The following is a 288358-nucleotide window of genomic DNA, read 5'->3' on the forward strand; positions in this document are numbered from 1 at the left end:
GGGTGAAGAAAGTGATACCAAAGGGGATGATGGACGGAGCGTTTGAGCAAATCAAACACTTACCCCCATTCAACTGATCTGAGTTTAATCCATCATCATTCTTTAGCTTACTCCACCACCCCAGTTCAGACATGGCCATATGCAAATCAGTCTGACACTGTGCCTCATGGGAACAGTCCAGCCCGAACTGCCAAGCCATGTCTTCCTTGGACCAGAAACAAGCATCCTGGGACCGGTTTCGGGTCCATAACCCTCATCAGCCAGGCTATCTTGAATCCAGTGGCAAAGTGAGCAAGGGACCCACGTCAGGGCATTATCTGCCAACTTAGGGCGAACAAAGCAATACCAAAGGGGATGATGGACGGAGCATTTGAGCAAATCAAACACTCACCCCCCAGTCAACTGATCTGGGTTTAATCCATCATCATTCTTTAGCTCACTCCACCACCCCAGTTCAGACATGCCCATATGCAAATCAGTCTGACCCTGTGCCTCATGGGAACAGTCCAGCACGAACTGCCAAGCCATATCTTCCCTGGACCGGAAACAAGCAGCCTGGGACCGGTTTCGGGTTCATAACCCTCATCAGCCATGCTATCTTGAATCCAGTGGCAAAGTGAGCAAGGGACCCACGTCTGGGCATACCCTGCCAACTTAGGGTGAAGAAAGCAGTACCAAAGGGGATGATGGACGGAGCGTTTGAGCAAATCAAACACTCACCCCCAGTCAACTGATCTGGGTTTAATCCATCATCATTCTTTAGCTCACTCCACCACCCCAGTTCCGATATGGCCGATGCAAATCAGTCTGAAACTGTGCCTCATGGGAACAGTCCAGCCTGAACTGCCAAGCCATGTCTTCCCTGGACCAGAAACAAGCATCCTAGGACCGGTTTCGGGTTCATAACCCTCATCAGCCAGGCTATCTTGAATCCAGTGGCAAAGTGAGCTAGGGACCCACGTCAGGGCATACCCTGCCAACTTAGGGTGAAGAAAGTGATACCAAAGGGAATGATGGACAGAGCGTTTGAGCAAATCAAACACTCACCCCCATTCAACTGATCTGGGTTTAATCCATCATCATTCTTTAGCTCACTCCACCACCCCAGTTCAGACATGGCCATATGCAAATCAGTCTGACACTGTGCCTCATGGGAACAGTCCAGCCCGAACTGCCAAGCCATGTCTTCCCTGAACCAGAAACAAGCATCCTGGGACTGGTTTCGGGTCCATAACCCTCATCAGCCAGGCTATCTTGAATCCAGTGGCAAAGTGAGCAAGGGACCCACGTCAGGGCATTATCTGCCAACTTAGGGCGAACAAAGCAATACCAAAGGGGATGATGGACGGAGCGTTTGAGCAAATCAAACACTCACCCCCCAGTCAACTGATCTGGGTTTAATCCATCATCATTCTTTAGCTCACTCCACCACCCCAGTTCAGACATGGCCATATGCAAATCAGTCTGACCCTGTGCCTCATGGGAGCAGTCCAGCCTGAACTGCCAAGCCATGTCTTCCGTGGACCGGAAACACGCATCCTGGGACCGGTTTCGGGTTCATAACCCTCATCAGCCAGGCTATCTTGAATCCAGTGGCAAAGTGAGCAAGGGACCCACGTCAGGGCATTATCTGCCAACTTAGGGCGAACAAAGCAATACCAAAAGAGATGGTGGACGGAGCGTTTGAGCAAATCAAACATTCACCCCCCAGTCAACTGATCTGGGTTTAATCCATCATCATTCTTTAGCTCACTCCACCATCCCAGTTCAGACATGGCCATATGCAAATCAGTCTGACACTGTGCCTCATGGGAACAGTCCAGCCCGAACTGCCAAGCCATGTCTTCCCTGTACCAGAAACAAGCATCCTGGGGCCGGTTTCGGGTCCATAACCCTCATCAGCCAGGCTCTCTTGAATCCAGTGGCAAAGTGAGCAAGGGACCCACGTCAGGGCATTATCTGCCAACTTAGGGCGAACAAAGCAATACCAAAGGGGATGATGGACGGAGCGTTTGAGCAAATCAAACACTCACCCCCAGTCAACTGATCTGGGTTTAATCCATCATCATTCGTTAGCTCACTCCACCACCCCAGTTCCGATATGGCCGATGCAAATCAGTCTGACCCTGTGCCTCATGGAAACAGTCCAGCCCGAACTGCCAAGCTATGTCTTCCCTGGACCAGAAACAAGCATCCTGGGACCGGTTTCGGGTTCATAACCCTCATCAGCCAGGCATCTTAAATCCAGTGGCAAAGTGAGCAAGCGACCCACGTCTGGGCATACCCTGCCAACTTAGGGTGAAGAAAGCGATACCAAAGGGGATGATGGACGGAGCGTTTGAGCAAATCAAACACTCACCCGCAGTCAACTGATCTGGGTTTAATCCATCATCATTCTTTAGCTCACTCCACCACCCCAGTTCAGACATGGCCATATGCAAATCAGTCTGACACTGGGCCTCATGAGAACAGTCCAGCCCGAACTGCCAAGCCATGTCTTCCCTGGACCAGAAACAAGCATCCTGGGACCGGTTTCGGGTTCATAACCCTCATCAGCCAGGCTATCTTGAATCCAGTGGCAAAGTGAGCAAGGGACCCACGTCAGAGAATACCCTGCCAACTTAGGGTGAAGAAAGTGATACCAAAGGGGATGATGGACGGAGCGTTTGAGCAAATCAAACACTCACCCCAAGTAAATTGATCTGGGTTTAATCGCTCATCATTCTTTAGCTCACTTCACCACCCCAGTTCCGACATGGCCGATGCAAATCAGTCTGACCCTGTGCTTCATGAGAACAGTCCAGCCCGAACTGCCAGGCCATGTCTTCCCTGGACCACAAACAAGCATCCTGGGACCAGTTTCGGGTCCATAACCCTAATCAGCCAGTCTATCTTAAATCCAGTGTCAAAGTGAGCAAGGGACCCACGTCTGGGCATACGCTGCCAACTTAGGGTGAAGAAAGCAGTACCAAAGGGGATGATAGACGGAGCGTTTGAGCAAATCAAACACCCACCCCCAGTCAACTGATCTGGGTTTAATCCATCATCATTCTTTAGCTCACTCCACCACCCCAGTTCCGATATGGCCGATGCAAATCAGTCAGACACTGTGCCTCATGGGAACAGTCCAGCCCGAACTGCCAAGCCATGTCTTCCCTGGACCAGAAACAAGCATCCTAGGACCGGTTTCGGGTTCATAACCCTCATCAGCCAGGCTATCTTGAATCCAGTGGCAAAGTGAGCTAGGGACCCACGTCAGGGCATACCCTGCCAACTTAGGGTGAAGAAAGTGATACCAAAGGGAATGATGGACAGAGCGTTTGAGCAAATCAAACACTCACCCCCCAGTCAACTGATCTGGGTTTAATCCATCATCATTCTTTAGCTCACTCCACCACCCCAGTTCAGACATGCCCATATGCAAATCAGTCTGACCCTGTGCCTCATGGGAGCAGTCCAGCCAGAACTGCCAAGCCATATCTTCCCTGGACTGGAAACAAGCAGCCTGGGACCGGTTTCGGGTTCATAACCCTCATCAGCCATGCTATCTTGAATCCAGTGGCAAAGTGAGCAAGGGACCCACGTCAGGGCATTATCTGCCAACTTAGGTCGAACAAAGCAATACCAAAGGGGATGATGGACGGAGCGTTTGAGCAAATCAAACACTCACCCCCAGTCAACTGATCTGGGTTTAATCGCTCATCATTCTTTAGCTCACTTCACCACCCCAGTTCCGACATGGCCGATGCAAATCAGTCTGACCGTGTGCTTCATGGGAACAGTCCAGCCCGAACTGCCAGGCCATGTCTTCCCTGGACCACAAACAAGCATCCTGGGACCAGTTTCGGGTCCATAACCCTAATCAGCCAGGCTATCTTAAATCCAGTGTCAAAGTGAGCAAGGGACCCACGTCTGGGCATACGCTGCCAACTTAGGGTGAAGAAAGCAGTACCAAAGGGGATGATGGACGGAGCGTTTGAGCAAATCAAACACTCACCCCCAGTCAACTGATCTGGGTTTAATCCATCATCATTCTTTAGCTCACTCCACCACCCCAGTTCCGATATGGCCTATGCAAATCAGTCAGACACTGTGCCTCATGGGAACAGTCCAGCCCAAACTGCCAAGCCATGTCTTCCCTGGACCAGAAACAAGCATCCTAGGACCGGTTTCGGGTTCATAACCCTCATCAGCCAGGCTATCTTGAATCCAGTGGCAAAGTGAGCTAGGGACCCACGTCAGGGCATACCCTGCCAACTTAGGGTGAAGAAAGTGATACCAAAGGGAATGATGGACAGAGCGTTTGAGCAAATCAAACACTCACCCCCATTCAACTGATCTGGGTTTAATCCATCATCATTCTTTAGCTCACTCCACCACCCCAGTTCAGACATGGCCATATGCAAATCAGTCTGACACTGTGCCTCATGGGAACAGTCCAGCCCGAACTGCCAAGCCATGTCTTCCCTGTACCAGAAACAAGCATCCTGGGACCGGTTTCGGGTCCATAACCCTCATCAGCCAGGCTATCTTGAATCCAGTGGCAAAGTGAGCAAGGGACCCACGTCAGGGCATTATCTGCCAACTTAGGGCGAACAAAGCAATACCAAAGGGGATGATGGACGGAGCGTTTGAGCAAATCAAACACTCACCCCCCAGTCAACTGATCTGGGTTTAATCCATCATCATTCTTTAGCTCACTCCACCACCCCAGTTCAGACATGGCCATATGCAAATCAGTCTGACCCTGTGCCTCATGGGAGCAGTCCAGCCTGAACTGCCAAGCCATGTCTTCCGTGGACCGGAAACACGCATCCTGGGACCGGTTTCGGGTTCATAACCCTCATCAGCCAGGCTATCTTGAATCCAGTGGCAAAGTGAGCAAGGGACCCACGTCAGGGCATTATCTGCCAACTTAGGGCGAACAAAGCAATACCAAAGGGGATGATGGACGGAGCGTTTGAGCAAATCAAACACTCACCCCCCAGTCAACTGAGCTGGGTTTAATCCATCATCATTCTTTAGCTCACTCCACCACCCCAGTTCAGACATGGCCATATGCAAATCAGTCTGACACTGTGCCTCATGGGAACAGTCCAGCCCGAACTGCCAAGCCATGTCTTCCCTGTACCAGAAACAAGCATCCTGGGACCGGTTTCGGGTCCATAACCCTCATCAGCCAGGCTCTCTTGAATCCAGTGGCAAAGTGAGCAAGGGACCCACGTCAGGGCATTATCTGCCAACTTAGGGCGAACAAAGCAATACCAAAGTGGATGATGGACGGAGCGTTTGAGCAAATCAAACACTCACCCCCCAGTCAACTGATCTGGGTTTAATCCATCATCATTCTTTAGCTCACTCCACCACCCCAGTTCAGACATGGCCATATGCAAATCAGTCTGACCCTGTGCCTCATGGGAGCAGTCCAGCCTGAACTGCCAAGCCATGTCTTCCGTGGACCGGAAACACGCATCCTGGGACCGGTTTCGGGTTCATAACCCCCATCAGCCAGGCTATCTTGAATCCAGTGGCAAAGTGAGCAAGGGACCCACGTCAGGGCATTATCTGCCAACTTAGGGCGAACAAAGCAATACCAAAGGGGATGATGGACGGAGCGTTTGAGCAAATCAAACACTCACCCCCCAGTCAACTGATCTGGGTTTAATCCATCATCATTCTTTAGCTCACTCCACCACCCCAGTTCAGACATGGCCATATGCAAATCAGTCTGACACTGTGCCTCATGGGAACAGTCCAGCCCGAACTGCCAAGCCATGTCTTCCCTGGACCAGAAACAAGCATCCTGGGACCGGTTTCGGGTTCATAACCCTCATCAGCCAGGCTATCTTAAATCCAGTGGCAAAGTGAGCAAGGGACCCACGTCTGGGCATACCCTGCCAACTTAGGGTGAAGAAAGCGATACCAAAGGGGATGATGGACGGAGCGTTTGAGCAAATCAAACACTCACCCGCAGTCAACTGATCTGGGTTTAATCCATCATCATTCTTTAGCTCACTCCACCACCCCAGTTCAGACATGGCCATATGCAAATCAGTCTGACACTGGGCCTCATGAGAACAGTCCAGCCCGAACTGCCAAGCCATGTCTTCCCTGGACCAGAAACAAGCATCCTGGGACCGGTTTCGGGTTCATAACCCTCATCAGCCAGGCTATCTTGAATCCAGTGGCAAAGTGAGCAAGGGACCCACGTCAGGGAATACCCTGCCAACTTAGGGTGAAGAAAGTGATACCAAAGGGGATGATGGACGGAGCGTTTGAGCAAATCAAACACTCACCCCCATTCAACTAATCTGAGTTTAATCCATCATCATTCTTTAGCTCAGTCCACCACCCCAGTTCAGACATGGCCATATGCAAATCAGTCTGACACTGTGCCTCATGGGAACAGTCCAGCCCGAACTGCCAAGCCATGTCTTCCTTGGACCAGAAACAAGCATCCTGGGACCGGTTTCGGGTCCATAACCCTCATCAGCCAGGCTATCTTGAATCCAGTGGCAAAGTGAGCAAGGGACCCACGTCAGGGCATTATCTGCCAACTTAGGTCGAACAAAGCAATACCAAAGGGGATGATGGACGGAGCGTTTGAGCAAATCAAACACTCACCCCCAGTCAACTGATCTGGGTTTAATCGCTCATCATTCTTTAGCTCACTTCACCACCCCAGTTCCGACATGGCCGATGCAAATCAGTCTGACCCTGTGCTTCATGGGAACAGTCCAGCCCGAACTGCCAGGCCATGTCTTCCCTGGACCACAAACAAGCATCCTGGGACTGGTTTCGGGTCCATAACCCTAATCAGCCAGGCTATCTTAAATCCAGTGTCAAAGTGAGCAAGGGACCCACGTCTGGGCATACCCTGCCAACTTAGGGTGAAGAAAGCAGTACCAAAGGGGATGATGGACGGAGCGTTTGAGCAAATCAAACACTCACCCCCAGTCAACTGATCTGGGTTTAATCCATCATCATTCTTTAGCTCACTCCACCACCCCAGTTCCGATATGGCCGATGCAAATCAGTCTGACACTGTGCCTCATGGGAACAGTCCAGCCCGAACTGGCAAGCCATGTCTTCCCTGGACCAGAAACAAGCATCCTAGGACTGGTTTCGGGTTCATAACCCTCATCAGCCAGGCTATCTTGAATCCAGTGGCAAAGTGAGCTAGGGACCCACGTCAGGGCATACCCTGCCAACTTAGGGTGAAGAAAGTGATACCAAAGGGAATGATGGACAGAGCGTTTGAGCAAATCAAACACTCACCCCCATTCAACTGATCTGGGTTTAATCCATCATCATTCTTTAGCTCACTCCACCACCCCAGTTCAGACATGGCCATATGCAAATCAGTCTGACACTGTGCCTCATGGGAACAGTCCAGCCCGAACTGCCAAGCCATGTCTTCCCTGTACCAGAAACAAGCATCCTGGGACCGGTTTCGGGTCCATAACCCTCATCAGCCAGGCTATCTTGAATCCAGTGGCAAAGTGAGCAAGGGACCCACGTCAGGGCATTATCTGCCAACTTAGGGCGAACAAAGCAATACCAAAGGGGATGATGGATGGAGGGTTTGAGCAAATCAAACACTCACCCCCCAGTCAACTGATCTGGGTTTAATCCATCATAATTCTTTAGCTCACTCCACCACCCCAGTTCAGACATGGCCATATGCAAATCAGTCTGACCCTGTGCCTCATGGGAGCAGTCCAGCCTGAACTGCCAAGCCATGTCTTCCGTGGACCGGAAACACGCATCCTGGGACCGGTTTCGGGTTCATAACCCTCATCAGCCAGGCTATCTTGAATCCAGTGGCAAAGTGAGCAAGGGACCCACATCTGGGCATACCATGCCAACTTAGGGCGAACAAAGCAATACCAAAGGGAATGATGGACGGAGCATTTGATCAAATCAAACACTCACCCCAGTCAACTGATCTGGGTTTAATCTATCATCATTCTTTAGCTCACTCCACCACCCCAGTTCAGACATGGCCATATGCAAATCAGTCTGACCCTGTGCCTCATGGGAACAGTCCAGCCTGAACTGCCAAGCCATGTCTTCCCTGGACCGGAAACAAGCATCCTGGCACCGGTTTCGGGTTCATAACCCTCATCAGCCAGGTGATTTTGAATCCAGTGGCAAAGTGAGCAAGGGACCCACGTCTGGGCATACCCTGCCCACTTAGGGCGAACAAAGCGATACCAAAGGGGAGGATGGACGGATCATTTGAGCAAATCAAACACTCGCCCCCATTCAACTGATCTGGGTTTAATCCCTCATCATTCTTTAGCTCACTCCACCACCCCAGTTCCGACATTGCCGATGCAAATCAGTCTGACCCTGTGCCTCATGGGAACAGTCCAGCCCGAACTGCCAAGCCATGTCTTCCCTGGACCCCAAACAAGCATCCTGGGACCGGTTTCGGGTTCACAACCCTCATCAGCCAGGCTATCTTAAATCCAGTGGCAAAGTGAGCAAGAGACCCACGTCTGGGCATACCCTGCCAACTTAGGGTGAAGAAAGTAATACCAAAGGGGATGATGGACGGAGCGTCTGAGCAAATCAAACACTCACCCCCAGTCAACTGATCTGAGTTTAATCCATCATCATTGTTTAGCTCACTCCACCACCCCAGTTCCGATATGGCCGATGCAAATCAGCCTGACCCTGTGCCTCATAGGAACAGTCCAGCCCGAACTGCCAGGCCATGTGTTCCCTTAACCAGAAACAAGCATCCTGGGACCGGATTCGGGTTCATAACCCTCATCAGCCAGGCCATCTTGAATCCAGTGGCAAAGTGAGCAAGGGACCCACGTCAGGGCATTATCTGCCAACTTAGGGCGAACAAAGCAATACCAAAGGGGATGATGGACGGAGCGTTTGAGTAAATCAAACACTCACCCCCCAGTCAACTGATCTGGGTTTAATCCATCATCATTCTTTAGCTCACTCCACCACCCCAGTTCAGACATGGCCATATGCAAATCAGTCTGACCCTGTGCCTCATGGGAGCAGTCCAGCCCGAACTGCCAAGCCATATCTTCCCTGGACCGGAAACAAGCATCCTGGGACCAGTTTCGGGTTCATAACCCTCATCAGCCATGCTATCTTGAATCCAGTGGCAAAGTGAGCAAGGGACCCACGTCAGGGCATTATCTGCCAACTTAGGGCGAACAAAGCAATACCAAAGGGGATGATGGACGGAGCGTTTGAGCAAATCAAACACTCACCCCAGTCAACTGATCTGGGTTTAATCCATCATCATTCTTTAGCTCACTCCACCACCCCAGTTCAGACATCGCCATATGCAAATCAGTCTGACCCTGTGCCTCATGGGAACAGTCCAGCCCAAACTGCCAAGCCATGTCTTCCCTGGACCACAGACAAGCATCCTGGGACCGGTTTCGGGTTCATAACCCTCATCAGCCAGGCTATCTTAAATCCAGTGGCAAAGTGAGCAAGGGACCCACGTCTGGGCATACCCTGCCAACTTAGGGTGAAGAAAGCAGTACCAAAGGGGATGATAGACGGAGCGTTTGAGCAAATCAAACACTCACCCCCAGTCAACTGATCTGGGTTTAATCCATCATCATTCTTTAGCTCACTCCACCACCCCAGTTCAGACATGGCCATATGCAAATCAGTCTGACCCTGTGCCTCATGGGAGCAGTCCAGCCCGAACTGCCAAGCCATATCTTCCCTGGACCGTAAACAAGCATCCTGGGACCAGTTTCGGGTTCATAACCCTCATCAGCCATGCTATCTTGAATCCAGTGGCAAAGTGAGCAAGGGACCCACGTCAGGGCATTATCTGCCAACTTAGGGCGAACAAAGCAATACCAAAGGGGATGATGGACGGAGCGTTTGAGCAAATCAAACACTCACCCCAGTCAACTGATCTGGGTTTAATCCATCATCATTCTTTAGCTCACTCCACCACCCCAGTTCAGACATCGCCATATGCAAATCAGTCTGACCCTGTGCCTCATGGGAACAGTCCAGCCCAAACTGCCAAGCTATGTCTTCCCTGGACCACAGACAAGCATCCTGGGACCGGTTTCGGGTTCATAACCCTCATCAGCCAGGCTATCTTAAATCCAGTGGCAAAGTGAGCAAGGGACCCACGTCTGGGCATACCCTGCCAACTTAGGGTGAAGAAAGCAGTACCAAAGGGGATGATAGACGGAGCGTTTGAGCAAATCAAACACTCACCCCCAGTCAACTGATCTGGGTTTAATCCATCATCATTTGTTAGCTCACTTCACCACCCCAGTTCCGATATGGCCGATGCAAATCAGTCTGACCCTGTGCCTCATGGGAACAGTCCAGCCCGAACTGCCAAGCCATGTCTTTCCTGGACCAGAAACAAGCATCCTGGGACCGGTTTAGGGTTCATAACCCTCATCAGCCAGGCTATCTTAAATCCAGTGGCAAAGTGAGCAAGGGACCCACGTCTGGGCATACCCTGCCAACTTAGGGTGAAGAAAGCGATACCAAAGGGGATGATGGACGGAGCGTTTGAGCAAATCAAACACTCACCCGCAGTCAACTGATCTGGGTTTAATCCATCATCATTCTTTAGCTCACTCCACCACCCCAGTTCAGACATGGCCATATGCAAATCAGTCTGACACCGGGCCAAATGAGAACAGTCCCGCCCGAACTGCCAAGCCATGTCTTCCCTGGACCAGAAACAAGCATCCTGGGACCGGTTTCGGGTTCATAACCCTCATCAGCCAGGCTATCTTGAATCCAGTGGCAAAGTGAGCAAGGGACCCACGTCAGGGCATACCCTGCCAACTTAGGGTGAAGAAAGTGATACCAAAGGGGATGATGGACGGAGCGTTTGAGCAAATCAAACACTCACCCCCCAGTCAACTGATCTGGGTTTAATCCATCATCATTCTTTAGCTCACTCCACCACCCCAGTTCAGACAGGCCCATATGCAAATCAGTCTGACCCTGTGCCTCATGGGAGCAGTCCAGCCCGAACTGCCAAGCCATATCTTCCCTGGACCGGAAACAAGCAGCCTGGGACGGGTTTCGGGTTCATAACCCTCATCAGCCATGCTATCTTGAATCCAGTGGCAAAGTGAGCAAGGGACCCACGTCAGGGCATTATCTGCCAACTTATGTCAAACACAGCAATACCAAAGGGGATGATGAACGGAGCGTTTGAGCAAATCAAACACTCACCCCCATTCAACTGATCTGGGTTTAATCCCTCATCATTCTTTAGCTCACTTCACCACCCAAGTTCCGACATGGCCGATGCAAATCAGTCTGACCCTGTGCTTCATGGGAACAGTCCAGCCCGAACTGCCAGGCCATGTCTTCCCTGGACCACAAACAAGCATCCTGGGACCGGTTTCGGGTCCATAACCCTAATCAGCCAGGCTATCTTAAATCCAGTGTCAAAGTGAGCAAGGGACCCACGTCTGGGCATACCCTGCCAACTTAGGGTGAAGAAAGCAGTACCAAAGGGGATGATGGACGGAGCGTTTGAGCAAATCAAACACTCACCCGCAGTCAACTGATCTGGGTTTAATCCATCATCATTCTTTAGCTTACGCCACCACCCCAGTTCAGACATGGCCATATGCAAATCAGTCTGACACTGTGCCTCATGGGAACAGTCCAGCCCGAACTGCCAAACTATGTCTTCCCTGGACCAGAAACAAGCATCCTGGGACCGGTTTCGGGTTCATAACCCTCATCAGCCAGGCTATCTTGAATCCAGTGGCAAAGTGAGCAAGGGACCCACGTCAGGGCATACCCTGCCAACTTAGGGAGAAGAAAGTGATACCAAAGAGAATGATGGACAGAGCGTTTGAGCAAATCAAACACTCACCCCCATTCAACTGATCTGGGTTTAATCCATCATCATTCTTTAGCTCACTCCACCACCCCAGTTCAGACATGGCCATATGCAAATCAGTCTGACACTGTGCCTCATGGGAACAGTCCAGCCCGAACTGCCAAGCCATGTCTTCCCTGTACCAGAAACAAGCATCCTGGGACCGGTTTCGGGTCCATAACCCTCATCAGCCAGGCTCTCTTGAATCCAGTGGCAAAGTGAGCAAGGGACCCACGTCAGGGCATTATCTGCCAACTTAGGGCGAACAAAGCAATACCAAAGGGGATGATGGACGGAGCGTTTGAGCAAATCAAACACTCACCCCCAGTCAACTGATCTGGGTTTAATCCATCATCATTCGTTAGCTCACTCCACCACCCCAGTTCCGATATGGCCGATGCAAATCAGTCTGACCCTGTGCCTCATGGGAACAGTCCAGCCCGAACTGCCAAGCCATGTCTTCCCTGGACCAGAAACAAGCATCCTGGGACCGGTTTCGGGTTCATAACCCTCATCAGCCAGGCTATCTTAAATCCAGTGGCAAAGTGAGCAAGGGACCCACGTCTGGGCATACCCTGCCAACTTAGGGTGAAGAAAGCGACACCAAAGGGGATGATGGACGGAGCGTTTGAGCAAATCAAACACTCACCCGCAGTTAACTGATCTGGGTTTAATCCATCATCATTCTTTAGCTCACTCCACCACCCCAGTTCAGACATTGCCATATGCAAATCAGTCTGACACTGGGGCTCATGAGAACAGTCCAGCCCAAACTGCCAAGCCATGTCTTCCCTGGACCAGAAACAAGCATCCTGGGACCGGTTTCGGGTTCATAACCCTCATCAGCCAGGCTATCTTGAATCCAGTGGCAAAGTGAGCAAGGGACCCACGTCAGGGAATACCCTGCCAACTTAGGGTGAAGAAAGTGATACCAAAGGGGATGATGGACGGAGCGTTTGAGCAAAGCAAACACTTACCCCCATTCAACTGATCTGAGTTTAATCCATCATCATTCTTTAGCTCACTCCACCACCCCAGTTCAGACATGGCCATATGCAAATCAGTCTGACACTGTGCCTCATGGGAACAGTCCAGCCCGAACTGCCAAGCCATGTCTTCCTTGGACCAGAAACAAGCATCCTGGGACCGGTTTCGGGTCCATAACCCTCATCAGCCAGGCTATCTTGAATCCAGTGGCAAAGTGAGCAAGGGACCCACGTCAGGGCATTATCTGCCAACTTAGGGCGAACAAAGCAATACCAAAGGGGATGATGGACGGAGCATTTGAGCAAATCAAACACTCACCCCCCAGTCAACTGATCTGGGTTTAATCCATCATCATTCTTTAGCTCACTCCACCACCCCAGTTCAGACATGCCCATATGCAAATCAGTCTGACCCTGTGCCTCATGGGAGCAGTCCAGCACGAACTGCCAAGCCATATCTTCCCTGGACCGGAAACAAGCAGCCTGGGACCGGTTTCGGGTTCATAACCCTCATCAGCCATGCTATCTTGAATCCAGTGGCAAAGTGAGCAAGGGACCCACGTCTGGGCATACCCTGCCAACTTAGGGTGAAGAAAGCAGTACCAAAGGGGATGATGGACGGAGCGTTTGAGCAAATCAAACACTCACCCCCAGTCAACTGATCTGGGTTTAATCCATCATCATTCTTTAGCTCACTCCACCACCCCAGTTCCGATATGGCCGATGCAAATCAGTCTGACACTGTGCCTCATGGGAACAGTCCAGCCTGAACTGCCAAGCCATGTCTTCCCTGGACCAGAAACAAGCATCCTAGGACCGGTTTCGGGTTCATAACCCTCATCAGCCAGGCTACCTTGAATCCAGTGGCAAAGTGAGCTAGGGACCCACGTCAGGGCATACCCTGCCAACTTAGGGTGAAGAAAGTGATACCAAAGGGAATGATGGACAGAGCGTTTGAGCAAATCAAACACTCACCCCCATTCAACTGATCTGGGTTTAATCCATCATCATTCTTTAGCTCACTCCACCACCCCAGTTCAGACATGGCCATATGCAAATCAGTCTGACACTGTGCCTCATGGGAACAGTCCAGCCCGAACTGCCAAGCCATGTCTTCCCTGTACCAGAAACAAGCATCCTGGGACTGGTTTCGGGTCCATAACCCTCATCAGCCAGGCTATCTTGAATCCAGTGGCAAAGTGAGCAAGGGACCCACGTCAGGGCATTATCTGCCAACTTAGGGCGAACAAAGCAATACCAAAGGGGATGATGGACGGAGCGTTTGAGCAAATCAAACACTCACCCCCCAGTCAACTGATCTGGGTTTAATCCATCATCATTCTTTAGCTCACTCCACCACCCCAGTTCAGACATGGCCATATGCAAATCAGTCTGACCCTGTGCCTCATGGGAGCAGTCCAGCCTGAACTGCCAAGCCATGTCTTCCGTGGACCGGAAACATGCATCCTGGGACCGGTTTCGGGTTCATAACCCTCATCAGCCAGGCTATCTTGAATCCAGTGGCAAAGTGAGCAAGGGACCCACGTCAGGGCATTATCTGCCAACTTAGGGCGAACAAAGCAATACCAAAGGGGATGATGGACGGAGCGTTTGAGCAAATCAAACACTCACCCCCCAGTCAACTGATCTGGGTTTAATCCATCATCATTCTTTAGCTCACTCCACCATCCCAGTTCAGACATGGCCATATGCTAATCAGTCTGACACTGTGCCTCATGGGAACAGTCCAGCCCGAACTGCCAAGCCATGTCTTCCCTGTACCAGAAACAAGCATCCTGGGGCCGGTTTCGGGTCCATAACCCTCATCAGCCAGGCTCTCTTGAATCCAGTGGCAAAGTGAGCAAGGGACCCACGTCAGGGCATTATCTGCCAACTTAGGGCGAACAAAGCAATACCAAAGGGGATGATGGACGGAGCGTTTGAGCAAATCAAACACTCACCCCCAGTCAACTGATCTGGGTTTAATCCATCATCATTCGTTAGCTCACTCCACCACCCCAGTTCCGATATGGCCGATGCAAATCAGTCTGACCCTGTGCCTCATGGGAACAGTCCAGCCCGAACTGCCAAGCTATGTCTTCCCTGGACCAGAAACAAGCATCCTGGGACCGGTTTCGGGTTCATAACCCTCATCAGCCAGGCTATCTTAAATCCAGTGGCAAAGTGAGCAAGCGACCCACGTCTGGGCATACCCTGCCAACTTAGGGTGAAGAAAGCGATACCAAAGGGGATGATGGACGGAGCGTTTGAGCAAATCAAACACTCACCCGCAGTCAACTGATCTGGGTTTAATCCATCATCATTCTTTAGCTCACTCCACCACCCCAGTTCAGACATGGCCATATGCAAATCAGTCTGACACTGGGCCTCATGAGAACAGTCCAGCCCGAACTGCCAAGCCATGTCTTCCCTGGACCAGAAACAAGCATCCTGGGACCGGTTTTGGGTTCATAACCCTCATCAGCCAGGCTATCTTGAATCCAGTGGCAAAGTGAGCAAGGGACCCACGTCAGGGAATACCCTGCCAACTTAGGGTGAAGAAAGTGATACCAAAGGGGATGATGGACGGAGCGTTTGAGCAAATCAAACACTCACCCCCAGTCAACTGATCTGGGTTTATTCGCTCATCATTCTTTAGCTCACTTCACCACCCCAGTTCCGACATGGCCGATGCAAATCAGTCTGACCCTGTGCTTCATGAGAACAGTCCAGCCCGAACTGCCAGGCCATGTCTTCCCTGGACCACAAACAAGCATCCTGGGACCAGTTTCGGGTCCATAACCCTAATCAGCCAGTCTATCTTAAATCCAGTGTCAAAGTGAGCAAGGGACCCACGTCTGGGCATACGCTGCCAACTTAGGGTGAAGAAAGCAGTACCAAAGGGGATGATGGACGGAGCGTTTGAGCAAATCAAACACCCACCCCCAGTCAACTGATCTGGGTTTAATCCATCATCATTCTTTAGCTCACTCCACCACCCCAGTTCCGATATGGCCGATGCAAATCAGTCAGACACTGTGCCTCATGGGGACAGTCCAGCCCGAACTGCCAAGCCATGTCTTCCCTGGACCAGAAACAAGCATCCTAGGACCGGTTTCGGGTTCATAACCCTCATCAGCCAGGCTATCTTGAATCCAGTGGCAAAGTGAGCTAGGGACCCACGTCAGGGCATACCCTGCCAACTTAGGGTGAAGAAAGTGATACCAAAGGGAATGATGGACAGAGCGTTTGAGCAAATCAAACACTCACCCCCCAGTCAACTGATCTGGGTTTAATCCATCATCATTCTTTAGCTCACTCCACCACCCCAGTTCAGACATGCCCATATGCAAATCAGTCTGACCCTGTGCCTCATGGGAGCAGTCCAGCCAGAACTGCCAAGCCATATCTTCCCTGGACCGGAAACAAGCAGCCTGGGACCGGTTTCGGGTTCATAACCCTCATCAGCCATGCTATCTTGAATCCAGTGGCAAAGTGAGCAAGGGACCCACGTCAGGGCATTATCTGCCAACTTAGGTCGAACAAAGCAATACCAAAGGGGATGATGGACGGAGCGTTTGAGCAAATCAAACACTCACCCCCAGTCAACTGATCTGGGTTTAATCGCTCATCATTCTTTAGCTCACTTCACCACCCCAGTTCTGACATGGCCGATGCAAATCAGTCTGACCCTGTGCTTCATGGGAACAGTCCAGCCCGAACTGCCAGGCCATGTCTTCCCTGGACCACAAACAAGCATCCTGGGACCAGTTTCGGGTCCATAACCCTAATCAGCCAGGCTATCTTAAATCCAGTGTCAAAGTGAGCAAGGGACCCACGTCTGGGCATACGCTGCAAACTTAGTGTGAAGAAAGCAGTACCAAAGGGGATGATGGACGGAGCGTTTGAGCAAATCAAACACTCACCCCCAGTCAACTGATCTGGGTTTAATCCATCATCATTCTTTAGCTCACTCCACCACCCCAGTTCCGATATGGCCTATGCAAATCAGTCAGACACTGTGCCTCATGGGAACAGTCCAGCCCAAACTGCCAAGCCATGACTTCCCTGGACCAGAAACAAGCATCCTAGGACCGGTTTCGGGTTCATAACCCTCATCAGCCAGGCTATCTTGAATCCAGTGGCAAAGTGAGCTAGGGACCCACGTCAGGGCATACCCTGCCAACTTAGGGTGAAGAAAGTGATACCAAAGGGAATGATGGACAGAGCGTTTGAGCAAATCAAACACTCACCCCCATTCAACTGATCTGGGTTTAATCCATCATCATTCTTTAGCTCACTCCACCACCCCAGTTCAGACATGGCCATATGCAAATCAGTCTGACACTGTGCCTCATGGGAACAGTCCAGCCCGAACTGCCAAGCCATGTCTTCCCTGTACCAGAAACAAGCATCCTGGGACCGGTTTCGGGTCCATAACCCTCATCAGCCAGGCTATCTTGAATCCTGTGGCAAAGTGAGCAAGGGACCCACGTCAGGGCATTATCTGCCAACTTAGGGCAAACAAAGCAATACCAAAGGGGATGATGGACGGAGCGTTTGAGCAAATCAAACACTCACCCCCCAGTCAACTGATCTGGGTTTAATCCATCATCATTCTTTAGCTCACTCCACCACCCCAGTTCAGACATGGCCATATGCAAATCAGTCTGACCCTGTGCCTCATGGGAGCAGTCCAGCCTGAACTGCCAAGCCATGTCTTCCGTGGACCGGAAACACGCATCCTGGGACCGGTTTCGGGTTCATAACCCTCATCAGCCAGGCTATCTTGAATCCAGTGGCAAAGTGAGCAAGGGACCCACGTCAGGGCATTATCTGCCAACTTAGGGCGAACAAAGCAATACCAAAGGGGATGATGGACGGAGCGTTTGAGCAAATCAAACACTCACCCCCCAGTCAACTGAGCTGGGTTTAATCCATCATCATTCTTTAGCTCACTCCACCACCCCAGTTCAGACATGGCCATATGCAAATCAGTCTGACACGGTGCCTCATGGGAACAGTCCAGCCCGAACTGCCAAGCCATGTCTTCCCTGTACCAGAAACAAGCATCCTGGGACCGGTTTCGGGTCCATAACCCTCATCAGCCAGGCTCTCTTGAATCCAGTGGCAAAGTGAGCAAGGGACCCACGTCAGGGCATTATCTGCCAACTTAGGGCGAACAAAGCAATACCAAAGTGGATGATGGACGGAGCGTTTGAGCAAATCAAACACTCACCCCCCAGTCAACTGATCTGGGTTTAATCCATCATCATTCTTTAGCTCACTCCACCACCCCAGTTCAGACATGGCCATATGAAAATCAGTCTGACCCTGTGCCTCATGGGAGCAGTCCAGCCTGAACTGCCAAGCCATGTCTTCCGTGGACCGGAAACACGCATCCTGGGACCGGTTTCGGGTTCATAACCCCCATCAGCCAGGCTATCTTGAATCCAGTGGCAAAGTGAGCAAGGGACCCACGTCAGGGCATTATCTGCCAACTTAGGGCGAACAAAGCAATACCAAAGGGGATGATGGACGGAGCGTTTGAGCAAATCAAACACTCACCCCCCAGTCAACTGATCTGGGTTTAATCCATCATCATTCTTTAGCTCACTCCACCACCCCAGTTCCGATATGGCCGATGCAAATCAGTCTGACCCTGTGCGTCATGGGAACAGTCCAGCCCGAACTGCCAAGCCATGTCTTCCCTGGACCAGAAACAAGCATCCTGGGACCGGTTTCGGGTTCATAACCCTCATCAGCCAGGCTATCTTAAATCCAGTGGCAAAGTGAGCAAGGGACCCACGTCTGGGCATACCCTGCCAACTTAGGGTGAAGAAAGCGATACCAAAGGGGATGATGGACGGAGCGTTTGAGCAAATCAAACACTCACCCGCAGTCAACTGATCTGGGTTTAATCCATCATCATTCTTTAGCTCACTCCACCACCCCAGTTCAGACATGGCCATATGCAAATCAGTCTGACACTGGGCCTCATGAGAACAGTCCAGCCCGAACTGCCAAGCCATGTCTTCCCTGGACCAGAAACAAGCATCCTGGGACCGGTTACGGGTTCATAACCCTCATCAGCCAGGCTATCTTGAATCCAGTGGCAAAGTGAGCAAGGGACCCACGTCAGGGAATACCCTGCCAACTTAGGGTGAAGAAAGTGATACCAAAGGGGATGATGGACGGAGCGTTTGAGCAAATCAAACACTCACCCCCATTCAACTGATCTGAGTTTAATCCATCATCATTCTTTAGCTCAGTCCACCACCCCAGTTCAGACATGGCCATATGCAAATCAGTCTGACACTGTGCCTCATGGGAACAGTCCAGCCCGAACTGCCAAGCCATGTCTTCCTTGGACCAGAAACAAGCATCCTGGGACCGGTTTCGGGTCCATAACCCTCATCAGCCAGGCTATCTTGAATCCAGTGGCAAAGTGAGCAAGGGACCCACGTCAGGGCATTATCTGCCAACTTAGGGCGAACAAAGCAATACCAAAGGGGATGATGGACGGAGCGTTTGAGCAAATCAAACACTCACCCCCCAGTCAACTGATCTGGGTTTAATCCATCATCATTCTTTAGCTCACTGCACCACCCCAGTTCAGACATGCCCATATGCAAATCAGTCTGACCCTGTGCCTCGTGGGAGCAGTCCAGCCCGAACTGCCAAGCCATATCTTCCCTGGACCGGAAACAAGCAGCCTGGGACTGGTTTCGGGTTCATAACCCTCATCAGCCATGCTATCTTGAATCCAGTGGCAAAGTGAGCAAGGGACCCACGTCAGGGCATTATCTGCCAACTTAGGTCGAACAAAGCAATACCAAAGGGGATGATGGACGGAGCGTTTGAGCAAATCAAACACTCACCCCCAGTCAACTGATCTGGGTTTAATCGCTCATCATTCTTTAGCTCACTTCACCACCCCAGTTCCGACATGGCCGATGCAAATCAGTCTGACCCTGTGCTTCATGGGAACAGTCCAGCCCGAACTGCCAGGCCATGTCTTCCCTGGACCACAAACAAGCATCCTGGGACTGGTTTCGGGTCCATAACCCTAATCAGCCAGGCTATCTTAAATCCAGTGTCAAAGTGAGCAAGGGACCCACGTCTGGGCATACCCTGCCAACTTAGGGTGAAGAAAGCAGTACCAAAGGGGATGATGGACGGAGCGTTTGAGCAAATCAAACACTCACCCCCAGTCAACTGATCTGGGTTTAATCCATCATCATTCTTTAGCTCACTCCACCACCCCAGTTCCGATATGGCCGATGCAAATCAGTCTGACACTGTGCCTCATGGGAACAGTCCAGCCCGAACTGCCAAGCCATGTCTTCCCTGGACCAGAAACAAGCATCCTAGGACTGGTTTCGGGTTCATAACCCTCATCAGCCAGGCTATCTTGAATCCAGTGGCAAAGTGAGCTAGGGACCCACGTCAGGGCATACCCTGCCAACTTAGGGTGAAGAAAGTGATACCAAAGGGAATGATGGACAGAGCGTTTGAGCAAATCAAACACTCACCCCCATTCAACTGATCTGGGTTTAATCCATCATCATTCTTTAGCTCACTCCACCACCCCAGTTCAGACATGGCCATATGCAAATCAGTCTGACACTGTGCCTCATGGGAACAGTCCAGCCCGAACTGCCAAGCCATGTCTTCCCTGTACCAGAAACAAGCATCCTGGGACCGGTTTCGGGTCCATAACCCTCATCAGCCAGGCTATCTTGAATCCAGTGGCAAAGTGAGCAAGGGACCCACGTCAGGGCATTATCTGCCAACTTAGGGCGAACAAAGCAATACCAAAGGGGATGCTGGACGGAGGGTTTGAGCAAATCAAACACTCACCCCCCAGTCAACTGATCTGGGTTTAATCCATCATAATTCTTTAGCTCACTCCACCACCCCAGTTCAGACATGGCCATATGCAAATCAGTCTGACCCTGTGCCTCATGGGAGCAGTCCAGCCTGAACTGCCAAGCCATGTCTTCCGTGGACCGGAAACACGCATCCTGGGACCGGTTTCGGGTTCATAACCCAAATCAGCCAGGCTATCTTGAATCCAGTGGCAAAGTGAGCAAGGGACCCACATCTGGGCATACCATGCCAACTTAGGGCGAACAAAGCAATACCAAAGGGAATGATGGACGGAGCATTTGAGAAAATCAAACACTCACCCCAGTCAACTGATCTGGGTTTAATCTATCATCATTCTTTAGCTCACTCCACCACCCCAGTTCAGACATGGCCATATGCAAATCAGTCTGACCCTGTGCCTCATGGGAACAGTCCAGCCTGAACTGCCAAGCCATGTCTTCCCTGGACCGGAAACAAGCATCCTGGCACCGGTTTCGGGTTCATAACCCTCATCAGCCAGGTGATTTTGAATCCAGTGGCAAAGTGAGCAAGGGACCCACGTCTGGGCATACCCTGCCCACTTAGGGCGAACAAAGCGATACCAAAGGGGATGATGGACGGATCGTTTGAGCAAATCAAACACTCACCCCCATTCAACTGATCTGGGTTTAATCCCTCATCATTCTTTAGCTCACTCCACCACCCCAGTTCCGACATTGCCGATGCAAATCAGTCTGACCCTGTGCCTCATGGGAACAGTCCAGCCCGAACTGCCAAGCCATGTCTTCCCTGGACCCCAAACAAGCATCCTGGGACCGGTTTCGGGTTCACAACCCTCATCAGCCAGGCTATCTTAAATCCAGTGGCAAAGTGAGCAAGAGACCCACGTCTGGGCATACCCTGCCAACTTAGGGTGAAGAAAGTAATACCAAAGGGGATGATGGACGGAGCGTCTGAGCAAATCAAACACTCACCCCCAGTCAACTGATCTGAGTTTAATCCATCATCATTGTTTAGCTCACTCCACCACCCCAGTTCCGATATGGCCGATGCAAATCAGTCTGACCCTGTGCTCATATGAACAGTCCAGCCCGAACTGCCAGGCCATGTGTTCCCTTAACCAGAAACAAGCATCCTGGGACCGGATTCGGGTTCATAACCCTCATCAGCCAGGCCATCTTGAATCCAGTGGCAAAGTGAGCAAGGGACCCACGTCAGGGCATTATCTGCCAACTTAGGGCGAACAAAGCAATACCAAAGGGGATGATGGACGGAGCGTTTGAGTAAATCAAACACTCACCCCCCAGTCAACTGATCTGGGTTTAATCCATCATCATTCTTTAGCTCACTCCACCACCCCAGTTCAGACATGGCCATATGCAAATCAGTCTGACCCTGTGCCTCATGGGAGCAGTCCAGCCCGAACTGCCAAGCCATATCTTCCCTGGACCGGAAACAAGCATCCTGGGACCGGTTTCGGGTTCATAACCCTCATCAGCCATGCTATCTTGAATCCAGTGGCAAAGTGAGCAAGGGACCCACGTCAGGGCATTATCTGCCAACTTAGGGCGAACAAAGCAATACCAAAGGGGATGATGGACGGAGCGTTTGAGCAAATCAAACACTCACCCCAGTCAACTGATCTGGGTTTAATCCCTCATCATTCTTTAGCTCACTTCACCACCCCAGTTCCGACATGGCCGATGCAAATCAGTCTGACCCTGTGCTTCATGGGAACAGTCCAGCCCGAACTGCCAGGCCATGTCTTCCCTGGACCACAAACAAACATCCTGGGACCGGTTTCGGGTCCATAACCCTCATCAGCCAGGCTATCTTAAATCCAGTGTCAAAGTGAGCAAGGGACCCACGTCTGGGCATACCCTGCCAACTTAGGGTGAAGAAAGCAGTACCAAAGGGGATGATGGACGGAGCGTTTGCGCAAATCAAACACTCACCCCCAGTCAACTGATCTGGGTTTAATCCATCATCATTCTTTAGCTCACTCCACCACCCCAGTTCCGATATGGCCGATGCAAATCAGTCTGACCCTGTGCCTCATGGGAACAGTCCAGCCCGAACTGCCAAGCCATGTCTTCCCTGGACCAGAAACAAGCATCCTGGGACCGGTTTCAGGTTCATAACCCTCATCAGCCAGGCTATCTTAAATCCAGTGGCAAAGTGAGGAAGGGAACCACGTCTGGGCATACCCTGCCAACTTAGGGTGAAGAAAGCGATACCAAAGGGGATGATGGACGGAGCGTTTGAGCAAATCAAACACTCACCCGCAGTCAACTGATCTGGGTTTAATCCATCATCATTCTTTAGCTCACTCCACCACCCCAGTTCAGACATGGCCATATGCAAATCAGTCTGAAACTGTGCCTCATGGGAACAGTCCAGCCCGAACTGCCAAGCCATGTCTTTCCTGGACCAGAAACAAGCATCCTGGGACCGGTTTCGGGTTCATAACCCTCATCAGCCAGGCTATCTTGAATCAAGTGGCAAAGTTAGCAAGGGACCCACGTCAGGGCATACCCTGCCAACTTAGGGTGAAGAAAGTGATACCAAAGGGGATGATGGACGGAGCGTTTGAGCAAATCAAACACTCACCCCCATTCAACTGATCTGGGTTTAATCCATCATCATTCTTTAGCTCACTCCACCATCCCAGTTCAGACATGGCCATATGCAAATCAGTCTGACACTGTGCCTCATGGGAACAGTCCAGCCCGAACTGCCAAGCCATGTCTTCCCTGGACCAGAAACAAGCATCCTGGGACCGGTTTCGGGTCCATAACCCCCATCAGCCAGGCTATCTTGAAAACAGTGGCAAAGTGAGCAAGGGACCCACGTCTGGGCATACCCTGCCAACTTAGGGTGAAGAAAGCGATACCAAAGGGGATGATGGACGGAGCGTTTGAGCAAATCAAACACTCACCCGCAGTCAACTGATCTGGGTTTAATCCATCATCATTCTTTAGCTCACTCCACCACCCCAGTTCAGACATGGCCATATGCAAATCAGTCTGACACTGGGCCTCATGAGAACAGTCCAGCCCGAACAGCCAAGCCATGTCTTCCCTGGACCAGAAACAAGCATCCTGGGACCGGTTTCGGGTTCATAACCCTCATCAGCCAGGCTATCTTGAATCCAGTGGCAAAGTGAGCAAGGGACCCACGTCAGGGAATACCCTGCCAACTTAGGGTGAAGAAAGTGATACCAAAGAGGATGATGGACGGAGCGTTTGAGCAAATCAAACACTCACCCCCATTCAACTGATCTGAGTTTAATCCATCATCATTCTTTAGCTCAGTCCACCACCCCAGTTCAGACATGGCCATATGCAAATCAGTCTGACACTGTGCCTCATGCGAACAGTCCAGCCCGAACTGCCAAGCCATGTCTTCCTTGGACCAGAAACAAGCATCCTGGGACCGGTTTCGGGTCCATAACCCTCATCAGCCAGGCTATCTTGAATCCAGTGGCAAAGTGAGCAAGGGACCCACGTCAGGGCATTATCTGCCAACTTAGGGCGAACAAAGCAATACCAAAGGGGATGATGGACGGAGCGTTTGAGCAAATCAAACACTCACCCCCCAGTCAACTGATCTGGGTTTAATCCATCATCATTCTTTAGCTCACTCCACCACCCCAGTTCAGACATGCCCATATGCAAATCAGTCTGACCCTGTGCCTCATGGGAGCAGTCCAGCCCGAACTGCCAAGCCATATCTTCCCTGGACCGGAAACAAGCAGCCTGGGACTGGTTTCGGGTTCATAACCCTCATCAGCCATGCTATCTTGAATCCAGTGGCAAAGTGAGCAAGGGACCCACGTCAGGGCATTATCTGCCAACTTAGGTCGAACAAAGCAATACCAAAGGGGATGATGGACGGAGCGTTTGAGCAAATCAAACACTCACCCCCAGTCAACTGATCTGGGTTTAAAAGCTCATCATTCTTTAGCTCACTTCACCACCCCAGTTCCGACATGGCCGATGCAAATCAGTCTGACCCTGTGCTTCATGGGAACAGTCCAGCCCGAACTGCCAGGCCATGTCTTCCCTGGACCACAAACAAGCATCCTGGGACTGGTTTCGGGTCCATAACCCTAATCAGCCAGGCTATCTTAAATCCAGTGTCAAAGTGAGCAAGGGACCCACGTCTGGGCATACCCTGCCAACTTAGGGTGAAGAAAGCAGTACCAAAGGGGATGATGGACGGAGCGTTTGAGCAAATCAAACACTCACCCCCAGTCAACTGATCTGGGTTTAATCCATCATCATTCTTTAGCTCACTCCACCACCCCAGTTCCGATATGGCCGATGCAAATCAGTCTGACACTGTGCCTCATGGGAACAGTCCAGCCCGAACTGCCAAGCCATGTCTTCCCTGGACCAGAAACAAGCATCCTAGGACTGGTTTCGGGTTCATAACCCTCATCAGCCAGGCTATCTTGAATCCAGTGGCAAAGTGAGCTAGGGACCCACGTCAGGGCATACCCTGCCAACTTAGGGTGAAGAAAGTGATACCAAAGGGAATGATGGACAGAGCGTTTGAGCAAATCAAACACTCACCCCCATTCAACTGATCTGGGTTTAATCCATCATCATTCTTTAGCTCACTCCACCACCCCAGTTCAGACATGGCCATATGCAAATCAGTCTGACACTGTGCCTCATGGGAACAGTCCAGCCCGAACTGCCAAGCCATGTCTTCCCTGTACCAGAAACAAGCATCCTGGGACCGGTTTCGGGTCCATAACCCTCATCAGCCAGGCTATCTTGAATCCAGTGGCAAAGTGAGCAAGGGACCCACGTCAGGGCATTATCTGCCAACTTAGGGCGAACAAAGCAATACCAAAGGGGATGATGGACGGAGGGTTTGAGCAAATCAAACACTCACCCCCCAGTCAACTGATCTGGGTTTAATCCATCATAATTCTTTAGCTCACTCCACCACCCCAGTTCAGACATGGCCATATGCAAATCAGTCTGACCCTGTGCATCATGGGAGCAGTCCAGCCTGTACTGCCAAGCCATGTTTTCCGTGGACCGGAAACACGCATCCTGGGACCGGTTTCGGGTTCATAACCCTCATCAGCCAGGCTATCTTGAATCCAGTGGCAAAGTGAGCAAGGGACCCACATCTGGGCATATCATGCCAACTTAGGGCGAACAAAGCAATACCAAAGGGAATGATGGACGGAGCATTTGAGAAAATCAAACACTCACCCCAGTCAACTGATCTGGGTTTAATCTATCATCATTCTTTAGCTCACTCCACCACCCCAGTTCAGACATGGCCATATGCAAATCAGTCTGACCCTGTGCCTCATGGGAACAGTCCAGCCTGAACTGCCAAGCCATGTCTTCCCTGGACCGGAAACAAGCATCCTGGCACCGGTTTCGGGTTCATAACCCTCATCAGCCAGGTGATTTTGAATCCAGTGGCAAAGTGAGCAAGGGACCCACGTCTGGGCATACCCTGCCCACTTAGGGCGAACAAAGCGATACCAAAGGGGATGATGGACGGATCGTTTGAGCAAATCAAACACTCACCCCCATTCAACTGATCTGGGTTTAATCCATCATCATTCTTTAGCTCACTCCACCACCCCAGTTCCGACATTGCCGATGCAAATCAGTCTGACCCTGTGCCTCATGGGAACAGTCCAGCCCGAACTGCCAAGCCATGTCTTCCCTGGACCCCAAACAAGCATCCTGGGACCGGTTTCGGGTTCACAACCCTAATCAGCCAGGCTATCTTAAATCCAGTGGCAAAGTGAGCAAGAGACCCACGTCTGGGCATACCCTGCCAACTTAGGGTGAAGAAAGTAATACCAAAGGGGATGATGGACGGAGCGTCTGAGCAAATCAAACACTCACCCCCAGTCAACTGATCTGAGTTTAATCCATCATCATTGTTTAGCTCACTCCACCACCCCAGTTCCGATATGGCCGATGCAAATCAGTCTGACCCTGTGCCTCATAGGAACAGTCCAGCCCGAACTGCCAGGCCATGTGTTCCCTTAACCAGAAACAAGCATCCTGGGACCGGATTCGGGTTCATAACCCTCATCAGCCAGGCCATCTTGAATCCAGTGGCAAAGTGAGCAAGGGACCCACGTCAGGGCATTATCTGCCAACTTTGGGCGAACAAAGCAATACCAAAGGGGATGATGGACGGAGCGTTTGAGTAAATCAAACACTCACCCCCCAGTCAACTGATCTGGGTTTAATCCATCATCATTCTTTAGCTCACTCCACCACCCCAGTTCAGACATGGCCATATGCAAATCAGTCTGACCCTGTGCCTCATGGGAGCAGTCCAGCCCGAACTGCCAAGCCATATCTTCCCTGGACCGGAAACAAGCATCCTGGGACCGGTTTCGGGTTCATAACCCTCATCAGCCATGCTATCTTGAATCCAGTGGCAAAGTGAGCAAGGGACCCACGTCAGGGCATTATCTGCCAACTTAGGGCGAACAAAGCAATACCAAAGGGGATGATGGACGGAGCGTTTGAGCAAATCAAACACTCACCCCAGTCAACTGATCTGGGTTTAATCCCTCATCATTCTTTAGCTCACTTCACCACCCCAGTTCCGAAATGGCCGATGCAAATCAGTCTGACCCTGTGCTTCATGGGAACAGTCCAGCCCGAACTGCCAGGCCATGTCTTCCCTGGACCACAAACAAACATCCTGGGACCGGTTTCGGGTCCATAACCCTCATCAGCCAGGCTATCTTAAATCCAGTGTCAAAGTGAGCAAGGGACCCACGTCTGGGCATACCCTGCCAACTTAGGGTGAAGAAAGCAGTACCAAAGGGGATGATGGACGGAGCGTTTGCGCAAATCAAACACTCACCCCCAGTCAACTGATCTGGGTTTAATCCATCATCATTCTTTAGCTCACTCCACCACCCCAGTTCCGATATGGCCGATGCAAATCAGTCTGACCCTGTGCCTCATGGGAACAGTCCAGCCCGAACTGCCAAGCCATGTCTTCCCTGGACCAGAAACAAGCATCCTGGGACCGGTTTCGGGTTCATAACCCTCATCAGCCAGGCTATCTTAAATCCAGTGGCAAAGTGAGGAAGGGAACCACGTCTGGGCATACCCTGCCAACTTAGGGTGAAGAAAGCGATACCAAAGGGGATGATGGACGGAGCGTTTGAGCAAATCAAACACTCACCCGCAGTCAACTGATCTGGGTTTAATCCATCATCATTCTTTAGCTCACTCCACCACCCCAGTTCAGACATGGCCATATGCAAATCAGTCTGAAACTGTGCCTCATGGGAACAGTCCAGCCCGAACTGCCAAGCCATGTCTTCCCTGGACCAGAAACAAGCATCCTGGGACCGGTTTCGGGTTCATAACCCTCATCAGCCAGGCTATCTTGAATCAAGTGGCAAAGTGAGCAAGGGACCCACGTCAGGGCATACCCTGCCAACTTAGGGTGAAGAAAGTGATACCAAAGGGGATGATGGACGGAGCGTTTGAGCAAATCAAACACTCACCCCCATTCAACTGATCTGGGTTTAATCCATCATCATTCTTTAGCTCACTCCACCACCCCAGTTCAGACATGGCCATATGCAAATCAGTCTGACACTGTGCCTCATGGGAACAGTCCAGCCCGAACTGCCAAGCCATGTCTTCCCTGGACCAGAAACAAGCATCCTGGGACCGGTTTCGGGTCCATAACCCTCATCAGCCAGGCTATCTTGAATCCAGTGGCAAAGTGAGCAAGGGACCCACGTCAGGGCATTATCTGCCAACTTAGGGCGAACAAAGCAATACCAAAGGGGATGATGGACGGAGCGTTTGAGCAAATCAAACACTCACCTCCCCAGTCAACTGATCTGGGTGTAATCCATCATCATTCTTTAGCTCACTCCACCATCCCAGTTCAGACATGGCCATATGCAAATCAGTCTGACCCTGTGCCTCATGGGAGCAGTCCAGCCTGAACTGCCAAGCCATGTCTTCCGTGGACCGGAAACATGCATCCTGGGACCGGTTTCGGGTTCATAACGCTCATCAGCCAGGCTATCTTGAATCCAGTGGCAAAGTGAGCAAGGGACCCATGTCTGGGCATACCATGCCAACTTAGGGCGAACAAAGCAATACCAAAGGGAATGATGGACGGAGCATTTGAGCAAATCAAACACTCACCCCAGTCAACTGATCTGGGTTTAATCTATCATCATTCTTTAGCTCACTCCACCACCCCAGTTCAGACATGGCCATATGCAAATCAGTCTGACACTGTGCCTCATGGGAACAGTCCAGCCCGAACTGCCAAGCCATGTCTTCCCTGGACCAGAAACAAGCATCCTGGGACCGGTTTCGGGTCCATAACCCTCATCAGCCAGGCTATCTTGAATCCAGTGGCAAAGTGAGCAAGGGACCCACGTCAGGGCATTATCTGCCAACTTAGGGCGAACAAAGCAATACCAAAGGGGATGATGGACGGAGCGTTTGAGCAAATCAAACACTCACCCCCCCAGTCAACTGATCTGGGTGTAATCCATCATCATTCTTTAGCTCACTCCACCATCCCAGTTCAGACATGGCCATATGCAAATCAGTCTGACCCTGTGCCTCATGGGAGCAGTCCAGCCTGAACTGCCAAGCCATGTCTTCCGTGGACCGGAAACATGCATCCTGGGACCGGTTTCGGGTTCATAACGCTCATCAGCCAGGCTATCTTGAATCCAGTGGCAAAGTGAGCAAGGGACCCATGTCTGGGCATACCATGCCAACTTAGGGCGAACAAAGCAATACCAAAGGGAATGATGGACGGAGCATTTGAGCAAATCAAACACTCACCCCAGTCAACTGATCTGGGTTTAATCTATCATCATTCTTTAGCTCACTCCACCACCCCAGTTCAGACATGGCCATATGCAAATCAGTCTGACCCTGTGCCTCATGGGAACAGTCCAGCCCGAACTGCCATGCCATGTCTTCCCTGGACCACAAACAAGCATCCTGGGACCGGTTTCGGGTTCATAACCCTCATCAGCCAGGCTATCTTAAATCCAGTGGCAAAGTGAGCAAGGGACCCACGTCCGGGCATACCCTGCCAACTTAGGGTGAAGAAAGTAATACCAAAGGGGATGATGGAAGGAGCGTCTCAGCAAATCAAAAACTCACCCCCAGTCAACTGATCTGAGTTTAATCCCTCATCATTCGTTAGCTCACTCCACCACCCCAGTTCAGACATGGCCATATGCAAATCAGTCTGACACTGTGCCTCATGGGAACTGTCCAGCCTGAACTACCAAGCCATGTCTTCCCTGGACCACAAACAAGCATCCTGGGACCGTTTTCGGGTTCATAACCCTCATCAGCCAGGCTATCTTGAATCCAGTGGCAAAGTGAGCAAGGGACCCACGTCAGGGCATTATCTGCCAACTTAGGGCGAACAAAGCAATACCACAGGGGATGATGGAGGGAGCGTTTGAGTAAATCAAACACTCACCCCCAGTCAACTGATCTGGGTTTAATCCATCATCATTCTTTAGCTCACTCCACCACCCCAGTTCAGACATGGCCATATGCAAACGAGTCTGACCCTGTGCCTCATGGGAGCAGTCCAGCCCGAACTGCCAAGCCATATCTTCCCTGGACCGGAAGCAAGCATCCTGGGACCGCTTTCGGGTTCATAACCCTCATCAGCCAGGCTATCTTGAATCCAGTGGCAAAGTGAGCAAGGGACCCACGTCAGGGCATACCCTGCCAACTTAGGGTGAAGAAAGCGATACCAAAAGGGATGATGGACGGAGCGTTTGAGCAAATCAAACACTCACCCGCAGTCAACTGATCTGGGTTTAATCCATCATCATTCTTTAGCTCACTCCACCACCCCAGTTCCGACATGGCCATATGCAAATCAGTCTGATACTGTGCCTCATGGGAGCAGTCCAGCCCAAACTGCCAAGCCATGTCTTCCCTGGACCGGAAACAAGCATCCTGGGACCGGTTTCGGGTTCATAACCCTCATCAGCCATGCTATCTTGAATCCCGTGGCAAAGTGAGCAAGGGACCCACGTCAGGGCATTATCTGCCAACTTAGGGCGAACAAAGCAATACCAAAGGGGATGATGGACGGAGCGTTTGAGCAAATCAAACACTCACCCCTAGTCAACTGATCTCGGTTTAATCCCTCATCATTCTTTAGCTCACTTCACCACCCCAGTTCCGACATGGCCGATGCAAATCAGTCTGACCCTGTGCTTCATGGGAACAGCCCAGCCCGAACTGCCAGGCCATGTCTTCCCTGGACCACAAACAAGCATCCTGGGACCGGTTTCGGGTTCATAACCCTCATCAGCCAGGCTATCTTAAATCCAGTGGCAAAGTGAGCAAGGGACCCACGTCTGGGCATACCCTGCCAACTTAGGGTGAAGAAAGCAGTACCAAAGGGGATGATGGACGGAGCGTTTGAGCAAATCAAACACTCACCCCCAGTCAACTGATCTGGGTTTAATCCATCATCATTCTTTAGCTCACTCCACCACCCCAGTTCCGATATGGCCGATGCAAATCAGTCTGACCCTGTGCCTCATGGGAACAGTCCAGCCCGAACTGCCGAGCCATGTCTTCCCTGGACCACAAACAAGCATCCTGGGACCGGTTTCGGGTTCATAACCCTCATGAGCCAGGCTATCTTGAATCCAGTGGCAAATTGAGCAAGGGACCCACGTCAGGGCATTATCTGCCAACTTAGGGCGAAGAAAGCAATACCAAAGGGGATGATGGACGGAGCGTTTCAGTAAATCAAACACTCACCCCCCAGTCAACTGATCTGGGTTTAATCCATCATCATTCTTTAGCTCACTCCACCACCCCAGTTCAGACATGGCCATATGCAAACGAGTATGACCCTGTGCCTCATGGGAGCAGTCCAGCCCGAACTGCCAAGCCATATCTTCCCTGGACCGGAAGCAAGCATCCTGGGACCGGTTTCGGGTTCATAACCCTCATCAGCCATGCTATCTTGAATCCAGTGGCAAAGTGAGGAAGGGACCCACGTCTGGGCGTACCCTGCCAACTTAGGGTGAAGAAAGCAATACCAAAGGGGATGATGGACGGAGCGTTTGAGCAAATCAAACAATCACCCCCAGTCAACTGATCTGGGTTTAATCCATCATCATTCTTTAGCTCACTCCACCACCCCAGTTCAGACATGGCAATATGCAAATCAGTCTGACACTGTGCCTCATAGGAACAGTCCAGCCCGAACTGCCAAGCCATGTCTTCCCTGGACCAGAAACAAGCATCCTGGGACCGGTTTCGGGTTCATAACCCTCATCAGACAGGCTATCTTGAATCCAGTGGCAAAGTGAGCAAAGGACCCACGTCAGGGCATACCCTGCCAACTTAGGGTGAAGAAAGCGATACCAAAGGGGATGATGGACGGAGCGTTTGAGCAAATCAAACACTCACCCCCAGTCAACTGATCTGGGTTTAATCCATCATCATTCTTTATCTCCCTCCACCACCCCAGTTCAGACATGGCCATATGCAAATCAGTCTGACACTGTGCCTCATGGGAACAGTCCAGCCCGAACTGCCAAGCCATGTCTTCCCTGGACCAGAAACAAGCATCCTGGGACCGGTTTCGGGTCCATAACCCTCATCAGCCAGGCTATCTTGAATCCAGTGGCAAAGTGAGCAAGGGACCCACGTCAGGGCATTATCTGCCAACTTAGGGCGAACAAAGCAATACCAAAGGGGATGTTGGACGGAGCGTTTGTGCAAATCAAACACTCACCCCCAGTCAACTGATCTGGGTTTAATCCTTCATCATTCTTTAGCTCACTCCACCACCCCAGTTCAGACATGGCCATATGCAAATCAGTCTGACCCTGTGCCTCATGGGAACAGTCCAGCCCGAACTGCCAAGCCATATTTCCCCTGGACCAGAAACAAGCATCCTGAGACCGGTTTCGGGTTCATAACCCTCATCAGCCATGCTATCTTGAATCCAGGGGCAAAGTGAGCAAGGGACCCACGTCTGGGCATTCCCTGCCAACTTAGGGCGAACAAAGCGATAACAAAGGGGATGATGGACGGAGCGTTTGAGCAAATCAAACACTCACCCCCAGTCAACTGATCTGGGTTTAATCCATCATCATTCTTTAGCTCACTCCACCACGCCAGTTCAGACATGGCCATATGAAAATCAGTCTGACCCTGTGCCTCATGGGAACAGTCCAGCCTGAACTGCCAAGCCATGTCTTCCCTGGACCGGAAACCAGCATCCTGGGACCAGTTTCAGGTTCATAACCCTCATCAGCCAGGCGATTTTGAATCCAGTGGTAAAGTGAGCAAGGGACCCACGTCTGGGCATACCCTGCCCACTTAGGGCGAACAAAGCGATACCAAAGGGGATGATGGACGGAGCGTTTGAGCAAATCAAACACTCACCCCCAGTCAACTGCTCTGGGTTTAATCCATCATCACTCTTTAGCTCAATCCACCACCCCAGTTCCGATATGGCCGATGCAAATCAGTCTGACACTGTGCCTCATGGGAACAGTCCAGCCCGAACTGCCAAGCCATGTCTTCCCTGGACCAGAAACAAGCATCCTGGGACCGGTTTCGGGTCCATAACCCTCATCAGCCAGGCTATCTTGAATCCAGTGGCAAAGTGTGCAAGGGACCCACGTCAGGGCATTATCTGCCAACTTAGGGCGAACAAAGCAATACCAAAGGGGATGATGGACGGAGCGTTTGAGCAAATCAAACACTCACCCCCCAGTCAACTGATCTGGGTTTAATCCATCATCATTCTTTAGCTCACTCCACCACCCCAGTTCAGACATGGCCATATGCAAATCAGTCTGACCCTGTGCCTCATGGGAACAGTCCAGCCCGAACTGCCAAGCCATATCTTCCCTGGACCGGAAACAAGCATCCTGGGACCGGTTTCGGGTTCATAACCCTCATCAGCCATGCTATCTTGAATCCAGTGGCAAAGTGAGCAAGGGACCCACGTCTGGTCATTCCCTGCCAACTTAGGGCGAACAAAGCGATACCAAAGGGGATGATGGACGGAGCGTTTGAGCAAATCAAACACTCACCCCCACTCAACTGATCTGGGTTTAATCCATCATCATTCTTTAACTCACTCCACCACCCCAGTTCAGACATGGCCAGATGCAAATCAGTCTGACCCTGTGCCTCATGGGAACAGTCCAGCCCGAACTGCCAAGCCATGTCTTCCCTGGACCGGAAACAAGCATCCTGGGACCGGTTTCGGGTTCATAACCCTCATCAGCCAGGCTATCTTGATCCAGTGGCAAAGTGAGCAAGGGACCCACGTCTGGGCATACCCTGCCAACTTAGGGCAAACAAAGCGATACCAAAGGGGATGATGGATGGAGCGTTTGACCAAATCAAACACTCACCCCCAGTCAACTGATCTGGGTTTAATCCATCATCATTCTTTAGCTCACTCCACCACCCCAGTTCAGACATGGCCATATGCAAATCAGCCTGACCCTGTGCCTCATGGGAGCAGTCCAGCCTGAACTGCCAAGCCATGTCTTCCCTGGACAGGAAACAAACATCCTGGGACCAGTTTTGGGTTCATAACCCTCATCAGCCAGGCTATCTTGAATCCAGTGGCAAAGTGAGCAAGGGACCCATGTCTGGGCATACCCTGCCAACTTAGGGCGAACAAAGCAATACCAAAGGGGATGATGGACCGATCATTTGAGCAAATCAAGCACTCACCCCAGTCAACGGATCTGGGTTTAATCCATCATCATTCTTTAGCTCACTCCATCACCCCAGTTCAGACATGGCCATATACAAATCAGTCTGACCCTGTGCCTCATGGGAACAGTCCAGCCTGAACTGCCAAGCCATGTCTTCCCTGGACAGCAAACAAGCATCCTGGGACAGGTTTCGGATTCATAACCTTCATCAGCCAGGTGATTTTGAATCCAGTGGCAAAGTGAGCAAGGGACCCACGTCTGGGCATACCCTGCCCACTTAGGGCGAACAAAGCGATACCAAAGGGGATGATGGACGGAGCGTTTGAGCAAATCAAACACTCACCCCCAGTCAACTGATCTGGGTTTAATCCTTCATCATTCTTTAGCTCACTCCACCACCCCAGTTCAGACATGGCCATAAGCAAATCAGTCTGACCCTGTGCCTCATGGGAACAGTCCAGCCCGAACTGCCAAGCCATATTTCCCCTGGACCGGAAACAAGCATCCTGGGACCGGTTTCGAGTTCATAACCCTCATCAGCCATGCTATCTTGAATCCAGGGGCAAAGTGAGCAAGGGACCCACGTTTGAGCATTCCCTGCCAACTTAGGGCGAACAAAGCGATACCAAAGGGGATGATGGACGGAGCGTTTGAGCAAATCAAACACTCACCCCCAGTCAACTGATCTGGGTTTAATCCATCATAATTCTTTAGCTCACTCCACCACCCTAGTTCAGACATGGCCATATGCAAATCAGCCTGACCCTGTGCCTCATGGGAGCAGTCCAGCCTGAACTGCCAAGCCATGTCTTCTCTGGACCGGAAACAAGCATCCTTGGACCGGTTTCGGGTTCATAATCCTCATCAGCCAGGCTATCTTGAATCCAGTGGCAAAGTGAGCAAGGGACCCACGTCTGGGAATACCCTGCCAACTTAGGGCGAACAAAGCAATACCAAAGGGGATGATGGACGGAGCATTTGAGCAAATCAAACACTCACCCCAGTCAACTGATCTGGGTTTAATCCATCATCATTCTTTAGCTCACTCCACCACCCCAGTTCAGACATGGCCATATGCAAATCAGTCTGACCCTGTGCCTCATGGGAACAGTCCAGCCTGAACTGCCAAGCCATGTCTTCCCTGGACCGGAAACAAGCATCCTGGCACCGGTTTCGGGTTCATAACCCTCATCAGCCAGGTGATTTTGAATCCAGTGGCAAAGTGAGCAAGGGACCCACGTCTGGGCATACCCTGCCAACTTAGGGTGAAGAAAGCAATACCAAAGGGGATGATGGACGGAGCGTTTGAGCAAATCAAACACTCACCCCCAGTTAACTGATCTGAGTTTAATCCGTCATCATTCTTTAGCTCACTCCACCACCCCAGTTCTGACATGGCCGATGCAAATCAGTCTGACCCTGTGCCTCATGGGAACAGTCCAGCCCGAACTGCCAAGCCATGTCTTCCCTGGACCACAAACTAGCATCCTGGGACCGGTTTCGGGTTCATAACCCTCATCAGCCAGGCTATCTTAAATCCAGTGGCAAAGTGAGCAAGGGACCCACGTCTGGGCATACCCTGCCAACTTAGGGTGAAGAAAGCAATACCAAAGGGGATGATGGACGGAGCGTTTGAGCAAATCAAACACTCACCCCCAGTTAACTGATCTGAGTTTAATCCGTCATCATTCTTTAGCTCACTCCACCACCCCAGTTCCGATATGGCCGATGCAAATCAGTCTGACCCAGTGCCTCATGGGAACAGTCCAGCCCGAACTGCCAAGCCATGTCTTCCCTGGACCAGAAACAAGCATCCTGGGACCGGTTTCGGGTTCATAACCCTCATCAGCCTGGCTATCTTGAATCCAGTGGCAAAGTGAGCAAGGGACCCACGTCAGGGCATACCCTGCCAACTTAGGGTGAAGAAAGCGATACCAAAGGGGATGATGGACGGAGCGTTTGAGCAAATAAAACACTCACCCCCAGTCAACTTATCTGGGTTTAATCCATCATCATTCTTTAGCTCACTCCACCACCCCAGTTCAGACATGGCCATATGCAAATCAGTCTGACACTGTGCCTCATGGGAACAGTCCAGCCCGAACTGCCAAGCCATGTCTTCCCTGGACCAGAAACAAGCATCCTGGGACCGGTTTTGGGTTCATAACCCTCATCAGCCAGGCTATCTTGAATCCAGTGGCAAAGTGAGCAAGGGACCCACATCAGGGCATACCCTGCCAACTTAGGGTGAAGAAAGCGATTCCAAAGGGGATGATGGACGGAGCGTTTGAGCAAATCAAACACTCACCCCCAGTCAACTTATCTGGGTTTAATCCATCATCATTCTTTAGCTCACTCCACCACCCCAGTTCAGACATGGCCATATGCAAATCAGTCTGACACTGTGCCTCATGGGAACAGTCCAGCCCGAACTGCCAAGCCATGTCTTCCCTGGACCAGAAACAAGCATCCTGGGATCGGTTTCGGGTCCATAACCCTCATCAGCCAGGCTATCTTGAATCCAGTGGCAAAGTGAGCAAGGGACCCACGTCTGGGCATACCCTGCCAACTTAGGGCGAACAAAGCAATACCAAAGGGGATGATGGACGGAGCATTTGAGCAAATCAAACACTCACCCCAGTCAACTGATCTTGGTTTAATCTATCATCATTCTTTAGCTCACTCCACCACCCAAGTTCAGACATGGCCATATGCAAATCAGTCTGACCCTGTGCCTCATGGGAACAGTCCAGCCTGAACTGCCAAGCCATGTCTTCCCTGGACCGGAAACCAGCATCCTGGGACCGGTTTCGGGTTCATAACCCTCATCAGCCAGGCGATTTTGAATACAGTGGTAAAGTGAGCAAGGGACCCACGTCTGGGCATACCCTGCCCACTTAGGGCGAACAAAGCGATACCAAAGGGGATGATGGACGGAGCGTTTGAGCAAATCAAACACTCACCCCCAGTCAACTGATCTGGGTTTAATCCATCATCACTCTTTAGCTCACTCCACCACCCCAGTTCCGATATGGCCGATGCAAATCAGTCTGACACTGTGCCTCATGGGAACAGTCCAGCCCGAACTGCCAAGCCATGTCTTCCCTGGACCAGAAACAAGCATCCTGGGACCGGTTTCAGGTCCATAACCCTCATCAGCCAGGCTATCTTGAATCCAGTGGCAAAGTGAGCAAGGGACCCATGTCAGGGCATTATCTGCCAACTTAGGGCGAACAAAGCAATACCAAAGGGGATGATGGACGGAGCGTTTGAGCAAATCAAACACTCACCCCCAGTCAACTGATCTGGGTTTAATCCATCATCATTCTTTAGCTCACTCCACCACCCCAGTTCAGACATAGCCATATGCAAATCAGTCTGATCCTGTGCCTCATGGGAACAGTCCAGCCCGAACTGCCAAGCCATATCTTCCCTGGACCGGAAACAAGCATCCTGGGACCGGTTTCGGGTTCATAACCCTCATCAGCCATGCTATCTTGAATCCAGTGGCAAAGTGAGCAAGGGACCCACGTCTGGGCATTCCCTGCCAACTTAGGGCGAACAAAGCGATACCAAAGGGGATGATGGACGGAGCGTTTGAGCAAATCAAACACTCACCCCCAGTCAACTGATCTGGGTTTAATCCATCATCATTCTTTAGCTCACTCCACCACCCCAGTTCAGACATGGCCATATGCAAATCAGTCTGACCCTGTGCCTCATGGGAACAGTCCAGCCCGAACTGCCAAGCCATGTCTTCCCTGGACCGGAAACAAGCATCCTGGGACTGGTTTCGGGTTCATAACCCTCATCAGCCAGGCTATCTTGATCCAGTGGCAAAGTGAGCAAGGGACCCACGTCTGGGCATACCCTGCCAACTTAGGGCAAACAAAGCGATTCCAAAGGGGATGATGGAAGGAGCGTTTGAGCAAATCAAACACTCACCCCCAGTCAACTGATCTGGGTTTAATCAATCATCATTCTTTAGCTCACTCCACCACCCCAGTTCAGACATGGCCATATGCAAATCAGCCTGACCCTGTGCCTCATGGGAGCAGCCCAGCCTGAACTGCCAAGCCATGTCTTCCCTGGACCGGAAACAAACATCCTGGAACCGGTTTTGGGTTAATAACCCTCATCAGCCAGGCTATCTTGAATCCAGTGGCAAAGTGAGCAAGGGACCCACGTCTGGGCATACCCTGCCAACTTAGGGCGAACAAAGCAATACCAAAGGGGATGATGGACCGATCATTTGAGCAAATCAAGCACTCACCCCAGTCAACTGATCTGGGTTTAATCCATCATCATTCTTTAGCTCACTCCATCACCCCAGTTCAGACATGGCCATATGCAAATCAGTCTGACCCTGTGCCTCATGGGAACAGTCCAGCCTGAACTGCCAAGCCATGTCTTCCCTGGACCGGAAACAAGCATCCTGGGACTGGTTTCGGGTTCATAACCTTCATCAGCCAGGTGATTTTGAATCCAGTGGCAAAGTGAGCAAGGGACCCACGTCTGGGCATACCCTGCCCACTTAGGGCGAACAAAGCGATACCAAAGGGGATGATGGACGGAGTGTTTGAGCAAATCAAACACTCACCCCCAGTCAACTGATCTGGGTTTAATCCATCATCATTCTTTAGCTCACTCCACCACCCCAGTTCCGATATGGCCGATGCAAATCAGTCTGACCCTGTGCCTCATGGGAACAGTCCAGCCCGAACTGCCAAGCCATGTCTTCCCTAGACCAGAAACAAGCATCCTGGGACCGGTTTCGGGTTTATAACCCTCATGAGCCAGGCTATCTTAAATCCAGTGGCAAAGTGAGCAAGGGACCCACGTCTGGGCATACCCTGCCAACTTAGGGTGAAGAAAGCGATACCAAAGGGGATGATGGACGGAGCGTTTGAGCAAATCAAACACTCACCCGCACTCAACTGATCTGGGTTTAATCCATCATCATTCTTTAGCTCACTCCACCACCCCAGTTCAGACATGGCCATATGCAAATCAGTCTGACCCTGTGCCTCATGGGAGTTGTCCAGCCCGAACTGCCAAGCCATATCTTCCCAGGACCGGAAACAAGCATCCTGGGACCGGTTTCGGGTTCATAACCCTCATCAGCCATGCTATCTTGAATCCCGTGGCAAAGTGAGCAAGGGACCCACGTCAGGGCATTATCTGCCAACTTAGGGCGAACAAAGCAATACCAAAGGGGATGATGGACGGAGCGTCTGAGCAAATCAAACACTCACCCCCAGTCAACTGATCTGAGTTTAATCCATCATCATTGTTTAGCTCACTCCACCACCCCAGTTCCGATATGGCCGATGCAAATCAGTCTGACCCTGTGCCTCATAGGAACAGTCCAGCCCGAACTGCCAGGCCATGTGTTCCCTTAACCAGAAACAAGCATCCTGGGACCGGATTCGGGTTCATAACCCTCATCAGCCAGGCCATCTTGAATCCAGTGGCAAAGTGAGCAAGGGACCCACGTCAGGGCATTATCTGCCAACTTTGGGCGAACAAAGCAATACCAAAGGGGATGATGGACGGAGCGTTTGAGTAAATCAAACACTCACCCCCCAGTCAACTGATCTGGGTTTAATCCATCATCCTTCTTTAGCTCACTCCACCACCCCAGTTCAGACATGGCCATATGCAAATCAGTCTGACCCTGTGCCTCATGGGAGCAGTCCAGCCCGAACTGCCAAGCCATATCTTCCCTGGACCGGAAACAAGCATCCTGGGACCGGTTTCGGGTTCATAACCCTCATCAGCCATGCTATCTTGAATCCAGTGGCAAAGTGAGCAAGGGACCCACGTCAGGGCATTATCTGCCAACTTAGGGCGAACAAAGCAATACCAAAGGGGATGATGGACGGAGCGTTTGAGCAAATCAAACACTCACCCCAGTCAACTGATCTGGGTTTAATCCATCATCATTCTTTAGCTCACTCCACCACGCCAGTTCAGACATGGCCATATGAAAATCAGTCTGACCCTGTGCCTCATGGGAACAGTCCAGCCTGAACTGCCAAGCCATGTCTTCCCTGGACCGGAAACCAGCATCCTGGGACCAGTTTCAGGTTCATAACCCTCATCAGCCAGGCGATTTTGAATCCAGTGGTAAAGTGAGCAAGGGACCCACGTCTGGGCATACCCTGCCCACTTAGGGAGAACAAAGCGATACCAAAGGGGATGATGGACGGAGCGTTTGAGCAAATCAAACACTCACCCCCAGTCAACTGCTCTGGGTTTAATCCATCATCACTCTTTAGCTCAATCCACCACCCCAGTTCCGATATGGCCGATGCAAATCAGTCTGACACTGTGCCTCATGGGAACAGTCCAGCCCGAACTGCCAAGCCATGTCTTCCCTGGACCAGAAACAAGCATCCTGGGACCGGTTTCGGGTCCATAACCCTCATCAGCCAGGCTATCTTGAATCCAGTGGCAAAGTGTGCAAGGGACCCACGTCAGGGCATTATCTGCCAACTTAGGGCGAACAAAGCAATACCAAAGGGGATGATGGACGGAGCGTTTGAGCAAATCAAACACTCACCCCCCAGTCAACTGATCTGGGTTTAATCCATCATCATTCTTTAGCTCACTCCACCACCCCAGTTCAGACATGGCCATATGCAAATCAGTCTGACCCTGTGCCTCATGGGAACAGTCCAGCCCGAACTGCCAAGCCATATCTTCCCTGGACCGGAAACAAGCATCCTGGGACCGGTTTCGGGTTCATAACCCTCATCAGCCATGCTATCTTGAATCCAGTGGCAAAGTGAGCAAGGGACCCACGTCTGGTCATTCCCTGCCAACTTAGGGCGAACAAAGCGATACCAAAGGGGATGATGGACGGAGCGTTTGAGCAAATCAAACACTCACCCCCACTCAACTGATCTGGGTTTAATCCATCATCATTCTTTAACTCACTCCACCACCCCAGTTCAGACATGGCCAGATGCAAATCAGTCTGACCCTGTGCCTCATGGGAACAGTCCAGCCCGAACTGCCAAGCCATGTCTTCCCTGGACCGGAAACAAGCATCCTGGGACCGGTTTCGGGTTCATAACCCTCATCAGCCAGGCTATCTTGATCCAGTGGCAAAGTGAGCAAGGGACCCACGTCTGGGCATACCCTGCCAACTTAGGGCAAACAAAGCGATACCAAAGGGGATGATGGATGGAGCGTTTGACCAAATCAAACACTCACCCCCAGTCAACTGATCTGGGTTTAATCCATCATCATTCTTTAGCTCACTCCACCACCCCAGTTCAGACATGGCCATATGCAAATCAGCCTGACCCTGTGCCTCATGGGAGCAGTCCAGCCTGAACTGCCAAGCCATGTCTTCCCTGGACAGGAAACAAACATCCTGGGACCAGTTTTGGGTTCATAACCCTCATCAGCCAGGCTATCTTGAATCCAGTGGCAAAGTGAGCAAGGGACCCATGTCTGGGCATACCCTGCCAACTTAGGGCGAACAAAGCAATACCAAAGGGGATGATGGACCGATCATTTGAGCAAATCAAGCACTCACCCCAGTCAACGGATCTGGGTTTAATCCATCATCATTCTTTAGCTCACTCCATCACCCCAGTTCAGACATGGCCATATACAAATCAGTCTGACCCTGTGCCTCATGGGAACAGTCCAGCCTGAACTGCCAAGCCATGTCTTCCCTGGACAGCAAACAAGCATCCTGGGACAGGTTTCGGATTCATAACCTTCATCAGCCAGGTGATTTTGAATCCAGTGGCAAAGTGAGCAAGGGACCCACGTCTGGGCATACCCTGCCCACTTAGGGCGAACAAAGCGATACCAAAGGGGATGATGGACGGAGCGTTTGAGCAAATCAAACACTCACCCCCAGTCAACTGATCTGGGTTTAATCCTTCATCATTCTTTAGCTCACTCCACCACCCCAGTTCAGACATGGCCATATGCAAATCAGTCTGACCCTGTGCCTCATGGGAACAGTCCAGCCCGAACTGCCAAGCCATATTTCCCCTGGACCGGAAACAAGCATCCTGGGACCGGTTTCGAGTTCATAACCCTCATCAGCCATGCTATCTTGAATCCAGGGGCAAAGTGAGCAAGGGACCCACGTTTGAGCATTCCCTGCCAACTTAGGGCGAACAAAGCGATACCAAAGGGGATGATGGACGGAGCGTTTGAGCAAATCAAACACTCACCCCCAGTCAACTGATCTGGGTTTAATCCATCATAATTCTTTAGCTCACTCCACCACCCTAGTTCAGACATGGCCATATGCAAATCAGCCTGACCCTGTGCCTCATGGGAGCAGTCCAGCCTGAACTGCCAAGCCATGTCTTCTCTGGACCGGAAACAAGCATCCTTGGACCGGTTTCGGGTTCATAATCCTCATCAGCCAGGCTATCTTGAATCCAGTGGCAAAGTGAGCAAGGGACCCACGTCTGGGAATACCCTGCCAACTTAGGGCGAACAAAGCAATACCAAAGGGGATGATGGACGGAGCATTTGAGCAAATCAAACACTCACCCCAGTCAACTGATCTGGGTTTAATCCATCATCATTCTTTAGCTCACTCCACCACCCCAGTTCAGACATGGCCATATGCAAATCAGTCTGACCCTGTGCCTCATGGGAACAGTCCAGCCTGAACTGCCAAGCCATGTCTTCCCTGGACCGGAAACAAGCATCCTGGCACCGGTTTCGGGTTCATAACCCTCATCAGCCAGGTGATTTTGAATCCAGTGGCAAAGTGAGCAAGGGACCCACGTCTGGGCATACCCTGCCAACTTAGGGTGAAGAAAGCAATACCAAAGGGGATGATGGACGGAGCGTTTGAGCAAATCAAACACTCACCCCCAGTTAACTGATCTGAGTTTAATCCGTCATCATTCTTTAGCTCACTCCACCACCCCAGTTCTGACATGGCCGATGCAAATCAGTCTGACCCTGTGCCTCATGGGAACAGTCCAGCCCGAACTGCCAAGCCATGTCTTCCCTGGACCACAAACTAGCATCCTGGGACCGGTTTCGGGTTCATAACCCTCATCAGCCAGGCTATCTTAAATCCAGTGGCAAAGTGAGCAAGGGACCCACGTCTGGGCATACCCTGCCAACTTAGGGTGAAGAAAGCAATACCAAAGGGGATGATGGACGGAGCGTTTGAGCAAATCAAACACTCACCCCCAGTTAACTGATCTGAGTTTAATCCGTCATCATTCTTTAGCTCACTCCACCACCCCAGTTCCGATATGGCCGATGCAAATCAGTCTGACCCAGTGCCTCATGGGAACAGTCCAGCCCGAACTGCCAAGCCATGTCTTCCCTGGACCAGAAACAAGCATCCTGGGACCGGTTTCGGGTTCATAACCCTCATCAGCCTGGCTATCTTGAATCCAGTGGCAAAGTGAGCAAGGGACCCACGTCAGGGCATACCCTGCCAACTTAGGGTGAAGAAAGCGATACCAAAGGGGATGATGGACGGAGCGTTTGAGCAAATAAAACACTCACCCCCAGTCAACTTATCTGGGTTTAATCCATCATCATTCTTTAGCTCACTCCACCACCCCAGTTCAGACATGGCCATATGCAAATCAGTCTGACACTGTGCCTCATGGGAACAGTCCAGCCCGAACTGCCAAGCCATGTCTTCCCTGGACCAGAAACAAGCATCCTGGGACCGGTTTTGGGTTCATAACCCTCATCAGCCAGGCTATCTTGAATCCAGTGGCAAAGTGAGCAAGGGACCCACATCAGGGCATACCCTGCCAACTTAGGGTGAAGAAAGCGATTCCAAAGGGGATGATGGACGGAGCGTTTGAGCAAATCAAACACTCACCCCCAGTCAACTTATCTGGGTTTAATCCATCATCATTCTTTAGCTCACTCCACCACCCCAGTTCAGACATGGCCATATGCAAATCAGTCTGACACTGTGCCTCATGGGAACAGTCCAGCCCGAACTGCCAAGCCATGTCTTCCCTGGACCAGAAACAAGCATCCTGGGATCGGTTTCGGGTCCATAACCCTCATCAGCCAGGCTATCTTGAATCCAGTGGCAAAGTGAGCAAGGGACCCACGTCTGGGCATACCCTGCCAACTTAGGGCGAACAAAGCAATACCAAAGGGGATGATGGACGGAGCATTTGAGCAAATCAAACACTCACCCCAGTCAACTGATCTTGGTTTAATCTATCATCATTCTTTAGCTCACTCCACCACCCAAGTTCAGACATGGCCATATGCAAATCAGTCTGACCCTGTGCCTCATGGGAACAGTCCAGCCTGAACTGCCAAGCCATGTCTTCCCTGGACCGGAAACCAGCATCCTGGGACCGGTTTCGGGTTCATAACCCTCATCAGCCAGGCGATTTTGAATACAGTGGTAAAGTGAGCAAGGGACCCACGTCTGGGCATACCCTGCCCACTTAGGGCGAACAAAGCGATACCAAAGGGGATGATGGACGGAGCGTTTGAGCAAATCAAACACTCACCCCCAGTCAACTGATCTGGGTTTAATCCATCATCACTCTTTAGCTCACTCCACCACCCCAGTTCCGATATGGCCGATGCAAATCAGTCTGACACTGTGCCTCATGGGAACAGTCCAGCCCGAACTGCCAAGCCATGTCTTCCCTGGACCAGAAACAAGCATCCTGGGACCGGTTTCAGGTCCATAACCCTCATCAGCCAGGCTATCTTGAATCCAGTGGCAAAGTGAGCAAGGGACCCATGTCAGGGCATTATCTGCCAACTTAGGGCGAACAAAGCAATACCAAAGGGGATGATGGACGGAGCGTTTGAGCAAATCAAACACTCACCCCCAGTCAACTGATCTGGGTTTAATCCATCATCATTCTTTAGCTCACTCCACCACCCCAGTTCAGACATAGCCATATGCAAATCAGTCTGATCCTGTGCCTCATGGGAACAGTCCAGCCCGAACTGCCAAGCCATATCTTCCCTGGACCGGAAACAAGCATCCTGGGACCGGTTTCGGGTTCATAACCCTCATCAGCCATGCTATCTTGAATCCAGTGGCAAAGTGAGCAAGGGACCCACGTCTGGGCATTCCCTGCCAACTTAGGGCGAACAAAGCGATACCAAAGGGGATGATGGACGGAGCGTTTGAGCAAATCAAACACTCACCCCCAGTCAACTGATCTGGGTTTAATCCATCATCATTCTTTAGCTCACTCCACCACCCCAGTTCAGACATGGCCATATGCAAATCAGTCTGACCCTGTGCCTCATGGGAACAGTCCAGCCCGAACTGCCAAGCCATGTCTTCCCTGGACCGGAAACAAGCATCCTGGGACTGGTTTCGGGTTCATAACCCTCATCAGCCAGGCTATCTTGATCCAGTGGCAAAGTGAGCAAGGGACCCACGTCTGGGCATACCCTGCCAACTTAGGGCAAACAAAGCGATTCCAAAGGGGATGATGGAAGGAGCGTTTGAGCAAATCAAACACTCACCCCCAGTCAACTGATCTGGGTTTAATCAATCATCATTCTTTAGCTCACTCCACCACCCCAGTTCAGACATGGCCATATGCAAATCAGCCTGACCCTGTGCCTCATGGGAGCAGCCCAGCCTGAACTGCCAAGCCATGTCTTCCCTGGACCGGAAACAAACATCCTGGAACCGGTTTTGGGTTAATAACCCTCATCAGCCAGGCTATCTTGAATCCAGTGGCAAAGTGAGCAAGGGACCCACGTCTGGGCATACCCTGCCAACTTAGGGCGAACAAAGCAATACCAAAGGGGATGATGGACCGATCATTTGAGCAAATCAAGCACTCACCCCAGTCAACTGATCTGGGTTTAATCCATCATCATTCTTTAGCTCACTCCATCACCCCAGTTCAGACATGGCCATATGCAAATCAGTCTGACCCTGTGCCTCATGGGAACAGTCCAGCCTGAACTGCCAAGCCATGTCTTCCCTGGACCGGAAACAAGCATCCTGGGACTGGTTTCGGGTTCATAACCTTCATCAGCCAGGTGATTTTGAATCCAGTGGCAAAGTGAGCAAGGGACCCACGTCTGGGCATACCCTGCCCACTTAGGGCGAACAAAGCGATACCAAAGGGGATGATGGACGGAGTGTTTGAGCAAATCAAACACTCACCCCCAGTCAACTGATCTGGGTTTAATCCATCATCATTCTTTAGCTCACTCCACCACCCCAGTTCCGATATGGCCGATGCAAATCAGTCTGACCCTGTGCCTCATGGGAACAGTCCAGCCCGAACTGCCAAGCCATGTCTTCCCTAGACCAGAAACAAGCATCCTGGGACCGGTTTCGGGTTTATAACCCTCATGAGCCAGGCTATCTTAAATCCAGTGGCAAAGTGAGCAAGGGACCCACGTCTGGGCATACCCTGCCAACTTAGGGTGAAGAAAGCGATACCAAAGGGGATGATGGACGGAGCGTTTGAGCAAATCAAACACTCACCCGCACTCAACTGATCTGGGTTTAATCCATCATCATTCTTTAGCTCACTCCACCACCCCAGTTCAGACATGGCCATATGCAAATCAGTCTGACCCTGTGCCTCATGGGAGCTGTCCAGCCCGAACTGCCAAGCCATATCTTCCCAGGACCGGAAACAAGCATCCTGGGACCGGTTTCGGGTTCATAACCCTCATCAGCCATGCTATCTTGAATCCCGTGGCAAAGTGAGCAAGGGACCCACGTCAGGGCATTATCTGCCAACTTAGGGCGAACAAAGCAATACCAAAGGGGATGATGGACGGAGCGTCTGAGCAAATCAAACACTCACCCCCAGTCAACTGATCTGAGTTTAATCCATCATCATTGTTTAGCTCACTCCACCACCCCAGTTCCGATATGGCCGATGCAAATCAGTCTGACCCTGTGCCTCATAGGAACAGTCCAGCCCGAACTGCCAGGCCATGTGTTCCCTTAACCAGAAACAAGCATCCTGGGACCGGATTCGGGTTCATAACCCTCATCAGCCAGGCCATCTTGAATCCAGTGGCAAAGTGAGCAAGGGACCCACGTCAGGGCATTATCTGCCAACTTTGGGCGAACAAAGCAATACCAAAGGGGATGATGGACGGAGCGTTTGAGTAAATCAAACACTCACCCCCCAGTCAACTGATCTGGGTTTAATCCATCATCCTTCTTTAGCTCACTCCACCACCCCAGTTCAGACATGGCCATATGCAAATCAGTCTGACCCTGTGCCTCATGGGAGCAGTCCAGCCCGAACTGCCAAGCCATATCTTCCCTGGACCGGAAACAAGCATCCTGGGACCGGTTTCGGGTTCATAACCCTCATCAGCCATGCTATCTTGAATCCAGTGGCAAAGTGAGCAAGGGACCCACGTCAGGGCATTATCTGCCAACTTAGGGCGAACAAAGCAATACCAAAGGGGATGATGGACGGAGCGTTTGAGCAAATCAAACACTCACCCCAGTCAACTGATCTGGGTTTAATCCCTCATCATTCTTTAGCTCACTTCACCACCCCAGTTCCGACATGGCCGATGCAAATCAGTCTGACCCTGTGCTTCATGGGAACAGTCCAGCCCGAACTGCCAGGCCATGTCTTCCCTGGACCACAAACAAACATCCTGGGACCGGTTTCGGGTCCATAACCCTCATCAGCCAGGCTATCTTAAATCCAGTGTCAAAGTGAGCAAGGGACCCACGTCTGGGCATACCCTGCCAACTTAGGGTGAAGAAAGCAGTACCAAAGGGGATGATGGACGGAGCGTTTGCGCAAATCAAACACTCACCCCCAGTCAACTGATCTGGGTTTAATCCATCATCATTCTTTAGCTCACTCCACCACCCCAGTTCCGATATGGCCGATGCAAATCAGTCTGACCCTGTGCCTCATGGGAACAGTCCAGCCCGAACTGCCAAGCCATGTCTTCCCTGGACCAGAAACAAGCATCCTGGGACCGGTTTCGGGTTCATAACCCTCATCAGCCAGGCTATCTTAAATCCAGTGGCAAAGTGAGGAAGGGAACCACGTCTGGGCATACCCTGCCAACTTAGGGTGAAGAAAGCGATACCAAAGGGGATGATGGACGGAGCGTTTGAGCAAATCAAACACTCACCCGCAGTCAACTGATCTGGGTTTAATCCATCATCATTCTTTAGCTCACTCCACCACCCCAGTTCAGACATGGCCATATGCAAATCAGTCTGAAACTGTGCCTCATGGGAATAGTCCAGCCCGAACTGCCAAGCCATGTCTTCCCTGGACCAGAAACAAGCATCCTGGGACCGGTTTCGGGTTCATAACCCTCATCAGCCAGGCTATCTTGAATCAAGTGGCAAAGTGAGCAAGGGACCCACGTCAGGGCATACCCTGCCAACTTAGGGTGAAGAAAGTGATACCAAAGGGGATGATGGACGGAGCGTTTGAGCAAATCAAACACTCACCCCCATTCAACTGATCTGGGTTTAATCCATCATCATTCTTTAGCTCACTCCACCACCCCAGTTCAGACATGGCCATATGCAAATCAGTCTGACACTGTGCCTCATGGGAACAGTCCAGCCCGAACTGCCAAGCCATGTCTTCCCTGGACCAGAAACAAGCATCCTGGGACCGGTTTCGGGTCCATAACCCTCATCAGCCAGGCTATCTTGAATCCAGTGGCAAAGTGAGCAAGGGACCCACGTCAGGGCATTATCTGCCAACTTAGGGCGAACAAAGCAATACCAAAGGGGATGATGGACGGAGCGTTTGAGCAAATCAAACACTCACCCCCCCAGTCAACTGATCTGGGTGTAATCCATCATCATTCTTTAGCTCACTCCACCATCCCAGTTCAGACATGGCCATATGCAAATCAGTCTGACCCTGTGCCTCATGGGAGCAGTCCAGCCTGAACTGCCAAGCCATGTCTTCCGTGGACCGGAAACATGCATCCTGGGACCGGTTTCGGGTTCATAACGCTCATCAGCCAGGCTATCTTGAATCCAGTGGCAAAGTGAGCAAGGGACCCATGTCTGGGCATACCATGCCAACTTAGGGCGAACAAAGCAATACCAAAGGGAATGATGGACGGAGCATTTGAGCAAATCAAACACTCACCCCAGTCAACTGATCTGGGTTTAATCTATCATCATTCTTTAGCTCACTCCACCACCCCAGTTCAGACATGGCCATATGCAAATCAGTCTGACACTGTGCCTCATGGGAACAGTCCAGCCCGAACTGCCAAGCCATGTCTTCCCTGGATCAGAAACAAGCATCCTGGGACCGGTTTCGGGTCCATAACCCTCATCAGCCAGGCTATCTTGAATCCAGTGGCAAAGTGAGCAAGGGACCCACGTCAGGGCATTATCTGCCAACTTAGGGCGAACAAAGCAATACCAAAGGGGATGATGGACGGAGCGTTTGAGCAAATCAAACACTCACCCCCCCAGTCAACTGATCTGGGTGTAATCCATCATCATTCTTTAGCTCACTCCACCATCCCAGTTCAGACATGGCCATATGCAAATCAGTCTGACCCTGTGCCTCATGGGAGCAGTCCAGCCTGAACTGCCAAGCCATGTCTTCTGTGGACCGGAAACATGCATCCTGGGACCGGTTTCGGGTTCATAACGCTCATCAGCCAGGCTATCTTGAATCCAGTGGCAAAGTGAGCAAGGGACCCATGTCTGGGCATACCATGCCAACTTAGGGCGAACAAAGCAATACCAAAGGGAATGATGGACGGAGCATTTGAGCAAATCAAACACTCACCCCAGTCAACTGATCTGGGTTTAATCTATCATCATTCTTTAGCTCACTCCACCACCCCAGTTCAGACATGGCCATATGCAAATCAGTCTGACCCTGTGCCTCAGGGGAACAGTCCAGCCTGAACTGCCAAGCCATGTCTTCCCTGGACCGGAAACAAGCATCCTGGCATCGGTTTCGGGTTCATAACCCTCATCAGCCAGGTGATTTTGAATCCAGTGGCAAAGTGAGCAAGGGACCCACGTCTGGGCATACCCTGCCCAGTTAGGGTGAACAAAGCGATACCAAAGGCGATGATGAACGGAGCATTTGAGCAAATCAAACACTCACCCCCAGTCAACTGATCTGGGTTTAATCCCTCATCATTCTTTAGCTCACTCCACCACCCCAGTTCCGACATTGCCGATGCAAATCAGTCTGACCCTGTGCCTCATGGGAACAGTCCAGCCCGAACTGCCATGCCATGTCTTCCCTGGACCACAAACAAGCATCCTGGGACCGGTTTCGGGTTCATAACCCTCATCAGCCAGGCTATCTTAAATCCAGTGGCAAAGTGAGCAAGGGACCCACGTCCGGGCATACCCTGCCAACTTAGGGTGAAGAAAGTAATACCAAAGGGGATGATGGAAGGAGCGTCTCAGCAAATCAAACACTCACCCCCAGTCAACTGATCTGAGTTTAATCCCTCATCATTCGTTAGCTCACTCCACCATCCCAGTTCCGACATTGCCGATGCTAATCAGTCTGACTCTGTGCCTCATGGGAACAGTCCAGCCCGAATTGCCAAGCCATGTCTTCCCTGGACCACAAACAAGCATCCTGGGACCGTTTTCGGGTTCATAACCCTCATCAGCCAGGCTATCTTGAATCCAGTGGCAAAGTGAGCAAGGGACCCACGTCAGGGCATACCCTGCCAACTTAGGGTGAAGAAAGCGATACCAAAGGGGATGATGGACGGAGCGTTTGAGCAAATCAAACACTCACCCCCAGTCAACTTATCTGGGATTAATCCATCATCATTCTTTAGCTCACTCCACCACCCCAGTTCAGACATGGCCATATGCAAATCAGTCTGACACTGTGCCTCATGGGAACTGTCCAGCCTGAACTACCAAGCCATGTCTTCCCTGGACCACAAACAAGCATCCTGGGACCGTTTTCGGGTTCATAACCCTCATCAGCCAGGCTATCTTGAATCCAGTGGCAAAGTGAGCAAGGGACCCACGTCAGGGCATTATCTGCCAACTTAGGGCGAACAAAGCAATACCACAGGGGATGATGGAGGGAGCGTTTGAGTAAATCAAACACTCACCCCCAGTCAACTGATCTGGGTTTAATCCATCATCATTCTTTAGCTCACTCCACCACCCCAGTTCAGACATGGCCATATGCAAACGAGTCTGACCCTGTGCCTCATGGGAGCAGTCCAGCCCGAACTGCCAAGCCATATCTTCCCTGGACCGGAAGCAAGCATCCTGGGACCGCTTTCGGGTTCATAACCCTCATCAGCCAGGCTATCTTGAATCCAGTGGCAAAGTGAGCAAGGGACCCACGTCAGGGCATACCCTGCCAACTTAGGGTGAAGAAAGCGATACCAAAAGGGATGATGGACGGAGCGTTTGAGCAAATCAAACACTCACCCGCAGTCAACTGATCTGGGTTTAATCCATCATCATTCTTTAGCTCACTCCACCACCCCAGTTCCGACATGGCCATATGCAAATCAGTCTGATACAGTGCCTCATGGGAGCAGTCCAGCCCAAACTGCCAAGCCATGTCTTCCCTGGACCGGAAACAAGCATCCTGGGACCAGTTTCGGGTTCATAACCCTCATCAGCCATGCTATCTTGAATCCCGTGGCAAAGTGAGCAAGGGACCCACGTCAGGGCATTATCTGCCAACTTAGGGCGAACAAAGCAATACCAAAGGGGATGATGGACGGAGCGTTTGAGCAAATCAAACACTCACCCCTAGTCAACTGATCTGGGTTTAATCCCTCATCATTCTTTAGCTCACTTCACCACCCCAGTTCCGACATGGCCGATGCAAATCAGTCTGACCCTGTGCTTCATGGGAACAGCCCAGCCCGAACTGCCAGGCCATGTCTTCCCTGGACCACAAACAAGCATCCTGGGACCGGTTTCGGGTTCATAACCCTCATCAGCCAGGCTATCTTAAATCCAGTGGCAAAGTGAGCAAGGGACCCACGTCTGGGCATACCCTGCCAACTTAGGGTGAAGAAAGCAGTACCAAAGGGGATGATGGACGGAGCGTTTGAGCAAATCAAACACTCACCCCCAGTCAACTGATCTGGGTTTAATCCATCATCATTCTTTAGCTCACTCCACCACCCCAGTTCCGATATGGCCGATGCAAATCAGTCTGACCCTGTGCCTCATGGGAACAGTCCAGCCCGAACTGCCGAGCCATGTCTTCCCTGGACCACAAACAAGCATCCTGGGACCAGTTTCGGGTTCATAACCCTCATGAGCCAGGCTATCTTGAATCCAGTGGCAAATTGAGCAAGGGACCCACGTCAGGGCATTATCTGCCAACTTAGGGCGAAGAAAGCAATACCAAAGGGGATGATGGACGGAGCGTTTCAGTAAATCAAACACTCACCCCCCAGTCAACTGATCTGGGTTTAATCCATCATCATTCTTTAGCTCACTCCACCACCCCAGTTCAGACATGGCCATATGCAAACGAGTATGACCCTGTGCCTCATGGGAGCAGTCCAGCCCGAACTGCCAAGCCATATCTTCCCTGGACCGGAAGCAAGCATCCTGGGACCGGTTTCGGGTTCATAACCCTCATCAGCCATGCTATCTTGAATCCAGTGGCAAAGTGAGGAAGGGACCCACGTCTGGGCGTACCCTGCCAACTTAGGGTGAAGAAAGCAATACCAAAGGGGATGATGGACGGAGCGTTTGAGCAAATCAAACAATCACCCCCAGTCAACTGATCTGGGTTTAATCCATCATCATTCTTTAGCTCACTCCACCACCCCAGTTCAGACATGGCAATATGCAAATCAGTCTGACACTGTGCCTCATAGGAACAGTCCAGCCCGAACTGCCAAGCCATGTCTTCCCTGGACCAGAAACAAGCATCCTGGGACCGGTTTCGGGTTCATAACCCTCATCAGACAGGCTATCTTGAATCCAGTGGCAAAGTGAGCAAAGGACCCACGTCAGGGCATACCCTGCCAACTTAGGGTGAAGAAAGCGATACCAAAGGGGATGATGGACGGAGCGTTTGAGCAAATCAAACACTCACCCCCAGTCAACTGATCTGGGTTTAATCCATCATCATTCTTTAGCTCCCTCCACCACCCCAGTTCAGACATGGCCATATGCAAATCAGTCTGACACTGTGCCTCATGGGAACAGTCCAGCCCGAACTGCCAAGCCATGTCTTCCCTGGACCAGAAACAAGCATCCTGGGACCGGTTTCGGGTCCATAACCCTCATCAGCCAGGCTATCTTGAATCCAGTGGCAAAGTGAGCAAGGGACCCACGTCAGGGCATTATCTGCCAACTTAGGGCGAACAAAGCAATACCAAAGGGGATGTTGGACGGAGCGTTTGTGCAAATCAAACACTCACCCCCAGTCAACTGATCTGGGTTTAATCCTTCATCATTCTTTAGCTCACTCCACCACCCCAGTTCAGACATGGCCATATGCAAATCAGTCTGACCCTGTGCCTCATGGGAACAGTCCAGCCCGAACTGCCAAGCCATATTTCCCCTGGACCGGAAACAAGCATCCTGAGACCGGTTTCGGGTTCATAACCCTCATCAGCCATGCTATCTTGAATCCAGGGGCAAAGTGAGCAAGGGACCCACGTCTGGGCATTCCCTGCCAACTTAGGGCGAACAAAGCGATAACAAAGGGGATGATGGACGGAGCGTTTGAGCAAATCAAACACTCACCCCCAGTCAACTGATCTGGGTTTAATCCATCATCATTCTTTAGCTCACTCCACCACGCCAGTTCAGACATGGCCATATGAAAATCAGTCTGACCCTGTGCCTCATGGGAACAGTCCAGCCTGAACTGCCAAGCCATGTCTTCCCTGGACCGGAAACCAGCATCCTGGGATCAGTTTCAGGTTCATAACCCTCATCAGCCAGGCGATTTTGAATCCAGTGGTAAAGTGAGCAAGGGACCCACGTCTGGGCATACCCTGCCCACTTAGGGCGAACAAAGCGATACCAAAGGGGATGATGGACGGAGCGTTTGAGCAAATCAAACACTCACCCCCAGTCAACTGCTCTGGGTTTAATCCATCATCACTCTTTAGCTCAATCCACCACCCCAGTTCCGATATGGCCGATGCAAATCAGTCTGACACTGTGCCTCATGGGAACAGTCCAGCCCGAACTGCCAAGCCATGTCTTCCCTGGACCAGAAACAAGCATACTGGGACCGGTTTCGGGTCCATAACCCTCATCAGCCAGGCTATCTTGAATCCAGTGGCAAAGTGAGCAAGGGACCCACGTCAGGGCATTATCTGCCAACTTAGGGCGAACAAAGCAATACCAAAGGGGATGATGGACGGAGCGTTTGAGCAAATCAAACACTCACCCCCCAGTCAACTGATCTGGGTTTAATCCATCATCATTCTTTAGCTCACTCCACCACCCCAGTTCAGACATGGCCATATGCAAATCAGTCTGACCCTGTGCCTCATGGGAACAGTCCAGCCCGAACTGCCAAGCCATATCTTCCCTGGACCGGAAACAAGCATCCTGGGACCGGTTTCGGGTTCATAACCCTCATCAGCCAGGCTATCTTAAATCCAGTGGCAAAGTGAGCAAGGGACCCACGTCTGGGCATACCCTGCCAACTTAGGGTGAAGAAAGCAGTACCAAAGGGGATGATGGACGGAGCGTTTGAGCAAATCAAACACTCACCCCCAGTCAACTGATCTGGGTTTAATCCATCATCATTCTTTAGCTCACTCCACCACCCCAGTTCCGATATGGCCGATGCAAATCAGTCTGACCCTGTGCCTCATGGGAACAGTCCAGCCCGAACTGCCGAGCCATGTCTTCCCTGGACCACAAACAAGCATCCTGGGACCGGTTTCGGGTTCATAACCCTCATGAGCCAGGCTATGTTGAATCCAGTGGCAAATTGAGCAAGGGACCCACGTCAGGGCATTATCTGCCAACTTAGGGCGAAGAAAGCAATACCAAAGGGGATGATGGACGGAGCGTTTCAGTAAATCAAACACTCACCCCCCAGTCAACTGATCTGGGTTTAATCCATCATCATTCTTTAGCTCACTCCACCACCCCAGTTCAGACATGGCCATATGCAAACGAGTATGACCCTGTGCCTCATGGGAGCAGTCCAGCCCGAACTGCCAAGCCATATCTTCCCTGGACCGGAAGCAAGCATCCTGGGACCGGTTTCGGGTTCATAACCCTCATCAGCCATGCTATCTTGAATCCAGTGGCAAAGTGAGGAAGGGACCCACGTCTGGGCGTACCCTGCCAACTTAGGGTGAAGAAAGCAATACCAAAGGGGATGATGGACGGAGCGTTTGAGCAAATCAAACAATCACCCCCAGTCAACTGATCTGGGTTTAATCCATCATCATTCTTTAGCTCACTCCACCACCCCAGTTCAGACATGGCAATATGCAAATCAGTCTGACACTGTGCCTCATAGGAACAGTCCAGCCCGAACTGCCAAGCCATGTCTTCCCTGGACCAGAAACAAGCATCCTGGGACCGGTTTCGGGTTCATAACCCTCATCAGACAGGCTATCTTGAATCCAGTGGCAAAGTGAGCAAAGGACCCACGTCAGGGCATACCCTGCCAACTTAGGGTGAAGAAAGCGATACCAAAGGGGATGATGGACGGAGCGTTTGAGCAAATCAAACACTCACCCCCAGTCAACTGATCTGGGTTTAATCCATCATCATTCTTTAGCTCCCTCCACCACCCCAGTTCAGACATGGCCATATGCAAATCAGTCTGACACTGTGCCTCATGGGAACAGTCCAGCCCGAACTGCCAAGCCATGTCTTCCCTGGACCAGAAACAAGCATCCTGGGACCGGTTTCGGGTCCATAACCCTCATCAGCCAGGCTATCTTGAATCCAGTGGCAAAGTGACCAAGGGACCCACGTCAGGGCATTATCTGCCAACTTAGGGCGAACAAAGCAATACCAAAGGGGATGTTGGACGGAGCGTTTGTGCAAATCAAACACTCACCCCCAGTCAACTGATCTGGGTTTAATCCTTCATCATTCTTTAGCTCACTCCACCACCCCAGTTCAGACATGGCCATATGCAAATCAGTCTGACCCTGTGCCTCATGGGAACAGTCCAGCCCGAACTGCCAAGCCATATTTCCCCTGGACCGGAAACAAGCATCCTGAGACCGGTTTCGGGTTCATAACCCTCATCAGCCATGCTATCTTGAATCCAGGGGCAAAGTGAGCAAGGGACCCACGTCTGGGCATTCCCTGCCAACTTAGGGCGAACAAAGCGATAACAAAGGGGATGATGGACGGAGCGTTTGAGCAAATCAAACACTCACCCCCAGTCAACTGATCTGGGTTTAATCCATCATCATTCTTTAGCTCACTCCACCACGCCAGTTCAGACATGGCCATATGAAAATCAGTCTGACCCTGTGCCTCATGGGAACAGTCCAGCCTGAACTGCCAAGCCATGTCTTCCCTGGACCGGAAACCAGCATCCTGGGATCAGTTTCAGGTTCATAACCCTCATCAGCCAGGCGATTTTGAATCCAGTGGTAAAGTGAGCAAGGGACCCACGTCTGGGCATACCCTGCCCACTTAGGGCGAACAAAGCGATACCAAAGGGGATGATGGACGGAGCGTTTGAGCAAATCAAACACTCACCCCCAGTCAACTGCTCTGGGTTTAATCCATCATCACTCTTTAGCTCAATCTACCACCCCAGTTCCGATATGGCCGATGCAAATCAGTCTGACACTGTGCCTCATGGGAACAGTCCAGCCCGAACTGCCAAGCCATGTCTTCCCTGGACCAGAAACAAGCATACTGGGACCGGTTTCGGGTCCATAACCCTCATCAGCCAGGCTATCTTGAATCCAGTGGCAAAGTGAGCAAGGGACCCACGTCAGGGCATTATCTGCCAACTTAGGGCGAACAAAGCAATACCAAAGGGGATGATGGACGGAGCGTTTGAGCAAATCAAACACTCACCCCCCAGTCAACTGATCTGGGTTTAATCCATCATCATTCTTTAGCTCACTCCACCACCCCAGTTCAGACATGGCCATATGCAAATCAGTCTGACCCTGTGCCTCATGGGAACAGTCCAGCCCGAACTGCCAAGCCATATCTTCCCTGGACCGGAAACAAGCATCCTGGGACCGGTTTCGGGTTCATAACCCTCATCAGCCATGCTATCTTGAATCCAGTGGCAAAGTGAGCAAGGGACCCACGTCTGGTCATTCCCTGCCAACTTAGGGCGAACAAAGCGATACCAAAGGGGATGATGGACGGAGCGTTTGAGCAAATCAAACACTCACCCCCACTCAACTGATCTGGGTTTAATCCATCATCATTCTTTAGCTCACTCCACCACCCCAGTTCAGACATGGCCAGATGCAAATCAGTCTGACCCTGTGCCTCATGGGAACAGTCCAGCCCGAACTGCCAAGCCATGTCTTCCCTGGACCGGAAACAAGCATCCTGGGACCGGTTTCGGGTTCATAACCCTCATCAGCCAGGCTATCTTGATCCAGTGGCAAAGTGAGCAAGGGACCCACGTCTGGGCATACCCTGCCAACTTAGGGCAAACAAAGCGATACCAAAGGGGATGATGGATGGAGCGTTTGACCAAATCAAACACTCACCCCCAGTCAACTGATCTGGGTTTAATCCATCATCATTCTTTAGCTCACTCCACCACCCCAGTTCAGACATGGCCATATGCAAATCAGCCTGACCCTGTGCCTCATGGGAGCAGTCCAGCCTGAACTGCCAAGCCATGTCTTCCCTGGACAGGAAACAAACATCCTGGGACCGGTTTTGGGTTCATAACCCTCATCAGCCAGGCTATCTTGAATCCAGTGGCAAAGTGAGCAAGGGACCCATGTCTGGGCATACCCTGCCAACTTAGGGCGAACAAAGCAATACCAAAGGGGATGATGGACCGATCATTTGAGCAAATCAAGCACTCACCCCAGTCAACGGATCTGGGTTTAATCCATCATCATTCTTTAGCTCACTCCATCACCCCAGTTCAGACATGGCCATATACAAATCAGTCTGACCCTGTGCCTCATGGGAACAGTCCAGCCTGAACTGCCAAGCCATGTCTTCCCTGGACCGGAAACAAGCATCCTGGGACCGGTTTCGGATTCATAACCTTCATCAGCCAGGTGATTTTGAATCCAGTGGCAAAGTGAGCAAGGGACCCACGTCTGGGCATACCCTGCCCACTTAGGGCGAACAAAGCGATACCAAAGGGGATGATGGACGGAGCGTTTGAGCAAATCAAACACTCACCCCAGTCAACTGATTTGGGTTTAATCCTTCATCATTCTTTAGCTCACTCCACCACCCCAGTTCAGACATGGCCATATGCAAATCAGTCTGACCCTGTGCCTCATGGGAACAGTCCAGCCCGAACTGCCAAGCCATATTTCCCCTGGACCGGAAACAAGCATCCTGGGACCGGTTTCGAGTTCATAACCCTCATCAGCCATGCTATCTTGAATCCAGGGGCAAAGTGAGCAAGGGACCCACGTCTGAGCATTCCCTGCCAACTTAGGGCGAACAAAGCGATACCAAAGGGGATGATGGACGGAGCGTTTGAGCAAATCAAACACTCACCCCCAGTCAACTGATCTGGGTTTAATCCATCATCATTCTTTAGCTCACTCCACCACCCTAGTTCAGACATGGCCATATGCAAATCAGCCTGACCCTGTGCCTCATGGGAGCAGTCCAGCCTGAACTGCCAAGCCATGTCTTCTCTGGACCGGAAACAAGCATCCTTGGACCGGTTTCGGGTTCATAATCCTCATCAGCCAGGCTATCTTGAATCCAGTGGCAAAGTGAGCAAGGGACCCACGTCTGGGAATACCCTGCCAACTTAGGGCGAACAAAGCAATACCAAAGGGGATGATGGACGGAGCATTTGAGCAAATCAAACACTCACCCCAGTCAACTGATCTGGGTTTAATCCATCATCATTCTTTAGCTCACTCCACCACCCCAGTTCAGACATGGCCATATGCAAATCAGTCTGACCCTGTGCCTCATGGGAACAGTCCAGCCTGAACTGCCAAGCCATGTCTTCCCTGGACCACAAACAAGCATCCTGGGACCGGTTTCGGGTTCATAACCCTCATGAGCCAGGCTATCTTGAATCCAGTGGCAAATTGAGCAAGGGACCCACGTCAGGGCATTATCTGCCAACTTAGGGCGAAGAAAGCGATACCAAAGGGGATGATGGACGGAGCGTTTGAGCAAATCAAACACTCACCCCCAGTCAACTGATCTGGGTTTAATCCATCATCATTCTTTAGCTCCCTCCACCACCCCAGTTCAGACATGGCCATATGCAAATCAGTCTGACACTGTGCCTCATGGGAACAGTCCAGCCCGAACTGCCAAGCCATGTCTTCCCTGGACCAGAAACAAGCATCCTGAGACCGGTTTCGGGTTCATAACCCTCATCAGCCATGCTATCTTGAATCCAGGGGCAAAGTGAGCAAGGGACCCACGTCTGGGCATTCCCTGCCAACTTAGGGCGAACAAAGCGATAACAAAGGGGATGATGGACGGAGCGTTTGAGCAAATCAAACACTCACCCCCAGTCAACTGATCTGGGTTTAATCCATCATCATTCTTTAGCTCACTCCACCACGCCAGTTCAGACATGGCCATATGAAAATCAGTCTGACCCTGTGCCTCATGGGAACAGTCCAGCCTGAACTGCCAAGCCATGTCTTCCCTGGACCGGAAACCAGCATCCTGGGATCAGTTTCAGGTTCATAACCCTCATCAGCCAGGCGATTTTGAATCCAGTGTTAAAGTGAGCAAGGGACCCACGTCTGGGCATACCCTGCCCACTTAGGGCGAACAAAGCGATACCAAAGGGGATGATGGACGGAGCGTTTGAGCAAATCAAACACTCACCCCCAGTCAACTGCTCTGGGTTTAATCCATCATCACTCTTTAGCTCAATCCACCACCCCAGTTCCGATATGGCCGATGCAAATCAGTCTGACACTGTGCCTCATGGGAACAGTCCAGCCCGAACTGCCAAGCCATGTCTTCCCTGGACCAGAAACAAGCATACTGGGACCGGTTTCGGGTCCATAACCCTCATCAGCCAGGCTATCTTGAATCCAGTGGCAAAGTGAGCAAGGGACCCACGTCAGGGCATTATCTGCCAACTTAGGGCGAACAAAGCAATACCAAAGGGGATGATGGACGGAGCGTTTGAGCAAATCAAACACTCACCCCCCAGTCAACTGATCTGGGTTTAATCCATCATCATTCTTTAGCTCACTCCACCACCCCAGTTCAGACATGGCCATATGCAAATCAGTCTGACCCTGTGCCTCATGGGAACAGTCCAGCCCGAACTGCCAAGCCATATCTTCCCTGGACCGGAAACAAGCATCCTGGGACCGGTTTCGGGTTCATAACCCTCATCAGCCATGCTATCTTGAATCCAGTGGCAAAGTGAGCAAGGGACCCACGTCTGGTCATTCCCTGCCAACTTAGGGCGAACAAAGCGATACCAAAGGGGATGATGGACGGAGCGTTTGAGCAAATCAAACACTCACCCCCACTCAACTGATCTGGGTTTAATCCATCATCATTCTTTAGCTCACTCCACCACCCCAGTTCAGACATGGCCAGATGCAAATCAGTCTGACCCTGTGCCTCATGGGAACAGTCCAGCCCGAACTGCCAAGCCATGTCTTCCCTGGACCGGAAACAAGCATCCTGGGACCGGTTTCGGGTTCATAACCCTCATCAGCCAGGCTATCTTGATCCAGTGGCAAAGTGAGCAAGGGACCCACGTCTGGGCATACCCTGCCAACTTAGGGCAAACAAAGCGATACCAAAGGGGATGATGGATGGAGCGTTTGACCAAATCAAACACTCACCCCCAGTCAACTGATCTGGGTTTAATCCATCATCATTCTTTAGCTCACTCCACCACCCCAGTTCAGACATGGCCATATGCAAATCAGCCTGACCCTGTGCCTCATGGGAGCAGTCCAGCCTGAACTGCCAAGCCATGTCTTCCCTGGACAGGAAACAAACATCCTGGGACCGGTTTTGGGTTCATAACCCTCATCAGCCAGGCTATCTTGAATCCAGTGGCAAAGTGAGCAAGGGACCCATGTCTGGGCATACCCTGCCAACTTAGGGCGAACAAAGCAATACCAAAGGGGATGATGGACCGATCATTTGAGCAAATCAAGCACTCACCCCAGTCAACGGATCTGGGTTTAATCCATCATCATTCTTTAGCTCACTCCATCACCCCAGTTCAGACATGGCCATATACAAATCAGTCTGACCCTGTGCCTCATGGGAACAGTCCAGCCTGAACTGCCAAGCCATGTCTTCCCTGGACCGGAAACAAGCATCCTGGGACCGGTTTCGGATTCATAACCTTCATCAGCCAGGTGATTTTGAATCCAGTGGCAAAGTGAGCAAGGGACCCACGTCTGGGCATACCCTGCCCACTTAGGGCGAACAAAGCGATACCAAAGGGGATGATGGACGGAGCGTTTGAGCAAATCAAACACTCACCCCCAGTCAACTGATTTGGGTTTAATCCTTCATCATTCTTTAGCTCACTCCACCACCCCAGTTCAGACATGGCCATATGCAAATCAGTCTGACCCTGTGCCTCATGGGAACAGTCCAGCCCGAACTGCCAAGCCATATTTCCCCTGGACCGGAAACAAGCATCCTGGGACCGGTTTCGAGTTCATAACCCTCATCAGCCATGCTATCTTGAATCCAGGGGCAAAGTGAGCAAGGGACCCACGTCTGAGCATTCCCTGCCAACTTAGGGCGAACAAAGCGATACCAAAGGGGATGATGGACGGAGCGTTTGAGCAAATCAAACACTCACCCCCAGTCAACTGATCTGGGTTTAATCCATCATCATTCTTTAGCTCACTCCACCACCCTAGTTCAGACATGGCCATATGCAAATCAGCCTGACCCTGTGCCTCATGGGAGCAGTCCAGCCTGAACTGCCAAGCCATGTCTTCTCTGGACCGGAAACAAGCATCCTTGGACCGGTTTCGGGTTCATAATCCTCATCAGCCAGGCTATCTTGAATCCAGTGGCAAAGTGAGCAAGGGACCCACGTCTGGGAATACCCTGCCAACTTAGGGCGAACAAAGCAATACCAAAGGGGATGATGGACGGAGCATTTGAGCAAATCAAACACTCACCCCAGTCAACTGATCTGGGTTTAATCCATCATCATTCTTTAGCTCACTCCACCACCCCAGTTCAGACATGGCCATATGCAAATCAGTCTGACCCTGTGCCTCATGGGAACAGTCCAGCCTGAACTGCCAAGCCATGTCTTCCCTGGACCGGAAACAAGCATCCTGGCACCGGTTTCGGGTTCATAACCCTCATCAGCCAGGTGATTTTGAATCCAGTGGCAAAGTGAGCAAGGGACCCACGTCTGGGCATACCCTGCCCACTTAGGGCGAACAAAGCGATACCAAAGGGGATGATGGACGGAGCGTTTGAGCAAATAATACACTCACCCCCAGTCAACTGATCTGGGTTTAATCCCTCATCATTCTTTAGCTCACTCCACCACCCCAGTTCTGACATGGCCGATGCAAATCAGTCTGACCCTGTGCCTCATGGGAACACTCCAGCCCGAACTGCCAAGCCATGTCTTCCCTGGACCACAAACTAGCATCCTGGGACCGGTTTCGGGTTCATAACCCTCATCAGCCAGGCTATCTTAAATCCAGTGGCAAAGTGAGCAAGGGACCCACGTCTGGGCATACCCTGCCAACTTAGGGTGAAGAAAGCAATACCAAAGGGGATGATGGACGGAGCGTTTGAGCAAATCAAACACTCACCCCCAGTTAACTGATCTGAGTTTAATCCGTCATCATTCTTTAGCTCACTCCACCACCCCAGTTCCGATATGGCCGATGCAAATCAGTCTGACCCAGTGCCTCATGGGAACAGTCCAGCCCAAACTGCCAAGCCATGTCTTCCCTGGACCAGAAACAAGCATCCTGGGACCGGTTTCGGGTTCATAACCCTCATCAGCCTGGCTATCTTGAATCCAGTGGCAAAGTGAGCAAGGGACCCACGTCAGGGCATACCCTGCCAACTTAGGGTGAAGAAAGCGATACCAAAGGGGATGATGGACGGAGCGTTTGAGCAAATCAAACACTCACCCCCAGTCAACTTATCTGGGTTTAATCCATCATCATTCTTTAGCTCACTCCACCACCCCAGTTCAGACATGGCCATATGCAAATCAGTCTGACACTGTGCCTCATGGGAACAGTCCAGCCCGAACTGCCAAGCCATGTCTTCCCTGGACCAGAAACAAGCATCCTGGGACCGGTTTTGGGTTCATAACCCTCATCAGCCAGGCTATCTTGAATCCAGTGGCAAAGTGAGCAAGGGACCCACATCAGGGCATACCCTGCCAACTTAGGGTGAAGAAAGCGATACCAAAGGGGATGATGGACGGAGCGTTTGAGCAAATCAAACACTCACCCCCAGTCAACTTATCTGGGTTTAATCCATCATCATTCTTTAGCTCACTCCACCACCCCAGTTCAGACATGGCCATATGCAAATCAGTCTGACACTGTGCCTCATGGGAACAGTCCAGCCCGAACTGCCAAGCCATGTCTTCCCTGGACCAGAAACAAGCATCCTGGGATCGGTTTCGGGTCCATAACCCTCATCAGCCAGGCTATCTTGAATCCAGTGGCAAAGTGAGCAAGGGACCCACGTCTGGGCATACCCTGCCAACTTAGGGCGAACAAAGCAATACCAAAGGGGATGATGGACGGAGCATTTGAGCAAATCAAACACTCACCCCAGTCAACTGATCTTGGTTTAATCTATCATCATTCTTTAGCTCACTCCACCACCCAAGTTCAGACATGGCCATATGCAAATCAGTCTGACCCTGTGCCTCATGGGAACAGTCCAGCCTGAACTGCCAAGCCATGTCTTCCCTGGACCGGAAACCAGCATCCTGGGACCGGTTTCGGGTTCATAACCCTCATCAGCCAGGCGATTTTGAATACAGTGGTAAAGTGAGCAAGGGACCCACGTCTGGGCATACCCTGCCCACTTAGGGCGAACAAAGCGATACCAAAGGGGATGATGGACGGAGCGTTTGAGCAAATCAAACACTCACCCCCAGTCAACTGATCTGGGTTTAATCCATCATCACTCTTTAGCTCACTCCACCACCCCAGTTCCGATATGGCCGATGCAAATCAGTCTGACACTGTGCCTCATGGGAACAGTCCAGCCCGAACTGCCAAGCCATGTCTTCCCTGGACCAGAAACAAGCATCCTGGGACCGGTTTCAGGTCCATAACCCTCATCAGCCAGGCTATCTTGAATCCAGTGGCAAAGTGAGCAAGGGACCCATGTCAGGGCATTATCTGCCAACTTAGGGCGAACAAAGCAATACCAAAGGGGATGATGGACGGAGCGTTTGAGCAAATCAAACACTCACCCCCAGTCAACTGATCTGGGTTTAATCCATCATCATTCTTTAGCTCACTCCACCACCCCAGTTCAGACATAGCCATATGCAAATCAGTCTGATCCTGTGCCTCATGGGAACAGTCCAGCCCGAACTGCCAAGCCATATCTTCCCTGGACCGGAAACAAGCATCCTGGGACCGGTTTCGGGTTCATAACCCTCATCAGCCATGCTATCTTGAATCCAGTGGCAAAGTGAGCAAGGGACCCACGTCTGGGCATTCCCTGCCAACTTAGGGCGAACAAAGCGATACCAAAGGGGATGATGGACGGAGCGTTTGAGCAAATCAAACACTCACCCCCAGTCAACTGATCTGGGTTTAATCCATCATCATTCTTTAGCTCACTCCACCACCCCAGTTCAGACATGGCCATATGCAAATCAGTCTGACCCTGTGCCTCATGGGAACAGTCCAGCCCGAACTGCCAAGCCATGTCTTCCCTGGACCGGAAACAAGCATCCTGGGACTGGTTTCGGGTTCATAACCCTCATCAGCCAGGCTATCTTGATCCAGTGGCAAAGTGAGCAAGGGACCCACGTCTGGGCATACCCTGCCAACTTAGGGCAAACAAAGCGATTCCAAAGGGGATGATGGAAGGAGCGTTTGAGCAAATCAAACACTCACCCCCAGTCAACTGATCTGGGTTTAATCAATCATCATTCTTTAGCTCACTCCACCACCCCAGTTCAGACATGGCCATATGCAAATCAGCCTGACCCTGTGCCTCATGGGAGCAGCCCAGCCTGAACTGCCAAGCCATGTCTTCCCTGGACCGGAAACAAACATCCTGGAACCGGTTTTGGGTTAATAACCCTCATCAGCCAGGCTATCTTGAATCCAGTGGCAAAGTGAGCAAGGGACCCACGTCTGGGCATACCCTGCCAACTTAGGGCGAACAAAGCAATACCAAAGGGGATGATGGACCGATCATTTGAGCAAATCAAGCACTCACCCCAGTCAACTGATCTGGGTTTAATCCATCATCATTCTTTAGCTCACTCCATCACCCCAGTTCAGACATGGCCATATGCAAATCAGTCTGACCCTGTGCCTCATGGGAACAGTCCAGCCTGAACTGCCAAGCCATGTCTTCCCTGGACCGGAAACAAGCATCCTGGGACTGGTTTCGGGTTCATAACCTTCATCAGCCAGGTGATTTTGAATCCAGTGGCAAAGTGAGCAAGGGACCCACGTCTGGGCATACCCTGCCCACTTAGGGCGAACAAAGCGATACCAAAGGGGATGATGGACGGAGTGTTTGAGCAAATCAAACACTCACCCCCAGTCAACTGATCTGGGTTTAATCCATCATCATTCTTTAGCTCACTCCACCACCCCAGTTCCGATATGGCCGATGCAAATCAGTCTGACCCTGTGCCTCATGGGAACAGTCCAGCCCGAACTGCCAAGCCATGTCTTCCCTAGACCAGAAACAAGCATCCTGGGACCGGTTTCGGGTTTATAACCCTCATCAGCCAGGCTATCTTAAATCCAGTGGCAAAGTGAGCAAGGGACCCACGTCTGGGCATACCCTGCCAACTTAGGGTGAAGAAAGCGATACCAAAGGGGATGATGGACGGAGCGTTTGAGCAAATCAAACACTCACCCGCACTCAACTGATCTGGGTTTAATCCATCATCATTCTTTAGCTCACTCCACCACCCCAGTTCAGACATGGCCATATGCAAATCAGTCTGACCCTGTGCCTCATGGGAGCTGTCCAGCCCGAACTGCCAAGCCATATCTTCCCAGGACCGGAAACAAGCATCCTGGGACCGGTTTCGGGTTCATAACCCTCATCAGCCATGCTATCTTGAATCCCGTGGCAAAGTGAGCAAGGGACCCACGTCAGGGCATTATCTGCCAACTTAGGGCGAACAAAGCAATACCAAAGGGGATGATGGACGGAGCGTCTGAGCAAATCAAACACTCACCCCCAGTCAACTGATCTGAGTTTAATCCATCATCATTGTTTAGCTCACTCCACCACCCCAGTTCCGATATGGCCGATGCAAATCAGTCTGACCCTGTGCCTCATAGGAACAGTCCAGCCCGAACTGCCAGGCCATGTGTTCCCTTAACCAGAAACAAGCATCCTGGGACCGGATTCGGGTTCATAACCCTCATCAGCCAGGCCATCTTGAATCCAGTGGCAAAGTGAGCAAGGGACCCACGTCAGGGCATTATCTGCCAACTTTGGGCGAACAAAGCAATACCAAAGGGGATGATGGACGGAGCGTTTGAGTAAATCAAACACTCACCCCCCAGTCAACTGATCTGGGTTTAATCCATCATCATTCTTTAGCTCACTCCACCACCCCAGTTCAGACATGGCCATATGCAAATCAGTCTGACCCTGTGCCTCATGGGAGCAGTCCAGCCCGAACTGCCAAGCCATGTCTTCCCTGGACCGGAAACAAGCATCCTGGGACCGGTTTCGGGTTCATAACCCTCATCAGCCATGCTATATGGAATCCAGTGGCAAAGTGAGCAAGGGACCCACGTCAGGGCATTATCTGCCAACTTAGGGCGAACAAAGCAATACCAAAGGGGATGATGGACGGAGCGTTTGAGCAAATCAAACACTCACCCCAGTCAACTGATCTGGGTTTAATCCCTCATCATTCTTTAGCTCACTTCACCACCCCAGTTCCGACATGGCCGATGCAAATCAGTCTGACCCTGTGCTTCATGGGAACAGTCCAGCCCGAACTGCCAGGCCATGTCTTCCCTGGACCACAAACAAACATCCTGGGACCGGTTTCGGGTCCATAACCCTCATCAGCCAGGCTATCTTAAATCCAGTGTCAAAGTGAGCAAGGGACCCACGTCTGGGCATACCCTGCCAACTTAGGGTGAAGAAAGCAGTACCAAAGGGGATGATGGACGGAGCGTTTGCGCAAATCAAACACTCACCCCCAGTCAACTGATCTGGGTTTAATCCATCATCATTCTTTAGCTCACTCCACCACCCCAGTTCCGATATGGCCGATGCAAATCAGTCTGACCCTGTGCCTCATGGGAACAGTCCAGCCCGAACTGCCAAGCCATGTCTTCCCTGGACCAGAAACAAGCATCCTGGGACCGGTTTCGGGTTCATAACCCTCATCAGCCAGGCTATCTTAAATCCAGTGGCAAAGTGAGGAAGGGAACCACGTCTGGGCATACCCTGCCAACTTAGGGTGAAGAAAGCGATACCAAAGGGGATGATGGACGGAGCGTTTGAGCAAATCAAACACTCACCCGCAGTCAACTGATCTGGGTTTAATCCATCATCATTCTTTAGCTCACTCCACCACCCCAGTTCAGACATGGCCATATGCAAATCAGTCTGAAACTGTGCCTCATGGGAACAGTCCAGCCCGAACTGCCAAGCCATGTCTTCCCTGGACCAGAAACAAGCATCCTGGGACCGGTTTCGGGTTCATAACCCTCATCAGCCAGGCTATCTTGAATCAAGTGGCAAAGTGAGCAAGGGACCCACGTCAGGGCATACCCTGCCAACTTAGGGTGAAGAAAGTGATACCAAAGGGGATGATGGACGGAGCGTTTGAGCAAAAAAAACACTCACCCCCATTCAACTGATCTGGGTTTAATCCATCATCATTCTTTAGCTCACTCCACCACCCCAGTTCAGACATGGCCATATGCAAATCAGTCTGACACTGTGCCTCATGGGAACAGTCCAGCCCGAACTGCCAAGCCATGTCTTCCCTGGACCAGAAACAAGCATCCTGGGACCGGTTTCGGGTCCATAACCCTCATCAGCCAGGCTATCTTGAATCCAGTGGCAAAGTGAGCAAGGGACCCACGTCAGGGCATTATCTGCCAACTTAGGGCGAACAAAGCAATACCAAAGGGGATGATGGACGGAGCGTTTGAGCAAATCAAACACTCACCCCCCCAGTCAACTGATCTGGGTGTAATCCATCATCATTCTTTAGCTCACTCCACCATCCCAGTTCAGACATGGCCATATGCAAATCAGTCTGACCCTGTGCCTCATGGGAGCAGTCCAGCCTGAACTGCCAAGCCATGTCTTCCGTGGACCGGAAACATGCATCCTGGGACCGGTTTCGGGTTCATAACGCTCATCAGCCAGGCTATCTTGAATCCAGTGGCAAAGTGAGCAAGGGACCCATGTCTGGGCATACCATGCCAACTTAGGGCGAACAAAGCAATACCAAAGGGAATGATGGACGGAGCATTTGAGCAAATCAAACACTCACCCCAGTCAACTGATCTGGGTTTAATCTATCATCATTCTTTAGCTCACTCCACCACCCCAGTTCAGACATGGCCATATGCAAATCAGTCTGACACTAAGCCTCATGGAACAGTCCAGCCCGAACTGCCAAGCCATGTCTTCCCTGGACCAGAAACAAGCATCCTGGGACCGGTTTCGGGTCCATAACCCTCATCAGCCAGGCTATCTTGAATCCAGTGGCAAAGTGAGCAAGGGACCCACGTCAGGGCATTATCTGCCAACTTAGGGCGAACAAAGCAATACCAAAGGGGATGATGGACGGAGCGTTTGAGCAAATCAAACACTCCCCCCCCCAGTCAACTGATCTGGGTGTAATCCATCATCATTCTTTAGCTCACTCCACCATCCCAGTTCAGACATGGCCATATGCAAATCAGTCTGACCCTGTGCCTCATGGGAGCAGTCCAGCCTGAACTGCCAAGCCATGTCTTCCGTGGACCGGAAACATGCATCCTGGGACCGGTTTCGGGTTCATAACGCTCATCAGCCAGGCTATCTTGAATCCAGTGGCAAAGTGAGCAAGGGACCCATGTCTGGGCATACCATGCCAACTTAGGGCGAACAAAGCAATACCAAAGGGAATGATGGACGGAGCATTTGAGCAAATCAAACACTCACCCCAGTCAACTGATCTGGGTTTAATCTATCATCATTCTTTAGCTCACTCTACCACCCCAGTTCAGACATGGCCATATGCAAATCAGTCTGACCCTGTGCCTCAGGGGAACAGTCCAGCCTGAACTGCCAAGCCATGTCTTCCCTGGACCGGAAACAAGCATCCTGGCATCGGTTTCGGGTTCATAACCCTCATCAGCCAGGTGATTTTGAATCCAGTGACAAAGTGAGCAAGGGACCCACGTCTGGGCATACCCTGCCCAGTTAGGGTGAACAAAGCGATACCAAAGGCGATGATGGACGGAGCATTTGAGCAAATCAAACACTCACCCCCAGTCAACTGATCTGGGTTTAATCCCTCATCATTCTTTAGCTCACTCCACCACCCCAGTTCCGACATTGCCGATGCAAATCAGTCTGACCCTGTGCCTCATGGGAACAGTCCAGCCCGAACTGCCATGCCATGTCTTCCCTGGACCACAAACAAGCATCCTGGGACCGGTTTCGGGTTCATAACCCTCATCAGCCAGGCTATCTTAAATCCAGTGGCAAAGTGAGCAAGGGACCCACGTCCGGGCATACCCTGCCAACTTAGGGTGAAGAAAGTAATACCAAAGGGGATGATGGAAGGAGCGTCTCAGCAAATCAAACACTCACCCCCAGTCAACTGATCTGAGTTTAATCCCTCATCATTCGTTAGCTCACTCCACCACCCCAGTTCCGACATTGCCGATGCTAATCAGTCTGACTCTGTGCCTCATGGGAACAGTCCAGCCCGAATTGCCAAGCCATGTCTTCCCTGGACCACAAACAAGCATCCTGGGACCGTTTTCGGGTTCATAACCCTCATCAGCCAGGCTATCTTGAATCCAGTGGCAAAGTGAGCAAGGGACCCACGTCAGGGCATACCCTGCCAACTTAGGGTGAAGAAAGCGATACCAAAGGGGATGATGGACGGAGCGTTTGAGCAAATCAAACACTCACCCCCAGTCAACTTATCTGGGATTAATCCATCATCATTCTTTAGCTCACTCCACCACCCCAGTTCAGACATGGCCATATGCAAATCAGTCTGACACTGTGCCTCATGGGAACTGTCCAGCCTGAACTACCAAGCCATGTCTTCCCTGGACCACAAACAAGCATCCTGGGACCGTTTTCGGGTTCATAACCCTCATCAGCCAGGCTATCTTGAATCCAGTGGCAAAGTGAGCAAGGGACCCACGTCAGGGCATTATCTGCCAACTTAGGGCGAACAAAGCAATACCACAGGGGATGATGGAGGGAGCGTTTGAGTAAATCAAACACTCACCCCCAGTCAACTGATCTGGGTTTAATCCATCATCATTCTTTAGCTCACTCCACCACCCCAGTTCAGACATGGCCATATGCAAACGAGTCTGACCCTGTGCCTCATGGGAGCAGTCCAGCCCGAACTGCCAAGCCATATCTTCCCTGGACCGGAAGCAAGCATCCTGGGACCGCTTTCGGGTTCATAACCCTCATCAGCCAGGCTATCTTGAATCCAGTGGCAAAGTGAGCAAGGGACCCACGTCAGGGCATACCCTGCCAACTTAGGGTGAAGAAAGCGATACCAAAAGGGATGATGGACGGAGCGTTTGAGCAAATCAAACACTCACCCGCAGTCAACTGATCTGGGTTTAATCCATCATCATTCTTTAGCTCACTCCACCACCCCAGTTCCGACATGGCCATATGCAAATCAGTCTGATACTGTGCCTCATGGGAGCAGTCCAGCCCAAACTGCCAAGCCATGTCTTCCCTGGACCGGAAACAAGCATCCTGGGACCGGTTTCGGGTTCATAACCCTCATCAGCCATGCTATCTTGAATCCCGTGGCAAAGTGAGCAAGGGACCCACGTCAGGGCATTATCTGCCAACTTAGGGCGAACAAAGCAATACCAAAGGGGATGATGGACGGAGCGTTTGAGCAAATCAAACACTCACCCCTAGTCAACTGATCTGGGTTTAATCCCTCATCATTCTTTAGCTCACTTCACCACCCCAGTTCCGACATGGCCGATGCAAATCAGTCTGACCCTGTGCTTCATGGGAACAGCCCAGCCCGAACTGCCAGGCCATGTCTTCCCTGGACCACAAACAAGCATCCTGGGACCGGTTTCGGGTTCATAACCCTCATCAGCCAGGCTATCTTAAATCCAGTGGCAAAGTGAGCAAGGGACCCACGTCTGGGCATACCCTGCCAACTTAGGGTGAAGAAAGCAGTACCAAAGGGGATGATGGACGGAGCGTTTGAGCAAATCAAACACTCACCCCCAGTCAACTGATCTGGGTTTAATCCATCATCATTCTTTAGCTCACTCCACCACCCCAGTTCCGATATGGCCGATGCAAATCAGTCTGACCCTGTGCCTCATGGGAACAGTCCAGCCCGAACTGCCGAGCCATGTCTTCCCTGGACCACAAACAAGCATCCTGGGACCGGTTTCGGGTTCATAACCCTCATGAGCCAGGCTATCTTGAATCCAGTGGCAAATTGAGCAAGGGACCCACGTCAGGGCATTATCTGCCAACTTAGGGCGAAGAAAGCAATACCAAAGGGGATGATGGACGGAGCGTTTCAATAAATCAAACACTCACCCCCCAGTCAACTGATCTGGGTTTAATCCATCATCATTCTTTAGCTCACTCCACCACCCCAGTTCAGACATGGCCATATGCAAACGAGTATGACCCTGTGCCTCATGGGAGCAGTCCAGCCCGAACTGCCAAGCCATATCTTCCCTGGACCGGAAGCAAGCATCCTGGGACCGGTTTCGGGTTCATAACCCTCATCAGCCATGCTATCTTGAATCCAGTGGCAAAGTGAGGAAGGGACCCACGTCTGGGCGTACCCTGCCAACTTAGGGTGAAGAAAGCAATACCAAAGGGGATGATGGACGGAGCGTTTGAGCAAATCAAACAATCACCCCCAGTCAACTGATCTGGGTTTAATCCATCATCATTCTTTAGCTCACTCCACCACCCCAGTTCAGACATGGCAATATGCAAATCAGTCTGACACTGTGCCTCATAGGAACAGTCCAGCCCGAACTGCCAAGCCATGTCTTCCCTGGACCAGAAACAAGCATCCTGGGACCGGTTTCGGGTTCATAACCCTCATCAGACAGGCTATCTTGAATCCAGTGGCAAAGTGAGCAAAGGACCCACGTCAGGGCATACCCTGCCAACTTAGGGTGAAGAAAGCGATACCAAAGGGGATGATGGACGGAGCGTTTGAGCAAATCAAACACTCACCCCCAGTCAACTGATCTGGGTTTAATCCATCATCATTCTTTAGCTCCCTCCACCACCCCAGTTCAGACATGGCCATATGCAAATCAGTCTGACACTGTGCCTCATGGGAACAGTCCAGCCCGAACTGCCAAGCCATGTCTTCCCTGGACCAGAAACAAGCATCCTGGGACCGGTTTCGGGTCCATAACCCTCATCAGCCAGGCTATCTTGAATCCAGTGGCAAAGTGAGCAAGGGACCCACGTCAGGGCATTATCTGCCAACTTAGGGCGAACAAAGCAATACCAAAGGGGATGTTGGACGGAGCGTTTGTGCAAATCAAACACTCACCCCCAGTCAACTGATCTGGGTTTAATCCTTCATCATTCTTTAGCTCACTCCACCACCCCAGTTCAGACATGGCCATATGCAAATCAGTCTGACCCTGTGCCTCATGGGAACAGTCCAGCCCGAACTGCCAAGCCATATTTCCCCTGGACCGGAAACAAGCATCCTGAGACCGGTTTCGGGTTCATAACCCTCATCAGCCATGCTATCTTGAATCCAGGGGCAAAGTGAGCAAGGGACCCACGTCTGGGCATTCCCTGCCAACTTAGGGTGAACAAAGCGATAACAAAGGGGATGATGGACGGAGCGTTTGAGCAAATCAAACACTCACCCCCAGTCAACTGATCTGGGTTTAATCCATCATCATTCTTTAGCTCACTCCACCACGCCAGTTCAGACATGGCCATATGAAAATCAGTCTGACCCTTTGCCTCATGGGAACAGTCCAGCCTGAACTGCCAAGCCATGTCTTCCCTGGACCGGAAACCAGCATCCTGGGACCAGTTTCAGGTTCATAACCCTCATCAGCCAGGCGATTTTGAATCCAGTGGTAAAGTGAGCAAGGGACCCACGTCTGGGCATACCCTGCCCACTTAGGGCGAACAAAGCGATACCAAAGGGGATGATGGACGGAGCGTTTGAGCAAATCAAACACTCACCTCCAGTCAACTGCTCTGGGTTTAATCCATCATCACTCTTTAGCTCAATCCACCACCCCAGTTCCGATATGGCCGATGCAAATCAGTCTGACACTGTGCCTCATGGGAACAGTCCAGCCCGAACTGCCAAGCCATGTCTTCCCTGGACCAGAAACAAGCATCCTGGGACCGGTTTCGGGTCCATAACCCTCATCAGCCAGGCTATCTTGAATCCAGTGGCAAAGTGAGCAAGGGACCCACGTCAGGGCATTATCTGCCAACTTAGGGCGAACAAAGCAATACCAAAGGGGATGATGGACGGAGCGTTTGAGCAAATCAAACACTCACCCCCCAGTCAACTGATCTGGGTTTAATCCATCATCATTCTTTAGCTCACTCCACCACCCCAGTTCAGACATGGCCATATGCAAATCAGTCTGACCCTGTGCCTCATGGGAACAGTCCAGCCCGAACTGCCAAGCCATATCTTCCCTGGACCGGAAACAAGCATCCTGGGACCGGTTTCGGGTTCATAACCCTCATCAGCCATGCTATCTTGAATCCAGTGGCAAAGTGAGCAAGGGACCCACGTCTGGTCATTCCCTGCCAACTTAGGGCGAACAAAGCGATACCAAAGGGGATGATGGACGGAGCGTTTGAGCAAATCAAACACTCACCCCCACTCAACTGATCTGGGTTTAATCCATCATCATTCTTTAGCTCACTCCACCACCCCAGTTCAGACATGGCCAGATGCAAATCAGTCTGACCCTGTGCCTCATGGGAACAGTCCAGCCCGAACTGCCAAGCCATGTCTTCCCTGGACCGGAAACAAGCATCCTGGGACCGGTTTCGGGTTCATAACCCTCATCAGCCAGGCTATCTTGATCCAGTGGCAAAGTGAGCAAGGGACCCACGTCTGGGCATACCCTGCCAACTTAGGGCAAACAAAGCGATACCAAAGGGGATGATGGATGGAGCGTTTGACCAAATCAAACACTCACCCCCAGTCAACTGATCTGGGTTTAATCCATCATCATTCTTTAGCTCACTCCACCACCCCAGTTCAGACATGGCCATATGCAAATCAGCCTGACCCTGTGCCTCATGGGAGCAGTCCAGCCTGAACTGCCAAGCCATGTCTTCCCTGGACAGGAAACAAACATCCTGGGACCGGTTTTGGGTTCATAACCCTCATCAGCCAGGCTATCTTGAATCCAGTGGCAAAGTGAGCAAGGGACCCATGTCTGGGCATACCCTGCCAACTTAGGGCGAACAAAGCAATACCAAAGGGGATGATGGACCGATCATTTGAGCAAATCAAGCACTCACCCCAGTCAACGGATCTGGGTTTAATCCATCATCATTCTTTAGCTCACTCCATCACCCCAGTTCAGACATGGCCATATACAAATCAGTCTGACCCTGTGCCTCATGGGAACAGTCCAGCCTGAACTGCCAAGCCATGTCTTCCCTGGACCTTAAACAAGCATCCTGGGACCGGTTTCGGATTCATAACCTTCATCAGCCAGGTGATTTTGAATCCAGTGGCAAAGTGAGCAAGGGACCCACGTCTGGGCATACCCTGCCCACTTAGGGCGAACAAAGCGATACCAAAGGGGATGATGGACGGAGCGTTTGAGCAAATCAAACACTCACCCCCAGTCAACTGATTTGGGTTTAATCCTTCATCATTCTTTAGCTCACTCCACCACCCCAGTTCAGACATGGCCATATGCAAATCAGTCTGACCCTGTGCCTCATGGGAACAGTCCAGCCCGAACTGCCAAGCCATATTTCCCCTGGACCGGAAACAAGCATCCTGGGACCGGTTTCGAGTTCATAACCCTCATCAGCCATGCTATCTTGAATCCAGGGGCAAAGTGAGCAAGGGACCCACGTCTGAGCATTCCCTGCCAACTTAGGGCGAACAAAGCGATACCAAAGGGGATGATGGACGGAGCGTTTGAGCAAATCAAACACTCACCCCCAGTCAACTGATCTGGGTTTAATCCATCATCATTCTTTAGCTCACTCCACCACCCTAGTTCAGACATGGCCATATGCAAATCAGCCTGACCCTGTGCCTCATGGGAGCAGTCCAGCCTGAACTGCCAAGCCATGTCTTCTCTGGACCGGAAACAAGCATCCTTGGACCGGTTTCGGGTTCATAATCCTCATCAGCCAGGCTATCTTGAATCCAGTGGCAAAGTGAGCAAGGGACCCACGTCTGGGAATACCCTGCCAACTTAGGGCGAACAAAGCAATACCAAAGGGGATGATGGACGGAGCATTTGAGCAAATCAAACACTCACCCCAGTCAACTGATCTGGGTTTAATCCATCATCATTCTTTAGCTCACTCCACCACCCCAGTTCAGACATGGCCATATGCAAATCAGTCTGACCCTGTGCCTCATGGGAACAGTCCAGCCTGAACTGCCAAGCCATGTCTTCCCTGGACCGGAAACAAGCATCCTGGCACCGGTTTCGGGTTCATAACCCTCATCAGCCAGGTGATTTTGAATCCAGTGGCAAAGTGAGCAAGGGACCCACGTCTGGGCATACCCTGCCCACTTAGGGCGAACAAAGCGATACCAAAGGGGATGATGGACGGAGCGTTTGAGCAAATAAAACACTCACCCCCAGTCAACTGATCTGGGTTTAATCCCTCATCATTCTTTAGCTCACTCCACCACCCCAGTTCTGACATGGCCGATGCAAATCAGTCTGACCCTGTGCCTCATGGGAACAGTCCAGCCCGAACTGCCAAGCCATGTCTTCCCTGGACCACAAACTAGCATCCTGGGACCGGTTTCGGGTTCATAACCCTCATCAGCCAGGCTATCTTAAATCCAGTGGCAAAGTGAGCAAGGGACCCACGTCTGGGCATACCCTGCCAACTTAGGGTGAAGAAAGCAATACCAAAGGGGATGATGGACGGAGCGTTTGAGCAAATCAAACACTCACCCCCAGTTAACTGATCCGAGTTTAATCCGTCATCATTCTTTAGCTCACTCCACCACCCCAGTTCCGATATGGCCGATGCAAATCAGTCTGACCCAGTGCCTCATGGGAACAGTCCAGCCCGAACTGCCAAGCCATGTCTTCCCTGGACCAGAAACAAGCATCCTGGGACCGGTTTCGGGTTCATAACCCTCATCAGCCTGGCTATCTTGAATCCAGTGGCAAAGTGAGCAAGGGACCCACGTCAGGGCATACCCTGCCAACTTAGGGTGAAGAAAGCGATACCAAAGGGGATGATGGACGGAGCGTTTGAGCAAATCAAACACTCACCCCCAGTCAACTTATCTGGGTTTAATCCATCATCATTCTTTAGCTCACTCCACCACCCCAGTTCAGACATGGTCATATGCAAATCAGTCTGACACTGTGCCTCATGGGAACAGTCCAGCCCGAACTGCCAAGCCATGTCTTCCCTGGACCAGAAACAAGCATCCTGGGACCGGTTTTGGGTTCATAACCCTCATCAGCCAGGCTATCTTGAATCCAGTGGCAAAGTGAGCAAGGGACCCACATCAGGGCATACCCTGCCAACTTAGGGTGAAGAAAGCGATACCAAAGGGGATGATGGACGGAGCGTTTGAGCAAATCAAACACTCACCCCCAGTCAACTTATCTGGGTTTAATCCATCATCATTCTTTAGCTCACTCCACCACCCCAGTTCAGACATGGCCATATGCAAATCAGTCTGACACTGTGCCTCATGGGAACAGTCCAGCCCGAACTGCCAAGCCATGTCTTCCCTGGACCAGAAACAAGCATCCTGGGATCGGTTTCGGGTCCATAACCCTCATCAGCCAGGCTATCTTGAATCCAGTGGCAAAGTGAGCAAGGGACCCACGTCTGGGCATACCCTGCCAACTTAGGGCGAACAAAGCAATACCAAAGGGGATGATGGACGGAGCATTTGAGCAAATCAAACACTCACCCCAGTCAACTGATCTTGGTTTAATCTATCATCATTCTTTAGCTCACTCCACCACCCAAGTTCAGACATGGCCATATGCAAATCAGTCTGACCCTGTGCCTCATGGGAACAGTCCAGCCTGAACTGCCAAGCCATGTCTTCCCTGGACCGGAAACCAGCATCCTGGGACCGGTTTCGGGTTCATAACCCTCATCAGCCAGGCGATTTTGAATCCAGTGGTAAAGTGAGCAAGGGACCCACGTCTGGGCATACCCTGCCCACTTAGGGCGAACAAAGCGATACCAAAGGGGATGATGGACGGAGCGTTTGAGCAAATCAAACACTCACCCCCAGTCAACTGATCTGGGTTTAATCCATCATCACTCTTTAGCTCACTCCACCACCCCAGTTCCGATATGGCCGATGCAAATCAGTCTGACACTGTGCCTCATGGGAACAGTCCAGCCCGAACTGCCAAGCCATGTCTTCCCTGGACCAGAAACAAGCATCCTGGGACCGGTTTCAGGTCCATAACCCTCATCAGCCAGGCTATCTTGAATCCAGTGGCAAAGTGAGCAAGGGACCCATGTCAGGGCATTATCTGCCAACTTAGGGCGAACAAAGCAATACCAAAGGGGATGATGGACGGAGCGTTTGAGCAAATCAAACACTCACCCCCAGTCAACTGATCTGGGTTTAATCCATCATCATTCTTTAGCTCACTCCACCACCCCAGTTCAGACATAGCCATATGCAAATCAGTCTGATCCTGTGCCTCATGGGAACAGTTCAGCCCGAACTGCCAAGCCATATCTTCCCTGGACCGGAAACAAGCATCCTGGGACCGGTTTCGGGTTCATAACCCTCATCAGCCATGCTATCTTGAATCCAGTGGCAAAGTGAGCAAGGGACCCACGTCTGGGCATTCCCTGCCAACTTAGGGCGAAAAAAGCGATACCAAAGGGGATGATGGACGGAGCGTTTGAGCAAATCAAACACTCACCCCCAGTCAACTGATCTGGGTTTAATCCATCATCATTCTTTAGCTCACTCCACCACCCCAGTTCAAACATGGCCATATGCAAATCAGTCTGACCCTGTGCCTCATGGGAACAGTCCAGCCCGAACTGCCAAGCCATGTCTTCCCTGGACCGGAAACAAGCATCCTGGGACTGGTTTCGGGTTCATAACCCTCATCAGCCAGGCTATCTTGATCCAGTGGCAAAGTGAGCAAGGGACCCACGTCTGGGCATACCCTGCCAACTTAGGGCAAACAAAGCGATTCCAAAGGGGATGATGGAAGGAGCGTTTGAGCAAATCAAACACTCACCCCCAGTCAACTGATCTGGGTTTAATCAATCATCATTCTTTAGCTCACTCCACCACCCCAGTTCAGACATGGCCATATGCAAATCAGCCTGACCCTGTGCCTCATGGGAGCAGCCCAGCCTGAACTGCCAAGCCATGTCTTCCCTGGACCGGAAACAAACATCCTGGAACCGGTTTTGGGTTAATAACCCTCATCAGCCAGGCTATCTTGAATCCAGTGGCAAAGTGAGCAAGGGACCCACGTCTGGGCATACCCTGCCAACTTAGGGCGAACAAAGCAATACCAAAGGGGATGATGGACCGATCATTTGAGCAAATCAAGCACTCACCCCAGTCAACTGATCTGGGTTTAATCCATCATCATTCTTTAGCTCACTCCATCACCCCAGTTCAGACATGGCCATATGCAAATCAGTCTGACCCTGTGCCTCATGGGAACAGTCCAGCCTGAACTTCCAAGCCATGTCTTCCCTGGACCGGAAACAAGCATCCTGGGACTGGTTTCAGGTTCATAACCTTCATCAGCCAGGTGATTTTGAATCCAGTGGCAAAGTGAGCAAGGGACCCACGTCTGGGCATACCCTGCCCACTTAGGGCGAACAAAGCGATACCAAAGGGGATGATGGACGGAGTGTTTGAGCAAATCAAACACTCACCCCCAGTCAACTGATCTGGGTTTATTCCATCATCATTCTTTAGCTCACTCCACCACCCCAGTTCCGATATGGCCGATGCAAATCAGTCTGACCCTGTGCCTCATGGGAACAGTCCAGCCCGAACTGCCAAGCCATGTCTTCCCTAGACCAGAAACAAGCATCCTGGGACCGGTTTCGGGTTTATAACCCTCATCAGCCAGGCTATCTTAAATCCAGTGGCAAAGTGAGCAAGGGACCCACGTCTGGGCATACCCTGCCAACTTAGGGTGAAGAAAGCGATACCAAAGGGGATGATGGACGGAGCGTTTGAGCAAAACAAACACTCACCCGCACTCAACTGATCTGGGTTTAATCCATCATCATTCTTTAGCTCACTCCACCACCCCAGTTCAGACATGGCCATATGCAAATCAGTCTGACCCTGTGCCTCATGGGAGCTGTCCAGCCCGAACTGCCAAGCCATATCTTCCCAGGACCGGAAACAAGCATCCTGGGACCGGTTTCGGGTTCATAACCCTCATCAGCCATGCTATCTTGAATTCAGTGGCAAAGTGAGCAAGGGACCCACGTCAGAGCATTATCTGCCAACTTAGGGCGAACAAAGCAATACCAAAGGGGATGATGGACGGAGCGTTTGAGCAAATCAAACACTCACCCCTAGTCAACTGATCTGGGTTTAATCCCTCATCATTCTTTAGCTCACTTCACCACCCCAGTTCCGACATGGCCGATGCAAATCAGTCTGACCCTGTGCTTCATGGGAACAGTCCAGCCCGAACTGCCAGGCCATGTCTTCCCTGGACTACAAACAAGCATCCTGGGACCGGTTTCGGGTTCATAACCCTCATCAGCCAGGCTATCTTAAATCCAGTGGCAAAGTGAGCAAGGGACCCACGTCTGGGCATACCCTGCCAACTTAGGGTGAAGAAAGCAGTACCAAAGGGGATGATGGACGGAGCGTTTGAGCAAATCAAACACTCACCCGCAGTCAACTGATCTGGGTTTAATCCATCATCATTCTTTAGCTCACTCCACCACCCCAGTTCCGATATGGCCGATGCAAATCAGTCTGACCCTGTGCCTCATGGGAACAGTCCAGCCCGAACTGCCAAGCCATGTCTTCCCTGGACCACAAACAAGCATCCTGGGACCGGTTTCGGGTTCATAACCCTCATGAGCCAGGCTATCTTGAATCCAGTGGCAAAGTGAGCAAGGGACCCAGGTCACGGCATTATCTGCCAACTTAGGGCAAAGAAAGCAATACCAAAGGGGATGATGGACGGAGCGTTTCAGTAAATCAAACACTCACCCCCCAGTCAACTGATCTGGGTTTAATCCATCATCATTCTTTAGCTCACTCCACCACCCCAGTTCAGACATGGCCATATGCAAACGAGTATGACCCTGTGCCTCATGGGAGCAGTCCAGCCCGAACTGCCAAGCCATATCTTCCCTGGACCGGAAGCAAGCATCCTGGGACCGGTTTCGGGTTCATAACCCTCATCAGCCATGCTATCTTGAATCCAGTGGCAAAGTGAGGAAGGGACCCACGTCTGGGCGTACCCTGCCAACTTAGGGTGAAGAAAGCGATACCAAAGGGGATGATGGACGGAGTGTTTGAGCAAATCAAACAATCACCCCCAGTCAACTGATCTGGGTTTAATCCATCATCATTCTTTAGCTCACTCCACCACCCCAGTTCAGACATGGCCATATGCAAATCAGTCTGACACTGTGCCTCATAGGAACAGTCCAGCCCGAACTGCCAAGCCATGCCTTCCCTGGACCAGAAACAAGCATCCTGGGACCGGTTTCGGGTTCATAACCCTCATCAGACAGGCTATCTTGAATCCAGTGGCAAAGTGAGCAAGGGACCCACGTCAGGGCATACCCTGCCAACTTAGGGTGAAGAAAGCGATACCAAAGGGGATGATGGATGGAGCGTTTGAGCAAATCAAACACTCACCCCCAGTCAATTGATCTGGGTTTAATCCATCATCATTCTTTAGCTCACTCCACCACCCCAGTTCAGACATGGCCATATGCAAATCAGTCTGACACTGTGCCTCATGGGAACAGTCCAGCCCGAACTGCCAAGCCATGTCTTCCCTGGACCAGAAACAAGCATCCTGGGACCGGTTTCAGGTCCATAACCCTCATCAGCCAGGCTATCTTGAATCCAGTGGCAAAGTGAGCAAGGGACCCACGTCAGGGCATTCCCTGCCAACTTAGGGCGAACAAAGCGATACCAAAGGGGATGATGGACGGAGCGTTTGAGCAAATCAAACACTCACCCCCAGTCAACTGATCTGGGTTTAATCCTTCATCATTCTTTAGCTCACTCCACCACCCCAGTTCAGACATGGCCATATGCAAATCAGTCTGACCCTGTGCCTCATGGGAACAGTCCAGCCTGAACTGCCAAGCCATATTTCCCCTGGACCGGAAACAAGCATCCTGGGACCGGTTTCGGGTTCATAACCCTCATCAGCCATGCTATCTTGAATCCAGGGGCAAAGTGAGCAAGGGACCCACGTCTGGGCATTCCCTGCCAACTTAGGGCGAACAAAGCGATACCAAAGGGGATGATGGACGGAGCGTTTGAGCAAATCAAACACTGACCCCCAGTCAACTGATCTGGGTTTAATCCATCATCATTCTTTAGCTCACTCCACCACGCCAGTTCAGACATGGCCATATGAAAATCAGTCTGACCCTGTGCCTCATGGGAACAGTCCAGCCTGAACTGCCAAGCCATGTCTTCCCTGGACCGGAAACCAGCATCCTGGGACCAGTTTTGGGTTCATAACCCTCATCAGCCAGGCGATTTTGAATCCAGTGGTAAAGTGAGCAAGGGACCCACGTCTGGGCATACCCTGCCCACTTAGGGCGAACAAAGCGATACCAAAGGGGATGATGGACGGAGCGTTTGAGCAAATCAAACACTCACCCCCAGTCAACTGCTCTGGGTTTAATCCATCATCACTCTTTAGCTCAATCCACCACCCCAGTTCCGATATGGCCGATGCAAATCAGTCTGACACTGTGCCTCATGGGAACAGTCCAGCCCGAACTGCCAAGCAATGTCTTCCCTGGACCAGAAACAAGCATACTGGGACCGGTTTCGGGTCCATAACCCTCATCAGCCAGGCTATCTTGAATCCAGTGGCAAAGTGAGCAAGGGACCCACGTCAGGGCATTATCTGCCAACTTAGGGCGAACAAAGCAATACCAAAGGGGATGATGGACGGAGCGTTTGAGCAAATCAAACACTCACCCCCCAGTCAACTGATCTGGGTTTAATCCATCATCATTCTTTAGCTCACTCCACCACCCCAGTTCAGACATGGCCATATGCAAATCAGTCTGACCCTGTGCCTCATGGGAACAGTCCAGCCCGAACTGCCAAGCCATATCTTCCCTGGACCAGAAACAAGCATCCTGGGACCGGTTTCGGGTTCATAACCCTCATCAGCCATGCTATCTTGAATTCAGTGGCAAAGTGAGCAAGGGACCCACGTCTGGTCATTCCCTGCCAACTTAGGGCGAACAAAGCGATACCAAAGGGGATGATGGACGGAGCGTTTGAGCAAATCAAACACTCACCCCCAGTCAACTGATCTGGGTTTAATCCATCATCATTCTTTAGCTCACTCCACTACCCCAGTTCAGACATGACCATATGCAAATCAGTCTGACCCTGTGCCTCATGGGAACAGTCCAGCCCGAACTGCCAAGCCATGTCTTCCCTGGACCGGAAACAAGCATCCTGGGACCGGTTTCGGGTTCATAACCCTCATCAGCCAGGCTATCTTGATCCAGTGGCAAAGTGAGCAAGGGACCCACGTCTGGGCATACCCCGCCAACTTAGGGCAAACAAAGCGATACCAAAGGGGATGATGGATGGAGCGTTTGAGCAAATCAAACACTCACCCCCAGTCAACTGATCTGGGTTTAATCCATCATCATTCTTTAGCTCACTCCACCACCCTAGTTCAGACATGGCCATATGCAAATCAGCCTGACCCTGTGCCTCATGGGAGCAGTCCAGCCTGAACTGCCAAGCCATGTCTTCCCTGGACAGGAAACAAACATCCTGGGACCGGTTTTGGGTTCATAGCCCTCATCAGCCAGGCTATCTTGAATCCAGTGGCAAAGTGAGCAAGGGACCCATGTCTGGGCATACCCTGCCAACTTAGGGCGAACAAAGCAATACCAAAGGGGATGATGGACCGATCATTTGAGCAAATCAAGCACTCACCCCAGTCAACAGATCTGGGTTTAATCCATCATCATTCTTTAGCTCACTCCATCACCCCAGTTCAGACATGGCCATATACAAATCAGTCTGACCCTGTGCCTCATGGGAACAGTCCAGCCTGAACTGCCAAGCCATGTCTTCCCTGGACCGGAAACAAGCATCCTGGGACCGGTTTCGGGTTCATAACCTTCATCAGCCAGGTGATTTTGAATCCAGTGGCAAAGTGAGCAAGGGACACACGTCTGGGCATACCCTGCCCACTTAGGGCGAACAAAGCGATACCAAAGGGGATGATGGACGGAGCGTTTGAGCAAATCAAACACTCACCCCCAGTCAACTGATCTGGGTTTAATCCTTCATCATTCTTTAGCTCACTCCACCACCCCAGTTCAGACATGGCCATATGCAAATCAGTCTGACCCTGTGCCTCATGGGAACAGTCCAGCCCGAACTGCCAAGCCATATTTCCCCTGGACCGGAAACAAGCATCCTGGGACCGGTTTCGAGTTCATAACCCTCATCAGCCATGCTATCTTGAATCCAGGGGCAAAGTGAGCAAGGGACCCACGTCTGGGCATTCCCTGCCAACTTAGGGCGAACAAAGCGATTCCAAAGGGGATAATGGACGGAGCGTTTGAGCAAATCAAACACTCACCCCCAGTCAACTGATCTGGGTTTAATCCATCATCATTCTTTAGCTCACTCCACCACCCCAGTTTAGACATGGCCATATGCAAATCAGTCTGACACTGTGCCTCATGGGAACAGTCCAGCCTGAACTGCCAAGCCATGTCTTCCCTGGACCAGAAACAAGCATCCTGGGACCGGTTTCGGGTCCATAACCCTCATCAGCCAGGCTATCTTGAATCCAGTGGCAAAGTGAGCAAGGGACCCACGTCAGGGCATTATCTGCCAACTTAGGGCAAACAAAGCAATACCAAAGGGGATGATGGACGGAGCGTTTGAGCAAATCAAACACTCACCCCCAGTCAACTGATCTGGGTTTAATCCTTCATCATTCTTTAGCTCACTCCACCACCCCAGTTCAGACATGGCCATATGCAAATCAGTCTGACCCTGTGCCTCATGGGAACAGTCCAGCCCGAACTGCCAAGCCATATTTCCCCTGGACCGGAAACAAGCATCCTGGGACCGGTTTCGGGTTCATAACCCTCATCAGCCATGCTATCTTGAATCCAGGGACAAAGTGAGCAAGGGACCCACGTCTGGGCATTCCCTGCCAACTTAGGGCGAACAACGCGATACCAAAGGGGATGATGGACGGAGCGTTTGAGCAAATCAAACACTCACCCCCAGTCAACTGATCTGGGTTTAATCCATCATCATTCTTTAGCTCACTCCACCACGCCAGTTCAGACATGGCCATATGAAAATCAGTCTGACCCTGTGCCTCATGGGAACAGTCCAGCCTGAACTGCCAAGCCATGTCTTCCCTGGACCGGAAACCAGCATCCTGGGACCAGTTTCGGGTTCATAACCCTCATCAGCCAGGCGATTTTGAATCCAGTGGTAAAGTGAGCAAGGGACCCACGTCTGGACATACCCTGCCCACTTAGGGCGAACAAAGCGATACCAAAGGGGATGATGGACGGAGCGTTTGAGCAAATCAAACACTCACCTCCAGTCAACTGCTCTGGTTTTAATCCATCATCACTCTTTAGCTCAATCCACCACCCCAGTTCCGATATGACCGATGCAAATCAGTCTGACACTGTGCCTCATGGGAACAGTCCAGCCCGAACTGCCAAGCCATGTCTTCCCTGGACCAGAAACAAGCATCCTGGGACCGGTTTCGGGTCCATAACCCTCATCAGCCAGGCTATCTTGAATCCAGTGGCAAAGTGAGCAAGGGACCCACGTCAGGGCATTATCTGCCAACTTAGGGCGAACAAAGCGATACCAAAGGGGATGATGGACGGAGCGTTTGAGCAAATCAAACACTCACCCCCAGTCAACTGATCTGGGTTTAATCCATCATCATTCTTTAGCTCACTCCACTACCCCAGTTCAGACATGGCCATATGCAAATCAGTCTGACCCTGTGCCTCATGGGAACAGTCCAGCCCGAACTGCCAAGCCATGTCTTCCCTGGATTGGAAACAAGCATCCTGGGACCGGTTTTGGGTTCATAGCCCTCATCAGCCAGGCTATCTTGAATCCAGTGGCAAAGTGAGCAAGGGACCCATGTCTGGGCATACCCTGCCAACTTAGGGCGAACAAAGCAATACCAAAGGGGATGATGGACCGATCATTTGAGCAAATCAAGCACTCACCCCAGTCAACAGATCTGGGTTTAATCCATCATCATTCTTTAGCTCACTCCATCACCCCAGTTCAGACATGGCCATCTACAAATCAGTCTGACCCTGTGCCTCATGGGAACAGTCCAGCCTGAACTGCCAAGCCATGTCTTCCCTGGACCGGAAACAAGCATCCTGGGACCGGTTGCGGGTTCATAACCTTCATCAGCCAGGTGATTTTGAATCCAGTGGCAAAGTGAGCAAGGGACCCACGTCTGGGCATACCCTGCCCACTTAGGGCGATCAAAGCGATACCAAAGGGGATGATGGACGGAGCGTTTGAGCAAATCAAACACTCACCCCCAGTCAACTGATCTGGGTTTAATCCTTCATCATTCTTTAGCTCACTCCACCACCCCAGTTCAGACATGGCCATATGCAAATCAGTCTGACCCTGTGCCTCATGGGAACAGTCCAGCCCGAACTGCCAAGCCATATTTCCCCTGGACCGGAAACAAGCATCCTGGGACCGGTTTCGAGTTCATAACCCTCATCAGCCATGCTATCTTGAATCCAGGGGCAAAGTGAGCAAGGGACCCACGTCTGGGCATTCCCTGCCAACTTAGGGCGAACAAAGCGATTCCAAAGGGGATAATGGACGGAGCGTTTGAGCAAATCAAAGACTCACCCCCAGTCAACTGATCTGGGTTTAATCCATCATCATTCTTTAGCTCACTCCACCACCCCAGTTTAGACATGGCCATATGCAAATCAGTCTGACACTGTGCCTCATGGGAACAGTCCAGCCTGAACTGCCAAGCCATGTCTTCCCTGGACCAGAAACAAGCATCCTGGGACCGGTTTCGGGTCCATAACCCTCATCAGCCAGGCTATCTTGAATCCAGTGGCAAAGTGAGCAAGGGACCCACGTCAGGGCATTATCTGCCAACTTAGGGCAAACAAAGCAATACCAAAGGGGATGATGGACGGAGCGTTTGAGCAAATCAAACACTCACCCCCAGTCAACTGATCTGGGTTTAATCCTTCATCATTCTTTAGCTCACTCCACCACCCCAGTTCAGACATGGCCATATGCAAATCAGTCTGACCCTGTGCCTCATGGGAACAGTCCAGCCCGAACTGCCAAGCCATATTTCCCCTGGACCGGAAACAAGCATCCTGGGACCGGTTTCGGGTTCATAACCCTCATCAGCCATGCTATCTTGAATCCAGGGACAAAGTGAGCAAGGGACCCACGTCTGGGCATTCCCTGCCAACTTAGGGCGAACAAAGCGATACCAAAGGGGATGATGGACGGAGCGTTTGAGCAAATCAAACACTCACCCCCAGTCAACTGATCTGGGTTTAATCCATCATCATTCTTTAGCTCACTCCACCACGCCAGTTCAGACATGGCCATATGAAAATCAGTCTGACCCTGTGCCTCATGGGAACAGTCCAGCCTGAACTGCCAAGCCATGTCTTCCCTGGACCGGAAACCAGCATCCTGGGACCAGTTTCGGGTTCATAACCCTCATCAGCCAGGCGATTTTGAATCCAGTGGTAAAGTGAGCAAGGGACCCACGTCTGGGCATACCCTGCCCACTTAGGGCGAACAAAGCGATACCAAAGGGGATGATGGACGGAGCGTTTGAGCAAATCAAACACTCACCTCCAGTCAACTGCTCTGGGTTTAATCCATCATCACTCTTTAGCTCAATCCACCACCCCAGTTCCGATATGACCGATGCAAATCAGTCTGACACTGTGCCTCATGGGAACAGTCCAGCCCGAACTGCCAAGCCATGTCTTCCCTGGACCAGAAACAAGCATCCTGGGACCGGTTTCGGGTCCATAACCCTCATCAGCCAGGCTATCTTGAATCCAGTGGCAAAGTGAGCAAGGGACCCACGTCAGGGCATTATCTGCCAACTTAGGGCGAACAAAGCAATACCAAAGGGGATGATGGACGGAGCGTTTGAGCAAATCAAACACTCACCCCCAGTCAACTGCTCTGGGTTTAATCCATCATCACTCTTTAGCTCAATCCACCACCCCAGTTCCGATATGGCCGATGCAAATCAGTCTGACACTGTGCCTCATGGGAACAGTCCAGCCCGAACTGCCAAGCCATGTCTTCCCTGGACCAGAAACAAGCATCCTGGGACCGGTTTCGGGTCCATAACCCTCATCAGCCAGGCTATCTTGAATCCAGTGGCAAAGTGAGCAAGGGACCCACGTCAGGGCATTATCTGCCAACTTAGGGCGAACAAAGCAATACCAAAGGGGATGATGGACGGAGCGTTTGAGCAAATCAAACACTCACCCCCCAGTCAACTGATCTGGGTTTAATCCATCATCATTCTTTAGCTCACTCCACCACCCCAGTTCAGACATGGCCATATGCAAATCAGTCTGACCCTGTGCCTCATGGGAACAGTCCAGCCCGAACTGCCAAGCCATGTCTTCCCTGGACCGGAAACAAGCATCCTGGGACCGGTTTCAGGTTCATAACCCTCATCAGCCAGGCTATCTTGATCCAGTGGCAAAGTGAGCAAGGGACCCACGTCTGGGCATACCCTGCCAACTTAGGGCAAACAAAGCGATACCAAAGGGGATGATGGATGGAGCGTTTGAGCAAATCAAACACTCACCCCCAGTCAACTGATCTGGGTTTAATCCATCATCATTCTTTAGCTCACTCCACCACCCCAGTTCAGACATGGCCATATGCAAATCAGCCTGACCCTGTGCCTCATGGGAGCAGTCCAGCCTGAACTGCCAAGCCATGTCTTCCCTGGACAGGAAACAATCATCCTGGGACCGGTTTTGGGTTCATAACCCTCATCAGCCAGGCTATCTTGAATCCAGTGGCAAAGTGAGCAAGGGACCCATGTCTGGGCATACCCTGCCAACTTAGGGCGAACAAAGCAATACCAAAGGGGATGATGGACCGATCATTTGAGCAAATCAAGCACTCACCCCAGTCAACTGATCTGGGTTTAATCCATCATCATTCTTTAGCTCACTCCATCACCCCAGTTCAGACATGGCCATATACAAATCAGTCTGACCCTGTGCCTCATGGGAACAGTCCAGCCTGAACTGCCAAGCCATGTCTTCCCTGGACCGGAAACAAGCATCCTGGGACCGGTTTCGGGTTCATAACCTTCATCAGCCAGGTGATTTTGAATCCAGTGGCAAAGTGAGCAAGGGACCCACGTCTGGGCATACCCTGCCCACTTAGGGCGAACAAAGCGATACCACAGGGGATGATGGACGGAGCGTTTGAGCAAATCAAACACTCACCCCAGTCAACTGATCTGGGTTTAATCCTTCATCATTCTTTAGCTCACTCCACCACCCCAGTTCAGACATGGCCATATGCAAATCAGTCTGACACTGTACCTCATGGGAACAGTCCAGCCCGAACTGCCAAGCCATGTCTTCCCTGGACCAGAAACAAGCATCCTGGGACCGGTTTCGGGTCCATAACCCTCATCAGCCAGGCTATCTTGAATCCAGTGGCAAAGTGAGCAAGGGACCCACGTCAGGGCATTATCTGCCAACTTAGGGCGAACAAAGCAATACCAAAGGGGATGATGGACGGAGCGTTTGAGCAAATCAAACACTCACCCCCAGTCAACTGATCTGGGTTTAATCCTTCATCATTCTTTAGCTCACTCCACCACCCCAGTTCAGACATGGCCATATGCAAATCAGTCTGACCCTGTGCCTCATGGGAACAGTCCAGCCCGAACTGCCAAGCCATATTTCCCCTGGACCGGAAACAAGCATCCTGGGACCGGTTTTGGGTTCATAACCCTCATCAGCCATGCTATCTTGAATCCAGGGGCAAAGTGAGCAAGGGACCCACGTCTGGGCATTCCCTGCCAACTTAGGGCGAACAAAGCGATACCAAAGGGGATGATGGACGGAGCGTTTGAGCAAATCAAACACTCACCCCCAGTCAACTGCTCTGGGTTTAATCCATCATCACTCTTTAGCTCAATCCACCACCCCAGTTCCGATATGGCCGATGCAAATCAGTCTGACCCTGTGCCTCATGGGAACAGTCCAGCCCGAACTGCCAAGCCATGTCTTCCCTGGACCAGAAACAAGCATCCTGGGACCGGTTTCGGGTTTATAACCCTCATCAGCCAGGCTATCTTAAATCCAGTGGCAAAGTGAGCAAGGGACCCACATCTGGGCATACCCTGCCAACTTAGGGTGAAGAAAGCGATACCAAAGGGGATGATGGACAGAGCGTTTGAGCAAATCAAACACTCACCCGCACTCAACTGATCTGGGTTTAATCCATCATCATTCTTTAGCTCACTCCACCACCCCAGTTCAGACATGGCCATATGCAAATCAGTCTGATACTGGGCCTCATGGGAACAGTCCAGCCCGAACTGCCAAGCCATGTCTTCCCTGGACCAGAAACAAGCATCCTGGGACCGGTTTCGGGTCCATAACCCTCATCAGCCAGGCTATCTTGAATCCAGTGGCAAAGTGAGCAAGGGACCCACATCAGGGCATTATCTGCCAACTTAGGCCGAACAAAGCAATACCAAAGAGGATGATGGACGGAGCGTTTAAGCAAATCAAACACTCACCCCCCAGTCAACTGATCTGGATTTAATCCATCATCATTCTTTAGCTCACTCCACCACCCCAGTTCAGACATGGCCATATGCAAATCAGTCTGACCCTGTGCCTCATGGGAGCAGTCCAGCCCGAACTGCCAAGCCATATCTTTCCTGGACCGGAAACAAGCATCCTGGGACCGGTTTCGGGTTCATAACCCTCATCAGCCATGCTATCTTGAATCCCGTGGCAAAGTGAGCAAGGGACCCACGTCAGGGCATTATCTGCCAACTTAGGGCGAACAAAGCAATACCAAAGGGGATGATGGACGGAGCGTTTGAGCAAATCAAACACTCACCCCTAGTCAACTGATCTGGGTTTAATCCCTCATCATTCTTTAGCTCACTTCACCACCCCAGTTCCGACATGGCCGATGCAAATCAGTCTGACCCTGTGCTTCATGGGAACAGTCCAGCCCGAACTGCCAGGCCATGTCTTCCCTGGACCACAAACAAGCATCCTGGGACCGGTTTCGGGTTCATAACCCTCATCAGCCAGGCTATCTTAAATCCAGTGGCAAAGTGAGCAAGGGACCCACGTCTGGGCATACCCTGCCAACTTAGGGTGAAGAAAGCAGTACCAAAGGGGATGATGGACGGAGCGTTTGAGCAAATCAAACACTCACCCCCAGTCAACTGATCTGGGTTTAATCCATCATCATTCTTTAGCTCACTCCACCACCCCAGTTCCGATATGGCCGATGCAAATCAGTCTGACCCTGTGCCTCATGGGAACAGTCCAGCCCGAACTGCCAAGCCATGTCTTCCCTGGACCACAAACAAGCATCCTGGGACCGGTTTCGGGTTCATAACCCTCATGAGCCAGGCTATCTTGAATCCAGTGGCAAAGTGAGCAAGGGACCCACGTCAGGGCATTATCTGCCAACTTAGGGCGAAGAAAGCAATACCAAAGGGGATGATGGACGGAGCGTTTCAGTAAATCAAACACTCACCCCCCAGTCAACTGATCTGGGTTTAATCCATCATCATTCTTTAGCTCACTCCACCACCCCAGTTCAGACATGGCCATATGCAAACGAGTATGACCCTGTGCCTCATGGGAGCAGTCCAGCCCGAACTGCCAAGCCATATCTTCCCTGGACCGGAAGCAAGCATCCTGGGACCGGTTTCGGGTTCATAACCCTCATCAGCCATGCTATCTTGAATCCAGTGGCAAAGTGAGGAAGAGACCCATGTCTGGGCGTACCCTGCCAACTTAGGGTGAAGAAAGCGATACCAAAGGGGATGATGGACGGAGCGTTTGAGCAAATCAAACAATCACCCCCAGTCAACTGATCTGGGTTTAATCCATCATCATTCTTTAGCTCACTCCACCACCCCAGTTCAGACATGGCCATATGCAAATCAGTCTGACACTGTGCCTCATAGGAACAGTCCAGCCCGAACTGCCAAGCCATGTCTTCCCTGGACCAGAAACAAGCATCCTGGGACCGGTTTCGGGTTCATAACCCTCATCAGACAGGCTATCTTGAATCCAGTGGCAAAGTGAGCAAGGGACCCACGTCAGGGCATACCCTGCCAACTTAGGGTGAAGAAAGCGATACCAAAGGGGATGATGGACGGAGCGTTTGAGCAAATCAAACACTCACCCCCAGTCAACTGATCTGGGTTTAATCCATCATCATTCTTTAGCTCACTCCACCATCCCAGTTCAGACATGGCCATATGCAAATCAGTCTGACACTGTGCCTCATGGGAACAGTCCTGCCCGAACTGCCAAGCCATGTCTTCCCTGGACCAGAAACAAGCATCCTGGGACCGGTTTCGGGTCCATAACCCTCATCAGCCAGGCTATCTTGAATCCAGTGGCAAAGTGAGCAAGGGACCCACGTCAGGGCATTATCTGCCAACTTAGGGCGAACAAAGCAATACCAAAGGGGATGATGGACGGAGCGTTTGAGCAAATCAAACACTCACCCCCAGTCAACTGATCTGGGTTTAATCCTTCATCATTCTTTAGCTCACTCCACCACCCCAGTTCAGACATGGCCATATGCAAATCAGTCTGACCCTGTGCCTCATGGGAACAGTCCAGCCTGAACTGCCAAGCCATATTTCCCCTGGACCGGAAACCAGCATCCTGGGACCAGTTTCGGGTTCATAACCCTCATCAGCCAGGCGATTTTGAATCCAGTGGTAAAGTGAGCAAGGGACCCACGTCTGGGCATACCCTGCCCACTTAGGGCGAACAAAGCGATACCAAAGGGGATGATGGACGGAGCGTTTGAGCAAATCAAACACTCACCCCCAGTCAACTGCTCTGGGTTTAATCCATCATCACTCTTTAGCTCAATCCACCACCCCAGTTCCGATATGGCCGATGCAAATCAGTCTGACACTGTGCCTCATGGGAACAGTCCAGCCCGAACTGCCAAGCAATGTCTTCCCTGGACCAGAAACAAGCATCCTGGGACCGGTTTCGGGTCCATAACCCTCATCAGCCAGGCTATCTTGAATCCAGTGGCAAAGTGAGCAAGGGACCCACGTCAGGGCATTATCTGCCAACTTAGGGCGAACAAAGCAATACCAAAGGGGATGATGGACGGAGCGTTTGAGCAAATCAAACACTCACCCCCCAGTCAACTGATCTGGGTTTAATCCATCATCATTCTTTAGCTCACTCCACCACCCCATTTCAGACATGGCCATATGCAAATGAGTCTGACCCTGTGCCTCATGGGAACAGTCCAGCCCGAACTGCCAAGCCATATCTTCCCTGGACCGGAAACAAGCATCCTGGGACCGGTTTCGGGTTCATAACCCTCATCAGCCATGCTATCTTGAATCCAGTGGCAAAGTGAGCAAGGGACCCACGTCTGGTCATTCCCTGCCAACTTAGGGCGAACAAAGTGATTCCAAAGGGGATGATGGACGGAGCGTTTGAGCAAATCAAACACTCACCCCCAGTCAACTGATCTAGATTTAATCCATCATCATTCTTTAGCTCACTCCACCACCCCAGTTCAGACATGGCCATATGCAAATCAGTCTGACACTGTGCCTCATGGGAACAGTCCAGCCCGAACTGCCAAGCCATGTCTTCCCTGGACCGGAAACAAGCATCCTGGGACCGGTTTCGGGTTCATAACCCTCATCAGCCAGGCTATCTTGATCCAGTGGCAAAGTGAGCAAGGGACCCACGTCTGGGCATACCCTGCCAACTTAGGGCAAACAAAGCGATACCAAAGGGGATGATGGATGGAGCGTTTGAGCAAATCAAACACTCACCCCCAGTCAACTGATCTGGGTTTAATCCATCATCATTCTTTAGCTCACTCCACCACCCCAGTTCAGACATGGCCATATGCAAATCAGCCTGACCCTGTGCCTCATGGGAGCAGTCCAGCCTGAACTGCCAAGCCATGTCTTCCCTGGACAGGAAACAAACATCCTGGGACCGGTTTTGGGTTCATAACCCTCATCAGCCAGGCTATCTTGAATCCAGTGGCAAAGTGAGCAAGGGACCCATGTCTGGGCATACCCTGCCAACTTAGGGCGAACAAAGCAATACCAAAGGGGATGATGGACCGATCATTTGAGCAAATCAAGCACTCACCCCAGTCAACGGATCTGGGTTTAATCCATCATCATTCTTAAGCTCACTCCATCACCCCAGTTCAGACATGGCCATATACAAATCAGTCTGACCCTGTGCCTCATGGGAACAGTCCAGCCTGAACTGCCAAGCCATGTCTTCCATGGACCGGAAACAAGCATCCTGGGACCGGTTTCGGGTTCATAACCTTCATCAGCCAGGTGATTTTGAATCCAGTGGCAAAGTGAGCAAGGGACCCACGTCTGGGCATACCCTGCCCACTTAGGGCGAACAAAGCGATACCAAAGGGGATGATGGACGGAGCGTTTGAGCAAATCAAACACTCACCCCCAGTCAACTGATCTGGGTTTAATCCTTCATCATTCTTTAGCTCACTCCACCACCCCAGTTCAGACATGGCCATATGAAAATCAGTCTGACCCTGTGCCTCATGGGAACAGTCCAGCCTGAACTGCCAAGCCATGTCTTCCCTGGACCGGAAACCAGCATCCTGGGACCAGTTTCGGGTTCATAACCCTCATCAGCCAGGCGATTTTGAATCCAGTGGTAAAGTGAGCAAGGGACCCACGTCTGGGCATACCCTGCCCACTTAGGGCGAACAAAGCGATACCAAAGGGGATGATGGACGGAGCGTTTGAGCAAAGCAAACACTCACCTCCAGTCAACTGCTCTGGGTTTAATCCATCATCACTCTTTAGCTCAATCCACCACCCCAGTTCCGATATGACCGATGCAAATCAGTCTGACACTGTGCCTCATGGGAACAGTCCAGCCCGAACTGCCAAGCCATGTCTTCCCTGGACCAGAAACAAGCATCCTGGGACCGGTTTCGGGTCCATAACCCTCATCAGCCAGGCTATCTTGAATCCAGTGGCAAAGTGAGCAAGGGACCCACGTCAGGGCATTATCTGCCAACTTAGGGCGAACAAAGCAATACCAAAGGGGATGATGGACGGAGCGTTTGAGCAAATCAAACACTCACCCCCAGTCAACTGCTCTGGGTTTAATCCATCATCACTCTTTAGCTCAATCCACCACCCCAGTTCCGATATGGCCGATGCAAATCAGTCTGACACTGTGCCTCATGGGAACAGTCCAGCCCGAACTGCCAAGCCATGTCTTCCCTGGACCAGAAACAAGCATCCTGGGACCGGTTTCGGGTCCATAACCCTCATCAGCCAGGCTATCTTGAATCCAGTGGCAAAGTGAGCAAGGGACCCACGTCAGGGCATTATCTGCCAACTTAGGGCGAACAAAGCAATACCAAAGGGGATGATGGACGGAGCGTTTGAGCAAATCAAACACTCACCCCCCAGTCAACTGATCTGGGTTTAATCCATCATCATTCTTTAGCTCACTCCACCACCCCAGTTCAGACATAACCATATGCAAATCAGTCTGACCCTGTGCCTCATGGGAACAGTCCAGCCCGAACTGCCAAGCCATATCTTCCCTGGACCGGAAACAAGCATCCTGGGACCGGTTTCGGGTTCATAACCCTCATCAGCCATGCTATCTTGAATCCAGTGGCAAAGTGAGCAAGGGACCCACGTCTGGTCATTCCCTGCCAACTTAGGGTGAACAAAGCGATACCAAAGGGGATGATGGACGGAGCGTTTGAGCAAATCAAACTCTCACCCCCAGTCAACTGATCTGGGTTTAATCCATCATCATTCTTTAGCTCACTCCACCACCCCAGTTCAGACATGGCCATATGCAAATCAGTCTGACCCTGTGCCTCATGGGAACAGTCCAGCCCGAACTGCCAAGCCATGTCTTCCCTGGACCGGAAACAAGCATCCTGGGACCGGTTTCGGGTTCATAACCCTCATCAGCCAGGCTATCTTGATCCAGTGGCAAAGTGAGCAAGGGACCCACGTCTGGGCATACCCTGCCAACTTAGGGCAAACAAAGCGATACCAAAGGGGATGATGGATGGAGCGTTTGAGCAAATCAAACACTCACCCCCAGTCAACTGATCTGGGTTTAATCCATCATCATTCTTTAGCTCACTCCACCAACCCAGTTCAGACATGGCCATATGCAAATCAGCCTGACCCTGTGCCTCATGGGAGCAGTCCAGCCTGAACTGCCAAGCCATGTCTTCCCTGGACAGGAAACAATCATCCTGGGACCGGTTTTGGGTTCATAACCCTCATCAGCCAGGCTATCTTGAATCCAGTGGCAAAGTGAGCAAGGGACCCATGTCTGGGCATACCCTGCCAACTTAGGGCGAACAAAGCAATACCAAAGGGGATGATGGACCGATCATTTGAGCAAATCAAGCACTCACCCCAGTCAACGGATCTGGGTTTAATCCATCATCATTCTTTAGCTCACTCCATCACCCCAGTTCAGACATGGCCATATACAAATCAGTCTGACCCTGTGCCTCATGGGAACAGTCCAGCTTGAACTGCCAAGCCATGTCTTCCCTGGACCGGAAACAAGCATCCTGGGACCGGTTTCGGGTTCATAACCTTCATCAGCCAGGTGATTTTGAATCCAGTGGCAAAGTGAGCAAGGGACCCACGTCTGGGCATACCCTGCCCACTTAGGGCGAACAAAGCGATACCAAAGGGGATGATGGACGGAGCGTTTGAGCAAATCAAACACTCACCCCAGTCAACTGATCTGGGTTTAATCCTTCATCATTCTTTAGCTCACTCCACCACCCCAGTTCAGACATGGCCATATGCAAATCAGTCTGACCCTGTGCCTCATGGGAACAGTCCAGCCCGAACTGCCAAGCCATGTCTTCCCTGGACCAGAAACAAGCATCCTGGGACCGGTTTCGGGTCCATAACCCTCATCAGCCAGGCTATCTTGAATCCAGTGGCAAAGTGAGCAAGGGACCCACATCAGGGCATTATCTGCCAACTTAGGCCGAACAAAGCAGTACCAAAGAGGATGATGGACGGAGCGTTTAAGCAAATCAAACACTCACCCCCCAGTCAACTGATCTGGATTTAATCCTTCATCATTCTTTAGCTCACTCCACCACCCCAGTTCAGACATGGCCATATGCAAATCAGTCTGACCCTGTGCCTCATGGGAACAGTCCAGCCTGAACTGCCAAGCCATATTTCCCCTGGACCGGAAACCAGCATCCTGGGACCAGTTTCGGGTTCATAACCCTCATCAGCCAGGCGATTTTGAATCCAGTGGTAAAGTGAGCAAGGGACCCACGTCTGGGCATACCCTGCCCACTTAGGGCGAACAAAGCGATACCAAAGGGGATGATGGACGGAGCGTTTGAGCAAATCAAACACTCACCCCCAGTCAACTGCTCTGGGTTTAATCCATCATCACTCTTTAGCTCAATCCACCACCCCAGTTCCGATATGGCCGATGCAAATCAGTCTGACACTGTGCCTCATGGGAACAGTCCAGCCCGAACTGCCAAGCAATGTCTTCCCTGGACCAGAAACAAGCATCCTGGGACCGGTTTCGGGTCCATAACCCTCATCAGCCAGGCTATCTTGAATCCAGTGGCAAAGTGAGCAAGGGACCCACGTCAGGGCATTATCTGCCAACTTAGGGCGAACAAAGCAATACCAAAGGGGATGATGGACGGAGCGTTTGAGCAAATCAAACACTCACCCCCCAGTCAACTGATCTGGGTTTAATCCATCATCATTCTTTAGCTCACTCCACCACCCCAGTTCAGACATGGCCATATGCAAATGAGTCTGACCCTGTGCCTCATGGGAACAGTCCAGCCCGAACTGCCAAGCCATATCTTCCCTGGACCGGAAACAAGCATCCTGGGACCGGTTTCGGGTTCATAACCCTCATCAGCCATGCTATCTTGAATCCAGTGGCAAAGTGAGCAAGGGACCCACGTCTGGTCATTCCCTGCCAACTTAGGGCGAACAAAGCGATACCAAAGGGGATGATGGACGGAGCGTTTGAGCAAATCAAACACTCACCCCAGTCAACTGATCTGGGTTTAATCCATCATCATTCTTTAGCTCTCTCTACCACCCCAGTTCAGACATGGCCATATGCAAATCAGTCTGACCCTGTGCCTCATGGGAACAGTCCAGCCCGAACTGCCAAGCCATGTCTTCCCTGGACCGGAAACAAGCATCCTGGGACCGGTTTCGGGTTCATAACCCTCATCAGCCAGGCTATCTTGATCCAGTGGCAAAGTGAGCAAGGGACCCACGTCAGGGCATACCCTGCCAACTTAGGGCAAACAAAGCGATACCAAAGGGGATGATGGATGGAGCGTTTGAGCAAATCAAACACTCACCCCCAGTCAACTGATCTGGGTTTAATCCATCATCATTCTTTAGCTCACTCCACCACCCCAGTTCAGACATGGCCATATGCAAATCAGCCTGACCCTGTGCCTCATGGGAGCAGTCCAGCCTCAACTGCCAAGCCATGTCTTCCCTGGACAGGAAACAAACATCCTGGGACCGGTTTTGGGTTCATAACCCTCATCAGCCAGGCTATCTTGAATCCAGTGGCAAAGTGAGCAAGGGACCCATGTCTGGGCATACCCTGCCAACTTAGGGCGAACAAAGCAATACCAAAGGGGATGATGGACCGATCATTTGAGCAAATCAAGCACTCACCCCAGTCAACGGATCTGGGTTTAATCCATCATCATTCTTAAGCTCACTCCATCACCCCAGTTCAGACATGGCCATATACAAATCAGTCTGACCCTGTGCCTCATGGGAACAGTCCAGCCTGAACTGCCAAGCCATGTCTTCCATGGACCGGAAACAAGCATCCTGGGACCGGTTTCGGGTTCATAACCTTCATCAGCCAGGTGATTTTGAATCCAGTGGCAAAGTGAGCAAGGGACCCACGTCTGGGCATACCCTGCCCACTTAGGGCGAACAAAGCGATACCAAAGGGGATGATGGACGGAGCGTTTGAGCAAATCAAACACTCACCCCAGTCAACTGATCTGGGTTTAATCCTTCATCATTCTTTAGCTCACTCCACCACCCCAGTTCAGACATGGCCATATGCAAATCAGTCTGACCCTGTGCCTCATGGGAACAGTCCAGCCCGAACTGCCAAGCCATGTCTTCCCTGGACCAGAAACAAGCATCCTGGGACCGGTTTCGGGTCCATAACCCTCATCAGCCAGGCTATCTTGAATCCAGTGGCAAAGTGAGCAAGGGACCCACATCAGGGCATTATCTGCCAACTTAGGCCGAACAAAGCAGTACCAAAGAGGATGATGGACGGAGCGTTTAAGCAAATCAAACACTCACCCCCCAGTCAACTGATCTGGATTTAATCCTTCATCATTCTTTAGCTCACTCCACCACCCCAGTTCAGACATGGCCATATGCAAATCAGTCTGACCCTGTGCCTCATGGGAACAGTCCAGCCTGAACTGCCAAGCCATATTTCCCCTGGACCGGAAACCAGCATCCTGGGACCAGTTTCGGGTTCATAACCCTCATCAGCCAGGCGATTTTGAATCCAGTGGTAAAGTGAGCAAGGGACCCACGTCTGGGCATACCCTGCCCACTTAGGGCGAACAAAGCGATACCAAAGGGGATGATGGACGGAGCGTTTGAGCAAATCAAACACTCACCCCCAGTCAACTGCTCTGGGTTTAATCCATCATCACTCTTTAGCTCAATCCACCACCCCAGTTCCGATATGGCCGATGCAAATCAGTCTGACACTGTGCCTCATGGGAACAGTCCAGCCCGAACTGCCAAGCAATGTCTTCCCTGGACCAGAAACAAGCATCCTGGGACCGGTTTCGGGTCCATAACCCTCATCAGCCAGGCTATCTTGAATCCAGTGGCAAAGTGAGCAAGGGACCCACGTCAGGGCATTATCTGCCAACTTAGGGCGAACAAAGCAATACCAAAGGGGATGATGGACGGAGCGTTTGAGCAAATCAAACACTCACCCCCCAGTCAACTGATCTGGGTTTAATCCATCATCATTCTTTAGCTCACTCCACCACCCCAGTTCAGACATGGCCATATGCAAATGAGTCTGACCCTGTGCCTCATGGGAACAGTCCAGCCCGAACTGCCAAGCCATATCTTCCCTGGACCGGAAACAAGCATCCTGGGACCGGTTTCGGGTTCATAACCCTCATCAGCCATGCTATCTTGAATCCAGTGGCAAAGTGAGCAAGGGACCCACGTCTGGTCATTCCCTGCCAACTTAGGGCGAACAAAGCGATACCAAAGGGGATGATGGACGGAGCGTTTGAGCAAATCAAACACTCACCCCAGTCAACTGATCTGGGTTTAATCCATCATCATTCTTTAGCTCTCTCTACCACCCCAGTTCAGACATGGCCATATGCAAATCAGTCTGACCCTGTGCCTCATGGGAACAGTCCAGCCCGAACTGCCAAGCCATGTCTTCCCTGGACCGGAAACAAGCATCCTGGGACCGGTTTCGGGTTCATAACCCTCATCAGCCAGGCTATCTTGATCCAGTGGCAAAGTGAGCAAGGGACCCACGTCAGGGCATACCCTGCCAACTTAGGGCAAACAAAGCGATACCAAAGGGGATGATGGATGGAGCGTTTGAGCAAATCAAACACTCACCCCCAGTCAACTGATCTGGGTTTAATCCATCATCATTCTTTAGCTCACTCCACCACCCCAGTTCAGACATGGCCATATGCAAATCAGCCTGACCCTGTGCCTCATGGGAGCAGTCCAGCCTCAACTGCCAAGCCATGTCTTCCCTGGACAGGAAACAAACATCCTGGGACCGGTTTTGGGTTCATAACCCTCATCAGCCAGGCTATCTTGAATCCAGTGGCAAATTGAGCAAGGGACCCATGTCTGGGCATACCCTGCCAACTTAGGGCGAACAAAGCAATACCAAAGGGGATGATGGACCGATCATTTGAGCAAATCAAGCACTCACCCCAGTCAACGGATCTGGGTTTAATCCATCATCATTCTTAAGCTCACTCCATCACCCCAGTTCAGACATGGCCATATACAAATCAGTCTGACCCTGTGCCTCATGGGAACAGTCCAGCCTGAACTGCCAAGCCATGTCTTCCATGGACCGGAAACAAGCATCCTGGGACCGGTTTCGGGTTCATAACCTTCATCAGCCAGGTGATTTTGAATCCAGTGGCAAAGTGAGCAAGGGACCCACGTCTGGGCATACCCTGCCCACTTAGGGAGAACAAAGCGATACCAAAGGGGATGATGGACGGAGCGTTTGAGCAAATCAAACACTCACCCCCAGTCAACTGATCTGGGTTTAATCCTTCATCATTCTTTAGCTCACTCCACCACCCCAGTTCAGACATGGCCATATGCAAATCAGTCTGACCCTGTGCCTCATGGGAACAGTCCAGCCCGAACTGCCAAGCCATATTTCCCCTGGACCGGAAACAAGCATCCTGGGACCGGTTTCGAGTTCATAACCCTCATCAGCCATGCTATCTTGAATCCAGGGGCAAAGTGAGCAAGGGACCCACGTCTGGGCATTCCCTGCCAACTTAGGGCAAACAAAGCGATACCAAAGGGGATAATGGACGGAGCGTTTGAGCAAATCAAACACTCACCCCCAGTCAACTGATCTGGGTTTAATCCATCATCATTCTTTAGCTCACTCCACCACGCCAGTTCAGACATGGCCATATGAAAATCAGTCTGACCCTGTGCCTCATGGGAACAGTTCAGCCTGAACTGCCAAGCCATGTCTTCCCTGGACCGGAAACCAGCATCCTGGGACCAGTTTCGGGTTCATAACCCTCATCAGCCAGGCGATTTTGAATCCAGTGGTAAAGTGAGCAAGGGACCCACGTCTGGGCATACCCTGCCCACTTAGGGCGAACAAAGCGATACCAAAGGGGATGATGGACGGAGCGTTTGAGCAAATCAAACACTCACCTCCAGTCAACTGCTCTGGGTTTAATCCATCATCACTCTTTAGCTCAATCCACCACCCCAGTTCCGATATGACCGATGCAAATCAGTCTGACACTGTGCCTCATGGGAACAGTCCAGCCCGAACTGCCAAGCCATGTCTTCCCTGGACCAGAAACAAGCATCCTGGGACCGGTTTCGGGTCCATAACCCTCATCAGCCAGGCTATCTTGAATCCAGTGGCAAAGTGAGCAAGGGACCCACGTCAGGGCATTATCTGCCAACTTAGGGCGAACAAAGCAATACCAAAGGGGATGATGGACGGAGCGTTTGAGCAAATCAAACACTCACCCCCAGTCAACTTCTCTGGGTTTAATCCATCATCACTCTTTAGCTCAATCCACCACCCCAGTTCCGATATGGCCGATGCAAATCAGTCTGACACTGTGCCTCATGGGAACAGTCCAGCCCGAACTGCCAAGCCATGTCTCCCCTGGACCAGAAACAAGCATCCTGGGACCGGTTTCGGGTCCATAACCCTCATCAGCCAGGCTATCTTGAATCCAGTGGCAAAGTGAGCAAGGGACCCACGTCAGGGCATTATCTGCCAACTTAGGGCGAACAAAGCAATACCAAAGGGGATGATGGACGGAGCGTTTGAGCAAATCAAACACTCACCCCCCAGTCAACTGATCTGGGTTTAATCCATCATCATTCTTTAGCTCACTCCACCACCCCAGTTCAGACATGGCCATATGCAAATCAGTCTGACCCTGTGCCTCATGGGAACAGTCCAGCCCGAACTGCCAAGCCATGTCTTCCCTGGACCGGAAACAAGCATCCTGGGACCGGTTTCGGGTTCATAACCCTCATCAGCCAGGCTATCTTGATCCAGTGGCAAAGTGAGCAAGGGACCCACGTCTGGGCATACCCTGCCAACTTAGGGCAAACAAAGCGATACCAAAAGGAATGATGGATGGAGCGTTTGAGCAAATCAAACACTCACCCCCAGTCAACTGATCTGGGTTTAATCCATCATCATTCTTTAGCTCACTCCACCAACCCAGTTCAGACATGGCCATATGCAAATCAGCCTGACCCTGTGCCTCATGGGAGCAGTCCAGCCTGAACTGCCAAGCCATGTCTTCCCTGGACAGGAAACAATCATCCTGGGACCGGTTTTGGGTTCATAACCCTCATCAGCCAGGCTATCTTGAATCCAGTGGCAAAGTGAGCAAGGGACCCATGTCTGGGCATACCCTGCCAACTTAGGGCGAACAAAGCAATACCAAAGGGGATGATGGACCGATCATTTGAGCAAATCAAGCACTCACCCCAGTCAACGGATCTGGGTTTAATCCATCATCATTCTTTAGCTCACTCCATCACCCCAGTTCAGACATGGCCATATACAAATCAGTCTGACCCTGTGCCTCATGGGAACAGTCCAGCTTGAACTGCCAAGCCATGTCTTCCCTGGACCGGAAACAAGCATCCTGGGACCGGTTTCGGGTTCATAACCTTCATCAGCCAGGTGATTTTGAATCCAGTGGAAAAGTGAGCAAGGGACCCACGTCTGGGCATACCCTGCCCACTTAGGGCGAACAAAGCGATACCAAAGGGGATGATGGACGGAGCGTTTGAGCAAATCAAACACTCACCCCAGTCAACTGATCTGGGTTTAATCCTTCATCATTCTTTAGCTCACTCCACCACCCCAGTTCAGACATGGCCATATGCAAATCAGTCTGACCCTGTGCCTCATGGGAACAGTCCAGCCCGAACTGCCAAGCCATATTTCCCCTGGACCGGAAATAAGCATCCTGGGAAGGGTTTCGAGTTCATAACCCTCATCAGCCATGCTATCTTGAATTCAGGGGCAAAGTGAGCAAGGGACCCACGTCTGGGCATTCCCTGCCAACTTAGGGCGAACAAAGCGATACCATAGGGGATGATGGACGGACCGTTTGAGCAAATCAAACACTCACCCCCAGTCAACTGATCTGGGTTTAATCCATCATCATTCTTTAGCTCACTCCACCACCCCAGTTTAGACATGGCCATATGCAAATCAGTCTGACACTGTGCCTCATGGGAACAGTCGAGCCTGAACTGCCAAGCCATGTCTTCCCTGGACCAGAAACAAGCATCCTGGGACCGGTTTCGGGTCCATAACCCTCATCAGCCAGGCTATCTTGAATCCAGTGGCAAAGTGAGCAAGGGACCCACGTCAGGGCATTATCTGCCAACTTAGGGCAAACAAAGCAATACCAAAGGGGATGATGGACGGAGCGTTTGAGCAAATCAAACACTCACCCCCAGTCAACTGATCTGGGTTTAATCCTTCATCATTCTTTAGCTCACTCCACCACCCCAGTTCAGACATGGCCATATGCAAATCAGTCTGACCCTGTGCCTCATGGGAACAGTCCAGCCCGAACTGCCAAGCCATATTTTCCCTGGACCGGAAACAAGCATCCTGGGACCGGTTTCGGGTTCATAACCCTCATCAGCCATGCTATCTTGAATCCAGGGGCAAAGTGAGCAAGGGACCAACGTCTGGGCATTCCCTGCCAACTTAGGGCGAACAAAGCGATACCAAAGGGGATGATGGACGGAGCGTTTAAGCAAATCAAACACTCACCCCCAGTCAACTGATCTGGGTTTAATCCATCATCATTCTTTAGCTCACTCCACCACGCCAGTTCAGACATGGTCCTATGAAAATCAGTCTGACCCTGTGCCTCATGGGAACAGTCCAGCCTGAACTGCCAAGCCATGTCTTCCCTGGACCGGAAACCAGCATCCTGGGACCAGTTTCGGGTTCATAACCCTCATCAGCCAGGCGATTTTGAATCCATTGGTAAAGTGAGCAAGGGACCCACGTCTGGGCATACCCTGCCCACTTAGGGTGAACAAAGCGATACCAAAGGGGATGATGGACGGAGCGTTTGAGCAAATCAAACACTCACCCCCAGTCAACTGCTCTGGGTTTAATCCATCATCACTCTTTAGCTCAATCCACCACCCCTGTTCCGATATGGCCGATGCAAATCAGTCTGACACTGTGCCTCATGGGAACAGTCCAGCCCGAACTGCCAAGCCATGTCTTCCCTGGACCAGAAACAAGCATCCTGGGACCGGTTTCGGGTCCATAACCCTCATCAGCCAGGCTATCTTGAATCCAGAGGCAAAGTGAGCAAGGGACCCACGTCAGGGCATTATCTGCCAACTTAGGGCGAACAAAGCAATACCAAAGGGGATGATGGACGGAGCGTTTGAGCAAATCAAACACTCACCCCCCAGTCAACTGATCTGGGTTTAATCCATCATCATTCTTTAGCTCACTCCACCACCCCAGTTCAGACATGGCCATATGCAAATCAGTCTGACCCTGTGCCTCATTGGAACAGTCCAGCCCGAACTGCCAAGCCATATCTTCCCTGGACCGGAAACAAGCATCCTGGGACCGGTATCGGGTTCATAACCCTCATCAGCCATGCTATCTTGAATCCAGTGGCAAAGTGAGCAAGGGACCCACGTCTGGTCATTCCCTGCCAACTTAGGGTGAACAAAGCGATACCAAAGGGGATGATGGACGGAGCGTTTGAGCAAATCAAACACTCACCCCCAGTCAACTGCTCTGGTTTTAATCCATCATCATTCTTTAGCTCACTCCACCACCCCAGTTCAGACATGGCCATATGCAAATCAGTCTGACCCTGTGCCTCATGGGAACAGTCCAGCCCGAACTGCCAAGCCATGTCTTCCCTGGACCAGAAACAACCATCCTGGGACCGGTTTCGGGTTCATAACCCTCATCAGCCAGGCTATCTTGATCCAGTGGCAAAGTGAGCAAGGGACCCACGTCTGGGCATACCCTGCCAACTTAGGGCAAACAAAGCGATACCAAAGGGGATGATGGAGGGAGCGTTTGAGCAAATCAAACACTCACCCAGAGTCAACTGATCTGGGTTTAATCCATCATCATTCTTTTGCTCACTCCACCACCCCAGTTCAGACATGGCCATATGCAAATCAGCCTGACCCTGTGCCTCATGGGAGCAGTCCAGCCTGAACTGCCAAGCCATGTCTTCCCTGGACAGGAAACAAACATCCTGGGACCGGTTTTGGGTTCATAACCCTCATCAGCCAGGCTATCTTGAATCCAGTGGCAAAGTGAGCAAGGGACCCACGTCTGGGCATACCCTGCCAACTTAGGGTGAACAAAGCAATACCAAAGGGGATGATGGACCTATCATTTGAGCAAATCAAGCACTCACCCCAGTCAACGGATCTGGGTTTAATCCATCATCATTCTTTAGCTCACTCCATCACCCCAGTTCAGACATGGCCATATGCAAATCAGTCTGACCCTGTGCCTCATGGGAACAGTCCAGCCTGAACTGCCAAGCCATGTCTTCCCTGGACCGGAAACAAGCATCCTGGGACCGGTTTTGGGTTCATAACCTTCATCAGCCAGGTGATTTTGATTCCAGTGGCAAAGTGAGCAAGGGACCCACGTCTGGGCATACCCTGCCCACTTAGGGCGAACAAAGCGATACCAAAGGGGATGATGGACGGAGCGTTTGAGCAAATCAAACACTCACCCCCAGTCAACTGATCTGGGTTTAATCCTTCATCATTCTTTAGCTCACTCCACCACCCCAGTTCAGACATGGCCATATGCAAATCAGTCTGACCCTGTGCCTCATGGGAACAGTCCAGCCCGAACTGCCAAGCCATATTTCCCCTGGACCGGAAACAAGCATCCTGGGACCGGTTTCGGGTTCATAACCCTCATCAGCCCTGCTATCTTGAATCCAGGGGCAAAGTGAGCAAGGGACCCACGTCTGGGCATTCCCTGCCAACTTAGGGCCAACAAAGCGATACCAAAGGGGATGATGGACGGAGCGTTTAAGCAAATCAAACACTCACCCCAGTCAACTGATCTGGGTTTAATCCATCATCATTCTTTAGCTCACTCCACCATGCCAGTTCAGACATGGCCATATGAAAATCAGTCTGACCCTGTGCCTCATGGGAACAGTCCAGCCTGAACTGCCAAGCCATGTCTTCCCTGGACCGGAAACCAGCATCCTGGGACCGGTTTCGGGTTCATAACCCTCATCAGCCAGGCGATTTTGAATCCAGTGGTAAAGTGAGCAAGGGACCCACGTCTGGGCATACCCTGCCCACTTAGGGCGAACAAAGCGATACCAAAGGGGATGATGGACGGAGCGTTTGAGCAAATCAAATACTCACCCCCAGTCAACTGCTCTGGGTTTAATCCATCATCACTCTTTAGCTCAATCCACCACCCCAGTTCCGATATGGCCGATGCAAATCAGTCTGACACTGTGCCTCATGGGAACAGTCCAGCCCGAACTGCCAAGCCATGTCTTCCCTGGACCAGAAACAAGCATCCTGGGACCGGTTTCGGGTCCATAACCCTCATCAGCCAGGCTATCTTGAATCCAGTGGCAAAGTGAGCAAGGGACCCACGTCAGGGCATTATCTGCCAACTTAGGGCGAACAAAGCGATACCAAAGGGGATGATGGATGGAGCGTTTGAGCAAATCAAACACTCACCCCTAGTCAACTGACCTGGGTTTAATCCATAATCATTCTTTAGCTCACTCCACCACCCCAGTTCAGACATGGCTATATGCAAATCAGTCTGACCCTGTGCCTCATGGGAACAGTCCAGCCCGAACTGCCAAGCCATGTCTTCCCTGGACTGGAAGCAAGCATCCTGGGACCGGTTTCGGGTTCATAACCCTCATCAGCCAGGCTATCTTGATCCAGTGGCAAAGTGAGCAAGGGACCCACGTCTGGGCATACCCTGCCAACTTAGGGCAAACAAAGCGATACCAAAGGGGATGATGGATGGAGCGTTTGAGCAAATCAAACACTCACCCCCAGTCAACTGATCTGGGTTTAATCCATCATCATTCTTTAGCTCACTCCACCACCCCAGTTCAGACATGGCCATATGCAAATCAGCCTGACCCTGTGCCTCATGGGAGCAGTCCAGCCTGAACTGCCAAGCCATGTCTTCCCTGGACCGGAAACAAACATCCTGGGACCGGTTTTGGGTTCATAAGCCTCATCAGCAAGGCTATCTTGAATCCAGTGGCAAAGTGAGCAAGGGACCCACGTCTGGGCATACCCTGCCAACTTAGGGCGAACAAAGCAATACCAAAGGGGATGATGGACCGATCATTTGAGCAAATCAAACACTCACCCCAGTCAACTGATCTGGGTTTAATCCATCATCATTCTTTAGCTCACTCCATCACCCCAGTTCAGACATGGCCATATGCAAATCAGTCTGACCCTGTGCCTCATGGGAACAGTCCAGCCTGAACTGCCAAGCCATGTCTTCCCTGGACCGGAAACAAGCATCCTGGGACCGGTTTCGGGTTCATAACCTTCATCAGCCAGGTGATTTTGAATCCAGTGGCAAAGTGAGCAAGGGACCCACGTCTGGGCATACCCTGCCCACTTAGGGCGAACAAAGCGATACCAAAGGGGATGATGGACGGAGCGTTTGAGCAAATCAAACACTCACCCCCAGTCAACTGATCTGGGTTTAATCCCTCATCATTCTTTAGCTCACTTCACCATCCCAGTTCCGACATGGCCGATGCAAATCAGTCTGACCCTGTGCCTCAAGGGAACAGTCCAGCCCGAACTGCCAGGCCATGTCTTCCCTGGACCACAAACAAGCATCCTGGGACCGGTTTCGGGTTCATAACCCTCATCAGCCAGGCTATCTTAAATCCAGTGGCAAAGTGAGCAAGGGACCCACGTCTGGGCATACCCTGCCAACTTAGGGTGAAGAAAGCTGTACCAAAGGGGATGATGGACGGAGCGTTTGAGCAAATCAAACACTGACCCCCAGTCAACTGATCTGGGTTTAATCCATCATCATTCTTTAGCTCACTCCACCACCCCAGTTCAGACATGGCCATATGCAAATCAGTCTGACCCTGTGCCTCATGGGAGCAGTCCAGCCCGAACTGCCAAGCCATATCTTTCCTGGACCAGAAACAAGCATCCTGGGACCGGTTTCGGGTCCATAACCCTCATCAGCCAGGCTATCTTGAATCCAGTGGCAAAGTGAGCAAGGGACCCACGTCAGGGCATTATCTGCCAACTTAGGGCGAACAAAGCAATACCAAAGGGGATGATGGACGGAGCGTTTGAGTAAATCAAACACTCACCCCCCAGTCAACTGATCTGGGTTTAATCCATCATCATTCTTTAGCTCACTCCACCACCCCAGTTCAGACATGGGCATATGCAAACGAGTCTGACCCTGTGCCTCATGGGAGCAATCCAGCCCGAACTGCCAAGCCATATCTTCCCTGGACTGGAAGCAAGCATCCTGGGACCGGTTTCGGGTTCATAACCCTCATCAGCCATGCTATCTTGAATCCAGTGGCAAAGTGAGCAAGGGACCCACGTCTGGGCATATCTTGCCAACTTAGGGTGAAGAAAGCGATACCAAAGGGGATGATGGACGTAGCGTTTGAGCAAATCAAACACTCACCCCCAGTCAACTTATCTGGGTTTAATCCATCATCATTCTTTAGCTCACTCCACCACCCCAGTTCAGACATGGCCATATGCAAATCAGTCTGACACTGTGCCTCATGGGAACAGTCCAGCCCAAACTGCCAAGCCATGTCTTCTCTGGACCAGAAACAAGCATCCTGGGACCGGTTTCGGGTCCATAACCCTCATCAGCCAGGCTATCTTGAATCCAGTGGCAAAGTGAGCAAGGGACCCACGTCAGGGCATTATCTGCCAACTTAGGGCGAACAAAGCAATACCAAAGGGGATGATTGACGGAGCGTTTGAGCAAATCAAACACTCACCCCCCAGTCAACTGATCTGGGTTTAATCCATCATCATTCTTTAGCTCACTCCACCACCCCAGTTCAGACATGGCCATATGCAAACGAGTCTGACCCTGTGCCTCATGGGAGCAGTCCAGCCCGAACTGCCAAGCCATATCTTCCCTGGACCGGAAACAAGCATCCTGGGACCGGTTTCGGGTTCATAACCCTCATCAGCCATGCTATCTTGAATCCAGGGGCAAAGTGAGCAAGGGACCCACGTCTGGGCATTCCCTGCCAACTTAGGGCGAACAAAGCAATATCAAAGGGGATGATGGACGGAGTGTTTGAGCAAATCAAACACTCACCCCTAGTCAACTGATCTGGGTTTAATCCATCATCATTCTTTAGCTCACTCCACCACGCCAGTTCAGACATGGCCATATGAAAATCAGTCTGACCCTGTGCCTCATGGGAACAGTCCAGCCTGAACTGCCAAGCCATGTCTTCCCTGGACCGGAAACCAGCATCCTGGGACCGGTTTCGGGTTCATAACCCTCATCAGCCAGGCGATTTTGAATCCAGTGGCAAAGTGAGCAAGGGACCCACGTCAGGGCATTATCTGCCAACTTAGGGCAAACAAAGCAATACCAAAGAGGATGATGGACGGAGCGTTTGAGCAAATCAAACACTCACCCCTAGTCAACTGATCTGGGTTTAATCCCTCATCATTCTTTAGCTCACTTCACCACCCCAGTTCCGACATGGCCGATGCAAATCAGTCTGACCCTGTGCTTCATGGGAACAGTCCAGCCCGAACTGCCAGGCCATGTCTTCCCAGGACCACAAACAAGCATCCTGGGACCGGTTTCGGGTTCATAACCCTCATCAGCCAGGCTATCTTAAATCCAGTGGCAAAGTGAGCAAGGGACCCACGTCTGGGCATACCCTGCCAACTTAGGATGAGGAAAGCAGTACCAAAGGGGATGATGGACGGAGAGTTTGAGCAAATCAAACACTCACCCCCAGTCAACTGATCTGGGTTTAATCCATCATCATTCTTTAGCTCACTCCACCACCCCAGTTCCGATATGGCCGATGCAAATCAGTCTGACCCTGTGCCTCATGGGAACAGTCCAGCCTGAACTGCCAAGCCATGTCTTCCCTGGACCACAAACAAGCATCCTGGGACCGGTTTCGGGTTCATAACCCTCATCAGCCAGGCTATCTTGAATCCAGTGGCAAAGTGAGCAAGGGACCCACGTCAGGGCATTATCTGCCAACTTAGGGCGAACAAAGCAATACCAAAGGGGATGATGGACGGAGCGTTTGAGTAAATCAAACACTCACCCCCCAGTCAACTGATCTGGGTTTAATCCATCATCATTCTTTAGCTCACTCCACCACCCCAGTTCAGACATGGCCATATGCAAACGAGTCTGACCCTGTGCCTCATGGGAGCAGTCCAGACCGAACTGCCAAGCCATATCTTCCCTGGACCGGAAGCAAGCATCCTAGGACCGGTTTCGGGTTCATAACCCTCATCAGCCATGCTATCTTGAATCCAGTGGCAAAGTGAGCAAGGGACCCATGTCTGGGCATACCCTGCCAACTTAGGGTGAAGAAAGCGATACCAAAGGGGATGATGGACGGAGCGTTTGAGCAAATCAAACAATCACCCCCAGTCAACTGATCTGGGTTTAATCCATCATCATTTTTTAGCTCACTCCACCACCCCAGTTCAGACATTGCCATATGCAAATCAGTCTGACACTGTGCCTCATGGGAACAGTCCAGCCCGAACTGCCAAGCCATGTCTTCCCTGGACCAGAAACAAGCATCCTGGGACCGGTTTCGGGTTCATAACCCTCATCAGACAGGCTATCTTGAATCCAGTGGCAAAGTGAGCAAGGGACCCACGTCAGGGCATACCCTGCCAACTTAGGGTGAAGAAAGCGATACCAAAGGGGATGATGGACGGAGTGTTTGAGCAAATCAAACACTTACCCCAAGTCAACTGATCTGGGTTTAATCCATCATCATTCTTTAGCTCATTCCACCACCCCAGTTCAGACATGGCCATATGCAAATCAGTCTGACCCTGTGCCTCATGGGAACAGTCCAGCCCGAACTGCCAAGCCATGTCTTCCCTGGACCACAAACAAGCATCCTGGGACTGGTTTCGGGTTCATAACCCTCATCAGCCAGGCTATCTTGAATCCAGTGGCAAAGTGAGCAAGGGACCCACGTCAGGGCATTATCTGCCAACTTAGGCCGAACAAAGCAATACCAAAGGGGATGATGGACGGAGCGTTTGAGTAAATCAAACACTCACCCCCCAGTCAACTGATCTGGGTTTAATCCATCATCATTCTTTAGCTCACTCCACCACCCCAGTTCAGACATGGCCATATGCAAACGAGTCTGACCCTGTGCCTCATGGGAGCAGTCCAGCCCGAACTGCCAAGCCATATCTTCCCTGGACCGGAAGCAAGCATCCTGGGACCGGTTTCGGGTTCATAACCCTCATCAGCCATGCTATCTTGAATCCAGTGGCAAAGTGAGCAAGGGATCCTCGTCTGGGCATACCCTGCCAACTTAGGGTGAAGAAAGCGATACCAAAGGGGATGATGGACGGAGCGTTTGAGCAAATCAAACAATCACCCCCAGTCAACTGATCTGGGTTTAATCCATCATCATTTTTTAGCTCACTCCACCACCCCAGTTCAGACATGGCCATATGCAAATCAGTCTGACACTGTGCCTCATGGGAACAGTCCAGCCCGAACTGCCAAGCCATGTCTTCCCTGGACCAGAAACAAGCATCCTGGGACCGGTTTTGGGTTCATAACCCTCATCAGACAGGCTATCTTGAATCCAGTGGCAAAGTGAGCAAGGGACCCACGTCAGGGCATACCCTGCCAACTTAGGGTGAAGAAAGCAATACCAAAGGGGATGATGGACGGAGCGTTTGAGCAAATCAAACACTCACCCCCAGTCTACTGATCTGGGTTTAATCCATCATCATTCTTTAGCTCACTCCACCACCCCAGTTCAGACATGGCCATATGCAAATCAGTCTGACACTGTGCCTCATGGGAACAGTCCAGCCCGAACTGCCAAGCCATGTCTTCCCTGGACCAGAAACAAGCATCCTGGGACCGGTTTCGGGTCCATAACCCTCATCAGCCAGGCTATCTTGAATCCAGTGGCAAAGTGAGCAAGGGACCCACGTCAGGGCATTATCTGCCAACTTAGGGCGAACAAAGCAATACCAAAGGGGATGATGGACGGAGCGTTTGAGCAAATCAAACACTCACCCCCAGTCAACTGATCTGGGTTTAATCCTTCATCATTCTTTAGCTCACTCCACCACCCCAGTTCAGACATGGCCATATGCAAATCAGTCTGACCCTGTGCCTCATGGGAACAGTCCAGCCCGAACTGCCAAGCCATATCTTCCCTGGACCGGAAAAAATCATCCTGGGACCGGTTTTGGGTTCATAACCCTCATCAGCCATGCTATCTTGAATCCAGGGGCAAAGTGAGCAAGGGACCCACGTCTGGGCATTCCCTGCCAACTTAGGGCGAACAAAGCGATACCAAAGCGGATGATGGATGGAGCGTTTGAGCAAATCAAACACTCACCCCTAGTCAACTGATCTGGGTTTAATCCATCATCATTCTTTAGCTCACTCCACCACGCCAGTTCAGACATGGCCTTTTGAAAATCAGTCTGACCCTGTGCCTCATGGGAACAGTCCAGCCTGAACTGCCAAGCCATGTCTTCCCTGGACCGGAAACCAGCATCCTGGGACCGGTTTCGGGTTCATAACCCTCTTCAGCCAGGCGATTTTGAATCCAGTGGTAAAGTGAGCAAGGGACCCACGTCTGGGCATACCCTGCCCACTTAGGGCGAACAAAGTGATACCAAAGGGGATGATGGACAGAGCGTTTGAGCAAATCAAACACTCACCCCCAGTCAACTGCTCTGGGTTTAATCCATCATCACTCTTTAGCTCACTCCACCACCCCAGTTCCGATATGGCCGATGCAAATCAGTCTGACACTGTGCCTCATGGGAACAGTCCAGCCCGAACTGCCAAGCCATGTCTTCCCTGGACCAGAAACAAGCATCCTGGGACCGGTTTCGGGTCCATAACCCTCATCAGCCAGGCTATCTTTAATCCAGTGGCAAAGTGAGCAAGGGACCCACGTCAGGGCATTATCTGCCAACTTAGGGCGAACATAGCAATACCAAAGGGGATGATGGACGGAGCGTTTGAGCAAATCAAACACTCACCCCCCAGTCAACTGATCTGGGTTTAATCCATCATCATTCTTTAGCTCACTCCACCACCCCAGTTCAGACATGGCCATATGCAAATAAGTCTGACCCTGTGCCTCATGGGAACAGTCCAGCCCGAACTGCCAAGCCATATCTTCCCTGGACCGGAAACAAGCATCCTGGGACCGGTTTCGGGTTCATAACCCTCATCAGCCATGCTATCTTGAATCCAGTGGCAAAGTGAGCAAGGGACCCACGTCTGGGCATTCCCTGCCAACTTAGGGCGAACAAAGCGATACCAAAGGGGATGATGGATGGAGCGTTTGAGCAAATCAAACACTCACCCCAGTCAACTGATCTGGGTTTAATCCATCATCATTCTTTAGCTCACTCCATCACCCCAGTTCAGACATGGCCATATGCAAATCAGTCTGACCCTGTGCCTCATGGGAACAGTCCAGCCTGAACTGCCAAGCCATGTCTTCCCTGGACCGGAAACAAGCATCCTGGGACCGGTTTCGGGTTCATAACCTTCATCAGCCAGGTGATTTTGAATCCAGTGGCAAAGTGAGCAAGGGACCCATGTCTGGGCATACCCTGCCCACTTAGGGCGAACAAAGCGATACCAAAGGGGATGATGGACGGAGCGTTTGAGCAAATCAAACACTCACCCCCAGTCAACTGATCTGGGTTTAATCCCTCATCATTCTTTAGCTCACTCCACCACCCCAGTTCCGATATGGCCGATGCAAATCAGTCTGACTGTAGGAGAGTAGGGTCTGCTATCCTATGGTCACCCCAAATTTTTGCTTTTTGCTTCACTGGTTTTTGACATATTGAGGCTGTGGGCCTGCCAATCAGACCCCCAGCCTGCTGTTCTCTCTACTAAATTAAAACTATGCACCCTAGGTGCATAACCAATTGGAAGTGGATCACCCTGTCAGCCCCTGTACCAGTGTACACTAGGTACCCAGGGCATTGGTGTACCCAAGGCCTGCCAGGGGCTGAAGCATGTATTATGCCACCCCAGGCTTGGCCTAACAATTTGACACAACTGGCTGATCACTCAGCTGGGGTAAGTTGGTGTAATCACCTCTTACTTAGGTGTAGTATACCTATACCTAACCTTAAATGGGACACCTGGTAACCTATAAGTCACTCCTATGGCAGGCCTTAACAATCCTGAAGGCAGAGTGCTTGGTTCCATGTGAGATGGTGCTCTGGCATGAGCTGAGCCTGTCTGCAGTGGTCGGAACAACTTCCTTCTACTGTTTCCAGATATCGTCATACCATATACTCTTAAGTGCATTATGAACCTCGCGGTTAAATGCTATCTTTGGTTTGGCTTTATCAAAACATGTCGAGTAAGGTGTCATACGAATTGGAATACTAACCCCTCGCCAATTCTGGCGACGGGGTTAGCATTCCACCCTTCTAGAGGGACACGACATGTACAGTACCTGAAACCCGGGTAAAATCAGACATAGCCTCAGCTCCACAAAATGGATGCTGCCACCACAGACACAAGTCTGCCCTCCTGCTGCTGGGAGTCCTTCCAGCTTGGGAGGTGTGGACAAAGGGTTTCCTGCCAGGGGAGGTGCATGCACCACCCCAGACAGGATTTTGTGTATTGGTCAGGTAGGGCTTGAAAGAAACCAGAAATGCCTGTGGCTCACAAGGAGCCTCGGTGCATATGCCAGTTCAAACCGGTCCTGGGGCACACCAGTCCCGGGCCTGGGGCGAGCTGGACAAAGGATTGGGGGTGTAACCACCCTCCTTCCTGGTCCCACCAATAGGGAGGGACCTAGCAGGTTGTCCGGCCCCTGGAATCCGCTTAAAGGTAGGAGCTGTGTCCTAAGACTTCAGACATCCTGGAATCAACTTGAAACTAAGAAGAAGACGGGAACTTCGACATTCTGCTGCACAGAAGACTGAAGGAAATCTCCCCTGTGGTCAGGGAGTGACCACCTTGCTAACGCAAGCACCATCCAGCGAATCAACGTCTGCTTTGCTGCCGCCTCCCGCCGGAGCCCGAGCCCAGAGACTGACAAGACCTGGACCTCCAGACCTCTCACCACCCGATCCACAGTCCCTGAAAAGAGGAGACCCGTGGAGGCACCGAGACACGTGGAGCCAGCCATCTTGAAACGACCACGACAAGCTAACAAGTGCAACAACCGAGGCTCCCTCCAAGTTGTGCTTTGGGATCTGAGAAGCCCAACCCTCGAGCAGCATCTGCACCAAAGGTGAGCCCTCCAGCATCTCCACGATCTGCGTGGGGCCCTTCTGCATTTTGCCACTCGACGCGCCTAACCGGTTGCTGGCCCGCTGGCTAGTAGCCATCTTGGCGACGAACTTTACAAAATACACCGCTGGTCTGGTTGCTCCAGACTGGCCCTTGCTCCCCTCCAAAGGAGCAGTCCTTCTGACCTTGCTGGTCAGAACCATCAGCTTATTTCATCTCCTACAACAATTGCTTTTGCCAAGGCTTGTTTGCTTTGATCAAGTCGCCGACATGGCCGACAGCGAGAACCTGCGTGGGACAGCTCGTGACCCGACTCCTGGACGTCGTCGACCTCCAGGGACAACGTGGCTGCAGAGACAAGCTACACCTTTCTTCCTGTTTGCACCCGACATTGCCTGGTACCCACCTGGTCCCACGCTGGTCACTGGATAGTGACTGTGAACACTGTCCCCTCTGCTTACAGGTCTTCAACATCTCCGATCCACTCTTGGATCCACTGCATCTCTCCCGGACCGACCGCCTGCAGCATCTTTGTCTTCAAGCTCCACGGAACAGATAGAAGAAACCCGACGCACTTCGAGGCCTATGCACCCGCTTCCTGTGGGTGAGGTAAAGCTGGCACACCTGTGCCCAAGTGTAGTATTACATCTCTAGTGCCTGTGTTCCAAATCTTGAGTTCCTAGTCCATCCGGAAGATCCTCTTTGCAGTAACTTTGTACTTTTTACGCACCCATTGAAACCTATGGGAGCACGCGTGTGACTATTTGCTCTGCACACGCCACCCGTGGACCTCCTGGTCACTAACTGAGGTTAGCTCCTTGTAGGCCCAGCGATTCTAGAGGCCCTAGGCCTTTTCCCTTTTCTGTTCGTGGTACTTATACCACTATTTTAGTATATGGTTTGAGCGGCCACCAGGGCCTATCCATATAAAGTGCAACTTCTGTGTATTCTACTGTAATCTTGTTTGACGATTTGTGCTCCTGTGCTCATAAAGAGACTAGGGGTTACTTTGAGAAATAAATACATATATATTTTGAATATATATCTGTGTGGTGTCCTTTCATTGGTATAAAAGGGGGTTGCATTTGGTAAAACAGCTGGCTTAACACGCTTCACGAGTTTAGCCTCAAAGACTGCTTAGCCTACGCTACCACTAGGGCAGCTAGTCCGAAAAGGTTGACTTACAACCACACCATAAGGGTTGCTTGGCATGGTACAAGGTGATCACTTTAACTAGTGAGCATCATATACCAGGCCAACTTCTCACACTGACCCTGTGCCTCATGGGAACAGTCCAGCCCGAACTGCCAAGCCATGTCTTCCCTGGACCAGAAACAAGCATCCTGGGACCGGTTTCGGGTTTATAACCCTCATCAGCCAGGCTATCTTAAATCCAGTGGCAAAGTGAGCAAGGGACCCACGTCTGGGCATACCCTGCCAACTTAGGGTGAAGAAAGCGATACCAAAGGGGATGATGGACGGAGCGTTTGAGCAAATCAAACACTCACCCGCAGTCAACTGATCTGGGTTTAATCCATCATCATTCTTTAGCTCACTCCACCACCCCAGTTCAGACATGGCCATATGCAAATCAGTCTGATACTGGGCCTCATGGGAACAGTCCAGCCCGAACTGCCAAGCCATGTCTTCCCTGGACCAGAAACAAGCATCCTGGGACCGGTTTCGGGTCCATAACCCTCATCAGCCAGGATATCTTGAATCCAGTGGCAAAGTGAGCAAGGGACCCACGTCAGGGCATTATCTGCAACTTAGGGCGAACAAAGCAATACCAAAGGGGATGATGGACGGAGCGTTTGAGCAAATCAAACACTCACCCCCCAGTCAACTGATCTGGATTTAATCCATCATCATTCTTTAGCTCACTCCACCACCCCAGTTCAGACATGGCCATATGCAAATCAGTCTGACCCTGTACCTCATGGGAGCAGTCCAGCCCGAACTGCCAAGCCATATCTTCCCTGGACCGGAAACAAGCATCCTGGGACCGGTTTCGGGTTCATAACCCTCATCAGCCATGCTATCTTGAATCCAGTGGCAAAGTGAGCAAGGGACCCACGTCAGGGCATTATCTGCCAACTTAAGGCGAACAAAGCAATACCAAAGGGGATGATGGACGGAGCGTTTGAGCAAATCAAACACTCACCCCTAGTCAACTGATCTGGGTTTAATCCCTCATCATTCTTTAGCTCACTTCACCACCCCAGTTCCGACATGGCCGATGCAAATCAGTCTGACCCTGTGCTTCATGGGAACAGTCCAGCCCGAACTGCCAGGCCATGTCTTCCCTGGACCACAAAGAAGCATCCTGGGACCGGTTTCGGGTTCATAACCCTCATCAGCCAGGCTATCTTAAATCCAGTGGCAAAGTGAGCAAGGGACCCACGTCTGGGCATACCCTGCCAACTTAGGGTGAAGAAAGCAGTACCAAAGGGGATGATGGACGGAGCGTTTGAGCAAATCAAACACTCACCCCCAGTCAACTGATCTGAGTTTAATCCATCATCATTCTTTAGCTCACTCCACCACCCCAGTTCCGATATGGCCGATGCAAATCAGTCTGACCCTGGGCCTCATGGGAACAGTCCAGCCCGAACTGCCAAGCCATGTCTTCCCTGGACCACAAACAAGCATCCTGGGACCGGTTTCGGGTTCATAACCCTCATTAGCCAGGCTATCTTGAATCCAGTGGCAAAGTGAGCAAGGGACCCACGTCAGGGCATTATCTGCCAACTTAGGGCGAACAAAGCAATACCAAAGGGGATGATGGACGGAGTGTTTGAGTAAATCAGACACTCACCCCCCAGTCAACTGATCTGGGTTTAATCCATCATCATTCTTTAGCTCACTCCACCACCCCAGTTCAGACATGGCCATATGCAAACGAGTCTGACCCTGTGCCTCATGGGAGCAGTCCAGCCCGAACTGCCAAACCATATCTTCCCTGGACCGGAAGCAAGCATCCTGGGACCGGTTTCGGGTTCATAACCCTCATCAGCCATGCTATCTTGAATCCAGTGGCAAAGTGAGCAAGGGACCCACGTCTGGGCATACCCTGCCAACTTAGGGTGAAGAAAGCGATACCAAAGGGGATGATGGACGGAGCGTTTGAGCAAATCAAACAATCACCCCCAGTCAACTGATCTGGGTTTAATCCATTATCATTCTTTAGCTCACTCCACCACCCCAGTTCAGACATGGCCATCTGCAAATCAGTCTGACACTGTGCCTCATGGGAACAGTCCAGCCCGAACTGCCAAGCCATGTCTTCCCTGGACCAGAAACAAGCATCCTGGGACCGGTTTCGGGTTCATAACCCTCATCAGACAGGCTATCTTGAATCCAGTGGCAAAGTGAGCAAGGGACCCACGTCAGGGCATACCCTGCCAACTTAGGGTGAAGAAAGCGATACCAAAGGGGATGATGGACGGAGCGTTTGAGCAAATCAAACACTCACCCCCAGTCAACTGATCTGGGTTTAATCCATCATCATTCTTTAGCTCACTCCACCACCCCAGTTCAGACATGGCCATATGCAAATCAGTCTGACACTGTGCCTCATGGGAACAGTCCAGCCCGAACTGCCAAGCCATGTCTTCCCTGGACCAGAAACAAGCATCCTGGGACCGGTTTCGGGTCCATAACCCTCATCAGCCAGGCTATCTTGAATCCAGTGGCAAAGTGAGCAAGGGACTCACGTCAGGGCATTATCTGCCAACTTAGGGCGAACAAAGCAATACCAAAGGGGATGATGGACGGAGCGTTTGAGCAAATCAAACACTCACCCCCAGTCAACTGATCTGGGTTTAATCCTTCATCATTCTTTAGCTCACTCCACCACCCCAGTTCAGACATGGCCATATGCAAATCAGTCTGACCCTGTGCCTCATGGGAACAGTCCAGCCCGAACTGCCAAGCCATATCTTCCCTGGACCGGAAACAAGCATCCTGGGACCGGTTTCGGGTTCATAACCCTCAGCAGCCATGCTATCTTGAATCCAGGGGCAAAGTGAGCAAGGGACCCACGTCTGGGCATTCCCTGCCAACTTAGGGCGAACAAAGCGATACCAAAGGGGATGATGGACGGAGCGTTTGAGCAAAGCAAACACTCGTCCCCAGTCAACTGATCTGGGTTTAATCCATCATCATCCTTTAGCTCACTCCACCACGCCAGTTCAGACATGGCCATATGAAAATCAGTCTGACCCTGTGCCTCATGGGAACAGTCCAGCCTGAACTGCCAAGCCATGTCTTCCCTGGACCGGAAACCAGCATCCTGGGACCGGTTTCGGGTTCATAACCCTCATCAGCCATGCTATCTTGAATCCAGTGGCAAAGTGAGCAAGGGACCCACGTCTGGGCATTCCCTGTCAACTTAGGGCGAACAAAGCGATACCAAAGGGGATGATGGACGGAGCGTTTGAGCAAATCAAACACTCACCCCCCAGTCAACTGATCTGGGTTTAATCCATCATCATTCTTTAGCTCACTCCACCACCCCAGTTCAGACATGGCCATATGCAAATCAGTCTGACCCTGTGCCTCATGGGAACAGTCCAGCCTGAACTGCCAAGCCATATCTTCCCTGGACCGGAAGCAAGCATCCTGGGACCGGTTTCGGGTTCATAACCCTCATCAGCCATGCTATCTTGAATCCAGTGGCAAAGTGAGCAAGGGACCCACGTCTGGGCATACCCTGCCAACTTAGGGTGAAGAAAGCGATACCAAAGGGGATGATGGACGGAGCGTTTGAGCAAATCAAACACTCACCCCCAGTCAACTTATCTGGGTTTAATCCATCATCATTCTTTAGCTCACTCCACCACCCCAGTTCAGACATGGCCATATGCAAATCAGTCTGACACTGTGCCTCATGGGAACAGTCCAGCCCGAACTGCCAAGCCATGTCTTCCCTGGACCAGAAACAAGCATCCTGGGACCGGTTTCGGGTCCATAACCCTCATCAGCCAGGCTATCTTGAATCCAGTGGCAAAGTGAGCAAGGGACCCACGTCAGGGCATTATCTGCCAACTTAGGGCTAACAAAGCAATACCAAAGGGGATGATTGACGGAGCGTTTGAGCAAATCAAACACTCACCCCCCAGTCAACTGATCTGGGTTTAATCCATCATCATTCTTTAGCTCACTCCACCACCCCAGTTCAGACATGGCCATATGCAAACGAGTCTGACCCTGTGCCTCATGGGAGCAGTCCAGCCCGAACTGCCAAGCTATATCTTCCCTGGACCGGAAACAAGCATCCTGGGACCGGTTTCGGGTTCATAACCCTCATCAGCCATGCTATCTTGAATCCAGGGGCAAAGTGAGCAAGGGACCCACGTCTGGGCATTCCCTGCCAACTTAGGGCGAACAAAGCGATACCAAAGGGGATGATTGATGGAGCGTTTGAGCAAATCAAACACTCACCCCCAGTCAACTAATCTGGGTTTAATCCATCATCATTCTTTAGCTCACTCCACCACGCCAGTTCAGACATGGCCATATGAAAATCAGTCTGACCCTGTGCCTCATGGGAACAGTCCAGCCTGAACTGCCAAGCCATGTCTTCCCTGGACCGGAAACCAGCATCCTGGGACCGGTTTCGGGTTCATAACCCTCATCAGCCAGGCGATTTTGAATCCAGTGGTAAAGTGAGCAAGGGACCCATGTCAGGGCATTATCTGCCAACTTAGGGCGAACAAAGCAATACCAAAGGGGATGATTGACGGAGCGTTTGAGCAAATCAAACACTCACCCCCCAGTCAACTGATCTGGGTTTAATCCATCATCATTCTTTAGCTCACTCCACCACCCCAGTTCAGACATGGCCATATGCAAACGAGTCTGACCCTGTGCCTCATGGGAGCAGTCCAGCCCGAACTGCCAAGCCATATCTTCCCTGGACCGGAAACAAGCATCCTGGGACCGGTTTCGGGTACATAACCCTCATCAGCCATGCTATCCTGAATCCAGGGGCAAAGTGAGCAAGGGACCCACGTCTGGGCATTCCCTGCCACCTTAGGGCGAACAAAGCGATACCAAAGGGGATGATGGACGGAGCGTTTGAGCAAATCAAACACTCACCCCCAGTCAACTGATCTGGGTTTAATCCATCATCATGCTTTAGCTCACTCCACCACGCCAGTTCAGACATGGCCATATGAAAATCAGTCTGACCCTGTGCCTCATGGGAACAGTCCAGCCTGAACTGCCAAGCCATGTCTTCCCTGGACCGGAAACCAGCATCCTGGGACCGGTTTCGGGTTCATAACCCTCATCAGCCAGGCGATTTTGAATCCAGTGGTAAAGTGAGCAAGGGACCCACGTCTGGGCATACCCTGCCCACTTAGGGCGAACAAAGCGATACCAAAGGGGATGATGGACGGAGCGTTTGAGCAAATCAAACACTCACCCCCAGTCAACTGATCTGGGTTTAATCCATCATCACTCTTTAGCTCACTCCACCACCCCAGTTCCGATATGGCCGATGCAAATCAGTCTGACACTGTGCCTCATGGGAACAGTCCAGCCCGAACTGCCAAGCCATGTCTTCCCTGGACCAGAAACAAGCATCCTGGGACCGGTTTCGGGTCCATAACCCTCATCAGCCAGGCTATCTTGAATCCAGTGGCAAAGTGAGCAAGGGACCCACGTCAGGGCATTATCTGCCAACTTAGGGCGAACAAAGCAATACCAAAGGGGATGATGGACGGAGCGTTTGAGCAAATCAAACACTCACCCCCCAGACAACTGATCTGGGTTCAATCCATCATCATTCTTTAGCTCACTCCACCACCCCAGTTCAGACATGGCCATCTGCAAATCAGTCTGACCCTGTGCCTCATGGGAACAGTCCAGCCCGAACTGCCAAGCCATATCTTCCCTGGACCGGAAACAAGCATCCTGGGACCGGTTTCAGGTTCATAACCCTCATCAGCCATGCTATCTTGAATCCAGTGGCAAAGTGAGCAAGGGACCCACGTCTGGGCATTCCCTGCCAACTTAGGGCGAACAAAGCGATACCAAAGGGGATGATGGACGGAGCGTTTGAGCAAATCAAACACTCACCCCCAGTCAACTGATATGGGTTTAATCCATCATCATTCTTTAGCTCACTCCACCACCCCAGTTCAGACATGGCCATGTGCAAATCAGTCTGACCCTGTGCCTCATGGGAACAGTCCAGCCCGAACTGCCAAGCCATGTCTTCCCTGGACCGGAAACAAGCATCCTGGGACCGGTTTCGGGTTCATAACCCTCATCAGCCAGGCTATCTTGATCCAGTGGCAAAGTGAGCAAGGGACCCACGTCTGGGCATACCCTGCCAACTTAGGGCAAACAAAGCGATACCAAAGGGGATGATGGATGGAGCGTTTGAGCAAATCAAACACTCACCCCCAGTCAACTGATCTGGGTTTAATCCATCATCATTCTTTAGCTCACTCCACCACCCCAGTTCAGACATGGCCATATGCAAATCAGCCTGACCCTGTGCCTCATGGGAGCAGTCCAGCCTGAACTGCCAAGCCATGTCGTCCCTGGACCGGAAACAAACATCCTGGGACCGGTTTTGGGTTCATAACCCTCATCAGCCAGGCTATCTTGAATCCAGTGGCAAAGTGAGCAAGGGACCCACGTCAGGGCATTATCTGCCAACTTAGGGCTAACAAAGCAATACCAAAGGGGATGATTGACGGAGCGTTTGAGCAAATCAAACACTCACCCGCCAGTCAACTGATCTGGGTTTAATCCATCATCATTCTTTAGCTCACTCCACCACGCCAGTTCAGACATGGCCATATGAAAATCAGTCTGACCCTGTGCCTCATGGGAACAGTCCAGCCTGAACTGCCAAGCCATGTCTTCCCTGGACCGGAAACCAGCATCCTGGGACCGGTTTCGGGTTCATAACCCTCATCAGCCAGGCGATTTTGAATCCAGTGGTAAAGTGAGCAAGGGACCCACGTCTGGGCATACCCTGCCCACTTAGGGCGAACAAAGCGATACCAAAGGGGATGATGGACGGAGCGTTTGAGCAAATCAAACACTCACCCGCAGTCAACTGATCTGGGTTTAATCCATCATCATTCTTTAGCTCACTCCACCACCCCAGTTCAGACATGGCCATATGCAAATCAGTCTGATACTGGGCCTCATGGGAACAGTCCAGCCCGGACTGCCAAGCCATGTCTTCCCTGGACCAGAAACAAGCATCCTGGGACCGGTTTCGGGTCCATAACCCTCATCAGCCAGGCTATCTTGAATCCAGTGGCAAAGTGAGAAAGGGACCCACGTCAGGGCATTATCTGCCAACTTAGGGCGAACAAAGCAATACCAAAGCGGATCATGGACGGAGCGTTTGAGCAAATCAAATACTCACCCCCCAGTCAACTGATCTGGATTTAATCCATCATCATTCTTTAGCTCACTCCACCACCCCAGTTCAGACATGGCCATATGCAAATCAGTCTGACCCTGTGCCTCATGGGAGCAGTCCAGCCCGAACTGCCAAGCCATATCTTCCCTGGACCGGAAACAAGCATCCTGGGACCGGTTTCGGGTTCATAACCCTCATCAGCCATGCTATCTTGAATCCAGTGGCAAAGTGAGCAAGGGACCCACGTCAGGGCATTATCTGCCAACTTAGGGCGAACAAAGCAGTACCAAAGGGGATGATGGACGGAGCGTTTGAGCAAATCAAACACTCACCCCTAGTCAACTGATCTGGGTTTAATCCCTCGTCATTCTTTAGCTCACTTCACCACCCCAGTTCCGACATGGCCGATGCAAATCAGTCTGACCCTGTGCTTCATGGGAACAGTCCAGCCCGAACTGCCAGGCCATGTCTTCCCTGGACCACAAACAAGCATCCTGGGACCGGTTTCGGGTTCATAACCCTCATCAGCCAGGCTATCTTGAATCCAGTGGCAAAGTGAGCAAGGGACCCACGTCTGGGCATACCCTGCCAACTTAGGGCGAACAAAGCAACACCAAAGGGGATGATGGACCGATCATTTGAGCAAATCAAGCACTCACCCCAGTCAACTGATCTGGGTTTAATCCATCATCATTCTTTAGCTCACTCCATCACCCCAGTTCAGACATGGCCATATGCAAATCAGTCTGACCCTGTGCCTCATGGGAACAGTCCAGCCTGAGCTGCCAAGCCATGTCTTCCATGGACCGGAAACAAGCATCCTGGGACCGGTTTCGGGTTCATAACCTTCATCAGCCAGGTGATTTTGAATCCAGTGGCAAAGCGAGCAAGGGACCCACGTCTGGGCATACCCTGCCAACTTAGGGTGAAGAAAGCAGTACCAAAGGGGATGATGGACGGAGCGTTTGAGCAAATAAAACACTCACCCCCAGTCAACTTATCTGGGTTTAATCTATCATCATTCTTTAGCTCACTCCACCACCCCAGTTCAGACATGGCCATATGCAAATCAGTCTGACACTGTGCCTCATGGGAACAGTCCAGCCCGAACTGCCAAGCCATGTCTTCCCTGGACCAGAAACAAGCATCCTGGGACCGGTTTCGGGTCCATAACCCTCATCAGCCAGGCTATCTTGAATCCAGTGGCAAAGTGAGCAAGGGACCCACGTCAGGGCATTATCTGCCAACTTAGGGCGAACAAAGCAATACCAAAGTGGATGATTGACGGAGCGTTTGAGCAAATCAAACACTCACCCCCCAGTCAACTGATCTGGGTTTAATCCATCATCATTCTTTAGCTCACTCCTCCACCCCAGTTCAGACATGGCCATATGCAAATGAGCCTGACCCTGTGCCTCATGGGAGCAGTCCAGCCTGAACTGCCAAGCCATATCTTCCCTGGACCGGAAACAAGCATCCTGGGACCGGTTTCGGGTTCATAACCCTCATCAGCCATGCTATCCTGAATCCAGGGGCAAAGTGAGCAAGGGACCCACGTCTGGGCATTCCCTGCCACCTTAGGGCGAACAAAGCGATACCAAAGGGGATGATGGACGGAGCGTTTGAGCAAATCAAACACTCACCCCCAGTCAACTGATCTGGGTTTAATCCATCATCATTCTTTAGCTCACTCCACCACGCCAGTTCAGACATGGCCATATGAAAATCAGTCTGACCCTGTGCCTCATGGGAACAGTCCAGCCTGAACTGCCAAGCCATGTCTTCCCTGGACCGGAAACCAGCATCCTGGGACCGGTTTCGGGTTCATAACCCTCATCAGCCAGGCGATTTTGAATCCAGTGGTAAAGTGAGCAAGGGACCCACATCTGGGCATACCCTGCCCACTTAGGGCGAACAAAGCAATACCAAAGGGGATGATGGAGGGAGCGTTTGAGCAAATCAAACACTCACCCCCAGTCAACTGATCTGGGTTTAATCCATCATCATTCTTTAGCTCACTTCACCACCCCAGTTCAGACATGGCCATATGCAAATCAGTCTGACCCTGTGCCTCATGGGAACAGTCCAGCCCGAACTGCCAAGCCATGTCTTCCCTGGACCGGAAACAAACATCCTGGGACCGGTTTTGGGTTCATAACCCTCATCAGCCAGGCTATCTTGAATCCAGTGGCAAAGTGAGCAAGGGACCCACGTCTGGGCATACCCTGCCAACTTAGGGCGAACAAAGCAACACCAAAGGGGATGATGGACCGATCATTTGAGCAAATCAAGCACTCACCCCAGTCAACTGATCTGGGTTTAATCCATCATCATTCTTTAGCTCACTCCATCACCCCAGTTCAGACATGGCCATATGCAAATCAGTCTGACCCTGTGCCTCATGGGAACAGTCCAGCCTGAGCTGCCAAGCCATGTCTTCCATGGACCGGAAACAAGCATCCTGGGACCGGTTTCGGGTTCATAACCTTCATCAGCCAGGTGATTTTGAATCCAGTGGCAAAGCGAGCAAGGGACCCACGTCTGGGCATACCCTGCCAACTTAGGGTGAAGAAAGCAGTACCAAAGGGGATGATGGACGGAGCGTTTGAGCAAATCAAACACTCACCCCCAGTCAACTTATCTGGGTTTAATCTATCATCATTCTTTAGCTCACTCCACCACCCCAGTTCAGACATGGCCATATGCAAATCAGTCTGACACTGTGCCTCATGGGAACAGTCCAGCCCGAACTGCCAAGCCATGTCTTCCCTGGACCAGAAACAAGCATCCTGGGACCGGTTTCGGGTCCATAACCCTCATCAGCCAGGCTATCTTGAATCCAGTGGCAAAGTGAGCAAGGGACCCACGTCAGGGCATTATCTGCCAACTTAGGGCGAACAAAGCAATACCAAAGGGGATGATGGACGGAGCGTTTGAGCAAATCAAACACTCACCCCCCAGTCAACTGATCTGGGTTTAATCCATCATCATTCTTTAGCTCACTCCTCCACCCCAGTTCCGACATGGCCATATGCAAATGAGTCTGACCCTGTGCCTCATGGGAGCAGTCCAGCCTGAACTGCCAAGCCATATCTTCCCTGGACCGGAAACAAGCATCCTGGGACCGGTTTCGGGTTCATAACCCTCATCAGCCATGCTATCCTGAATCCAGGGGCAAAGTGAGCAAGGGACCCACGTCTGGGCATTCCCTGCCACCTTAGGGCGAACAAAGCGATACCAAAGGGGATGATGGACGGAGCGTTTGAGCAAATCAAACACTCACCCCCAGTCAACTGATCTGGGTTTAATCCATCATCATTCTTTAGCTCACTCCACCACGCCAGTTCAGACATGGCCATATGAAAATCAGTCTGACCCTGTGCCTCATGGGAACAGTCCAGCCTGAACTGCCAAGCCATGTCTTCCCTGGACCGGAAACCAGCATCCTGGGACCGGTTTCGGGTTCATAACCCTCATCAGCCAGGCGATTTTGAATCCAGTGGTAAAGTGAGCAAGGGACCCACATCTGGGCATACCCTGCCCACTTAGGGCGAACAAAGCAATACCAAAGGGGATGATGGAGGGAGCGTTTGAGCAAATCAAACACTCACCCCCAGTCAACTGATCTGGGTTTAATCCATCATCATTCTTTAGCTCACTTCACCACCCCAGTTCAGACATGGCCATATGCAAATCAGTCTGACCCTGTGCCTCATGGGAACAGTCCAGCCCGAACTGCCAAGCCATGTCTTCCCTGGACCGGAAACAAACATCCTGGGACCGGTTTTGGGTTCATAACCCTCATCAGCCAGGCTATCTTGAATCCAGTGGCAAAGTGAGCAAGGGACCACGTCTGGGCATACCCTGCCAACTTAGGGCGAACAAAGCAACACCAAAGGGGATGATGGACCGATCATTTGAGCAAATCAAGAACTCACCCCAGTCAACTGATCTGGGTTTAATCCATCATCATTCTTTAGCTCACTCCATCACCCCAGTTCAGACATGGCCATATGCAAATCAGTCTGACCCTGTGCCTCATGGGAACAGTCCAGCCTGAGCTGCCAAGCCATGTCTTCCATGGACCGGAAACAAGCATCCTGGGACCGGTTTCAGGTTCATAACCTTCATCAGCCAGGTGATTTTGAATCCAGTGGCAAAGCGAGCAAGGGACCCACGTCTGGGCATACCCTGCCAACTTAGGGTGAAGAAAGCAGTACCAAAGGGGATGATGGACGGAGCGTTTGAGCAAATCAAACACTCACCCCCAGTCAACTTATCTGGGTTTAATCTATCATCATTCTTTAGCTCACTCCACCACCCCAGTTCAGACATGGCCATATGCAAATCAGTCTGACACTGTGCCTCATGGGAACAGTCCAGCCCGAACTGCCAAGCCATGTCTTCCCTGGACCAGAAACAAGCATCCTGGGACCGGTTTCGGGTCCATAACCCTCATCAGCCAGGCTATCTTGAATCCAGTGGCAAAGTGAGCAAGGGACCCACGTCAGGGCATTATCTGCCAACTTAGGGCGAACAAAGCAATACCAAAGTGGATGATTGACGGAGCGTTTGAGCAAATCAAACACTCACCCCCCAGTCAACTGATCTGGGTTTAATCCATCATCATTCTTTAGCTCACTCCTCCACCCCAGTTCAGACATGGCCATATGCAAATGAGTCTGACCCTGTGCCTCATGGGAGCAGTCCAGCCTGAACTGCCAAGCCATATCTTCCCTGGACCGGAAACAAGCATCCTGGGACCGGTTTCGGGTTCATAACCCTCATCAGCCATGCTATCCTGAATCCAGGGGCAAAGTGAGCAAGGGACCCACGTCTGGGCATTCCCTGCCACCTTAGGGCGAACAAAGCGATACCAAAGGGGATGATGGACGGAGCGTTTGAGCAAATCAAACACTCACCCCCAGTCAACTGATCTGGGTTTAATCCATCATCATTCTTTAGCTCACTCCACCACGCCAGTTCAGACATGGCCATATGAAAATCAGTCTGACCCTGTGCCTCATGGGAACAGTCCAGCCTGAACTGCCAAGCCATGTCTTCCCTGGACCGGAAACCAGCATCCTGGGACCGGTTTCGGGTTCATAACCCTCATCAGCCAGGCGATTTTGAATCCAGTGGTAAAGTGAGCAAGGGACCCACATCTGGGCATACCCTGCCCACTTAGGGCGAACAAAGCAATACCAAAGGGGATGATGGAGGGAGCGTTTGAGCAAATCAAACACTCACCCCCAGTCAACTGATCTGGGTTTAATCCATCATCATTCTTTAGCTCACTTCACCACCCCAGTTCAGACATGGCCATATGCAAATCAGTCTGACCCTGTGCCTCATGGGAACAGTCCAGCCCGAACTGCCAAGCCATGTCTTCCCTGGACCGGAAACAAACATCCTGGGACCGGTTTTGGGTTCATAACCCTCATCAGCCAGGCTATCTTGAATCCAGTGGCAAAGTGAGCAAGGGACCCACGTCTGGGCATACCCTGCCAACTTAGGGCGAACAAAGCAACACCAAAGGGGATGATGGACCGATCATTTGAGCAAATCAAGCACTCACCCCAGTCAACTGATCTGGGTTTAATCCATCATCATTCTTTAGCTCACTCCATCACCCCAGTTCAGACATGGCCATATGCAAATCAGTCTGACCCTGTGCCTCATGGGAACAGTCCAGCCTGAGCTGCCAAGCCATGTCTTCCATGGACCGGAAACAAGCATCCTGGGACCGGTTTCGGGTTCATAACCTTCATCAGCCAGGTGATTTTGAATCCAGTGGCAAAGCGAGCAAGGGACCCACGTCTGGGCATACCCTGCCAACTTAGGGTGAAGAAAGCAGTACCAAAGGGGATGATGGACGGAGCGTTTGAGCAAATCAAACACTCACCCCCAGTCAACTTATCTGGGTTTAATCTATCATCATTCTTTAGCTCACTCCACCACCCCAGTTCAGACATGGCCATATGCAAATCAGTCTGACACTGTGCCTCATGGGAACAGTCCAGCCCGAACTGCCAAGCCATGTCTTCCCTGGACCAGAAACAAGCATCCTGGGACCGGTTTCGGGTCCATAACCCTCATCAGCCAGGCTATCTTGAATCCAGTGGCAAAGTGAGCAAGGGACCCACGTCAGGGCATTATCTGCCAACTTAGGGCGAACAAAGCAATACCAAAGTGGATGATTGACGGAGCGTTTGAGCAAATCAAACACTCACCCCCCAGTCAACTGATCTGGGTTTAATCCATCATCATTCTTTAGCTCACTCCTCCACCCCAGTTCAGACATGGCCATATGCAAATGAGTCTGACCCTGTGCCTCATGGGAGCAGTCCAGCCTGAACTGCCAAGCCATATCTTCCCTGGACCGGAAACAAGCATCCTGGGACCGGTTTCGGGTTCATAACCCTCATCAGCCATGCTATCCTGAATCCAGGGGCAAAGTGAGCAAGGGACCCACGTCTGGGCATTCCCTGCCACCTTAGGGCGAACAAAGCGATACCAAAGGGGATGATGGACGGAGCGTTTGAGCAAATCAAACACTCACCCCCAGTCAACTGATCTGGGTTTAATCCATCATCATTCTTTAGCTCACTCCACCACGCCAGTTCAGACATGGCCATATGAAAATCAGTCTGACCCTGTGCCTCATGGGAACAGTCCAGCCTGAACTGCCAAGCCATGTCTTCCCTGGACCGGAAACCAGCATCCTGGGACCGGTTTCGGGTTCATAACCCTCATCAGCCAGGCGATTTTGAATCCAGTGGTAAAGTGAGCAAGGGACCCACATCTGGGCATACCCTGCCCACTTAGGGCGAACAAAGCGATACCAAAGGGGATGATGGACGGAGCGTTTGAGCAAATCAAACACTCACCCCCAGTCAACTGATCTGGGTTTAATCCATCATCACTCTTTAGCTCACTCCACCACCCCAGTTCCGATATGGCCGATGCAAATCAGTCTGACACTGTGCCTCATGGGAACAGTCCAGCCCGAACTGCCAAGCCATGTCTTCCCTGGACCAGAAACAAGCATCCTGGGACCGGTTTCGGGTCCATAACCCTCATCAGCCAGGCTATCTTGAATCCAGTGGCAAAGTGAGCAAGGGACCCACGTCAGGGCATTATCTGCCAACTTAGGGCGAACAAAGCAATACCAAAGGGGATGATGGACGGAGCGTTTGAGCAAATCAAACACTCACCCCCCAGTCAACTGATCTGGGTTCAATCCATCATCATTCTTTAGCTCACTCCACCACCCCAGTTCAGACATGGCCATCTGCAAATCAGTCTGACCCTGTGCCTCATGGGAACAGTCCAGCCCGAACTGCCAAGCCATATCTTCCCTGGACCGGAAACAAGCATCCTGGGACCGGTTTCAGGTTCATAACCCTCATCAGCCATGCTATCTTGAATCCAGTGGCAAAGTGAGCAAGGGACCCACGTCTGGGCATTCCCTGCCAACTTAGGGCGAACAAAGCGATACCAAAGGGGATGATGGACGGAGCGTTTGAGCAAATCAAACACTCACCCCCAGTCAACTGATCTGGGTTTAATCCATCATCATTCTTTAGCTCACTCCACCACCCCAGTTCAGACATGGCCATGTGCAAATCAGTCTGACCCTGTGCCTCATGGGAACAGTCCAGCCCGAACTGCCAAGCCATGTCTTCCCTGGACCGGAAACAAGCATCCTGGGACCGGTTTCGGGTTCATAACCCTCATCAGCCAGGCTATCTTGATCCAGTGGCAAAGTGAGCAAGGGACCTACGTCTGGGCATACCCTGCCAACTTAGGGCAAACAAAGCGATACCAAAGGGGATGATGGATGGAGCGTTTGAGCAAATCAAACACTCACCCCCAGTCAACTGATCTGGGTTTAATCCATCATCATTCTTTAGCTCACTCCACCACCCCAGTTCAGACATGGCCATATGCAAATCAGCCTGACCCTGTGCCTCATGGGAGCAGTCCAGCCTGAACTGCCAAGCCATGTCTTCCCTGGACCGGAAACAAACATCCTGGGACCGGTTTTGGGTTCATACCCCTCATCAGCCAGGCTATCTTGAATCCAGTGGCAAAGTGAGCAAGGGACCCACGTCTGGGCATACCCTGCCAACTTAGGGCGAACAAAGCAATACCAAAGGGGATGATGGACCGATCATTTGAGCAAATCAAGCACTCACCCCATTCAACTGATCTGGGTTTAATCCATCATCATTCTTTAGCTCACTCCATCACCCCAGTTCAGACATGGCCATATGCAAATCAGTCTGACCCTGTGCCTCATGGGAACAGTCCAGCCTGAACTGCCAAGCCATGTCTTCCCTGGACCGGAAACAAGCATCCTGGGACCGGTTTCGGGTTCATAACCTTCATCAGCCAGGTGATTTTGAATCCAGTGGCAAAGTGAGCAAGGGACCCACGTCTAGGCATACCCTGCCCACTTAGGGCGAACAAAGCGATACCAAAGGGGATGATGGACGGAGCGTTTGAGCAAATCAAACACTCACCCCCAGTCAACTGATCTGGGTTTAATCCCTCATCATTCTTTAGCTCACTTCACCATCCCAGTTCCGACATGGCCGATGCAAATCAGTCTGACCCTGTGCCTCCAAGGAACAGTCCAGCCCGAACTGCCAGGCCATGTCTTCCCTGGACCACAAACAAGCATCCTGGGACCGGTTTCGGGTTCATAACCCTCATCAGCCAGGCTATCTTAAATCCAGTGGCAAAGTGAGCAAGGGACCCACGTCTGGGCATACCCTGACAACTTAGGGTGAAGAAAGCAGTACCAAAGGGGATGATGGACGGAGCGTTTGAGCAAATCAAACACTCACCCCCATTTAACTGATCTGGGTTTAATCCATCATCATTCTTTAGCTCACTCCACCACCCCAGTTCAGACATGGCCATATGCAAATCAGTCTGACACTGTGCCTCATGGGAACAGTCCAGCCCGAAAGGCCAAGCCATGTCTTCCCTGGACCAGAAACAAGCATCCTGGGACCGGTTTCGGGTCCATAACCCTCATCAGCCAGGCTATCTTGAATCCAGTGGCAAAGTGAGCAAGGGACCCACGTCAGGGCATTATCTGCCAACTTAGGGCGAACAAAGCAATACCAAAGGGGATGATGGACGGAGCGTTTGAGTAAATCAAACACTCACCCCCCAGTCAACTGATCTGCGTTTAATCCATCATCATTCTTTAGCTCACTCCACCACCCAAGTTCAGACATGGCCATATGCAAACGAGTCTGACCCTGTGCCTCATGGGAGCAGTCCAGCCCAAACTGCCAAGCCATATCTTCCCTGGACCGGAAGCAAGCATCCTGGGACCGGTTTCGGGTTCATAACCCTCATCAGCCATGCTATCTTGAATCCAGTGGCAAAGTGAGCAAGGGACCCACGTCTGGGCATACCCTGCCAACTTAGGGTGAAGAAAGCGATACCAAAGGGGATGATGGACAGAGCGTTTGAGCAAATCAAACACTCACCCCCAGTCAACTTATCTGGGTTTAATCCATCATCATTCTTTAGATCACTCCACCACCCCAGTTCAGACATGACCATATGCAAATCAGTCTGACACTGTGCCTCATCGGAACAGTCCAGCCCGAACTGCCAAGCCATGTCTTCCCTGGACCAGAAACAAGCATCCTGGGACCGGTTTCGGGTCCATAACCCTCATCAGCCAGGCTATCTTGAATCCAGTGGCAAAGTGAGCAAGGGACCCACGTCTGGGCATTATCTGCCAACTTAGGGCGAACAAAGCAATACCAAAGGGGATGATTGACGGAGCGTTTGAGCAAATCAAACACTCACCCCCCAGTCAACTGATCTGGGTTTAATCCATCATCATTCTTTAGCTCACTCCACCACCCCAGTTCAGACATGGCCATATGCAAACGAGTCTGACCCTGTGCCTCATGGGAGCAGTCCAGCCCGAACTGCCAAGCCATATCTTCCCTGGACCGGAAACAAGCATCCTGGGACCGGTTTCGGGTTCATAACCCTCATCAGCCATGCTATCCTGAATCCAGGGGCAAAGTGAGCAAGGGACCCACGTCTGGGCATTCCCTGCCACCTTAGGGCGAACAAAGCGATACCAAAGGGGATGATGGACGGAGCGTTTGAGCAAATCAAACACTCACCCCCAGTCAACTGATCTGGGTTTAATCCATCATCATTCTTTAGCTCACTCCACCACGCCAGTTCAGACATGGCCATATGAAAATCAGTCTGACCCTGTGCCTCATGGGAACAGTCCAGCCTGAACTGCCAAGCCATGTCTTCCCTGGACCGGAAACCAGCATCCTGGGACCGGTTTCGGGTTCATAACCCTCATCAGCCAGGCGATTTTGAATCCAGTGGTAAAGTGAGCAAGGGACCCACGTCTGGGCATACCCTGCCCACTTAGGGCGAACAAAGCGATACCAAAGGGGATGATGGACGGAGCGTTTGAGCAAATCAAACACTCACCCCCAGTCAACTGATCTGGGTTTAATCCATCATCACTCTTTAGCTCACTCCACCACCCCAGTTCCGATATGGCCGATGCAAATCAGTCTGACACTGTGCCTCATGGGAACAGTCCAGCCCGAACTGCCAAGCCATGTCTTCCCTGGACCAGAAACAAGCATCCTGGGACTGGTTTCGGGTCCATAACCCTCATCAGCCAGGCTATCTTGAATCCAGTGGCAAAGTGAGCAAGGGACCCACGTCAGGGCATTATCTGCCAACTTAGGGTGAACAAAGCAATACCAAAGGGGATGATGGACGGAGCGTTTGAGCAAATCAAACACTCACCCCCAGTCAACTGATATGGGTTTAATCCATCATCATTCTTTAGCTCACTCCACCACCCCAGTTCAGACATGGCCATGTGCAAATCAGTCTGACCCTGTGCCTCATGGGAAAAGTCCAGCCCGAACTGCCAAGCCATGTCTTCCCTGGACCGGAAACAAGCATCCTGGGACCGGTTTCGGGTTCATAACCCTCATCAGCCAGGCTATCTTGATCCAGTGGCAAAGTGAGCAAGGGACCCACGTCTGGGCATACCCTGCCAACTTAGGGCAAACAAAGCGATACCAAAGGGGATGATGGATGGAGCGTTTGAGCAAATCAAACACTCACCCCCAGTCAACTGATCTGGGTTTAATCCATCATCATTCTTTAGCTCACTCCACCACCCCAGTTCAGACATGGCCATATGCAAATCAGCCTGACCCTGTGCCTCATGGGAGCAGTCCAGCCTGAACTGCCAAGCCATGTCGTCCCTGGACCGGAAACAAACATCCTGGGACCGGTTTTGGGTTCATAACCCTCATCAGCCAGGCTATCTTGAATCCAGTGGCAAAGTGAGCAAGGGACCCACGTCTGGGCATACCCTGCCAACTTAGGGCGAACAAAGCAATACCAAAGGGGATGATGGACCAATCATTTGAGCAAATCAAGCACTCACCCCATTCAACTGATCTGGGTTTAATCCATCATCATTCTTTAGCTCACTCCATCACCCCAGTTCAGACATGGCCATATGCAAATCAGTCTGACCCTGTGCCTCATGGGAACAGTCCAGCCTGAACTGCCAAGCCATGTCTTCCCTGGACCGGAAACAAGCATCCTGGGACCGGTTTCGGGTTCATAACCTTCATCAGCCAGGTGATTTTGAATCCAGTGGCAAAGTGAGCAAGGGACCCACATCTAGGCATACCCTGCCCACTTAGGGCGAACAAAGCGATACCAAAGGGGATGATGGACGGAGCGTTTGAGCAAATCAAACACTCACCCCCAGTAAACTGATCTGGGTTTAATCCCTCATCATTCTTTAGCTCACTTCACCATCCCAGTTCCGACATGGCCGATGCAAATCAGTCTGACCCTGTGCCTCAAGGGAACAGTCCAGCCCGAACTGCCAGGCCATGTCTTCCCTGGACCACAAACAAGCATCTTGGGACCGGTTTCGGGTTCATAACCCTCATCAGCCAGGCTATCTTAAATCCAGTGGCAAAGTGAGCAAGGGACCCACGTCTGGGCATACCCTGACAACTTAGGGTGAAGAAAGCAGTACCAAAGGGGATGATGGACGGAGCGTTTGAGCAAATCAAACACTCACCCCCATTTAACTGATCTGGGTTTAATCCATCATCATTCTTTAGCTCACTCCACCACCCCAGTTCAGACATGGCCATATGCAAATCAGTCTGACACTGTGCCTCATGGGAACAGTCCAGCCCGAACTGCCAAGCCATGTCTTCCCTGGACCAGAAACAAGCATCCTGGGACCGGTTTCGGGTCCATAACCCTCATCAGCCAGGCTATCTTGAATCCAGTGGCAAAGTGAGCAAGGGACCCACGTCAGGGCATTATCTGCCAACTTAGGGCGAACAAAGCAATACCAAAGGGGATGATTGACGGAGCGTTTGAGCAAATCAAACACTCACCCCCCAGTCAACTGATCTGCGTTTAATCCATCATCATTCTTTAGCTCACTCCACCACCCCAGTTCAGACATGGCCATATGCAAACGAGTCTGACCCTGTGCCTCATGGGAGCAGTCCAGCCCGAACTGCCAAGCCATATCTTCCCTGGACCGGAAACAAGCAACCTGGGACCGGTTTCGGGTTCATAACCCTCATCAGCCATGCTATCTTGAATCCAGTGGCAAAGTGAGCAAGGGACCCACGTCAGGGCATTATCTGCCAACTTAGGGCGAACAAAGCAATACCAAAGAGGATGATGGACGGAGCGTTTGAGCAAATCAAACACTCACCCCCCAGTCAACTGATCTGGATTTAATCCATCATCATTCTTTAGCTCACTCCACCACCCCAGTTCAGACATGGCCATATGCAAATCAGTCTGACCCTGTGCCTCATGGGAGCAGTCCAGCCCGAACTGCCAAGCCATATCTTCCCTGGACCGGAAACAAGCAACCTGGAACCGGTTTCGGGTTCATAACCCTCATCAGCCATGCTATCTGGAATCCAGTGGCAAAGTGAGCAAGGGACCCACGTCAGGGCATTATCTGCCAACTTAGGGCGAACAAAGCAATACCAAAGGGGATGATGGACGGAGCGTTTGAGCAAATCAAACACTCACCCCTAGTCAACTGATCTGGGTTTAATCCCTCATCATTCTTTAGCTCACTTCACCACCCCAGTTCCGACATGGCCGATGCAAATCAGTCTGACCCTGTGCTTCATGGGAACAGTCCAGCCCGAACTGCCAAGCCATGTCTTCCCTGGACCAGAAACAAGCATCCTGGGACCGGTTTCGGGTCCATAACCCTCATCAGCCAGGCTATCTTGAATCCAGTGGCAAAGTGAGCAAGGGACCCACGTCAGGGCATTATCTGCCAACTTAGGGCGAACAAAGCAATACCAAAGGGGATGATTGACGGAGCGTTTGAGCAAATCAAACACTCACCCCCCAGTCAACTGATCTGGGTTTAATCCATCATCATTCTTTAGCTCACTCCACCACCCCAGTTCAGACATGGCCATATGCAAACGAGTCTGACCCTGTGCCTCATGGGAGCAGTCCAGCCCGAACTGCCAAGCCATATCTTCCCTGGACCGGAAACAAGCATCCTGGGACCGGTTTCGGGTTCATAACCCTCATCAGCCATGCTATCTTGAATCCAGGGGCAAAGTGAGCAAGGGACCCACGTCTGGGCATTCCCTGCCAACTTAGGGCGAACAAAGCGATACCAAAGGGGATGATGGACGGAGCGTTTGAGCAAATCAAACACTCACCCCCAGTCAACTGATCTGGGTTTAATCCATCATCATTCTTTAGCTCACTCCACCACGCCAGTTCAGACATGGCCATATGAAAATCAGTCTGACCCTGTGCCTCGTGGGAACAGTCCAGCCTGAACTGCCAAGCCATGTCTTCCCTGTACCGGAAACCAGCATCCTGGGACCGGTTTCGGGTTCATAACCCTCATCAGCCAGGCGATTTTGAATCCAGTGGTAAAGTGAGCAAGAGACCCACGTCTGGGCATACCCTGCCCACTTAGGGCGAACAAAGCGATACCAAAGGGGATGATGGACGGAGCGTTTGAGTAAATCAAACACTCACCCCCCAGTCAACTGATCTGCGTTTAATCCATCATCATTCTTTAGCTCACTCCACCACCCCAGTTCAGACATGGCCATATGCAAACGAGTCTGACCCTGTGCCTCATGGGAGCAGTCCAGCCCAAACTGCACAGCCATATCTTCCCTGGACCGGAAGCAAGCATCCTTGGACCGGTTTCGGGTTCATAACCCTCATCAGCCATGCTATCTTGAATCCAGTGGCAAAGTGAGCAAGGGACCCACGTCTGGGCATACCCTGCCAACTTAGGGTGAAGAAAGCGATACCAAAGGGGATGATGGACGGAGCGTTTGAGCAAATCAAACACTCACCCCCAGTCAACTTATCTGGGTTTAATCCATCATCATTCTTTAGCTCACTCCACCACCCCAGTTCAGACATGGCCATATGCAAATCAGTCTGACACTGTGCCTCATGGGAACAGTCCAGCCCGAACTGCCAAGCCATGTCTTCCCTGGACCAGAAACAAGCATCCTGGGACCGGTTTCGGGTCCATAACCCTCATCAGCCAGGCTATCTTGAATCCAGTGGCAAAGTGAGCAAGGGACCCACGTCAGGGCATTATCTGCCAACTTAGGGCGAACAAAGCAATACCAAAGGGGATGATTGACGGAGCGTTTGAGCAAATCAAACACTCACCCCCCAGTCAACTGATCTGGGTTTAATCCATCATCATTCTTTAGCTCACTCCACCACCCCAGTTCAGACATGGCCATATGCAAACGAGTCTGACCCTGTGCCTCATGGGAGCAGTCCAGCCCGAACTGCCAAGCCATATCTTCCCTGGACCGGAAACAAGCATCCTGGGACCGGTTTCGGGTTCATAACCCTCATCAGCCATGCTATCTTGAATCCAGGGGCAAAGTGAGCAAGGGACCCACGTCTGGGCATTCCCTGCCAACTTAGGGCGAACAAAGCGATACCAAAGGGGATGATGGACGGAGCGTTTGAGCAAATCAAACACTCACCCCCAGTCAACTGATCTGGGTTTAATCCATCATCATTCTTTAGCTCACTCCACCACGCCAGTTCAGACATGGCCATATGAAAATCAGTCTGACCCTGTGCCTCATGGGAACAGTCCAGCCTGAACTGCCAAGCCATGTCTTCCCTGGACCGGAAACCAGCATCCTGGGACCGGTTTCGGGTTCATAACCCTCATCAGCCAGGCGATTTTGAATCCAGTGGTAAAGTGAGCAAGGGATCCACGTCTGGGCATACCCTGCCCACTTAGGGCGAACAAAGCGATACCAAAGGGGATGATGGACGGAGCATTTGAGCAAATCAAACACTCACCCGCAGTCAACTGATCTGGGTTTAATCCATCATCATTCTTTAGCTCACTCCACCACCCCAGTTCAGACATGGCCATATGCAAATCAGTCTGATACTGGGCCTCATGGGAACAGTCCAGCCCGAACTGCCAAGCCATGTCTTCCCTGGACCACAAACAAGCATCCTGGGACCGGTTTCGGGTCCATAACCCTCATCAGCCAGGCTATCTTGAATCCAGTGGCAAAGTGAGCAAGGGACCCACGTCAGGGCATTATCTGCCAACTTAGGGCGAACAAAGCAATACCAAAGAGGATGATGGACGGAGCGTTTGAGCAAATCAAACACTCACCCCCCGTCAACTGATCTGGATTTAATCCATCATCATTCTTTAGCTCACTCCACCACCCCAGTTCAGACATGGCCATATGCAAATCAGTCTGACCCTGTGCCTCATGGGAGCAGTCCAGCCCGAACTGCCAAGCCATATCTTCCCTGGACCGGAAACAAGCATCCTGGGACCGGTTTCGGGTTCATAACCCTCATCAGCCATGCTATCTTGAATCCAGTGGCAAAGTGAGCAAGGGACCCACGTCAGGGCATTATCTGCCAACTTAGGGCGAACAAAGCGATACCAAAGGGGATGATGGACGGAGCGTTTGAGCAAATCAAACACTCACCCCTAGTCAACTGATCTGGGTTTAATCCCTCATCATTCTTTAGCTCACTTCACCACCCCAGTTCCGACATGGCCGATGCAAATCAGTCTGACCCTGTGCTTCATGGGAACAGTCCAGCCCGAACTGCCAAGCCATGTCTTCCCTGGACCAGAAACAAGCATCCTGGGACCGGTTTCGGGTCCATAACCCTCATCAGCCAGGCTATCTTGAATCCAGTGGCAAAGTGAGCAAGGGACCCACGTCAGGGCATTATCTGCCAACTTAGGGCGAACAAAGCAATACCAAAGGGGATGATTGACGGAGCGTTTGAGCAAATCAAACACTCACCCCCCAGTCAACTGATCTGGGTTTAATCCATCATCATTCTTTAGCTCACTCCACCACCCCAGTTCAGACATGGCCATATGCAAACGAGTCTGACCCTGTGCCTCATGGGAGCAGTCCAGCCCGAACTGCCAAGCCATATCTTCCCTGGACCGGAAACAAGCATCCTGGGACCGGTTTCGGGTTCATAACCCTCATCAGCCATGCTATCTTGAATCCAGGGGCAAAGTGAGCAAGGGACCCACGTCTGGGCATTCCCTGCCAACTTAGGGCGAACAAAGCGATACCAAAGGGGATGATGGACGGAGCGTTTGAGCAAATCAAACACTCACCCCCAGTGAACTGATCTGGGTTTAATCCATCATCATTCTTTAGCTCACTCCACCACGCCAGTTCAGACATGGCCATATGAAAATCAGTCTGACCCTGTGCCTCATGGGAACAGTCCAGCCTGAACTGCCAAGCCATGTCTTCCCTGGACCGGAAACCAGCATCCTGGGACCGGTTTCGGGTTCATAACCCTCATCAGCCAGGCGATTTTGAATCCAGTGGTAAAGTGAGCAAGGGACCCACGTCTGGGCATACCCTGCCCACTTAGGGCGAACAAAGCGATACCAAAGGGGATGATGGACGGAGCGTTTGAGCAAATCAAACACTCACCCCCAGTCAACTTATCTGGGTTTAATCTATCATCATTCTTTAGCTCACTCCACCACCCCAGTTCAGACATGGCCATATGCAAATCAGTCTGACACTGTGACTCATGGGAACAGTCCAGCCCGAACTGCCAAGCCATGTCTTCCCTGGACCAGAAACAAGCATCCTGGGACCGGTTTCGGGTCCATAACCCTCATCAGCCAGGCTATCTTGAATCCAGTGGCAAAGTGAGCAAGGGACCCACGTCAGGGCATTATCTGCCAATTTAGGGCGAACAAAGCAATACCAAAGTGGATGATTGACGGAGCGTTTGAGCAAATCAAACACTCACCCCCCAGTCAACTGATCTGGGTTTAATCCATCATCATTCTTTAGCTCACTCCTCCACCCCAGTTCAGACATGGCCATATGCAAATGAGTCTGACCCTGTGCCTCATGGGAGCAGTCCAGCCTGAACTGCCAAGCCATATCTTCCCTGGACCGGAAACAAGCATCCTGGGACCGGTTTCGGGTTCATAACCCTCATCAGCCATGCTATCCTGAATCCAGGGGCAAAGTGAGCAAGGGACCCACGTCTGGGCATTCCCTGCCACCTTAGGGCGAACAAAGCGATACCAAAGGGGATGATGGGCGGAGCGTTTGAGCAAATCAAACACTCACCCCCAGTCAACTGATCTGGGTTTAATCCATCATCATTCTTTAGCTCACTCCACCACGCCAGTTCAGACATGGCCATATGAAAATCAGTCTGACCCTGTGCCTCATGGGAACAGTCCAGCCTGAACTGCCAAGCCATGTCTTCCCTGGACCGGAAACCAGCATCCTGGGACCGGTTTCGGGTTCATAACCCTCATCAGCCAGGCGATTTTGAATCCAGTGGTAAAGTGAGCAAGGGACCCACATCTGGGCATACCCTGCCCACTTAGGGCGAACAAAGCAATACCAAAGGGGATGATGGAGGGAGCGTTTGAGCAAATCAAACACTCACCCCCAGTCAACTGATCTGGGTTTAATCCATCATCATTCTTTAGCTCACTTCACCACCCCAGTTCAGACATGGCCATATGCAAATCAGTCTGACCCTGTGCCTCATGGGAACAGTCCAGCCCGAACTGCCAAGCCATGTCTTCCCTGGACCGGAAACAAACATCCTGGGACCGGTTTTGGGTTCATAACCCTCATCAGCCAGGCTATCTTGAATCCAGTGGCAAAGTGAGCAAGGGACCCACGTCTGGGCATACCCTGCCAACTTAGGGCGAACAAAGCAACACCAAAGGGGATGATGGACCGATCATTTGAGCAAATCAAGCACTCACCCCAGTCAACTGATCTGGGTTTAATCCATCATCATTCTTTAGCTCACTCCATCACCCCAGTTCAGACATGGCCATATGCAAATCAGTCTGACCCTGTGCCTCATGGGAACAGTCCAGCCTGAGCTGCCAAGCCATGTCTTTCATGGACCGGAAACAAGCATCCTGGGACCGGTTTCGGGTTCATAACCTTCATCAGCCAGGTGATTTTGAATCCAGTGGCAAAGCGAGCAAGGGACCCACGTCTGGGCATACCCTGCCAACTTAGGGTGAAGAAAGCAGTACCAAAGGGGATGATGGACGGAGCGTTTGAGCAAATCAAACACTCACCCCCAGTCAACTTATCTGGGTTTAATCTATCATCATTCTTTAGCTCACTCCACCACCCCAGTTCAGACATGGCCATATGCAAATCAGTCTGACACTGTGCCTCATGGGAACAGTCCAGCCCGAACTGCCAAGCCATGTCTTCCCTGGACCAGAAACAAGCATCCTGGGACCGGTTTCGGGTCCATAACCCTCATCAGCCAGGCTATCTTGAATCCAGTGGCAAAGTGAGCAAGGGACCCACGTCAGGGCATTATCTGCCAACTTAGGGCGAACAAAGCAATACCAAAGGGGATGATGGATGGAGCGTTTGAGCAAATCAAACACTCACCCCCCAGTCAACTGATCTGGGTTCAATCCATCATCATTCTTTAGCTCACTCCACCACCCCAGTTCAGACATGGCCATCTGCAAATCAGTCTGACCCTGTGCCTCATGGGAACAGTCCAGCCCGAACTGCCAAGCCATATCTTCCCTGGACCGGAAACAAGCATCCTGGGACCGGTTTCAGGTTCATAACCCTCATCAGCCATGCTATCTTGAATCCAGTGGCAAAGTGAGCAAGGGACCCACGTCTGGGCATTCCCTGCCAACTTAGGGCGAACAAAGCGATACCAAAGGGGATGATGGACGGAGCGTTTGAGCAAATCAAACACTCACCCCCAGTCAACTGATCTGGGTTTAATCCATCATCATTCTTTAGCTCACTCCACCACCCCAGTTCAGACATGGCCATGTGCAAATCAGTCTGACCCTGTGCCTCATGGGAACAGTCCAGCCCGAACTGCCAAGCCATGTCTTCCCTGGACCGGAAACAAGCATCCTGGGACCGGTTTCGGGTTCATAACCCTCATCAGCCAGGCTATCTTGATCCAGTGGCAAAGTGAGCAAGGGACCCACGTCTGGGCATACCCTGCCAACTTAGGGCAAACAAAGCGATACCAAAGGGGATGATGGATGGAGCGTTTGAGCAAATCAAACACTCACCCCCAGTCAACTGATCTGGGTTTAATCCATCATCATTCTTTAGCTCACTCCACCACCCCAGTTCAGACATGGCCATATGCAAATCAGCCTGACCCTGTGCCTCATGGGAGCAGTCCAGCCTGAACTGCCAAGCCATGTCTTCCCTGGACCGGAAACAAACATCCTGGGACCGGTTTTGGGTTCATAACCCTCATCAGCCAGGTGATTTTGAATCCAGTGGCAAAGTGAGCAAGGGACCCACGTCTAGGCATACCCTGCCCACTTAGGGCGAACAAAGCGATACCAAAGGGGATGATGGACGGAGCGTTTGAGCAAATCAAACACTCACCCCCAGTCAACTGATCTGGGTTTAATCCCTCATCATTCTTTAGCTCACTTCACCATCCCAGTTCCGACATGGCCGATGCAAATCAGTCTGACCCTGTGCCTCCAAGGAACAGTCCAGCCCGAACTGCCAGGCCATGTCTTCCCTGGACCACAAACAAGCATCCTGGGACCGGTTTCGGGTTCATAACCCTCATCAGCCAGGCTATCTTAAATCCAGTGGCAAAGTGAGCAAGGGACCCACGTCTGGGCATACCCTGACAACTTAGGGTGAAGAAAGCAGTACCAAAGGGGATGATGGACGGAGCGTTTGAGCAAATCAAACACTCACCCCCATTTAACTGATCTGGGTTTAATCCATCATCATTCTTTAGCTCACTCCACCACCCCAGTTCAGACATGGCCATATGCAAATCAGTCTGACACTGTGCCTCATGGGAACAGTCCAGCCCGAAAGGCCAAGCCATGTCTTCCCTGGACCAGAAACAAGCATCCTGGGACCGGTTTCGGGTCCATAACCCTCATCAGCCAGGCTATCTTGAATCCAGTGGCAAAGTGAGCAAGGGACCCACGTCAGGGCATTATCTGCCAACTTAGGGCGAACAAAGCAATACCAAAGGGGATGATGGACGGAGCGTTTGAGTAAATCAAACACTCACCCCCCAGTCAACTGATCTGCGTTTAATCCATCATCATTCTTTAGCTCACTCCACCACCCAAGTTCAGACATGGCCATATGCAAACGAGTCTGACCCTGTGCCTCATGGGAGCAGTCCAGCCCAAACTGCCAAGCCATATCTTCCCTGGACCGGAAGCAAGCATCCTGGGACCGGTTTCGGGTTCATAACCCTCATCAGCCATGCTATCTTGAATCCAGTGGCAAAGTGAGCAAGGGACCCACGTCTGGGCATACCCTGCCAACTTAGGGTGAAGAAAGCGATACCAAAGGGGATGATGGACGGAGCGTTTGAGCAAATCAAACACTCACCCCCAGTCAACTTATCTGGGTTTAATCCATCATCATTCTTTAGCTCACTCCACCACCCCAGTTCAGACATGGCCATATGCAAATCAGTCTGACACTGTGCCTCATGGGAACAGTCCAGCCCGAACTGCCAAGCCATGTCTTCCCTGGACCAGAAACAAGCATCCTGGGACCGGTTTCGGGTCCATAACCCTCATCAGCCAGGCTATCTTGAATCCAGTGGCAAAGTGAGCAAGGGACCCACGTCAGGGCATTATCTGCCAACTTAGGGCGAACAAAGCAATACCAAAGGGGATGATTGACGGAGCGTTTGAGCAAATCAAACACTCACCCCCCAGTCAACTGATCTGGGTTTAATCCATCATCATTCTTTAGCTCACTCCACCACCCCAGTTCAGACATGGCCATATGCAAACGAGTCTGACCCTGTGCCTCATGGGAGCAGTCCAGCCCGAACTGCCAAGCCATATCTTCCCTGGACCGGAAACAAGCATCCTGGGACCGGTTTCGGGTTCATAACCCTCATCAGCCATGCTATCTTGAATCCAGGGGCAAAGTGAGCAAGGGACCCACGTCTGGGCATTCCCTGCCAACTTAGGGCGAACAAAGCGATACCAAAGGGGATGATGGACGGAGCGTTTGAGCAAATCAAACACTCACCCCCAGTCAACTGATCTGGGTTTAATCCATCATCATTCTTTAGCTCACTCCACCACGCCAGTTCAGACATGGCCATATGAAAATCAGTCTGACCCTGTGCCTCATGGGAACAGTCCAGCCTGAACTGCCAAGCCATGTCTTCCCTGGACCGGAAACCAGCATCCTGGGACCGGTTTCGGGTTCATAACCCTCATCAGCCAGGCGATTTTGAATCCAGTGGTAAAGTGAGCAAGGGACCCACGTCTGGGCATACCCTGCCCACTTAGGGCGAACAAAGCGATACCAAAGGGGATGATGGACGGAGCGTTTGAGCAAATCAAACACTCACCCCCAGTCAACTTATCTGGGTTTAATCTATCATCATTCTTTAGCTCACTCCACCACCCCAGTTCAGACATGGCCATATGCAAATCAGTCTGACACTGTGACTCATGGGAACAGTCCAGCCCGAACTGCCAAGCCATGTCTTCCCTGGACCAGAAACAAGCATCCTGGGACCGGTTTCGGGTCCATAACCCTCATCAGCCAGGCTATCTTGAATCCAGTGGCAAAGTGAGCAAGGGACCCACGTCAGGGCATTATCTGCCAATTTAGGGCGAACAAAGCAATACCAAAGTGGATGATTGACGGAGCGTTTGAGCAAATCAAACACTCACCCCCCAGTCAACTGATCTGGGTTTAATCCATCATCATTCTTTAGCTCACTCCTCCACCCCAGTTCAGACATGGCCATATGCAAATCAGTCTGACCCTGTGCCTCATGGGAACAGTCCAGCCCGAACTGCCAAGCCATGTCTTCCCTGGACCGGAAACAAACATCCTGGGACCGGTTTCGGGTTCATAACCCTCATCAGCCAGGCTATCTTGAATCCAGTGGCAAAGTGAGCAAGGGACCCACGTCTGGGCATACCCTGCCAACTTAGGGCGAACAAAGCAACACCAAAGGGGATGATGGACCGATCATTTGAGCAAATCAAGCACTCACCCCAGTCAACTGATCTGGGTTTAATCCATCATCATTCTTTAGCTCACTCCATCACCCCAGTTCAGACATGGCCATATGCAAATCAGTCTGACCCTGTGCCTCATGGGAACAGTCCAGCCTGAGCTGCCAAGCCATGTCTTCCATGGACCGGAAACAAGCATCCTGGGACCGGTTTCGGGTTCATAACCTTCATCAGCCAGGTGATTTTGAATCCAGTGGCAAAGCGAGCAAGGGACCCACGTCTGGGCATACCCTGCCAACTTAGGGTGAAGAAAGCAGTACCAAAGGGGATGATGGACGGAGCGTTTGAGCAAATCAAACACTCACCCCCAGTCAACTTATCTGGGTTTAATCTATCATCATTCTTTAGCTCACTCCACCACCCCAGTTCAGACATGGCCATATGCAAATCAGTCTGACACTGTGCCTCATGGGAACAGTCCAGCCCGAACTGCCAAGCCATGTCTTCCCTGGACCAGAAACAAGCATCCTGGGACCGGTTTCGGGTCCATAACCCTCATCAGCCAGGCTATCTTGAATCCAGTGGCAAAGTGAGCAAGGGACCCACGTCAGGGCATTATCTGCCAACTTAGGGCGAACAAAGCAATACCAAAGGGGATGATGGACGGAGCGTTTGAGCAAATCAAACACTCACCCCCCAGTCAACTGATCTGGGTTCAATCCATCATCATTCTTTAGCTCACTCCATCACCCCAGTTCAGACATGGCCATCTGCAAATCAGTCTGACCCTGTGCCTCATGGGAACAGTCCAGCCCGAACTGCCAAGCCATATCTTCCCTGGACCGGAAACAAGCATCCTGGGACCGGTTTCAGGTTCATAACCCTCATCAGCCATGCTATCTTGAATCCAGTGGCAAAGTGAGCAAGGGACCCACGTCTGGGCATTCCCTGCCAACTTAGGGCGAACAAAGCGATACCAAAGGGGATGATGGACGGAGCGTTTGAGCAAATCAAACACTCACCCCCAGTCAACTGATCTGGGTTTAATCCATCATCATTCTTTAGCTCACTCCACCACCCCAGTTCAGACATGGCCATGTGCAAATCAGTCTGACCCTGTGCCTCATGGGAACAGTCCAGCCCGAACTGCCAAGCCATGTCTTCCCTGGACCGGAAACAAGCATCCTGGGACCGGTTTCGGGTTCATAACCCTCATCAGCCAGGCTATCTTGATCCAGTGGCAAAGTGAGCAAGGGACCCACGTCTGGGCATACCCTGCCAACTTAGGGCAAACAAAGCGATACCAAAGGGGATGATGGATGGAGCGTTTGAGCAAATCAAACACTCACCCCCAGTCAACTGATCTGGGTTTAATCCATCATCATTCTTTAGCTCACTCCACCACCCCAGTTCAGACATGGCCATATGCAAATCAGCCTGACCCTGTGCCTCATGGGAGCAGTCCAGCCTGAACTGCCAAGCCATGTCTTCCCTGGACCGGAAACAAACATCCTGGGACCGGTTTTGGGTTCATAACCCTCATCAGCCAGGTGATTTTGAATCCAGTGGCAAAGTGAGCAAGGGACCCACGTCTAGGCATACCCTGCCCACTTAGGGCGAACAAAGCGATACCAAAGGGGATGATGGACGGAGCGTTTGAGCAAATCAAACACTCACCCCCAGTCAACTGATCTGGGTTTAATCCCTCATCATTCTTTAGCTCACTTCACCATCCCAGTTCCGACATGGCCGATGCAAATCAGTCTGACCCTGTGCCTCCAAGGAACAGTCCAGCCCGAACTGCCAGGCCATGTCTTCCCTGGACCACAAACAAGCATCCTGGGACCGGTTTCGGGTTCATAACCCTCATCAGCCAGGCTATCTTAAATCCAGTGGCAAAGTGAGCAAGGGACCCACGTCTGGGCATACCCTGACAACTTAGGGTGAAGAAAGCAGTACCAAAGGGGATGATGGACGGAGCGTTTGAGCAAATCAAACACTCACCCCCATTTAACTGATCTGGGTTTAATCCATCATCATTCTTTAGCTCACTCCACCACCCCAGTTCAGACATGGCCATATGCAAATCAGTCTGACACTGTGCCTCATGGGAACAGTCCAGCCCGAAAGGCCAAGCCATGTCTTCCCTGGACCAGAAACAAGCATCCTGGGACCGGTTTCGGGTCCATAACCCTCATCAGCCAGGCTATCTTGAATCCAGTGGCAAAGTGAGCAAGGGACCCACGTCAGGGCATTATCTGCCAACTTAGGGCGAACAAAGCAATACCAAAGGGGATGATGGACGGAGCGTTTGAGTAAATCAAACACTCACCCCCCAGTCAACTGATCTGCGTTTAATCCATCATCATTCTTTAGCTCACTCCACCACCCAAGTTCAGACATGGCCATATGCAAACGAGTCTGACCCTGTGCCTCATGGGAGCAGTCCAGCCCAAACTGCCAAGCCATATCTTCCCTGGACCGGAAGCAAGCATCCTGGGACCGGTTTCGGGTTCATAACCCTCATCAGCCATGCTATCTTGAATCCAGTGGCAAAGTGAGCAAGGGACCCACGTCTGGGCATACCCTGCCAACTTAGGGTGAAGAAAGCGATACCAAAGGGGATGATGGACGGAGCGTTTGAGCAAATCAAACACTCACCCCCAGTCAACTTATCTGGGTTTAATCCATCATCATTCTTTAGCTCACTCCACCACCCCAGTTCAGACATGGCCATATGCAAATCAGTCTGACACTGTGCCTCATGGGAACAGTCCAGCCCGAACTGCCAAGCCATGTCTTCCCTGGACCAGAAACAAGCATCCTGGGACCGGTTTCGGGTCCATAACCCTCATCAGCCAGGCTATCTTGAATCCAGTGGCAAAGTGAGCAAGGGACCCACGTCAGGGCATTATCTGCCAACTTAGGGTGAACAAAGCAATACCAAAGGGGATGATTGACGGAGCGTTTGAGCAAATCAAACACTCACCCCCCAGTCAACTGATCTGGGTTTAATCCATCATCATTCTTTAGCTCACTCCACCACCCCAGTTCAGACATGGCCATATGCAAACGAGTCTGACCCTGTGCCTCATGGGAGCAGTCCAGCCCGAACTGCCAAGCCATATCTTCCCTGGACCGGAAACAAGCATCCTGGGACCGGTTTCGGGTTCATAACCCTCATCAGCCATGCTATCCTGAATCCAGGGGCAAAGTGAGCAAGGGACCCACGTCTGGGCATTCCCTGCCACCTTAGGGCGAACAAAGCGATACCAAAGGGGATGATGGACGGAGCGTTTGAGCAAATCAAACACTCACCCCCAGTCAACTGATCTGGGTTTAATCCATCATCATTCTTTAGCTCACTCCACCACGCCAGTTCAGACATGGCCATATGAAAATCAGTCTGACCCTGTGCCTCATGGGAACAGTCCAGCCTGAACTGCCAAGCCATGTCTTCCCTGGACCGGAAACCAGCATCCTGGGACCGGTTTCGGGTTCATAACCCTCATCAGCCAGGCGATTTTGAATCCAGTGGTAAAGTGAGCAAGGGACCCACGTCTGGGCATACCCTGCCCACTTAGGGCGAACAAAGCGATACCAAAGGGGATGATGGACGGAGCGTTTGAGCAAATCAAACACTCACCCCCAGTCAACTGATCTGGGTTTAATCCATCATCACTCTTTAGCTCACTCCACCACCCCAGTTCCGATATGGCCGATGCAAATCAGTCTGACACTGTGCCTCATGGGAACAGTCCAGCCCGAACTGCCAAGCCATGTCTTCCCTGGACCAGAAACAAGCATCCTGGGACCGGTTTCGGGTCCATAACCCTCATCAGCCAGGCTATCTTGAATCCAGTGGCAAAGTGAGCAAGGGACCCACGTCAGGGCATTATCTGCCAACTTAGGACGAACAAAGCAATACCAAAGGGGATGATGGACGGAGCGTTTGAGCAAATCAAACACTCACCCCCCAGACAACTGATCTGGGTTCAATCCATCATCATTCTTTAGCTCACTCCACCACCCCAGTTCAGACATGGCCATCTGCAAATCAGTCTGACCCTGTGCCTCATGGGAACAGTCCAGCCCGAACTGCCAAGCCATATCTTCCCTGGACCGGAAACAAGCATCCTGGGACCGGTTTCAGGTTCATAACCCTCATCAGCCATGCTATCTTGAATCCAGTGGCAAAGTGAGCAAGGGACCCACGTCTGGGCATTCCCTGCCAACTTAGGGCGAACAAAGCGATACCAAAGGGGATGATGGACGGAGCGTTTGAGCAAATCAAACACTCACCCCCAGTCAACTGATATGGGTTTAATCCATCATCATTCTTTAGCTCACTCCACCACCCCAGTTCAGACATGGCCATGTGCAAATCAGTCTGACCCTGTGCCTCATGGGAACAGTCCAGCCCGAACTGCCAAGCCATGTCTTCCCTGGACCGGAAACAAGCATCCTGGGACCGGTTTCGGGTTCATAACCCTCATCAGCCAGGCTATCTTGATCCAGTGGCAAAGTGAGCAAGGGACCCACGTCTGGGCATACCCTGCCAACTTAGGGCAAACAAAGCGATACCAAAGGGGATGATGGATGGAGCGTTTGAGCAAATCAAACACTCACCCCCAGTCAACTGATCTGGGTTTAATCCATCATCATTCTTTAGCTCACTCCACCACCCCAGTTCAGACATGGCCATATGCAAATCAGCCTGACCCTGTGCCTCATGGGAGCAGTCCAGCCTGAACTGCCAAGCCATGTCGTCCCTGGACCGGAAACAAACATCCTGGGACCGGTTTTGGGTTCATAACCCTCATCAGCCAGGCTATCTTGAATCCAGTGGCAAAGTGAGCAAGGGACCCACGTCTGGGCATACCCTGCCAACTTAGGGCGAACAAAGCAATACCAAAGGGGATGATGGACCAATCATTTGAGCAAATCAAGCACTCACCCCATTCAACTGATCTGGGTTTAATCCATCATCATTCTTTAGCTCACTCCATCACCCCAGTTCAGACATGGCCATATGCAAATCAGTCTGACCCTGTGCCTCATGGGAACAGTCCAGCCTGAACTGCCAAGCCATGTCTTCCCTGGACCGGAAACAAGCATCCTGGGACCGGTTTCGGGTTCATAACCTTCATCAGCCAGGTGATTTTGAATCCAGTGGCAAAGTGAGCAAGGGACCCACATCTAGGCATACCCTGCCCACTTAGGGCGAACAAAGCGATACCAAAGGGGATGATGGACGGAGCGTTTGAGCAAATCAAACACTCACCCCCAGTAAACTGATCTGGGTTTAATCCCTCATCATTCTTTAGCTCACTTCACCATCCCAGTTCCGACATGGCCGATGCAAATCAGTCTGACCCTGTGCCTCAAGGGAACAGTCCAGCCCGAACTGCCAGGCCATGTCTTCCCTGGACCACAAACAAGCATCCTGGGACCGGTTTCGGGTTCATAACCCTCATCAGCCAGGCTATCTTAAATCCAGTGGCAAAGTGAGCAAGGGACCCACGTCTGGGCATACCCTGACAACTTAGGGTGAAGAAAGCAGTACCAAAGGGGATGATGGACGGAGCGTTTGAGCAAATCAAACACTCACCCCCATTTAACTGATCTGGGTTTAATCCATCATCATTCTTTAGCTCACTCCACCACCCCAGTTCAGACATGGCCATATGCAAATCAGTCTGACACTGTGCCTCATGGGAACAGTCCAGCCCGAACTGCCAAGCCATGTCTTCCCTGGACCAGAAACAAGCATCCTGGGACCGGTTTCGGGTCCATAACCCTCATCAGCCAGGCTATCTTGAATCCAGTGGCAAAGTGAGCAAGGGACCCACGTCAGGGCATTATCTGCCAACTTAGGGCGAACAAAGCAATACCAAAGGGGATGATGGACGGAGCGTTTGAGTAAATCAAACACTCACCCCCCAGTCAACTGATCTGCGTTTAATCCATCATCATTCTTTAGCTCACTCCACCACCCCAGTTCAGACATGGCCATATGCAAACGAGTCTGACCCTGTGCCTGGTGGGAGCAGTCCAGCCCAAACTGCCAAGCCATATCTTCCCTGGACCGGAAGCAAGCATCCTGGGACCGGTTTTGGGTTCATAACCCTCATCAGCCATGCTATCTTGAATCCAGTGGCAAAGTGAGCAAGGGACCCACGTCTGGGCATACCCTGCCAACTTAGGGTGAAGAAAGCGATACCAAAGGGGATGATGGACGGAGCGTTTGAGCAAATCAAACACTCACCCCCAGTCAACTTATCTGGGTTTAATCCATCATCATTCTTTAGCTCACTCCACCACCCCAGTTCAGACATGGCCATATGCAAATCAGTCTGACACTGTGCCTCATGGGAACAGTCCAGCCCGAACTGCCAAGCCATGTCTTCCCTGGACCAGAAACAAGCATCCTGGGACCGGTTTCGGGTCCATAACCCTCATCAGCCAGGCTATCTTGAATCCAGTGGCAAAGTGAGCAAGGGACCCACGTCAGGGCATTATCTGCCAACTTAGGGCGAACAAAGCAATACCAAAGTGGATGATTGACGGAGCGTTTGAGCAAATCAAACACTCACCCCCCAGTCAACTGATCTGGGTTTAATCCATCATCATTCTTTAGCTCACTCCACCACCCCAGTTCAGACATGGCCATATGCAAACGAGTCTGACCCTGTGCCTCATGGGAGCAGTCCAGCCCGAACTGCCAAGCCATATCTTCCCTGGACCGAAAACAAGCATCCTGGGATCGGTTTCGGGTTCATAACCCTCATCAGCCATGCTATCTTGAATCCAGGGGCAAAGTGAGCAAGGGACCCACGTCTGGGCATTCCCTGCCAACTTAGGGCGAACAAAGCGATACCAAAGGGGATGATGGACGGAGCGTTTGAGCAAATCAAACACTCACCCCCAGTCAACTGATCTGGGTTTAATCCATCATCATTCTTTAGCTCACTCCACCACGCCAGTTCAGACATGGCCATATGAAAATCAGTCTGACCCTGTGCCTCATGGGAACAGTCCAGCCTGAACTGCCAAGCCATGTCTTCCCTGGACCGGAAACCAGCATCCTGGGACCGGTTTCGGGTTCATAACCCTCATCAGCCAGGCGATTTTGAATCCAGTGGTAAAGTGAGCAAGGGACCCACGTCTGGGCATACCCTGCCCACTTAGGGCGAACAAAGCGATACCAAAGGGGATGATGGACGGAGCGTTTGAGCAAATCAAACACTCACCCGCAGTCAACTGATCTGGGTTTAATCCATCATCATTCTTTAGCTCACTCCACCACCCCAGTTCAGACATGGCCATATGCAAATCAGTCTGATACTGGGCCTCATGGGAACAGTCCAGCCCGAACTGCCAAGCCATGTCTTCCCTGGACCAGAAACAAGCATCCTGGGACCGGTTTCGGGTCCATAACCCTCATCAGCCAGGCTATCTTGAATCCAGTGGCAAAGTGAGCAAGGGACCCACGTCAGGGCATTATCTGCCAACTTAGGGCGAACAAAGCAATACCAAAGAGGATGATGGACGGAGCGTTTGAGCAAATCAAACACTCACCCCCCAGTCAACTGATCTGGATTTAATCCATCATCATTCTTTAGCTCACTCCACCACCCCAGTTCAGACATGTCCATATGCAAATCAGTCTGACCCTGTGCCTCATGGGAGCAGTCCAGCCCGAACTGCCAAGCCATATCTTCCCTGGACCGGAAACAAGCATCCTGGGACCGGTTTCGGGTTCATAACCCTCATCAGCCATGCTATCTTGAATCCAGTGGCAAAGTGAGCAAGGGACCCACGTCAGGGCATTATCTGCCAACTTAGGGCGAACAAAGCAATACCAAAGGGGATGATGGACGGAGCGTTTGAGCAAATCAAACACTCACCCCTAGTCAACTGATCTGGGTTTAATCCCTCATCATTCTTTAGCTCACTTCACCACCCCAGTTCCGACATGGCCGATGCAAATCAGTCTGACCCTGTGCTTCATGGGAACAGTCCAGCCCGAACTGCCAAGCCATGTCTTCCCTGGACCAGAAACAAGCATCCTGGGACCGGTTTCGGGTCCATAACCCTCATCAGCCAGGCTATCTTGAATCCAGTGGCAAAGTGAGCAAGGGACCCACGTCAGGGCATTATCTGCCAACTTAGGGCGAACAAAGCAATACCAAAGGGGATGATTGACGGAGAGTTTGAGCAAATCAAACACTCACCCCCAGTCAACTGATCTGGGTTTAATCCATCATCATTCTTTAGCTCACTCCACCACCCCAGTTCAGACATGGCCATATGCAAACGAGTCTGACCCTGTGCCTCATGGGAGCAGTCCAGCCCGAACTGCCAAGCCATATCTTCCCTGGACCGGAAACAAGCATCCTGGGACCGGTTTCGGGTTCATAACCCTCATCAGCCATGCTATCTTGAATCCAGGGGCAAAGTGAGCAAGGGACCCACGTCTGGGCATTCCCTGCCAACTTAGGGCGAACAAAGCGATACCAAAGGGGATGATGGACGGAGCGTTTGAGCAAATCAAACACTCACCCCCAGTCAACTGATCTGGGTTTAATCCATCATCATTCTTTAGCTCACTCCACCATGCCAGTTCAGACATGGCCATATGAAAATCAGTCTGACCCTGTGCCTCGTGGGAACAGTCCAGCCTGAACTGCCAAGCCATGTCTTCCCTGGACCGGAAACAAGCATCCTGGGACCGGTTTCGGGTTCATAACCCTCATCAGCCAGGCTATCTTGATCCAGTGGCAAAGTGAGCAAGGGACCCACGTCTGGGCATACCCTGCCAACTTAGGGCAAACAAAGCGATACCAAAGGGGATGATGGATGGAGCGTTTGAGCAAATCAAACACTCACCCCCAGTCAACTGATCTGGGTTTAATCCATCATCATTCTTTAGCTCACTCCACCACCCCAGTTCAGACATGGCCATATGCAAATCAGCCTGACCCTGTGCCTCATGGGAGCAGTCCAGCCTGAACTGCCAAGCCATGTCGTCCCTGGACCGGAAACAAACATCCTGGGACCGGTTTTGGGTTCATAACCCTCATCAGCCAGGCTATCTTGAATCCAGTGGCAAAGTGAGCAAGGGACCCACGTCTGGGCATACCCTGCCAACTTAGGGCGAACAAAGCAATACCAAAGGGGATGATGGACCAATCATTTGAGCAAATCAAGCACTCACCCCATTCAACTGATCTGGGTTTAATCCATCATCATTCTTTAGCTCACTCCATCACCCCAGTTCAGACATGGCCATATGCAAATCAGTCTGACCCTGTGCCTCATGGGAACAGTCCAGCCTGAACTGCCAAGCCATGTCTTCCCTGGACCGGAAACAAGCATCCTGGGACCGGTTTGGGGTTCATAACCTTCATCAGCCAGGTGATTTTGAATCCAGTGGCAAAGTGAGCAAGGGACCCACATCTAGGCATACCCTGCCCACTTAGGGCGAACAAAGCGATACCAAAGGGGATGATGGACGGAGCGTTTGAGCAAATCAAACACTCACCCCCAGTAAACTGATCTGGGTTTAATCCCTCATCATTCTTTAGCTCACTTCACCATCCCAGTTCCGACATGGCCGATGCAAATCAGTCTGACCCTGTGCCTCAAGGGAACAGTCCAGCCCGAACTGCCAGGCCATGTCTTCCCTGGACCACAAACAAGCATCCTGGGACCGGTTTCGGGTTCATAACCCTCATCAGCCAGGCTATCTTAAATCCAGTGGCAAAGTGAGCAAGGGACCCACGTCTGGGCATACCCTGACAACTTAGGGTGAAGAAAGCAGTACCAAAGGGGATGATGGACGGAGCGTTTGAGCAAATCAAACACTCACCCCCATTTAACTGATCTGGGTTTAATCCATCATCATTCTTTAGCTCACTCCACCACCCCAGTTCAGACATGGCCATATGCAAATCAGTCTGACACTGTGCCTCATGGGAACAGTCCAGCCCGAACTGCCAAGCCATGTCTTCCCTGGACCAGAAACAAGCATCCTGGGACCGGTTTCGGGTCCATAACCCTCATCAGCCAGGCTATCTTGAATCCAGTGGCAAAGTGAGCAAGGGACCCACGTCAGGGCATTATCTGCCAACTTAGGGCGAACAAAGCAATACCAAAGGGGATGATGGACGGAGCGTTTGAGTAAATCAAACACTCACCCCCCAGTCAACTGATCTGCGTTTAATCCATCATCATTCTTTAGCTCACTCCACCACCCCAGTTCAGACATGGCCATATGCAAACGAGTCTGACCCTGTGCCTCATGGGAGCAGTCCAGCCCAAACTGCCAAGCCATATCTTCCCTGGACCGGAAGCAAGCATCCTGGGACCGGTTTCGGGTTCATAACCCTCATCAGCCATGCTATCTTGAATCCAGTGGCAAAGTGAGCAAGGGACCCACGTCTGGGCATACCCTGCCAACTTAGGGTGAAGAAAGCGATACCAAAGGGGATGATGGACGGAGCGTTTGAGCAAATCAAACACTCACCCCCAGTCAACTTATCTGGGTTTAATCCATCATCATTCTTTAGCTCACTCCACCACCCCAGTTCAGACATGGCCATATGCAAATCAGTCTGACACTGTGCCTCATGGGAACAGTCCAGCCCGAACTGCCAAGCCATGTCTTCCCTGGACCAGAAACAAGCATCCTGGGACCGGTTTCGGGTCCATAACCCTCATCAGCCAGGCTATCTTGAATCCAGTGGCAAAGTGAGCAAGGGACCCACGTCAGGGCATTATCTGCCAACTTAGGGCGAACAAAGCAATACCAAAGTGGATGATTGACGGAGCGTTTGAGCAAATCAAACACTCACCCCCCAGTCAACTGATCTGGGTTTAATCCATCATCATTCTTTAGCTCACTCCACCACCCCAGTTCAGACATGGCCATATGCAAACGAGTCTGACCCTGTGCCTCATGGGAGCAGTCCAGCCCGAACTGCCAAGCCATATCTTCCCTGGACCGGAAACAAGCATCCTGGGACCGGTTTCGGGTTCATAACCCTCATCAGCCATGCTATCTTGAATCCAGGGGCAAAGTGAGCAAGGGACCCACGTCTGGGCATTCCCTGCCAACTTAGGGCGAACAAAGCGATACCAAAGGGGATGATGGACGGAGCGTTTGAGCAAATCAAACACTCACCCCCAGTCAACTGATCTGGGTTTAATCCATCATCATTCTTTAGCTCACTCCACCACGCCAGTTCAGACATGGCCATATGAAAATCAGTCTGACCCTGTGCCTCATGGGAACAGTCCAGCCTGAACTGCCAAGCCATGTCTTCCCTGGACCGGAAACCAGCATCCTGGGACCGGTTTCGGGTTCATAACCCTCATCAGCCAGGCGATTTTGAATCCAGTGGCAAAGTGAGCAAGGGACCCACGTCTGGGCATACCCTGCCAACTTAGGGTGAAGAAAGCGATACCAAAGGGGATGATGGACGGAGCGTTTGAGCAAATCAAACACTCACCCCCAGTCAACTTATCTGGGTTTAATCCATCATCATTCTTTAGCTCACTCCACCACCCCAGTTCAGACATGGCCATATGCAAATCAGTCTGACACTGTGCCTCATGGGAACAGTCCAGCCCGAACTGCCAAGCCATGTCTTCCCTGGACCAGAAACAAGCATCCTGGGACCGGTTTCGGGTCCATAACCCTCATCAACCAGGCTATCTTGAATCCAGTGGCAAAGTGAGCAAGGGACCCACGTCAGGGCATTATCTGCCAACTTAGGGCGAACAAAGCAATACCAAAGTGGATGATTGACGGAGCGTTTGAGCAAATCAAACACTCACCCCCCAGTCAACTGATCTGGGTTTAATCCATCATCATTCTTTAGCTCACTCCACCACCCCAGTTCAGACATGGCCATATGCAAACGAGTCTGACCCTGTGCCTCATGGGAGCAGTCCAGCCCGAACTGCCAAGCCATATCTTCCCTGGACCGGAAACAAGCATCCTGGGACCGGTTTCGGGTTCATAACCCTCATCAGCCATGCTATCTTGAATCCAGGGGCAAAGTGAGCAAGGGACCCACGTCTGGGCATTCCCTGCCAACTTAGGGCGAACAAAGCGATACCAAAGGGGATGATGGACGGAGCGTTTGAGCAAATCAAACACTCACCCCCAGTCAACTGATCTGGGTTTAATCCATCATCATTCTTTAGCTCACTCCACCACGCCAGTTCAGACATGGCCATATGAAAATCAGTCTGACCCTGTGCCTCATGGGAACAGTCCAGCCTGAACTGCCAAGCCATGTCTTCCCTGGACCGGAAACCAGCATCCTGGGACCGGTTTCGGGTTCATAACCCTCATCAGCCAGGCGATTTTGAATCCAGTGGTAAAGTGAGCAAGGGACCCACGTCTGGGCATACCCTGCCCACTTAGGGCGAACAAAGCGATACCAAAGGGGATGATGGACGGAGCGTTTGAGCAAATCAAACACTCACCCGCAGTCAACTGATCTGGGTTTAATCCATCATCATTCTTTAGCTCACTCCACCACCCCAGTTCAGACATGGCCATATGCAAATCAGTCTGATACTGGGCCTCATGGGAACAGTCCAGCCCGAACTGCCAAGCCATGTCTTCCCTGGACCAGAAACAAGCATCCTGGGACCGGTTTCGGGTCCATAACCCTCATCAGCCAGGCTATCTTGAATCCAGTGGCAAAGTGAGCAAGGGACCCACGTCAGGGCATTATCTGCCAACTTAGGGCGAACAAAGCAATACCAAAGAGGATGATGGACGGAGCGTTTGAGCAAATCAAACACTCACCCCCCAGTCAACTGATCTGGATTTAATCCATCATCATTCTTTAGCTCACTCCACCACCCCAGTTCAGACATGGCCATATGCAAATCAGTCTGACCCTGTGCCTCATGGGAGCAGTCCAGCCCGAACTGCCAAGCCATATCTTCCCTGGACCGGAAACAAGCATCCTGGGACCGGTTTCGGGTTCATAACCCTCATCAGCCATGCTATCTTGAATCCAGTGGCAAAGTGAGCAAGGGACCCACGTCAGGGCATTATCTGCCAACTTAGGGCGAACAAAGCAATACCAAAGGGGATGATGGACGGAGCGTTTGAGCAAATCAAACACTCACCCCTAGTCAACTGATCTGGGTTTAATCCCTCATCATTCTTTAGCTCACTTCACCACCCCAGTTCCGACATGGCCGATGCAAATCAGTCTGACCCTGTGCTTCATGGGAACAGTCCAGCCCGAACTGCCAAGCCATGTCTTCCCTGGACCAGAAACAAGCATCCTGGGACCGGTTTCGGGTCCATAACCCTCATCAGCCAGGCTATCTTGAATCCAGTGGCAAAGTGAGCAAGGGACCCACGTCAGGGCATTATCTGCCAACTTAGGGCGAACAAAGCAATACCAAAGGGGATGATTGACGGAGCGTTTGAGCAAATCAAACACTCACCCCCCAGTCAACTGATCTGGGTTTAATCCATCATCATTCTTTAGCTCACTCCACCACCCCAGTTCAGACATGGCCATATGCAAACGAGTCTGACCCTGTGCCTCATGGGAGCAGTCCAGCCCGAACTGCCAAGCCATATCTTCCCTGGACCGGAAACAAGCATCCTGGGACCGGTTTCGGGTTCATAACCCTCATCAGCCATGCTATCTTGAATCCAGGGGCAAAGTGAGCAAGGGACCCACGTCTGGGCATTCCCTGCCAACTTAGGGCGAACAAAGTGATACCAAAGGGGATGATGGACGGAGCGTTTGAGCAAATCAAACACTCACCCCCAGTCAACTGATCTGGGTTTAATCCATCATCATTCTTTAGCTCACTCCACCACGCCAGTTCAGACATGGCCATATGAAAATCAGTCTGACCCTGTGCCTCATGGGAACAGTCCAGCCTGAACTGCCAAGCCATGTCTTCCCTGGACCGGAAACCAGCATCCTGGGACCGGTTTCGGGTTCATAACCCTCATCAGCCAGGCGATTTTGAATCCAGTGGTAAAGTGAACAAGGGACCCACGTCTGGGCATACCCTGCCCACTTAGGGCGAACAAAGCGATACCAAAGGGGATGATGGACGGAGCGTTTGAGCAAATCAAACACTCACCCGCAGTCAACTGATCTGGGTTTAATCCATCATCATTCTTTAGCTCACTCCACCACCCCAGTTCAGACATGGCCATATGCAAATCAGTCTGATACTGGGCCTCATGGGAACAGTCCAGCCTGAACTGCCAAGCCATGTCTTCCCTGGACCAGAAACAAGCATCCTGGGACCGGTTTCGGGTCCATAACCCTCATCAGCCAGGCTATCTTGAATCCAGTGGCAAAGTGAGCAAGGGACCCACGTCAGGGCATTATCTGCCAACTTAGGGCGAACAAAGCAATACCAAAGAGGATGATGGACGGAGCGTTTGAGCAAATCAAACACTCACCCCCCAGTCAACTGATCTGGATTTAATCCATCATCATTCTTTAGCTCACTCCACCACCCCAGTTCAGACATGGCCATATGCAAATCAGTCTGACCCTGTGCCTCATGGGAGCAGTCCAGCCCGAACTGCCAAGCCATATCTTCCCTGGACCGGAAACAAGCATCCTTGGACCGGTTTCGGGTTCATAACCCTCATCAGCCATGCTATCTTGAATCCAGTGGCAAAGTGAGCAAGGGACCCACGTCAGGGCATTATCTGCCAACTTAGGGCGAACAAAGCAATACCAAAGGGGATGATGGACGGAGCGTTTGAGCAAATCAAACACTCACCCCTAGTCAACTGATCTGGGTTTAATCCCTCATCATTCTTTAGCTCACTTCACCACCCCAGTTCCGACATGGCCGATGCAAATCAGTCTGACCCTGTGCTTCATGGGAACAGTCCAGCCCGAACTGCCAGGCCATGTCTTCCCTGGACCACAAACAAGCATCCTGGGACCGGTTTCGGGTTCATAACCCTCATCAGCCAGGCTATCTTAAATCCAGTGGCAAAGTGAGCAAGGGACCCACGTCTGGGCATACCCTGCCAACTTAGGGTGAAGAAAGCAGTACCAAAGGGGATGATGGACAGAGCGTTTGAGCAAATCAAACACTCACCCCCAGTCAACTGATCTGGGTTTAATCCATCATCATTCTTTAGCTCACTCCACCACCCCAGTTCCGATATGGCCGATGCAAATCAGTCTGACCCTGTGCCTCATGGGAACAGTCCAGCCTGAACTGCCAAGCCATGTCTTCCCTGGACCGGAAACAAGCATCCTGGGACCGGTTTCGGGTTCATAACCTTCATCAGCCAGGTGATTTTGAATCCAGTGGCAAAGTGAGCAAAGGACCCACGTCTGGGCATACCCTGCCCACTTAGGGTGAACAAAGCGATACCAAAGGGGATGATGGACGGAGCGTTTGAGCAAATAAAACACTCACCCCCAGTCAACTGATCTGGGTTTAATCCCTCATCATTCTTTAGCTCACTTCACCATCCCAGTTCCGACATGGCCGATGCAAATCAGTCTGACCCTGTGCCTCAAGGGAACAGTCCAGCCCGAACTGCCAGGCCATGTCTTCCCTGGACCACAAACAAGCATCCTGGGACCGGTTTCGGGTTCATAACCCTCATCAGCCAGGCTATCTTCAATCCAGTGGCAAAGTGAGCAAGGGACCCACGTCAGGGCATACCCTGCCAACTTAGGGTGAAGAAAGCGATACCAAAGGGGATGATGGACGGAGCGTTTGAGCAAATCAAACACTCACCCCCAGTCAACTGATCTGGGTTTAATCCATCATCATTCTTTAGCTCACTCCACCACCCCAGTTCAGACATGGCCATATGCAAATCAGTCTGACACTGTGCCTCATGGGAACAGTCCAGCCCGAACTGCCAAGCCATGTCTTCCCTGGACCAGAAACAAGCATCCTGGGACCGGTTTTGGGTCCATAACCCTCATCAGCCAGGCTATCTTGAATCCAGTGGCAAAGTGAGCAAGGGACCCACGTCAGGGCATTATCTGCCAACTTAGGGCGAACAAAGCAGTACCAAAGGGGATGATGGACGGAGCGTTTGAGCAAATCAAACACTCACCCCCCAGTCAACTGATCTGGGTTTAATCCATCATCATTCTTTAGCTCACTCCACCACCCCAGTTCCGATATGGCCGATGCAAATCAGTCTGACCCTGTGCCTCATGGGAACAGTCCAGCCCGAACTGCCAAGCCATGTCTTCCCTGGACCGGAAACAAGCATCCTGGAACCGGTTTCGGGTTCATAACCCTCATCAGCCAGGCTATCTTGATCCAGTGGCAAAGTGAGCAAGGGACCCACGTCTGGGCATACCCTGCCAACTTAGGGCAAACAAAGCAATACCAAAGGGGATGATGGATGGAGCGTTTGAGCAAATCAAACACTCACCCCCAGTCAACTGATCTGGGTTTAATCCATCATCATTCTTTAGCTCACTCCACCACCCCAGTTCAGACATGGCCATATGCAAATCAGCCTGACCCTGTGCCTCATGGGAGCAGTCCAGCCTGAACTGCCAAGCCATGTCTTCCCTGGACCGGAAACAGACATCCTGGGACCGGTTTCGGGTTCATAACCCTCATCAGCCAGGCTATCTTGAATCCAGTGGCAAAGTGAGCAAGGAACCCACGTCTGGGCATACCCTGCCAACTTAGGGCAAACAAAGCAATACCAAAGGGGATGATGGACCGATCATTTGAGCAAATCAAGCACTCACCCCATTCAACTGATCTGGGTTTAATCCATCATCATTCTTTAGCTCACTCCATCACCCCAGTTCAGACATGGCCATATGCAAATCAGTCTGACCCTGTGCCTCATGGGAACAGTCCAGCCTAAACAGCCAAGCCATGTCTTCCCTGGACCGGAAACAAGCATCCTGGGACCGGTTTCGGGTTCATAACCTTCATCAGCCAGGTGATTTTGAATCCAGAGGCAAAGTGAGCAAGGGACCCACGTCTAGGCATACCCTGCCCACTTAGGGCGAACAAAGCGATACCAAAGGGGATGATGGACGGAGCGTTTGAGCAAATCAAACACTCACCCCCAGTCAACTGATCTGGGTTTAATCCCTCATCATTCTTTAGCTCACTTCACCATCCCAGTTCCGACATGGCCGGTGCAAATCAGTCTGACCCTGTGCCTCATGGGAACAGTCCAGCCCGAACTGCCAAGCCATATCTTCCCTGGACCGGAAACAAGCATCCTGGGACCGGTTTCAGGTTCATAACCCTCATCAGCCATGCTATCTTGAATCCAGTGGCAAAGTGAGCAAGGGACCCACGTCTGGGCATTCCCTGCCAACTTAGGGCGAACAAAGCGATACCAACGGGGATGATGGACGGAGCGTTTGAGCAAATCAAACACTCACCCCCAGTCAACTGATCTGGGTTTAATCCATCATCATTCTTTAGCTCACTCCACCACCCCAGTTCAGACATGGCCATATGCAAATCAGTCTGACCCTGTGCCTCATGGGAACAGTCCAGCCCGAACTGCCAAGCCATGTCTTCCCTGGACTGGAAACAAGCATCCTGGGACCGGTTTCGGGTTCATAACCCTCATCAGCCAGGCTATCTTGATCCAGTGGCAAAGTGAGCAAGGGACCCACGTCTGGGCATACCCTGCCAACTTAGGGCAAACAAAGCGATACCAAAGGGGATGATGGATGGAGCGTTTGAGCAAATCAAACACTCACCCCCAGTCAACTGATCTGGGTTTAATCCATCATCATTCTTTAGCTCACTCCACCACCCCAGTTCAGACATGGCCATATGCAAATCAGCCTGACCCTGTGCCTCATGGGAGCAGTCCAGCCTGAACTGCCAAGCCATGTCTTCGCTGGACCAGAAACAGACATCCTGGGACCGGTTTTGGGTTCATAACCCTCATCAGCCAGGCTATCTTGAATCCAGTGGCAAAGTGAGCAAGGAACCCACGTCTGGGCATACCCTGCCAACTTAGGGCAAACAAAGCAATACCAAAGGGGATGATGGACCGATCATTTGAGCAAATCAAGCACTCACCCCATTCAACTGATCTGGGTTTAATCCACCATCATTCTTTAGCTCACTCCATCACCCCAGTTCAGACATGGCCATATGCAAATCAGTCTGACACTGTGCCTCATGGGAACAGTCCAGCCTGAACAGCCAAGCCATGTCTTCCCTGGACCGGAAACAAGCATCCTGGGACCGGTTTCGGGTTCATAACCTTCATCAGACAGGTGATTTTGAATCCAGAGGCAAAGTGAGCAAGGGACCCACGTCTAGGCATACCCTGCCCACTTAGGGCGAACAAAGCGATACCAAAGGGGATGATGGACGGAGCGTTTGAGCAAATCAAACACTCACCCCCAGTCAACTGATCTGGGTTTAATCCCTCATCATTCTTTAGCTCACTTCACCATCCCAGTTCCGACATGGCCGGTGCAAATCAGTCTGACCCTGTGCCTCAAGGGAACAGTCCAGCCCGGACTGCCAGGCCATGTCTTCCCTGGACCACAAACAAGCATCCTGGGACCAGTTTCGGGTTCATAACCCTCATCAGCCAGGCTATCTTAAATCCAGTGGCAAAGTGAGCAAGGGACCCACATCTGGGCATACCCAACAACTTAGGGTGAAGAAAGCAGTACCAAAAGGGATGATGGACGGAGCGTTTGAGCAAATCAAACACTCACCCCCAGTCAACTGATCTGGGTTTAATCCATCATCATTCTTTAGCTCACTCCACCACCCCAGTTTCGATATGGCCGATGCAAATCAGTCTGACCCTGTGCCTCATGGGAACAGTCCAGCCCTAACTGCCAAGCCATGTCTTCCCTGGACCAGAAACAAGCATCCTGGGACCGGTTTCGGGTTTATAACCCTCATCAGCCAGGCTATCTTAAATCCAGTGGCAAAGTGAGCAAGGGACCCACGTCTGGGCATACCCTGCCAACTTAGGGTGAAGAAAGCGATACCAAAGGGGATTATGGACGGAGCGTTTGAGCAAATCAAACACTCACCCGCAGTAAACTGATCTGGGTTTAATCCATCATCATTCTTTAGCTCACTCCACCACCCCAGTTCAGACATGGCCATATGCAAATCAGTCTGATACTGGGCCTCATGGGAACAGTCCAGCCCGAACTGCCAAGCCATGTCTTCTCTGGACCAGAAACAAGCATCCTGGGACCGGTTTCGGGTCCATAACCCTCATCACCCAGGCTATCTTGAATCCAGTGGCAAAGTGAGCAAGGGACCGACGTCAGGGCATTATCTGCCAACTTAGGGCGAACAAAGCAATACCAAAGGGGATGATGGACGGAGCATTTGAGCAAATCAAACACTCACCCCCCAGTCAACTGATCTGGATTTAATCCATCATCATTCTTTAGCTCACTCCACCACCCCAGTTCAGACATGGCCATATGCAAATCAGTCTGACCCTGTGCCTCATGGGAGCAGTCCAGCCCGAACTGCCAAGCCATATCTTTCCTGGACCGGAAACAAGCATCCTGGGACCGGTTTCGGGTTCATAACCCTCATCAGCCTTGCTATCTTGAATCCAGTGGCAAAGTGAGCAAGGGACCCACGTCAGGGCATTATCTGCCAACTTAGGGCGAACAAAGCAATACCAAAGGGGATGATAGACGGAGCGTTTGAGCAAATCAAACACTCACCCCTAGTCAACTGATCTGGGTTTAATCCCTCATCATTCTTTAGCTCACTCCACCACCCCAGTTCAGACATGGCCATATGCAAACGAGTCTGACCCTGTTCCTCATGGGAGCAGTCCAGCCCGAACTGCCAAGCCATATCTTCCCTGGACCGGAAGCAAGCATCCTGGGACCGGTTTCAGGTTCATAACCCTCATCAGCCATGCTATCTTGAATCCAGTGGCAAAGTGAGCAAGGGACCCACGTCTGGGCATACCCTGCCAACTTAGGGTGAAGAAAGCGATACCAAAGGGAATGATGGACGGAGCGTTTGAGCAAATCAAACAATCACCCCCAGTCAACTGATCTGGGTTTAATCCATCATCATTCTTTAGCTCACTCCACCACCCCAGTTCAGACATGGCCATATGCAAATCAGTCTGACACTGTGCCTCATGGGAACAGTCCAGCCCGAACTGCCAAGCCATGTCTTCCCTGGACCAGAAACAAGCATCCTGGGACCGGTTTCGGGTTCATAACCCTCATCAGACAGGCTATCTTGAATCCAGTGGCAAAGTGAGCAAGAGACCCACGTCAGGGCATACCCTGCCAACTTAGGGTGAAGAAAGCGATACCAAAGGGGATGATGGACGGAGCGTTTGAGCAAATCAAACACTCACCCCCAGTCAACTGATCTGGGTTTAATCCATCATCATTCTTTAGCTCACTCCACCACCCCAGTTCAGACATGGCCATATGCAAATCAGTCTGACACTGTGCATCATGGGAACAGTCCAGCCCGAACTGCCAAGCCATGTCTTCCCTGGACCAGAAACAAGCATCCTGGGACCGGTTTCGGGTCCATAACCCTCATCAGCCAGGCTATCTTGAATCCAGTGGCAAAGTGAGCAAGGGACCCACGTCAGGGCATTATCTGCCAACTTAGGGCGAACAAAGCAATACCAAAGGGGATGATGGACGGAGCATTTGAGCAAATCAAACACTCACCCCCAGTCAACTGATCTGGGTTTAATCCTTCATCATTCTTTAGCTCACTCCACCACCCCAGTTCAGACATGGCCATATGCAAATCAGTCTGACCCTGTGCCTCATGGGAACAGTCTAGCCCGAACTGCCAAGCCACATCTTCCCTGTACCGGAAGCAAGCATCCTGGGACCGGTTTCGGGTTCATAACCCTCATCAGCCATGCTATCTTGAATCCAGTGGCAAAGTGAGCAAGGGACCCACGTCTGGGCATTCCCTGCCAACTTAGGGCGAACAAAGCGATACCAAAGGGGATGATTGACGGAGCGTTTGAGCAAATCAAACACTCACCCCCAGTCAATTGATCTGGGTTTAATCCCTCACCATTCTTTAGCTCACTCCACCACCCCAGTTCTGACATGGCCGATGCAAATCAGTCTGACCCTGTGCCTCATGGGAACAGTCCAGCCCGAACTGCCAAGCCATGTCTTCCCTGGACCACAAACAAGCATCCTGGGACCGGTTTCGGGTTCATAACCCTCATCAGCCAGGCTATCTTAAATCCAGTGGCAAAGTGAGCAAGGGACCCACGTCTGGGCATACCCTGCCAACTTAGGGTGAAGAAAGCTATACCAAAGGGGATGATGGACGGAGCGTTTGAGCAAATCAAACACTCACCCCCAGTCAACTGATCTGGGTTTAATCCATCATCATTCTTTAGCTCACTCCACCACCCCAGTTCCGATATGGCCGATGCAAATCAGTCTGACCCTGTGCCTCATGGGAACAGTCCCGCCCGAACTGCCAAGCCATGTCTTCCCTGGACCACAAACAAGCATCCTGGGACCGGTTTCGGGTTCATAACCCTCATCAGCCAGGCTATCTTGAATCCAGTGGCAAAGTGAGCAAGGGACCCACGTCAGGGCATTATCTGCCAACTTAGGGCGAACAAAGCAATACCAAAGGGGATGATGGAGGGAGCGTTTGAGCAAATCAAACACTCACCCCCAGTCAACTGATCTGGGTTTAATCCATCATCATTCTTTAGCTCACTCCACCACCCCAGTTCAGACATGGCCATATGCAAATCAGTCTGACCCTGTGCCTCATGGGAACAGTCCAGCCCGAACTGCCAAGCCATGTCTTCCCTGGACCGGAAACAAACATCCTGGGACCGGTTTTGGGTTCATAACCCTCATCAGCCAGGCTATCTTGAATCCAGTGGCAAAGTGAGCAAGGGACCCACGTCTGGGCATACCCTGCCAACTTAGGGCGAACAAAGCGATACCAAAGGGGATGATGGACGGAGCGTTTGAGCAAATCAAACACTCACCCCCAGTCAACTGATCTGGGTTTAATCCCTCATCATTCTTTAGCTCACTTCACCATCCCAGTTCCGACATGGCCGGTGCAAATCAGTCTGACCCTGTGCCTCATGGGAACAGTCCAGCCCGAACTGCCAAGCCATATCTTCCCTGGACCGGAAACAAGCATCCTGGGACCGGTTTCAGGTTCATAACCCTCATCAGCCATGCTATCTTGAATCCAGTGGCAAAGTGAGCAAGGGACCCACGTCTGGGCATTCCCTGCCAACTTAGGGCGAACAAAGCGATACCAAAGGGGATGATGGACGGAGCGTTTGAGCAAATCAAACACTCACCCCCAGTCAACTGATCTGGGTTTAATCCATCATCATTCTTTAGCTCACTCCACCACCCCAGTTCAGACATGGCCATATGCAAATGAGTCTGACCCTGTGCCTCATGGGAACAGTCCAGCCCGAACTGCCAATCCATGTCTTCCCTGGACCGGAAACAAGCATCCTGGGACCGGTTTCGGGTTCATAACCCTCATCAGCCAGGCTATCTTGATCCAGTGGCAAAGTGAGCAAGGGACCCACGTCTGGGCATACCCTGCCAACTTAGGGCAAACAAAGCGATACCAAAGGGGATGATGGATGGAGCGTTTGAGCAAATCAAACACTCACCCCCAGTCAACTGATCTGGGTTTAATCCATCATCATTCTTTAGCTCACTCCACCACCCCAGTTCAGACATGGCCATATGCAAATCAGCCTGACCCTGTGCCTCATGGGAGCAGTCCAGCCTGAACTGCCAAGCCATGTCTTCCCTGGACCAGAAACAGACATCCTGGGACCGGTTTTGGGTTCATAACCCTCATCAGCCAGGCTATCTTGAATCCAGTGGCAAAGTGAGCAAGGAACCCACATCTGGGCATACCCTGCCAACTTAGGGCAAACAAAGCAATACCAAAGGGGATGATGGACGGAGCGTTTGAGCAAATCAAACACTCACCCCTAGTCAACTGATCTGGGTTTAATCCCTCATCATTCTTTAGCTCACTTCACCACCCCAGTTCCGACATGGCCGATGCAAATCAGTCTGACCCTGTGCTTCATGGGAACAGTCCAGCCCGAACTGCCAGGCCATGTCTTCCCTGGACCACAAACAAGCATCCTGGGACCGGTTTCGGGTTCATAACCCTCATCAGCTAGGCTATCTTAAATCCAGTGGCAAAGTGAGCAAGGGACCCACGTCTGGGCATACCCTGCCAACTTAGGGTGAAGAAAGCAGTACCAAAGGGGATGATGGACAGAGCGTTTGAGCAAATCAAACACTCACCCCCAGTCAACTGATCTGGGTTTAATCCATCATCATTCTTTAGCTCACTCCACCACCCCAGTTCCGATATGGCCGATGCAAATCAGTCTGACCCTGTGCCTCATGGGAACAGTCCAGCCTGAACTGCCAAGCCATGTCTTCCCTGGACCGGAAACAAGCATCCTGGGACCGGTTTCGGGTTCATAACTCTCATCAGCCAGGCTATCTTAAATCCAGTGGCAAAGTGAGCAAGGGACCCACGTCAGGGCATTATCTGCCAACTTAGGGCGAACAAAGCAGTACCAAAGGGGATGATGGACGGAGCGTTTGAGCAAATCAAACACTCACCCCCCAGTCAACTGATCTGGGTTTAATCCATCATCATTCTTTAGCTCACTCCACCACCCCAGTTCCGATATGGCCGATGCAAATCAGTCTGACCCTGTGCCTCATGGGAACAGTCCAGCCCGAACTGCCAAGCCATGTCTTCCCTGGACCGGAAACAAGCATCCTGGAACCGGTTTCGGGTTCATAACCCTCATCAGCCAGGCTATCTTGATCCAGTGGCAAAGTGAGCAAGGGACCCACGTCTGGGCATACCCTGCCAACTTAGGGCAAACAAAGCAATACCAAAGGGGATGATGGATGGAGCGTTTGAGCAAATCAAACACTCACCCCCAGTCAACTGATCTGGGTTTAATCCATCATCATTCTTTAGCTCACTCCACCACCCCAGTTCAGACATGGCCATATGCAAATCAGCCTGACCCTGTGCCTCATGGGAGCAGTCCAGCCTGAACTGCCAAGCCATGTCTTCCCTGGACCGGAAACAGACATCCTGGGACCGGTTTCGGGTTCATAACCCTCATCAGCCAGGCTATCTTGAATCCAGTGGCAAAGTGAGCAAGGAACCCACGTCTGGGCATACCCTGCCAACTTAGGGCAAACAAAGCAATACCAAAGGGGATGATGGACCGATCATTTGAGCAAATCAAGCACTCACCCCATTCAACTGATCTGGGTTTAATCCATCATCATTCTTTAGCTCACTCCATCACCCCAGTTCAGACATGGCCATATGCAAATCAGTCTGACCCTGTGCCTCATGGGAACAGTCCAGCCTGAACAGCCAAGCCATGTCTTCCCTGGACCGGAAACAAGCATCCTGGGACCGGTTTCGGGTTCATAACCTTCATCAGCCAGGTGATTTTGAATCCAGAGGCAAAGTGAGCAAGGGACCCACGTCTAGGCATACCCTGCCCACTTAGGGCGAACAAAGCGATACCAAAGGGGATGATGGACGGAGCGTTTGAGCAAATCAAACACTCACCCCCAGTCAACTGATCTGGGTTTAATCCCTCATCATTCTTTAGCTCACTTCACCATCCCAGTTCCGACATCGCCGGTGCAAATCAGTCTGACCCTGTGCCTCATGGGAACAGTCCAGCCCGAACTGCCAAGCCATATCTTCCCTGGACCGGAAACAAGCATCCTGGGACCGGTTTCAGGTTCATAACCCTCATCAGCCATGCTATCTTGAATCCAGTGGCAAAGTGAGCAAGGGACCCACGTCTGGGCATTCCCTGCCAACTTAGGGCGAACAAAGCGATACCAACGGGGATGATGGACGGAGCGTTTGAGCAAATCAAACACTCACCCCCAGTCAACTGATCTGGGTTTAATCCATCATCATTCTTTAGCTCACTCCACCACCCCAGTTCAGACATGGCCATATGCAAATCAGTCTGACCCTGTGCCTCATGGGAACAGTCCAGCCCGAACTGCCAAGCCATGTCTTCCCTGGACTGGAAACAAGCATCCTGGGACCGGTTTCGGGTTCATAACCCTCATCAGCCAGGCTATCTTGATCCAGTGGCAAAGTGAGCAAGGGACCCACGTCTGGGCATACCCTGCCAACTTAGGGCAAACAAAGCGATACCAAAGGGGATGATGGATGGAGCGTTTGAGCAAATCAAACACTCACCCCCAGTCAACTGATCTGGGTTTAATCCATCATCATTCTTTAGCTCACTCCACCACCCCAGTTCAGACATGGCCATATGCAAATCAGCCTGACCCTGTGCCTCATGGGAGCAGTCCAGCCTGAACTGCCAAGCCATGTCTTCGCTGGACCAGAAACAGACATCCTGGGACCGGTTTTGGGTTCATAACCCTCATCAGCCAGGCTATCTTGAATCCAGTGGCAAAGTGAGCAAGGAACCCACGTCTGGGCATACCCTGCCAACTTAGGGCAAACAAAGCAATACCAAAGGGGATGATGGACCGATCATTTGAGCAAATCAAGCACTCACCCCATTCAACTGATCTGGGTTTAATCCATCATCATTCTTTAGCTCACTCCATCACCCCAGTTCAGACATGGCCATATGCAAATCAGTCTGACCCTGTGCCTCATGGGAACAGTCCAGCCTGAACAGCCAAGCCATGTCTTCCCTGGACCGGAAACAAGCATCCTGGGACCGGTTTCGGGTTCATAACCTTCATCAGACAGGTGATTTTGAATCCAGAGGCAAAGTGAGCAAGGGACCCACGTCTAGGCATACCCTGCCCACTTAGGGCGAACAAAGCGATACCAAAGGGGATGATGGACGGAGCGTTTGAGCAAATCAAACACTCACCCCCAGTCAACTGATCTGGGTTTAATCCCTCATCATTCTTTAGCTCACTTCACCATCCCAGTTCCGACATGGCCGGTGCAAATCAGTCTGACCCTGTGCCTCAAGGGAACCGTCCAGCCCGAACTGCCAGGCCATGTCTTCCCTGGACCACAAACAAGCATCCTGGGACCGGTTTCGGGTTCATAACCCTCATCAGCCAGGCTATCTTAAATCCAGTGGCAAAGTGAGCAAGGGACCCACGTCTGGGCATACCCAACAACTTAGGGTGAAGAAAGCAGTACCAAAAGGGATGATGGACGGAGCGTTTGAGCAAATCAAACACTCACCCCCAGTCAACTGATCTGGGTTTAATCCATCATCATTCTTTAGCTCACTCCACCACCCCAGTTTCGATATGGCCGATGCAAATCAGTCTGACCCTGTGCCTCATGGGAACAGTCCAGCCCTAACTGCCAAGCCATGTCTTCCCTGGACCAGAAACAAGCATCCTGGGACCGGTTTCGGGTTTATAACCCTCATCAGCCAGGCTATCTTAAATCCAGTGGCAAAGTGAGCAAGGGACCCACGTCTGGGCATACCCTGCCAACTTAGGGTGAAGAAAGCGATACCAAAGGGGATTATGGACGGAGCGTTTGAGCAAATCAAACCCTCACCCGCAGTAAACTGATCTGGGTTTAATCCATCATCATTCTTTAGCTCACTCCACCACCCCAGTTCAGACATGGCCATATGCAAATCAGTCTGATACTGGGCCTCATGGGAACAGTCCAGCCCGAACTGCCAAGCCATGTCTTCTCTGGACCAGAAACAAGCATCCTGGGACCGGTTTCGGGTCCATAACCCTCATCAGCCAGGCTATCTTGAATTCAGTGGCAAAGTGAGCAAGGGACCGACGTCAGGGCATTATCTGCCAACTTAGGGCGAACAAAGCAATACCAAAGGGGATGATGGACGGAGCATTTGAGCAAATCAAACACTCACCCCCCAGTCAACTGATCTGGATTTAATCCATCATCATTCTTTAGCTCACTCCACCACCCCAGTTCAGACATGGCCATATGCAAATCAGTCTGACCCTGTGCCTCATGGGAGCAGTCCAGCCCGAACTGCCAAGCCATATCTTTCCTGGACCGGAAACAAGCATCCTGGGACCGGTTTCGGGTTCATAACCCTCATCAGCCATGCTATCTTGAATCCAGTGGCAAAATGAGCAAGGGACCCACGTCAGGGCATTATCTGCCAACTTAGGGCGAACAAAGCAATACCAAAGGGGATGATAGACGGAGCGTTTGAGCAAATCAAACACTCACCCCTAGTCAACTGATCTGGGTTTAATCCCTCATCATTCTTTAGCTCACTTCACCACCCCAGTTCCGACATGGCCGATGCAAATCAGTCTGACCCTGTGCTTCATGGGAACAGTCCAGCCCGAACTGCCAGGCCATGTCTTCCCTGGACCACAAACAAGCATCCTGGGGCCGGTTTCGGGTTCATAACCCTCATCAGCCAGGCTATCTCAAATCCAGTGGCAAAGTGAGCAAGGGACCCACGTCTGGGCATACCCTGCCAACTTAGGGTGAAGAAAGCAGTACCAATGGGGATGATGGACGGAGCGTTTGAGCAAATCAAACACTCACCCCCAGTCAACTGATCTGGGTTTAATCCATCATCATTCTTTAGCTCACTCCACCACCCCAGTTCTGATATGGCCGATGCAAATCAGTCTGACCCTGTGCCTCATGGGAACAGTCCAGCCCGAACTGCCAAGCCATGTCTTCCCTGGACCACAAACAAGCATCCTGGGACCGGTTTCGGGTTCATAACCCTCATCAGCCAGGCTATCTTGAATCCAGTGGCAAAGTGAGCAAGGGACCCACATCAGGGCATTATCTGCCAACTTAGGGCGAACAAAGCAATACCAAAGGGGATGATGGACGGAGCGTTTGAGTAAATCAAACACTCACCCCCCAGTCAACTGATCTGGGTTTAATCCATCATCATTCTTTAGCTCACTCCACCACCCCAGTTCAGACATGGCCATATGCAAACGAGTCTGACCCTGTGCCTCATGGGAGCAGTCCAGCCCGAACTGCCAAGCCATATCTTCCCTGGACCGGAAGCAAGCATCCTGGGACCGGTTTCAGGTTCATAACCCTCATCAGCAATGCTATCTTGAATCCAGTGGCAAAGTGAGCAAGGGACCCACGTCTGGGCATACCCTGCCAACTTAGGGTGAAGAAAGCGATACCAAAGGGAATGATGGACGGAGCGTTTGAGCAAATCAAACAATCACCCCCAGTCAACTGATCTGGGTTTAATCCATCATCATTCTTTAGCTCACTCCACCACCCCAGTTCAGACATGGCCATATGCAAATCAGTCTGACACTGTGCCTCATGGGAACAGTCCAGCCCGAACTGCCAAGCCATGTCTTCCCTGGACCAGAAACAAGCATCCTGGGACCGGTTTCGGGTTCATAACCCTCATCAGACAGGCTATCTTGAATCCAGTGGCAAAGTGAGCAAGAGACCCACGTCAGGGCATACCCTGCCAACTTAGGGTGAAGAAAGCGATACCAAAGGGGATGATGGACGGAGCGTTTGAGCAAATCAAACACTCACCCCCAGTCAACTGATCTGGGTTTAATCCATCATCATTCTTTAGCTCACTCCACCACCCCAGTTCAGACATGGCCATATGCAAATCAGTCTGACTCTGTGCATCATGGGAACAGTCCAGCCCGAACTGCCAAGCCATGTCTTCCCTGGACCAGAAACAAGCATCCTGGGACCGGTTTCGGGTCCATAACCCTCATCAGCCAGGCTATCTTGAATCCAGTGGCAAAGTGAGCAAGGGACCCACGTCAGGGCATTATCTGCCAACTTAGGGCCAACAAAGCAATACCAAAGGGGATGATGGACGGAGCATTTGAGCAAATCAAACACTCACCCCCAGTCAACTGATCTGGGTTTAATCCTTCATCATTCTTTAGCTCACTCCACCACCCCAGTTCAGACATGGCCATATGCAAATCAGTCTGACCCTGTGCCTCATGGGAACAGTCTAGCCCGAACTGCCAAGCCACATCTTCCCTGTACCGGAAGCAAGCATCCTGGGACCGGTTTCGGGTTCATAACCCTCATCAGCCATGCTATCTTGAATCCAGTGGCAAAGTGAGCAAGGGACCCACGTCTGGGCATTCCCTGCCAACTTAGGGCGAACAAAGCGATACCAAAGGGGATGATTGACGGAGCGTTTGAGCAAATCAAACACTCACCCCCAGTCAACTGATCTGGGTTTAATCCCTCACCTTTCTTTAGCTCACTCCACCACCCCAGTTCTGACATGGCCGATGCAAATCAGTCTGACCCTGTGCCTCATGGGAACAGTCCAGCCCGAACTGCCAAGCCATGTCTTCCCTGGACCACAAACAAGCATCCTGGGACCGGTTTCGGGTTCATAACCCTCATCAGCCAGGCTATCTTAAATCCAGTGGCAAAGTGAGCAAGGGACCCACGTCTGGGCATACCCTGCCAACTTAGGGTGAAGAAAGCTATACCAAAGGGGATGATGGACGGAGCGTTTGAGCAAATCAAACACTCACCCCCAGTCAACTGATCTGGGTTTAATCCATCATCATTCTTTAGCTCACTCCACCACCCCAGTTCCGATATGGCCGATGCAAATCAGTCTGACCCTGTGCCTCATGGGAACAGTCCAGCCCGAACTGCCAAGCCATGTCTTCCCTGGACCACAAACAAGCATCCTGGGACCGGTTTCGGGTTCATAACCCTCATCAGCCAGGCTATCTTGAATCCAGTGGCAAAGTGAGCAAGGGACCCACGTCAGGGCATTATCTGCCAACTTAGGGCGAACAAAGCAATACCAAAGGGGATGATGGAGGGAGCGTTTGAGCAAATCAAACACTCACCCCCGGTCAACTGATCTGGGTTTAATCCATCATCATTCTTTAGCTCACTCCACCACCCCAGTTCAGACATGGCCATATGCAAATCAGTCTGACCCTGTGCCTCATGGGAACAGTCCAGCCCGAACTGCCAAGCCATGTCTTCCCTGGACCGGAAACAAACATCCTGGGACCGGTTTTGGGTTCATAACCCTCATCAGCCAGGCTATCTTGAATCCAGTGGCAAAGTGAGCAAGGGACCCACGTCTGGGCATACCCTGCCAACTTAGGGCGAACAAAGCAATACCAAAGGGGATGATGGACCGATCATTTGAGCAAATCAAGCACTCACCCCAGTCAACTGATCTGGGTTTAATCCATCATCATTCTTTAGCTCACTCCATCACCCCAGTTCAGACATGGCCATATGCAAATCAGTCTGACCCTGTGCCTCATGGGAACAGTCCAGCCTGAACAGCCAAGCCATGTCTTCCCTGGACCGGAAACAAGCATCCTGGGACCGGTTTCGGGTTCATAACCTTCATCAGCCAGGTGATTTTGAATCCAGAGGCAAAGTGAGCAAGGGACCCACGTCTAGGCATACCCTGCCCACTTAGGGCGAACAAAGCGATACCAAAGGGGATGATGGACGGAGCGTTTGAGCAAATCAAACACTCACCCCCAGTCAACTGATCTGGGTTTAATCCCTCATCATTCTTTAGCTCACTTCACCATCCCAGTTCCGACATGGCCGGTGCAAATCAGTCTGACCCTGTGCCTCATGGGAACAGTCCAGCCCGAACTGCCAAGCCATATCTTCCCTGGACCGGAAACAAGCATCCTGGGACCGGTTTCAGGTTCATAACCCTCATCAGCCATGCTATCTTGAATCCAGTGGCAAAGTGAGCAAGGGACCCACGTCTGGGCATTCCCTGCCAACTTAGGGCGAACAAAGCGATACCAAAGGGGATGATGGACGGAGCGTTTGAGCAAATCAAACACTCACCCCCAGTCAACTGATCTGGGTTTAATCCATCATCATTCTTTAGCTCACTCCACCACCCCAGTTCAGACATGGCCATATGCAAATCAGTCTGACCCTGTGCCTCATGGGAACAGTCCAGCCCGAACTGCCAAGCCATGTCTTCCCTGGACCGGAAACAAGCATCCTGGGACCGGTTTCGGGTTCATAACCCTCATCAGCCAGGCTATCTTGATCCAGTGGCAAAGTGAGCAAGGGACCCACGTCTGGGCATACCCTGCCAACTTAGGGCAAACAAAGCGATACCAAAGGGGATGATGGATGGAGCGTTTGAGCAAATCAAACACTCACCCCCAGTCAACTGATCTGGGTTTAATCCATCATCATTCTTTAGCTCACTCCACCACCCCAGTTCAGACATGGCCATATGCAAATCAGCCTGACCCTGTGCCTCATGGGAGCAGTCCAGCCTGAACTGCCAAGCCATGTCTTCCCTGGACCAGAAACAGACATCCTGGGACCGGTTTTGGGTTCATAACCCTCATCAGCCAGGCTATCTTGAATCCAGTGGCAAAGTGAGCAAGGAACCCACATCTGGGCATACCCTGCCAACTTAGGGCAAACAAAGCAATACCAAAGGGGATGATGGACCGATCATTTGAGCAAATCAAGCACTCACCCCATTCAACTGATCTGGGTTTAATCCATCATCATTCTTTAGCTCACTCCATCACCCCAGTTCAGACATGGCCATATGCAAATCAGTCTGACCCTGTGCCTCATGGGAACAGTCCAGCCTGAACAGCCAAGCCATGTCTTCCAAGGACCGGAAACAAGCATCCTGGGACCGGTTTCGGGTTCATAACCTTCATCAGACAGGTGATTTTGAATCCAGAGGCAAAGTGAGCAAGGGACCCACGTCTAGGCATACCCTGCCCACTTAGGGCGAACAAAGCGATACCAAAGGGGATGATGGACGGAGCGTTTGAGCAAATCAAACACTCACCCCCAGTCAACTGATCTGGGTTTAATCCCTCATCATTCTTTAGCTCACTTCACCATCCCAGTTCCGACATGGCCGGTGCAAATCAGTCTGACCCTGTGCCTCAAGGGAACAGTCCAGCCCGAACTGCCAGGCCATGTCTTCCCTGGACCACAAACAAGCATCCTGGGACCGGTTTCGGGTTCATAACCCTCATCAGCCAGGCTATCTTAAATCCAGTGGCAAAGTGAGCAAGGGACCCACGTCTGGGCATACCCAACAACTTAGGGTGAAGAAAGCAGTACCAAAGGGGATGATGGACGGAGCGTTTGAGCAAATCAAACACTCACCCCCAGTCAACTGATCTGGGTTTAATCCATCATCATTCTTTAGCTCACTCCACCACCCCAGTTTCGATATGGCCGATGCAAATCAGTCTGACCCTGTGCCTCATGGGAACAGTCCAGCCCGAACTGCCAAGCCATGTCTTCCCTGGACCAGAAACAAGCATCCTGGGACCGGTTTCGGGTTTATAACCCTCATCAGCCAGGCTATCTTAAATCCAGTGGCAAAGTGAGCAAGGGACCCACGTCTGGGCATACCCTGCCAACTTAGGGTGAAGAAAGCGATACCAAAGGGGATTATGGACGGAGCGTTTGAGCAAATCAAACACTCACCCGCAGTAAACTGATCTGGGTTTCATCCATCATCATTCTTTAGCTCACTCCACCACCCCAGTTCAGACATGGCCATATGCAAATCAGTCTGATACTGGGCCTCATGGGAACAGTCCAGCCCGAACTGCCAAGCCATGTCTTCTCTGGACCAGAAACAAGCATCCTGGGACCGGTTTCGGGTCCATAACCCTCATCAGCCAGGCTATCTTGAATCCAGTGGCAAAGTGAGCAAGGGACTGACGTCAGGGCATTATCTGCCAACTTAGGGCGAACAAAGCAATACCAAAGGGGATGATGGACGGAACATTTGAGCAAATCAAACACTCACCCCCCAGTCAACTGATCTGGATTTAATCCATCATCATTCTTTAGCTCACTCCACCACCCCAGTTCAGACATGGCCATATGCAAATCAGTCTGACCCTGTGCCTCATGGGAGCAGTCCAGCCCGAACTGCCAAGCCATATCTTCCCTGGACCGGAAACAAGCATCCTGGGACCGGTTTCGGGTTCATAACCCTCATCAGCCATGCTATCTTGAATCCAGTGGCAAAGTGAGCAAGGGACCCACGTCAGGGCATTATCTGCCAACTTAGGGCGAACAAAGCAATACCAAAGGGGATGATGGACGGAGCGTTTGAGCAAATCAAACACTCACCCCTAGTCAACTGATCTGGGTTTAATCCCTCATCATTCTTTAGCTCACTTCACCACCCCAGTTCCGACATGGCCGATGCAAATCAGTCTGACCCTGTGCTTCATGGGAACAGTCCAGCCCGAACTGCCAGGCCATGTCTTCCCTGGACCACAAACAAGCATCCTGGGGCCGGTTTCGGGTTCATAACCCTCATCAGCCAGGCTATCTCAAATCCAGTGGCAAAGTGAGCAAGGGACCCACGTCTGGGCATACCCTGCCAACTTAGGGTGAAGAAAGCAGTACCAAAGGGGATGATGGACGGAGCGTTTGAGCAAATCAAACACTCACCCCCAGTCAACTGATCTGGGTTTAATCCATCATCATTCTTTAGCTCACTCCACCACCCCAGTTCTGATATGGCCGATGCAAATCAGTCTGACCCTGTGCCTCATGGGAACAGTCCAGCCCGAACTGCCAAGCCATGTCTTCCCTGGACCACAAACAAGCATCCTGGGACCGGTTTCGGGTTCATAACCCTCATCAGCCAGGCTATCTTGAATCCAGTGGCAAAGTGAGCAAGGGACCCACGTCAGGGCATTATCTGCCAACTTAGGGTGAACAAAGCAATACCAAAGGGGATGATGGACGGAGCGTTTGAGTAAATCAAACACTCACCCCCCAGTCAACTGATCTGGGTTTAATCCATCATCATTCTTTAGCTCACTCCACCACCCCAGTTCAGACATGGCCATATACAAACGAGTCTGACCCTGTGCCTCATGGGAGCAGTCCAGCCCGAACTGCCAAGCCATATCTTCCCTGGACCGGAAGCAAGCATCCTGGGACCGGTTTCAGGTTCATAACCCTCATCAGCCATGCTATCTTGAATCCAGTGGCAAAGTGAGCAAGGGACCCACGTCTGGGCATACCCTGCCAACTTAGGGTGAAGAAAGCAATACCAAAGGGGATGATGGACGGAGCATTTGAGCAAATCAAACACTCACCCCCAGTCAACTGATCTGGGTTTAATCCTTCATCATTCTTTAGCTCACTCCACCACCCCAGTTCAGACATGGCCATATGCAAATCAGTCTGACCCTGTGCCTCATGGGAACAGTCCAGCCCGAACTGCCAAGCCATATCTTCCCTGTACCGGAAGCAAGCATCCTGGGACCGGTTTCGGGTTCATAACCCTCATCAGCCATGCTATCTTGAATCCAGTGGCAAAGTGAGCAAGGGACCCACGTCTGGGCATTCCCTGCCAACTTAGGGCGAACAAAGCGATACCAAAGGGGATGATGGACGGAGCGTTTGAGAAAATCAAACACTCACCCCCATTCAACTGATCTGGGTTTAATCCCTCACCATTCTTTAGCTCACTCCACCACCCCAGTTCTGACATGGCCGATGCAAATCAGTCTGACCCTGTGCCTCATGGGAACAGTCCAGCCCGAACTGCCAAGCCATGTCTTCCCTGGACCACAAACAAGCATCCTGGGACCGGTTTCGGGTTCATAACCCTCATCAGCCAGGCTATCTTAAATCCAGTGGCAAAGTGAGCAAGGGACCCACGTCTGGGCATACCCTGCCAACTTAGGGTGAAGAAAGCAATACCAAAAGGGATGATGGACGGAGCGTTTGAGCAAATCAAACACTCACCCCCAGTCAACTGATCTGGGTTTAATCCATCATCATTCTTTCGCTCACTTCACCACCCCAGTTCCGATATGGCCGATGCAAATCAGTCTGACCCTGTGCCTCATGGGAACAGTCCAGCCCGAACTGCCAAGCCATGTCTTCCCTGGACCACAAACAAGCATCCTGGGACCGGTTTCGGGTTCATAACCCTCATCAGCCAGGCTATCTTGAATCCAGTGGCAAAGTGAGCAAGGGACCCACGTCAGGGCATTATCTGCCAACTTAGGGCGAACAAAGCAATACCAAAGGGGATGATGGAGGGAGCGTTTGAGCAAATCAAACACTCACCCCCAGTCAACTGATCTGGGTTTAATCCATCATCATTCTTTAGCTCACTCCATCACCCCAGTTCAGACATGGCCATATGCAAATCAGTCTGACCCTGTGCCTCATGGGAACAGTCCAGCCTGAACTGCCAACCCATGTCTTCCCTGGACCGGAAACAAGCATCCTGGGACCGGTTTTGGGTTCATAAACTTCATCAGCCAGGTGATTTTGAATCCAGTGGCAAAGTGAGCAAAGGACCCACGTCTGGGCATACCCTGCCCACTTAGGGTGAACAAAGCGATACCAAAGGGGATGATGGACGGAGCGTTTGAGCAAATAAAACACTCACCCCCAGTCAACTGATCTGGGTTTAATCCCTCATCATTCTTTAGCTCACTTCACCATCCCAGTTCCGACATGGCCGATGCAAATCAGTCTGACCCTGTGCCTCAAGGGAACAGTCCAGCCTGAACTGCCAGGCCATGTCTTCCCTGGACCACAAACAAGCATCCTGGGACCGGTTTCGGGTTCATAACCCTCATCAGCCAGGCTATCTTAAATCCAGTGGCAAAGTGAGCAAGGGACCCACGTCAGGGCATACCCTGCCAACTTAGGGTGAAGAAAGCGATACCAAAGGGGATGATGGACGGAGCGTTTGAGCAAATCAAACACTCACCCCCAGTCAACTGATCTGGGTTTAATCCATCATCATTCTTTAGCTCACTCCACCACCCCAGTTCAGACATGGTGTTAGAAATGGGATTTCTGGTTGGCTAGGGCTTGCGCCAAAGCCAGGCAGAAACCACCACTCTAGTCAGGGCAAGGAAGTTACACGCCAAAGATAACCCCTGGTCACCCCCTTGGTAGCTTGGCACGAGCAGTCAGGCTTATCTCTGAGGCAAGGTGTGAAGCGTTTGCGCGCGCACCCAGCAACAACCCCCAAGGCCCACCACAAAGGAAACTCCACACAAGGTATTCTATAAAAATACAAAGAATCAATAGAGAGTGGACCACTTGTCCTGTGTCGCCAGGGTCTATTTGCTCTTGGTTCCGTCAAAAAAGAACCCTCACAACTGTACACAGGCGCGAAGGCGGTATATACTGGGTCACCGCTAATGTGTACTAGTACAGCATCATCATAGGGTCTTTTTTAGTATGTATGCTGTCCTCCGCCAGGAGGAAGACCAACTGGTAAAACAGTAGCGTCCAGACATGAATATGAGGGAGGGAAGGTGTGAGAAGTGCTCTTGATAAAGTGAGGTAAAATTCTCTTAATCACTTTTTCTAATAGGGCTTTATTGAGAGAATGTTGAAAAAGAGAAAAATAAAAAAGGTGAAGTAAGGGTATAGACCGAGTTACTGGTCTGCCGTACTTTCAGGTGTCAAGGATCAGGGTCAACATGTTTCAGCCTTCTGTAAAAGTCTAAAGGCTTTCGTCAGGACCAATCAGAAGGAAGGCGCGTTGTGGCTCCTTAAGTAGTGAATATTATTCACTGATTACAAGTAAAAGGGTCAGATCCATGGTATCTGTACCTGATAGAAAAAAGGAAAAGCAACAGCATTGGGTATTGCTAGGGACACAAAATAGAAATCGTGTTGTATCACAATAGTTTTCTGGACAGCTACTGTCCTGTTTGGAAAAGTGAGGTTAGTGGCTTGGTGGACCATTGAGAGAATTCGGGCAAGTGGCGAGAAGGGCGGCTATTCTGAATAATAAAAAGGTTAAAATAACATCTTTTGGTTATAGTTGTGCGTAGTGTTAGTTGCTTGTAGAAGGTGCATCTATTAGAGTGCTTGATATTATGCTCGTGTGAACTTCAAGTATGTTTGTAAAACAAGCGAGTTAAGCTGTGCGTAACGCGGTGCAAAAAGAAAATAAATGTTAAAGTCCGCGAATACGTTTAGCAGGCGGTGCCCCTCGTGTCTATACGCGTGTAACTGTCAAGTACTGTTCAGAGTGTAACAGACAACATACACAAACAGCCTAACCCACATTATATCGATAATCTCAATATTACCTCATACGGGTGCAAATTGCACTTCTTGGTGGTACCCGAGAGGCATTCACGGAACTATCTTCTAAGATAATAAGAAAGAACGTGAAGGAAAGGGTTAGATGCGGCTTACGTTTTTTGTAGCGCGTTCAGGCATTCGTGGCGGCCATCAGTGCTTACCGATTCCATGAAGTCCAGGACTTGTTCTGCCTCTGTTCGCGGTATCCCCGGTGACGCGGGACCGCTCAAAGTTCCGGTTTACATAGAGAAAAAGCATGGAGATGGGAAAAAGACTAATAGGTATGATTCCCGTGAGTCAATTGACATTAAAACAAATACAGAGATAGAATAAAGATTTAAGTTATCTCGTAGTTAATTCAAATAGTAGGTGTAATTACACTATGAATCTCAGGTCGTGTTTTTACTGGTGGATGTAGAGAGAGCATTCATTTGGCTAATGTAGTGATCTTATAGCGCCAGAACTTAGTCAATGATGGTAGTGGTCAGATCATGAAATTATTCATCATGCCAGTGTGTACCACGGGATATTATCGTTCAAGCCCCGTTTGTCTGTGGCCAAGCGATTGATCCAACGTTGTTCCTTTTCAAAAAGGACACGTTCGGCATTGTTGCTTACAGTTCTTAAGCTTTCCAAAACCACCCATTTTAGCTCGTTGGTAGTGTGATTACTTTCTATGTAATGTCTGCTCATTTTGGTGGTCAGTCTTTTACAATTGACATTGCTTTTATGTTCAGTGATCCTTAATTTGACTTTACGGCATGTCATGCCGTTGTACCTCAGGTCGCAAGGGCATGTAATCATATATACTACATGCGTGGTGTTACAATTTGTATGATGACGTAGCGTCCATGTAAGATTAGGGAGAAGTTGGATGGTCTTAGTGATTCTAGTCAAATCACACACTGAGCATGTGCCGCAGGGATAATGTCCTGTGATGGGTTCTAAATTCCATGCCGCAGTGATCGTCTCTCTTGCTATGTTAGGGGTCGGTCTCGTGTGGACTAGAAAGTCTTTGATGTTTCTCGTTCTTTTGTTCGCAAAGCGGGGTTTTGGCCATTGTAAAGTATCTGATGTAAGAATCCTCCAATTTCGGTTGACAATTTTTTTCACTGTATTCGTTATGGTGTTATAAGTAGTGACACATGTCAGAAGATCTTTTGGTTCATCCCGTGTGATTGTTTGAAGGAGGTTTTCCCTCGGCTGGTGGCGAGCCCTTTTCTGACACTTGTTGATTATCCTTTGTGGGTAGTCTCTTCTTACAAGTCTGTCACCTAGTTCTTTTGCTTGAATCTTGTAATCCTTGAGATTACTGCAATTTCTCTTGAGTCTGAGAAATTGACTGTAGGGTAAATTGTCTCGAAGGGGACGGGGATGGAAGCTTTGATAAGAAAGTAAGCTGTTTTTTGCTGTAGGTTTGTAGTACGTTTTGGTGTGTAAGGTGTTATTCTCAGAGTAAATAGTGACGTCCAGGAAGTCAAGTTGTTTCTTGTTTGACGTGTGGGTGAACTTTAGGCAATCATCTCTGGAGTTAATCCAATCCAGAAAGTTGAGTAGGATTTCTTCGGTATCTTCCCAAATTAAGATGATGTCATCTATGTAGCGTTTCCAAAATCTTACCTGTGTTAGGTAGGGGTTGATGGGGTTCTGTATGTATTGCAATTTCTCAGACTCAAGAGAAATTGCAGTAATCTCAAGGATTACAAGATTCAAGCAAAAGAACTAGGTGACAGACTTGTAAGAAGAGACTACCCACAAAGGATAATCAACAAGTGTCAGAAAAGGGCTCGCCACCAGCCGAGGGAAAACCTCCTTCAAACAATCACACGGGATGAACCAAAAGATCTTCTGACATGTGTCACTACTTATAACACCATAACGAATACAGTGAAAAAAATTGTCAACCGAAATTGGAGGATTCTTACATCAGATACTTTACAATGGCCAAAACCCCGCTTTGCGAACAAAAGAACGAGAAACATCAAAGACTTTCTAGTCCACACGAGACCGACCCCTAACATAGCAAGAGAGACGATCACTGCGGCATGGAATTTAGAACCCATCACAGGACATTATCCCTGCGGCACATGCTCAGTGTGTGATTTGACTAGAATCACTAAGACCATCCAACTTCTCCCTAATCTTACATGGACGCTACGTCATCATACAAATTGTAACACCACGCATGTAGTATATATGATTACATGCCCTTGCGACCTGAGGTACATCGGCATGACATGCCGTAAAGTCAAATTAAGGATCACTGAACATAAAAGCAATGTCAATTGTAAAAGACTGACCACCAAAATGAGCAGACATTACATAGAAAGTAATCACACTACCAACGAGCTAAAATGGGTGGTTTTGGAAAGCTTAAGAACTGTAAGCAACAATGCCGAACGTGTCCTTTTTGAAAAGGAACAACGTTGGATCAATCGCTTGGCCACAGACAAACGGGGCTTGAACGATAATATCCCGTGGTACACACTGGCATGATGAATAATTTCATGATCTGACCACTACCATCATTGACTAAGTTCTGGCGCTATAAGATCACTACATTAGCCAAATGAATGCTCTCTCTACATCCACCAGTAAAAACACGACCTGAGATTCATAGTGTAATTACACCTACTATTTGAATTAACTACGAGATAACTTAAATCTTTATTCTATCTCTGTATTTGTTTTAATGTCAATTGACTCACGGGAATCATACCTATTAGTCTTTTTCCCATCTCCATGCTTTTTCTCTATGTAAACCGGAACTTTGAGCGGTCCCGCGTCACCGGGGATACCGCGAACAGAGGCAGAACAAGTCCTGGACTTCATGGAATCGGTAAGCACTGATGGCCGCCACGAATGCCTGAACGCGCTACAAAAAACGTAAGCCGCATCTAACCCTTTCCTTCACGTTCTTTCTTATTATCTTAGAAGATAGTTCCGTGAATGCCTCTCGGGTACCACCAAGAAGTGCAATTTGCACCCGTATGAGGTAATATTGAGATTATCGATATAATGTGGGTTAGGCTGTTTGTGTATGTTGTCTGTTACACTCTGAACAGTACTTGACAGTTACACGCGTATAGACACGAGGGGCACCGCCTGCTAAACGTATTCGCGGACTTTAACATTTATTTTCTTTTTGCACCGCGTTACGCACAGCTTAACTCGCTTGTTTTACAAACATACTTGAAGTTCACACGAGCATAATATCAAGCACTCTAATAGATGCACCTTCTACAAGCAACTAACACTACGCACAACTATAACCAAAAGATGTTATTTTAACCTTTTTATTATTCAGAATAGCCGCCCTTCTCGCCACTTGCCCGAATTCTCTCAATGGTCCACCAAGCCACTAACCTCACTTTTCCAAACAGGACAGTAGCTGTCCAGAAAACTATTGTGATACAACACGATTTCTATTTTGTGTCCCTAGCAATACCCAATGCTGTTGCTTTTCCTTTTTTCTATCAGGTACAGATACCATGGATCTGACCCTTTTACTTGTAATCAGTGAATAATATTCACTACTTAAGGAGCCACAACGCGCCTTCCTTCTGATTGGTCCTGACGAAAGCCTTTAGACTTTTACAGAAGGCTGAAACATGTTGACCCTGATCCTTGACACCTGAAAGTACGGCAGACCAGTAACTCGGTCTATACCCTTACTTCACCTTTTTTATTTTTCTCTTTTTCAACATTCTCTCAATAAAGCCCTATTAGAAAAAGTGATTAAGAGAATTTTACCTCACTTTATCAAGAGCACTTCTCACACCTTCCCTCCCTCATATTCATGTCTGGACGCTACTGTTTTACCAGTTGGTCTTCCTCCTGGCGGAGGACAGCATACATACTAAAAAAGACCCTATGATGATGCTGTACTAGTACACATTAGCGGTGACCCAGTATATACCGCCTTCGCGCCTGTGTACAGTTGTGAGGGTTCTTTTTTGACGGAACCAAGAGCAAATAGACCCTGGCGACACAGGACAAGTGGTCCACTCTCTATTGATTCTTTGCATCTATGAATGGAAGCCGAATGGACCACAGCTTCTCCTTCCCTCCCCATTGATTATCTTATTCTATAAAAATAGCCTGTGTATTATACACAACACATTAGATAAAAACACACACTTTACAATGTGCCAACAGGCACAGGCAGAATTTACAAGGGATTATGTACAAGACAGGGCCACCTGGACCACTGTCAGGAATTAGCACTTTTTAGACGTAGCACAAAAATATATAAGATCACTGTAGCACAAAAATAATATGTATAGCACACAACCAGTACTTACTGGTATCGGGGAAGTACCACCTACGTAACCCTAACTACTTTAGGAGACTGTCACGCAGGGAACTAGAACCTCACTAGCACCACCTGTACTAGGAGAAAGCAACAACCACCTACGTATCACAATACCTGTAGGGGTAATAGAACGTTACACATGATGCCTACAACATTCAGAGGTGTAGAGCAATGGCACATGACGCATCAAAACACATTCAGAGGTGCACGGAAGGAACACACATGATGCATAAAACATTCAGAGGTGTAAAAGCAATGGCACATGATGCATCAACACACATTCAGAGGTGCAAGTAGGAACAACTGCGCAAGACTCCACCTGAGCCACCACCTGTGGCAGTCCCTGGGCCAACTGGCCTGGTAGGGGCAAGGGCGCCCTGCGTTCAGTCAAGCTGCGCCAGCTGCGCAGACTAAAACAAGAATGGTCCCCCACCTAAACGTGGCAGCTGCCCACTAAGTGCTGGGCAGCTGGAAAACGAACTTCAGGCACTCTGCGTGCCTCTGGAACCCTCTCTGGGCTCTGTTCATTAAAGATATGCCCTCTAGAGCCCTCGTGGCTCTGCACAACGTTGGAGCCTCACAGGGCTCAAACAACAATGCCCCGGGAGCCTTCACGGCTCTGAACCAACATGCCCCCGAGGTCGGAGCGTTCACTGCGCTCTTCGTTGGAGTCCCTCTCAGGGACTCGAGTCACCACAATGCCTCCGTTCGTTGGAGTCCCACACGGGGGACTCTTTACACACAAGGCCCCCCTAGAGCCTCACGGGGCTCGAGACATGCTGTGGCAACTTTTGGAGCCTCCCGGGGCTCGATCACTGCCCCCGCACCCCCAGCACATGCGCGGAGTCCCCCAGCCCTGCTAAACACTCACCGGGCTGCTCGGGGACTCCCGCGTTGTCTCCGCTCTCCACGCCGGGGCTTCTAGTCACGCGGAGGGGCAGGCACCGACAATGTGCCTCGCGCCCCCTCCGCACCAGCTCCTCTCGCACTCCTTTCCTCTGTCCAGCGTGGGGTAGGCTCCCGCCTGGATCTTCGCTGCACAGGAGCGCGGGGTAGGCTCCCGTCCGCTTCCTGTCTTCAAAACGAGGCTTCCGTCCCGCGGCACGCCCCCAGGCTTGCCTGACTTCCGGTCACGAACCGGGCTGCAGCGGTGATCTCGGTGATTAGAGGGGTGGGCTCCCTCCGTGAATGCAATCCTCGGCGGGGTAGGCACCCGCCGCAATCATAAGCAAATAAGCGGGGTGGGCACCCGCAAGCTGAATCAAAGCGCTTCACAGCGCTACAAGGTGAGCCAGCGTTCGCAGCGCTACCAAGGATCCTAAAAGCGCTCCCAGGCTCTGAGAGACAGCCAGTCCAGGAAAACAGCGCGCCCAGCGCTATAAAGTCCAGAAAGCGCTCCCAGGCGCTACAAGCAGTGTTCAGCAACAAAAAAAAGGTCCTTCAGAGAGCAGGGGGCAAAGGCTGGGCCCAGAGCCAGCTCACAGGGCCCTCCAGCAGGGAGGCAGTCCCCAGTGGCGGTCTCTCCTGGCGCCCAGCAGCAGCAGGCCCCCCCTCAAGTGGATCCTGGAAGAGAACACAGGTAAGGGGACACAGCCCCTTTTTATACAGTACAAGGCTTTGTCTAAGGTGCAGGGAAGGGGCGAACCAGTTCCAACAGGTTCCTGAGCACTTTGTTTTGCTCAGCCCCTCTCCCTATTCACTGGCAGGGCTAGGGTCATTAGACGCACCACAGGGGCCGGCGCCAGCATTGTGTGGGGGAAGCCCTGTCCTATTCAGGACCCAGGTACACTCCTCCCCAGCCATTAACATGCTAACTCCCCATTCACCACTGGGTGACTCCTCCTGACTCTGGGGAATTCCCTAGTCCGTCACCTGACCTCACCAGCCAATCGCCAGACAAGCCACACATTTCAGACTGCACACTGAAGTGCCCACTTCTAGAAGTGGCACTTCCACACCAGGTACATGCACGCCGCACACATCAACGCACAGCATTCACTCCCACGAGTCCGCACATACCAAACACGGGCCTGCACACCCCACGCATCAGGAACTACCGGGACACATACATTCCCCCATGCATTCCTATGGGAGGGCAGGCCAACCTCACAACACACACGCACTTTACCCTGAGACACAGCGGTAAAGTGCGCAGAAACCAAAATCCATTACACCAAGTCACAATATTAAGCAAAAAGTCTCGGGGGTGAACCTGCCAGAAGGGCCAAGTCCAACACGACCCCCTTCCAGCCAAAATGCAGGGTAGACCAATCACCACCGTGATGGTCTTCCCTGCTTGGGGCGATAAAACACGGACGCAGGCCCGCAACGGCAGGGACACTCTCCGGTTTTACGCCACTCTGAACTCACAGGGTTTCCTCTGAAAAAACTCGGCGGACCAACTGGGCTACCCCCCTGGTACTCCTCAGCTGTCCGTGGCCCGGACCAGGCCCTAGACCACCTAGGCGCCACTGGTCCTTGCCTAACCACAGAGTGGGGGGTAGTAACCCCTGGCACATAGTGACCATTCTCCACTCTACCCCTCATCAGGGCAGTTCTAAACTGCCACTGATCCTCCAGCCTAGGGCCCGTACCCTCAGGCTGACCAGAAGTCGCGGGTGAGGCTCTCCTCCCCCTACCTCTTCTCCTAGGGTTCCGCCCTCTCCTCCTTTGAGAGGCACCCTCTTAACATACCTCACCAACCAGCTCAGGACCCCTCCCTGAGAGCTGGTCTACCAACCTAGGGTTTAACCCCTCAGGTTGCACCGGGGTCAGAGGTGGGCTCTCCCACCCTCTGCACCCCCTTCCAGAGTCCTGCTCCCTACCAACTGGGGCGGTCCCTCTGGAAGAAGAACCGGTCAGGACACTGGTTACAGTAGTCAGACCCTTCAGGTCAGGCTGCTCCTGAACCTGGCCTTCCAACCTCCGGTCTAAAACCTTCGGTGGAATAATTGCCTGGCACTCCAGGACTTCTGGGGATTTACACACCATCCCCCCGAGAGGAACATATGCCTTATGTGTTGCATGACCGTCTGCCTGGCGCAGATCTCCCGTCCCCTGTCCACCTGACAGTGCGCGAAGATCCCCCAGGCCAGACGTGTAGTCGCCATGGTCACTTCTAGGAGACTCAGCCCTCCCGGCTGGTCTCTGACCCACTGGCTCCTCCACCGGGGAACACAGCCCCATGCCACTCCTCTCGCTGGACTTCTGTACCCTCCCTACTGGAGCGGTACTGCCAGACACTAGAACCACAGGAGCCCTGTTTACAGGCGCTCCCGGTCCTCTACTCACTAGGTGATCCTCCTCAAATGGGCTAACAGGACAGCCTAGGTCCCCAACTTGGTGTTCCCTCATGAAACCACCCAAGTCCTGAGGCAGGGTTTCGTACGTCTGGGGACCCTCAGTCACCCACTTACTCCAGCTCCACTGAGCCAGGCCGTAAGCCCCTACACCCTCCTCGCTATACTGGGACCTAGCTGGGCTACACGGAGCCTCTTCCACCACGCTGGGCTGGAAGATCCCTGAACCACTACTTTTGGAGTCACACCCTAATGACTCTAGCGAACCTTGGGCCCTTTCCCAACGGTCTGCTTCCTCTGCAAGGTCCCCTGGACTAGCAAACCCATACTCCAACAGGTGTTGGCGCAGCTCGGGACAACAACTCCTGAGCATCTGCTCTTTGACAACCAGACCATACATGGTGGAATAACTGCGTTTCGGGTTAAGACTCGCCCAATCGTCTAGTGCCTCCTCACATTCACCCAAAAACTCGTCCCAAGTCTGGTGAGACAGCTTCCTACTGTTTCTGAATTTCAACCTACATTCTTCCTCTCGGGAACTAGGTACCAGACTGGGGGAACTGGGACTTCCTATACTGAAATCTATCTCGCTGCCACCACTGGACTCAACCCTCCCTGGGGAGCCCAGAAAACTAAGACTGCGCGCAGGGGATAATCTACTCTCCAGCGCTGATTTCTCCCTGGCGAAGGCCCTCTCAGTCTCCGCCATCCTCTCCTGCGCTAAGACCCTCTCGGTCTCCAGCTTTTTCTCCTCTATAGTCAGCTGCGTCAACCCCCGGGCATGCTCTAACCTGAGCTTCTCCATGGCCAGCTGATGCTCCCTCTCTTCCCTCCTATCTACCCACTCCTCTGGGGACAGGGAAAGGGATGGGGTGCTGCTCCTGACACTGGACCCAGCAAGGGACTCCCTATCTATGGGGTCTTCACTCTCTACTGGCGTCCCTGTCAGGTAACCTTCCTCCTCCTCAGATTCCTCAGGGCTCCCCTCAGACCCACCACCCTCTCGGCGTGCGGCCCGGGCCCTATCTTCCTCGCTGCGCTCTCGCTCCCACTCCTCCTTTTGCCAAAGGATCAGGTTGTCCCTCAGTTTGGACTGGGTATCTAACTCACCCACCTCTATGTCCCTCTCCTCACAGAACCTTACCAACTCTAACCTACTGTATCTAAACAGACCACAGAAATTAAAAGCAGGCTCCATTTTGGCGGACGTTCCTGAGAAGAGTTTAACACAAGGAACCTGAGTGTCTGAGCTAACGCAGGAGTACATGATTCAAAAAGGACACCTTTAGGAGAGGAAATAATGGAACTCAAAAACAATAATCCCTAAAATGTGATTTATCTAATGCAGAGTTTTGTGGTGTAGCCAGTCGCTGCTGCGGTACAGCGCAAACGCAAGTCCAGATCCCACCGCTGATCACCAATGTTAGAAATGGGATTTCTGGTTGGCTAGGGCTTGCGCCAAAGCCAGGCAGAAACCACCACTCTAGTCAGGGCAAGGAAGTTACACGCCAAAGATAACCCCTGCTCACCCCCTTGGTAGCTTGGCACGAGCAGTCAGGCTTATCTCTGAGGCAAGGTGTGAAGCGTTTGCGCGCGCACCCAGCAACAACCCCCAAGGCCCACCACAAAGGAAACTCCACACAAGGTATTCTATAAAAATAGCCTTTGTATTATACACAACACATTAGATAAAAACACACACTTTACAATGTGCCAACAGGCACGGGCAGAATTTACAAGGGATTATGTACAAGACAGGGCCACCTGGACCACTGTCAGGAATTAGCACTTTTTAGACGTAGCACAAAAATATATAAGATCACTGTAGCACAAAAATAATATGTATAGCACACAACCAGTACTTACTGGTATCGGGGAAGTACCACCTACGTAACCCTAACTACTTTAGGAGACTGTCACGCAGGGAACTAGAACCTCACTAGCACCACCTGTACGAGGAGAAAGCAACAACCACCTACGTATCACAATACCTGTAGGGGTAATAGAACGTTACACATGATGCCTACAACATTCAGAGGTGTAGAGCAATGGCACATGACGCATCAAAACACATTCAGAGGTGCACGGAAGGAACACACATGATGCATAAAACATTCAGAGGTGTAAAAGCAATGGCACATGATGCATCAACACACATTCAGAGGTGCAAGTAGGAACAACTGCGCAAGACTCCACCTGAGCCACCACCTGTGGCAGTCCCTGGGCCAACTGGCCTGGTAGGGGCAAGGGCGCCCTGCGTTCAGTCAAGCTGCGCCAGCTGCGCAGACTAAAACAAGAATGGTCCCCCACCTAAACGTGGCAGCTGCCCACTAAGTGCTGGGCAGCTGGAAAACGAACTTCAGGCACTCTGCGTGCCTCTGGAACCCTCTCTGGGCTCTGTTCATTAAAGATATGCCCTCTAGAGCCCTCGTGGCTCTGCACAACGTTGGAGCCTCACTGGGCTCAAACAACAATGCCCCGGGAGCCTTCACGGCTCTGAACCAACATGCCCCCGAGGTCGGAGCGTTCACTGCGCTCTTCGTTGGAGTCCCTCTCAGGGACTCGAGTCACCACAATGCCTCCGTTCGTTGGAGTCCCACACGGGGGACTCTTTACACACAAGGCCCCCCTAGAGCCTCACAGGGCTCGAGACATGCTGTGGCAACTTTTGGAGCCTCCCGGGGCTCGATCACTGCCCCCGCACCCCCAGCACATGCGCGGAGTCCCCCAGCCCTGCTAAACACTCACCGGGCTGCTCGGGGACTCCCGCGTCGTCTCCGCTCTCCACGCCGGGGCTTCTAGTCACGCGGAGGGGCAGGCACCGACAATGTGCCTCGCGCCCCCTCCGCACCAGCTCCTCTCGCACTCCTTTCCTCCGTCCAGCGCGGGGTAGGCTCCCGCCTGGATCTTCGCTGCACAGGAGCGCGGGGTAGGCTCCCGTCCGCTTCCTGTCTTCAAAACGAGGCTTCCGTCCCGCGGCACGCCCCCAGGCTTGCCTGACTTCCGGTCACGAACCGGGCTGCAGCGGTGATCTCGGTGATTAGAGGGGTGGGCTCCCTCCGTGAATGAAATCCTCGGCGGGGTAGGCACCCGCCGCAATCATAAGCAAATAAGCGGGGTGGGCACCCGCAAGCTGAATCAAAGCGCTTCACAGCGCTACAAGGTGAGCCAGCGTTCGCAGCGCTACCAAGGATCCTAAAAGCGCTCCCAGGCTCTGAGAGACAGCCAGTCCAGGAAAACAGCGCGCCCAGCGCTATAAAGTCCAGAAAGCGCTCCCAGGCGCTACAAGCAGTGTTCAGCAACAAAAAAAAGGTCCTTCAGAGAGCAGGGGGCAAAGGCTGGGCCCAGAGCCAGATCACAGGGCCCTCCAGCAGGGAGGCAGTCCCCAGTGGCGGTCTCTCCTGGCGCCCAGCAGCAGCAGGCCCCCCCTCAAGTGGATCCTGGAAGAGAACACAGGTAAGGGGACACAGCCCCTTTTTATACAGTACAAGGCTTTGTCTAAGGTGCAGGGAAGGGGCGAACCAGTTCCAACAGGTTCCTGAGCACTTTGTTTTGCTCAGCCCCTCTCCCTATTCACTGGCAGGGCTAGGGTCATTAGACGCACCACAGGGGCCGGCGCCAGCATTGTGTGGGGGAAGCCCTGTCCTATTCAGGACCCAGGTACACTCCTCCCCAGCCATTAACATGCTAACTCCCCATTCACCACTGGGTGACTCCTCCTGACTCTGGGGAATTCCCTAGTCCGTCACCTGACCTCACCAGCCAATCGCCAGACAAGCCACACATTTCAGACTGCACACTGAAGTGCCCACTTCTAGAAGTGGCACTTCCACACCAGGTACATGCACGCCGCACACATCAACGCGCAGCATTCACTCCCACGAGTCCGCACATACCAAACACGGGCCTGCACACCCCACGCATCAGGAACTACCGGGACACATACATTCCCCCATGCATTCCTATGGGAGGGCAGGCCAACCTCACAACACGCACGCACTTTACCCTGAGACACAGCGGTAAAGTGCGCAGAAACCAAAATCCATTACACCAAGTCACAATATTAAGCAAAAAGTCTCGGGGGTGAACCTGCCAGAAGGGCCAAGTCCAACACATGGCCATATGCAAATCAGTCTGACACTGTGCCTCATGGGAACAGTCCTGCTCGAACTGCCAAGCCATGTCTTCCCTGGACCAGAAACAAGCATCCTGGGACCGGTTTCGGGTCCATAACCCACATCAGCCAGGCTAGCTTGAATCCAGTGGCAAAGTGAGCAAGGGACCCACGTCAGGGCATTATCTGCCAACTTAGGGCAAACAAAGCAGTACCAAAGGGGATGATGGACGGAGCGTTTGAGTAAATCAAAAACTCACCCCCCAGTCAACTGATCTGGGTTTAATCCATCATCATTCTTTAGCTCACTCCACCACCCCAGTTCAGACATGGCCATATGCAAACGAGTCTGACCAGGTGCCTCATGGGAGCAGTCCAGCCCGAACTGCCAAGCCATATCTTCCCTGGACCGGAAGCAAGCATCCTGGGACCGGTTTCGGGTTCATAACCCTCATCAGCCATGCTATCTTGAATCCAGTGGCAAAGTGAGCAAGGGACCCACGTCTGGGCATACCCTGCCAACTTATGGTGAAGAAAGCGATACCAAAGGAGATGATGGACGGAGCGTTTGAGCAAATCAAACACTCACCCCCAGTCAACTTATCTGGGTTTAATCCATCATCATTCTTTAGCTCACTCCACCACCCCAGTTCAGACATGGCCATATGCAAATCAGTCTGACACTGTGCCTCATGGGAACAGTCCAGCCCGAACTGCCAAGCCATGTCTTCCCTGGACCAGAAACAAGCATCCTGGGACCGGTTTCGGGTCCATAACCCTCATCAGCCAGGCTATCTTGAATCCAGTGGCAAAGTGAGCAAGGGACCCACGTCAGGGCATTATCTGCCAACTTAGGGCGAACAAAGCAATACCAAAGGGGATGATTGACGGAGCGTTTGAGCAAATCAAACACTCACCCCCCAGTCAACTGATCTGGGTTTAATCCATCATCATTCTTTAGCTCACTCCACCACCCCAGTTCCGATATGGCCGATGCAAATCAGTCTGACCCTGTGCCTCATGGGAACAGTCCAGCCCGAACTGCCAAGCCATGTCTTCCCTGGACCGGAAACAAGCATCCTGGAACCGGTTTCGGGTTCATAACCCTCATCAGCCAGGCTATCTTGATCCAGTGGCAAAGTGAGCAAGGGACCCACGTCTGGGCATACCCTGCCAACTTAGGGCAAACAAAGCGATACCAAAGGGGATGATGGATGGAGCGTTTGAGCAAATCAAACACTCACCCCCAGTCAACTGATCTGGGTTTAATCCATCATCATTCTTTAGCTCACTCCACCACCCCAGTTCAGACATGGCCATATGCAAATCAGCCTGACCCTGTGCCTCATGGGAGCAGTCCAGCCTGAACTGCCAAGCCATGTCTTCCCTGGACCGGAAACAGACATCCTGGGACCGGTTTTGGGTTCATAACCCTCATCAGCCAGGCTATCTTGAATCCAGTGGCAAAGTGAGCAAGGAACCCACGTCTGGGCATACCCTGCCAACTTAGGGCAAACAAAGCAATACCAAAGGGGATGATGGACCGATCATTTGAGCAAATCAAGCACTCACCCCATTCAACTGATCTGGGTTTAATCCATCATCATTCTTTAGCTCACTCCATCACCCCAGTTCAGACATGGCCATATGCAAATCAGTCTGACCCTGTGCCTCATGGGAACAGTCCAGCCTGAACAGCCAAGCCATGTCTTCCCTGGACCGGAAACAAGCATCCTGGGACCGGTTTCGGGTTCATAACCTTCATCAGCCAGGTGATTTTGAATCCAGAGGCAAAGTGAGCAAGGGACCCACGTCTAGGCATACCCTGCCCACTTAGGGCGAACAAAGCGATACCAAAGGGGATGATGGACGGAGCGTTTGAGCAAATCAAACACTCACCCCCAGTCAACTGATCTGGGTTTAATCCCTCATCATTCTTTAGCTCACTTCACCATCCCAGTTCCGAATTTGGCCGGTGCAAATCAGTCTGACCCTGTGCCTCATGGGAACAGTCCAGCCCAAACTGCCAAGCCATATCTTCCCTGGACCGGAAACAAGCATCCTGGGACCGGTTTCGGGTTCATAACCCTCATCAGCCAGGCTATCTTGATCCAGTGGCAAAGTGAGCAAGGGACCCACGTCTGGGCATACCCTGCCAACTTAGGGCAAACAAAGCGATACCAAAGGGGATGATGGATGGAGCGTTTGAGCAAATCAAACACTCACCCCCAGTCAACTGATCTGGGTTTAATCGATCATCATTCTTTAGCTCACTCCACCACCCCAGTTCAGACATGGCCATATGCAAATCAGCCTGACCCTGTGCCTCATGGGAGCAGTCCAGCCTGAACTGCCAAGCCATGTCTTCCCTGGACCGGAAACAGACATCCTGGGACCGGTTTTGGGTTCATAACCCTCATCAGCCAGGCTATCTTGAATCCAGTGGCAAAGTGAGCAAGGAACCCACGTCTGGGCATACCCTGCCAACTTAGGGCAAACAAAGCAATACCAAAGGGGATGATGGACCGATGATTTGAGCAAATCAAGCACTCACCCCATTCAACTGATCTGGGTTTAATCCATCATCATTCTTTAGCTCACTCCATCACCCCAGTTCAGACATGGCCATATGCAAATCAGTCTGACCCTGTGCCTCATGGGAACAGTCCAGCCTGAACAGCCAAGCCATGTCTTCCCTGGACCGGAAACAAGCATCCTGGGACCGGTTTCGGGTTCATAACCTTCATCAGCCAGGTGATTTTGAATCCAGAGGCAAAGTGAGCAAGGGACCCACGTCTAGGCATACCCTGCCCACTTAGGGCGAACAAAGCGATACCAAAGGGGATGATGGACGGAGCGTTTGAGCAAATCAAACACTCACCCCCAGTCAACTGATCTGGGTTTAATCCCTCATCATTCTTTAGCTCACTTCACCATCCCAGTTCCGACATGGCCGGTGCAAATCAGTCTGACCCTGTGCCTCAAGGGAACAGTCCAGCCCGAACTGCCAGGCCATGTCTTCCCTGGACCACAAACAAGCATCCTGGGACCGGTTTCGGGTTCATAACCCTCATCAGCCAGGCTATCTTAAATCCAGTGGCAAAGTGAGCAAGGGACCCACGTCTGGGCATACCCTGACAACTTAGGGTGAAGAAAGCAGTACCAAAGGGGATGATGGACGGAGCGTTTTAGCAAATCAAACACTCACCCCCAGTCAACTGATCTGGGTTTAATCCATCATCATTCTTTAGCTCACTCCACCACCCCAGTTTCGATATGGCCGATGCAAATCAGTCTGACCCTGTGCCTCATGGGAACAGTCCAGCCCGAACTGCCAAGCCATGTCTTCCCTGGACCAGAAACAAGCATCCTGGGACCGGTTTCGGGTTTATAACCCTCATCAGCCAGGCTATCTTAAATCCAGTGGCAAAGTGAGCAAGGGACCCACGTCTGGGCATACCCTGCCAACTTAGGGTGAAGAAAGCGATACCAAAGGGGATTATGGACGGAGCGTTTGAGCAAATCAAACACTCACCCGCAGTAAACTGATCTGTGTTTAATCCATCGTCATTCTTTAGCTCACTCCACCACCCCAGTTCAGACATGGCCATATGCAAATCAGTCTGATACTGGGCCTCATGGGAACAGTCCAGCCCGAACTGCCAAGCCATGTCTTCTCTGGACCAGAAACAAGCATCCTGGGACCGGTTTCGGGTCCATAACCCTCATCAGCCAGGCTATCTTGAATCCAGTGGCAAAGTGAGCAAGGGACCGACGTCAGGGCATTATCTGCCAACTTAGGGCGAACAAAGCAATACCAAAGGGGATGATGGACGGAGCATTTGAGCAAATCAAACACTCACCCCCCAGTCAACTGATCTGGATTTAATCCATCATCATTCTTTAGCTCACTCCACCACCCCAGTTCAGACATGGCCATATGCAAATCAGTCTGACCCTGTGCCTCATAGGAGCAGTCCAGCCCGAACTGCCAAGCCATATCTTCCCTGGACCGGAAACAAGCATCCTGGGACCGGTTTCGGGTTCATAACCCTCATCAGCCATGCTATCTTGAATCCAGTGGCAAAGTGAGCAAGGGACCCACGTCAGGGCATTATCTGCCAACTTAGGGCGAACAAAGCAATACCAAAGGGGATGATGGACGGAGCGTTTGAGCAAATCAAACACTCACCCCTAGTCAACTGATCTGGGTTTAATCCCTCATCATTCTTTAGCTCACTTCACCACCCCAGTTCCGACATGGCCGATGCAAATCAGTCTGACCCTGTGCTTCATGGGAACAGTCCAGCCCGAACTGCCAGGCCATGTCTTCCCTGGACCACAAACAAGCATCCTGGGGCCGGTTTCGGGTTCATAACCCTCATCAGCCAGGCTATCTCAAATCCAGTGGCAAAGTGAGCAAGGGACCCACGTCTGGGCATACCCTGCCAACTTAGGGTGAAGAAAGCAGTACCAAAGGGGATGATGGACGGAGCGTTTGAGCAAATCAAACACTCACCCCCAGTCAACTGATCTGGGTTTAATCCATCATCATTCTTTAGCTCACTCCACCACCCCAGTTCTGATATGGCCGATGCAAATCAGTCTGACCCTGTGCCTCATGGGAACAGTCCAGCCCGAACTGCCAAGCCATGTCTTCCCTGGACCACAAACAAGCATCCTGGGACCGGTTTCGGGTTCATAACCCTCATCAGCCAGGCTATCTTGAATCCAGTGGCAAAGTGAGCAAGGGACCCACGTCAGGGCATTATCTGCCAACTTAGGGCGAACAAAGCAATACCAAAGGGGATGATGGACGGAGCGTTTGAGTAAATCAAACACTCACCCCCCAGTCAACTGATCTGGGTTTAATCCATCATCATTCTTTAGCTCACTCCACCACCCCAGTTCAGACATGGCCATATGCAAACGAGTCTGACCCTGTGCCTCATGGGAGCAGTCCAGCCCGAACTGCCAAGCCATATCTTCCCTGGACCGGAAGCAAGCATCCTGGGACCGGTTTCGGGTTCATAACCCTCATCAGCCATGCTATCTTGAATCCAGTGGCAAAGTGAGCAAGGGACCCACGTCTGGGCATACCCTGCCAACTTAGGGTGAAGAAAGCGATACCAAAGGGAATGATGGACGGAGCGTTTGAGCAAATCAAACAATCACCCCCAGTCAACTGATCTGGGTTTAATCCATCATCATTCTTTAGCTCACTCCACCACCCCAGTTCAGACATGGCCATATGCAAATCAGTCTGACACTGTGCCTCATGGGAACAGTCCAGCCCGAACTGCCAAGCCATGTCTTCCCTGGACCAGAAACAAGCATCCTGGGACCGGTTTCGGGTTCATAACCCTCATCAGACAGGCTATCTTGAATCCAGTGGCAAAGTGAGCAAGAGACCCACGTCAGGGCATACCCTGCCAACTTAGGGTGAAGAAAGCGATACCAAAGGGGATGATGGACGGAGCGTTTGAGCAAATCAAACACTCACCCCCAGTCAACTGATCTGGGTTTAATCCATCATCATTCTTTAGCTCACTCCACCACCCCAGTTCAGACATGGCCATATGCAAATCAGTCTGACACTGTGCCTCATGGGAACAGTCCAGCCCGAACTGCCAAGCCATGTCTTCCCTGGACCAGAAACAAGCATCCTGGGACCGGTTTCGGGTCCATAACCCTCATCAGCCAGGCTATCTGGAATCCAGTGGCAAAGTGAGCAAGGGACCCACGTCAGGGCATTATCTGCCAACTTAGGGCGAACAAAGCAATACCAAAGGGGATGATGGACGGAGCATTTGAGCAAATCAAACACTCACCCCCAGTCAACTGATCTGGGTTTAATCCTTCATCATTCTTTAGCTCACTCCACCACCCCAGTTCAGACATGGCCATATGCAAATCAGTCTGACCCTGTGCCTCATGGGAACAGTCCAGCCCGAACTGCCAAGCCATATCTTCCCTGTACCGGAAGCAAGCATCCTGGGACCGGTTTCGGGTTCATAACCCTCATCAGCCATGCTATCTTGAATCCAGTGGCAAAGTGAGCAAGGGACCCACGTCTGGGCATTCCCTGCCAACTTAGGGCAAACAAAGCGATACCAAAGGGGATGATGGACGGAGCGTTTGAGCAAATCAAACACTCACCCCCAGTCAACTGATCTGGGTTTAATACCTCACCATTCTTTAGCTCACTCCACCACCCCAGTTCTGACATGGCCGATGCAAATCAGTCTGACCCTGTGCCTCATGGGAACAGTCCAGCCCGAACTGCCAAGCCATGTCTTCCCTGGACCACAAACAAGCATCCTGGGACCGGTTTCGGGTTCATAACCCTCATCAGCCAGGCTATCTTAAATCCAGTGGCAAAGTGAGCAAGGGACCCACGTCTGGGCATACCCTGCCAACTTAGGGTGAAGAAAGCAATACCAAAGGGGATGATGGACGGAGCGTTTGAGCAAATCAAACACTCACCCCCAGTCAACTGATCTGTGTTTATTCCATCATCATTCTTTAGCTCACTCCACCACCCCAGTTCAGACATGGCCATATGCAAATCAGTCTGACCCTGTGCCTCTTGGGAACAGTCCTGCCCAAACTGCCAAGCCATGTCTTCCCTGGACCGGAAACAAGCATCCTGGGACCGGTTTCGGGTTCATAACCCTCATCAGACAGGCTATCTTGAATCCAGTGGCAAAGTGAGCAAGGGACCCACGTCTGGGCATACCCTGCCAACTTAGGGCAAACAAAGCGATACCAAAGGGGATGATGGATGGAGCGTTTGAGCAAATCAAACACTCACCCCCAGTCAACTGATCTGGGTTTAATCCATCATCATTCTTTAGCTCACTCCACCACCCCAGTTCAGACATGGCCATATGTAAATCAACCTGACCCTGTGCCTCATGGGAGCAGTCCAGCCTGAACTGCCAAGCCATGTCTTCCCTGGACCGGAAACAAGCATCCTGGGACCGGTTTCGGTTTCATAACCCTCATCAGCCAGGCTATCTTGAATCCAATGGCAAAGAGAGCAAGGGACCCACGTCTGGGCATACCCTGCCAACTTAGGGCGAACAAAGCAATACCAAAGGGGATGATGGACGGAGGATTTGAGCAAATCAAACACTCACCCCAGTCAACTGATCTTGGTTTAATCTATCATCATTCTTTAGCTCACTCCACCACCCAAGTTCAGACATGTCCATATGCAAATCAGTCTGACCCTGTGCCTCATGGGAACAGTCCAGCCTGAACTGCCAAGCCATGTCTTCCCTGGACCGGAAACAAGCATCCTGGCACCGGTTTCGGGTTCATAACCCTCATCAGCCATGCTATCTTGAATCCAGTGGCAAAGTGAGCAAGGGACCCACGTCAGGGCATACCCTGCCAACTTAGGGTGAAGAAAGCAGTACCAAAGGGGATGATGGACGGAGCGTTTGAGCAAATCAAACACTCACCCCCAGTCAACTGATCTGGGTTTAATCCATCATCATTCTTTAGCTCACTCCACCACCCCAGTTCCGATATGGCCGATGCAAATCAGTCTGACCCTGTGCCTCATGGGAACAGTCCAGCCCGAACTGCCAAGCCATGTCTTCCCTGGACCACAAACAAGCATCCTGGGACCGGTTTCGGGTTCATAACCCTCATCAGCCAGGCTATCTTGAATCCAGTGGCAAAGTGAGCAAGGGACCCACGTCAGGGCATTATCTGCCAACTTAGGGCGAACAAAGCAATACCAAAGGGGATGATGGACGGAGCGTTTGAGTAAATCAAACACTCACCCCCCAGTCAACTGATCTGGGTTTAATCCATCATCATTCTTTAGCTCACTCCACCACCCCAGTTCAGACATGGCCATATGCAAACGAGTCTGACCCTGTGCCTCATGGGAGCAGTCCAGCCCAAACTGCCAAGCCATATCTTCCCTGGACCGGAAGCAAGCATCCTGGGACCGGTTTCGGGTTCATAACCCTCATCAGCCATGCTATCTTGAATCCACTGGCAAAGTGAGCAAGGGACCCACGTCTGGGCATACCCTGCCAACTTAGGGTGAAGAAAGCGATACCAAAGGGGATGATGGACGGAGCATTTGAGCAAATCAAACACTCACCCCCGGTCAACTGATCTGTGTTTAATCCATCATCATTCTTTAGCTCACTCCACCACCCCAGTTCAGACATGGCCATATGCAAATCAGTCTGACCCTGTGCCTCATGGGAGCAGTCCAGCCCGAACTGCCAAGCCATATCTTCCCTGGACCGGAAACAAGCATCCTGGGACCGGTTTCGGGTTCATAACCCTCATCAGCCATGCTATCTTGAATCCAGTGGCAAAGTGAGCAAGGGACCCACGTCAGGGCATTATCTGCCAACTTAGGGCGAACAAAGCAATACCAAAGGGGATGATGGACAGAGCGTTTGAGCAAATCAAACAATCACCCCCAGTCAACTGATCTGGGTTTAATCCATCATCATTCTTTAGCTCACTCCACCACCCCAGTTCAGACATGGCCGATGCAAATCAGTCTGACACTGTGCCTCATGGGAACAGTCCAGCCCGAACTGCCAAGCCATGTCTTCCCTGGACCAGAAACAAGCATCCTGGGACCGGTTTCGGGTTCATAACCCTCATCAGACAGGCTATCTTGAATCCAGTGGCAAAGTGAGCAAGGGACCCACGTCAGGGCATACCCTGCCAACTTAGGGTGAAGAAAGCGATACCAAAGGGGATGATGGACGAAGCGTTTGAGCAAATCAAACACTCACCCCCAGTCAACTGATCTGTGTTTAATCCATCATCATTCTTTAGCTCACTCCACCACCCCAGTTCAGACATGGCCATATGCAAATCAGTCTGACCCTGTGCCTCATGGGAGCAGTCCAGCCCGAACTGCCAAGCCATATCTTCGCTGGACCGGAAACAAGCATCCTGGGACCGGTTTCGGGTTCATAACCCTCATCAGCCATGCTATCTTGAATCCAGTGGCAAAGTGAGCAAGGGACCCACGTCAGGGCATTATCTGCCAACTTAGGGCTAACAAAGCAATACCAAAGGGGATGATGGACGGAGCGTTTGAGCAAATCAAACAATCACCCCCAGTCAACTGATCTGGGTTTAATCCATCATCATTCTTTAGCTCACTCCACCACCCCAGTTCAGACATGGCCGATGCAAATCAGTCTGACACTGTGCCTCATGGGAACAGTCCAGCCCGAACTGCCAAGCCATGTCTTCCCTGGACCAGAAACAAGCATCCTGGGACCGGTTTCGGGTTCATAACCCTCATCAGACAGGCTATCTTGAATCCAGTGGCAAAGTGAGCAAGGGACCCACGTCAGGGCATACCCTGCCAACTTAGGGTGAAGAAAGCGATACCAAAGGGGATGATGGACGAAGCGTTTGAGCAAATCAAACACTCACCCCCAGTCAACTGATCTGGGTTTAATCCCTCACCATTCTTTAGCTCACTCCACCACCCCAGTTCTGACATGGCCGATGCAAATCAGTCTGACCCTGTGCCTCATGGGAACAGTCCAGCCCGAACTGCCAAGCCATGTCTTCCCTGGACCACAAACAAGCATCCTGGGACCGGTTTTGGGTTCATAACCCTCATGAGCCAGGCTATCTTGAATCCAGTGGCAAAGTGAGCAAGGGACCCACGTCAGGGCATTATCTGCCAACTTAGGGCGAAGAAAGCAATACCAAAGGGGATGATGGACGGAGCGTTTCAGTAAATCAAACACTCACCCCCCAGTCAACTGATCTGGGTTTAATCCATCATCATTCTTTAGCTCACTCCACCACCCCAGTTCAGACATGGCCATATGCAAACGAGTATGACCCTGTGCCTCATGGGAGCAGTCCAGCCCGAACTGCCAAGCCATATCTTCCCTGGACCGGAAGCAAGCATCCTGGGACCGGTTTTGGGTTCATAACCCTCATCAGCCATGCTATCTTGAATCCAGTGGCAAAGTGAGGAAGGGACCCACGTCTGGGCGTACCCTGCCAACTTAGGGTGAAGAAAGCGATACCAAAGGGGATGATGGACGGAGTGTTTGAGCAAATCAAACAATCACCCCCAGTCAACTGATCTGGGTTTAATCCATCATCATTCTTTAGCTCACTCCACCACCCCAGTTCAGACATGGCCATATGCAAATCAGTCTGACCCTGTGCCTCATGGGAACAGTCCTGCCCAAACTGCCAAGCCATGTCTTCCCTGGACCGGAAACAAGCATCCTGGGACCGGTTTCGGGTTCATAACCCTCATCAGACAGGCTATCTTGAATCCAGTGGCAAAGTGAGCAAGGGACCCACGTCTGGGCATACCCTGCCAACTTAGGGCAAACAAAGCGATACCAAAGGGGATGATGGATGGAGCGTTTGAGCAAATCAAACACTCACCCCCAGTCAACTGATCTGGGTTTAATCCATCATCATTCTTTAGCTCAATCCACCACCCCAGTTCAGACATGGCCATATGTAAATCAGCCTGACCCTGTGCCTCATGGGAGCAGTCCAGCCTGAACTGCCAAGCCATGTCTTCCCTGGACCGGAAACAAGCATCCTGGGACCGGTTTCGGGTTCATAACCCTCATCAGCCAGGCTATCTTGAATCCAATGGCAAAGAGAGCAAGGGACCCACGTCTGGGCATACCCTGCCAACTTAGGGCGAACAATGCAATACCAAAGGGGATGATGGACGGAGGATTTGAGCAAATCAAACACTCACCCCAGTCAACTGATCTTGGTTTAATCTATCATCATTCTTTAGCTCACTCCACCACCCAAGTTCAGACATGTCCATATGCAAATCAGTCTGACCCTGTGCCTCATGGGAACAGTCCAGCCTGAACTGCCAAGCCATGTCTTCCCTGGACCGGAAACAAGCATCCTGGGACTGGTTTCGGGTTCATAACCCTCATCAGCCATGCTATCTTGAATCCAGTGGCAAAGTGAGCAAGGGACTCACGTCAGGGCATACCCTGCCAACTTAGGGTGAAGAAAGCAGTACCAAAGGGGATGATGGACGGAGCGTTTGAGCAAATCAAACACTCACCCCCAGTCAACTGATCTGGGTTTAATCCATCATCATTCTTTAGCTCACTCCACCACCCCAGTTCCGATATGGCCGATGCAAATCAGTCTGACCCTGTGCCTCATGGGAACAGTCCAGCCCGAACTGCCAAGCCATGTCTTCCCTGGACCACAAACAAGCATCCTGGGACCGGTTTCGGGTTCATAACCCTCATCAGCCAGGCTATCTTGAATCCAGTTGCAAAGTGAGCAAGAGACCCACGTCAGGGCATTATCTGCCAACTTAGGGCGAACAAAGCAATACCAAAGGGGATGATGGACGGAGCGTTTGAGTAAATAAAACACTCACCCCCCAGTCAACTGATCTGGGTTTAATCCATCATCATTCTTTAGCTCACTCCACCACCCCAGTTCAGACATGGCCATATGCAAACGAGTCTGACCCTGTGCCTCATGGGAGCAGTCCAGCCCGAACTGCCACGCCATATCTTCCCTGGACCACAAACAAGCATCCTGGGACCGGTTTCGGGTTCATAACCCTCATCAGCCAGGCTATCTTGAATCCAGTGGCAAAGTGAGCAAGAGACCCATGTCAGGGCATTATCTGCCAACTTAGGGTGAAGAAAGCGATACCAAAGGGGATGATGGATGGAGCGTTTGAGCAAATCAAACACTCACCCCCAGTCAACTGATCTGGGTTTAATCCATCATCATTCTTTAGCTCACTCCACCACCCCAGTTCAGACATGGCCATATGCAAATCAGTCTGACACTGTGCCTCATGGGAACAGTCCAGCCCAAACTGCCAAGCCATGTCTTCCCTGGACCAGAAACAAGCATCCTGGGACCGGTTTCGGGTCCATAACCCTCATCAGCCAGGCTATCTTGAATCCAGTGGCAAAGTGAGCAAGGGACCCACGTCAGGGCATTATCTGCCAACTTAGGGCGAACAAAGCAATACCAAAGGGGATGATGGACGGAGCGTTTGAGCAAATCAAACACTCACCCCCAGTCAACTGATCTGGGTTTAATCCTTCATCATTCTTTAGCTCACTCCACCACCCCAGTTCAGACATGGCCATATGCAAATCAGTCTGACCCTGTGCCTCTTGGGAACAGTCCAGCCCGAACTGCCAAGCCATATCTTCCCTGTACCGGAAGCAAGCATCCTGGGACCGGTTTCGGGTTCATAACCCTCATCAGCCATGCTATCTTGAATCCAGTGGCAAAGTGAGCAAGGGACCCACGTCTGGGCATTCCCTGCCAACTTAGGGCGAACAAAGCGATACCAAAGGGGATGATGGACGGAGCGTTTGAGCAAATCAAACACTCACCCCCGGTCAACTGATCTGTGTTTAATCCATCATCATTCTTTAGCTCACTCCACCACCCCAGTTCAGACATGGCCATATGCAAATCAGTCTGACACTGTGCCTCATGGGAACAGTCCAGCCCAAACTGCCAAGCCATGTCTTCCCTGGACCAGAAACAAGCATCCTGGGACCGGTTTCGGGTCCATAACCCTCATCAGCCAGGCTATCTTGAATCCAGTGGCAAAGTGAGCAAGGGACCCACGTCAGGGCATTATCTGCCAACTTAGGGCGAACAAAGCAATACCAAAGGGGATGATGGACGGAGCGTTTGAGCAAATCAAACACTCACCCCCAGTCAACTGATCTGGGTTTAATCCTTCATCATTCTTTAGCTCACTCCACCACCCCAGTTCAGACATGGCCATATGCAAATCAGTCTGACCCTGTGCCTCATGGGAACAGTCCAGCCCGAACTGCCAAGCCATATCTTCCCTGTACCGGAAGCAAGCATCCTGGGACCGGTTTCGGGTTCATAACCCTCATCAGCCATGCTATCTTGAATCCAGTGGCAAAGTGAGCAAGGGACCCACGTCTGGGCATTCCCTGCCAACTTAGGGCGAACAAAGCGATACCAAAGGGGATGATGGACGGAGCGTTTGAGCAAATCAAACACTCACCCCCGGTCAACTGATCTGTGTTTAATCCATCATCATTCTTTAGCTCACTCCACCACCCCAGTTCAGACATGCCATATGCAAATCAGTCTGACCCTGTGCCTCATGGGAACAGTCCAGCCTGAACTGCCAAGCCATGTCTTCCCTGGACCGAAAACAAGCATCCTGGGACCGGTTTTGGGTTCATAACCCTCATCAGACAGGCTATCTTGAATCCAGTGGCAAAGTGAGCAAGGGACCCACGTCTGGGCATAACCTGCAAACTTAGGGCAAACAAAGCGATACCAAAGGGGATGATGGATGGAGCGTTTGAGCAAATCAAACACTCACCCCCAGTCAACTGATCTGGGTTTAATCCATCATCATTCTTTAGCTCACTCCACCACCCTAGTTCAGACATGGCCATATGCAAATCAGCCTGACCCTGTGCCTCATGGGAGCAGTCCAGCCTGAACTGCCAAGCCATGTCTTCTCTGGACCGGAAACAAGCATCCTTGGACCGGTTTCGGGTTCATAACCCTCATCAGCCAGGCTATCTTGAATCCAGTGGCAAAGTGAGCAAGGGACCCACGTCTGGGAATACCCTGCCAATTTAGGGTGAACAAAGCAATACCAAAGGGGATGATGGACGGAGCATTTGAGCAAATCAAACACTCACCCCAGTCAACTGATCTGGGTTTAATCCATCATCATTCTTTAGCTCACTCCACCACCCCAGTTCAGACATGGCCATATGCAAATCAGTCTGACCCTGTGCCTCATGGGAACAGTCCAGCCTGAACTGCCAAGCCATGTCTTCCCTGGACCGGAAACAAGCATCCTGGCACCGGTTTCGGGTTCATAACCCTCATCAGCCAGGTGATTTTGAATCCAGTGGCAAAGTGAGCAAGGGACCCACGTCTGGGCATACCCTGCCCACTTAGGGCGAACAAAGCGATACCAAAGGGGATGATGGACGGAGCGTTTGAGCAAATCAAACACTCACCCCCAGTCAACTGATCTGGGTTTAATCCCTCATCATTCTTTAGCTCACTCCACCACCCCAGTTCTGACATGGCCGATGCAAATCAGTCTGACCCTGTGCCTCATGGGAACAGTCCAGCCCGAACTGCCAAGCCATGTCTTCCCTGGACCACAAACAAGCATCCTGGGACCGGTTTCGGGTTCATAACCCTCATCAGCCAGGCTATCTTAAATCCAGTGGCAAAGTGAGCAAGGGACCCACGTCTGGGCATACCCTGCCAACTTAGGGTGAAGAAAGCAATACCAAAGGGGATGATGGACGGAGCGTTTGAGCAAATCAAACACTCACCCCCGGTCAACTGATCTGTGTTTAATCCATCATCATTCTTCAGCTCACTCCACCACCCCAGTTCAGACATGGCCATATGCAAATCAGTCTGACCCTGTGCCTCATGGGAACAGTCCAGCCCGAACTGCCAAGCCATGTCTTCCCTGGACCGGAAACAAGCATCCTGGGACCGGTTTCGGGTTCATAACCCTCATCAGACAGGCTATCTTGAATCCAGTGGCAAAGTGAGCAAGGGACCCACGTCTGGGCATACCCTGCCAACTTAGGGCAAATAAAGCGATACCAAAGGGGATGATGGATGGAGCGTTTGAGCAAATCAAACACTCACCCCCAGTCAACTGATCTGGGTTTAATCCTTCATCATTCTTTAGCTCACTCCACCACCCCAGTTCAGACATGGCCATATGCAAATCAGTCTGACCCTGTGCCTCATGGGAACAGTCCAGCCCGAACTGCCAAGCCATATCTTCCCTGTACCGGAAGCAAGCATCCTGGGACCGGTTTCGGGTTCATAACCCTCATCAGCCATGCTATCTTGAATCCAGTGGCAAAGTGAGCAAGGGACCCACGTCTGGGCATTCCCTGCCAACTTAGGGCGAACAAAGCGATACCAAAGGGGATGATGGACGGAGCGTTTGAGCAAATCAAACACTCACCCCCGGTCAACTGATCTGTGTTTAATCCATCATCATTCTTTAGCTCACTCCACCACCCCAGTTCAGACATGCCATATGCAAATCAGTCTGACCCTGTGCCTCATGGGAACAGTCCAGCCTGAACTGCCAAGCCATGTCTTCCCTGGACCGAAAACAAGCATCCTGGGACCGGTTTTGGGTTCATAACCCTCATCAGACAGGCTATCTTGAATCCAGTGGCAAAGTGAGCAAGGGACCCATGTCTGGGCATAACCTGCAAACTTAGGGCAAACAAAGCGATACCAAAGGGGATGATGGATGGAGCGTTTGAGCAAATCAAACACTCACCCCCAGTCAACTGATCTGGGTTTAATCCATCATCATTCTTTAGCTCACTCCACCACCCTAGTTCAGACATGGCCATATGCAAATCAGCCTGACCCTGTGCCTCATGGGAGCAGTCCAGCCTGAACTGCCAAGCCATGTCTTCTCTGGACCGGAAACAAGCATCCTTGGACCGGTTTCGGGTTCATAACCCTCATCAGCCAGGCTATCTTGAATCCAGTGGCAAAGTGAGCAAGGGACCCACGTCTGGGAATACCCTGCCAATTTAGGGTGAACAAAGCAATACCAAAGGGGATGATGGACGGAGCATTTGAGCAAATCAAACACTCACCCCAGTCAACTGATCTGGGTTTAATCCATCATCATTCTTTAGCTCACTCCACCACCCCAGTTCAGACATGGCCATATGCAAATCAGTCTGACCCTGTGCCTCATGGGAACAGTCCAGCCTGAACTGCCAAGCCATGTCTTCCCTGGACCGGAAACAAGCATCCTGGCACCGGTTTCGGGTTCATAACCCTCATCAGCCAGGTGATTTTGAATCCAGTGGCAAAGTGAGCAAGGGACCCACGTCTGGGCATACCCTGCCCACTTAGGGCGAACAAAGCGATACCAAAGGGGATGATGGACGGAGCGTTTGAGCAAATCAAACACTCACCCCCAGTCAACTGATCTGGGTTTAATCCCTCATCATTCTTTAGCTCACTCCACCACCCCAGTTCTGACATGGCCGATGCAAATCAGTCTGACCCTGTGCCTCATGGGAACAGTCCAGCCCGAACTGCCAAGCCATGTCTTCCCTGGACCACAAACAAGCATCCTGGGACCGGTTTCGGGTTCATAACCCTCATCAGCCAGGCTATCTTAAATCCAGTGGCAAAGTGAGCAAGGGACCCACGTCTGGGCATACCCTGCCAACTTAGGGTGAAGAAAGCAATACCAAAGGGGATGATGGACGGAGCGTTTGAGCAAATCAAACACTCACCCCCGGTCAACTGATCTGTGTTTAATCCATCATCATTCTTCAGCTCACTCCACCACCCCAGTTCAGACATGGCCATATGCAAATCAGTCTGACCCTGTGCCTCATGGGAACAGTCCAGCCCGAACTGCCAAGCCATGTCTTCCCTGGACCGGAAACAAGCATCCTGGGACCGGTTTCGGGTTCATAACCCTCATCAGACAGGCTATCTTGAATCCAGTGGCAAAGTGAGCAAGGGACCCACGTCTGGGCATACCCTGCCAACTTAGGGCAAATAAAGCGATACCAAAGGGGATGATGGATGGAGCGTTTGAGCAAATCAAACACTCACCCCCAGTCAACTGATCTGGGTTTAATCCATCATCATTCTTTAGCTCACTCCACCACCCCAGTTCAGACATGGCCATATGCAAATCAGCCTGACCCTGTGCCTCATGGGAGCAGTCCAGCCTGAACTGCCAAGCCATGTCTTCCCTGGACCGGAAACAAGCATCCTGGGACCGGTTTCGGGTTCATAACCCTCATCAGCCAGGCTATCTTGAATCCAGTGGCAAAGTGAGCAAGGGACCCACGTCTGGGCATACCCTGCCAACTTAGGGCGAACAAAGCAATACCAAAGGGGATGATGGACGGAGGATTTGAGCAAATCAAACACTCACCCCAGTCAACTGATCTTGGTTTAATCTATCATCATTCTTTAGCTCACTCCACCACCCAAGTTCAGACATGTCCATATGCAAATCAGTCTGACCCTGTGCCTCATGGGAACAGTCCAGCCTGAACTGCCAAGCCATGTCTTCCCTGGACCGGAAACAAGCATCCTGGCACCGGTTTCGGGTTCATAACCCTCATCAGCCATGCTATCTTGAATCCAGTGGCAAAGTGAGCAAGGGACCCACGTCAGGGCATACCCTGCCAACTTAGGGTGAAGAAAGCGATACCAAAGGGGATGATGGATGGAGCGTTTGAGCAAATCAAACACTCACCCCAGTTAACTGATCTGGGTTTAATCCATCATCATTCTTTAGCTCACTCCACCACCCCAGTTCAGACATGGCCATATGCAAATCAGTCTGACCCTGTGCCTCATGGGAACAGTCCAGCCCAAACTGCCAAGCCATGTCTTCCCTGGACCGGAAACAAGCATCCTGGGACCGGTTTCGGGTTCATAACCCTCATCAGACAGGCTATCTTGAATCCAGTGGCAAAGTGAGCAAGGGACCCACGTCTGGGCATACCCTGCCAACTTAGGGCAAACAAAGCGATACCAAAGGGGATGATGGATGGAGCGTTTGAGCAAATCAAACACTCACCCCCAGTCAACTGATCTGGGTTTAATCCATCATCATTCTTTAGCTCACTCCATCACCCCAGTTCAGACATGGCCATATGCAAATCAGCCTGACCCTGTGCCTCATGGGAGCAGTCCAGCCTGAACTGCCAAGCCATGTCTTCCCTGGACCGGAAACAAGCATCCTGGGACCGGTTTCGGGTTCATAACCCTCATCAGCCAGGCTATCTTGAATCCAGTGGCAAAGTGAGCAAGGGACCCACGTCTGGGCATACCCTGCCAACTTAGGGCGAACAAAGCGATACCAAAGGGGATGATGGATGGAGCGTTTGAGCAAATCAAACACTCACCCCTAGTCAACTGATCTGGGTTTAATCCATCATCATTCTTTAGCTCACTCCACCACCCCAGTTCAGACATGGCCATATGCAAATCAGCCTGACCCTGTGCCTCATGGGAGCAGTCCAGCCTGAACTGCCAAGCCATGTCTTCCCTGGACCGGAAACAAGCATCCTGGGACCGGTTTCGGGTTCATAACCCTCATCAGCCAGGCTATCTTGAATCCAGTGGCAAAGTGAGCAAGGGACCCACGTCTGGGCATACCCTGCCAACTTAGGGCGAACAAAGCAATACCAAAGGGGATGATGGACGGAGGATTTGAGCAAATCAAACACTCACCCCAGTCAACCGATCTTGGTTTAATCTATCATCATTCTTTAGCTCACTCCACCACCCAAGTTCAGACATGTCCATATGCAAATCAGTCTGACCCTGTGCCTCATGGGAACAGTCCAGCCTGAACTGCCAAGCCATGTCTTCCCTGGACCGGAAACAAGCATCCTGGCACCGGTTTTGGGTTCATAACCCTCATCAGCTATGCTATCTTGAATACAGTGGCAAAGTGAGCAAGGGACCCACGTCAGGGCATACCCTGCCAACTTAGGGTGAAGAAAGCGATACCAAAGGGGATGATGGACGGAGCGTTTGAGCAAATCAAACACTCACCCCCAGTTAACTGATCTGGGTTTAATCCATCATCATTCTTTAGCTCACTCCACCACCCCAGTTCAGACATGGCCATATGCAAATCAGTCTGACCCTGTGCCTCATGGGAACAGTCCAGCCCAAACTGCCAAGCCATGTCTTCCCTGGACCGGAAACAAGCCTCCTGGGACCGGTTTCGGGTTCATAACCCTCATCAGACAGGCTATCTTGAATCCAGTGGCAAAGTGAGCAAGGGACCCACGTCTGGGCATACCCTGCCAACTTAGGGCAAACAAAGCGATACCAAAGGGGATGATGGATGGAGCGTTTGAGCAAATCAAACACTCACCCCCAGTCAACTGATCTGGGTTTAATCCATCATCATTCTTTAGCTCGCTCCATCACCCCAGTTCAGACATGGCCATATGCAAATCAGTCTGACCCTGTGCCTCATGGGAGCAGTCCAGCCTGAACTGCCAAGCCATGTCTTCCCTGGACCGGAAACAAGCATCCTGGGACCGGTTTCGGGTTCATAACCCTCATCAGCCAGGCTATCTTGAATCCAGTGGCAAAGTGAGCAAGGGACCCACGTCTGGGCATACCCTGCCAACTTAGGGTGAAGAAAGCGATACCAAAGGGGATGATGGACGGAGCGTTTGAGCAAATCAAACACTCACCCCCAGTCAACTGATCTGGGTTTAATCCATCATCATTCTTTAGCTCACTCCACCACCGCAGTTCAGACATGGCCATATGCCAATCAGTCTGACACTGTGCCTCCTGGGAACAGTCCAGCCCGAACTGCCAAGCCATGTCTTCCCTGGACCAGAAACAAGCATCCTGGGACTGGTTTCGGGTCCATAACCCTCATCAGCCAGGCTATCTTGAATCCAGTGGCAAAGTGAGCAAGGGACCCACGTCAGGGCATTATCTGCCAACTTAGGGCGAACAAAGCAATACCAAAGGGGATGATGGACGGGGCGTTTGAGCAAATCAAACACTCACCCCCAGTCAACTGATCTGGGTTTAATCCTTCATCATTTTTAGCTCACTCCACCACCCCAGTTCAGACATGGCCATATGCAAATCAGTCTGACCCTGTGCCTCATGGGAACAGTCCAGCCCGAACTGCCAAGCCATATCTTCCCTGTACCGGAAGCAAGCATCCTGGGACCGGTTTCGGGTTCATAACCCTCATCAGACAGGCTATCTTGAATCCAGTGGCAAAGTGAGCAAGGGACCCACGTCTGGGCATACCCTGCCAACTTAGGGCAAACAAAGCGATACCAAAGGGGATGATGGATGGAGCGTTTGAGCAAATCAAACACTCACCCCCAGTCAACTGATCTGGGTTTAATCCATCATCATTCTTTAGCTCACTCCATCACCCCAGTTCAGACATGGCCATATGCAAATCAGCCTGACCCTGTGCCTCATGGGAGCAGTCCAGCCTGAACTGCCAAGCCATGTCTTCCCTGGACCGGAAACAAGCATCCTGGGACCGGTTTCGGGTTCATAACCCTCATCAGCCAGGCTATCTTGAATCCAGTGGCAAAGTGAGCAAGGGACCCACGTCTGGGCATACCCTGCCAACTTAGGGCGAACAAAGCGATACCAAAGGGGATGATGGATGGAGCGTTTGAGCAAATCAAACACTCACCCCCAGTCAAATGATCTGGGTTTAATCCATCATCATTATTTAGCTCACTCCACCACCCCAGTTCAGACATGGCCATATGCAAATCAGCCTGACCCTGTGCCTCATGGGAGCAGTCCAGCCTGAACTGCCAAGCCATGTCTTCCCTGGACCGGAAACAAGCATCCTGGGACCGGTTTCGGGTTCATAACACTCATCAGCCAGGCTATCTTGAATCCAGTGGCAAAGTGAGCAAGGGACCCACGTCTGGGCATACCCTGCCAACTTAGGGCGAACAAAGCAATACCAAAGGGGATGATGGACGGAGGATTTGAGCAAATCAAACACTCACCCCAGTCAACTGATCTTGGTTTAATCTATCATCATTCTTTAGCTCACTCCACCACCCAAGTTCAGACATGTCCATATGCAAATCAGTCTGACCCTGTGCCTCATGGGAACAGTCCAGCCTGAACTGCCAAGCCATGTCTTCCCTGGACCGGAAACAAGCATCCTGGCACCGGTTTCGGGTTCATAACCCTCATCAGCTATGCTATCTTGAATACAGTGGCAAAGTGAGCAAGGGACCCACGTCAGGGCATACCCTGCCAACTTAGGGTGAAGAAAGCGATACCAAAGGGGATGATGGACGGAGCGTTTGAGCAAATCAAACACTCACCCCCAGTTAACTGATCTGGGTTTAATCCATCATCATTCTTTAGCTCACTCCACCACCCCAGTTCAGACATGGCCATATGCAAATCAGTCTGACCCTGTGCCTCATGGGAACAGTCCAGCCCAAACTGCCAAGCCATGTCTTCCCTGGACCGGAAACAAGCATCCTGGGACCGGTTTCGGGTTCATAACCCTCATCAGACAGGCTATCTTGAATCCAGTGGCAAAGTGAGCAAGGGACCCACGTCTGGGCATACCCTGCCAACTTAGGGCAAACAAAGCGATACCAAAGGGGAGGATGGATGGAGCGTTTGAGCAAATCAAACACTCACCCCCAGTCAACTGATCTGGGTTTAATCCATCATCATTCTTTAGCTCACTCCATCACCCCAGTTCAGACATGGCCATATGCAAATCAGTCTGACCCTGTGCCTCATGGGAGCAGTCCAGCCTGAACTGCCAAGCCATGTCTTCCCTGGACCGGAAACAAGCATCCTGGGACCGGTTTCGGGTTCATAACCCTCATCAGCCAGGCTATCTTGAATCCAGTGGCAAAGTGAGCAAGGGACCCACGTCTGGGCATACCCTGCCAACTTAGGGCGAACAAAGCAATACTAAAGGGGATGATGGACGGAGGATTTGAGCAAATCAAACACTCACCCCAGTCAACTGATCTTGGTTTAATCTATCATCATTCTTTAGCTCACTCCACCACCCAAGTTCAGACATGTCCATATGCAAATCAGTCTGACCCTGTGCCTCATGGGAACAGTCCAGCCTGAACTGCCAAGCCATGTCTTCCCTGGACAGGAAACAAGCATCCTGGGACCGGTTTCGGGTTCATAACCCTCATCAGCCAGGCTATCTTGAATCCAGTGGCAAAGTGAGCAAGGGACCCACGTCTGGGCATACCCTGCCAACTTAGGGCGAACAAAGCAATACCAAAGGGGATGATGGACGGAGGATTTGAGCAAATCAAACACTCACCCCAGTCAACTGATCTTGGTTTAATCTATCATCATTCTTTAGCTCACTCCACCACCCAAGTTCAGACATGTCCATATGCAAATCAGTCTGACCCTGTGCCTCATGGGAACAGTCCAGCCTGAAATGCCAAGCCATGTCTTCCCTGGACCGGAAACAAGCATCCTGGCACCGGTTTTGGGTTCATAACCCTCATCAGCCATGCTATCTTGAATCCAGTGGCAAAGTGAGCAAGGGACCCACGTCAGGGCATACCCTGCCAACTTAGGGTGAAGAAAGCGATACCAAAGGGGATGATGGACGGAGCGTTTGAGCAAATCAAACACTCACCCCCAGTCAACTGATCTGGGTTTAATCCATCATCATTCTTTAGCTCACTCCACCACCGCAGTTCAGACATGGCCATATGCCAATCAGTCTGACACTGTGCCTCCTGGGAACAGTCCAGCCCGAACTGCCAAGCCATGTCTTCCCTGGACCAGAAACAAGCATCCTGGGACCGGTTTCGGGTCCATAACCCTCATCAGCCAGGCTATCTTGAATCCAGTAGCAAAGTGAGCAAGGGACCCATGTCAGGGCATTATCTGCCAACTTAGGGCGAACAAAGCAATACCAAAGGGGATGATGGACGGAGCGTTTGAGCAAATCAAACACTCACCCCCAGTCAACTGATCTGGGTTTAATCCTTCATCATTTTTAGCTCACTCCACCACCCCAGTTCAGACATGGCCATATGCAAATCAGTCTGACCCTGTGCCTCATGGGAACAGTCCAGCCCGAACTGCCAAGCCATATCTTCCCTGTACCGGAAGCAAGCATCCTGGGACCGGTTTCGGGTTCATAACCCTCATCAGCCATGCTATCTTGAATCCAGTGGCAAAGTGAGCAAGGGACCCACGTCTGGGCATTCCCTGCCAACTTAGGGCGAACAAAGCGATACCAAAGGGGATGATGGACGGAGCGTTTGAGCAAATCAAACACTCACCCCCGGTCAACTGATCTGTGTTTAATCCATCATCATTCTTTAGCTCACTCCACCACCCCAGTTCAGACATGGCCATATGCAAATCAGTCTGACCCTGTGCCTCATGGGAACAGTCCAGCCTGAACTGCCAAGCCATGTCTTCCCTGGACCGAAAACAAGCATCCTGGGACCGGTTTCGGGTTCATAACCCTCATCAGACAGGCTATCTTGAATCCAGTGGCAAAGTGAGCAAGGGACCCACGTCTGGGCATAACCTGCAAACTTAGGGCAAACAAAGCGATACCAAAGGGGATGATGGATGGAGCGTTTGAGCAAATCAAACACTCACCCCAAGTCAACTGATCTGGGTTTAATCCATCATCATTCTTCAGCTCACTCCACCACCCTAGTTCAGACATGGCCATATGCAAATCAGCCTGACCCTGTGCCTCATGGGAGTAGTCCAGCCTGAACTGCCAAGCCATGTCTTCTCTGGACCGGAAACAAGCATCCTTGGACCGGTTTCGGGTTCATAACCCTCATCAGCCAGGCTATCTTAAATCCAGTGGCAAAGTGAGCAAGGGACCCACGTCTGGGCATGCCCTGCCAACTTAGGGTGAAGAAAGCAGTACCAAAGGGGATGATGGACGGAGCGTTTGAGCAAATCAAACACTCACCCCCAGTCAACTGATCTGGGTTTAATCCATCATCATTCTTAAGCTCACTCCACCACCCCAGTTCCGATATGGCCGATGCAAATCAGTCTGACCCTGTGCCTCATGGGAACAGTCCAGCCCGAACTGCCAAGCCATGTCTTCCCTGGACCACAAACAAGCATCCTGGGACCGGTTTCGGGTTCATAACCCTAATCAGCCAGGCTATCTTGAATCCAGTGGCAAAGTGAGCAAGGGACCCACGTCAGGGCATTATCTGCCAACTTAGGGCGAACAAAGCGATACCAAAGGGGATGATGGACGGAGCGTTTGAGCAAATCAAACAATCACCCCCAGTCAACTGATCTGGGTTTAATCCATCATCATTCTTTAGCTCACTCCACCACCCCAGTTCAGACATGGCCATATGCAAATCAGTCTGACACTGTGCCTCATGGGAACAGTCCAGCCCGAACTGCCAAGCCATGTCTTCCCTGGACCAGAAACAAGCATCCTGGGACCGGTTTCGGGTTCATAACCCTCATCAGACAGGCTATCTTGAATCCAGTGGCAAAGTGAGCAAGGGACCCACGTCAGGGAATACCCTGCCAACTTAGGTTGAAGAAAGCGATACCAAAGGGGATGATGGATGAAGCGTTTGAGCAAATCAAACACTCACCCCCAGTCAACTGATCTGGGTTTAATCCATCATCATTCTTTAGCTCACTCCACCACCCCAGTTCAGACATGGCCATATGCAAATCAGTCTGACACTGTGCCTCATGGGAACAGTCCAGCCCGAACTGCCAAGCCATGTCTTCCCTGGACCAGAAACAAGCATCCTGGGACCGGTTTCGGGTCCATAACCCTCATCAGCCAGGCTATCTTGAATCCAGTGGCAAAGTGAGCAAGGGACCCACGTCTGGGCATTATCTGCCAACTTAGGGCGAACAAAGCAATACCAAAGGGGATGATGGACGGAGCGTTTGAGCAAATCAAACACTCACCCCCAGTCAACTGATCTGGGTTTAATCCTTCATCATTCTTTAGCTCACTCCACCACCCCAGTTCAGACATGGCCATATGCAAATCAGTCTGACCCTGTGCCTCATGGGAACAGTCCAGCCCGAACTGCGAAGCCATATCTTCCCTGTACCGGAAGCAAGCATCCTGGGACCTGTTTCGGGTTCATAACCCTCATCAGCCATGCTATCTTGAATCCAGTGGCAAAGTGAGCAAGGGACCCACGTCTGGGCATTCCCTGCCAACTTAGGGCGAACAAAGCGATACCAAAGGGGATGATGGACGGAGCGTTTGAGCAAATCAAACACTCACCCCCGGTCAACTGATCTGTGTTTAATCCATCATCATTCTTTAGCTCACTCCACCACCCCAGTTCAGACATGGCCATATGCAAATCAGTCTGACCCTGTGCCTCATGGGAACAGTCCAGCCCAAACTGCCAAGCCATGTCTTCCCTGGACCGGAAACAAGCCTCCTGGGACCGGTTTCGGGTTCATAACCCTCATCAGACAGGCTATCTTGAATCCAGTGGCAAAGTGAGCAAGGGACCCACGTCTGGGCATACCCTGCCAACTTAGGGCAAACAAAGCGATACCAAAGGGGATGATGGATGGAGCGTTTGAGCAAATCAAACACTCACCCCCAGTCAACTGATCTGGGTTTAATCCATCATCATTCTTTAGCTCACTCCATCACCCCAGTTCAGACATGGCCATATGCAAATCAGTCTGACCCTGTGCCTCATGGGAGCAGTCCAGCCTGAACTGCCAAGCCATGTCTTCCCTGGACCGGAAACAAGCATCCTGGGACCGGTTTCGGGTTCATAACCCTCATCAGCCAGGCTATCTTGAATCCAGTGGCAAAGTGAGCAAGGGACCCACGTCTGGGCATACCCTGCCAACTTAGGGCGAACAAAGCAATACCAAAGCGGATGATGGACGGAGGATTTGAGCAAATCAAACACTCACCCCAGTCAACTGATCTTGGTTTAATCTATCATCATTCTTTAGCTCACTCCACCACCCAAGTTCAGACATGTCCATATGCAAATCAGTCTGACCCTGTGCCTCATGGGAACAGTCCAGCCTGAAATGCCAAGCCATGTCTTCCCTGGACCGGAAACAAGCATCCTGGCACCGGTTTTGGGTTCATAACCCTCATCAGCCATGCTATCTTGAATCCAGTGGCAAAGTGAGCAAGGGACCCACGTCAGGGCATACCCTGCCAACTTAGGGTGAAGAAAGCGATACCAAAGGGGATGATGGACGGAGCGTTTGAGCAAATCAAACACTCACCCCCAGTCAACTGATCTGGGTTTAATCCATCATCATTCTTTAGCTCACTCCACCACCGCAGTTCAGACATGGCCATATGCCAATCAGTCTGACACTGTGCCTCCTGGGAACAGTCCAGCCCGAACTGCCAAGCCATGTCTTCCCTGGACCAGAAACAAGCATCCTGGGACCGGTTTCGGGTCCATAACCCTCATCAGCCAGGCTATCTTGAATCCAGTAGCAAAGTGAGCAAGGGACCCACGTCAGGGCATTATCTGCCAACTTAGGGCGAACAAAGCAATACCAAAGGGGATGATGGACGGAGCGTTTGAGCAAATCAAACACTCACCCCCAGTCAACTGATCTGGGTTTAATCCTTCATCATTTTTAGCTCACTCCACCACCCCAGTTCAGACATGGCCATATGCAAATCAGTCTGACCCTGTGCCTCATGGGAACAGTCCAGCCCGAACTGCCAAGCCATATCTTCCCTGTACCGGAAGCAAGCATCCTGGGACCGGTTTCGGGTTCATAACCCTCATCAGCCATGCTATCTTGAATCCAGTGGCAAAGTGAGCAAGGGACCCACGTCTGGGCATTCCCTGCCAACTTAGGGCGAACAAAGCGATACCAAAGGGGATGATGGACGGAGCGTTTGAGCAAATCAAACACTCACCCCCGGTCAACTGATCTGTGTTTAATCCATCATCATTCTTTAGCTCACTCCACCACCCCAGTTCAGACATGGCCATATGCAAATCAGTCTGACCCTGTGCCTCATGGGAACAGTCCAGCCTGAACTGCCAAGCCATGTCTTCCCTGGACCGAAAACAAGCATCCTGGGACCGGTTTCGGGTTCATAACCCTCATCAGACAGGCTATCTTGAATCCAGTGGCAAAGTGAGCAAGGGACCCACGTCTGGGCATACCCTGCCAACTTAGTGCGAACAAAGCGATACCAAAGGGGATGATGGACGGAGTGTTTGAGCAAATCAAACACTCACCTCCAGTCAACTGATCTAGGTTTAATCCATCATCATTCTTTAGCTCAACCAACCACCCCAGTTCAGACATGGCCATATGCAAATCAGTCTGACCCTGTGCCTCATGGGAACAGTCCAGCCCGAACTGCCAAGCCATGTCTTCCCTGGACCGGAAACAAGCATCCTGGGACTGGTTTCTGGTTCATAACCCTCATCAGCCAGGCTATCTTGAATCCAGTGGCAAAGTGAGCAAGGAACCCACGTCTGGGCATACCCTGCCAACTTAGGGCGAACAAAGTGATACCAAAGGGGATGATGGACGGAGCGTTTGAGCAAATCAAACACTCACCTGCAGTCAACTGATCTAGGTTTAATCCATCATCATTCTTTAGCTCACTCCACCACCCCAGTTCAGACATGGCCATATGCAAATCAGTCTGACCCTGTGCCTCATGGGAACAGTCCAGCCCGAACTGCCAAGCCATGTCTTCCCTGGACCGGAAACAAGCATCCTGGGACCAGTTTCGGGTTCTTAACCCTCATCAGCCAGGCTATCTTGAATCCAGTGGCAAACTGAGCAAGGAACCCATGTCTGGGCATACCCTGCCAACTTAGGGCGAACAAAGCGATACCAAAGGGGATGATGGACGGAGCGTTTGAGCAAATCAAACACCTCCAGTCAACTGATCTAGGTTTAATCCATCATCATTCTTTAGCTCACTCCACCACCCCAGTTCAGACATGGCCATATGCAAATCAGTCTGACCCTGTGCCTCATGGGAACAGTCTAGCCCGAACTGCCAAGCCATGTCTTCCCTGGACCGGAAACAAGCATCCTGGGACCGGTTTCGGGTTCTTAACCCTCATCAGCCAGGCTATCTTGAATCCAGTGGCAAAGTGAGCAAGGAACCCACGTCTGGGCATACCCTGCCAACTTAGGGCGAACAAAGCGATACCAAAGGGGATGATGGACGGAGCGTTTGAGCAAATCAAACACTCACCTCCAGTCAACTGATCTAGGTTTAATCCATCATCATTCTTTAGCTCACTCCACCACCCCAGTTCAGACATGGCCATATGCAAATCAGTCTGACCCTGTGTCTCATGGGAACAGTCCAGCCCGAACTGCCAAGCCATGTCTTCCCTGGACCGGAAACAAGCATCCAGGGACCGGTTTCGGGTTCATAACCCTCATCAGCCAGGCTATCTTGAATCCAGTGGCAAAGTGAGCAAGGAACCCACGTCTGGCCATACCCTGCCAACTTAGGGCGAACAAAGCGATACCAAAGGGGATGATGGACGGAGCGTTTGAGCAAATCAAACACTCACCTCCAGTCAACTGATCTAGGTTTAATCCATCATCATTCTTTAGCTCACTCCACCACCCCAGTTCAGACATGGCCATATGCAAATCAGTCTGACCCTGTGCCTCATGGGAACAGCCCAGCCCGAACTGCCAAGCCATGTCTTCCCTGGACCGGAAACAAGCATCCTGGGACCGGTTTCGGGTTCATAACCCTCATCAGCCAGGCTATCTTGAATCCAGTGGCAAAGTGAGCAAGGAACCCACGTCTGGGCATACCCTGCCAACTTAGGGCGAACAAAGCGATACCAAACGGGATGATGGACGGAGCGTTTGAGCAAATCAAACACTCACCTCCAGTCAACTGATCTAGGTTTAATCCATCATCATTCTTTAGCTCACTCCACCACCCCAATTCAGACATGGCCATATGCAAATCAGTCTGACCCTGTGCCTCATGGGAACAGTCCAGCCCGAACTGCCAAGCCATGTCTTCCCTGGACCAGAAACAAGCATCCTGGGACCGGTTTCACGTTCATAACCCTCATCAGCCAGGCTATCTTGAATCCAGTGGCAAAGTGAGCAAGGAACCCACGTCTGGGCATACCCTGCCAACTTAGGGCAAACAAAGCGATACCAAAGGGGATGATGGACGAAGCGTTTGAGCAAATCAAACACTCGCCTCCAGTCAACTAATCAATCCATCATCATTCTTTACCTCACTCCACCACCCCAGTTCAGACATGGCCATATGCAAATCAGTCTGACCCTGTGCCTCATGGGAACAGTCCAGCCCGAACTGCCAAGCCATGTCTTCCCTGGACCGGAAACAAGCATCCTGGGACCAGTTTCGGGTTCTTAACCCTCATCAGCCAGGCTATCTTGAATCCAGTGGCAAAGTGAGCAAGGAACCCACGTCTGGGCATACCCTGCCAACTTAGGGTGAACAAAGTGATACCAAAGGGGATGATGGACGGAGCGTTTGAGCAAATCAAACACTCACCTCCAGTCAACTGATCTAGGTTTAATCCATCATTATTCTTTAGCTCACTCCACCACCCCAGTTCAGACATGGCCATATGCAAATCAGTCTGACCCTGTGCCTCATGGGAACAGTCCAGCCCGAACTGCCAAGCCATGTCTTCCCTGGACCGGAAACAAGCATCCTGGGACCGGTTTCGGGTTCATAAACCTCATCAGCCAGGCTATCTTGAATCCAGTGGCAAAGTGAGCAAGGAACCCACGTCTGGTCATACCCTGCCAACTTAGGGCGAACAAAGCGATACCAAAGGGGAGGATGGACGGAGCGTTTGAGCAAATCAAACACTCACCTCCAGTCAACTGATCTAGGTTTAATCCATCATCATTCTTTAGCTCACTCCACCACCCCAGTTCAGAGATGGCCATATGCAAATCAGTCTGACCCTGTGCCTCATGGGAACAGTCCAGCCCGAACTGCCAAGCCATGTCTTCCCTGGACCGGAAACAAGCATCCTGGGACTGGTTTCGGGTTCAAAACCCTCATCAGCCAGGCTATCTTGAATCCAGTGGCAAAGTGAGCAAGGAACCCACGTCTGGGCATACCCTGCCAACTTAGGGCGAACAAAGCGATACCAAAGGGGATGATGGACGGAGCGTTTGAGCAAATCAAACACTCACCTCCAGTCAACTGATCTAGGTTTAATCCATCATCATTCTTTAGCTCACTCCCCCACCCCAGTTCAGACATAGCCATATGCAAATCAGTCTGACCCTGTGCCTCATGGGAACAGTCCAGCCCGAACTGCCAAGCCATGTCTTCCCTGGACCGGAAACAAGCATCCTGGGACCGGTTTCGGGTTCATAACCCTCATCAGCCAGGCTATCTTGAATCCAGTGGCAAAGTGAGCAAGGAACCCACGTCTGGGCATACCCTGCCAACTTAGGGCGAACAAAGCGATACCAAAGGGGATGATGGACGGAGCGTTTGAGCAAATCAAACACTCACCTCCAGTCAACTGATCTAGGTTTAATCCATCATCATTCTTTAGCTCACTCCACCGCCCCAGTTCAGACATGGCCATATGCAAATCAGTCTGACCCTGTGCCTCATGGGAACAGTCCAGCCCGAACTGCCAAGCCATGTCTTCCCTGGACCGGAAACAAGCATCCTGGGACCGGTTTCGGGTTCATAACCCTCATCAGCCAGGCTATCTTGAATCCAGTGGCAAAGCGAGCAAGGAACCCACGTCTGGGCATACCCTGCCAACTTAGGGCGAACAAAGCGATACCAAACGGGATGATGGACGGAGCGTTTGAGCAAATCAAACACTCACCTCCAGTCAACTGATCTATGTTTAATCCATCATCATTCTTTAGCTCACTCCACCACCCCAATTCAGACATGGCCATATGCAAATCAGTCTGACCCTGTGCCTCATGGGAACAGTCCAGCCCGAACTGCCAAGCCATGTCTTCCCTGGACCAGAAACAAGCATCCTGGGACCGGTTTCACGTTCATAACCCTCATCAGCCAGGCTATCTTGAATCCAGTGGCAAAGTGAGCGAGGAACCCACGTCTGGGCATACCCTGCCAACTTAGGGCAAACAAAGCGATACCAAAGGGGATGATGGACGGAGCGTTTGAGCAAATCAAACACTCGCCTCCAGTCAACTGATCAATCCATCATCATTCTTTACCTCACTCCACCACCCCAGTTCAGACATGGCCATATGCAACTCAGTCTGACCCTGTGCCTCATGGGAACAGTCCTGCCCGAACTGCCAAGCCATGTCTTCCCTGGACCGGAAACAAGCATCCTGGGACCAGTTTCGGGTTCTTAACCCTCATCAGCCAGGCTATCTTGAATCCAGTGGCAAAGTGAGCAAGGAACCCATGTCTGGGCATACCCTGCCAACTTAGGGCGAACAAAGCGATACCAAAGGGGATGATGGACGGAGCGTTTGAGCAAATCAAACACTCACCTCCAGTCAACTGATCTAGGTTTAATCCATCATCATTCTTTAGCTCACTCCACCACCCCAGTTCAGACATGGCCATATGCAAATCAGTCTGACCCTGTGCCTCATGGGAACAGTCCAGCCCGAACTGCCAAGCCATGTCTTCCCTGGACCGGAAAAACAAGCATCCTGGGACCGGTTTCGGGTTCATAACCCTCATCAGCCAGGCTATCTTGAATCCAGTGGCAAAGTGAGCAAGGAACCCACGTCTGGGCATACCCTGCCAACTTAGGGCGAACAAAGTGATACCAAAGGGGATGATGGACGGAGCGTTTGAGCAAATCAAACACTCACCTCCAGTCAACTGATCTAGGTTTAATCCATCATTATTCTTTAGCTCACTCCACCACCCCAGTTCAGACATGGCCATATGCAAATCAGTCTGACCCTGTGCCTCATGGGAACAGTCCAGCCCGAACTGCCAAGCCATGTCTTCCCTGGACCGGAAACAAGCATCCTGGGACCGGTTTCTGGTTCATAACCCTCATCAGCCAGGCTATCTTGAATCCAGTGGCAAAGTGAGCAAGGAACCCACGTCTGGTCATACCCTGCCAACTTAGGGCGAACAAAGCGATACCAAAGGGGATGATGGACGGAGCGTTTGAGCAAATCAAACACTCACCTCCAGTCAACTGATCTAGGTTTAATCCATCATCATTCTTTAGCTCACTCCACCACCCCAGTTCAGACATGGCCATATGCAAATCAGTCTGACCCTGTGCCTCATGGGAACAGTCCAGCCCGAACTGCCAAACCATGTCTTCCCTGGACCGGAAACAAGCATCCTGGGACCGGTTTCGGGTTCATAACCCTCATCAGCCAGGCTATCTTGAATCCAGTGGCAAAGTGAGCAAGGAACCCACGTCTGGGCATACCCTGCCAACTTAGGGCGAACAAAGCGATACCAAAGGGGATGATGGACGGAGCGTTTGAGCAAATCAAACACTCACCTCCAGTCAACTGATCTAGGTTTAATCCATCATCATTCTTTAGCTCACTCCACCACCCCAGTTCAGACATGGCCATATGCAAATCAGTCTGACCCTGTGCCTCATGGGAACAGTCCAGCCCGAACTGCCAAGCCATGTCTTCCCTGGACCGGAAACAAGCATCCTGGGACCGGTTTCGGGTTCATAACCCTCATCAGCCAGGCTATCTTGAATCCAGTGGCAAAGTGAGCAAGGAACCCATGTCTGGGCATACCCTGCCAACTTAGGGCGAACAAAGCGATACCAAAGGGGAGGATGGACGGAGCGTTTGAGCAAATCAAACACTCACCTCCAGTCAACTGATCAATCCATCATCATTCTTTAGCTCACTCCACCACCCCAGTTCAGACATGGCCATATGCAAATCAGTCTGACCCTGTGCCTCATGGGAACAGTCCAGCCCGAACTGCCAAGCCATGTCTTCCCTGGACCAGAAACAAGCATCCTGGGACCGGTTTCGGGTTCATAACCCTCATCAGCCAGGCTATCTGGAATCCAGTGGCAAAGTGAGCAAGGAACCCACGTCTGGTCATACCCTGCCAACTTAGGGCGAACAAAGCGATACCAAAGGGGATGATGGACGGAGCGTTTGAGCAAATCAAACACTCACCTCCAGTCAACTGATCTAGGTTTAATCCATCATCATTCTTTAGCTCACTCCACCACCCCAGTTCAGAGATGGCCATATGCAAATCAGTCTGACCCTGTGCCTCATGGGAACAGTCCAGCCCGAACTGCCAAGCCATGTCTTCCCTGGACCGGAAACGAGCATCCTGGGACCGGTTTCGGGTTCATAACCCTCATCAGCCAGGCTATCTTGAATCCAGTGGCAAAGTGAGCAAGGAACCCATGTCTGGGCATACCCTGCCAAGTTAGTGCGAACAAAGCGATACCAAAGGGGATGATGGACGGAGCGTTTGAGCAAATCAAACACTCACCTCCAGTCAACTGATCTAGGTTTAATCCATCATCATTCTTTAGCTCACTCCACCACCCCAGTTCAGAGATGGCCATATGCAAATCAGTCTGACCCTGTGCCTTATGGGAACAGTCCAGCCTGAACTGCCAAGCCATGTCTTCCCTGGACCGGAAACGAGCATCCTGGGACCGGTTTCGGGTTCATAACCCTCATCAGCCAGGCTATCTTGAATCCAGTGGCAAAGTGAGCAAGGAACCCACGTCTGGGCATACCCTGCCAACTTAGGGCGGACAAAGCGATACCAAAGGGGATGATGGACGGAGCGTTTGAGCAAATCAAACACTCACCTCCAGTCAACTGATCTAGGTTTAATCCATCATCATTCTTTAGCTCACTCCACCACCCCAGTTCAGACATGGCCATATGCAAATCAGTCTGACCCTGTGCCTCATGGGAACAGTCCAGCACGAACTGCCAAGCCATGTCTTCCCTGTACCGGAAACAAGCATCCTGGGACCGGTTTCGGGTTCATAACCCTCATAAGCCAGGCTATCTTGAATCCAGTGGCAAAGTGAGCAAGGAACCCACGTCTGGGCATACCCTGCCAACTTAGGGCGAACAAAGCGATACCAAAGGGGATGATGGACGGAGTGTTTGAGCAAATCAAACACTCACCTCCAGTCAACTGATCTAGGTTTAATCCATCATCATTCTTTAGCTCAACCAACCACCCCAGTTCAGACATGGCCATATGCAAATCAGTCTGATCCTGTGCCTCATGGGAACAGTCCAGCCAGAACTGCCAAGCCATATCTTCCCTGGACCGGAAACGAGCATCCTGGGACCGGTTTCGTGTTCATAACCCTCATCAGCCAGGCCATCTTGAATCCAGTGGCAAAGTGAGCAAGGAACCCACGTCTGGGCATACCCTGCCAACTTAGGGCGAACAAAGCGATACCAAAGGGGAACTGCCAAGCCATGTCTTCCCTGGACCGGAAAAAAGCATCCTGGGACCAGTTTCGGGTTCTTAACCCTCATCAGCCAGGCTATCTTGAATCCAGTGGCAAAGTGAGCAAGGAACCCATGTCTTGGCATACCCTGCCAACTTAGGGCGAACAAAGCGATACCAAAGGGGATGATGGACGGAGCGTTTGAGCAAATCAAACACCTCCAGTCAACTGATCTAGGTTTAATCCATCATCATTCTTTAGCTCACTCCACCACCCCAGTTCAGACATGGCCATATGCAAATCAGTCTGACCCTGTGCCTCATGGGAACAGTCCAGCCCGAACTGCCAAGCCATGTCTTCCCTGGACCGGAAACAAGCATCCTGGGACCGGTTTCGGGTTCTTAACCCTCATCAGCCAGGCTATCTTGAATCCAGTGGCAAAGTGAGCAAGGAACCCATGTCTGGGCATACCCTGCCAACTTAGGGCGAACAAAGCGATACCAAAGGGGATGATGGACGGAGCGTTTGAGCAAATCAAACACTCACCTCCAGTCAACTGATCTAGGTTTAATCCATCATCATTCTTTAGCTCACTCCACCACCCCAGTTCAGACATGGCCATATGCAAATCAGTCTGACCCTGTGCCTCATGGGAACAGTCCAGCCCGAACTGCCAAGCCATGTCTTCCCCGGACCGGAAACAAGCATCCTGGGACCAGTTTCGGGTTCTTAACCCTCATCAGCCAGGCTATCTTGAATCCAGTGGCTAAGTGAGCAAGGAACCCACGTCTGGGCATACCCTGCCAACTTAGGGCGAACAAAGTGATACCAAAGGGGATGATGGACGGAGCGTTTGAGCAAATCAAACACTCACCTCCAGTCAACTGATCTAGGTTTAATCCATCATTATTCTTTAGCTCACTCCACCACCCCAGTTCAGACATGGCCATATGCAAATCAGTCTGACCCTGTGCCTCATGGGAACAGTCCAGCCCGAACTGCCAAGCCATGTCTTCCCTGGACCGGAAACAAGCATCCTGGGACCGGTTTCGGGTTCATAACCATCATCAGCCAGGCTATCTTGAATCCAGTGGCAAAGTGAGCAAGGAACCCACGTCTGGTCATACCCTGCCAACTTAGGGCGAACAAAGCGATACCAAAGGGGATGATGGACGGAGCGTTTGAGCAAATCAAACACTCACCTCCAGTCAACTGATCTAGGTTTAATCCATCATCATTTTTGTAGCTCACTCCACCACCCCAGTTCAGAGATGGCCATATGCAAATCAGTCTGACCCTGTGCCTCATGGGAACAGTCCAGCCCGAACTGCCAAGCCATGTCTTCCCTGGACCGGAAACAAGCATCCTGGGACTGGTTTCGGGTTCATAACCCTCATCAGCCAGGCTATCTTGAATCCAGTGGCAAAGTGAGCAAGGAACCCACGTCTGGGCATACCCTGCCAACTTAGGGCGAACAAAGCGATACCAAAGGGGATGATGGACGGAGCGTTTGAGCAAATCAAACACTCACCTCCAGTCAACTGATCTAGGTTTAATCCATCATCATTCTTTAGCTCACTCCGCCGCCCCAGTTCAGACATGGCCATATGCAAATCAGTCTGACCCTGTGCCTCATGGGAACAGTCCAGCCCGAACTGCCAAGCCATGTCTTCCCTGGACCGGAAACAAGCATCCTGGGACCGGTTTCGGGTTCATAACCCTCATCAGCCAGGCTATCTTGAATCCAGTGGCAAAGCGAGCAAGGAACCCACGTCTGGGCATACCCTGCCAACTTAGGGCGAACAAAGCGATACCAAACGGGATGATGGACGGAGCGTTTGAGCAAATCAAACACTCACCTCCAGTCAACTGATCTAGGTTTAATCCATCATCATTCTTTAGCCTACTCCACCACCCCAATTCAGACATGGCCATATGCAAATCAGTCTGACCCTGTGCCTCATGGGAACAGTCCAGCCCGAACTGCCAAGCCATGTCTTCCCTGGACCAGAAACAAGCATCCTGGGACCGGTTTCACGTTCATAACCCTCATCAGCCAGGCTATCTTGAATCCAGTGGCAAAGTGAGCAAGGAACCCACGTCTGGGCATACCCTGCCAACTTAGGGCAAACAAAGCGATACCAAAGGGGATGATGGACGGAGCGTTTGAGCAAATCAAACACTCGCCTCCAGTCAACTGATCAATCCATCATCATTCTTTACCTCACTCCACCACCCCAGTTCAGACATGGCCATATGCAACTCAGTCTGACCCTGTGCCTCATGGGAACAGTCCTGCCCGAACTGCCAAGCCATGTCTTCCCTGGACCGGAAACAAGCATCCTGGGACCAGGTTCGGGTTCTTAACCCTCATCAGCCAGGCTATCTTGAATCCAGTGGCAAAGTGAGCAAGGAACCCATGTTTGGGCATACCCTGCCAACTTAGGGCGAACAAAGCGATACCAAAGGGGATGATGGACGGAGCGTTTGAGCAAATCAAACACTCACCTCCAGTCAACTGATCTAGGTTTAATCCATCATCATTCTTTAGCTCACTCCACCACCCCAGTTCAGACATGGCCATATGCAAATCAGTCTGACCCTGTGCCTCATGGGAACAGTCCAGCCCGAACTGCCAAGCCATGTCTTCCCTGGACCGGAAAAACAAGCATCCTGGGACCGGTTTCGGGTTCATAACCCTCATCAGCCAGGCTATCTTGAATCCAGTGGCAAAGTGAGCAAGGAACCCACGTCTGGGCATATCCTGCCAACTTAGGGCGAACAAAGTGATACCAAAGGGGATGATGGACGGAGCGTTTGAGCAAATAAAACACTCACCTCCAGTCAACTGATCTAGGTTTAATCCATCATTATTCTTTAGCTCACTCCACCACCCCAGTTCAGACATGGCCATATGCAAATCAGTCTGACCCTGTGCCTCATGGGAACAGTCCAGCCCGAACTGCCAAGCCATGTCTTCCCTGGACCGGAAACAAGCATCCTGGGACCGGTTTCGGGTTCATAACCCTCATCAGCTAGGCTATCTTGAATCCAGTGGCAAAGTGAGCAAGGAACCCACGTCTGGTCATACCCTGCCAACTTAGGGCGAACAAAGCGATACCAAAGGGGATGATGGACGGAGCGTTTGAGCAAATCAAACACTCACCTCCAGTCAACTGATCTAGGTTTAATCCATCATCATTCTTTAGCTCACTCCACCACCCCAGTTCAGAGATGGCCATATGCAAATCAGTCTGACCCTGTGCCTCATGGGAACAGTCCAGCCCGAACTGCCAAGCCATGTCTTCCCTGGACCGGAAACAAGCATCCTGGGACTGGTTTCAGGTTCATAACCCTCATCAGCCAGCCTATCTTGAATCCAGTGGCAAAGTGAGCAAGGAACCCACGTCTGGGCATACCCTGCCAACTTAGGGGGAACAAAGCGATACCGAAGGGGATGATGGACGGAGCGTTTGAGCAAATCAAACACTCACCTCCAGTCAACTGATCTAGGTTTAATCCATCATCATTCTTTAGCTCACTCCACCACCCCAGTTCAGACATGGCCATATGCAAATCAGTCTGATCCTGTGCCTCATGGGAACAGTCCAGCCCGAACTGCCAAGCCATATCTTCCCTGGACCGGAATTGAGCATCCTGGGACCGGTTTCATGTTCATAACCCTCATCAGCCAGGCCATCTTGAATCCAGTGGCAAAGTGAGCAAGGAACCCACGTCTGGGCATACCCTGCCAACTTAGGGCGAACAAAGCGATACCAAAGGGGAACTGCCAAGCCATGTCTTCCCTGGACCGGAAAAAAGCATCCTGGACCAGTTTCGGGTTCTTAACCCTCATCAGCCAGGCTATCTTGAATCCAGTGGCAAAGTGAGCAAGGAACCCATGTCTTGGCATACCCTGCCAACTTAGGGCGAACAAAGCGATACCAAAGGGGATGATGGACGGAGCGTTTGAGCAAATCAAACACCTCCAGTCAACTGATCTAGGTTTAATCCATCATCATTCTTTAGCTCACTCCACCACCCCAGTTCAGACATGGCCATATGCAAATCAGTCTGACCCTGTGCCTCATGGGAACAGTCCAGCCCGTACTGCCAAGCCATGTCTTCCCTGGACCGGAAACAAGCATCCTGGGACCGGTTTCGGGTTCTTAACCCTCATCAGCCAGGCTATCTTGAATCCAGTGGCAAAGTGAGCAAGGAACCCATGTCTGGGCATACCCTGCCAACTTAGGGCGAACAAAGCGATACCAAAGGGGATGATGGACGGAGCGTTTGAGCAAATCAAACACTCACCTCCAGTCAACTGATCTAGGTTTAATCCATCATCATTCTTTAGCTCACTCCACCACCCCAGTTCAGACATGGCCATATGCAAATCAGTCTGACCCTGTGCCTTATGGGAACAGTCCAGCCCGAACTGCCAAGCCATGTCTTCCCTGGACCGGAAACAAGCATCCTGGGACCAGTTTCGGGTTCTTAACCCTCATCAGCCAGGCTATCTTGAATCCAGTGGCAAAGTGAGCAAGGAACCCACGTCTGGGCATACCCTGCCAACTTAGGGCGAACAAAGTGATACCAAAGGGGATGATGGACGTAGCGTTTGAGCAAATCAAACACTCACCTCCAGTCAACTGATCTAGGTTTAATCCATCATTATTCTTTAGCTCACTCCACCACCCCAGTTCAGACATGGCCATATGCAAATCAGTCTGACCCTGTGCCTCATGGGAACAGTCCAGCCCGAACTGCCAAGCCATGTCTTCCCTGGACCGGAAACAAGCATCCTGGGACCGGTTTCGGGTTCATAACCCTCATCAGCCAGGCTATCTTGAATCGAGTGGCAAAGTGAGCAAGGAACCCACGTCTGGTCATACCCTGCCAACTTAGGGCGAACAAAGCGATACCAAAGGGGATGATGGACGGAGCGTTTGAGCAAATCAAACACTCACCTCCAGTCAACTGATCTAGGTTTAATCCATCATCATTCTTTAGCTCACTCCACCACCCCAGTTCAGAGATGGCCATATGCAAATCAGTCTGACCCTGTGCCTCATGGGAACAGTCCAGCCCGAACTGCCAAGCCATGTCTTCCCTGGACCGGAAACAAGCATCCTGGGACTGGTTTCGGGTTCATAACCCTCATCAGCCAGGCTATCTTGAATCCAGTGGCAAAGTGAGCAAGGAACCCACGTCTGGGCATACCCTGCCAACTTAGGGCGAACAAAGCGATACCAAAGGGGATGATGGACGGAGCGTTTGAGCAAATCAAACACTCACCTCCAGTCAACTGATCTAGGTTTAATCCATCATCATTCTTTAGCTCACTCCACCGCCCCAGTTCAGACATGGCCATATGCAAATCAGTCTGACCCTGTGCCTCATGGGAACAGTCCAGCCCGAACTGCCAAGCCATGTCTTCCCTGGACCGGAAACAAGCATCCTGGGACCGGTTTCGGGTTCATAACCCTCATCAGCCAGGCTATCTTGAATCCAGTGGCAAAGCGAGCAAGGAACCCACGTCTGGGCATACCCTGCCAACTTAGGGCGAACAAAGCGATACCAAACGGGATGATGGACGGAGCGTTTGAGCAAATCAAACACTCACCTCCAGTCAACTGATCTAGGTTTAATCCATCATCATTCTTTAGCTCACTCCACCACCCCAATTCAGACATGGCCATATGCAAATCAGTCTGACCCTGTGCCTCATGGGAACAGTCCAGCCCGAACTGCCAAGCCATGTCTTCCCTGGACCAGAAACAAGCATCCTGGGACCGGTTTCACGTTCATAACCCTCATCAGCCAGGCTATCTTGAATCCAGTGGCAAAGTGAGCAAGGAACCCACGTCTGGGCATACCCTGCCAACTTAGGGCAAACAAAGCGATACCAAAGGGGATGATGGACGGAGCGTTTGAGCAAATCAAACACTCGCCTCCAGTCAACTGATCAATCCATCATCATTCTTTACCTCACTCCACCACCCCAGTTCAGACATGGCCATATGCAACTCAGTCTGACCCTGTGCCTCATGGGAACAGTCCTGCCCGAACTGCCAAGCCATGTCTTCCCTGGACCGGAAACAAGCATCCTGGGACCAGTTTCGGGTTCTTAACCCTCATCAGCCAGGCTATCTTGAATCCAGTGGCAAAGTGAGCAAGGAACCCATGTTTGGGCATACCCTGCCAACTTAGGGCGAACAAAGCGATACCAAAGGGGATGATGGACGGAGCGTTTGAGCAAATCAAACACTCACCTCCAGTCAACTGATCTAGGTTTAATCCATCATCATTCTTTAGCTCACTCCACCACCCCAGTTCAGACATGGCCATATGCAAATCAGTCTGACCCTGTGCCTCATGGGAACAGTCCAGCCCGAACTGCCAAGCCATGTCTTCCCTGGACCGGAAAAACAAGCATCCTGGGACCGGTTTCGGGTTCATAACCCTCATCAGCCAGGCTATCTTGAATCCAGTGGCAAAGTGAGCAAGGAACCCACGTCTGGGCATATCCTGCCAACTTAGGGCGAACAAAGTGATACCAAAGGGGATGATGGACGGAGCGTTTGAGCAAATCAAACACTCACCTCCAGTCAACTGATCTAGGTTTAATCCATCATTATTCTTTAGCTCACTCCACCACCCCAGTTCAGACATGGCCATATGCAAATCAGTCTGACCCTGTGCCTCATGGGAACAGTCCAGCCCGAACTGCCAAGCCATGTCTTCCCTGGACCGGAAACAAGCATCCTGGGACCGGTTTCGGGTTCATAACCCTCATCAGCTAGGCTATCTTGAATCCAGTGGCAAAGTGAGCAAGGAACCCACGTCTGGTCATACCCTGCCAACTTAGGGCGAACAAAGCGATACCAAAGGGGATGATGGACGGAGCGTTTGAGCAAATCAAACACTCACCTCCAGTCAACTGATCTAGGTTTAATCCATCATCATTCTTTAGCTCACTCCACCACCCCAGTTCAGAGATGGCCATATGCAAATCAGTCTGACCCTGTGCCTCATGGGAACAGTCCAGCCCGAACTGCCAAGCCATGTCTTCCCTGGACCGGAAACAAGCATCCTGGGACTGGTTTCGGGTTCATAACCCTCATCAGCCAGCCTATCTTGAATCCAGTGGCAAAGTGAGCAAGGAACCCACGTCTGGGCATACCCTGCCAACTTAGGGGGAACAAAGCGATACCGAAGGGGATGATGGACGGAGCGTTTGAGCAAATCAAACACTCACCTCCAGTCAACTGATCTAGGTTTAATCCATCATCATTTTTTAGCTCACTCCACCACCCCAGTTCAGACATGGCCATATGCAAATCAGTCTGACCCTGTGCCTCATGGTAATAGTCCAGCCCGAACTGCCAAGCCATGTCTTCCCTGGACCGGAAACAAGCATCCTGGGACCGGTTTCGGGTTCATAACCCTCATCAGCCAGGCTATCTTGAATCCAGTGGCAAAGTGAGCAAGGAACCCACGTCTGGGCATACCCTGCCAACTTAGGGCGAACAAAGCGATACCAAAGGGGATGATGGACGGAGCGTTTGAGCAAATCAAACACTCACCTCCAGTCAACTGATCTAGGTTTAATCCATCATCATTCTTTAGCTCACTCCACCGCCCCAGTTCAGACATGGCCATATGCAAATCAGTCTGACCCTGTGCCTTATGGGAACAGTCCAGCCCGAACTGCCAAGCCATGTCTTCCCTGGACCGGAAACAAGCATCCTGGGACCGGTTTCGGGTTCATAACCCTCATCAGCCAGGCTATCTTGAATCCAGTGGCAAAGCGAGCTAGGAACCCACGTCTGGGCATACCCTGCCAACTTAGGGCGAACAAAGCGATACCAAAGGGGATGATGGACGGAGCGTTTGAGCAAATCAAACACTCACCTCCAGTCAACTGATCTAGGTTTAATCCATTCACATTCTTTAGCTCACTCCACCACCCCAGTTCAGACATGGCCATATGCAAATCAGTCTGACCCTGTGCCTCATGGGAACAGTCCAGCCCGAACTGCCAAGCCATGTCTTCCCTGGATCGGGAACAAGCAACCTGGGACCGGTTTCGGGTTCATAACCCTCATCAGCGAGGCTATCTTGAATCCAGTGGCAAAGTGAGCAAGGAACCCACGTCTGGGCATACCCTGCCAACTTAGGGCGAACAAAGCGATACCAAAGGGGATGATGGACGGAGCGTTTGAGCAAATCAAACACTCACCTCCAGTCAACTGATTTAGGTTTAATCCATTATCATTCTTTAGCTCACTCCACCACCCCAGTTCAGACATGGCCATATGCAAATCAGTCTGACCCTGTGCCTCATGGGAACAGTCCAGCCCGAACTGCCAAGCCATGTCTTCCCTGGACCGAAAACAAGCATCCTGGGACCGGTTTCGAGTTCATAACCCTCATCAGCCAGGCTATCTTGAATCCAGTGGCAAAGAGAGCAAGGAACCCACGTCTGGGCATACCCTGCCAACTTAGTGCGAACAAAGCGATACCAAAGGGGATGATGGACGGAGCGTTTGAGCAAATCAAACACTCACCTCCAGTCAACTGATCTAGGTTTAATCCATCATCATTCTTTAGCTCACTCCACCTCCCCAGTTCAGACATGACCATATGCAAGTCAGTCTGACCCTGTGCCTCATGGGATCAGTCCAGCCCGAACTGCCAAGCCATGTCTTCCCTGGACCGGAAACGAGCATCCTGGGACCGGTTTCAGGTTCATAACCCTCATCAGCCAGGCTATCTTGAATCCAGTGGCAAAGTGAGCAAGAAACCCACGTCTGGGCATACCCTGCCAACTTAGGGCGAACAAAGCGATACCAAAGGGGATGATGGACGGAGCGTTTGAGCAAATCAAACACTCACCTCCAGTCAACTGATCTAGGTTTAATCCATTCACTTTCTTTAGCTCACTCCACCACCCCAGTTCAGACATGGCCATATGCAAATCAGTCTGACCCTGTGCCTCATGGGAACAGTCCAGCCAGAACTGCCAAGCCATGTCTTCCCTGGACCGGAAACAAGCATCCTGGGACCGGTTTCGGGTGCATAACCCTCATCAGCCAGGCTATCTTGAATCCAGTGGCAAAGTGAGCAAGGAACCCACGTCTGGGCATACCCTGCCAACTTAGGGCGAACAAAGCGATACCAAAGGGGATGATGTACGGAGCGTTTGAGCAAATCAAACACTCACCTCCAGTCAACTGATCTAGGTTTAATCCATCATCATTCTTTAGCTCACTCCACCACCCCAGTTCAGACATGACCATATGCAAATCAGTCTGACCCTGTGGCTCATGGGAACAGTCCAGCCCGAACTGCCAAGCCATGTCTTCCCTGGACCGGAAACGAGCATCCTGGGACCGGTTTCGGGTTCATAACCCTCATCAGCCAGGCTATCTTGAATCCAGTGGCAAAGTGAGCAAGAAACCCACGTCTGGGCATACCCTGCCAACTTAGGGCGAACAAAGCGATACCAAAGGGGAGGATGGACGGAGCGTTTGAGCAAATCAAACACTCACCTCCAGTCAACTGATCAATCCATCATCATTCTTTAGCTCAATCCACCACCCCAGTTCAGACATGGCCATATGCAAATCAGTCTGACCCTGTGCCTCATGGGAACAGTCCAGCCCGAACTGCCAAGCCATGTCTTCCCTGGACCGGAAACAAGCATCCTGGGACCGGTTTCGGGTTCATAACCCTCATCAGCCAGGCTATCTTGAATCCAGTGGCAAAGTGAGCAAGGAACCCACGTCTGGGCATACCCTGCCAACTTAGGGCAAACAAAGCGATACCAAAAGGGATGATGGACGGAGCGTTTGAGCAAATCAAACACTCACCTCCAGTCAACTGATCTAGGTTTAATCCATCATCATTCTTTAGCTCACTGCACCACCCCAGTTCAGACATGGCCATATGCAAATCAGTCTGACCCTGTGCCTCATGGGAACAGTCCAGCACGAACTGCCAAGCCATGTCTTACCTGGACCGGAAACAAGCATCCTGGGACCAGTTTCGTGTTCTCAACCCTCATCAGCCAGGCTATCTTGAATCCAGTGGCAAAGTGAGCAAGGAACCCATGTCTGGGCATACCCTGCCAACTTAGGGCGAACAAAGCGATACCAAAGGGGATGATGGACGGAGCGTTTGAGCAAATCAAACACTCACCTCCAGTTAACCGATCTAGGTTTAATCCATCATCATTCTTTAGCTCACTCCACCACCCCAGTTCAGACATGGCCATATGCAAATCAGTCTGACCCTGTGCCTCATGGGAACAGTCCAGCCCGAACTGCCAAGCCATGTCTTCCCTGGACCGCAAACAAGCATCCTGGGACCGGTTTCGGGTTCATAACCCTCATCAGCCAGGCTATCTTGAATCCAGTGGCAAAGTGAGCAAGGAACCCACGTCTGGGCATACCCTGCCAACTTAGGGCAAACAAAGCGATACCAAAAGGGATGATGGACGGAGCGTTTGAGCAAATCAAACACTCACCTCCAGTCAACTGATCTAGGTTTAATCCATCATCATTCTTTAGCTCACTGCACCACCCCAGTTCAGACATGGCCATATGCAAATCAGTCTGACCCTGTGCCTCATGGGAACAGTCCAGCATGAACTGCCAAGCCATGTCTTACCTGGACCGGAAACAAGCATCCTGGGACCAGTTTCGTGTTCTCAACCCTCATCAGCCAGGCTATCTTGAATCCAGTGGCAAAGTGAGCAAGGAACCCATGTCTGGGCATACCCCGCCAACTTAGGGCGAACAAAGCGATACCAAAGGGGATGATGGACGGAGCGTTTGAGCAAATCAAACACTCACCTCCAGTCAACCGATCTAGGTTTAATCCATCATCATTCTTTAGCTCACTCCACCACCCCAGTTCAGACATGGCCATATGCAAATCAGTCTGACCCTGTGCCTCATGGGAACAGTCCAGCCCGAACTGCCAAGCCATGTCTTCCCTGGACCGCAAACAAGCATCCTGGGACCGGTTTCGGGTTCATAACCCTCATCAGCCAGGCTATCTTGAATCCAGTGGCAAAGCGAGCAAGGAACCCACGTCTGGGCATACCCTGCCAACTTAGGGCGAACAAAGCGATACCAAACGGGATGATGGACAGAGCGTTTGAGCAAATCAAACACTCACCTCCAGTCAACTGATCTAGGTTTAATCCATCATCATTCTTTAGCTCACTCCACCACCCCAATTCAGACATGGCCATATGCAAATCAGTCTGACCCTGTGCCTCATGGGAACAGTCCAGCCCGAACTGCCAAGCCATGTCTTCCCTGGACCAGAAACAAGCATCCTGGGACCGGTTTCACGTTCATAACCCTCATCAGCCAGGCTATCTTGAATCCAGTGGCAAAGTGAGCAAGGAACCCACATCTGGGCATACCCTGCCAACTTAGGGCAAACAAAGCGATACCAAAGGGGATGATGGACGGAGCGTTTGAGCAAATCAAACACTCGCCTCCAGTCAACTGATCAATCCATCATCATTCTTTACCTCACTCCACCACCCCAGTTCAGACATGGCCATATGCAACTCAGTCTGACCCTGTGCCTCATGGGAACAGTCCAGCCCGAACTGCCAAGCCATGTCTTCCCTGGACCGGAAACAAGCATCCTGGGACCAGTTTCGGGTTTTTAACCCTCATCAGCCAGGCTATCTTGAATCCAGTGGCAAAGTGAGCAAGGAACCCATGTCTGGGCATACCCTGCCAACTTAGGGCGAACAAAGCGATACCAAAGGGGATGATGGACGGAGCGTTTGAGCAAATCAAACACTCACCTCCAGTCAACTGATCTAGGTTTAATCCATCATCATTCTTTAGCTCACTCCACCACCCCAGTTCAGACATGGCCATATGCAAATCAGTCTGACCCTGTGCCTCATGGGAACAGTCCAGCCCGAACTGCCAAGCCATGTCTTCCCTGGACCGGAAAAACAAGCATCCTGGGACCGGTTTTGGGTTCATAACCATCATCAGCCAGGCTATCTTGAATCCAGTGGCAAAGTGAGCAAGGAACCCATGTCTGGGCATACCCTGCCAACGTAGGGCGAACAAAGTGATACCAAAGGGGATGATGGACGGAGCGTTTGAGCAAATCAAACACTCACCTCCAGTCAACTGATCTAGGTTTAATCCATCATTATTCTTTAGCTCACTCCACCACCCCAGTTCAGACATGGCCATATGCAAATCAGTCTGACCCTGTGCCTCATGGGAACAGTCCAGCCCGAACTGCCAAGCCATGTCTTCCCTGGACCGGAAACAAGCATCCTGGGACCGGTTTCGGGTTCATAACCCTCATCAGCCAGGCTATCTTGAATCCAGTGGCAAAGTGAGCAAGGAACCCACGTCTAGTCATACCCTGCCAACTTAGGGCGAACAAAGCGATACCAAAGGGGATGATGGACGGAGCGTTTGAGCAAATCAAACACTCACCTCCAGTCAACTGATCTAGGTTTAATCCATCATCATTCTTTAGCTCACTCCACCACCCCAGTTCAGAGATGGCCATATGCAAATCAGTCTGACCCTGTGCCTCATGGGAACGGTCCAGCCCGAACTGCCAAGCCATGTCTTCCCTGGACCGGAAACAAGCATCCTGGGACTGGTTTCGGGTTCATAACCCTCATCAGCCAGGCTATCTTGAATCCAGTGGCAAAGTGAGCAAGGAACCCATGTCTGGGCATACCCTGCCAACTTAGGGGGAACAAAGCGATACCGAAGGGGATGATGGACGGAGCGTTTGAGCAAATCAAACACTCACCTCCAGTCAACTGATCTAGGTTTAATCCATCATCATTCTTTAGCTCACTCCCCCACCCCAGTTCAGACATGGCCATATGCAAATCAGTCTGACCCTGTGCCTCATGGGTAACAGTCCAGCCCGAACTGCCAAGCCATGTCTTCCCTGGACCGGAAACAAGCATCCTGGGACCGGTTTCGGGTTCATAACCCTCATCAGCCAGGCTATCTTGAATCCAGTGGCAAAGTGAGCAAGGAACCCACGTCTGGGCATACCCTGCCAACTTAGGGCGAACAAAGCGATACCAAAGGGGATGATGGACGGAGCGTTTGAGCAAATCAAACACTCACCTCCAGTCAACTGATTTAGGTTTAATCCATTATCATTCTTTAGCTCACTCCACCACCCCAGTTCAGACATGGCCATATGCAAATCAGTCTGACCCTGTGCCTCATGGGAACAGTCCAGCCCGAACTGCCAAGCCATGTCTTCCCTGGACCGAAAACAAGCATCCTGGGACCGGTTTCGAGTTCATAACCCTCATCAGCCAGGCTATCTTGAATCCAGTGGCAAAGAGAGCAAGGAACCCACGTCTGGGCATACCCTGCCAACTTAGTGCGAACAAAGCGATACCAAAGGGGATGATGGACGGAGCGTTTGAGCAAATCAAACACTCACCTCCAGTCAACTGATCTAGGTTTAATCCATCATCATTCTTTAGCTCACTCCACCTCCCCAGTTCAGACATGACCATATGCAAGTCAGTCTGACCCTGTGCCTCATGGGAACAGTCCAGCCCGAACTGCCAAGCCATGTCTTCCCTGGACCGGAAACGAGCATCCTGGGACCGGTTTCAGGTTCATAACCCTCATCAGCCAGGCTATCTTGAATCCAGTGGCAAAGTGAGCAAGAAACCCACGTCTGGGCATACCCTGCCAACTTAGGGCGAACAAAGCGATACCAAAGGGGATGATGGACGGAGCGTTTGAGCAAATCAAACACTCACCTCCAGTCAACTGATCTAGGTTTAATCCATTCACTTTCTTTAGCTCACTCCACCACCCCAGTTCAGACATGGCCATATGCAAATCAGTCTGACCCTGTGCCTCATGGGAACAGTCCAGCCCGAACTGCCAAGCCATGTCTTCCCTGGACCGGAAACAAGCATCCTGGGACCGGTTTCGGGTGCATAACCCTCATCAGCCAGGCTATCTTGAATCCAGTGGCAAAGTGAGCAAGGAACCCACGTCTGGGCATACCCTGCCAACTTAGGGCGAACAAAGCGATACCAAAGGGGATGATGTACGGAGCGTTTGAGCAAATCAAACACTCACCTCCAGTCAACTGATCTAGGTTTAATCCATCATCATTCTTTAGCTCACTCCACCACCCCAGTTCAGACATGACCATATGCAAATCAGTCTGACCCTGTGGCTCATGGGAACAGTCCAGCCCGAACTGCCAAGCCATGTCTTCCCTGGACCGGAAACGAGCATCCTGGGACCGGTTTCGGGTTCATAACCCTCATCAGCCAGGCTATCTTGAATCCAGTGGCAAAGTGAGCAAGAAACCCACGTCTGGGCATACCCTGCCAACTTAGGGCGAACAAAGCGATACCAAAGGGGAGGATGGACGGAGCGTTTGAGCAAATCAAACACTCACCTCCAGTCAACTGATCAATCCATCATCATTCTTTAGCTCAATCCACCACCCCAGTTCAGACATGGCCATATGCAAATCAGTCTGACCCTGTGCCTCATGGGAACAGTCCAGCCCGAACTGCCAAGCCATGTCTTCCCTGGACCGGAAACAAGCATCCTGGGACCGGTTTCGGGTTCATAACCCTCATCAGCCAGGCTATCTTGAATCCAGTGGCAAAGTGAGCAAGGAACCCACGTCTGGGCATACCCTGCCAACTTAGGGCAAACAAAGCGATACCAAAAGGGATGATGGACGGAGCGTTTGAGCAAATCAAACACTCACCTCCAGTCAACTGATCTAGGTTTAATCCATCATCATTCTTTAGCTCACTGCACCACCCCAGTTCAGACATGGCCATATGCAAATCAGTCTGACCCTGTGCCTCATGGGAACAGTCCAGCACGAACTGCCAAGCCATGTCTTACCTGGACCGGAAACAAGCATCCTGGGACCAGTTTCGTGTTCTCAACCCTCATCAGCCAGGCTATCTTGAATCCAGTGGCAAAGTGAGCAAGGAACCCATGTCTGGGCATACCCTTCCAACTTAGGGCGAACAAAGCGATACCAAAGGGGATGATGGACGGAGCGTTTGAGCAAATCAAACACTCACCTCCAGTCAACCGATCTAGGTTTAATCCATCATCATTCTTTAGCTCACTCCACCACCCCAGTTCAGACATGGCCATATGCAAATCAGTCTGACCCTGTGCCTCATGGGAACAGTCCAGCCCGAACTGCCAAGCCATGTCTTCCCTGGACCGCAAACAAGCATCCTGGGACCGGTTTCGGGTTCATAACCCTCATCAGCCAGGCTATCTTGAATCCAGTGGCAAAGTGAGCAAGGAACCCACGTCTGGGCATACCCTGCCAACTTAGGGCAAACAAAGCGATACCAAAAGGGATGATGGACGGAGCGTTTGAGCAAATCAAACACTCACCTCCAGTCAACTGATCTAGGTTTAATCCATCATCATTCTTTAGCTCACTGCACCACCCCAGTTCAGACATGGCCATATGCAAATCAGTCTGACCCTGTGCCTCATGGGAACAGTCCAGCACGAACTGCCAAGCCATGTCTTACCTGGACCGGAAACAAGCATCCTGGGACCAGTTTCGTGTTCTCAACCCTCATCAGCCAGGCTATCTTGAATCCAGTGGCAAAGTGAGCAAGGAACCCATGTCTGGGCATACCCCGCCAACTTAGGGCGAACAAAGCGATACCAAAGGGGATGATGGACGGAGCGTTTGAGCAAATCAAACACTCACCTCCAGTCAACCGATCTAGGTTTAATCCATCATCATTCTTTAGCTCACTCCACCACCCCAGTTCAGACATGGCCATATGCAAATCAGTCTGACCCTGTGCCTCATGGGAACAGTCCAGCCCGAACTGCCAAGCCATGTCTTCCCTGGACCGCAAACAAGCATCCTGGGACCGGTTTCGGGTTCATAACCCTCATCAGCCAGGCTATCTTGAATCCAGTGGCAAAGCGAGCAAGGAACCCACGTCTGGGCATACCCTGCCAACTTAGGGCGAACAAAGCGATACCAAACGGGATGATGGACGGAGCGTTTGAGCAAATCAAACACTCACCTCCAGTCAACTGATCTAGGTTTAATCCATCATCATTCTTTAGCTCACTCCACCACCCCAATTCAGACATGGCCATATGCAAATCAGTCTGACCCTGTGCCTCATGGGAACAGTCCAGCCCGAACTGCCAAGCCATGTCTTCCCTGGACCAGAAACAAGCATCCTGGGACCGGTTTCACGTTCATAACCCTCATCAGCCAGGCTATCTTGAATCCAGTGGCAAAGTGAGCAAGGAACCCACATCTGGGCATACCCTGCCAACTTAGGGCAAACAAAGCGATACCAAAGGGGATGATGGACGGAGCGTTTGAGCAAATCAAACACTCGCCTCCAGTCAACTGATCAATCCATCATCATTCTTTACCTCACTCCACCACCCCAGTTCAGACATGGCCATATGCAACTCAGTCTGACCCTGTGCCTCATGGGAACAGTCCAGCCCGAACTGCCAAGCCATGTCTTCCCTGGACCGGAAACAAGCATCCTGGGACCAGTTTCGGGTTTTTAACCCTCATCAGCCAGGCTATCTTGAATCCAGTGGCAAAGTGAGCAAGGAACCCATGTCTGGGCATACCCTGCCAACTTAGGGCGAACAAAGCGATACCAAAGGGGATGATGGACGGAGCGTTTGAGCAAATCAAACACTCACCTCCAGTCAACTGATCTAGGTTTAATCCATCATCATTCTTTAGCTCACTCCACCACCCCAGTTCAGACATGGCCATATGCAAATCAGTCTGACCCTGTGCCTCATGGGAACAGTCCAGCCCGAACTGCCAAGCCATGTCTTCCCTGGACCGGAAAAACAAGCATCCTGGGACCGGTTTCGGGTTCATAACCCTCATCAGCCAGGCTATCTTGAATCCAGTGGCAAAGTGAGCAAGGAACCCACGTCTGGGCATACCCTGCCAACGTAGGGCGAACAAAGTGATACCAAAGGGGATGATGGACGGAGCGTTTGAGCAAATCAAACACTCACCTCCAGTCAACTGATCTAGGTTTAATCCATCATTATTCTTTAGCTCACTCCACCACCCCAGTTCAGACATGGCCATATGCAAATCAGTCTGACCCTGTGCCTCATGGGAACAGTCCAGCCCGAACTGCCAAGCCATGTCTTCCCTGGACCGGAAACAAGCATCCTGGGACCGGTTTCGGGTTCATAACCCTCATCAGCCAGGCTATCTTGAATCCAGTGGCAAAGTGAGCAAGGAACCCACGTCTAGTCATACCCTGCCAACTTAGGGCGAACAAAGCGATACCAAAGGGGATGATGGACGGAGCGTTTGAGCAAATCAAACACTCACCTCCAGTCAACTGATCTAGGTTTAATCCATCATCATTCTTTAGCTCACTCCACCACCCCAGTTCAGAGATGGCCATATGCAAATCAGTCTGACCCTGTGCCTCATGGGAACGGTCCAGCCCGAACTGCCAAGCCATGTCTTCCCTGGACCGGAAACAAGCATCCTGGGACTGGTTTCGGGTTCATAACCCTCATCAGCCAGGCTATCTTGAATCCAGTGGCAAAGTGAGCAAGGAACCCATGTCTGGGCATACCCTGCCAACTTAGGGGGAACAAAGCGATACCGAAGGGGATGATGGACGGAGCGTTTGAGCAAATCAAACACTCACCTCCAGTCAACTGATCTAGGTTTAATCCATCATCATTCTTTAGCTCACTCCCCCACCCCAGTTCAGACATGGCCATATGCAAATCAGTCTGACCCTGTGCCTCATGGGTAACAGTCCAGCCCGAACTGCCAAGCCATGTCTTCCCTGGACCGGAAACAAGCATCCTGGGACCGGTTTCGGGTTCATAACCCTCATCAGCCAGGCTATCTTGAATCCAGTGGCAAAGTGAGCAAGGAACCCACGTCTGGGCATACCCTGCCAACTTAGGGTGAACAAAGCGATACCAAAGGGGATGATGGACGGAGCGTTTGAGCAAATCAAACACTCACCTCCAGTCAACTGATCTAGGTTTAATCCATCATCATTCTTTACCTCACTCCACCACCCCAGTTCAGAGATGGCCATATGCAAATCAGTCTGACCCTGTGCCTCATGGGAACAGTCCAGCCCGAACTGCCAAGCCATGTCTTCCCTGGACCGGAAACAAGCATCCTGGGACTGGTTTCGGGTTCATAACCCTCATCAGCCAGCCTATCTTGAATCCAGTGGCAAAGTGAGCAAGGAACCCACGTCTGGGCATACCCTGCCAACTTAGGGGGAACAAAGCGATACCGAAGGGGATGATGGACGGAGCGTTTGAGCAAATCAAACACTCACCTCCAGTCAACTGATCTAGGTTTAATCCATCATCATTCTTTAGCTCACTCCACCACCCCAGTTCAGACATGGCCATATGCAAATCAGTCTGACCCTGTGCCTCATGGTAATAGTCCAGCCCAAACTGCCAAGCCATGTCTTCCCTGGACCGGAAACAAGCATCCTGGGACCGGTTTCGGGTTCATAACCCTCATCAGCCAGGCTATCTTGAATCCAGTGGCAAAGTGAGCAAGGAACCCACGTCTGGGCATACCCTGCCAACTTAGGGCGAACAAAGCGATACCAAAGGGGATGATGGACGGAGCGTTTGAGCAAATCAAACACTCACCTCCAGTCAACTGATCTAGGTTTAATCCATCATCATTCTTTAGCTCACTCCACCGCCCCAGTTCAGACATGGCCATATGCAAATCAGTCTGACCCTGTGCCTTATGGGAACAGTCCAGCCCGAACTGCCAAGCCATGTCTACCCTGGACCGGAAAAACAAGCATCCTGGGACCGGTTTCGGGTTCATAACCCTCATCAGCCAGGCTATCTTGAATCCAGTGGCAAAGTGAGCAAGGAACCCACGTCTGGGCATACCCTGCCAACTTAGTGCGAACAAAGTGATACCAAAGGGGATGATGGATGGAGCGTTTGAGCAAATCAAACACTCACCTCCAGTCAACTGATCTAGGTTTAATCCATCATCATTCTTTAGCTCACTACACCACCCCAGTTCAGAGATGGCCATATGCAAATCAGTCTGACCCTGTGCCTCATGGGAACAGTCCAGCCCGAACTGCCAAGCCATGTCTTCCCTGGACCGGAAACAAGCATCCTGGGACCGGTTTCGGGTTCATAACCCTCATCTGCCAGGCTATCTTGAATCCAGTGGCAAAGTGAGCAAGAAACCCACGTCTGGGCATACCCTGCCAACTTAGGGCGAACAAAGCGATACCAAAGGGGATGATGGACGGAGCGTTTGAGCAAATCAAACACTCACCTCCAGTCAACTGATCTAGGTTTAATCCATCATCATTCTTTAGCTCACTCCACCACCCCAGTTCAGACATGGCCATATGCAAATCAGTCTGACCCTGTGCCTCATGGGAACAGTCCAGCCCAAACTGCCAAGCCATGTCTTCCCTGGACCGGAAACAAGCATCCTGGGACCGGTTTCGGGTTCATAACCCTCATCAGCCAGGCTATCTTGAATCCAGTGGCAAAGTGAGCAAGGAACCCACGTCTGGGCATACCCTGCCAACTTAGGGCGAACAAAGCGATACCAAAGGGGATGATGGACGGAGCGTTTGAGCAAATCAAACACTCACCTCCAGTCAACTGATCTAGGTTTAATCCATCATCATTCTTTAGCTCACTCCACCACCCCAGTTCAGACATGGCCATATGCAAATCAGTCTGACCCTGTGCCTCATGGGAACAGTCCAGCCCAAACTGCCAAGCCATGTCTTCCCTGGACCGGAAACAAGCATCCTGGGACCGGTTTCGGGTTCATAACCCTCATCAGCCAGGCTATCTTGAATCCAGTGGCAAAGCGAGCAAGGAACCCACGTCTGGGCATACCCTGCCAACTTACGGCGAACAAAGCGATACCAAAGGGGATAATGGATGGAGCGTTTGAGCAAATCAAACACTCACCTCCAGTCAACTGATCTAGGTTTAATCCATTCACATTCTTTAGCTCACTCCACCACCCCAGTTCAGACATGGCCATATGCAAATCAGTCTGACCCTGTGCCTCATGGGAACAGTCCAGCCCGAACTGCCAAGCCATGTCTTCCCTGGACCGGAAACAAGCATCCTGGGACCGGTTTCGGGTTCATAACCCTCATCAGCCAGGCTATCTTGAATCCAGTGGCAAAGTGAGCAAGGAACCCACGTCTGGGCATACCCTGCCAACTTAGGGCGAACAAAGCGATACCAAACGGGATGATGGACGGAGTGTTTGAGCAAATCAAACACTCACCTCCAGTCAACTGATCTAGGTTTAATCCATCATCATTCTTTAGCTCACTCCACCACCCCAGTTCAGACATGGCCATATGCAAATCAGTCTGACCCTGTGCCTCATGGGAACAGTCCAGCCCGAACTGCCAAGCCATGTCTTCTCTGGACCGGAAACAAGCATCCTGGGACCGGTTTCAGGTTCATAACCCTCATCAGCCAGGCTATCTTGAATCCAGTGGCAAAGTGAGCAAGGAACCCACGTCTGGGCATACCCTGCCAACTTAGGACGAACAAAGCGATACCAAAGGGGATGATGGACGGAGCGTTTGAGCAAATCAAACACTCACCTCCAGTCAACTGATCTAGGTTTAATCCATTCACATTCTTTAGCTCACTCCACCACCCCAGTTCAGACATGGCCATATGCAAATCAGTCTGACCCTGTGTCTCATGGGAACAGTCCAGCCCGAACTGCCAAGCCATGTCTTCCCTGGACCGGAAACAAGCATCCTGGGACCGGTTTTGGGTTCATAACCCTCATCAGCCAGGCTATCTTGAATCCAGTGGCAAAGTGAGCAAGGAACCCACATCTGGGCATACCCTGCCAACTTAGGGCGAACAAAGCAATACCAAAGGGGATGATGGACGGAGCGTTTGAGCAAATCAAACACTCACCTCCAGTCAACTGATCTAGGTTTAATCCATCATCATTCTTTAGCTCACTCCACCACCCCAGTTCAGACATGGCCATATGCAAATCAGTCTGACCCTGTGCCTCATGGGAACAGCCCAGCCCGAACTGCCAAGCCATGTCTTCCCTGGACCGGAAACAAGCATCCTGGGACCGGTTTCGGGTTCATAACCCTCATCAGCCAGGCTATCTTGAATCAAGTGGCAAAGTGAGCAAGGAACCCACGTCTGGGCTTACCCTGCCAACTTAGGGCGAACAAAGCGATACCAAACGGGATGATGGATGGAGCGTTTGAGCAAATCAAACACTCACCTCCAGTCAACTGATCAATCCATCATCATTCTTTACCTCACTCCACCACCCCAGTTCAGACATGGCCATATGCAAATCAGTCTGACCCTGTGACTCATGGGAACAGTCCAGCCCGAACTGCCAAGCCATGTCTTCCCTGGACCGGAAACAAGCATCCTGGGACCAGTTTCGGGTTCTTAACCCTCATCAGCCAGGCTATCTTGAATCCAGTGGCAAAGTGAGCAAGGAACCCATGTCTGGGCATACCCTGCCAACTTAGGGCGAACAAAGCGATACCAAAGGGGATGATGGACGGAGCGTTTGAGCAAATCAAACACTCACCTCCAGTCAACTGATCTAGGTTTAATCCATCATCATTCTTTAGCTCACTCCACCACCCCAGTTCAGACATGGCCATATGCAAATCAGTCTGACCCTGTGCCTCATGGGAACAGTCCAGCCCGAACTGCCAAGCCATGTCTTCTCTGGACCGGAAACAAGCATCCTGGGACCGGTTTCGGGTTCATAACCGTCATCAGCCAGGCTATCTTGAATCCAGTGGCAAAGTGAGCAAGGAACCCACGTCTGGGCATACCCTGCCAACTTAGGGCGAACAAAGCGATACCAAAGGGGATGATGGACGGAGCGTTTGAGCAAATCAAACACTCACCTCCAGTCAACCGATCTAGGTTTAATCCATTCACATTCTTTAGCTCACTCCACCACCCCAGTTCAGACATGGCCATATGCAAATCAGTCTGACCCTGTGTCTCATGGGAACAGTCCAGCCCGAACTGCCAAGCCATGTCTTCCCTGGACCGGAAACAAGCATCCTGGGACCGGTTTCGGGTTCATAACCCTCATCAGCCAGGCTATCTTGATTCCAGTGGCAAAGTGAGCAAGGAACCCACATCTGGGCATACCCTGCCAACTTAGGGCGAACAAAGCGATACCAAAGGGGATGATGGACACTCACCTCCAGTCAACTGATCTAGGTTTAATCCATCATCATTCTTTAGCTCACTCCACCACCCCAGTTCAGACATGGCCATATGCAAATCAGTCTGACCCTGTGCCTCATGGGAACAGCCCAGCCCGAACTGCCAAGCCATGTCTTCCCTGGACCGGAAACAAGCATCCTGGGACCGGTTTCGGGTTCATAACCCTCATCAGCCAGGCTATCTTGAATCCAGTGGCAAAGTGAGCAAGGAACCCACGTCTGGGCTTACCCTGCCAACTTAGGGCGAACAAAGCGATACCAAACGGGATGATGGATGGAGCGTTTGAGCAAATCAAACACTCACCTCCAGTCAACTGATCAATCCATCATCATTCTTTACCTCACTCCACCATCCCAGTTCAGACATGGCCATATGCAAATCAGTCTGAACCTGTGCCTCATGGGAACAGTCCAGCCCGAACTGCCAAGCCATGTCTTCCCTGGACCGGAAACAAGCATCCTGGGACCAGTTTTGGGTTCTTAACCCTCATCAGCCAGGCTATCTTGAATCCAGTGGCAAAGTGAGCAAGGAACCCATGTCTGGGCATACCCTGCCAACTTAGGGCGAACAAAGCGATACCAAAGGGGATGATGGACGGAGCGTTTGAGCAAATCAAACACTCACCTCCAGTCAACTGATCTAGGTTTAATCCATCATCATTCTTTAGCTCACTCCACCACCCCAGTTCAGACATGGCCATATGCAAATCAGTCTGACCCTGTGCCTCATGGGAACAGTCCAGCCCGAACTGCCAAGCCATGTCTTCCCTGGACCGGAAAAACAAGCATCCTGGGACCGGTTTCGGGTTCAAAACCCTCATCAGCCAGGCTATCTTGAATCCAGTGGCAAAGTGAGCAAGGAACCCACGTCTGGGCATACCCTGCCAACTTAGGGCGAACAAAGTGATACCAAAGGGGATGATGGACGGAGCGTTTGAGCAAATCAAACACTCACCTCCAGTCAACTGATCTAGGTTTAATCCATCATTATTCTTTAGCTCACTCCACCACCCCAGTTCAGACATGGCCATATGCAAATCAGTCTGACCCTGTGCCTCATGGGAACAGTCCAGCCCGAACTGCCAAGCCATGTCTTCCCTGGACCGGAAACAAGCATCCTGGGACCGGTTTCGGGTTCATAACCCTCATCAGCCAGGCTATCTTGAATCCAGTGGCAAAGTGAGCAAGGAACCCACGTCTGGGCATACCCTGACAACTTAGGGCGAACAAAGCGATACCAAAGGGAATGATGGATGGAGCGTTTGAGCAAATCAAACACTCAGCTCCAGTCAACTGATCTAGGTTTAATCCATCATCATTCTTTATCTCACTCCACCACCCCAGTTCAGACATGGCCATATGCAAATCAGTCTGACCCTGTGCCTCATGGGAACAGTCCAGCCCGAACTGCCAAGCCATGTCTTCCCTGGACCGGAAACAAGCATCCTGGGACCGGTTTCGGGTTCATAACCCTCATCAGCCAGGCTATCTTGAATCCAGTGGCAAAGTGAGCAAGGAACCCACGTCTGGGCATACCCTGCCAACTTAGGGCGAACAAAGCGATACCAAAGGGGATGATGGACGGAGCGTTTGAGCAAATCAAACACTCACCTCCAGTCAACTGATCTAGGTTTAATCCATTCACATTCTTTATCTCACTCCACCACCCCAGTTCAGACATGGCCATATGCAAATCAGTCTGACCCTGTGTCTCATGGGAACAGTCCAGCCCGAACTGCCAAGCCATGTCTTCCCTGGACCGGAAACAAGCATCCTGGGACCGGTTTCGGGTTCATAACCCTCATCAGCCAGGCTATCTTGAATCCAGTGGCAAAGTGAGCAAGGAACCCACATCTGGGCATACCCTGCCAACTTAGGGCGAACAAAGCGATACCAAAGGGGATGATGGACGGAGCGTTTGAGCAAATCAAACACTCACCTCCAGTCAACTGATCTAGGTTTAATCCATCATCATTCTTTAGCTCACTCAACCACCCCAGTTCAGACATGGCCATATGCAAATCAGTCTGACCCTGTGCCTCATGGGAACAGCCCAGCCCGAACTGCCAAGCCATGTCTTCCCTGGACCGGAAACAAGCATCCTGGGACCGGTTTCGGGTTTATAACCCTCATCAGCCAGGCTATCTTGAATCCAGTGGCAAAGTGAGCAAGGAACCCACGTCTAGGCATACCCTGCCAACTTAGGGCGAGCAAAGTGATACCAAAGGGGATGATGGATGGAGCGTTTGAGCAAATCAAACACTCACCTCCAGTCAACTGATCTAGGTTTAATTCATCATCATTCTTTAGCTCACTCCACCACCCCAGTTCAGACATGGCCATATGCAAATCTGTCTGACCCTGTGCCTCATGGGAACAGTCCAGCCCGAACTGCCAAGCCATGTCTTCTCTGGACCGGAAACAAGCATCCTGGGACCGGTTTCGGGTTCATAACCCTCATCAGCCAGGCTATCTTGAATCCAGTGGCAAAGTGAGCAAGGAACCCACGTCTGGGCATACCCTGCCAACTTAGAGCGAACAAAGCGATACCAAAGGGGATGATGGATGGAGCGTTTGAGCAAATCAAACACTCACCTCCAGTCAACTGATCTAGGTTTAATCCATTCACATTCTTTAGCTCACTCCACCACCCCAGTTCAGACATGGCCATATGCAAATCAATCTGACCCTGTGTCTTATGGGAACAGTCCAGCCCGAACTGCCAAGCCATGTCTTCCCTGGACCGGAAACAAGCATCCTGGGACCGGTTTCGGGTTCATAACCCTCATCAGCCAGGCTATCTTGAATCCAGTGGCAAAGTGAGCAAGGAACCCACATCTGTGCATACCCTGCCAATTTAGGGCAAACAAAGCGATACCAAAGGGGATGATGGACGGAGCGTTTGAGCAAATCAAACACTCACCTCCAGTCAACTGATCTAGGTTTAATCCATCATCATTCTTTAGCTCACTCCACCACCCCAGTTCAGACATGGCCATATGCAAATCAGTCTGACCCTGTGCCTCATGGGAACAGCCCAGCCCGAACTGCCAAGCCATGTCTTCCCTGGACCAGAAACAAGCATCCTGGGACCAGTTTCGGGTTCTTAACCCTCATCAGCCAGGCTATCTTGAATCCAGTGGCAAAGTGAGCAAGGAACCCACGTCTGGGCATACCCTGCCAACTTAGGGCGAACAAAGCGATACCAAACGGGATGATGGACGGAGCGTTTGAGCAAATCAAACACTCAGCTCCAGTCAACTGATCTAGGTTTAATCCATCATCATTCTTTAGCTCACTCCACCACCCCAATTCAGACATGGCCATATGCAAATCAGTCTGACCCTGTGCCTCATGGGAACAGACCAGCCCGAACTGCCAAGCCATGTCTTCCCTGGACCAGAAACAAGCATCCTGGGACCGGTTTCACGTTCATAACCCTCATCAGCCAGGCTATCTTGAATCCAGTGGCAAAGTGAGCAAGGAACCCATGTCTGGGCATACCCTGCCAACTTAGGGCAAACAAAGCGATACCAAAGGGGATGATGGACGGAGCGTTTGAGCAAATCAAACACTCACCTCCAGTCAACTGATCAATCCATCATCATTCTTTACCTCACTCCACCACCCCAGTTCAGACATGGCCATATGCAAATCAGTCTGACCCTGTGCCTCATGGTAAAAGTCCAGCCCGAACTGCCAAGCCATGTCTTCCCTGGACCGGAAACAAGCATCCTCGGACCAGTTTCGGGTTCTTAACCCTCATCAGCCAGGCTATCTTGAATCCAGTGGCAAAGTGAGCAAGGAACCCATGTCTGGGCATACCCTGCCAACTTAGGGCAAACAAAGCGATACCAAACGGGATGATGGATGGAGCGTTTGAGCAAATCAAACACTCACCCCCAGTCAACTGATCTAGGTTTAATCCATCATCATTCTTTAGCTCACTCCACCACCCCAGTTCAGACATGGCCATATGCAAATCAGTTTGACCCTGTGCCTCATGGGAACAGCCCAGCCCGAACTGCCAAGGCATGTCTTCCCTGGACCGGAAACAAGCATCCTGGGACCGGTTTCGAGTTCATAACCCTCATCAGCCAGGCTATCTTGAATCCAGTGGCAAAGTGAGCAAGGAACCCACGTCTGGCCATACCCTGCCAACTTAGGGCAAACAAAGCGATACCAAAGGGGATGATGGACGGAGCGTTTGAGCAAATCAAACACTCACCTCCAGTCAACTGATCAATCCATCATCATTCTTTACCTCACTCCACCACCCCAGTTCAGACATGGCCATATGCAAATCAGTCTGACCCTGTGCCTCATGGGAAAAGTCCAGCCCGAACTGCCAAGCCATGTCTTCCCTGGACCGGAAACAAGCATCCTGGGACCAGTTTCGGGTTCTTAAGCCTCATCAGCCAGGCTATCTTGAATCCAGTGGCAAAGTGAGCAAGGAACCCATGTCTGGGCATACCCTGCCAACTTAGGGCGAACAATGCGATACCAAACGGGATGATGGATGGAGCGTTTGAGCAAATCAAACACTCACCTCCAGTCAACTGATCTAGGTTTAATCCATCATCATTCTTTAGCACACTCCACCACCCCAGTTCAGACATGGCCATATGCAAATCAGTTTGACCCTGTGCCTCATGGGAACAGCCCAGCCCGAACTGCCAAGCCATGTCTTCCCTGGACCGGAAGCAAGCATCCTGGGACCGGTTTCGGGTTCATAACCCTCATCAGCCAGGCTATCTTGAATCCAGTGGCAAAGTGAGCAAGGAACCCACGTCTGGGCATACCCTGCCAACTTAGGGTGAACAAAGCGATACCAAACGGGATGATGGACGGAGCGTTTGAGCAAATCAAACACTCACCTCCAGTCAACTGATCTAGGTTTAATCCATCATCATTCTTTAGCTCACTCCACCACCCCAATTCAGACATGGCCATATGCAAATCAGTCTGACCCTGTGCCTCATGGGAACAGTCCAGCCCGAACTGCCAAGCCATGTCTTCCCTGGACCAGAAACAAGCATCCTGGGACCGGTTTCACGTTCATAACCCTCATCAGCCAGGCTATCTTGAATCCAGTGGCAAAGTGAGCAAGGAACCCACGTCTGGGCATACCCTGCCAACTTACTGCAAACAAAGCGATACCAAAGGGGATGATGGACGGAGCGTTTGAGCAAATCAAACACTCACCTCCAGTCAACTGATCAATCCATCATCATTCTTTACCTCACTCCACCACCCCAGTTCAGACATGGCCATATGCAAATCAGTCTGACTCTGTGCCTCATGGGAACAGTCCAGACCGAACTGCCAAGCCATGTCTTCCCTGGACCGGAAACAAGCATCCTGGGACCAGTTTCGGGTTCTTAACCCTCATCAGCCAGGCTATCTTGAATCCAGTGGCAAAGTGAGCAAGGAACCCATGTCTGGGCATACCCTGCCAACTTAGGGCGAACAAAGCGATACCAAAGGGGATGATGGACGGAGCGTTTGAGCAAATCAAACACTCACCTCCAGTCAACTGATCTAGGTTTAATCCATCATCATTCTTTAGCTCACTCCACCACCCCAGTTCAGACATGGCCATATGCAAATCAGTCTGACCCTGTGCCTCATGGGAACAGTCCAGCCCGAACTGCCAAGCCATGTCTTCCCTGGACCGGAAAAACAAGGATCATGGGACCGGTTTCGGGTTCATAACCCTCATCAGCCAGGCTATCTTGAATCCAGTGGCAAAGTGAGCAAGGAACCCACGTCTGGGCATACCCTGCCAACTTAGGGCGAACAAAGTGATACCAAAGGGGATGATGGACGGAGCGTTTGAGCAAATCAAAAACTCACCTCCAGTCAACTGATCTAGGTTTAATCCATCATTATTCTTTAGCTCACTCCACCATCCCAGTTCAGACATGGCCATATGCAAATCAGTCTGACCCTGTGCCTCATGGGAACAGTCCAGCCCGAACTGCCAAGCCATGTCTTCCCTGGACCGGAAACAAGCATCCTGGGACCGGTTTCGGGTTCATAACCCTCATCAGCCAGGCTATCTTGAATCCAGTGTTCAAAGTGAGCAAGGAACCCACGTCTGGGCATACCCTGCCAACTTAGGGCGAACAAAGCGATACCAAAGGGGATGATGGACGGAGCGTTTGAGCAAATCAAACACTCACCTCAAGTCAACTGATCTAGGTTTAATCCATCATCATTCTTTAGCTCACTCCACCACCCCAGTTCAGAGATGGCCATATGCAAATCAGTCTGACCCTGTGCCTCATGGGAACAGTCCAGCCCGAACTGCCAAGCCATGTCTTCCCTGGACCGGAAACAAGCATCCTGGGACCGGTTTCGGGTTCATAACCCTCATCAGCCAGGCTATCTTGAATCCAGTGGCAAAGTGAGCAAGGAACCCACGTCTGGGCATACCCTGCCAACTTAGGGCGAACAAAGCGATACCAAAGGGGTTGATGGATGGAGCGTTTGAGCAAATCAAGCACTCACCTCCAGTCAATTGATCTAGGTTTAATCCATCATCATTCTTTAGCTCACTCCACCACCCCAGTTCAGACATGGCCATATGCAAATCAGTCTGACCCTGTGCCTCATGGGAACAGTCCAGCCCGAACTGCCAAGCCATGTCTTCCCTGGACCGGAAACAAGCATCCTGGGACCGGTTTCGGGTTCATAACCCTCATCAGCCAGGATATCTTGAATCCAGTGGCAAAGTGAGCAAGGAACCCACGTCTGGGCATACCCTGCCAACTTAGGGCGAACAAAGCGATACCAAAGGGGATGATGGACGGAGCGTTTGAGCAAATCAAACACTCACCTCCAGTCAACTGATCTAGGTTTAATCCATCATCATTCTTTAGCTCACTCCACCACCCCAGTTCAGACATGGCCATATGCAAATCAGTCTGACCCTGTGCCTCATGGGAACAGTCCAGCCCGAACTGCCAAGCCATGTCTTCTCTGGACCGGAAACAAGCATCCTGGGACCGGTTTCGGGTTCATAACCCTCATCAGCCAGGCTATCTTGAATCCAGTGGCAAAGCGAGCAAGGAACCCACGTCTGGGCATACCCTGCCAACTTAGGGCGAACAAAGCGATACCAAAGGGGATGATGGACGGAGCGTTTGAGCAAATCAAACACTCACCTCCAGTCAACTGATCTAGGTTTAATCCATTCACATTCTTTAGCTCACTCCACCACCCCAGTTCAGACATGGCCATATGCAAATCAGTATGACCCTGTGCCTCATGGGAACAGTCCAGCCCGAACTGCCAAGCCATGTCTTCCCTGGACCGGGAACAAGCAACCTGGGACCGTTTTTGGGTTCATAACCCTCATCAGCCAGGCTATCTTGAATCCAGTGGCAAAGTGAGCAAGGAACCCACGTCTTGGCATACCCTGCCAACTTAGTGCGAACAAAGTGATACCAAAGGGGATGATGGACGGAGCGTTTGAGCAAATCAAACACTCACCTCCAGTCACCTGATCTAGGTTTAATCCATCATCATTCTTTAGCTCACTCCACCACCCCAGTTCAGACATGACCATATGCAAGTCAGTCTGACCCTGTGCCTCATGGGAACAGTCCAGCCCGAACTGCCAAGCCATGTCTTCCCTGGACCGGAAACGAGCATCCTGGGACCGGTTTCGGGTTCATAACCCTCATCAGCCAGGCTATCTTGAATCCAGTGGCAAAGTGAGCAAGAAACCCACGTCTGGGCATACCCTGCCAACTTAGGGCGAACAAAGCGATACCAAAGGGGATGATGGCCGGAGCGTTTGAGCAAATCAAACACTCACCTCCAGTCAACTGATCAATCCATCATCATTCTTTAGCTCACTCCACCACCCCAGTTCAGACATGGCCATATGCAAATCAGTCTGACCCTGTGCCTCATGGTAACGGTCCAGCACGAACTGCCAAGTCATGTCTTCCCTGGACCGGAAACAAGCATCCTGGGACCGGTTTCGGGTTCATAACCCTCATCAGCCAGGCTATCTTGAATCCAGTGGCAAAGTGAGCAAGGAACCCACGTCTGGGCATACCCTGCCAACTTAGGGCGAACAAAGCGATACCAAAGGGGATGATGGACGGAGCGTTTGAGCAAATCAAACACTCACCTCCAGTCAACTGATCTAGGTTTAATCCATTCACTTTCTTTAGCTCACTCCACCACCCCAGTTCAGACATGGCCATATGCAAATCAGTCTGACCCTGTGCCTCATGGGAACAGTCCAGCCCAAACTGCCAAGCAATGTCTTCCCTGGACCGGAAACAAGCATCCTTGGACCGGTTTCGGGTTCATAACCCTCATCAGCCAGGCTATCTTGAATCCAGTGGCAAAGCGAGCAAGGAACCCATGTCTGGGCATACCCTGCCAACTTAGGGCGAACAAAGCGATACCAAAGGGGATGATGGACGGAGCGTTTGAGCAAATCAAACACTCATCTCCAGTCAACTGATCTAGGTTTAATCCATTCACATTCTTTAGCTCACTCCACCACCCCAGTTCAGACATGGCCATATGCAAATCAGTCTGACCCTGTGCCTCATGAGAACAGTCCAGCCCGAACTGCCAAGCCATGTCTTCCCTGGACCGGGAACAAGCAACCTGGGACCGGTTTTGGGTTCATAACCCTCATCAGCCAGGCTATCTTGAATCCAGTGGCAAAGTGAGCAAGGAACCCACGTCTGGGCATACCCTGCCAACTTAGGGCGAACAAAGCGATACCAAAGGGGATGATGGACGGAGCGTTTGAGCAAATCAAACACTCATCTCCAGTCAACTGATCTAGGTTTAATCCATCATCATTCTTTAGCTCACTCCACCACCCCAGTTCAGACATGACCATATGCAAGTCAGTCTGACCCTGTGCCTCATGGGAACAGTCCAGCCCGAACTGCCAAGCCATGTCTTCCCTGGACCGGAAACGAGCATCCTGGGACCGGTTTCGGGTTCATAACCCTCATCAGCCAGGCTATCTTGAATCCAGTGGCAAAGTGAGCAAGAAACCCACATCTGGGCATACCCTGCCAACTTAGGGCGAACAAAGCGATACCAAAGGGGATGATGGCCGGAGCGTTTGAGCAAATCAAACACTCACCTCCAGTCAACTGATCAATCCATCATCATTCTTTAGCTCACTCCACCACCCCAGTTCAGACATGGCCATATGCAAATCAGTCTGACCCTGTGCCTCATGGGAACAGTCCAGCCCGAACTGCCAAGCCATGTCTTCCCTGGACCGGAAACAAGCATCCTGGGACCGGTTTCAGGTTCATAACCCTCATCAGCCAGGCTATCTTGAATCCAGTGGCAAAGTGAGCAAGGAACCCACGTCTGGGCATACCCTGCCAACTTAGGGCGAACAAAGCGATACCAAACGGGATGATGGACGGAGCGTTTGAGCAAATCAAACACTCACCTCCAGTAAACTGAACTAGGTTTAATCAATCATTATTCTTTAGCTCACTCCACCACCCCAGTTCAGACATGGCCATATGCAAATCAGTCTGACCCTGTGCCTCATGGGAACAGTCCAGCTCGAAACTGCCAAGCCATGTCTTCCCTGGACCGGAAACAAGCATCCTGGGACCGGTTTCGGGTTCATAACCCTCATCAGCCAGGCTATCTTGAATCCAGTGGCAAAGTGAGCAAGGAACCCACGTCTGGGCATACCCTGCCAACTTAGGGCGAACAAAGCGATACCAAAGGGGATGATGGACGGAGCGTTTGAGCAAATCAAACACTCACCTCCAGTCAACTGATCTAGGTTTAATCCATTCACTTTCTTTAGCTCACTCCACCATCCCAGTTCAGACATGGCCATATGCAAATCAGTCTGACCCTGTGCCTCATGGGAACAGTCCAGCCCGAACTGCCAAGCAATGTCTTCCCTGGACCGGAAACAAGCATCCTGGGACCGGTTTCGGGTTCATAACCCTCATCAGCCAGGCTATCTTGAATCCAGTGGTAAAGTGAGCAAGGAACCCACGTCTGGGCATACCCTGCCACCTTAGGGCGAACAAAGCGATACCAAAGGGGATGATGGACGGAGCGTTTGAGCAAATCAAACACTCACCTCCAGTCAACTGATCTAGGTTTAATCCATCATCATTCTTTAGCTCACTCCACCACCCCAGTTCAGACATGGCCATATGCAAATCAGTCTGACCCTGTGCCTCATGGGAACAGCCCAGCCCGAACTGCCAAGCCATGTCTTCCCTGGACCGGAAACAAGCATCCTGGGACCGGTTTCGGGTTCATAACCCTCATCAGCCAGGCTATCTTGAATCCAGTGGCAAAGCGAGCAAGGAACCCACGTCTGGGCATACCCTGCCAACTTAGGGCGAACAAAGCGATACCAAAGGGGATGATGGACGGAGCGTTTGAGCAAATCAAACACTCACCTCCAGTCAACTGATCTAGGTTTAATCCATTCACATTCTTTAGCTCACTCCACCACCCCAGTTCAGACATGGCCATATGCAAATCTGTCTGACCCTGTGCCTCATGGGAACAGTCCAGCCCGAACTGCCAAGCCATGTCTTCCCTGGACCGGGAACAAGCAACCTGGGACCGGTTTTGGGTTCATAACCCTCATCAGCCAGGCTATCTTGAATCCAGTGGCAAAGTGAGCAAGGAACCCACGTCTGGGCATACCCTGCCAACTTAGGGCGAACAAAGCGATACCAAAGGGGATGATGGACGGAGCGTTTGAGCAAATCAAACACTCACCTCCAGTCAACTGATCTAGGTTTAATCCATCATCATTCTTTAGCTCACTCCACCACCCCAGTTCAGACATGACCATATGCAAGTCAGTCTGACCCTGTGCCTCATGGGAACAGTCCAGCCCGAACTGCCAAGCCATGTCTTCCCTGGACCGGAAACGAGCATCCTGGGACCGGTTTCGGGTTCATAACCCTCATCAGCCAGGCTATCTTGAATCCAGTGGCAAAGTGAGCAAGAAACCCACGTCTGGGCATACCCTGCCAACTTAGGGCGAACAAAGCGATACCAAAGGGGATGATGGCCGGAGCGTTTGAGCAAATCAAACACTCACCTCCAGTCAACTGATCAATCCATCATCATTCTTTAGCTCACTCCACCACCCCAGTTCAGACATGGCCATATGCAAATCAGTCTGACCCTGTGCCTCATGGGAACAGTCCAGCCCGAACTGCCAAGCCATGTCTTCCCTGGACCGGAAACAAGCATCCTGGGACCGGTTTCAGGTTCATAACCCTCATCAGCCAGGCTATCTAGAATCCAGTGGCAAAGTGAGCAAGGAACCCACGTCTGGGCATACCCTGCCAACTTAGGGCGAACAAAGCGATACCAAACGGGATGATGGACGGAGCGTTTGAGCAAATCAAACACTCACCTCCAGTAAACTGAACTAGGTTTAATCCATCATTATTCTTTAGCTCACTCCACCACCCCAGTTCAGACATGGCCATATGCAAATCAGTCTGACCCTGTGCCTCATGGGAACAGTCCAGCTCGAAACTGCCAAGCCATGTCTTCCCTGGACCGGAAACAAGCATCCTGGGACCGGTTTCGGGTTCATAACCCTCATCAGCCAGGCTATCTTGAATCCAGTGGCAAAGTGAGCAAGGAACCCACGTCTGGGCATACCCTGCCAACTTAGGGCGAACAAAGCGATACCAAAGGGGATGATGGACGGAGCGTTTGAGCAAATCAAACACTCACCTCCAGTCAACTGATCTAGGTTTAATCCATTCACTTTCTTTAGCTCACTCCACCATCCCAGTTCAGACATGGCCATATGCAAATCAGTCTGACCCTGTGCCTCATGGGAGCAGTCCAGCCCGAACTGCCAAGCAATGTCTTCCCTGGACCGGAAACAAGCATCCTGGGACCGGTTTCGGGTTCATAACCCTCATCAGCCAGGCTATCTTGAATCCAGTGGTAAAGTGAGCAAGGAACCCACGTCTGGGCATACCCTGCCACCTTAGGGCGAACAAAGCGATACCAAAGGGGATGATGGACGGAGCGTTTGAGCAAATCAAACACTCACCTCCAGTCAACTGATCTAGGTTTAATCCATCATCATTCTTTAGCTCACTCCACCACCCCAGTTCAGACATGGCCATATGCAAATCAGTCTGACCCTGTGCCTCATGGGAACAGCCCAGCCCGAACTGCCAAGCCATGTCTTCCCTGGACCGGAAACAAGCATCCTGTTACCGGTTTCGGGTTCATAACCCTCATCAGCCAGGCTATCTTGAATCCAGTGGCAAAGTGAGCAAGAAACCCACGTCTGGGCATACCCTGCCAACTTAGGGCGAACAAAGCGATACCAAAGGGGAGGATGGACGGAGCGTTTGAGCAAATCAAACACTCACCTCCAGTCAACTGATCAATCCATCATCATTCTTTAGCTCACTCCACCACCCCAGTTCAGACATGGCCATATGCAAATCAGTCTGACCCTGTGCCTCATGGGAACAGTCCAGCCCGAACTGCCAAGCCATGTCTTCCCTGGACCGGAAACCAGCATCCTGGGACCGGTTTCGGGTTCATATCCCTCATCAGCCATGCTATCTTGAATCCAGTGGCAAAGTGAGCATGGAACCCACGTCTGGGCATACCCTGCCAACTTAGGGCGAACAAAGCGATACCAAAGGGGATGATGGACGGAGCGTTTGAGCAAATCAAACACTCACCTCCAGTCAACTGATCTAGGTTTAATCCATCATCATTCTTTAGCTCACTCCACCACCCCAGTTCAGACATGACCATATGCAAATCATTCTGACCCTGTGCCTCATGGGAACAGTCCAGCCCGAACTGCCAAGCCATGTCTTCCCTGGACCGGAAACGAGCATCCTGGGACCGGTTTCGGGTTCATAACCCTCATCAGCCAGGCTATCTTGAATCCAGTGGCAAAGTGAGCAAGAAACCCACGTCTGGGCATACCCTGCCAACTTAGGGCGAACAAAGCGATACCAAAGGGGATGATGGCCGGAGCGTTTGAGCAAATCAAACACTCACCTCCAGTCAACTGATCAATCCATCATCATTCTTTAGCTCACTCCACCACCCCAGTTCAGACATGGCCATATGCAAATCAGTCTGACCCTGTGCCTCATGGGAACAGTCCAGCCCGAACTGCCAAGCCATGTCTTCCCTGGACCGGAAACAAGCATCCTGGGACCGGTTTCGGGTGCATAACCCTCATCAGCCAGGCTATCTTGAATCCAGTGGCAAAGTGAGCAAGGAACCCACGTCTGGGCATACCCTGCCAACTTAGGGCGAACAAAGCGATACCAAAGGGGATGATGGACGGAGCGTTTGAGCAAATCAAACACTCACCTCCAGTCAACTGATCTAGGTTTAATCCATCATCATTCTTTAGCTCACTCCACCATCCCAGTTCAGACATGGCCATATGCAAATCAGTCTGACCCTGTGCCTCATGGGAGCAGTCCAGCCCGAACTGCCAAGCAATGTCTTCCCTGGACCGGAAACAAGCATCCTGGGACCGGTTTCGGGTTCATAACCCTCATCAGCCAGGCTATCTTGAATCCAGTGGTAAAGTGAGCAAGGAACCCACGTCTGGGCATACCCTGCCACCTTAGGGCGAACAAAGCGATACCAAAGGGGATGATGGACGGAGCGTTTGAGCAAATCAAACACTCACCTCCAGTCAACTGATCTAGGTTTAATCCATCATCATTCTTTAGCTCACTCCACCACCCCAGTTCAGACATGGCCATATGCAAATCAGTCTGACCCTGTGCCTCATGGGAACAGCCCAGCCCGAACTGCCAAGCCATGTCTTCCCTGGACCGGAAACAAGCATCCTGGGACCGGTTTCGGGTTCATAACCCTCATCAGCCAGGCTATCTTGAATCTAGTGGCAAAGTGAGCAAGGAACCCACGTCTGGGCATACCCTGCCAACTTAGTGCGAACAAAGCGATACCTAAGGGGATGATGGACGGAGCGTTTGAGCAAATCAAACACTCACCTCCAGTCAACTGATCTAGGTTTAATCCATCATCATTCTTTAGCTCACTCCACCACCCCAGTTCAGACATGACCATATGCAAATCAGTCTGACCCTGTGCCTCATGGGAACAGTCCAGCCCGAACTGCCAAGCCATGTCTTCCCTGGACCGGAAACGAGCATCCTGGGACCGGTTTCGGGTTCATAACCCTCATCAGCCAGGCTATCTTGAATCCAGTGGCAAAGTGAGCAAGAAACCCACGTCTGGGCATACCCTGCCAACTTAGGGCGAACAAAGCGATACCAAAGGGGAGGATGGACGGAGCGTTTGAGCAAATCAAACACTCACCTCCAGTCAACTGATCAATCCATCATCATTCTTTAGCTCACTCCACCACCCCAGTTCAGACATGGCCATATGCAAATCAGTCTGACCCTGTGCCTCATGGGAACAGTCCAGCCCGAACTGCCAAGCCATGTCTTCCCTGGACCGGAAACCAGCATCCTGGGACCGGTTTCGGGTTCATATCCCTCATCAGCCATGCTATCTTGAATCCAGTGGCAAAGTGAGCATGGAACCCACGTCTGGGCATACCCTGCCAACTTAGGGCGAACAAAGCGATACCAAAGGGGATGATGGACGGAGCGTTTGAGCAAATCAAACACTCACCTCCAGTCAACTGATCTAGGTTTAATCCATCATCATTCTTTAGCTCACTCCACCACCCCAGTTCAGACATGGCCATATGCAAATCAGTCTGACCCTGTGCCTCATGGGAACAGCCCAGCCCGAACTGCCAAGCCATGTCTTCCCTGGACCGGAAACAAGCATCCTGGGACCGGTTTCAGGTTCATAACCCTCATCAGCCAGGCTATCTTGAATCCAGTGGCAAAGTGAGCAAGGAACCCACGTCTGGGCATACCCTGCCAACTTAGTGCGAACAAAGCGATACCAAAGGTGATGATGGACGGAGCGTTTGAGCAAATCAAACACTCACCTCCAGTCAACTGATCTAGGTTTAATCCATCATCATTCTTTAGCTCACTCCACCACCCCAGTTCAGACATGACCATATGCAAATCATTCTGACCCTGTGCCTCATGGGAACAGTCCAGCCCGAACTGCCAAGCCATGTCTTCCCTGGACCGGAAACGAGCATCCTGGGACCGGTTTCGGGTTCATAACCCTCATCAGCCAGGCTATCTTGAATCCAGTGGCAAAGTGAGCAAGAAACCCACGTCTGGGCATACCCTGCCAACTTAGGGCGAACAAAGCGATACCAAAGGGGATGATGGACAGAGCGTTTGAGCAAATCAAACACTCACCTCCAGTCAACTGATCTAGGTTTAATCCATCATCATTCTTTAGCTCACTACACCACCCCAGTTCAGAGATGGCCATATGCAAATCAGTCTGACCCTGTGCCTCATGGGAACAGTCCAGCCCGAACTGCCAAGCCATGTCTTCCCTGGACCGGAAACAAGCATCCTGGGACCGGTTTCGGGTTCATAACCATCATCTGCCAGGCTATCTTGAATCCAGTGGCAAAGTGAGCAAGAAACCCACGTCTGGGCATACCCTGCCAACTTAGGGCGAACAAAGCGATACCAAAGGGGATGATGGACGGAGCGTTTGAGCAAATCAAACACTCACCTCCAGTCAACTGATCTAGGTTTAATCCATTCACTTTCTTTAGCTCACTCCACCACCCCAGTTCAGACATGGCCATATGCAAATCAGTCTGACCCTGTGCCTCATGGGAACAGTCCAGCCCGAACTGCCAAGCCATGTCTTCCCTGGACCGGAAACAAGCATCCTGGGACCGGTTTCGGGTTCATAACCCTCATCAGCCAGGCTATCTTGAATCCAGTGGCAAAGCGAGCAAGGAACCCATGTCTGGGCATACCCTGCCAACTTAGGGCGAACAAAGCGATACCAAAGGGGATGATGGACGGAGCGTTTGAGCAAATCAAACACTCACCTCCAGTCAACTGATCTAGGTTTAATCCATTCACATTCTTTAGCTCACTCCACCACCCCAGTTCAGACATGGCCATATGCAAATCAGTCTGACCCTGTGCCTCATGGGAACAGTCCAGCCCGAACTGCCAAGCCATGTCTTCCCTGGACCGGGAACAAGCAACCTGGGACCGGTTTTGGGTTCATAACCCTCATCAGCCAGGCTATCTTGAATCCAGTGGCAAAGTGAGCAAGGAACCCACGTCTGGGCATACCCTGCCAACTTAGGGCGAACAAAGCGATACCAAAGGGGATGATGGACGGAGCGTTTGAGCAAATCAAACACTCACCTCCAGTCAACTGATCTAGGTTTAATCCATCATCATTCTTTAGCTCACTCCACCACCCCAGTTCAGACATGACCATATGCAAGTCAGTCTGACCCTGTGCCTCATGGGAACAGTCCAGCCCGAACTGCCAAGCCATGTCTTCCCTGGACCGGAAACGAGCATCCTGGGACCGGTTTCGGGTTCATAACCCTCATCAGCCAGGCTATCTTGAATCCAGTGGCAAAGTGAGCAAGAAACCCACATCTGGGCATACCCTGCCAACTTAGGGCGAACAAAGCGATACCAAAGGGGATGATGGCCGGAGCGTTTGAGCAAATCAAACACTCACCTCCAGTCAACTGATCAATCCATCATCATTCTTTAGCTCACTCCACCACCCCAGTTCAGACATGGCCATATGCAAATCAGTCTGACCCTGTGCCTCATGGGAACAGTCCAGCCCGAACTGCCAAGCCATGTCTTCCCTGGACCGGAAACAAGCATCCTGGGACCGGTTTCAGGTTCATAACCCTCATCAGCCAGGCTATCTTGAATCCAGTGGCAAAGTGAGCAAGGAACCCACGTCTGGGCATACCCTGCCAACTTAGGGCGAACAAAGCGATACCAAACGGGATGATGGACGGAGCGTTTGAGCAAATCAAACACTCACCTCCAGTAAACTGAACTAGGTTTAATCCATCATTATTCTTTAGCTCACTCCACCACCCCAGTTCAGACATGGCCATATGCAAATCAGTCTGACCCTGTGCCTCATGGGAACAGTCCAGCTCGAAACTGCCAAGCCATGTCTTCCCTGGACCGGAAACAAGCATCCTGGGACCGGTTTCGGGTTCATAAACCTCATCAGCCAGGCTATCTTGAATCCAGTGGCAAAGTGAGCAAGGAACCCACGTCTGGGCATACCCTGCCAACTTAGGGCAAACAAAGCGATACCAAAGGGGATGATGGACGGAGCATTTGAGCAAATCAAACACTCACCTCCAGTCAACTGATCTAGGTTTAATCCATTCACTTTCTTTAGCTCACTCCACCATCCCAGTTCAGACATGGCCATATGCAAATCAGTCTGACCCTGTGCCTCATGGGAGCAGTCCAGCCCGAACTGCCAAGCAATGTCTTCCCTGGACCGGAAACAAGCATCCTGGGACCGGTTTCGGGTTCATAACCCTCATCAGCCAGGCTATCTTGAATCCAGTGGTAAAGTGAGCAAGGAACCCACGTCTGGGCATACCCTGCCACCTTAGGGCGAACAAAGCGATACCAAAGGGGATGATGGACGGAGCGTTTGAGCAAATCAAACACTCACCTCCAGTCAACTGATCTAGGTTTAATCCATCATCATTCTTTAGCTCACTCCACCACCCCAGTTCAGACATGGCCATATGCAAATCAGTCTGACCCTGTGCCTCATGGGAACAGCCCAGCCCGAACTGCCAAGCCATGTCTTCCCTGGACCGGAAACAAGCATCCTGGGACCGGTTTCGGGTTCATAACCCTCATCAGCCAGGCTATCTTGAATCCAGTGGCAAAGTGAGCAAGGAACCCACGTCTGGGCATACCCTGCCAACTTAGTGCGAACAAAGCGATACCTAAGGGGATGATGGACGGAGCGTTTGAGCAAATCAAACACTCACCTCCAGTCAACTGATCTAGGTTTAATCCATCATCATTCTTTAGCTCACTCCACCACCCCAGTTCAGACATGACCATATGCAAATCAGTCTGACCCTGTGCCTCATGGGAACAGTCCAGCCCGAACTGCCAAGCCATGTCTTCCCTGGACCGGAAACGAGCATCCTGGGACCGGTTTCGGGTTCATAACCCTCATCAGCCAGGCTATCTTGAATCCAGTGGCAAAGTGAGCAAGAAACCCACGTCTGGGCATACCCTGCCAACTTAGGGCGAACAAAGCGATACCAAAGGGGAGGATGGACGGAGCGTTTGAGCAAATCAAACACTCACCTCCAGTCAACTGATCAATCCATCATCATTCTTTAGCTCACTCCACCACCCCAGTTCAGACATGGCCATATGCAAATCAGTCTGACCCTGTGCCTCATGGGAACAGTCCAGCCCGAACTGCCAAGCCATGTCTTCCCTGGAACGGAAACCAGCATCCTGGGACCGGTTTCGGGTTCATATCCCTAATCAGCCATGCTATCTTGAATCCAGTGGCAAAGTGAGCATGGAACCCACGTCTGGGCATACCCTGCCAACTTAGGGCGAACAAAGCGATACCAAAGGGGATGATGGACGGAGCGTTTGAGCAAATCAAACACTCACCTCCAGTCAACTGATCTAGGTTTAATCCATCATCATTCTTTAGCTCACTCCACCACCCCAGTTCAGACATGGCCATATGCAAATCAGTCTGACCCTGTGCCTCATGGGAACAGCCCAGCCCGAACTGCCAAGCCATGTCTTCCCTGGACCGGAAACAAGCATCCTGGGACCGGTTTCAGGTTCATAACCCTCATCAGCCAGGCTATCTTGAATCCAGTGGCAAAGTGAGCAAGGAACCCACGTCTGGGCATACCCTGCCAACTTAGTGCGAACAAAGCGATACCAAAGGGGATGATGGACGGAGCGTTTGAGCAAATCAAACACTCACCTCCAGTCAACTGATCTAGGTTTAATCCATCATCATTCTTTAGCTCACTCCACCACCCCAGTTCAGACATGACCATATGCAAATCATTCTGACCCTGTGCCTCATGGGAACAGTCCAGCCCGAACTGCCAAGCCATGTCTTCCCTGGACCGGAAACGAGCATCCTGGGACCGGTTTCGGGTTCATAACCCTCATCAGCCAGGCTATCTTGAATCCAGTGGCAAAGTGAGCAAGAAACCCACGTCTGGGCATACCCTGCCAACTTAGGGCGAACAAAGCGATACCAAAGGGGAGGATGGAATGAGCGTTTGAGTAAATCAAACACTCACCTCCAGTCAACTGATCAATCCATCATCATTCTTTAGCTCACTACACCACCCCAGTTCAGACATGGCCATATGCAAATCAGTCTGACCCTGTGCCTCATGGGAACAGTCCAGCCCGAACTGCCAAGCCATGTCTTCCCTGGACCGGAAACAAGCATCCTGGGACCGGTTTCGGCTTCATAACCATCATCTGCCAGGCTATCTTGAATCCAGTGGCAAAGTGAGCAAGAAACCCACGTCTGGGCATACCCTGCCAACTTAGGGCGAACAAAGCGATACCAAAGGGGATGATGGACGGAGCGTTTGAGCAAATCAAACACTCACCTCCAGTCAACTGATCTAGGTTTAATCCATCATCATTCTTTAGCTCACTCCACCACCCCAGTTCAGACATGGCCATATGCAAATCAGTCTGACCCTGTGCCTCATGGGAACAGCCCAGCCCGAACTGCCAAGCCATGTCTTCCCTGGACCGGAAACAAGCATCCTGGGACCGGTTTCAGGTTCATAACCCTCATCAGCCAGGCTATCTTGAATCCAGTGGCAAAGTGAGCAAGGAACCCACGTCTGGGCATACCCTGCCAACTTAGTGCGAACAAAGCGATACCAAAGGGGATGATGGACGGAGCGTTTGAGCAAATCAAACACTCACCTCCAGTCAACTGATCTAGGTTTAATCCATCATCATTCTTTAGCTCACTCCACCACCCCAGTTCAGACATGACCATATGCAAATCATTCTGACCCTGTGCCTCATGGGAACAGTCCAGCCCGAACTGCCAAGCCATGTCTTCCCTGGACCGGAAACGAGCATCCTGGGACCGGTTTCGGGTTCATAACCCTCATCAGCCAGGCTATCTTGAATCCAGTGGCAAAGTGAGCAAGAAACCCACGTCTGGGCATACCCTGCCAACTTAGGGCGAACAAAGCGATACCAAAGGGGATGATGGACAGAGCGTTTGAGCAAATCAAACACTCACCTCCAGTCAACTGATCTAGGTTTAATCCATCATCATTCTTTAGCTCACTACACCACCCCAGTTCAGAGATGGCCATATGCAAATCAGTCTGACCCTGTGCCTCATGGGAACAGTCCAGCCCGAACTGCCAAGCCATGTCTTCCCTGGACCGGAAACAAGCATCCTGGGACCGGTTTCGGGTTCATAACCATCATCTGCCAGGCTATCTTGAATCCAGTGGCAAAGTGAGCAAGAAACCCACGTCTGGGCATACCCTGCCAACTTAGGGCGAACAAAGCGATACCAAAGGGGATGATGGACGGAGCGTTTGAGCAAATCAAACACTCACCTCCAGTCAACTGATCTAGGTTTAATCCATTCACTTTCTTTAGCTCACTCCACCACCCCAGTTCAGACATGGCCATATGCAAATCAGTCTGACCCTGTGCCTCATGGGAACAGTCCAGCCCGAACTGCCAAGCAATGTCTTCCCTGGACCGGAAACAAGCATCCTGGGACCGGTTTTGGGTTCATAACCCTAATCAGCCAGGCTATCTTGAATCCAGTGGCAAAGTGAGCAAGGAACCCACGTCTGGGCATACCCTGCCAACTTAGGGCGAACAAAGCGATACCAAAGGGGATGATGGACGGAGCGTTTGAGCAAATCAAACACTCACCTCCAGTCAACTGATCTAGGTTTAATCCATCATCATTCTTTAGCTCACTCCACCACCCCAGTTCAGACATGGCCATATGCAAATCAGTCTGACCCTGTGCCTCATGGGAACAGTCCAGCCCGAACTGCCAAGCCATGTCTTCCCTGGACCGGAAACAAGCATCCTGGGACCGGTTTCGGGTTCATAACCCTCATCAGCCAGGCTATCTTGAATCCAGTGGCAAAGCGAGCAAGGAACCCATGTCTGGGCATACCCTGCCAACTTAGGGCGAACAAAGCGATACCAAAGGGGATGATGGACGGAGCGTTTGAGCAAATCAAACACTCACCTCCAGTCAACTGATCTAGGTTTAATCCATTCACATTCTTTAGCTCACTCCACCACCCCAGTTCAGACATGGCCATATGCAAATCAGTCTGACCCTGTGCCTCATGGGAACAGTCCAGCCCGAACTGCCAAGCCATGTCTTCCCTGGACCGGGAACAAGCAACCTGGGACCGGTTTTGGGTTCATAACCCTCATCAGCCAGGCTATCTTGAATCCAGTGGCAAAGTGAGCAAGGAACCCACGTCTGGGCATACCCTGCCAACTTAGGGCGAACAAAGCGATACCAAAGGGGATGATGGACGGAGCGTTTGAGCAAATCAAACACTCACCTCCAGTCAACTGATCTAGGTTTAATCCATCATCATTCTTTAGCTCACTCCACCACCCCAGTTCAGACATGACCATATGCAAGTCAGTCTGACCCTGTGCCTCATGGGAACAGTCCAGCCCGAACTGCCAAGCCATGTCTTCCCTGGACCGGAAACGAGCATCCTGGGACCGGTTTCGGGTTCATAACCCTCATCAGCCAGGCTATCTTGAATCCAGTGGCAAAGTGAGCAAGAAACCCACATCTGGGCATACCCTGCCAACTTAGGGCGAACAAAGCGATACCAAAGGGGATGATGGCCGGAGCGTTTGAGCAAATCAAACACTCACCTCCAGTCAACTGATCAATCCATCATCATTCTTTAGCTCACTCCACCACCCCAGTTCAGACATGGCCATATGCAAATCAGTCTGACCCTGTGCCTCATGGGAACAGTCCAGCCCGAACTGCCAAGCCATGTCTTCCCTGGACCGGAAACAAGCATCCTGGGACCGGTTTCAGGTTCATAACCCTCATCAGCCAGGCTATCTTGAATCCAGTGGCAAAGTGAGCAAGGAACCCACGTCTGGGCATACCCTGCCAACTTAGGGCGAACAAAGCGATACCAAACGGGATGATGGACGGAGCGTTTGAGCAAATCAAACACTCACCTCCAGTAAACTGAACTAGGTTTAATCCATCATTATTCTTTAGCTCACTCCACCACCCCAGTTCAGACATGGCCATATGCAAATCAGTCTGACCCTGTGCCTCATGGGAACAGTCCAGCTCGAAACTGCCAAGCCATGTCTTCCCTGGACCGGAAACAAGCATCCTGGGACCGGTTTCGGGTTCATAACCCTCATCAGCCAGGCTATCTTGAATCCAGTGGCAAAGTGAGCAAGGAACCCACGTCTGGGCATACCCTGCCAACTTAGGGCAAACAAAGCGATACCAAAGGGGATGATGGACGGAGCATTTGAGCAAATCAAACACTCACCTCCAGTCAACTGATCTAGGTTTAATCCATTCACTTTCTTTAGCTCACTCCACCATCCCAGTTCAGACATGGCCATATGCAAATCAGTCTGACCCTGTGCCTCATGGGAGCAGTCCAGCCCGAACTGCCAAGCAATGTCTTCCCTGGACCGGAAACAAGCATCCTGGGACCGGTTTCGGGTTCATAACCCTCATCAGCCAGGCTATCTTGAATCCAGTGGTAAAGTGAGCAAGGAACCCACGTCTGGGCATACCCTGCCACCTTAGGGCGAACAAAGCGATACCAAAGGGGATGATGGACGGAGCGTTTGAGCAAATCAAACACTCACCTCCAGTCAACTGATCTAGGTTTAATCCATCATCATTCTTTAGCTCACTCCACCACCCCAGTTCAGACATGGCCATATGCAAATCAGTCTGACCCTGTGCCTCATGGGAACAGCCCAGCCCGAACTGCCAAGCCATGTCTTCCCTGGACCGGAAACAAGCATCCTGGGACCGGTTTCGGGTTCATAACCCTCATCAGCCAGGCTATCTTGAATCCAGTGGCAAAGTGAGCAAGGAACCCACGTCTGGGCATACCCTGCCAACTTAGTGCGAACAAAGCCATACCTAAGGGGATGATGGACGGAGCGTTTGAGCAAATCAAACACTCACCTCCAGTCAACTGATCTAGGTTTAATCCATCATCATTCTTTAGCTCACTCCACCACCCCAGTTCAGACATGACCATATGCAAATCAGTCTGACCCTGTGCCTCATGGGAACAGTCCAGCCCGAACTGCCAAGCCATGTCTTCCCTGGACCGGAAACGAGCATCCTGGGACCGGTTTCGGGTTCATAACCCTCATCAGCCAGGCTATCTTGAATCCAGTGGCAAAGTGAGCAAGAAACCCACGTCTGGGCATACCCTGCCAACTTAGGGCGAACAAAGCGATACCAAAGGGGAGGATGGACGGAGCGTTTGAGCAAATCAAACACTCACCTCCAGTCAACTGATCAATCCATCATCATTCTTTAGCTCACTCCACCACCCCAGTTCAGACATGGCCATATGCAAATCAGTCTGACCCTGTGCCTCATGGGAACAGTCCAGCCCGAACTGCCAAGCCATGTCTTCCCTGGAACGGAAACCAGCATCCTGGGACCGGTTTCGGGTTCATATCCCTAATCAGCCATGCTATCTTGAATCCACTGGCAAAGTGAGCATGGAACCCACGTCTGGGCATACCCTGCCAACTTAGGGCGAACAAAGCGATACCAAAGGGGATGATGGACGGAGCGTTTGAGCAAATTAAACACTCACCTCCAGTCAACTGATCTAGGTTTAATCCATCATCATTCTTTAGCTCACTCCACCACCCCAGTTCAGACATGGCCATATGCAAATCAGTCTGACCCTGTGCCTCATGGGAACAGCCCAGCCCGAACTGCCAAGCCATGTCTTCCCTGGACCGGAAACAAGCATCCTGGGACCGGTTTCAGGTTCATAACCCTCATCAGCCAGGCTATCTTGAATCCAGTGGCAAAGTGAGCAAGGAACCCACGTCTGGGCATACCCTGCCAACTTAGTGCGAACAAAGCGATACCAAAGGGGATGATGGACGGAGCGTTTGAGCAAATCAAACACTCACCTCCAGTCAACTGATCTAGGTTTAATCCATCATCATTCTTTAGCTCACTCCACCACCCCAGTTCAGACATGACCATATGCAAATCATTCTGACCCTGTGCCTCATGGGAACAGTCCAGCCCGAACTGCCAAGCCATGTCTTCCCTGGACCGGAAACGAGCATCCTGGGACCGGTTTCGGGTTCATAACCCTCATCAGCCAGGCTATCTTGAATCCAGTGGCAAAGTGAGCAAGAAACCCACGTCTGGGCATACCCTGCCAACTTAGGGCGAACAAAGCGATACCAAAGGGGAGGATGGACTGAGCGTTTGAGTAAATCAAACACTCACCTCCAGTCAACTGATCAATCCATCATCATTCTTTAGCTCACTCCACCACCCCAGTTCAGACATGGCCATATGCAAATCAGTCTGACCCTGTGCCTCATGGGAACAGTCCAGCCCGAACTGCCAAGCCATGTCTTCCCTGGACCAGAAATAAACATCCTGGGACCGGTTTCGGGTTCATAACCCTCATCAGCCAGGCTATCTTGAATCCAGTGGCAAAGTGAGCAAGGAACCCACGTCTGGGCATACCCTGCCAACTTAGGGCGAACAAAGCGATACCAAAGGGGATGATGGACAGAGCGTTTGAGCAAATCAAACACTCACCTCCAGTCAACTGATCTAGATTTAATCCATCATCATTCTTTAGCTCACTACACCACCCCAGTTCAGAGATGGCCATATGCAAATCAGTCTGACCCTGTGCCTCATGGGAACAGTCCAGCCCGAACTGCCAAGCCATGTCTTCCCTGGACCGGAAACAAGCATCCTGGGACCGGTTTCGGGTTCATAACCATCATCTGCCAGGCTATCTTGAATCCAGTGGCAAAGTGAGCAAGAAACCCACGTCTGGGCATACCCTGCCAACTTAGGGCGAACAAAGCGATACCAAAGGGGATGATGGACGGAGCGTTTGAGCAAATCAAACACTCACCTCCAGTCAACTGATCTAGGTTTAATCCATCATCATTCTTTAGCTCACTCCACCACCCCAGTTCAGACATGGCCATATGCAAATCAGTCTGACCCTGTGCCTCATGGGAACAGTCCAGCCCGAACTGCCAAGCGATGTCTTCCCTGGACCGGAAACAAGCATCCTGGGACCGGTTTCGGGTTCATAACCCTCATCAGCCAGGCTATCTTGAATCCAGTGGCAAAGTGAGCAAGGAACCCACGTCTGGGCATACCCTGCCAACTTAGGGCGAACAAAGCGATACCAAAGGGGATGATGGACGGAGCGTTTGAGCAAATCAAACACTCACCTCCAGTCAACTGATCTAGGTTTAATCCATCATCATTCTTTAGCTCACTCCACCACCCCAGTTCAGACATGGCCATATGCAAATCAGTCTGACCCTGTGCCTCATGGGAACAGTCCAGCCCGAACTGCCAAGCCATGTCTTCCCTGGACCGGAAACAAGCATCCTGGGACCGGTTTCGGGTTCATAACCCTCATCAGCCAGGCTATCTTGAATCCAGTGGCAAAGTGAGCAAGGAACCCATGTCTGGGCATACCCTGCCAACTTAGGGCGAACAAAGCGATACCAAAGGGGATGATGGACGGAGCGTTTGAGCAAATCAAACACTCACCTCCAGTCAACTGATCTAGGTTTAATCCATCATCATTCTTTAGCTCACTGCACCACCCCAGTTCAGACATGGCCATATGCAAATCAGTCTTACCCTGTGTCTCATGGGAACAGTCCAGCACGAACTGCCAAGCCATGTCTTACCTGGACCGGAAACAAGCATCCTGGGACCAGTTTCGTGTTCTTAACCCTCATCAGCCAGGCTATCTTGAATCCAGTGGCAAAGTGAGCAAGGAACCCATGTCTGGGCATACCCTGCCAACTTAGGGCGAACAAAGCGATACCAAAGGGGATGATGGACGGAGCGTTTGAGCAAATCAAACACTCACCTCCAATCAACCGATCTAGGTTTAATCCATCATCATTCTTTAGCTCACTCCACCACCCCAGTTCAGACATGGCCATATGCAAATCAGTCTGACCCTGTGCCTCATGGGAACAGTCCAGCCCGAACTGCCAAGCCATGTCTTCCCTGGACCGGAATCAAGAATCCTGAGTCCGGTTTCGGGTTCATAACCCTCATCAGCCAGGCTATCTTGAATCCAGTCGCAAAGTGAGCAAGGAACCCACGTCTGGGCATACCCTGCCAACTTAGGGCGAACAAAGTGATACCAAAGGGGATGATGGACTGAGCGTTTTAGCAAATCAAACACTCACCTCCAGTCAACTGATATAGGTTTAATCCATCATTATTCTTTAGCTCACTCCACCACCCCAGTTCAGACATGGCCATATGCAAATCAGTCTGACCATGTGCCTCATGGGAACAGTCCAGCCCGAACTGCCAAGCCATGTCTTCTCTGGACCGGAAACAAGCATCCTGAGACCGGTTTCGGGTTCATAACCCTCATCAGCCAGGCTATCTTGAATCCAGTGGCAAAGTGAGCAAGGAACCCACGTCTGGGCATACCCTGCCAACTTAGGGCGAACAAAGCGATACCAAAGGGGATGATGGACGGAGCGTTTGAGCAAATCAAACACTCACCTCCAGTCAACTGATCTAGGTTTAATCCATTCACATTCTTTAGCTCACTCCACCACCCCAGTTCAGACATGGCCATATGCAAATCAGTCTGACCCTGTGTCTCATGGGAACAGTCCAGCCCGAACTGCCAAGCCATGTCTTCCCTGGACCGGAAACAAGCATCCTGGGACCGGTTTCGGGTTCATAACCCTCATCAGCCAGGCTATCTTGAATCCAGTGGCAAAGTGAGCAAGGAACCCACATCTGGGCATACCCTGCCAACTTAGGGCGAACAAAGCGATACCAAAGGGGATGATGGACGGAGCGTTTGAGCAAATCAAACACTCACCTCCAGTCAACTGATCTAGGTTTAATCCATCATCATTCTTTAGCTCACTCCACCACCCCAGTTCAGACATGGCTATATGCAAATCAGTCTGACCCTGTGCCTCATGGGAACAGCCCAGCCCGAACTGCCAAGCCATGTCTTCCCTGGACCGGAAACAAGCATCCTGGGACCGGTTTCGGGTTCATAACCCTCATCAGCCAGGCTATCTTGAATCCAGTGGCAAAGTGAGCAAGGAACCAACGTCTGGGCTTACCCTGCCAACTTAGGGCGAACAAAGCGATACCAAACGGGATGATGGATGGAGCGTTTGAGCAAATCAAACACTCACCTCCAGTCAACTGATCAATCCATCATCATTCTTTACCTCACTCCACCACCCCAGTTCAGACATGGCCATGTGCAAATCAGTATGACCCTGTGCCTCATGGGAACAGTCCAGCCCGAACTGCCAAGCCATGTCTTCCCTGGACCGGAAACAAGCATCCTGGGACCAGTTTCGGGTTCTTAACCCTCATCAGCCAGGCTATCTTGAATCCAGTGGCAAAGTGAGCAAGGAACCCATGTCTGGGCATACCCTGCCAAGTTAGGGTGAACAAAGCGATACCAAAGGGGATGATGGACGGAGCGTTTGAGCAAATCAAACACTCACCTCCAGTCAACTGATCTAGGTTTAATCCATCATCATTCTTTAGCTCACTCCACCACCCCAGTTCAGACATGGCCATATGCAAATCAGTCTGACCCTGTGCCTCATGGGAACAGTCCAGCCCGAACTGCCAAGCCATGTCTTCTCTGGACCGGAAACAAGCATCCTGGGACCGGTTTCGGGTTCATAACCCTCATCAGCCAGGCTATCTTGAATCCAGTGGCAAAGTGAGCAAGGAACCCACGTCTGGGCATACCCTGCCAACTTAGGGCGAACAAAGCGATACCAAAGGGGATGATGGACGGAGCGTTTGAGCAAATCAAACACTCACCTCCAGTCAACTGATCTAGGTTTAATCCATCATCATTCTTTAGCTCACTCCACCACCCCAGTTCAGAGATGGCCATATGCAAATCAGTCTGACCCTGTGCCTCATGGGAACAGTCCAGCCCGAACTGCCAAGCCATGTCTTCCCTGGACCGGAAACAAGCATCCTGGCACCGGTTTCGGGTTCATAACCCTCATCAGCCAGGCTATCTTGAATCCAGTGGCAAAGTGAGCAAGGAACCCACATCTGGGCATACCCTGCCGACTTAGGGCGAACAAAGCGATACCAAAGGGGATGATGGACGGAGCGTTTGAGCAAATCAAACACTCACCTTCAGTCAACTGATCTAGGTTTAATCCATCATCATTCTTTAGCTCACTCCACCACCCCAGTTCAGACATGGCCATATGCAAATCAGTCTGACCCTGTGCCTCATGGGAACAGTCCAGCCCGAACTGCCAAGCCATGTCTTCCCTGGACCGGAAACATGCATCCTGGGACCAGTTTCGGGTTCTTAACCCTCATCAGCCAGGCTATCTTGAATCCAGTGGCAAAGTGAGCAAGGAACCCATGTCTGGGCATACCCTGCCAACTTAGGGCGAACAAAGCGATACCAAAGGGGATGATGGACGGAGCATTTGAGCAAATCAAACACTCACCTCCAGTCAACTGATCTAGGTTTAATCCATCATCATTCTTTAGCTCACTTCACCACCCCAGTTCAGACATGGCCATATGCAAATCAGTCTGACCCTGTGCCTCATGGGAACAGTCCAGCCTGAACTGCCAAGCCATGTCTTCCCTGGACCGAAAACAAGCATCCTGGGACCGGTTTCGGGTTCATAACCCTCATCAGCCAGGCTATCTTGAATCCAGTCGCAAAGTGAGCAAGGAACCCACGTCTGGGCATACCCTGCCAACTTAGGGCGAACAAAGTGATACCAAAGGGGATGATGGACGTAGCGTTTGAGCAAATCAAACACTCACCTCCAGTCAACTGATCTAGGTTTAATCCATCATCATTCTTGAGCTCACTCCACCACCCCAGTTCAGACATGGCCATATGCAAATCAGTCTGACCCTGTGCCTCATGGGAACAGTCCAGCCCGAACTGCCAAGCCATGTCTTCCCTGGACCGGAAACAAGCATCCTGGGACCAGTTTCGGGTTCTTAACCCTCATCAGCCAGGCTATCTTGAATCCAGTGGCAAAGTGAGCAAGGAACCCACGTCTGGGCATACCCTGCCAACTTAGGGCGAACAAAGCGATACCAAAGGGGATTATGGACGGAGCGTTTGAGCAAATCAAACACTCACCTCCAGTCAACTGATCTAGGTTTAATCCATCATCATTCTTTAGCTCACTCCACCACCCCAGTTCAGACATGGCCATATGCAAATCAGTCTGACCCTGTGCCTCATGGGAACAGTCCAGCCCGAACTGCCAAGCCATGTCTTCCCTGGACCGAAAACAAGCATCCTGGGACCGGTTTCGGGTTCATAACCCTCATCAGCCAGGCTATCTTGAATCCAGTCGCAAAGTGAGCAAGGAACCCACGTCTGGGCATACCCTGCCAACTTAGGGCGAACAAAGTGATACCAAAGGGGATGATGGACGTAGCGTTTGAGCAAATAAAACACTCACCTCCAGTCAACTGATCTAGGTTTAATCCATCATCATTCTTGAGCTCACTCCACCACCCCAGTTCAGACATGGCCATATGCAAATCAGTCTGACTCTGTGCCTCATGGGAACAGTCCAGCCCGAACTGCCAAGCCATGTCTTCCCTGGACCGGAAACAAGCATCCTGGGACCAGTTTCGGGTTCTTAACCCTCATCAGCCAGGCTATCTTGAATCCAGTGGCAAAGTGAGCAAGGAACCCACGTCTGGGCATACCCTGCCAACTTAGGGCGAACAAAGCGATACCAAAGGGGATGATGGACGGAGCGTTTGAGCAAATCAAACACTCACCTCCAGTCAACTGATCTAGGTTTAATCCATCATTATTCTTTAGCTCACTCCACCACCCCAGTTCAGACATGGCCATATGCAAATCAGTCTGACCATGTGCCTCATGGGAACAGTCCAGCCCGAACTGCCAAGCCATGTCTTCTCTGGACCGGAAACAAGCATCCTGAGACCGGTTTCGGGTTCATAACCCTCATCAGCCAGGCTATCTTGAATCCAGTGGCAAAGTGAGCAAGGAACCCACGTCTGGGCATACCCTGCCAACTTAGGGCGAACAAAGCGATACCAAAGGGGATGATGGACGGAGCGTTTGAGCAAATCAAACACTCACCTCCAGTCAACTGATCTAGGTTTAATCCATTCACATTCTTTAGCTCACTTCACCACCCCAGTTCAGACATGGCCATATGCAAATCAGTCTGACCCTGTGTCTCATGGGAACAGTCCAGCCCGAACTGCCAAGCCATGTCTTCCCTGGACCGGAAACAAGCATCCTGGGACCGGTTTCGGGTTCATAACCCTCATCAGCCAGGCTATCTTGAATCCAGTGGCAAAGTGAGCAAGGAACCCACATCTGGGCATACCCTGCCAACTTAGGGCGAACAAAGCGATACCAAAGGGGATGATGGACGGAGCGTTTGAGCAAATCAAACACTCACCTCCAGTCAACTGATCTAGGTTTAATCCATCATCATTCTTTAGCTCACTCCACCACCCCAGTTCAGACATGGCCATATGCAAATCAGTCTGACCCTGTGCCTCATGGGAACAGTCCAGCCCGAACTGCCAAGCCATGTCTTCCCTGGACCGGAAACAAGCATCCTGGCACCGGTTTCGGGTTCATAACCCTCATCAGCCAGGCTATCTTGAATCCAGTGGCAAAGTGAGCAAGGAACCCACATCTGGGCATACCCTGCCGACTTAGGGCGAACAAAGCGATACCAAAGGGGATGATGGACGGAGCGTTTGAGCAAATCAAACACTCACCTTCAGTCAACTGATCTAGGTTTAATCCATCATCATTCTTTAGCTCACTCCACCACCCCAGTTCAGACATGGCCATATGCAAATCAGTCTGACCCTGTGCCTCATGGGAACAGTCCAGCCCGAACTGCCAAGCCATGTCTTCCCTGGACCGGAAACATGCATCCTGGGACCAGTTTCGGGTTCTTAACCCTCATCAGCCAGGCTATCTTGAATCCAGTGGCAAAGTGAGCAAGGAACCCATGTCTGGGCATACCCTGCCAACTTAGGGCGAACAAAGCGATACCAAAGGGGATGATGGACGGAGCATTTGAGCAAATCAAACACTCACCTCCAGTCAACTGATCTAGGTTTAATCCATCATCATTCTTTAGCTCACTTCACCACCCCAGTTTAGACATGGCCATATGCAAATCAGTCTGACCCTGTGCCTCATGGGAACAGTCCAGCCTGAACTGCCAAGCCATGTCTTCCCTGGACCGAAAACAAGCATCCTGGGACCGGTTTCGGGTTCATAACCCTCATCAGCCAGGCTATCTTGAATCCAGTCGCAAAGTGAGCAAGGAACCCACGTCTGGGCATACCCTGCCAACTTAGGGCGAACAAAGTGATACCAAAGGGGATGATGGATGTAGCGTTTGAGCAAATCAAACACTCACCTCCAGTCAACTGATCTAGGTTTAATCCATCATCATTCTTGAGCTCACTCCACCACCCCAGTTCAGACATGGCCATATGCAAATCAGTCTGACCCTGTGCCTCATGGGAACAGTCCAGCCCGAACTGCCAAGCCATGTCTTCCCTGGACCGGAAACAAGCATCCTGGGACCAGTTTCGGGTTCTTAACCCTCATCAGCCAGGCTATCTTGAATCCAGTGGCAAAGTGAGCAAGGAACCCACGTCTGGGCATACCCTGCCAACTTAGGGCGAACAAAGCGATACCAAAGGGGATTATGGACGGAGCGTTTGAGCAAATCAAACACTCACCTCCAGTCAACTGATCTAGGTTTAATCCATCATCATTCTTTAGCTCACTCCACCACCCCAGTTCAGACATGGCCATATGCAAATCAGTCTGACCCTGTGCCTCATGGGAACAGTCCAGCCCGAACTGCCAAGCCATGTCTTCCCTGGACCGAAAACAAGCATCCTGGGACCGGTTTCGGGTTCATAACCCTCATCAGCCAGGCTATCTTGAATCCAGTCGCAAAGTGAGCAAGGAACCCACGTCTGGGCATACCCTGCCAACTTAGGGCGAACAAAGTGATACCAAAGGGGATGATGGACGTAGCGTTTGAGCAAATCAAACACTCACCTCCAGTCAACTGATCTAGGTTTAATCCATCATCATTCTTGAGCTCACTCCACCACCCCAGTTCAGACATGGCCATATGCAAATCAGTCTGACCCTGTGCCTCATGGGAACAGTCCAGCCCGAACTGCCAAGCCATGTCTTCCCTGGACCGGAAACAAGCATCCTGGGACCAGTTTCGGGTTCTTAACCCTCATCAGCCAGGCTATCTTGAATCCAGTGGCAAAGTGAGCAAGGAACCCACGTCTGGGCATACCCTGCCAACTTAGGGCGAACAAAGCGATACCAAAGGGGATGATGGACGGAGCGTTTGAGCAAATCAAACACTCACCTCCAGTCAACTGATCTAGGTTTAATCCATCATTATTCTTTAGCTCACTCCACCACCCCAGTTCAGACATGGCCATATGCAAATCAGTCTGACCATGTGCCTCATGGGAACAGTCCAGCCCGAACTGCCAAGCCATGTCTTCTCTGGACCGGAAACAAGCATCCTGAGACCGGTTTCGGGTTCATAACCCTCATCAGCCAGGCTATCTTGAATCCAGTGGCAAAGTGAGCAAGGAACCCACGTCTGGGCATACCCTGCCAACTTAGGGCGAACAAAGCGATACCAAAGGGGATGATGGACGGAGCGTTTGAGCAAATCAAACACTCACCTCCAGTCAACTGATCTAGGTTTAATCCATCATCATTCTTTAGCTCACTCCACCACCCCAGTTCAGACATGGCCATATGCAAATCAGTCTGACCCTGTGCCTCATGGGAACAGCCCAGCCCGAACTGCCAAGCCATGTCTTCCCTGGACCGGAAACAAGCATCCTGGGACCGGTTTCGGGTTCATAACCCTCATTAGCCAGGCTATCTTGAATCCAGTGGCAAAGTGAGCAAGGAACCCACGTCTGGGCTTACCCTGCCAACTTAGGGCGAACAAAGCGATACCAAACGGGATGATGGATGGAGCGTTTGAGCAAATCAAACACTCACCTCCAGTCAACTGATCAATCCATCATCATTCTTTACCTCACTCCACCACCCCAGTTCAGACATGGCCATGTGCAAATCAGTATGACCCTGTGCCTCATGGGAACAGTCCAGCCCGAACTGCCAAGCCATGTCTTCCCTGGACCGGAAACAAGCATCCTGGGACCAGTTTCAGGTTCTTAACCCTCATCAGCCAGGCTATCTTGAATCCAGTGGCAAAGTGAGCAAGGAACCCATGTCTGGGCATACCCTGCCAAGTTAGGGCGAACAAAGCGATACCAAAGGGGATGATGGACGGAGCGTTTGAGCAAATCAAACACTCACCTCCAGTCAACTGATCTAGGTTTAATCCATCATCATTCTTTAGCTCACTCCACCACCCCAGTTCAGACATGGCCATATGCAAATCAGTCTGACCCTGTGCCTCATGGGAACAGTCCAGCCCGAACTGCCAAGCCATGTCTTCTCTGGACCGGAAACAAGCATCCTGGGACCGGTTTCGGGTTCATAACCCTCATCAGCCAGGCTATCTTGAATCCAGTGGCAAAGTGAGCAAGGAACCCACGTCTGGGCATACCCTGCCAACTTAGGGCGAACAAAGCGATACCAAAGGGGATGATGGACGGAGCGTTTGAGCAAATCAAACACTCACCTCCAGTCAACTGATCTAGGTTTAATCCATCATCATTCTTTAGCTCACTCCACCACCCCAGTTCAGAGATGGCCATATGCAAATCAGTCTGACCCTGTGCCTCATGGGAACAGTCCAGCCCGAACTGCCAAGCCATGTCTTCCCTGGACCGGAAACAAGCATCCTGGCACCGGTTTCGGGTTCATAACCCTCATCAGCCAGGCTATCTTGAATCCAGTGGCAAAGTGAGCAAGGAACCCACATCTGGGCATACCCTGCCAACTTAGGGCGAACAAAGCGATACCAAAGGGGATGATGGACGGAGCGTTTGAGCAAATCAAACACTCACCTTCAGTCAACTGATCTAGGTTTAATCCATCATCATTCTTTAGCTCACTCCACCACCCCAGTTCAGACATGGCCATATGCAAATCAGTCTGACCCTGTGCCTCATGGGAACAGTCCAGCCCGAACTGCCAAGCCATGTCTTCCCTGGACCGGAAACATGCATCCTGGGACCAGTTTCGGGTTCTTAACCCTCATCAGCCAGGCTATCTGTAATCCAGTGGCAAAGTGAGCAAGGAACCCATGTCTGGGCATACCCTGCCAACTTAGGGCGAACAAAGCGATACCAAAGGGGATGATGGACGGAGCATTTGAGCAAATCAAACACTCACCTCCAGTCAACTGATCTAGGTTTAATCCATCATCATTCTTTAGCTCACTCCACCACCCCAGTTCAGACATGGCCATATGCAAATCAGTCTGACCCTGTGCCTCATGGGAACAGTCCAGCCCGAACTGCCAAGGCATGTCTTCCCTGGACCGGAAAAACAAGCATCCTGGGACCGGTTTCGGGTTCATAACCCTCATCAGCCAGGCTATCTTGAATCCAGTCGCAAAGTGAGCAAGGAACCCACGTCTGGGCATACCCTGCCAACTTAGGGCGAACAAAGTGATACCAAAGGGGATGATGGACGTAGCGTTTGAGCAAATCAAACACTCACCTCCAGTCAACTGATCTAGGTTTAATCCATCATCATTCTTGAGCTCACTCCACCACCCCAGTTCAGACATGGCCATATGCAAATCAGTCTGACCATGTGCCTCATGGGAACAGTCCAGCCCGAACTGCCAAGCCATGTCTTCCCTGGACCGGAAACAAGCATCCTGGGACCAGTTTCGGGTTCTTAACCCTCATCAGCCAGGCTATCTTGAATCCAGTGGCAAAGTGAGCAAGGAACCCACGTCTGGGCATACCCTGCCAACTTAGGGCGAACAAAGCGATACCAAAGGGGATTATGGACGGAGCGTTTGAGCAAATCAAACACTCACCTC

Source organism: Triturus cristatus, chromosome 1_1, assembly GCF_964204655.1.
Source record: "Triturus cristatus chromosome 1_1, aTriCri1.1, whole genome shotgun sequence".
In the NCBI taxonomy this organism is placed as follows: Eukaryota; Metazoa; Chordata; class Amphibia; order Caudata; family Salamandridae; genus Triturus; species Triturus cristatus.